The sequence below is a fragment of the Chaetodon trifascialis genome, chromosome 14 (assembly GCF_039877785.1).
Source record: "Chaetodon trifascialis isolate fChaTrf1 chromosome 14, fChaTrf1.hap1, whole genome shotgun sequence".
Lineage (NCBI taxonomy): Eukaryota > Metazoa > Chordata > Actinopteri > Chaetodontiformes > Chaetodontidae > Chaetodon > Chaetodon trifascialis.
In genome coordinates, this window is record NC_092069.1 from 22,895,590 (window position 1) to 23,153,491 (window position 257,902).

General features: G+C 43.9%; 19 protein-coding genes across 27 annotated transcripts in view; 14 read left to right on the top strand and 5 right to left on the bottom strand.

Annotated features, from left to right (window-relative positions):
• LOC139342304 (neutral cholesterol ester hydrolase 1-like) overlaps positions 1 to 3,228 on the top strand; it is a 4,155-nt gene extending 927 nt beyond the window's left edge. The window contains exons 2-5 of the mRNA XM_070979335.1: positions 870 to 1,119; positions 1,694 to 1,763; positions 2,024 to 2,195; positions 2,288 to 3,228. Of these exons, the coding sequence (XP_070835436.1) occupies positions 870 to 1,119; positions 1,694 to 1,763; positions 2,024 to 2,195; positions 2,288 to 2,908 (1,113 nt within the window). The 3' untranslated portion in view covers positions 2,909 to 3,228. The remainder of the gene's footprint in view (positions 1 to 869; positions 1,120 to 1,693; positions 1,764 to 2,023; positions 2,196 to 2,287) is intronic.
• Positions 3,229 to 5,955: 2,727 nt separating this feature from the next.
• Positions 5,956 to 9,938, top strand: LOC139341883 (neutral cholesterol ester hydrolase 1-like). The gene is made up of 5 exons (XM_070978592.1): positions 5,956 to 6,087; positions 7,862 to 8,111; positions 8,775 to 8,844; positions 9,105 to 9,276; positions 9,369 to 9,938. The coding sequence occupies exons 1-5, from the start codon at positions 5,956 to 5,958 to the stop codon at positions 9,936 to 9,938; spliced, it is 1,194 nt and encodes a 397-aa protein (XP_070834693.1).
• Positions 9,939 to 16,380: 6,442 nt separating this feature from the next.
• On the top strand, positions 16,381 to 22,571 carry LOC139342443 (tumor necrosis factor ligand superfamily member 10-like). The gene is made up of 6 exons (XM_070979534.1): positions 16,381 to 16,555; positions 17,878 to 18,018; positions 18,481 to 18,526; positions 18,621 to 18,737; positions 20,749 to 20,975; positions 21,789 to 22,571. Exons 1-6 carry the CDS (start codon positions 16,442 to 16,444, stop codon positions 21,996 to 21,998), a joined length of 855 nt encoding a protein of 284 aa, XP_070835635.1. The 5' UTR covers positions 16,381 to 16,441; the 3' UTR covers positions 21,999 to 22,571.
• Positions 22,572 to 23,386: 815 nt separating this feature from the next.
• LOC139342508 (E3 ubiquitin-protein ligase MSL2-like) lies at positions 23,387 to 29,220 on the bottom strand. Its single transcript, XM_070979642.1, has 3 exons — positions 28,187 to 29,220; positions 25,718 to 27,129; positions 23,387 to 25,361 (listed from the first exon to the last, which is right to left on the bottom strand). Exons 1-3 carry the CDS (start codon positions 28,326 to 28,328, stop codon positions 25,059 to 25,061), a joined length of 1,857 nt encoding a protein of 618 aa, XP_070835743.1. The 5' UTR covers positions 28,329 to 29,220; the 3' UTR covers positions 23,387 to 25,058.
• A 684-nt stretch (positions 29,221 to 29,904) lies between these two features.
• trip11 (thyroid hormone receptor interactor 11) lies at positions 29,905 to 48,937 on the top strand. Of its 2 annotated transcripts, XM_070979072.1 has the most exons (21): positions 29,905 to 30,511; positions 33,755 to 33,831; positions 34,741 to 34,851; positions 35,108 to 35,410; positions 36,111 to 36,179; positions 36,264 to 36,429; positions 36,532 to 36,858; positions 36,979 to 37,019; positions 37,115 to 37,213; positions 37,432 to 37,635; positions 38,089 to 41,118; positions 41,292 to 41,432; positions 41,747 to 41,940; positions 42,461 to 42,624; positions 42,759 to 42,862; positions 42,973 to 43,072; positions 44,454 to 44,535; positions 45,129 to 45,243; positions 46,651 to 46,773; positions 47,127 to 47,277; positions 47,426 to 48,937. In XM_070979072.1, the coding sequence occupies exons 1-21, from the start codon at positions 30,373 to 30,375 to the stop codon at positions 47,638 to 47,640; spliced, it is 5,955 nt and encodes a 1,984-aa protein (XP_070835173.1). In that variant the 5' UTR covers positions 29,905 to 30,372; the 3' UTR covers positions 47,641 to 48,937. The 2 variants fall into 2 exon arrangements, with proteins under 2 accessions (XP_070835173.1, XP_070835172.1); XM_070979071.1 differs by having other exon boundaries at positions 47,127 to 47,655.
• A 209-nt stretch (positions 48,938 to 49,146) lies between these two features.
• fbln5 (fibulin 5) lies at positions 49,147 to 60,708 on the top strand. The gene is made up of 11 exons (XM_070979200.1): positions 49,147 to 49,586; positions 49,790 to 49,844; positions 50,068 to 50,116; positions 50,264 to 50,548; positions 55,534 to 55,656; positions 56,535 to 56,651; positions 56,876 to 56,992; positions 57,513 to 57,635; positions 58,203 to 58,329; positions 58,476 to 58,671; positions 60,001 to 60,708. The coding sequence occupies exons 1-11, from the start codon at positions 49,543 to 49,545 to the stop codon at positions 60,160 to 60,162; spliced, it is 1,398 nt and encodes a 465-aa protein (XP_070835301.1). The 5' UTR covers positions 49,147 to 49,542; the 3' UTR covers positions 60,163 to 60,708.
• A 1,233-nt stretch (positions 60,709 to 61,941) lies between these two features.
• Positions 61,942 to 72,457, top strand: LOC139342532 (tandem C2 domains nuclear protein). The gene is made up of 12 exons (XM_070979673.1): positions 61,942 to 62,013; positions 63,178 to 63,252; positions 63,334 to 63,531; positions 64,194 to 64,364; positions 64,567 to 64,646; positions 66,857 to 66,926; positions 67,567 to 67,667; positions 68,328 to 68,444; positions 68,624 to 68,815; positions 70,754 to 70,868; positions 70,939 to 71,138; positions 71,896 to 72,457. Exons 1-12 carry the CDS (start codon positions 62,010 to 62,012, stop codon positions 72,004 to 72,006), a joined length of 1,434 nt encoding a protein of 477 aa, XP_070835774.1. The 5' UTR covers positions 61,942 to 62,009; the 3' UTR covers positions 72,007 to 72,457.
• A 3,242-nt stretch (positions 72,458 to 75,699) lies between these two features.
• Positions 75,700 to 79,150, top strand: plek2 (pleckstrin 2). The gene is made up of 9 exons (XM_070979780.1): positions 75,700 to 75,753; positions 76,038 to 76,202; positions 76,728 to 76,912; positions 77,007 to 77,098; positions 77,482 to 77,669; positions 77,777 to 77,878; positions 78,185 to 78,268; positions 78,411 to 78,489; positions 78,880 to 79,150. Exons 1-9 carry the CDS (start codon positions 75,700 to 75,702, stop codon positions 79,005 to 79,007), a joined length of 1,077 nt encoding a protein of 358 aa, XP_070835881.1. The 3' UTR covers positions 79,008 to 79,150.
• Positions 79,151 to 80,740: 1,590 nt separating this feature from the next.
• Positions 80,741 to 85,564, bottom strand: LOC139342345 (galectin-related protein B). The gene is made up of 4 exons (XM_070979410.1): positions 85,211 to 85,564; positions 84,802 to 84,887; positions 82,730 to 82,910; positions 80,741 to 81,589 (listed from the first exon to the last, which is right to left on the bottom strand). The coding sequence occupies exons 1-4, from the start codon at positions 85,235 to 85,237 to the stop codon at positions 81,446 to 81,448; spliced, it is 438 nt and encodes a 145-aa protein (XP_070835511.1). The 5' UTR covers positions 85,238 to 85,564; the 3' UTR covers positions 80,741 to 81,445.
• Positions 85,565 to 86,181: 617 nt separating this feature from the next.
• On the top strand, positions 86,182 to 107,486 carry zfyve26 (zinc finger, FYVE domain containing 26). Of its 2 annotated transcripts, none has more exons than XM_070978494.1 (43): positions 86,182 to 86,243; positions 86,818 to 87,103; positions 87,191 to 87,266; positions 87,540 to 87,626; positions 87,823 to 87,972; positions 88,316 to 88,655; positions 89,280 to 89,404; positions 89,541 to 89,705; positions 89,816 to 89,904; positions 89,998 to 90,149; positions 90,259 to 90,483; positions 90,732 to 91,334; positions 91,475 to 91,639; positions 91,891 to 92,042; positions 92,235 to 92,478; positions 92,619 to 92,882; positions 92,975 to 93,094; positions 93,245 to 93,415; positions 93,614 to 93,847; positions 94,151 to 94,256; positions 94,447 to 95,294; positions 95,413 to 95,612; positions 95,719 to 95,823; positions 95,964 to 96,086; positions 96,211 to 96,387; positions 96,982 to 97,231; positions 97,673 to 97,771; positions 97,915 to 98,102; positions 98,288 to 98,424; positions 98,758 to 98,786; positions 98,923 to 99,062; positions 99,149 to 99,369; positions 100,285 to 100,432; positions 100,829 to 101,038; positions 101,935 to 102,150; positions 102,608 to 102,805; positions 103,285 to 103,365; positions 103,451 to 103,578; positions 103,721 to 103,895; positions 104,470 to 104,529; positions 105,143 to 105,325; positions 105,441 to 105,491; positions 105,774 to 107,486. In XM_070978494.1, the coding sequence occupies exons 2-43, from the start codon at positions 86,913 to 86,915 to the stop codon at positions 105,984 to 105,986; spliced, it is 7,839 nt and encodes a 2,612-aa protein (XP_070834595.1). In that variant the 5' UTR covers positions 86,182 to 86,243; positions 86,818 to 86,912; the 3' UTR covers positions 105,987 to 107,486. The 2 variants fall into 2 exon arrangements, with proteins under 2 accessions (XP_070834595.1, XP_070834596.1); XM_070978495.1 differs by having other exon boundaries at positions 98,926 to 99,062.
• A 319-nt stretch (positions 107,487 to 107,805) lies between these two features.
• Positions 107,806 to 113,240, bottom strand: rdh12 (retinol dehydrogenase 12). Its single transcript, XM_070978496.1, has 7 exons — positions 113,084 to 113,240; positions 112,395 to 112,513; positions 111,567 to 111,722; positions 111,371 to 111,475; positions 111,068 to 111,277; positions 110,730 to 110,919; positions 107,806 to 108,805 (listed from the first exon to the last, which is right to left on the bottom strand). The coding sequence occupies exons 1-7, from the start codon at positions 113,158 to 113,160 to the stop codon at positions 108,703 to 108,705; spliced, it is 960 nt and encodes a 319-aa protein (XP_070834597.1). The 5' UTR covers positions 113,161 to 113,240; the 3' UTR covers positions 107,806 to 108,702.
• Positions 113,241 to 114,009: 769 nt separating this feature from the next.
• On the top strand, positions 114,010 to 117,443 carry vti1b (vesicle transport through interaction with t-SNAREs 1B). Its single transcript, XM_070978497.1, has 6 exons — positions 114,010 to 114,273; positions 114,394 to 114,452; positions 114,767 to 114,964; positions 115,376 to 115,549; positions 115,864 to 115,925; positions 116,519 to 117,443. The coding sequence occupies exons 1-6, from the start codon at positions 114,177 to 114,179 to the stop codon at positions 116,607 to 116,609; spliced, it is 681 nt and encodes a 226-aa protein (XP_070834598.1). The 5' UTR covers positions 114,010 to 114,176; the 3' UTR covers positions 116,610 to 117,443.
• Positions 117,444 to 119,149: 1,706 nt separating this feature from the next.
• arg2 (arginase 2) lies at positions 119,150 to 125,665 on the bottom strand. Its single transcript, XM_070979447.1, has 8 exons — positions 125,187 to 125,665; positions 124,995 to 125,067; positions 121,771 to 121,945; positions 121,406 to 121,565; positions 120,577 to 120,671; positions 120,390 to 120,494; positions 120,142 to 120,278; positions 119,150 to 120,037 (listed from the first exon to the last, which is right to left on the bottom strand). Exons 1-8 carry the CDS (start codon positions 125,298 to 125,300, stop codon positions 119,847 to 119,849), a joined length of 1,050 nt encoding a protein of 349 aa, XP_070835548.1. The 5' UTR covers positions 125,301 to 125,665; the 3' UTR covers positions 119,150 to 119,846.
• Positions 125,666 to 127,915: 2,250 nt separating this feature from the next.
• rbm25a (RNA binding motif protein 25a) lies at positions 127,916 to 139,958 on the top strand. 2 transcript variants are annotated; one of them, XM_070978882.1, is made up of 18 exons: positions 127,916 to 128,090; positions 128,385 to 128,508; positions 129,048 to 129,097; positions 129,288 to 129,458; positions 129,759 to 129,816; positions 130,098 to 130,258; positions 130,371 to 130,565; positions 130,667 to 130,747; positions 134,346 to 134,608; positions 135,888 to 135,999; positions 136,100 to 136,189; positions 136,300 to 136,373; positions 136,450 to 136,600; positions 137,240 to 137,648; positions 137,739 to 138,043; positions 138,144 to 138,242; positions 138,428 to 138,475; positions 139,197 to 139,958. In XM_070978882.1, the coding sequence occupies exons 2-18, from the start codon at positions 128,403 to 128,405 to the stop codon at positions 139,287 to 139,289; spliced, it is 2,466 nt and encodes an 821-aa protein (XP_070834983.1). In that variant the 5' UTR covers positions 127,916 to 128,090; positions 128,385 to 128,402; the 3' UTR covers positions 139,290 to 139,958. The 2 variants fall into 2 exon arrangements, with proteins under 2 accessions (XP_070834983.1, XP_070834982.1); XM_070978881.1 differs by having other exon boundaries at positions 130,664 to 130,747; positions 139,197 to 139,653.
• A 382-nt stretch (positions 139,959 to 140,340) lies between these two features.
• slc39a9 (solute carrier family 39 member 9) lies at positions 140,341 to 147,490 on the top strand. The gene is made up of 7 exons (XM_070979995.1): positions 140,341 to 140,911; positions 141,138 to 141,246; positions 142,611 to 142,814; positions 143,096 to 143,164; positions 143,466 to 143,551; positions 143,809 to 143,943; positions 144,037 to 147,490. The coding sequence occupies exons 1-7, from the start codon at positions 140,816 to 140,818 to the stop codon at positions 144,268 to 144,270; spliced, it is 933 nt and encodes a 310-aa protein (XP_070836096.1). The 5' UTR covers positions 140,341 to 140,815; the 3' UTR covers positions 144,271 to 147,490.
• A 420-nt stretch (positions 147,491 to 147,910) lies between these two features.
• On the top strand, positions 147,911 to 157,772 carry plekhd1 (pleckstrin homology domain containing, family D (with coiled-coil domains) member 1). Its single transcript, XM_070978478.1, has 13 exons — positions 147,911 to 148,504; positions 149,562 to 149,655; positions 149,812 to 149,901; positions 150,305 to 150,381; positions 151,084 to 151,175; positions 151,267 to 151,319; positions 151,637 to 151,731; positions 151,829 to 151,922; positions 153,006 to 153,205; positions 154,188 to 154,320; positions 155,152 to 155,296; positions 156,160 to 156,303; positions 157,019 to 157,772. Exons 1-13 carry the CDS (start codon positions 148,350 to 148,352, stop codon positions 157,174 to 157,176), a joined length of 1,530 nt encoding a protein of 509 aa, XP_070834579.1. The 5' UTR covers positions 147,911 to 148,349; the 3' UTR covers positions 157,177 to 157,772.
• A 738-nt stretch (positions 157,773 to 158,510) lies between these two features.
• Positions 158,511 to 165,602, bottom strand: ccdc177 (coiled-coil domain containing 177). The gene is made up of 3 exons (XM_070979474.1): positions 165,199 to 165,602; positions 161,081 to 164,464; positions 158,511 to 159,063 (listed from the first exon to the last, which is right to left on the bottom strand). The coding sequence occupies exon 2, from the start codon at positions 164,450 to 164,452 to the stop codon at positions 161,888 to 161,890; it is 2,565 nt and encodes an 854-aa protein (XP_070835575.1). The 5' UTR covers positions 164,453 to 164,464; positions 165,199 to 165,602; the 3' UTR covers positions 158,511 to 159,063; positions 161,081 to 161,887.
• A 9,263-nt stretch (positions 165,603 to 174,865) lies between these two features.
• On the top strand, positions 174,866 to 224,146 carry smoc1 (SPARC related modular calcium binding 1). 6 transcript variants are annotated; one of them, XM_070978914.1, is made up of 14 exons: positions 174,866 to 175,296; positions 191,600 to 191,765; positions 192,142 to 192,225; positions 194,352 to 194,464; positions 195,281 to 195,380; positions 198,050 to 198,097; positions 201,121 to 201,210; positions 201,676 to 201,756; positions 207,160 to 207,352; positions 209,259 to 209,341; positions 212,325 to 212,430; positions 212,935 to 213,179; positions 214,059 to 214,092; positions 219,920 to 224,146. In XM_070978914.1, exons 1-14 carry the CDS (start codon positions 175,195 to 175,197, stop codon positions 219,957 to 219,959), a joined length of 1,485 nt encoding a protein of 494 aa, XP_070835015.1. In that variant the 5' UTR covers positions 174,866 to 175,194; the 3' UTR covers positions 219,960 to 224,146. The 6 variants fall into 6 exon arrangements, with proteins under 6 accessions (XP_070835015.1, XP_070835016.1, XP_070835019.1 ...); XM_070978915.1 differs by having other exon boundaries at positions 174,868 to 175,296; positions 214,059 to 214,112; XM_070978918.1 differs by having other exon boundaries at positions 174,868 to 175,296; positions 201,154 to 201,210; positions 214,059 to 214,112.
• A 4,750-nt stretch (positions 224,147 to 228,896) lies between these two features.
• On the top strand, positions 228,897 to 233,214 carry LOC139342434 (solute carrier family 2, facilitated glucose transporter member 1). Its single transcript, XM_070979526.1, has 10 exons — positions 228,897 to 228,911; positions 229,221 to 229,319; positions 229,997 to 230,157; positions 230,254 to 230,494; positions 230,707 to 230,869; positions 231,235 to 231,419; positions 231,666 to 231,767; positions 232,097 to 232,198; positions 232,306 to 232,509; positions 233,035 to 233,214. Exons 1-10 carry the CDS (start codon positions 228,897 to 228,899, stop codon positions 233,212 to 233,214), a joined length of 1,452 nt encoding a protein of 483 aa, XP_070835627.1.
• The last annotated feature ends 24,688 nt before the right edge of the window (positions 233,215 to 257,902 follow it).

Consider the following 257,902-nt stretch of genomic DNA (forward strand, 5'->3'; position numbering starts at 1 on the left):
TGTTTGCATATTTTATTGTGTTGACATCACTTGCAATTGATCAGACTTGGCACAGCTCCCTCTGCAGCCACTAAAGGCTTCATACTTCTTTGTTTTTGCACATACACAGTAGTGCTCCCCAACATCTGTCACCAGACTTTGATGTGCAAAACTGATCAGGTATCAGTTTGAATGTGATTCACATTAAATACAGTTTGTCAATATTATGCAATATTGCACTGCTTATGCTAACATGAGCATAACATCTTGTGCAAAATACTTTTGGTCTTTCTACGCGTCTCTTTTCATACTCTGCTGCAACAATTTAATTTCCCCGAGGTGGGATTAGTAAAGTTTTATCTTATCTTACTTTATTATAAAACTGTTGCCTTTATCAGATGCATTGGTTTGGTCAAAGCAGGCTGCTAACTCAGCTTTTCAGAAATCCTCGCCTGCCATAAAAAGCCATTTTAATGATTAACTAACAGTGAGGTTTACAGATTAATAGTGAGATTAGGACTCGGTATCAGCGGTTGAGGCCAGAACTACATTGGTCAAATTTTCAGCGAATGACAATGAGAAAAGTGAAGTTATTACGAAAAGGCCATCCCGTCTCAGTGTAGCTGGCTGGCTCTGAGCCTCCTCTGTCCTAAGCAGCTGTCTGCTGGCCTTGACTCAACCTGATTATTGAGACAGTCTGAGATGTTTATGGGCAGGAGGACAGACAGACACATCAGTGAGATGCAGTGCAGGAGGACAAAGGTGACTGGGTGAGATAAATGTGTCCTCCAGTTGTTTCCCTTTCGCATGTCTTTAATCTTCCCTGTGTGGTGAGGAACTACGCTCAGGTGCAGTTTCATGTCCTCATCCTGTCCCCTCTCTGTCCTCAGTCCTCTTTGAAGACTTGGCTGGGCTATGGCAGTCACATGGAGTACGTCAAGTACTTCATGGAGGCCTCCAATGACTTGCTGATAAGGCTGTTCGGTTCTGAGTCCAGCCAATGGCCCGGAGTGAAAGTCAGCGACATCATTTTCGCCGGAGTCCCGGTCCGTGTTTACGAGCCCCCGGCTGGAGGGGAGGGTCATCTGAGGAGGGGGATTATGTTTATCCATGGAGGAGGCTGGACCATCGGTAGTACCAGTGAGTATGGGCACTCCTGGAAAATGGCTAGTATTGCAAGGTTTCTTCTGGATTTTAAATTGGTTATGAATTTAACTACAAACACAACTTTAACGTCTTAAATTTGCCCTGATGTAACCTTCAAGGGGAAAAACTTTGTCCAGATGTTTGTGAAGTGTATGCACATACACACCACTGACTAGCTTCTTATTAGCATGCACATTAGCAGCATACTGGCTCTTTATTGCTCATTATAAAGCCCTTATTAATGCCTTAGGTTATTAAAAACACTGACTATACTTTTGACTATCAATAAGCAGAAATAAGGAGGGAAAACTCTTATACAATGGCCTAGTAGTTGTAGAATATGGTCATGCAGAATAAGGCATTAATAAGAGCTTTATAATGACCAATAAACAGCCAACATGCCACAAATACATGTTAACAAGCAGCTAGTCACTGGTCAATATGTGCACCTTAATGCAGTGTTACCTGTAGTTTCTGTGTGCACGTCTCCCACTAAGATCTGAAATAAATAACAGGAAGCTCCTTTTTGGTACTTAACTTTTCTTCCATCTCCCTTTGGCATCCTCAGAGACGGCGGTATATGACATGTTCTGCCGGATGATGTCGGACGAGCTCAACGCCGTCGTGGTCTCGGTTGAGTAAGTGCTTCTCCTCCTGCAACACTAATGTACCGTTTGGACGTTTTTCTGCTCGTAGTGACAGAAACGACTGCTGATGCGGATCTGCGCTTTGATATAAAAACATATTTGGACGCTTTCACAAGTTGAGTAGTCCTCCTTGAGATAAGTCAGTTGACCTCCATGTGTCGTTGGGGGAGTGACCCTTTACAGGAAGAGTGCTTAATCACATGTGCTCCAATGTTTCAATCAATTTATCTAGTCGTTCTGCTGATGTGTAGGTATCGTATGTATCCAGAGGTGCACTTCCCAGTGCCGTATCTCGACTGCCTTACTGCTGCCAAGCACTTTTTGTCCCGAGAGGTTCTGACCAGGTACGCCATTGACCCTGAACGCATAGCTGTGTCAGGTGACAGTGCTGGAGGAAACCTGGCTGCCGCGATCGCTCAGGAGGTACAGACAGAGGCCATCTACTGTAGGAAAGTATGCACTGCAGACAGAAATCAAGAGATTAAAGCCTCATGTGTTGTTTTATATTTTCCCAGATTTCAGTAGATGACACTATGAGTGTGAAATTCAGCGTCCAGACATTGATCTACCCCGCTCTCCAGGCTCTGGACTTCAAAACGCCCTCCTACATGCAAAACGAATTTGTACCCCCCCTCTACCTGTCCTACTTGGTCCAATTCTGGCTGCAGTACCTCGCCGGTGACATCTCCCTGCTTTCCCAGTGCCTGGCGAACAACCACAGCTCCCTACAGCACTCAAAAATCACCCCAGAGCTGAGGGCACGGTTAGACTGGACCGTCCTCCTGCCACCGAAATACAAGAAGAACTACAAGCGTGTGATTGTAGAGAAAGTTTCACAGGGGGCAGTGAAGGAGGTGCCGGGGCTGCTGGACGTGAGGGCATCACCACTGCTAGCAGGACCAGAGGTTTTGGCTAAATGCCCCCGAGCGTACATTGTAACATGTGAGCATGACGTGTTGAGGGATGACGGGTTGATGTACACGCGGCGCTTACAGGACGCAGGCGTCAAAGTGACCAGCATCCACTATGAGGACGGCTTCCACGGATTCTTCAGCCTCATATCCTGGCCATTAGAATTCGATGTAAGCAAGAGGGCAGTCAGAGCTTACCTCGACTGGCTCAAGAACAACTTGTAAGGGTGTTTGTGTGTGTGCGACTGAGTGAAAGTGTCTTTATGGGAGGACGCATGTGTGTCCCTGATACAAATGCACTGAATCACAAACTTGCTAAGAGTGTGTACATCTGCTAACTGTAAGAACATAATATTAAACCTCAGGGACCTCATGTGCCTGCAGACACACACACACACACACACACACACACGCACACGCGCACACACACACACACACACACACACACACACACACAAAACCTCAGTGCATATGAAGTTTACAAGATATTTTTAAGATTCTTAAAGGGGTGCAGTGAGAAGGGCTGATAAGGGCTTACCAGCAAACAACGATTCTTAGTAGATGCAGAGGAATATATGTATATGTATATGTATATGTATATGTATATGTATATGTCCATATATATATGTATAAGTATATGACCTTTCCATGAAGGGATGAGTTCATCAGCTGCTTCCACAATATTTCACAAGGTTGTAAAAGTATGATAGTCAGAAGTTAGAAACCCCCGATCAAAAGTTCACCTTAGCAGTGACAATGTTCTTGTTTTTGGTGATTGTGGGACCCGTTTTGTCACAACACCTCATAAATCCATTGCTAAAAGAATAGACAAACAGGGTTTGATGCAATCCAGGCCGTTTCAACACTGTTCGCTGAGCAGATGGTGATGTCAGTCTGTGTGTCGGTCCATCACTGTAACTATAAACTGATTGCTTTGAACTTTTGCCCAGAGGATAAATCCTAATGACATTAGTTAACCCCTGATTCTCCCTCTGGCGCCACCTCAAGGTTGACATTTGTGGTTTTAAGTGAAATATCTCAGCAACAATCAGAGGGCTTGTTGTGAAATCTGGCACGAACACATTCATGCCACCCTCAGAGTTGCTTGTAATAACTCTGTTCATCCCTTAACCTTTCCTCCAGTGACAAGATCACATCAAAAACATTGATTCATTTCACATGACAGCCTCAGCTGGTGTTGAGTGCTAATTAGCCAACGCTAGCACGCTAACATGCTAAACTAAGATGGTATTGCCATTGTGACATAAAATGGGACAGATCACATTTCTAAAGGATATTCTATGTTTCAGATTCTCTTCACAACAAAGAAATCAAGCCATGCAGCTTTCTTCAGGTCTTTTTTTACTGTTCTTGTGGACTTTTTGTGTGTTTGACAGCTCAGCCAGCTGTAGGAAACACGCATCTTCAGCTCCCTGCTCCTCAACAAGGCAACGTCTTCCCTGACAGACGATGCTGGCGCTTGACAATCACTGACAAAATGCACTATTTCCTTGATTTTCATTGCATTTATCATTCATATTGTGTTCTATAACTGTAGGCCTACTTCGGCTGAGTCTGAGCTTTTTCCAACAACTTCAACCTCTAATTCATTCCAGTAAGGCTTTGCTCCAGTATTGATCAACATCCCATGAGAAAAACACTTCTGGCTTCATGTAGAGAGCCATGAGGAATCCACAGATTATTCCTTTCATTGTTTAAAGCAATAAAAGAAGTCACAACTAATACTGTTTAACCCAGAGCTTTGTTCTGCATCACTGTTGTAACTGACTTAAACAGCATTAAAAGGAATTATAAGTAGGGCTGTCAGTTTAACGCGTTAATTAGATTAATTAATTACGCTGCAAATTAACGCGCTATAAAAATTAACGCAATTAATCATGAGTGGCAAGTCAATGCGCAAGCATTTTAAATTTGGCCCTTTGAGTAACCTGTAGGCTGCAGTGGCAGGTCGCATATTACCTGCGCCACTAGTCAAAAGCAGGGTGACAACAGACATGGATGCGACACCGGAGAGCGAGGCAAGCCTACTTGGACCTTTGAACGGCAAGTTTATTTATAAAAAAGAACAAAGACGGGACTATTAACAAGAACGCAGTGATTTGTACCTTGTGTAAAAAAGAATTTTCCTATCACCGTAGCAGCTCCAGCCTGAATTATCATTTAAACGCTAAACATGTAGTTGCTGCTAGTGCCGCTAGTGCTACCGTGAGCTCACTCCGCCAACCCACACTTGCTGAGTTAGGAAAACGAATGAGCAGAGTCACGACAGAAAAACTGACAAACTCAATCGCAAAGTGGGTTGCTGCTGACTGCAGGCCGATTTCAATCGTGGAAGACGAGGGCCTAAAAGAGGCGTTTCAGATAGCGTCATCTGACTCTAATTTCCAGCTACCGTCGAGAACTACAGTGATGAAAAGAATTCACTAGCTGTAATGTGAATGTCAGTGAATTGTAATGTCCTAGAATTCAAATTCTTTATTTGGGGACCTTTAGCAGATATGAGATTAAAATGCGATTAATTCGATTAATTAATTACAAATCCTGTAATTAATTAGATTAATTTTTTTAATCGCCTGACAGCACTAATTATAAGCAATATTTTCAAAAGTTAATCCACATATATTTTAGTTTATTTTGTACCCTGAGTTTCCTGCAATATCAGATCTGCTCTGTATGTCCTGTAGCTCAAGAAATTATACATTCAGAGAAAGCATGTCTTTGCTGCACTTTGAATATGTGCCTCCACATGTTTCACTGTTTTCTCCAAAAAATAAAAATTGAAATAGTCAAAGATACTGAAATTATTTAAGTTGTTCTCCGAGCCAACTTTCCTATTTTAAGTGGTTTAATTTTCACTTTCTGACACATTATGGATTCAACCAGATTTAATGATTAGCGGAGCCCTGGCTGCAGCTCTATGGCGCCCCTCCGTGGTCATATTTATGTAATACAACTTTGTGCTCACAGCTGTCCCAAAACGAACTCATTTCTCAGATGTCCATACGCTGTTATCGCACAGCCTTCAAAATAAAAACCTGCGCTATGTGAATGAATGTTTTATTTTGAAGATTCTTAACAGAAGTGTTCGTCTCTGCTGTGCATATCGGTCCCACAAAGTAAGTTCTAGTCCAAGCTGTGGAGCCTGGCTTGCTCCTCCCAGTCTCTCCAGTGACTGACCAGAGTGTGTGCAGACCTGAGCAGACCGGCAGAGTCTGTCACGCGCTGAAGATGCTGAAGCTGTCAGACTGAAGATGAAGCTGCTCCCGGTGGTCCTGGTCGCGGTGGCCATCGCTTATTATGTGTACATTCCGCTACCTGACAACATCGAGCAGCCGTGGAAGGTGATGCTGCTGGATACTGGATTTCGGACGGGGATGCACCTGGTGAGAGGAGATGTTTTCATTCAGGGGTAAATCCTGGTGCATGTGCCGTGGGTGCAGTTAGTGGACTGCATCTGATGCAGCAGGTGTGCAAATTCAGCTTCACCTTTCTCTGTGCACTTGTTTAGCAAAGTAAAATAAAATAAAAAGTTTCATTGGTAAGTGTCATTGATAGCAGCTGTTTTGTGAAACGTTAAGTTGCATGTGCTGCATGTTTGAGAAACTTTGAGTTGCCATAATGATGGGATTGATAAAAGACTCATCCGTTAACCAACAGCTCAGTAGAGCCTGTGCAGATACAGACTTTGACCTCACCTTCTGAAGCCAAGTGTTGAATGAAATTAACACTGAAGCACACACGTGTATTTAAATTGGTGTATTTTCTGAGCAGATGTTATGGCATATGGCAGATGGCATATGGCAGATGGTGTGCAGAGCCATAACACCAAAAGTCTGCGGCACAGCATGAACTGTTCTGGTTAAGTTCTTCTCATGTTTGTAGCAGCATGAAATGTGCAAACTTTGTGAAAGAGCTTGATTTTGACAGTCATGCTCCCATCAGGGAGTTCATGTCAGGCTGACTGATGACAATCAACTCTTCACCCTCACCTTTGTTCTGCATATTGAAACGGGCACTATAGGTGAAAAGCACTGACATCAGCTATTGCCCCACTGCCTGGGGCAGATTGCACATTAATGTTCCTCTGCTCTCATTTAATCTAAGCAGATAGTACTGTTTGCATATTTTATTGTGTTGACATCACTTGCATTTGATCAGACTTGGCACAGCTCCCTCTGCAGCCACTAAAGGCTTCATACTTCTTTGTTTTTGCACATACACAGTAGTGCTCCCCAACATCTGTCACCAGACTTTGATGTGCAAAACTGATCAGGTATCAGTTTGAATGTGATTCACATTAAATACAGTTTGTCAATATTAGGCAATATTGCACTGCTTATGCTAACATGAGCGTAACATCTTGTGCAAAATACCGCAGTTTTTACAGTGTTGTATATTTTTTTTCACTGTGCAGAAGGACAAACACTTTATTTATTATCTGTATTTGACTCAATATGTCAGTTTTTTTTTCATGGCAGCAGTATTCTTATAATATTGTACATATAGATAGTTTATTTTTATTTTTCATTCTGTCTTTTTTATTGTCCTTTGGGTCTTTCTACGCGTCTCTTTTCATACTTTGCTGCAACAATTTAATTTCCCCGAGGTGGGATTAGTAAAGTTTTATCTTATCTTACTTTATTATAAAACTGTTGCCTTTATCAGATGCATTGGTTTGGTCAAAGCAGGCCGCTAACTCAGCTTTTCAGAAATCCTCGCCTGCCATAAAAAGCCATTTTAATGATTAACTAACAGTGAGGTTTACAGATTAATAGTGAGATTAGGACTCGGTATCAGCGGTTGAGGCCAGAACTACATTGGTCAAATTTTCAGCGAATGACAATGAGAAAAGTGAAGTTATTACGAAAAGGCCATCCCGTCTCAGTGTAGCTGGCTGGCTCTGAGCCTCCTCTGTCCTAAGCAGCTGTCTGCTGGCCTTGACTCAACCTGATTATTGAGACAGTCTGAGATGTTTATGGGCAGGAGGACAGACAGACACATCAGTGAGATGCAGTGCAGGAGGACAAAGGTGACTGGGTGAGATAAATGTGTCCTCCAGTTGTTTCCCTTTCGCATGTCTTTAATCTTCCCTGTGTGGTGAGGAACTACGCTCAGGTGCAGTTTCATGTCCTCATCCTGTCCCCTCTCTGTCCTCAGTCCTCTTTGAAGACTTGGCTGGGCTATGGCAGTAACATGGAGTACGTCAAGTACTTCATGGAGTCCTCCGATGACTTGCTGATAAGGCTGTTCGGTTCTGAGTCCAGCCAATGGCCCGGAGTGAAAGTCAGCGACATTATTTTCACCGGAGTCCCGGTCCGTGTTTACGAGCCCCCGGCTGGAGGGGAGGGTCATCTGAGGAGGGGGATTATGTTTATCCATGGAGGAGGCTGGACCATCGGCAGTACCAGTGAGTATGGGCTCTCCTGCTGTCCTCAAGTAGAATTACAAAAAGTCAGTAAATGATGAAAAATTGAGACCATAGATGTTTTCCTGAACCATATAATCACAAATGTTGTTGCTCTGAAGGTGCTAATGGTCCCTCCAGCGTTAGCAGCAAAGTGTTTATTTCTCTCTGTCGTTCTTGCTCTTAACTTTAACGTCTTAAATTTGCCCTGATGTAACCTTCAAGGGGAAAAACTTTGTCCAGATGTTTGTGAAGTGTATGCACATACCCAGCACTAACTAGCTTCTTATTAGCATGCACATTAGCAGCACACTGGCTCTTTATTGCTCATTATAAAGCCCTTATTATTATTAAAAACACTGACTATACTTTTGACTATCAATAAGCAGAAATAAGGAGGGAAAACTCTTATACAATGGCCTAGTAGTTGTAGAATATGGTCATGCAGAATAAGGCATTAATAAGAGCTTTATAATGACCAATAAACAGCCAACATGCCACAAATACATGTTAACAAGCAGCTAGTCACTGGTCAATATGTGCACCTTAATGCAGAGTGTTACCTGTAGTTTCTGTGTGCACGTCTCCCACTAAAATTTGAAATAAATAACAGGAAGCTCCTTTTTGGTACTTAACTTTTCTTCCATCTCCCTCTGGCATCCTCAGAGACGGCGGTATATGACATGTTCTGCCGGATGATGTCCGACGAGCTCAACGCCGTCGTGGTCTCGGTTGAGTAAGTGCTTCTTCTCCTGCAACACTAATGTACCGTTTGGACGTTTTTCTGCTCGTAGTGACAGAAACGACTGCTGATGCGGATCTGCGCTTTGATATAAAAACATATTTGGATGCTTTCACGATTTGAGTAGTCCTCCTTGAGATAAGTCAGCTGACCTCCATGTGTCGTTGGGGGAGTGACCCTTTACAGGAAGAGTGCTTAATCACATGTGCTCCAATGTTTCAATCAATTTATCTAGTCGTTCTGCTGATGTGTAGGTATCGTATGTATCCAGAGGTGCACTTCCCAGTGCCGTATCTAGACTGCCTTACTGCTGCCAAGCACTTTTTGTCCCGAGAGGTTCTGACCAGGTACGCCATCGACCCTGAACGCATAGCTGTGTCAGGTGACAGTGCTGGAGGAAACCTGGCTGCCGCGATCGCTCAGGAGGTACAGACAGAGGCCATCTACTGTAGGAAAGTATGCACTGCAGACAGAAATCAAGAGATTAAAGCCTCATGTGTTGTTTTATATTTTCCCAGATTTCAGTAGATGACACTATGAGTGTGAAATTCAGCGTCCAGACATTGATCTACCCCGCTCTCCAGGCTCTGGACTTCAAAACGCCCTCCTACATGCAAAACGAATTTGTACCCCCCCTCTACCTGTCCTACTTGGTCCAATTCTGGCTGCAGTACCTCGCCGGTGACATCTCCCTGCTTTCTCAGTGCCTGGCGAACAACCACAGCTCCCTACAGCACTCAAAAATCACCCCAGAGCTGAGGGCGCGGCTAGACTGGACCGTCCTCCTGCCACCGAAATACAAGAAGAACTACAAGCGTGTGATTGTAGAGAAAGTTTCACAGGGGGCAGTGAAGGAGGTGCCGGGGCTGCTGGACGTGAGGGCATCACCACTGCTAGCAGGACCAGAGGTTTTGGCTAAATGCCCCCGGGCGTACATTGTAACATGTGAGCATGACGTGTTGAGGGATGACGGGTTGATGTACACGCGGCGCTTACAGGACGCAGGCGTCAAAGTGACCAGCATCCACTATGAGAACGGCTTCCACGGATTCTTCAGCCTCATATTCTGGCCGTATGTGTGTCCCTGATACAAATGCACTGAATCACAAACTTGCTAAGAGTGTGTACATCTGCTAACTGTAAGAACATAATATTAAACCTCAGGGCCCTCATGTGCCTGCAGACACACACACACACACACACACACACACACACACACACACACACACACACACACACACACACACACACATACACACACACAAAACCTCAGTGCATATGAAGTTTACAAGATATTTTTAAGATTCTTAAAGGGGTGCAGTGAGAAGGGCTGATAAGGGCTTACCAGCAAACAACGATTCTTAGTAGATGCAGAGGAATATATGTATATGTATTTGTATATGTCCATATATATATGTATAAGTATATGACCTTTCCATGAAGGGATGAGTTCATCAGCTGCTTCCACAATATTTCACAAGGTTGTAAAAGTATGATAGTTAGAAGTTAGAAACCCCCGATCAAAAGTTCGACCCCCGATCAAAAGACGATGTTCTTGTTTTTGGTGATTGTGGGACCCGTTTTGTCACAACACCTCATAAATCCATTGCTAAAAGAATAGACAAACAGGGTTTGATGCAATCCAGGCCGTTTCAACACTGTTCGCTGAGCAGATGGTGATGTCAGTCTGTGTGTCGGTCCATCACTGTAACTATAAACTGATTGCTTTGAACTTTTGCCCAGAGGATAAATCCTAATGACATTAGTTAACCCCTGATTCTCCCTCTGGCGCCACCTCAAGGTTGACATTTGTGGTTTTAAGTGAAATATCTCAGCAACAATAAACTAAGATGGTATTGCCATTGTGACATAAAATGGGACAGATCACATTTCTAAAGGATATTCTATGTTTCAGATTCTTTTCACAACAAAGAAATCAAGCCATGCAGCCTTCTTCAGGTCTTTTTTTACTGTTCTTGTGGACTTTTTGTGTGTTTGACAGCTCAGCCAGCTGTAGGAAACACGCATCTTTAGCTCCCTGCTCCTCAACAAGGCAACGTCTTCCCTGACAGACGATGCTGGTGTTATGATTGTTATGATTTGTTGCATTTGTTTAGTGTATCCTGGATGCTGTGTGTCATCCTGGGCACAAGAGGGTGTGTGTGTGTGTGTGTGTGTGTGTGTGTGTGTGTGTGTGTGTGTGTGTGTGCTCTGCTCTCTCTGCCCTTATTACAGGTGGGGAGGCGTGATTGGCCGGTGCTGCTACTTAAGGGGGAGGTCGGTGGACCGTCTCCCTCTCCTGCTTCTCCTTCCGCTTCCAAGAGAGGGCTGTGTCAGATGGTGTTGCTGCCGCTGTGGCCGGTGGCTGAGTTTGTGTTTGTTCGTTACCTGTTATTGTGATTATTGTAAATACTATTAATATAATATTAACCTTATCCTAACGAGGTGAGTAGCTGTAGGGGAGGGAAGCTGTTTAAGTTTACTTGATTTTTCTCCTGTTTTGGTTAGGGAGGATTAGAGTTTTGTCATTTATTTTATTTTACTTTGGACAGGTAAGATTCAACAAAATGGAAGTCTTTTGTTTGTTATTTTGGCCATGCCCTCCCCGCCGCCATTGTTACTTGATTAAATAAATAAAAACCTTATTAGACTGCAGAAAGTTGTGACCGGCCTTTCTTGGGAGCTGGGAGGAAGAGGGAAGCCCTTTTGTGTTGTGTCCTGGTTCCCCTAGTCTGGGGCATAACACTGGCACTTGACAATCACTGACAAAATGCACTATTTCATTGATTTTCCTTGCATTTATCATTCATATTGTGTTCTATAATGGTAGGTCTACTTAAGCAACTGTACAGGAAATTCTGTGTCTCCTGTGAGTTTAATGTTTTCTTGAATGAATCACTGAAGTTACATTCACTTGTCAGTAGCGGCCCCAAAATGAGCAGTATGAGCAGTCCTCAGTATCCGCTCTGTGGGATTAGCACTGGCTATAGAGATGTCCGACATTTCTGTCAGATTTCATCCATGCAACACTTCTAAGATGTCTGTATTTATTCGAGAGGCTGCAAGAGCTTCCAATAATGTCATTTTACTTCTAAATCTGTTTCCGTCTCTGAAGCATTTCTTGTGGGACGCAGATTTCCTCTGTGTCCCTGCTCTGCCGCTGTCATGATTTATGAAGGAACCAATGAAGAGTGTCAATAAAAAACAAGCACAAATTCCTGTTTATTTGCACCTTAAAAACCCCAAATCCACTTCCAGATGATGTTATGCACGATCAAATGTGATGTTGTAACGGTGTGTTTTTTGTGTGTGTGTGTGTGTGTGTGTTTTACATTTAAGTGAATCTGGTCAAATATGGCAACATGGGCCTTATGAAAGTCAAAAAATATGTCAGTAACATCCAAGCTGCAGCGAGTCAACAGGAGATAATGCTCTTCGTGCATAAAAAGCAAGCTTGAATTGATGCTTTGGACGTGTATGTTGTTTTTTAACTCAATCTGCAGCTGCTCTCTGATAAACATTTAGCACAACAGGTACATTTTAGATAAAAAGTGCAAAAAAGTAAAATTTGAACAGCTAAGAAAGAGTGAAATAAAAGACGAAATACCAGACATCGTACTTAAACACATCACTTTTTACCACTGACTTTAAGAGTCTCCATGCATTCATTAATTTCCAGCTACTGAAAAATAAATAATGTAAGTTATTTTTCCTCCTCCGCTAATCACAGATATCTTAATCAATAAGAAGCCAAGTTCCCCTCAAGTTAGACACACCCGCTCATATAACAGATATTTTTATATACCACAAAATAACTATTTGTGTGCCCAGTGTGGTTGTCATGACATAGCTGCTGAAAGGATAATTCATGTTGCATGTGTACTCTACATTGCTATTGCCAGAGAATGCAAAGACCCCCCCAAGGCTCTCGTGTCTGCACCAACTTTCAATCATTTTCATGATCAGACATGATTTTATTCTGGGCCACAAATTCCAGCAGCACCAATAGTCAATGCAACAGCCCCCTCTAGTGGACTGACAGCAACATGAACCTTCTGTGGTTTGAATTGTTCCATTTTAAGCGACTTAATACTTCCAGAGGCAAATGTACTTTTTAGGATTGGCTGACAAAACATGAAGCATTGTTAAACCGCACAACAGTGCATTAAGTAGAAATTAGTTGCTTCTCAACCAGCTGAAACAATGAAATGCAACAAGAATGCACTGGTGATAATGATCCAATAATAAAACATATCATCGTGAACCCATTTGTTTGCATGTCAAATACTTGTACTTTTGACACTTTAAGTACATTTGGCTGATAATAAGTATCATTTTGAACCCACAACTTTTCCTTACAATAAGTATTTTTACATTGCTGTACTTGAGTGAAGGATCTGGCCAGCACCGCCGTGTGATATTGTATTTGGAGGGACTTGAACACATCCTTTCTTAACCTTCATACCTACATTTAACTTTAACAACATGAAATGCTGATTCTGGTGGTTCTTATGAGCAAATTAGATGGTTAAACAGCATTAAAATGTTAGCTGATGGAAATGAAGGATATTAAATATTAGCCTGTGTGTTCTGGCTCTGTTTCTACGCTCCCATGTTCACATACAGTAGTTTCCTATCAGGGAAACACCCTTCCACTGTCTAACTAGGCCATTGGCAGCTGTCTGCGTGCATTGTGCTGCTGTAGCATTTTTCAGCACCAGCCCTTGTTGTACAAATGAGACAATGAGCAGCTGTAGTGCTCAGACGGGAATTTAGGGAGATTCCATGACTTTAGCGGGACAAACGCTGGGAGGAGAAGCCTCAGGGGAGGGGAGAGGGGAGTGGAGGGCAGAGGGCGGTGGATGGAGCGTGATCTGTCCTTTAAATCCGTTATATGTCCTCATGTTTTATTCCAGCTCTTGGCTTCACGGAGAAACTGCTTTCATTTCCAGAGATGCAGCGGCTGTCCTCATGCTTTCCTGTTTTCAATTGTTTTTATAACTGATTTCAGATTTCGGGTTTGGAAAGCAGTTTGCACTGAGTCATAGGGTGTAACAATTTCGCCACACCGTGTTCCTCCCAGCAAGACAGACGTTTTCAATGATGTTGGTGTTAACTGAAATGATGCCCCTGTGCCGGGGTTGTAAGGTCGTGAAATGAAACCTGTTTTTGATCCTTTTTGTGGTCAACATTTTTTTGCAGCAGTAGCTATTCAACGTATTTACGTTTTGTGATTTCCTTCCTGTATATCCCTTTTCATGGTTAGTGGCAGATAAATCTCACGTAGGAAGAATTCACAGGAAACCGTGATCATATGTAATTTAGTGCTACTGTTTGTAATTTTATCTCATTAATATAGAATACGATAACGTCACAGAAATAGTTTTTCACACAATCCCCATAAAACCAGGACCTGACGTTTTTACAGTTTGGTGTTTCAAAGGATCAGACAAATGAGATATAACATGATAATTAGTGAGCTTTAGAGGTGCTGGTACGCAGATTTTATTGCCTTCTCTGACAGTGCAGTGACAGATTAGCTGTTTCCCACTGTTTCCAGTCTTTATGCTAAGCTAAGCCAACTGGCTGCTGGCTCCAGCTTCTTATAAAAGACATGACAGCACCATCAATCGTCTCATTTAACTCACTTTCTCAAAATGTCAGACTATGCCTCTTGGTTTCAAAACAGCAGCATGATTAAAGCCAGTCAGGGCCTGCTGCATGTGGACATGCCTGACAGAGGTCAAAGGTCACCGGTTCATTGGACCTGGAGGAAGAAATAGCAGAAATAGGTGGAAAGGTTTAGACCATAGTTTTGAATAATTGTAATTTCTGCAATAACTCCATCCACACACCGTCTCTCTTGTCAGTTTGCCATGGGACTGCAGACAGGCATGTCTCTCAGGGTGTCGTCTTTCCTGCCCGAGGCCACGCAGTCTTCAGATATTACTCACCTTCTCCTCGACTTCTCTCTGACAAGCCTGGGAATAGACTAATTTATGGGAACACGGGCACCTCTTCTCTTTCTCTTCCGCATTTTGACATGTAATCAGTAAAGGAAGCAAGCTAAATACTTATTTTGTTCTGCTGTCCTCGCTCACCCTCCCAGCGTTGACAGTTTAATCTGGGATGGCACCGCCGACCTGTGCGAACACTACGGGAGCGTTTGTGCCCGTGCGAATACTGTATGTATCACATGGGAGGGTCACGCACAATCCAATTCACTTCCTTACACTGACAATGGGGCATGGGTTAGAGGTGAAGAAATGAAAGTCGAGGAACCAGCGGGAATCACTCAAGGTTAAGTTCTGCAGATTGAATGACTCCCTTGTGACGAACACGACTTGGGGCGAAGCTGAAGCACTAACAATGGCGGGTCATTTGGCACTAATCGGCCAGCATTCTCTCAGATCACTTCACAATGGCAGGAAAGGGAAGAAAAAGGGCCTGTTTTCATCTCACTTTCAGATGCTGATTATCTGCTACCTGCAACCCTCTTGCAGTGATGCTGCCTTCAGGTGCTCCAGTCGAGCTTTGACTCCTGATCCATACATGCAACTCATCGCACATTCAAATGCTTTTGGTCACACAACGTAAAATACAGTATTTAATTTATATTAATTTGCTTTAGCTGCAGCTGTTAGACACCAACAGAACATATCTAAATTCAGAAAATGTCAAATATCTTCATGAAACACATCACTTCTTACCACTGATTGTTTCCAGGGCCTTCAGCAGCCCCAAGTTTGGAGGTTGGCAGTCATAAAAACAACTTGTAAGGCACTAACGTTCCTCTGGCAGGAAGTAATAAGTACATGACCCCAGTTACAAATTGTCCCTAATGTAGGCATCAGTGGAACAAAGCTACTTTGGACCACAGAGACAAATAAACAATGTCAAATACCAAAAGACAGCTGCCTTCTATTCGCATCTGCTTCACATAACTACAGGATTTACAATTTCAAATGTTAACAGGGAAAAATTAAAGTTCAGCCTATCTGCCCATGAAGTCAATGTCATATGACTAAAAGCTCCAGAGCAGCTAAGCTACTAAATGAACCCTGAAGCACACTTGTAAACAATCTGCTGGAGCCGTGATGAAACCCCGCGCTGTCTTGCTGATGGCTTGCGGACCAAAAGACTGAGGAAAATATTAAAAGCATTCAGGGAATCATTAAAAAGCCTCCATCTGACTTTTAAGTGTCACACTCAGGCAGCTCATGTGGTGTTTATTAGCATTAGCCTCTTGTTTGGGTTGCAATACATGTGGTCTCAGCTCAGAGTTTGCACATTTCCGACAGCTCTTGAAGACGTCATGACATGCATTAGCAGCATCGGACTCTCTCCCTTCCTATCCACGAACAGTGACAGACCGAGGCCGCTCCAACCCTCCATACCTCCTCTCCCCATTCTCTCTCTCTCTCTCTCTCTCTCTGCTCCACCTACAAGCTGTTGCTCTGTTTTCCTCCCCCCTCCCTCCCCCTCTCTCTCCCTCCTGAGCAGCAGAAATGCAGCGGAGCCTGATCTGACTTGTCCTCCCTGCTGGAAGAGTTCGCCTGCTCCTCGGAACTTCTCCTTATCACGCTGTGATATGGCCGTTTCGGTTTCTCTGCAGTGTTTGGGGCTCGTCACACTCGCGGCGATCCTCCTCCAGACCATCGCGGTTGCCGTCAGTTTTGTGTACTTCAACAAAGTCCTGAGCACGGTAAGATACGCGTTTGTCTTCCCCTTCATCCAGCACGCAATGATGGCATCCAACTGACTGCCCGATACCTGGATTTTTTTAGGTCTCACACATGTTTTAATGATAAGAAATGAACTTTGTTTGCAGCACAGAGCTTCACAGTGATCTCTGCGGGGATACCAGACCAGTGACACAATTTTAAGAGTCTGCAGGGTAATCAGGTGGAGGCTGTTGTGTCTATGGCTATAAAACATCAAATGAAGTCTTCTTTGTCACCACAGACATTAATGTTTAACTATTACAGCAGCCATGATCAACTTGAACAGGCCTGAGACACACTTCCTGCTCCCTCAGGGCTTGAATGTTGCAGGATCGATCAGGTTTATTTGGTGAAATGAGGTAAAAGTCCCAGTTATGCAACATTTTCTGCCACTCTAACGCCAGACAATGAGAGAGGAGAAAGTTGGCAGAGCAGCACACAATGGCAGGAAGTGAGACTTGTTAGGAGTGAGGCAGCTGTGACACCCTAAAGCAACATGTTTCAGGCTTTGGGCAGAAGTTATGACAAGCAGAGGAAGCTGCTGCGCTCTGATTGGCTGAGTGGCAGTAAAACGCCCACCTCACCTGTGCCCCTCACAGTTAATTGCACATTAAAGGCCTAACTGGCATCCACCTGTGTTGGTACTGTACTCAGCCAGCTGTGGAGAAAATGTCCTGAGCCCAGCACTGAATTAACCTGCTAGTTTGATTCAAGTCCATGTTTCGGCCATTTTCCAAACAAAAAATGCCAAATATTTGCTGTTTTGTTCAACAGTTATGTGTTCAAAGTCAGGGCTAGGCTTCCATTTGAATGCCTTGAAAAAATGTTAGATTTTCAACATAATCTGGTGTTTCATCGACACAAAAATATTCTGATATTTGATCCCATCGTCGTGTTTGTCTGCTGGGATTGATCAGGGAGCGTTGAATAATCAGGGTGAAAACATACAAAGTTAATATGAACAGTTAGATAAAGAAACAACATGCAGGTGCATTGATTTCTGAGGATATAAAGGAATTTTTTAAAACTTTATTTTTCACAATTACATGTACTGTAGCCTAGCATATTTAGACGTGATGATAAAGGCTTTGAGAGTCTGAAAGTGCTTGAATTTTACTTTGAAAAAGCTCTGTGAACCCTGTTTGTCAGATCCGGCTGCAGTAAATGAATATGTTTGGATTTTGGACAGATGGTTTGACCAAACGAGACATTTGCCTTTGTGTTCTGAGACGACATTTTACAGAAGAAACTATTAATCGATCAATCCAGAAAATGCTTGATTTGACTTCTTTTCTGTCCGCAGATGCAGGAGAGTTTCTCCCGGAGCAGCGTTTCCTGTCTCATTAACACAAATCTGCACTCGCACTTCGAAGATTCGGCGGAGGACAAGAAGAGCGACCCCTGCTGGCAAGTCACACAACAGCTCCACTACCACATAGAAAAGGTTTTTGATTCATTTTTCTTCTCTTTGTGTTCCCTAGAACTTTATTTTTGGGGCGTTCGTTTGGTCCTATTTAAGACACCAGTGGCCACTTCTTACAGGACTGTCCACAAAGTAGATGTTCTGTCCTCAGTGTTGCAGCGTTTTCAGACATGAAACTTCTAATTTAGGTGCAGCTGCTCAGGCGCCGCTGATTGGCGGGGGGAGAATGATGGTCCTCCACTGGACTTCTAAATAACACTGACTCACCCAGAGGGGAATACTGCTATTACAGGTCAACAGAGGATGTAAGAGTTGACCGGCCCAGAGGGAGGACTGAATGGTTCATGGGGGTCCCTGGTGACTGTATTTTTAGATTTAATAATCTAAAGATACCACGAAGGCATGATAATAACCGAAGAGGACATGTTGCTTTAACTCGCCGCTGTTTCACTCTCTTTTTCTCTCTGGGTGTTTGTCTTTCAGACGATGGCTGACAGATTCCAGAAGGAGATAACCACTGCTATGAGGGGTGAGAACAATGCCGCCCTTGACTATCAGTTACTGCTAATAGGAGTAAGTGTGTCTTTTTCCACTGAAAATGTCCTCTGTGTGTGTTTTCACAGATAAGCTGACGGGAGTGTTGCCTGACCTGAGGCCCGGGGTCCGTGGGGACCCTCTCCCTAAAGTCGCTGCACATGTGACCGGCGTCGCTTCGTCCACAGAGCCTCCAACCGCAGACGGTGAGGATCCAGATAAAATATCCAGTATGTGGAGTCAGTTACGTCTGGAAGGTGACATTTTGAACACAGGGCGTGTGATTTTCGTGACATATAATCACAACGTTCACACGCCTGCGACTGCTACCGTGCTGCCTCACTCATACCTTTCCGGGGCCAGAGGTGAGGAATGTGCTTCAAGGCTTCCTGGGCTGCAGATGTGCAGCTGCTTTATTCTTGTCAAGTGTCCTCCAGTTGTCTTTTTGACATGTCTCAATTAGGCTTCACCTTTTCTGACTACGCAGATGTGCATTTTATCCCCAAATGCAGGCAAACACACGTCTATAACAAGGAGGAAAAACATCCCTCCCCACGCGGTTAACTCAAGTTGCTTTAATTGCCACAAAATTAGAAGCTTGTTCAACCATCATAATTAGATTTTGTACGATGCAAGTACTCTGCAGCCGAGTTTAACTTCCCTTCTCTTTAGTTGAGACGGTTGCAGATGCGTCTGGTTTCGCTCCATCCTGTGCCTGCACATTTCTCAATTTGTTTTTTCTTTTTTAAATTGTATCTTTATTTGGAATGGACAGGAAAATACATCTGCATAACAGCATTAGTGAAAGTAAAAACAAATGTCCTTCCAGTTTTGTTTGTTTTGAGTCCAGAAAAAGCACATAAATTTCGCAGCGATCAGTAGAGACACATCATCCTCTTAAGGACAGTACTGACAAATTGCCTGGGATAAGCAGAGCCAGATGAGGCTCACATGCTCACTCAGAGAGGACTCTGATACAACTTAATTATAGGTGGAACAGTTTACATGGTGGTTTGTGCTGCTGTCACAGAAATAATCATCAATAACCAGTCAGAACTTAAATAAGTAACTCAAAACAAGGTTACCAGTGAGATCAAATAAAGTCTGCTCTCATGGGGGCTATGAATAAAATCCAGTTGCTTTTGGAGTCTTACTTGACAGGTCCATTTTTCCATCCTAAATATCTCTAGAGTTATTCCAAGCAGCTTTATCTCGCTCCTATGTTCCAAAAGAGAGACAAGACTCAGGCACAGAACATCAAAACTCAGAGGTATTCTTCTTCTTCTTCTTCTTTTTCTTCAAAGGTTTTTGTTTGCAAATATTAAAATCTGCATTGAAATTGATGTTGATGGCATAATGAGAGCAGTTAGTGTTGCCCTCAGACCTTTCATCTCAGTGTCCTCTGGGAGGTCTGCGGGGAGGAGGCATGCATGCCTTACCCGCTGCCACCACATCTTTTTTCATACAACCACTGGAGGGCGCCAAAGTCAAGGGCTTTTGAATTCTTCACTGTTGGTTTCAACATAAAAGTGTGGTGATGTTCTGTTTTTCTTATTCTAAAAAAAAATCACGACATGACCAAAAGCAGTAATGAACTAATCTAATCAGTGAGACACTGCACGATCTTCCAACACCATGCAGAAATAAACCTCAACACTCTAGTTTTGAGTCTGGAGCACGAAATGTGTGTTAATCCGCTGCAGAAAATAGTCCCCAATAAATTGACTGTTTACTCCTGTTTGAGCAAAGGTTGTTAAACACTACAGTGCCCAGATGTTTTAGGAATAACTTTTTTAAAAGGTAAATTTAAATGAGAGTATGTATTGAAATGAATGAGAGATGGGCTGACATTGCTGCGTTTGGTATCTTCATGGAAATTGCTGGCAGGTTTTCATTCGCTCATGAGGAATACATTTCTGAATTCCACAAAACTGAGAAGTTGGACAATCACACACATACAAAGCTCAGCAATGATGGATGTAGTCTGTTCCCTCTGGTGATTTTTAATGTGAGACTCAGTGAACTCAAAAGAAGCCGCCGCTCCGCGAGCCCATCTGTGAGCCTTATTTTCAGACCGACAGTTTCCTTGACATTTGTTTCTGGTTTGAATCGCAGTGGCTGATTATGCTCAGCCAACGCTCCCACCCTTACAATGAGCGAATGGCCTTAATTGTCATATTTATTTGTGTGTTCCTGCTTGTTTGTGTGCTGTGGCAGGCTCGCGGAGCAGCAGGGGATATCTGGGGGAGCGAATCAGAGCGTGGGAGGGCCAGAGAGGTCTGTCGTTCCTGCAGAACATGGAGCTGAGGGGGGGGGAGCTGCTGGTGCCCCGAGCAGGCCTGTACTACGTCTACGCCCAGACCTACTTCAGACTGCCCTCCACGGAGGAGACAGAGGAAACACGGGAGGAAGGAGCACAGCTTGTCCAGTATATCTACAAGAAGGTCTGTGCACCCTATCAGAGGATACCTGGAACATGAATACGCTTGAGACAGATGATCCATCACAGGAACATCTTAAATCTTCAGAGTGTTCAAGGACACTTCAGCCTCTAGCGCTGAGAGTTGCTGCCAAAAGGCAACCTTTTCGATCCAAGAAACAATCAAAGCCATATAGACCACAGTGTCCACAGCTGCGTCTCTGTTCCACAGTGTACAATGTGCACGATATACTAAATTTAATAGTATATTGTAGCAACAGCAGACAAGGATTTAATTTCATTTTGCAAACTGCTCTTTGAAGGCTATTTCCAGCATTTGGAGAAACAGTCAACCAATCTGAGCTCCGTTTTGCAGGAATAGGAATCAGGACATAATCTTTCTGCATGGCGAGCTATCTGCTTCTTTACATCATGGATGTATTATAGGAGTTGGATAACAGATTCAAAGATGGCGCCCGCTCGCTTGTATGAAAACCGCTTGCCAAAAAAGTTCTCTAGTTTCCAGGCTTGCTTGCTTACATGTGGAAATGTTTGACAAATATAAAACGTCCATGGATTAAAAATCCATTACACAGAGAGTAATGGCCGACTTTTGTTTACGGCTCGACGTGTCTGGTCAACAGAACACAAGCAGGCTGGACAAAGTCACATCTGTTTGCTGAGCATAATGAGATTTTTCTTTGCATGTCCTTGAATGCACCAAAAGCAAGAGATCTCAGACTGTATCAGAAAAGTGCTTCTGCTGTAAATCAGTGCTGTATGCTGATAACACATAGTGCAGTGCTTTGTTTCTGAGGCTTTCGTTCTTGGTCCACAGATGAGTTCCTACACGGTGCCCATCCTGCTGATGAAATCGTCCCGCAGTGCCTGCTGGCCTCGGGGTCAGGAGCCCGGTCTCTTCTCCCTGCATCAGGCCGGCACTGCCTTTCTGCAGCCTGCCGATCGCCTCTTCATCACCGTGAGCAATGCCAGCTCCATGGAGATGGACGGGAGGGCTAGCTACTTCGGGGCCTTCCTTGTTGGCTAAAGAGAGGGAACCGCAGATAGAAGTGTCCAAGACTGGGATGAGATGAGCTCATGTGAACAGAAGTTAACCCAAGTGTCAGGGGTTTGCTTGGCAATATGAGCGGCTGTCTGAGGGTACAGGACTGGAGAGGAAGAACGGACTGCGAGGAGTGCAAAGGACTTCTTCGGGACCACGGAGCTGCAGGGATCTGATCAAACTGAGCTGCAGCGGTGGACTCTCAGTGGGCCATCGCGGCGTGAAAGAAGAGCCATTTGCTGTGCATTTAGAGCATTCACAGGGGTTCTTAAGTCTGTTTTAAAGGCTGGTGAACAGAACGTACTGTGTGACAGCCAAACGTGGATTACACGGTGCGTTCAGAGCACAGGACATTTGGAACTGTACGACAGATGCAGATTAAACGATGCGCCCTTGTGTGTGAATGCCTTCTATTGAGAACGGCGAAGAGTCGAGTTGTCATCTGCAGGAAATGACAGCGCTCTTGGACACTTAACTGGTCTTTTATTAAAAACAAGCACATGCCACAAGATTTTAGATGTTCGATAATATAAATGAAGCTTATTTTTTGTTTACAGCACTTTTCCCTGAATTTCCTCTTTGTGCAGTGTTTTGAATGAGCGTGTGGCGTGACACCGATCACGATGTCCCGCGGCCTTGGGCAGAAGTTCTGGTCTGGCATGAATGGCCCGAGTATGAAAAGAGACCGAAGCTAAAAATCCGTATGTTTTCTAGGTCTTGGTAATAACAAGCACAAACCACATATTCCATCACATATTAGCCACGCTAGCCAGCTCCAGGACAGGCAATGCTCAGCAGCTGTTGGATGAATTGCCATGAAAATCTGTACAGACATTAATGGAGGAATCCCAGTGACACTTTTCCTCTGGCACCATCATGAGATGGACATTTGTCACTTAGTTTAGCACCAGTAGCTGCAAAACTAAATGACATTCCCATCAGTGCTCATTTGCAAGTGTTAGCATGCTAACACAATAAGAGGGGAGGGGACACATGGTAAGTATTAGACTTTCCAAACAAGTATAACCTTTGTCGTTGTGTTTATGTTAGCATTTAGCTCAAAGTACCACTGTCCTACGTACAGCCCGCTAACTAGCATAATTGTAGGCTCTCAAAGTTCCTGTACAGATTTAATTTTAGGTTATCCTCAGTCTTCCTCTTCATTGAATGGGGAATTAGAGTGGATTTACAATAATTCTCCATTTTATTGACATACGCTGTTTCCCTGATTCCTCCTAGCTTGTGCAAGAAGGGAAAAAAATCTGTTAGCCTGAGGTGCAGATCTCCATCCACAGCCGTGTTCAGTGATGGTTCACGTGTTGAGCCACCCACCTGCGATCAAATATCCCCCCTACACAAAAAGACACAAAACTGAAAAAGTAAAAAACTATCATTTAATTCATGTTGTATTACATGTTTCCATATTATGGCAGTGAATGTTTCAGCAATAATAAGAGTCACTCCTCAAACAAGAGTCTTTACATAAAAAAAACAATACCAAAAACTAATCAGGGTTCAAGTAATGCCCAACAGAAATACATTTTGAAACAGACACACGCAGGAAGATAGATCATATCTGCTGATCATACTGTAATCCACCTGCTGCTTCCTGGTCTATGAGTGGAGAACCAAGGTGTTTGATTGGTCTGCCTGAGTCCTCTCCTTCAGTCTCTTTTTGGTCACCATGACTGGACTGACAAACATGTTGTAGTTACAGCTGAGACAGTAAACACAAACACAGACAATACACAGCCTCTTGAGTTATAGGAGGGCTTCAAGGTGCTTTAACCAAAACACACACGCACACACACACAAAAAGACAGTGGTACCAAATCTCAAACACTTGGTATCAAAAATAGCCTCTGAGTTGGTCTCTAAGCAGTCAAGACACTACACCGGGGGAAGAAATGCACACGCAGAGGATATTTCGTCTGTTAATGTCAACCTATGGCTTCAGTTTGTCTAAACACACACACACACACACACAGTCATGGACAATCCCACAGTCAAAACATAACGGTGAAATATTTTAGAAGACAGTCAGTTATAGTCTATATAAATGGCAATACTGTAAACAGCTGCGTGTGTGCACGAGAGCTGGGAGGCTCCTTCTCTGTGCTCCTATTGCTATGATAACCAGGATTGGTTTTACTTGTAGTTTGGCCAATCAATCAGTCTAAGTGCTTACAACCCACCATCTGCCTCCCCGCTGACATTACAGTAAATCTCAGCAGGCGCACACACTCTCACACACACATACAGAAACCGTGGAGCCAGCCAAGTGCTTAGACATTATCTTGCTGCCTGTACAATGCCTGCATCAGTCAAGTTCATTAAGACAAATTCATTATCGGTCGACAGTACTTGGATTGAGCGAGTTAACGAGATAGAAAAGGCATACAGTCTGGTGTGAGACAGAACTTCTCAGAACGTGGATTAGTCATTAAGATTCATTCACGATTAAGGTGTGAACATATACAGGGTTAAGATTAGTAAGGGCCGTCCTAATACCAACTATGCATTTCTTAAACATACATGGAGTTATACGCAAACGGGGAAAACGCTGCGACGGGCGACGGAGACACAATGATACGGGTTTTGTTATCATTATGCACCAAAAATCACACATGCGCACACACTCAGCTCTATAATCGTGCGCACACATTGACAAACACAAAACCTGGTATGGGTTCCTATTGCCTCTTACAGTATGTCTGTGGTCTATGAACAAAAAGCACCTCTGAAGTACAGAACAGCCTTGGAACCGAGTATAAGTGTTTAACTACAGGCAGGCAACAATACAAACCGGCGCACAGGCACAATACAGGAGGCTTTGGCACACCCATGCTAGTCTTACTACTCAGCATTTTCCAACACAGAAGAAGAAGAGCAGGTTACAGGACAGGACAGACCCATAGCTGCCTTAGGTTGCCTCCCCTCTGGGGGGGGAGGTACAGGTTGTCTGACAGACACAATGATCAACCATCACATTCAATCAGCACCAAGCTGTCTGTTTTGTTTTTTTTCTTTTGGAGTCCCAGCCTCTCATCCAATCAGCAGCTCCAGGCTGTCCTCGTAGTTGGGCTCTTGTGGGGGGCTGGGGGACAGGAAGGCCGTGGTCACGGGGGTCCCCGTTGCTGTCGCGACATTGAGGAGGGTGTTCGCACGGATGCTGGTGGTCGCCGGGTTGCGGAGTGCCGCGGCCGCCGTGATGCTGGTGAGGTTGATGCCAAGCGTGAGCCGCGTCTGCTCCAAGGCTTTCTCTGGCACGGCGAAGGCCTCTAGCTTCTTCTCACCATTGGCCATGTAGGAGTTCTGGCAACCTCGACAGATACAATCCAAGCACGCCTGAGAGAGATGACAAAAAACAGAGGAGGAACATGAGTCGATCTGCCTCACGCCAACGTCACATGAAAGCTGCAGAATGACTTCTGCTCAGAGGAATAAAGAAGCGTGTGGTAGTGCATTGATTCAATGAAAAGAGGCAATTTAGGCTATGTTCTTGTCTTCAAAAAGAAGTTTTCAGATCACGTCACAGGTGGCAGTTTTTGTAATGTTACACACAAAAAAGAAAAGGCTATAACAATAATAATGTCAGTATGCACCCGAAGTGCCAATCTAATAGAAAAAGTTAGCTGGGTATCAGTAAAACCAGTGAAAAGGTGACCCAAAAAGTCCCATAAATACAATGGCGATAGTCTCACCTTGCGGTTTGAGTAGCAGGGACAGCGTTGCCCCCTGCAGGTCAGCACAGATGGATTCTGAGTGGCCCTGCCACACTTGCAGCCCTTCTTTTCCACTGGCTTCTTGTACGGAGGCCTGACAGGCGCTGGGGGCACGAGGCAGCCTGACATCAACCGCTGGTCTTTGCTTCCCTCCTTGGTCTTGGAGCCTGCACCGCTGCGGGCCTTCGCATGAGGCTTCTTAGGGCCCGGGTCGACATGCTTTCTGGCACCCTTACTGTGGTTCTGCACGGGGCGACTGGGCTTGGGAGGCGCCCCGTTAGGAACAGACGAGTATGTGTGTGCTGGTACAGTTAAGGAGGGCGTGGGTGGTTGTGTGTGCAGCGTCTGAGCAGGGTTTGGAGTGTTTAAGTGTGAGGAGGAGCCCTGCAGGATGGAGGCGATAGGGAGGGGCTTCACCTTTTCCCTGTCGCTCTCTGAACGAGATCGCTTACGTTTAAGGCGGACTGGCGGGGGCTTGGAGGTTGGAGGGGGATCGAAGGAGGATGTGTGTATGTGAGGACCATGGCTTGCCACTGTGTTACTCCTGTCTGTTCGAATCTGTGTGTAGTTGTGAGCTGTATCCAGCTGAATGTACATTTGAGCGTGTGCTCTGTCCGTGGTTATGTGTGTGCGAGTGTGCGTTCTTTCTGGCTGTACATGAGAAGAATCTCGACCGGGCTGAAGGGGATCCAAAGTCTGTAACACCTCCTCCACACTGAGAAGCAACACCTCCCCCTCCTCCAGCTCCCTGCTGCTAGATTCCCCATCCCTGAGTGAGCACACAGTGCCTGGAGTTGGGGCTAAAGGTCCAGTGGTCGGACTCAGCTCAAGACCACCACAACCAGTACTGGACACAGACAGACCTGCCTGTTGCTGCTCCTCTACCAACTCACATACTTCCAGCTCGGGAGATGAGGGATCTAAGTCCTCCAGCACTTCTCCATTGCATTCCTGCGGTCCATTGGAACACAGAGGGTCAGAGGAGGAGCTCTGGGGTACAGCTGAGAGCTCTGCAGGAGCAGGTGGTGCCTCTGTAGGAGTAAGGGACTGAGAGGCAGAGGGATTTGCATCTTCTTGTGCAAGGCTTGGGTCCTCTGTCTCAATCTCCTCTTCGTGTGACATGAGCACCTCTTCAAGCAAGGCCATAACCTCCGGAGACCCTCCTACATGGCTGCTGATCAACTGCAGCAAAGGTGAATGAGTTACATAGAGGCAGAGCTTCCTGTAGCATTGTACCAGCAGAGAGAGCTGTTTGTTCTCCTGGAAGCAGGAATAGTCCTTACAGCGGCTGCACGACGGCCTGATCTGCATCTTCTGGCCTTTGCAGCCCAGGCAGACATAATGCTGACACTCTGGATGTGTTGGGGAAATGGGATCCTGGAGCAGTTTACCTGAGACACACAAAGGAAAGAGCAAGCTGTTAAAGCAAATGTTTATCCACTGTACAGCAACAATGGCACAAACAAATAACGACCACAGAAGTCATTTCCATTCACCATCAAGCCTCTATTACAGATGTAATTACCGTTAGCAATTACTTTACAAGAGTACAAAAGACATTCCATTTAAGATCATATGAAACAGAGTTAATGAGCAAATCCCCACATTGAGAAGCCGGGACCAGAGAATGGTTGGAGTTTTTGCTTGAAAAATTACTTTATCGATTTTCAAGGTATATCCTGAATAATATTGTCGAATAAATAATCAATTTATCAACCAACTGTTTCAGTACCAACACTTTGCATTTCAAGCATAGTCGGGAAACGAATACCAATATTATGATCTGTGGCTCATCTGGGATTTTTTTCTATACCTTAAATGTTGGTGCTTCTTTTTTCTTTTTTCTTATGTCCCAGATTATGGAAATAAAACAAAGACTCATATTACTGATCACATAACTGATTTTACTGTTTACATACTGCTTACATATTGCATTAACACAAATAATCACGCTGAAAAGCACCATCACATAATCTGCACGGGTCTGATCTATTGCTATATCATTCTGTCAGTATTGCACATCTCTCAAGCAAGCTGTGCCAGAGATGATATTCCACTAGCTGAGTGGAGTTAGTAAATAAAGCATGAAGAGAAAACGCATGGCTCTGCAACAAGACACAACAGCAGAGGAGTCATCTGTCTTGACAAGAGGACAGAGGAGTCATCTGTCTTGACAAGAGGACAGATGACTGGGGCTCAGCCTCGGTTGCTAAGGAGACCACGGTGGTGAGCACGACAAACCGTGTCAACAGCTTCGAGCACGCGCACGCCCACGAACACTTTAGTCAATATGTATAGTAAGGTTATGAAACACTCATTGGTTTTAGTGAAGTGAAACTGATCTGCGGTACGAACACGGATGATGATCTTTCAATGTGGGGACACAGAACAACACTAGAGCGAGTCACATGTATTGCCATAATAGTGTAATATTTTCAGGATGCTTACCACACACAAGGCATGCGAGGGACTGTCGGAAGAAGGGCAGTAACGTGTACATATCTGCGAAGGTGTTCGGCTGCCTCGGGTCACACTGCAGCACGGCCCGGCTGGCGGACACGTACAGGGCGGTTGCATTAACGGGGTTCATAGCGGGTACTCCGCAGCCTCAGGGAAAACACGGCCCAGGAAAAAAGCCAGCCACTAGCTGCGACGGAGCTAAAGATAGCCAAGTCTCAGGGTGGATGGAGGAAAAATGAACTGGCCTCGCGGAGCAACAATCAGCCACTCCAGTGTGTCAATGCAGACATATGAATTAATAACAGACACGAAAATAGACAACGAACATGCTAAAACATGCTTATTACTAAACGCGCACAACGTTAGCTCAGCGGGTGGCTAGCTACAGTTAGCATCACCGGTTCGTAGCGGTCTCTATTCACCAACGAAATCTTTCAGATCACAAGTTTCTGTGTACTTCTACCAATAAGACCCTAGGTAATAATTACTCGCATTATCCCTACTACTACATAACAGGCAACAGTGACTCAAATGATCAAACGATCCATGATCAAAAGGTTAGCATTGTGTAGCTAGTGTTAGCTTACGACATCAGCCAAACGTTTTACACGAGAGATAGTGCAAGTTGGCCATAGAGCCCATTTACTATCCAACACTGTGTCCTCGTCGATGCCTGACTGAACGAAGAGCTACTCCTCGGATCACACATTCGTCTGGTTAGCAATGAGCTACCAGATCCCAGGCGCGCACTTGATGTAAACAAAGCTAACCAGCTAGCGTTAGCATGGCTAGCAAAATTAGCTAACGAATATCCAACCGTATCACTAACCCCCCTAGGGCCACCTTATACCTCACGCAAAGGAGGGAAATGCAAGCTGTAAATTGAAATCCTACGATTTTGATACGTTTTACTATAATACTCGGCGAATAGCGATCGGAACATAGCTAACTATCCGTTTTACAAATGCATCAATCATTCGATTTTCCACTTTTCCTCGCATCAACCCCTCTCGACAGGCAATGATCATAACGCGAGACTTCCCATAGTTACCCTGGTTACCGTAGTGTACGCAGAGATCACATTTTGCTCCGAGCACACCACAGCGCCTTCCTTCTGCTGTCATTAACTGTCTTCATTTATACTGTTACAAACGGCGTAATGGTCTGTTAAAGAAAAGTAGAAATTAATTGTTTATTTCATGAGGATAGCGAGAATAGAGTCTGGTTTGATTAAAAGGATAAAGATAGAATAACTGAGGCATTTCATCAGCTTTTGTTCCCGTTCACATCGGCAGTGAATAATTAGCTACATTTCAGAAGACTGTAGGTGAGGGCTGAAAATTTAAAGGACGTTGAATATTAACTTGCAAATGTCTCAGGCATGGGCTTCTTTAGTGGAACCTTAGCATGACACCGGAAGTGTCCCTGCTAGCTGCCACTGCCACTATTTCAGCTACATACCATCATCATTTCTTGAAAAAGAAACAATAAAAGACGGTATTTTGTCCAAAATCAATCCAAAAGAACTATCGTATTACACGAAAACAAGATATGTCGATGTTATGTCTTCCTAACAAGGAATATATACTGTTCCTATTCAGATACACTGACAGCACATGACTCTCCGTTGTAGTTCTCTTGGTTCTTGAACGCACCTTGAATTTGTTGGTCCTCCAGTATCCCACCATGCACCGCTTCCGTTCCCTGTGTCCACGTCAAACCTGACAGCCATCGCCGCAGCCGAGCTGATAATGGCTGCAGTTGAGGTGGCACTTTCTGGGTGTTGTGTTGTTTAGAGCCGCTAAAAACTGCTGAAAATACTTCTCCCGCGTACCGCGGTTGACACAGACGTCAAGGCCGTAATCTAAGGTTTGAGCTGAAAAGCTACGATATAGCGTCGCTTAGCTAGCTTGTCTTGAAAAATTCCTTCAGGCAAAAGGGTCAGCTGTTACGAGCCGGGGTCTCTGCTAAATGAGCGTCTGTCAGCCTGGAAAGCGACTTTGTTTCCGAAGATTAAAGTGGATTTGGAAGTTAACGACGTCTGTGTGCTATACAGTTCACACTTTAGCTTGATGACCAAGTTGACTACAACACCTCTGCAGTCAAAGCTAGGCTAGCCTCCTAGCCGTGTCCGGCCCTGCTTTGTTTTTGTTTGGTTTGTAGCCCTCCTGAGGATGTCATCGTGGCTGGGTGGACTCGGCTCCGGCCTCGGTCAGTCTCTGGGCCAGGTCGGTGGGAGCCTGTCCTCTTTCACCGGACAGATATCAAACTTTACCAAAGACATGTTGCTGGAAGGTGTGGAAGAAGTAGGAGGTAAGTTTGCCTTCCTGTTTTTATCTCTTTGTCAGCCACATCACCACACTCAGTGCCTTCTTGTTCTGCTGTTGCAGGTCGTAAAATAAAAAAAGATGTTGGTCTTTAGGAAGATTGTAAAAATATTTTAGCTGTCTTTTCAGGCAGATCTCACCTTATAACAGAGGAAAAATGACCAAAAAGGCTTTGCTGACTGACAGCAAGGGATGTGGAAAACAGGTGGACGGTGCTGAAAAAGCCATAAGACTTCCTTACGGCATATGTATTGGCTGATATGCTATTTCTTTGTACCTGCCAGTTAGAAGGCCCTGAAATATAAGGATCTGGTATGTAGGAACATTATAAGATCTTCAGAGGTCTTAATTGGAAGCTAATGTGACTCACAGCAGAGCAAAAACAAGTCTGTTATTGTGACCAGGGAAAGACAGTTTGATTGGATGACCCTAAAAATATTTGGCTGTCTTACAACATGTGGATCAGTGTTAGACTGATGGAGGTTTTTCAATGGCAAAAACCGATATGATGATACCATATTGTTGCTTTATTGCACCTGATGAAATACAATAATTCATTGATAATAATAACAATAATAATAAGAGGCAATAAAAACAACAACTTATGAATGACAAATGAAGTTTTACTACACTTAACAGCATTTATCAGCATAGTGTACATGTACACAAATAAATATGAAATAAACTGTTTTTTGACTCAGTTAACTTTTATTTAACACAAATGGATTATTGACTCCAGCACAGAAAAATATTTGAAAATAAAAAATGTGCGTTGTCTCCAAGTGTCTGCAGACAATTTTTGTTTTATCAGCTTCCTGATAAAACTGGTCAATCCGTCTGTCACTTATCTGGATGATGTTGTATGTGGACGGTACAGGAAACAAACCACAGACAGACGCTCAGTCACAAACTAACAGTCTATAAGTCCATAAGTGTAAAGACACCAGTGTAACTGCCCTGAAGTAGATTCAGCTGTCACGTACGATGTCCATCCTCCAAAATGACAGAGAAGTTCACTCAACACCTCGCAAAGACAGTTTCTACAAAAAAATGAACATTTTTTAGCAACTGACTGGTTATACAGTTTCACGTTTCATGCTGCGGGTGCCTGATTACAGTTGTCAGTGTGCATTTTTAATGAGGTCTAGGTCATTTATAGTGAAATACGTTCCAAACAGTTCTCAGTTATAGTGGTTACAGCGATGTTGTTCTTGCATTGCTAAAACATGTGACATGCTAAGACGTATCACTGGCAGTGCACATGTCCCAGTATAAGAAAAATGTGACCGTAGTAAACAACTGGCTCAATTAAAGCCAAGAACAAACTCAATGTAACCACCGAGTGATGCACTGAGTTGATTAATGTACCCTGCTGCTTTGTTTCTCTGCTGCTTTAGAGATATTCTTGTTCTCAGGTGGATTAGCGGATTTATGTAAACATTACAACACTGAGACCTCCCTTTTCTGTTGTTGCTCTGTGGACACTGAATGAGAGTCTGACTTCCTGCATGGGAGGAAAGTCTGACTTTTGTTCTCAAACTTTGTCATTGCAACTGCAAAATCCGCCTCTTTAAATGTGAATCACCTCAGTATTTTCTAATTGTGCCCACAGATGTGAGCGTCAGCATCTCTCTGAGTGACCCTTTTTTTCTTTAGTTTCTAGCTGTGGAAGTCTTGAGACGGCCAGAGTTACTCACAGTGTACACTTTCATTTACAGTTTGTGGCGCCTTTAAATAATCTGCTTTTTCCATGCCATCACTGCATTTCAGCATCAGTCAGCCCAGTTATTTGTAGCCTCTTCTGTGCTTTAAGCTAGCTGACTTATATGTAATTTTTTGTTAAACACAGAGGAGAGAAAGTCTAAATCCTACACTTCAGTCTTCCAAGTCTGTCACACCACACAGCCGTTTACATTTTTCCTGCCGGGGTCACTTCACAGCACCAGAGAATGAACTTGGAAAACAGATTTCGGAGCTCTTACTTGAGTCATTTTGTTAAGGTGCTTTTAAAGGATGCTGCTTAAATTTGAAGTCATACTATTGTTCTTGCTCCCTGTTTGTGTCAGACTCTGTTTCCTGTTATCCTAACACAAGTGCAGCTGCCTGTCTGTGTAACCCACCTGCTGTGGTTGAGCTTCATATGTCAAAAATCGTTATGCCCGTCAGAAGTCTTTGTTTTGATTGGCTGGTGGAGGGTTAGGGTCAAGTCAAGCGTTTTCATCTGTCACGGCATTCCCCTTTGAAGTTGAAATTCAAAATAAGAGTTATTGGGCTGGAAAATCTCAAGCAAACATTCTCAGTCGATGCAGTCACTCCCTCATTCATTGTCAGTGGAGTTGGTAACAGCCTGGTGGTGATACAGATTGCAGGCTTCATTGGTTTGTTTCTTTTCTGCTCATGATCACATCGAAAAAGGGGGAAAAAGTAACGTGAAACTCTCTTTGAAATGCCTGATTCTGAATTCAGCAGTGCGGGAAGTCACTGTGTAGCCTGGATTGATGTTACCATGAGGACTGTGTGTCAGTCTAGTATTCTCTGAAGCCAAAATGTAATAATTCTGGCGCTTGTGTCAACATGCTCCATCATAATTGGCCGATTAAACCCGAAAATGCCGTCAGTCTAAAGCAAACAGAGAGTGAGAGATAAAGCTGTGACGTAAAGAGAACTTTGGCCACAGATCTCCAACTCACAGCTCTTGTCAAAAATCAAAAGTATGAATTCTTATCGCTGGCTCCGGAGCGCCGGGCTGCTGTGAAGCGTTCTGCATGCCAGCCCTGAAATCCGTCTTTTTAGCAGTTTTATATAAAGAGAGGATAGTAACTATGAATGCATTTGCCTGCAGGCTTCAGTTTAATTTCATGTGTTTTCGCTGAGCTTCGCCAAGCTGTTAAGATCACATCGCAAGATCTCCAGAAATGTTGGCGTGCTCAGCCATGCATGTTTGTTCGTCATGTGAGCCGGGTTAAGCAGGTCTGGTGCGAGTGTGTGACTAAGATAGAGAGGGGGAATAAGAGTCACCGGGCGGTATCTCTTGAATGTGCTCCTGGCATGGCAGATAAACATGGAGACTGCTTCTCATTTAGAAATAAACATTCCCAGAATGCTTAATAAAGATAAGCCTTTATGTTTCTCTTGCTTGTAATTTAGCTACCTCTTCCTATGAAGAATTGGGACTTGTGCATATCTTGTTTTGTTAATGTGATTTTTGTATTTTTCCACGTCACTGCAGATGCTGCCACAGAGCTGCAGGTGTCCAATTCCAGGCTGGCTGAAGTCGAGGCTGCATTCGGCACTCAGAAATCTGAGGTGAGATTCTTTGTTTGCTTCAGTCAAGAGGTGAAGCGAAACAGTAGCCGTCCTCACCGTAGACCTTTGGCTTGTCATAGCAGGAAAAGCACAGGTGTGACCACTGACATAAGGAATGCATTTGTGTTGTTGAGGTGTCCCAGTGAGCCACCTCGCACTGCAGCGGATGGAATGCAGCCTCAGTGTTTTCATCTCATCTCCCGTCATCATCAGTGTTATCACCTACACCAGGGGTGGGCAACCTGTTCCACAAAGGGCCGCTGTGGCTGCAGGTCTTCTTTCCAACCAAGCAAGAGCTCACAGTTTGACCAATCAGCTGTCTGAAGAGTGAGATCAGTTGATTGAATGAGTCAAGTCTGGTGTGCTGCTGCTTGGTTGGAAAGAAGACCTGCAGCCACAGCGGCCCTTTGTGGAACAGGTTGCCCACCTCTGACCTACACGTTTACAAACTGGGGCCTGTCTGGTCTTCAGTTGTTCTTCTGTCTCAGTGGTGCAGCCAGTGCCAGTGTTGGAAAGTGTAATCTGTGCATGAAATACATGTTGAAAGCCCAAAACCAAGAATGAATTCAACCTATCAACAAATATTATCTGTGCATCTTGTTTCTCTGCTCCACAGAGCTCCATTGTTGCCATTTAATTCTGACACGTTGCTGGTTTTGATCTTTTCATGTGATTTGTTGATAATAGGAACAATGTGTTATACACCAGCCTTTTTCTTCAGGATGGGTGTGCATCACTGTGTTAATAAGCATCCATCCAGCTGAAGTGCCCTATAGCATCTCTCTAAGCTCCAGGGTGCTGGTCTGTACTACGACCTCTGACCCCCCTCCAGTACTCAGAAGAAGACAAAATGTTAATCTCCTGCATTTCCGTGTTATTGACGTCCTCCCTTCTCTCTCTTTGTTGCAGTATGACAGATTAAGAAAGCTCCACGCGGAGCTCGAGGAGAAGCTGGAGGCATCGGAGATCCAGATTAAAAGACAGTCTGCAGAGTACCGAGCCCTCCTGCAACAGAAAGACGTTCGTACTTTTGTGTTTACGATAAAGCAGTCAGGTGACACTTGTCTTGTTAAAATATGTCCTCCGAGAGCAAAAAGGTAAAAACTCTTGTGACTTAGAAATCATGTCCCTGTAACCTACAGCTGGATATCTAAATCTCATCTGTAATGAACACATCTCTGCAAACTGTGTGCAGTTATTAAGGTTAGAAGGAAATGGATGTGCGTTAATGTCTCTGCTTGCCATTCAGCATCCTGATGTTTGTGTGTCTTCTCAGGTGGAAATCAGTCACCTGAAAGCTCGGCAGAGTGGACTCCAGGAAGAAGTCCAGAACCTGCAGCATTCGGCTCAGTCCGCCTCCGTCGGTCCGGCGATGCTGCCCATCACCACCTCTTCCTCAACCACCACCTCCTCTTCTGTTTCCTCTTTCCTGTCGCGGCCCGGGGGCTCCCACCAGGGTTTCCACAGCGACGAAATGGACCTCAGCGACGTCATCTGGTCACAGCAGGAGATCAACCGGCTGTCGACGGAAGTCATGCGCCTGGAGGCAGAGGTGGCTCACTGGAGGCGAATGTCTCAGGTAATGATGATGAGAATGTGCTGCAGATGGTACAGAGAGGTGAATCTGGGTCATCCAGGTAAAAGAACTGATCCTTACAGGTGTTTAGCTTAGCTTAGCACAAAGACAGGGAAACGTAATCTGTGTTCGTCCAAAGGTCACAAAATCCGCCTACTGTCACCCGTACAGCTCACTAATGAACACAATATTGCTGTATGTTTGTGGTTTTATAGGGAGCTATTTGTGGGATTGTTTATTGACAGTAACAAAATAATCCATGGCAGTAAAATAAGCCCCTGAAAAATCACAACTTTTTACACTTGAACTGGTTTTTGTATTGATTTGGACAGATTAAACAAACAAGATATAACATTTAGTCTTAAATAATGAGTAAGATCTGGAGCCAGGCTAGCTCTTTCCCCCTGTTTCCAGTCTTTATGCTAAGCTAAGCTAACTGTCTCCTGTTTGTAGCTTCATATTTACCACACAGATTTTAGAGTAGCATCACTCTTCTCGCTTAAGTCTGGGCCAGAGATCAACATTTTTCCCCAAATGTTGAACTATTCATGAGCTAAATAATTATCTCTGTAATAATTTGGTCACTTTTATGCCCCGAGACTTTCAAATAAGTGCTTCGGGTTTATTTGCACGAGTGCTGCTACAAAGAACAATGTGCCAAATACGAAAAGGTTTGTTTTAATCTTAACTGTTTTAATTTCAGACATCAACAGGGGCAGCAGCAGGTAACGGCGACCAGGGTGAGATTCTCAAACTTCAAAGAACTATTAAGGTGAGTTTTCATTGTTGTGAGACTGAATTTATTACATTCTTACACTGAGACTCTAACCATGACATTATTTCCCCTTTGGAACAGGATCTGCGAGAGGAGATGAGTCGTGAGGTGGATGAACACCAGCACGAACTGGCTGCTGTGCAGGACGCCCAGCGGCAGAAGATGGCGGACATCACACGGCGACATAGAGACGAGTTAGCGGAGTACGAGGAGAGGATAGAGGAGCTGGAGGAGCAGATTCAGAGCGGTTAGTCCACCTTTGGTATTTGTTATTGGACATGTGGGAATCGAAACTCATGGCAGGGATAGGAATTCACAAAATGAACCCCCTCCTCTGTCTCCTCTCCAGGTGGCGGTCAGGCCACATCCCCATCAGACGCCTCCAAGCTGCCTGAACTCCAGAAAACCATAAGCTCCCTGCAGGAGGCGGCAGATCAGCGGGAGAAGCAGCTGGCCGAGTTGTCTGCCAGGCTGGAGGAGGCACAGAGCAAACAGGCCTCGCTGCAGCTGGAGAGGGATGACGCCCAGGAAGAAAACGCGGGGCTCCTGCAGAACTACACCCGGCTGCAGGCCTCTGTCACTGAGCTTCAGGCGCGAGTGCAAGAGCAGGAGGGGAAGGCTCTGCAGAAAGCTCAGCTGGACCACGAGATCCAAGCGTTGAGAAAAAACCTTGCAGGTACACTTCCGCCATTCGATTTCATGGTGAACCCTGTTTTATATCACCTACTTAATTAATGTACAGACACAGAATATTGTCATAAAATCTACTCTAACGCTAAATCTTTTACTTTTCCAGCCTCAGAAAAAGAAATCGAGAGACTAAAAACCCTGGTTGAGGTAAGTGTGAATATGAATCATGAGCCATTCATCATGTTAAATGTATTGGTTGGATTTAGGTTTGCTTTATGGCATATCTAACTTTTGATAATTAGGCAGGACCAAAGGAAGAAGTTGAGCATGCAGACATCTTAGAACTGAACACCATTATTGGGACGTTGAGACAAGAAAAGGAAGTCCTAGAACAAGAAAAGGTTTGTCTATACTGTACGTTTGTTACTGGTAAGACAGAAAAGTCAGAACTCAGATGGAGAAAATGGCAAATTTTGAGTTCATTTACACTTTCTGGTTCATGATGTAATGTCAATAATGGGATATATAGAAATATACCGTCTAGATAACTGAGGTCTGTTGGGTTCTATATAAAAGTCCTGAAGTGTAATTCTTGATTTCTGTGGTTTTCTTTTCACAGCTTAATCTGCAGGAAAGGCTTGAGATGGCCGAGGAGCAAATATCTAGCAATAATGAGGCTGAGTCTGGTGAATCAGAGTCACTGGAGGATCTGAAGACAGAGCTGGAGAGGAGAGAAAAGACCCTAAAAAACATGGAGGAGGAGCGGGACACCCTGATGTCAGAGCTGGAGGAACTAGACCGGCAAAACCAGGAAGCGACACAGGTCCGACTGACCATGGTGGCTTTGTTATTATTACTATTATTTAATGAAGTTTATTTATATTGCGCTTACAAAAATCAGCAAAGTGCTTTACAAAGAGCCAGCTTAAAATACTTCAAGTGAAAACAGTGAAAGATTCAGATCAAGTAGTAACAAAAGACAAAATAATAGAGATATCAAAAACACACACACACATATATGTATAAGTACACGCACACTCCCACATGTTTAAACATATGCAGTACATACTGTGTATGTGTACACGCACAGAGAGCTACACACACTCGTACATGCATTATGTTGTTGGTATAATGTCTAATATAGTCTTTAGTTCTCCAGGAGCTTTTATTTAACTTGCATGTGTAGATATGTAGAAACCCTTCACAATAAAACACAACAGGGAAACATTTCATTGACTTTTAATTGTGGGTTTTGTTTCTGGTTTTCTCTCTTTAGCACATGATCTCAGTGAAGGATCAGCTCTCTGGACAGCTGAAGGAGGCAGAGGCTAAACTGACAGGCCTGACTGCAGAGCTGAACACAACCAAAGACAAGAATGAGGCACTGAAGCAAGAGCTGGAGACCCAAAAAGAGAAAATGAGCCAGAGTGCTTTCACCCTGAACGACCTGCATATGGGCAAGCAGCAGCTGGAAGGGTCGGTGAAGGAGCTGAAGGACAAACTTGGAAATGCCCAGGAGCAGAACAAGGAGGCACGTCAAGAAATCGCAGAGCTGAAGAAGACTTTGCAGGAGAGAGAGAAACAGCTGTCTGTTGCCAAAGCAGAGCTGGACCAGGCAGGGGATAGAGGAGCTGTGGCGCAGGGAGCTGAGGAGAAGCTAGCAGGGAAGGACAGGGAGTTGTCAGACCTCAGGAGAGAGTTGGATGAGATGAGGAGCTCCCAGGAGAAGGTGATGTCTGAGGACTATGAGCTGAAGATGGAGAACAGAAGGTTGAAGGTAGAGAGTGAGCAAGCTCAGGGTAAAGGCGAAGAACTAACCAAGCAGATGAAGGAAAGCCAGGCGACTCACAACAGGACGATACGGGAGAAGGACACTCGTATCGAAGCGCTGAAGCTGGAGAAAAGTCAGCTAGAGGGTGAACTGAGGCAGGCTGAGAGCACACTGACAGAGCAGGCTAAACAGTACCAGCAGACCATCGAGGAGCTGACTCGAGCCCGCTCCATGGATGCCTCCGCTTTACAGATGGAGCATGAACGAGCCATCAAACTCAACCAGGAGAAAGACATGGAGATAGCTCAGCTGAAGAGAGACATGGAGCAGCTGGCGTCCGACCAAAGAGACACCAATGAGATGCTCTCCATCACCGTCGCAGGGCAGAAGCAGCTGACGGATTTACTGCAGGAGAAAGACACCTTCTTGGAGACTTTAAAACAGAACGCTTCTGACTTGCAGGCTGAGATGGAGAACAGCATTGCAGTCGCGACAAAGGAAGCGGAAGCTCTCAAACAGGCCCTGGATGAGAAGGATAAACAGCTGGGCGGCATGAAGGAGGAGAACAGTCATTTGAAAGAAGAGATTGATCGATTCAGGGATCAACAAAGCAGACCTCAGTCTCTGGCTGAGCCCAGGACCTTAGACATCATCACAGAGCTGGAGACTGAGATCACTCAGCTCAAGTCCTCCAGGAATGGTCTGGAAGAGGAGGTTCAGACTCTGAGGAGAACCATGGAGGAGCAGCAGGCGTCTCTCCTTCTGTCACAGCAGTCCCTCCAGGCTCAGCAGAGTGAGCTTGAGCAGGCTCACGCTCGCCATCAGCAGACCACACTTAACTACGACAGACTCATCCACGCCAGAGATGAAGAGATATCCCGCCTTCAACAGTCAGTAGATCAGCTCAGTGAGAGTCGAGGTCCTGCTGACTCTCCTGTGCAGGGGGAGGTCATCCTGCAGGAGGAGAAGACCCAGACTCTGAATCAGGAGAACGGCAACGAGAAACATGACCTGTCTAAGGTAGAAATAGAAAAGCTGGTGAAAGGCATCAAAGAGAAAGAGACTGAGATCAGCCAGCTGAACGAGAAGAACCTCTCGCTGACCAAACAGCTGGACCAGCTGGTGGTGTCCCGCGATGAAGTGGGCAAACTGTCCCAGATGATCCTGCAGAAGGACCTGGAGATCCAAGCACTTCATGCCCGAGTGTCCATGGGTGTTGGTGGAGGACACAGCCAGGATGTCATGTTCCTACAGCAGCAGCTGCAGGCCTACGCTGTGGAGAGAGAGCAAGTGCTGGCCGTGCTTAACGAGAAGACCAGAGAGAACAGCCAGCTTCGCTCCGACTATCACCGGCTCATGGATATCATGGCAGGGAAGGAGGCGGCCCTGGTGAAGCTTCAGCAGGAGAACCAACGCCTCCAAAACATGAGTGATCCCTCAGGAAGCCAAGAGATGTTCAAGGAGACCATCCAGAACCTGTCCCGCATCATCCGGGAGAAGGACATAGAGATTGATGCGTTGACCCAGAAGTGCCAAACCCTGGTGACCGTCCTGCAGACCTCCGGAGGAGAGTCCGGTGCCAGCTCCGGAGGCGTCAGCAGCAACCAGTTTGAGGAGCTGCTGCAGGAGAGGGACACGCTGAAACAACAGGTGAAGAAGATGGAGGAGTGGAAGCAGCAGGTGATCACCACCGTCAAGAACATGCAGCACGAGTCGGCTCAGCTGCAGGAGGAGCTGATCAAACTGCAGGGTCAGGTCTCCGCTGACAGCGACTGCAGCTCCAAGCTGACGGTGGACTACACTCGACTGATCCAGAGCTACGAGCAGAAGGAAAGGAGGCTGGGAAGTCTGAGTCAAGAACTGGCTCAGGTGCAGCAGACCATCACCCAGCTCAGCACCACCAAGGAGGTCCTGCTGGGTAAACTGGACTGCGTGGCTCAGACTCCTGAAGTCGTAGCCGCTCAGTCCAGTGGACCTTCCCTCACAGCTGATCAGACGTCTCCACCATCAAACAGCAACAAACTGCAGGAGGAACTTGTGCGATTACGAGCTCAGTTGGCCGAGAAGGAAAACCTGATCAGGACCATTCAGGAGAACAACCACCGGCTCTCCAACTCAGCGTCTGCCTCAGAGAGCGAGCAGAGAAGTCAAGCCGAGGAGGTTCGGCAGCTCAGGGAGAGGCTTGAGGCCCTGAAGAGGTCTGTGAGGGAGAAAGACCTGCTCATCAAAACCAAAGGCGACCAGCTCAGTCACGTCAGCGAGGCACTGCGTAACCGTGAGAATGACAACGAGGTGCTGAAGCAGGCCGTGACCAACCTGAAAGAGCGCGCTCTTATTCTGGAAATGGACGGGAAGAAGCTGAAGGAGGAGAACGAGCAGGTGGCCGCACGCTCTCGAGAGAAGGAGTCGGAGTTCAGAGCGCTGCAGGAAACCAACATGCAGGTTTCTCTCCTGCTGAGAGAGAAGGAGTTTGAACTGAGTGCAGTGAGCGAGAAGGCTGCAACTGTGGAGAAGATGCTCAAGGACAAAGATCAGGTCAGTTGGACATTAGGACTTGAGGAAAAGATAAGCCACTTCATGTATAACTTTATGCAAGATTGCAAGAACATTTCAGCTATCCATCTAAGCAATTTAAAAAGCAAAACAATGAGTTTTCTCTGTCTCAAATCGCTGCATTCATGACCTCCTCTGGCAATGCTGCGGTGCAGGGTAAGTCTGGTGAGCTGAATCAACTCCTGACTGAAATGAAGTCCATGCAGCAGAAAGCTGTGGCGTTCCAGCAGGAGAGGGATCAGGTGATGATGGCGCTGAAGCAGAAGCAAATGGAGACCACTGCGGTACAAAGTGAGGTAGGATGATAGATGATATTTGCGGACTACCCTTTGATTTTAACTGCGAAGGTATTGCGTCTGTGTTTCTCTCTGCTGGGTTTTAAGACAAATTCAACACAGGCTTTCTGTTAAAAACAGCCAGTTCGGTGTGTATTTCCATTACCAGTTTCTGCATAAATCCAGGAAAAAATGTCTGATTGGGTCGATGTAATAGATGTTTTATGCTGTAAATGCACTGTTAGTTGTTGCTCGGTCAAATCGAAACAGTTAAAGTGAGGTTAACGTGCTGCTGCCGATCTACAGGCGTTAGGATGTTTGTGTTTCCTTCGCAGCTGCAGCATATGAGGGATAAAGAACAGCGCCTCACCTTGGAGCTGGAAAGGTTGCGTAATCACCTCCTGGAGATCGAGGACTCGTACACGAGAGAAGCCCTCGCTGCGGAGGACAGGGAGACCGACCTACGCAGGAAGGTGGCGCTGCTGGACGACAAACTGGCCACGTCCTCGAGTGCTGTGGAGAATGCCAGGTTAGTTACTGGGGATGAACGTGGGTTAGACTTTGCACAGGATGCATGCAAGAAAAAAGAAGCGCAACTGCAAAATGCATGTGTGTAAAGTACATTTGTCACCTTAAACGACCACACTGAGTTTCTAACAGTCCTGAGACGTGGTAGGATCATAAATTCTTATGTGAAGACTGTTAGAGACAGATAGAGTCGTATCTTTTTCTCTCCCTCACAACAATCTTTGGTCCCCTGTTATTTCATTTACTTTTACTTTTTTAACTTTTTACTGCACCTTGTTTTGCTTTCATATATTGGAAGTCAAGCAGCACTCACCACCACCTTCATTTGGAGCCACTTGTGCAGAGTTAGCATTAAATACATGTTGTCTCTTTTTTTGTCATCTTACATTTATTAGTTCTGCTGCACTCAGGTCTCTCTTGCAAGAGACATCTTGATCTCCGTGAGATTAGCTGATTAAATAAAGGTCACACAGTGAGTTAAAGTTATTCCTCTTACTTTTCCTGGTTTCCTCTGCCTCCAGCCAGCAGGCCAGCATGCAGGTGGAGTCTCTGCAGGAGCAGCTGAGCGGAGTGGTGAAGCAGAGGGACGACGCACTCACCCACCTCAGGACGTCTCAGGAGCAGGTCAACCAGTACGCAGTGTCACTCTCCAACCTGCAGATGGTGCTAGAGCAGTTTCAACAAGGCAAGTCTGCTGCTTCAACTTCATCACTCTTCACTGTACACATGAAGTGCAGCAGTATGGAGTATTTTGGCCAACATCTCTCCTAAAATCAGAGAACCTGAATAAAAACTTTTCCTTTTCTTTTCCTCTTTCAGAGGAGAAAGCCATGTACTCAGCAGAGCTTGAGCGGCACAAGAAGGAGAAGGAGGAGTGGAGGAGGAAAGCTGAGAGGCTGGAGGACCAAGCCTCTGCCCTACAGGTAAACCAGCGACCAATAGCTGCTCAGAGGATCTGTTCGCTCTCATCATGTCTGACACGTGCCGTCAGCACAGGCCACTCAGTGAGCACATGTCACATATTCTGATTCAGATTAACCTCGACGAAGCCAACGCTGCTCTGGATTCGGCGTCCCGTCTCACCGATCAGCTCGATCTGAAGGAGGAGCAGATTGAGGAGCTGAAAAAACAAGGTGAGCTGCAGCCGAGTGTTTTTCCACCCGCCGCCGTCAGCTGCTTCTTCACGGGTCCTCTGAGGGGTCTCACAGTGAAAGCTGTGCAGGGATTGATCAGAGGGTCAGATAAAACACTCATAATCTCATGTTTTCCATTTTTACTGCAGAATTTGCCATCCATGGGGGGCTTTTTCTGGCCCAGGCAGCCTTTAAACATGGACTTTTTTTTTCTTCTTCTCTTCTCATGCTTTTATTTTAGCGTGCACATGCCCATATCATAGTCTGAGTAACGGAGCCAAAACAAATGAAGAGAAACTCTGATCCCCCGGTTTATTTTTTATGTCTTTCTCAGCAGATTTCACTCTTATCGCTCTCAGATACAGTTTGACTGTTACATCACAGCAAATTCTCAGACTGTTTTTCTTTTTTCCAGCCTCTCTGGCTGCTCGGGCGTTGTGTTTGCTCAGACCTGATATGAGCCTATACATTACTTTATGAATCAGTCGACTGTGGAAAATTTACATTGGGTCTATTAATAGTCGGTTAACTGTGAGAAAGTTCTGATCCACAGTCTCACCAATGAGAGGATAACATTGGTATGTCTGTGCGAGAGCCTCAGTTTGGTCCACTTATTTAAATTCAAATTTGATAGCTCTTTAAAGATTAATCTGGATGACAAAATATTCCATTTGCTGCAAGATATAAAACACATTTCTCGTGCAGCGAGTTGGAAATGACACACACCCTGCTCTTTTTGAAACACACAAGCAAAATATTAACATGCTGGTAAATTTCTTATATGAAATATGGGGAAGTAACATCAAAACTCTGGATGAAATGCTCTTATTTCTGTTCCATAATTTAAAAAAAAGGCGATTTTTAACCCATTTCTCACATTGTGCCTCTTTTTCCGCAGCCGGGTTTGAGGAATGCTCTGTCTTAATTTGTACAAACTGAACCTAAATAAAAAATCTATCAGTTATATTGTTATGTTTGCATGCAAAATGAAGTACTTGCATTTTATAAAAAGAGCGCAGGGACATTTCTGATTATGAGGCCAGTAGATATCATCGAAACTTGAACTGGTTCAGAAATCCTCTTCATTGTGCAGTCAGTCTTTGAGGATTTAAAATATCTTTGAAACAGAGCTAAGTGAGGCTTAACCACCTTTTGGGTCACTCAAAGATCGTTGGGTGTGTATTTTTTCTGCCTGGCGCTGTGATTGAATGTTGTGTCAATACATAAAAGGTACAAACAGGGACATGAACTTTATTTCAGAAGATTAAAAAGCATCTCTTCACTCTGTCTGTCTGTCTGTCTGTCTGTCTGTCTGTCCGTCTGACCGTCTGTCCGTCTGTCCGTCCGTCCGTCCGTCTGTCCGTCCGTCCGTGTGTCGCAGTGGATGTGAGACAGGAGATGCTGGAGGAGGTGCAGAGGAAACTGATGAACCTCCTGAACAGCACAGAGGGGAAGATAGACAAGTGAGTTCAGTCCTATCTGGGTTGAGTCTTACATTCCTTCATTCGTCTAAATGAGATTATGATTAAGAACCCATATGGTTTTCATTGGACTGTCAGAAATTATTCAGCTTACTCCCCCACAGTTTCAAAGGACTGTAGAAAGTCACTCTGCAGTATGAAATCTCAAAGTGTCCTATCTTTTAAAGCGTTAGGGCACTGAGAGGATCGCGCCTGTGACTGCAGTTTGTCGCTAAAATTAAAAAATTAATGATAATGAAGTGTTTGTTTATGGGTTCAGAAAATATCCCTGCAGCTTTAGCTACAGAGGGCATTTAAAAGGCAGTGGATTGCCCTGAAAACACGTCATCCTGGAGCTGAAAATAAGGCGGTTTTAGCTCACAGGACAGCAGCAATTGCTTAAAAAGTTCTGTTTTCCTAACGTGCTTGAATTGCTCTAAATAAAGCTCGTGCGCCTCTGTTTCCCAGGAGAAACACATGCAAATAGATTCTCAGACTGATAGATTCGGGGTTTATTTAGAATTCATGCGGCTGTATAAAAATATGATCGAGGTCTTGAATTACATCATCCCTTATTCATATTGTTCTCCTTCCAGAGTCTTGATGCGGAACCTGTTCTTGGGATACTTCCACACACCTAAAACCAAGCGTGCCGATGTGCTGAGGCTCATGGGAAGTGTTCTGGGACTGAGCCGAGAAGACATCGATAAAGTGAGACATTCCTTGACTCATATTCAAAGTATTCACTTGAGCAAACACACAGTCACATGATCATTTTTAGGCAGCAGTGGGTCGGTATTGATCTTAATTATACAGAGTTTGGTTGCAGTGCGATCCATCAACAGTCAGTGAGCAATGTTTTCGGCATTGTGCCATTTAATTCTATACATTTTTCTGTATTTACAGAATTCATGCATGCGCAGAGATTTATTTTAGTGTCTTTGGTTGGACACTTCACCCTGTGCAGGTACAGGTGGGGAGCATGAACGTGTGCACCAGATTTTATTTAATGCTTCCAATAGTTGATGCAACAATTCACAAAAATACCCAGAAATGTCAACCTGCTGGTGGCGCTAGAGGGAATGTGAGTGGCTTATGGAAGTCAGTAGGATTCATCTTGTGGGCGCCGTGAATGTATGTAGAGGTTTTAATGGCGATTCATCCAGCGGTTGTTCAGATACTTCGCTTTCTTCACTTTTCGCAGAACGCTTTGAAACGCTTGATTAGTTAAAGACGTCCCCGAGAGACAAACAGTCGACCCTGAAACTCAGCGTTTAGTGGCGACTTTTAACTCCAGCAGCGCCTGAAAATCCTCTCAGAGCTCGGCCCTGAAAAACAAAGCATTTCCTTACCCAGATCTTCTGGCAGGAGCCCTGCGGGACTCCGTCCAGCGATTCCAAAGTGTATTACCCAACACTCTTAAAGGAAAACAGATACAGGATGAGGGGCAAATGCGATTACAACTCTTCAGCAGACCAATTTTTATTGTGTTGGAGGTTGTTCCACTTTTTCTTTTTTTCATCTCTCCCTCATCTCCTGTTAGTGCCATTTAAATTTTCCACTCAACTCGTGTTTATGGCAGCCAAGTGTCCCACAAAGCCAGCCGACTTCTCAGAGTCGGCCTCAGTGGAGCAGCTAGTATTTTAGCCCAAAGCTGCGATCCACACGCTCCGTATATCTGAATCCCGCCAGGCAAATGGCGCTGATGATTAGTGCGTGAGGATGACCGTGAATGAAAAAGCTGCGTGTTTCTTGGAGGAGTGTGGGCTGTCGGCAAAGAGCGCCTGTATATAAGCTCAACTCGTGAGTGGGTCCGCAAAATAGTTTTCCAGAAAGTGTTGGCAAGCAGACAGGAAACTAAGGGCAATTAAAACTGAAATAATCCAACCACTTCTTTGAAAACAGAAGAAAATGGACTCTTCAAAAACAGCCTGAATGAGCAGAAGAAGCCTGGAAGCTTTACTCTACCTGCACTCTTCATCCCTTCGCTTGGTTACAAAAGGGTTAACGACTTCTTTTGTGTGCTTTGCAGTAAATCATGTGTGTGTGATGATTTGGAGACTTTATACCGTCTAAGAATTCAATAGTATCTGTCTATCTGTTGCCTCCCATCTGCAGATGTTGGAGGAGGACGGACGGCACGGTGTTACTGGATGGGTGTCAAGCTTGCTGGGAGGCCGCGGAGCTCAAAGTGTCCCAAACACTCCTCAGAGGCCCACCAGCGGCCAAGGGCTAAACACTGTAAGAGACACCACATTTAGTTCTTTCAACACAGTTTGTGTTTGTCATTCTCATTCAATCCGTAAAGAAACAAACAGCAACAACTGCGATCGGGAAACAAAGCATTCATACAGGCCGTCTGTGCCTGTGAACCACCGTGAACGGAGTCACACACTGCTCCATGCCGGCCGACGTGGCCTCAACAGATCACTTCAGCGCCGCAAGTTAGACGACATCCCAGCCACGCGCAGACCCGCACTGACTTCTCTTTCACACTTCCTTACCGGGATGCTCGTCCAAAGCGAACACTCCTTCTTCAGGGTGTAAAGCAGCATTTCCTCGCTAAAAATCTCATGTGATATGTGTTGTTGCAGTCCTTCTCAGGGATGTTTGTGAAGTTCCTGGAGATGGAGTCGACCCCGGCGCTGCCTGCACCGAAGCTCTCGGTCCTTGACATCAAGCCTCTGAGCGCCCCGCCTGCAAGAAGAACCAGCAGTGCTGCTTCCGGCGCCGGTGCCGCCGCAGGTAAACGACCCCTCTGGGAGAAGCCGCGGCCAGCGTGTTTCTGTCTCTCGTGCGCTCAATCAGTCATGTCACACAGAAGGTGCTGCTCTTTCTCTCACACCCCCAAACACATCAGGCCTCATTTCAATTCAAGCCTCTCTCCTCACAGGAGCCGCATCTGCCGGAAAGCGAGCCGGCGAGGCCAATCCTTTCCTGGCCCCTCGCTCCGCGGCGGTGCCCCTGCTGGCCGGTTCCAGCTCCGGCGGCTCGGGAGGTCACCTGCTGATGAAGCCCATCTCTGACGCCCTGCCCACCTTCACGCCTGTGCCGGTCTCAGCCGAGGCCAGCGCTGGAGCTGTGCTCAAAGACCTGCTGAAGCAGTGATCGGTCCCACGAGTGCCAGATTAATTAAGAGGAGCTGTACACTACACAGACTGAGATATTTGAGCAGCTCTGCTACTTACTGCTGCTCTTTTTTATTTCCTGCAAAAATAGATGATCAGAGAATTCATGAAAGCTAAATATTCCCTTTTTCTGGGAGGGGATTGAAACTGACTTTTGTCCTTTAGACTCAGTTTTACTTGCAATCACTGTTCTATGCAGCAGAGTCTCCCTTTACACACCAATAAACGTGTTTGCCGCTCAACGCTATTGTTCAGTGTGAACCCACAACTTGAAAATGATCAATGAAGTGACTCCGCAGGCGAAAAGGATGCAGGATGAGAACATTTTCAAGCTGTGGGTCAGAGTGAGAGCAGCACAGTAGGTTTCTGTAGAAACTGTCCTTTTGAGTTCCATCTCACATTTTGATTTTATTCATCGCATCAGTGCTGAACACAAAGTGACTTTGTAAACTCACTGTGTGCAGTTTGAGAACGGTTTGCGGGTTAGCATCACCTCCGTTTGCAGGAGGAAACCCGGCTTTCAGCTCTCACCCTTCGACTTTCATTGAACAACTTTTCTCGTCTTTTTATTCTTTTCAACAATGCAGTGAATTGTCTCTGATCCAGGCCTTGCCTAGAGACTCTCTGGCCGCAGTAGCCTGCGTAGAGATTTATGTGGTTCAGTCCATCTGTTAAAACCATAAAGACATTTTTGCGAGATCTTGTCTTTTCCAGACGGCCAGACTGTGATATGCAACAAGCGTAATTATGGCTGTAACTGCGGACTGCGGTCGATCAGAGACTCGACACTGCTCTTATGTTAAAGTACAGTGCTATTATATAGTTATATATATGTAAATGGGTGGCGTTTTTCCTATTTATGGGCACTGAGGAAGTTTTGGAAGTTAAGTGCCTGCATTTTTGCTAATTAGATAGTTGTATAATCCGGATTGTAAATGGTTAATATAAATATATATATTTACAAAATGTAAAAACTGCACATTGAAAAGGTTTTACCTGACCAGAGCTGGCCAGCGTGTAACTGAGCTGCTCCACATTTTTGTATAGACATCAATCAGCCGCTGCAGAAGGAATGTTACAGGGTTTGTCCAGGTGTATTGATGAGATGTATAAACTGTAAATCCTCGCTGTAAAAGAATTTTTGTAAATGTAAAATCTGAAACTCGGAGGTGTCAAAAAGGAGTGGGATTGCCTTGAACTTGGATGATCCTTAGCCAAGCTTAGTACTTGTGATTTAATTGGGATTTCAAATCAAATAAAGATAGTGCTGACCCTTTACTGTCGTGCATTTTGTCTTTTTTTTTTTCTTTCTCTAACGCACATTCATGCAAACCAGATGTGTCTACTACAGCGTGGATCGCTTGCGTTGGCTGCGCCAGATGTGCAGCGTCGTTCAGCTGCACGAGAAAGAGGTGGGGGCTGTTTATATCTTTGGAAAACAGACACTCACTGTTATGTTTTATGCCTTTTCGCCCCCCAACAGCACAGGAGTAGCAGCCTGTCGGAGGGAGTGCGCAGCTGTGGTGCCGCTGACTCTGTGCGCTGTGACTGGAGGGGGCTGGCTCTCCCTGATTGAATCCAGCTGTTGTGAAAGTGCTCGGAGGGGGCCCGTCAATTTGCATTGCTAAATAATCTTTAGAGCCGACAGAGCGGGGCAGCAGCAGCAGCAGAACAGTCCATTTTGAAAAGGCATTCCTGCAACACTTGGTCAATGTGCCGGAGCTTCAGCTCGACCAGACAGCGGTTAATGAAAACCTGGTGTCGGCTTTCGCGTAAATGCGCATAGTTGGGGGGTGGTGAGAGCCCTGCTGGGTAGCGGAGAGGGGATTTGTGGAGTATTTACGGGTCGGCTAAATCTTTGCTTTGAGAGGAACCATAAACCATGCTTTTTGAAATACGTGGCTTCAGGTTTTGCTCTTGTGCAAGGTCAGTAATCTTCATTTTGTCTGAATCTGGCGTTACCTTTGCGTAACGGACCAGGCTGAGTTGTTTTTGCTGTAGTTACGTGTTTGAATGGATTTGTAACGGGATGCTTGCGCTAGTTCCTGTTTCTTTTCTTTTTTTTCTTTTCTTTTTTTTTCTTTTTCCAACGACGCTGTCTCTGAAAACTTGAAATCCCCTCTTTGCAGGATGCTGGCAGCTCTGGTATTTATTCTGCTTCGTATCCAGCCTGGACACGGACAGGTAACACCTTTCATTGAAGTCATGTTTTCAGGGATTTCATTCATTCAAGGTCATGATCAGTGTCTGCAAATGTTTCAAAGTCAACACGTAAAGATGGAAAAGCTGATTGTTAATAACTTGTTCGAACCGTTTTGCGTGAATAGTTTAGCACCAGTTTGCCAAAAATGTCCACAACTGTAGAAAACATGAGTTCTGCTCAAACAGCCTCCTCATCTCTCCTCAGACCTGCACAGAAGGCTTCGCATATGACCGCAGGGCAAGACAGTGTATAGGTAAGTGACAGGACCCCTACTCTCCTGCTGTGAAAGGTTACATTTTCACAAAGTTCCCAAATTTACCACGAGAGTTGAACGCATCACGAGCCCACAGATGTTGTGGATGCAGGAATGGCCTTATCAATGCACAGCTCTGCCTTCCAGATGTGGATGAGTGTCGTACCCTGCCAGATGCTTGCCGGGGAGACATGCACTGCGTGAACCAGAACGGAGGCTACCTGTGCATCCCGAGGAGCTTATACAACCAGCCGTACAGACCGGACCCCCCGGCCCTGCCCGAGCCGGTGTACCCGGACTCCTCGGCTGGATTCTCAGAAACCTTCCTCCCAGCTCCTGGTCCCAGGTCTGTGGAGCCCAGCTACCCCAGAGTGAGGACCACTGCGCAGTGCATCCTGGGATATACCCCTGCGGAGGACGGTACCTGTAATGGTGAGTCAGTGTCTGCGGACGTGCCCTCTGATTGCAGTTGTTCTACAGAAGAATGGCACCTGTGACTCTTCTAATACCATAAATGTCATTATTGAGTTGTTAGTTGAGTCTGTTGGTTTTATGTATCAGGAGTCTTCGGCTTTTCCAAAAGCGCTGCTCATTGTGTTCGGTTGTTTGTTTATAGTGGCCACCCAAAACCTCGCTTAGTTATTCACAGTGGGTCGGCATGTACTCCCATTCCTCACAGACAGCGAATGCAGCCAACGGGACTGAAGCCAGCTTGTTGTTTCTACAACCATGGTGGTTACAGGGTGGGATTGTGCCCCTTTAAAATGAAGCCGGCGTACAACCCCCTTTGTCACTGTTTTATTTGACTTTTCATGGGCCTGAAGATGCAAAATCATCCAAGAAAACTTACAAAGATTGGAGGAAAAAGCTACGTTTGTGCATCAACAGTGGAATTTTTTTGCTTCCCTATGATGTTTATCCTCTTGTAACCCTTAAGGCTTATAAAGCGACCCTTTGGCAGGACGCCTGACCCCTTTGATTGGGAACCACGTTTAGATAACGGTCAAATTTTACTGTCCTGGAATCACTTTTCCAACATTGTTTTACAAAATCATCCTCAGTTTTAGTGGTTCTCTTAAAAGGTGGCGTTCAGTGAGGGTTCATGGCAACTCTTAAAATTATTACTGCATGATTACCTGCAAGGCTGCGTCCTCTGCTGCAGCTGTTTGCCGTTTCTGGCCTCTTTGCTGCTCTCTCTGCTTGTGAATGTTTTGAGAAAGATGGCCCTCACATCTGCTATCTGCCGCTGTTTATCAGATGTTAGAGTGAAACTAGATGGACGAGGTGACACGTGGGAAAGGAGAGAGACGCCAGAGATTCAGTGTAAGTCATTAAAGCTTGTGATTGAACTCCAGGGGAATGTATGAATCCATCAGATCGCAGGGACAGATGTTTGATGCTCGGTGCAGCGGCACGTCTGCCGTCGCCCAGCCGGAGCGGAGGGGCCTTCAGCTCCTCTCAGAGAGCATATTTCTGCCTTCTGATTGATTCCGTTGGATTTCACAACCACAAGAGATCCCAGCTGTCAGATAAACACAAAATATCTGATGTTCCCCTACAGCTGTCCTAAACACATCGCAACATAATTACCCCAGTGTGTCCAGCTGGGACAAGCTGTTGAAAATGGCCTTCAGAAAGTCCATCTGGGGCGCTCTTCTGTCATTTGGGATAAATCAGCCGTGACCCTGTAATTAGTGGAAAATGTACACATATAGTGCAGTTTTCTCCCTCTAAAGAGAGCTTTGGAGTTTAGCTCATGCACAAATACAGACTGTTTCCCTTTGCAGGGGAGAGGGTCTGTCAGGGAATCGACTCACAACCTTGTTTGGGTAAACTACACCATCAGAGTGCCAAAGATGAGGTCATTTGTTACCAAATCTGTGCCCGAGCTGAGCCTGGAGAACAGGCATTCCTCTGTGGAGGCCGATTGTAATGAGTCCTCTCGCCCCTAAAGGCTGTGTGTGTGTGTGTGTGTGTGTGTGTGTGTGTGTGTGTGTGTGTGTGTGTGTGTGTGTGTGTGTGTGTGTGTGTGTGTGTGTGTGTGTGTGTGTGTGTGTGTGTGTTGGGGGGGTGATGTAATGGGCTGTTGATTGATGCTGCTATGGGGCAGAAATTGCACAGACTGTGACTTCCTGTCTGAACCTGCAACAAACATGGCTTTGTCTTTAGGTTAATGTCACCAATGGCACCAGTCTGGGAGAACAATAGCACAAATTAGGTCTCTGGTTTGCGTTTCTGCATGTGTGGGTCTGTTTTTCCAGGGTCAGATTGTGCTGCAAAGGCATTTTACCAACAGCATTATGGCGTGCTGGAGTATTATCCCTCTCTCAGCTTTCCAAAACCCATCCTTGTAGCAGCTTATTATTGACCCACCCCTGGACGTATCTAGCCATGCAGATACACTTTCCAAAACCATGTGCATTAATCAAAATGCCTCCAGTCGTCTGGGAAGAAACCTCGCAGCCTGACTGCAGGGACTGCTCCCATTCAGTCACAAGAGGCTGGCCACTGATGCCGGGTGATAAGGCCTGGCTTGCAGTTGGCGTTCCTCCCAGAGGTGTTGGATGGGGTTGGGGGTCATGGCTCTGTGCTGACCACTCAAGAACTTCCGCACCAATTATTTCTCTGTGGACCTGGCTTTGTGCTCGGTGGCACTGCCATGTTGAAACAGGAAAGGACCTTCTGCAAACTGCTGACTCACAGTAGGAAACAGAATTATAGTCCAGTCACTGTATGCTGTAGATTTTTCCTTGAAGGAACGGTTTGACATTTTGAGAAACATGCTCATTTGCTTTCTTGCCGAGCATCAGATGAGAAGATTGATACAGCTATTGTGTCTGTGCAGTAGGCATTAGCTTAGCTTAAAGACTGGAAACAGCTACCCTGGCTCTGTCCAAAGGCAAAACATCTGCATACCAGCACCTCTAAAGCTCAATAATTAACACACTGCATCTCATTAGTTTCATCCCAAGCAAAAATTGTAGAGTAAATGGCCAAGAAATAGTCTGGTACAACTTGCAACCACAACATGTTTTTTAGATTTTGGTTTTTGTGTAGATTAAACAAGATGAAGAGGTGCTGGTAGGTGGATGTTGTTACCTTTAGACAGAATCAGGCTAACTGTGCACCCTCTGCTTTCAGTCTTTATGCTAAGCTAAGCTAACTGTCTCCTGGCTGCAGCTTCACACTGAACAAACAGATGCAAGATCAATCTTCACATCAAACTCTGGGCGAGAAAGCAAACAAACGCGGCTCAGAAAAAGAAAAGAATAAAAGTACACAAGAGTCTGTGGACAGGGGTGTCCAGCACGTCTTTCTACAAACAATGAAGATCATCCACAGACTTCAGTGTGTTCACGTCCACAGCTGCATTCTCCAGATAAAGACTGTTTACAGCGAGGTCTCTAGAGAATCCAGATATGATCTTTCAAAGCTCTGTGGAAGTTTTATTCACCTTCATCCTTGAATTGATTGCAGAAACTTTGGCGGCAGATGTCTAAAACGTCTGCAGATGAAAGCAAAACTACCTGCGTGAGCAGACACGAACAGCGGGAGGTGAGGGAGTATGCTCGCAATTTGGGTGAACTGGCCCTTTAAACAGGAGATATTTGCTCAAGTACTTTTACACACCAAGTCCAGTGATGCCTGCAGAGTTCAGCTCTGGTGTTTTAAATCCCACATGGGACTGTGCTGTTCATTTCCTCTCATGACTCCAGTTTTGGGGGATTTTCATGTTATTTGCTTGAGTTGAAGGTTTTCATGCTCCTGCATGGTTTGACAAACGTTTCCAGCCTTCTGGGCTTTTGAAACCAACAGATAAACTCAAAGTGCATGACAGCTGATCTGAAAACAAGACAGTTTGAGACATTTTTCTAATCACTCAGTTCTAAATCGCTTCTGATCCCATTCGTTGTATTTGTTTTGAGAGCTGATTGTGATGAACACAGCTGATATTTGGATCTTTGCAGCCAAGAGGACCTGGCATTGGGATTATCCGGAATCACTTTGTGTAAATCAACATTTTCTCAGTTTTCCTCCATGTCAGCGACATTCTGACGTTTCAGCCCAATCCCGTCTGTCATGTCTTCCCTGAGGCTGATCCGGATTGTCAGCAGCAGCTCGTGAAACAGTCTATATAAGGAGCTGAAGTTGAAGCGCTCCTGCAGCCTGTGTGTGTACAGGCTGGAGACCTGCAGTGAGGCTTACACATGGTGTGCAGATGAAGACCCTTCAGAGAGGTTTTGACTGGTAACTGCAAGCAGGTGCCGGGGCCGTGTAGCTGTTGGCGGGCGGCCGAGCGCTCCGGGCCCCCTCCGCCCCCGTGAAGGGCCGCTGCTCCAAGTTGGCACAAAGGGCAACAGTCTCACCGACAGACATTATCGCTTATCAAAGCTGCCTGTCCAAACAGAAAGCCGGGCTCCCACCCATTTCCCCCGCTGGTTTTCTAGAGATTGGTGACTTCATGGTCTGAGAACCATAAACAGAGGTTGGAATTTTTGATTTGTCATATCCTCATAAGGAAATGTGGCTATTATGATGTAGAGCGTGAGCTGCTCCAGGGGCGTCAAAGGAATTCAGATTGTAATCTGAGAGATCTTTAATCTTGTGCAAAAACAGTTGGAAGTTGACACTGTACTGAAATGCTAACTGTTGTTTTAAGAGTTTTTTAAGCACAGGGTGGTGAAAACCTGAGGGGTGCAGAAACAGACTTTTGACCAGAAGACTGCTGCTGTGATGTCAGAGCCAGCAGGGAAAGCTGGAGACCAGTTGGCATGTTTGGAGCAATGCATGCAGACCTGAATCATTCCCACCCCAGTCAGGCAGAGAGACAGGAGGGCTTGATTAGAAATACAACAAAATATAGATAAAAACAGATAACACAGTCCAGAGAGAGAGTATAAAAGCATCACTCCTCCATGGAAATCAACATCATCGCTGTCAATCAATCATAGAAATTTACTCTCTCGAGGAAGCATTGTTCTGTTTTGTTATGACCTTTTATTAACTAGCTGCTTATTAGCATGCACTTTAGCAGCATATTGGCTCTTTAATGTCTTAATCTGTTTGACCACATTCTATTAACTAAGAGTTTTCCCTTGATAAGCTCCTGATTACTGCTTTTTTAAGTAAGAAAGGAAGTTGTTGTGCATGAATTACAATCTTATTTCTTGTCCACCTCTTTGTCCATAAGTTGTTTTGTGATTCTTTTATGTGATTTGGCTGCTGAAACAGTGCAGCTTCCCTTTAGGATGAGCGAAGTACTCCATCCGTCCATCCATCCATCCGTCCATCCATCCATCCATCCATCCATCCATCCATCCATCCATCCATCCATCCATCCATCCATCCATCATCAAGTTAAAAAAATGGAGAAAAACTAAAGACCTCTCTCTGCTTTGCTCCTTCTCTTCTTCCAGATATCGATGAATGTGACACGAACTCTCATCACTGTAACCCCACCCAGGTCTGCATCAACACAGCAGGTGGCTACACCTGCTCCTGCACTGAAGGATACTGGCTCATTGGTGGACAGTGCCAGGGTGAGTGAGCTGTACCGTTTTCAAACATCAGCGTGCTTTTTTCAGAGCGCTGAAGATTTAAATCTTTCAAATCATCCATCAGATCATTCAGTTTACTGGAAGCTTGTGAAAATTCATCTTGCAGAGATTTAAAAGTTGCTTGAGAAAGTGAATCTGTCATAGTCAACACCGCAGTTACTAACAGGAAGTGTTCCGAACCCCTCAGACCGTGGTGCGTTTAGGGAAGCTCTGACATTTGGCCACCCAACTAGTTTGTTTGGAAGAAACATCTGGAAGTGGTCAAACACTGTGGACAGGATAATGTGAATTTGATGATTCAAGTTAAAAAGTGTTGATGTCCAGCAGCTGAGTCTCAGCTCTGTGATGTTTTTACTTGATATCACCAACGAGGAGTCATTACCAAAGAATTACATGGAGTAACTACTGATCGAGATGCTTTATCGCTGCCAGGCAGGTTTCTAGCTCCTCAAATTGACTTTTCAACACTCTAATATATTTAATAGCAGCCTTGAAGTTGGAAATTGGTCTTCCAGTAAAGTAGGATGCACTTGATTTGCAGTTAATGGCCTAAACCACCAAAGTGGTCCATTACAGTTTGGTGTAAGCGCTGTAAGCAAATGAGACCGAGCAGCGACATCAGTGCAACCATTCCCTAAAATTAGGACCATGTTACTTTAAAAGACAATGCTGCTTTCTGTCTCAGTTTACGCAACACCATCATGACCTCTCCTCTAGCAGAACAGCGCCCCCATCAGGTTACGTGCACTAAAGCAGCTCAGCAAAGTTTTCTGGGTTTTTATTTCTATCCCATTGAACAGACCTACAGTATGTATAGACGTTGTGGTCCGTAACCAGTTTGTCTCTTTCTTTTTGACCAGATATTGATGAATGTCGCTATGGTTACTGCCAACAGCTGTGTGCCAACGTCCCTGGCTCTTATTCCTGCTCCTGCAACCCCGGCTTCATCCTCAACCCGGACAGCAGGACCTGTCAAGGTACACACACACACACACACACACACACACACACACACACACACACACACACACACACACACAGATAAACACTGGTGAATACATCAGTTCACAGTCATAAATGCAGACAATCCCACTGTTTCCTGTCTTTACACAATAAACACACACACACACACATACACACACACCTCCATGCTGTGTCACCAGCGTTGTATTAAAAGCCCTGCTCGCCGTTGCTCCTGCAGATGTGGACGAGTGTGAAGACGAGCCGTGCAGTCACGGCTGCTTCAACACCTACGGCTCCTTTATGTGCAACTGTGACGAAGGCTTCGAGCTGGCAGCCGACGGCACCACATGCATTGGTGAGACGAGCTGCTTGTGGTATTTGTACCTTGACGGTGTCTAATCAGAATTTAATTTAGTATTTACGGAGGAGAGCATATTCTATATGTCGAGCACAAACATTTGACTGATATTAGACTGATATATTCAGATTAAATCCACATTTTCCACACAAATATAACATTAAACTTAAACACCTGTCAACATATAACATCCATCTAAAGAAGTAAAACATGCATTTCATACCTAGATACATACATTTTAGCATTAACACTGTCTATCCATTCATCTATTTGAAGCATATGTCCTGTGCAGCATCACACCTGCAGGGGTCTCTCTCAGCTCAGGCAGGTTACCCTCAGGAGAGACCACCAGTGTATCACAGGCCGACAAACACATTGACAGCTAAAGGCCTCTTTAAACCTGCATGTCTGTGGACTGGGGGAGGACCTGGAGCACCCAGAGGAAACCCGCACAGACCCCTGAGCCCTCGAGGTCTTTTTCTGATGAGTGTTAACGCTGCTTTCTGATTCCCTGCAGACTTGGATGAGTGCAGCTTCTCTGAGTTTCTGTGTCAGCACAGATGTGTGAACACCCCCGGCTCCTTCTCCTGCATCTGTCCGCCTGGATATTATGTATACGAGGACGGCAGGAGCTGTGAAGGTAAAGTCCAGGACAGAAGTTGGTGACACGGTCACTACGGTCACAGTGACTGAACTGAGCAAAAAGGTCGTTTTAAACGTCACTGCAGTGTCACAGAGTGTAAATATTTAGGCAGCAATGGATGAAAAGTGACTTTGCTGTGAGTTGCCTTGTTATGCATAATAATTCTGTTTTTTCAGCAAAGTTTTCAATATAATTTAATCCTGTGATCCGTTTTGCATGCAACTTTTTGGATCTGTCTCATAAAAAGTGTCCTATTTGAGGTTTTTATGTGGTTAAAATGGCACATCTGTAATTGTAATACTTCACTGAAGATATTCAGGGAAATGAAGCCAGCATTTAGACTGATGAATATGAATTATATGTTCACTGATCAGCACCTTCATTTATCATTATTATGTGCTCTCTACAGTCATATCGTGTTGTTGATGCTTTCTAAATGTTTTCTCTGATGATGATGATGATGATGATGATGATGATGATGATGATGATGATGATGATGATGTGGTGATGATGATGATGATGATGCTCTAACTGACTTTGATTGTTGTGTGTTTGATTTTGAAGATATCAATGAATGTGACACTGGTAACAACACCTGTACAACAGCACAAGTATGTTTCAATTTCCAGGGAGGCTATACATGCCTGGATCCTTTACAGTGTCCCTCTCCTTACATCGATGTTACTGACAAGTGAGTGTTTCTCCTCCTTTTTCCCAGCCGTGTTCCATCCTTTGAATGCATCTTCATGTATGTTCCATGACGTTTATGTCCATCACCACACAGCCATGCCTTTGCTTCCTTATCACATGTACTTATCTGCATCTCCTGCTCTGCAGTCAGTGTATGTGCTCGGCTGAGAACCCTGCCTGCAGGGACAAACCCTTCACTATTCTGTACCGACACATGGACTTGTCGTCGGGGCGCACTGTGCCTGCAGACATCTTCCAGATGCAGGCCACCACGCGCTACCCCGGCGCCTTCTACATCTTCCAGATAAAGTCGGGCAATGAAGGGCGAGAGTTTTACATGAGGGTGAGTACCTCAGGCCTGGATATCTAACCTGTAGATATGAAGGTGAAGGAAGTTGATGCAGTGGTAACAGCAAAGCATGAGACGAGGAAACGGCGCCACCTGCAGAAAGTCAAACTATGCAGAACTGAGCAGAAACCAGCAGCACTGTAGAAGTCTCATGTGATCATGGTGCTTAAAAATGATTGACAGTCAGCGAGTTGTATCAGAATCGCCTCAGAAATGTCCTCAGTCTGCATCTGCATTATAAATCTGTGCATCCTTTCAGAGAATATACACAATCTGTCACCAAGAAAGAAAACTTATCTAACCTCCTGTGGTTAGCATTTTAAAGACACAGTTCCTGCTATTATTACAGTGTCCCTGCTGATGACAATAACATTTTGTGGACAAATTCGGGATTTAAAACAAACAAGCAACATATTTAGGTTTATACCGAACTTTTGGATGCACTATAACAAATTCAGGACTGCAATGATGACCATGATTTTGGGCTTTTATGCCAAATTTCGTTAATTTATTGTGAGCACAAACTCAGCTTCAAACCCTGTGAAGATTGGTTTTACATGAAAATGGTGCAGTGCCTGATTTGAGGATTGAGCCTTGCTGCTAAACGTTTTGTCCTGATCAGTCAGCAAAGAACAATAATCCCACAAACAATTTACAGCCTCAGGTTAAGGTCATGTGTTCAATCCCACTCCCACTTTGTTTGAAATAAAATGTAGCTTTGTATAAAAAATTAGACATAAGACAGCAATTATATGATCCTGTGGCAAGTAAAACACTTTGATACAGATGTGACTGTAACTTCAGCTCTAGTATCATTTGTTTGAGTACCAACAGGCCTTTCTTATAAAAGATATTTTGGCACGTCACAGGAGGAAAAGCGCAGGTGTGAATGATAAAACGGATGATGGCATTTGCACTGAACAGAGTCATTGCTGAAGTTATTAGTAACACTTGTGCTTCGGGCACGATGCCAGAAAAGGAGGAGGAGGATGTAAAACATGGAGCGTCTGACCCTTCAGTGCGGCGTGCAGCCAGTAGATGGTGCAACAAGTGTGTGTAATGTGTCAGGAGGGTGATTTTTGAGTCCCAGTGTTAATTCAGACTTTTCAGGAGGATTTCAAGCTGTAAATCTTCTCTGTGGGGTGATTAAACGAGCGTTTTAGACCCGCTGCCACAGCGACTTCCACCCCTGTTGTCCTTGTCTGAGCAGGCCCTGCTGTGACCTCACGCACCGCAGAAAACACATTAACTTTCCGTGACTTTGTGCTTGTGTTTGGATGTCAGACTTCCTCACATCCCCCCCCCCCCCTTTCTCTGTCACAGCAAACCAGCAACGTGAGCGCCACCCTCGTCTTGTCACGGCCCATCAAGGGACCCAGGGAGGTGGTGCTGGACCTGGAGATGGTCACGGTCAACAACGTCATCAACTTCAGAGGCAGCTCCATCATACGGCTGACGATATTTGTGTCGGAGCACCCGTTCTGAGGGTCCCAGAGGCACCTCACAGCCCCCCCGCAAAGGAGCGAGACAGCTCACCTTTGTCTGGGTTTTTATTGTGAAATCATAATGTCATCCTCAATAAAGACACGTCCGATAAAGACTCAGCTGATGGGAAAGCATCCCTGTGCTCCAACCCCCCCACCCCACCCTGCTTTAATGGACACTGAGCTTTTATGGCTGCGATATGGACGTTTGACACACGGATGTTTATGGTGTACAATTTCTGACATCCTCTATTTAGAAAATGACCTGAAAGTATGGAAAGTACCCTGACTGAGTACCAGTGTATACACAGCAGAGCCCCCCCCCCCCCCCCCCCCCCCAGTTGTCTGTGAATTTTCATCCCTTCAGATAAGCTGTGAAAGTGACTTTTCTATGCCTGAATTCAAGAGCTGTCATCACCACCCTGAGTGGCATCAGATCGCTGAAGTGTACTTGTGCATTTGCAGTGTTTGAAACGATGTAAAAACCAGTCATTAACTGAATTATTGATCACAGTTTCTTTTAGACCAATAAATGTCTTCACCACACAACTGTCGCTGGCATGAGCAGGCTCCTCCACTCCTGAAACGCTTGGGATCATAAAGCACTGCCATATGGAATTCCAAATCAGGGGGTTTTGGGATAAATAGAACGAAATCTGGGATTATATCAGAACATTTTAGAACCATACTAATTTACTGCAGTTGGGTTTGTCAAAAAGCACATTTTGGGGGCAACTATACAGAATTTGTGGGCTTTGGGTGCTAAATAAAACCAATAAATGTCTTCATTACACAACGTGAGCAGCTCCTGAGCCCCTGAAACTACAGCAATTGTTTTAAATCAACTGTCATAAAATTTGGGATTATATCAATGAACAAACTTTGGGGATTTGAGCCCATGAAAAGATTGTGGGAGCAGAACAATTAACAAACACTGGGGCCTTATAAACTACAGTTCTGGGGGATTTGGGTGAACAATAGATGGATTTTTATTGAACATTGTTGGGGAATATAACAAATAGCAGGATTGTATCTAATAGCAATCACAAACTGGGGAAACTATAACACATTTGGATGATCTGGAGGCACTGTGACACATTTAGGGATTAAATCAGCACATAACTGCAGCAGTGTACTTGTATTTTGGCGATGGGGGGAGCACTACAACAAAACTTTGGTTATAGTAGTTATTTAAATTATTTTGGGACCGCAACAAATGACAATTCTCGGGGCGATGCATCAAATTTGGGGGATTTTTGTGCTTAATAACAACTTTAAGGATGATAATAATATTATATTTTTTAGCAGTACATTTGAGTCATTTGGGGACAGTTTAATTTTGGGGATTAAATGGGGAAGCACTACAACGAAATCTGGGACTGTATCAATGAACTCTCTTTTCGGTGGGGTAGAGGAGGGTGTAAAACAAATGTCTTCACCACACAACTGTAAAGCTGTTGAAAGTGTGCGTGAGTGCGATCAGCAGCTGAAGATGATTGACCTGCACTGTGGTTGAGCTCCTTCTGCCTGGATGATGTACACAGTGCTGAGAGGAGGAAATAAAATGACAGTGAGCACACAGTGAGGATGAAGTGGAGAAACCAAAGAATCAAAACAGAAAGTAGTGCTCTCATGGATGTTCGGGGAAGGAAGCACAAACACACAGTGTCAGTCCGGGAAGCAGAGAGTCAGGGAGGGAGGGGGGAGGAGGGGAGGGAGGGAGAGAGAGACCTGGAACTGAAGTGCACCATAAACCTGAGCTCGCTGGCATTTCTCTCCAGTCGGCCTGTGAGAGCGAGCTGCACCACTGGATGCACAAAGTTTGTCCTCCGTCAGTGAACACATCACATGGGTAAGTTTACATTTCTCTGCTTTCTCATTTGAAGTGATATAAAAAGCTTTTCATGCACCAGAGCAGGAAGGTAACACACATTCCTTCATACGCCTGCAGCACAAAGCAGTGTTTGTTGACTCTGGCTTCATGAAATTCAACTCTTTCCGCTTCGTGTTGCAGCTGAGTATTCATCAGCCTCTCAAGTCGTCCTCAGACACACTAAAACTTTGCTCTTTTTGGGGGTTTTTTTGTTTGTTTTTGTCATAAAACATAATGTTTGTTGGGCTCTCAAACCTCAGAATATCCTCCCAGCCATGACAGAGAGATTAGGGATCAGACTGTTAAAGCTAATAAGATAACAACTGCAACAAATTTTGGAGTCATTACATCAAATTTGGACAATTTGGGGTTTATGGGAACAATAATGAATTTTAAGGTTGTGACGTGTGTATAATCTGTGCAAATTCCGGAGGATTCCGGGGGGAAATAAAGCAATTCAGGGGACTAGTTAATTAGATTTTAAATAACAAAGTTTTAGGCTGCTCTCCCACATTTTGAGGTTTGGGATAAGTGGAACAAATTTTGGGATTATGTCCTCATATTTTTGGAGCGTTACCAAATTGTGGTATTACATAAACAAATTTGGAGGATTTCCATCAACTCTCAGTGATCAGTGAAGACTCTGGGACCGTTACAATAAATACTCTTGGGGAGCACCGTATCATATTTAAGGGCACTGTGACAAATTTTGTGATTGTATCAGATGTAAAACTGGAGCTGAGCACCAAATTTGGGGTATTTGGGCACACAACAACAACTTCTAGGATGATAACAATAAATTATTGGAGCACTACGCCAGATTTAGGAGATGTTGTTGAAACTTTGGAACTGGATTATAGAACAACACCCTTTTTGGGCCACTGTGCCAAAGTTTGACAGTAAGGCTGCGCTATAACAAAAGCTGGAATTACATCAAATTGCAAATTTTTTAGGGGAGCAATGCCAAACTCCAGTAACTCGGTGGCACTATAACAAAAGCTGGGATTCTAACAAATTTGGGTATTTGGCGTGTTATCAGCTCCTGATTAGATCCTGAGAAAGGCTTGTTCCAACTCCAGTGGTATCTGTTCGCTGTGCAAACTCTAATTTCCACTGACTCTTTCAACACTGAAATATTTCCAGTTGCAGCCATGGAGTGCCTCAAAGACTGCTGCAGGATCTTGATGAAGAAGAAGGGGAAGGAGCAGGAGACGCAAGGTAAACTGACGTCTTGCACGGCTGCACGTCAGACAGCTCTGACAGAGTGGTTTGTTTCAGATGATTTCCTCTGCTTTCAAGTGATCACACTGAAGATGCCTCCAAACAAGGCGGCAGGACGGGAGCTCAATGAAGAGAGGAGGGGGGTCACAGAGGATTACCTCCTGTCCAAGCTGCCCCCGGACGGCAGAGAGGTGCCGTTTGTCCTGCCGACCTTCAAGGCCTCTTACATCCAGCCCAAAGGCTCCCGCTACCCGAGTTTACAGTCTGGACTGCAGAGTACGTACCCACTGACTGGCTGCTTGTGTGCCTTAAAAGATGCTCTGTCTCTTTAAGATCTTGACAAATTAAACTAATTTACACAATCTCATTATCATATCCAAATGTACTGCAACACCATAGAAACCTGTCTTGGATATTAGTGTTGACTTAAAGGCTGGGCTGGTAAACAGTCCCAGCATCATATTGTCTCTAACCACACTGAATACACAACATGAAATAATTAAATTAAAATGCGAATGATATTTCTTCACTCCTTCATGCTGCACATTATGGCTGCTAGAACTGAATGGACTTTGAAGATGTGGTTTTGGGACACGCAGTCCAATGCAATCTAAAAATTTGGTCTCTTGAGATCTTGTAATCATGCTCTAGCCTGGAGCAAAGTAGTGTGGGATCATGTATGAAACCTTGCCTCAGCACAGGGCTGACATGATCTCCACCAAAACAACTTCACCTCCATTGTGCCTCATGCATCTAAGTTTCATTAAAATCAGCTCAGAGGTTGCTGAGGTATGACCTAACATTTAATTACATAACAGACAAGCACCAGGATATCCTGTTTCTGATTGAATAGGCACGTTCTTTTAGTTTACTGACTGAAAAGAGCACTTTGGCCAAATGGAGGCTCGCTGACCTCCAGCCCCGCTTTCCGTCTGCAGGTTCAGCCCGCAGCACGTATGCAGAGAGGAAGGCAGAGCTGCTGGGCACCAGTCACCTCCCCTACAGCCTCGAGTCCGGCTTCCGTCAGGGTCAGATGGCCGAGTTCATCTCCCCCGGCTCGACCCGCCGCAACACGCTGAAGAGCATAAACTCCAGTCCCCAAAGTCCAGGTAGCAAACAGAGCACTAAACTACATTTACTTTAAAGTATTTCTTTCACAGTGTTGATACGATTTTTGTGCAGTCTTGGAAAGAAAAGTGTTGCAAATTCTGATATCAGAAATCACATGTAGCTCTGAATTAATAGCAGGAACACGCAGACTGACACGTGAAGATTAAACCACCTTCATGTGGGCTGACTCTTTGCTTCCAGGTTGGACTCTGAAGCCGGGCGGCGAGCAGCGACTGAGCAGCTCCATGTTTGATCTGTCCAGCTCTCAGAGTCACATGCAGGTGAGACTGTTCTCTATCTAATCTGTATTCACACAGCCTTTCTCACCCTGTGTCAACCAAGACTAAATATAGTTTTATAGTTTCCACTGTCCTCAGCAGCGTAGTAGAACATTACAAACGAGCCTCGCAGGCTGGTGTTTCATTTAAGGGGCAAAGCGAGGGGGTCTGTCCATCCGGAGGAGCTTATTAAGAAGCAGGTGTGGGCAGGTGGAGCTAATCTTCCTGAGCTTAACTGTATTAGGAGCCACTCAGATATCATCTTTACTGATAACAAAAACATTTCAGCAATGGTGCCACTGATAAAATAGCATATTATAAATGTATGGAGGCCCAAATGTGACATAAACCTGTGATAGTTTATGTTACATGTGAATAAAAGGGAATATATACACGATTAAACATAGTAAGTCCAAACTTTCTTACCAAAGGTTTGTATGGTATATGTGAAGGTATATAGCTAGCAGCTAGTTATCTTATCTTAGCACAAAGACTGGAAACAAGGGGAAACTTCTAGCCTGGCTCTGTCCAAAGGTAACATAATCTGGATTACTGTATTTCTGAAGCTCACATATCTCATTTGTTATGTCAAAAAAAAGTGTTACAAGGACTTGTTGTGTCAGGGGATTATGAGTCAGACTATTTCTTATCTACACATAATCTTGTAGGGATTAAACAAATAACATGTGGCGTGTTAATTAGTGAGCCTTTGAGGTGTTGGTACGTGGATTTCTTACCTCTGGACAGAGCCATGCTAGCTGTTTCCCCCTGTTTCCAGTCTTTATGCTAATCTGAGATAACCAACTGCCGGCTGGCGTCCAGTACTGAACATACAGATAAGACAGTGGTATCGATCTTCTCATCTAACTCTTGGCAAGAAAGCAATTAAAAATGTCCTTTAAAGATAACTAGATAAGTTAATAAATCAATTAACCTTAGAAACACACTTAGAAAAACAATCTGAGCATGCAGAAGCAACAACAAGCACTTTCATTGGACGTACTTTGACGAGCACCTCTGCCTCCAAGGGTTACGTTGCAGGGTATTTCGCGGCTCCCAGGTGAGGTGATTTACCAGACCAATCCAAAATGTTTTGGATCTATTTGTCATTCAGACCCCAAAACATGCAGAAATAGGACCCAGGTTACAAAATACCAGAAATAGCTTTTTGTGAGTGCTCTTAATATGAGTCACCGGAGATTAACTTCAGCCTGAGCACTCACTCCTGCAGTTTCCCTGAATGTATTTGCATTTGCTGCATATGATTCAGCTATTGATTGTCTGGAACGAAGTGGTATTTAATCAGCATTACAAAAAAAAAAAACAATGAGTAAGTTGGGGCGTATTTCTTTGTTCTGTAAAGGATGTGGTGTAGCCTGTCAGCAGCTTTGTATTACCTCACATTAATTGTTGTGGCAGCGTTACGAACTGTCAATCTACACCCAAAACCTCGATAAACATTACAATCTCTCATTCACACTGTGATAAACGTCAGAGCAACGTTAATGCAACACACTCAGTGTTTTGCATGGTGTGAACCAACATGGATCCATTTCTACCCACCTTTCACTTGTGTTAATGTCCTTGTTATCCAGAGCAACAGGCAGTGGGTGTAACATTACCGTTCAATTAGTCCAAATGTTTAGCTGGGCAGCATTATGAGCAAACAGTAGCAGGCAATTAAAATCATAAAAGGTACAGCACCTTGGCAAGAAATCTGTCTGTAAACTAATACACCCCGGTCTCCACAATGAAGGTGTGAAATGAAAACCACACGCAAAGAAATAAGCACCAGCAACAGAGTGATTTTCATTAGCCATGCTAGCCATCCATCTTTTCCTCTAGCGCCACCATGAGGTTTATGGTTTTGAGCGAAACGTCTCGGCAGCTATTGGACGGATTGGCGTGAAATCTGATTCAGGCATTGATGGTCCCTATTGGATGGATTTTAATAACTTTGATCCCCTGACTTCTTATCAGTGTCACCATCATCCTGCAGCCTGCACTTTGTGTTTAGCCCAAATTAGCAATATTAGCAAAAGTGTAAAACATGTCACCTGCCAAACATCATGGGGACATTCAATGCTGTATGTGCAGCCTCCCAAAGCTGCTAGCATGGCTGTAGACTTTTGGTCTTGTTGTACATAAAGTTTTGAGTTTCAGTAGAAAAAATGCTGTCCTGACGATCTGTGTGTGTCTGTTTTCACCTGCAGCGCTTTGACTCCGTCTCCAGCGTCCTCAGCAGCACGTCCTCCATGATAGGCTCCATTGAAAGCAGTCTGGGTAACTTAAAAACAGATTTGTCTCCTTTCCCTTTCAAACTTTCTGTTTCGTTGCAAAAAAAAAAAAAAAAAAGAGCCAAGGAGTCATGACTTAGGTGTGATTATGATTACCCTGCGTTGTGTAATCATGAAAGGTCTGCCACAGTAATCACGTCCAAATGTTTTCACTGCAGTCGGCCATTGAGCTTCAGAGATAAGCCTCCTTACATAAAGAGTGCATTATTCCAGGAGGAGAAGCAGCTTTGTTGTAATGAGAGATAAATGATTTGTTTGAAGATAAACCTGTTTTTCCTTTCAGTCATTGTTTTTTTTTTTTCTTTCAAATGCAACCGATGACACAAAACTCCTGCACTGCCACAGCGAATTACCACCTCTGTTACTTCCACATTGGTTTCATTTGTTGTCCTTTATACTATGCAAAACTAATGTATTACCCAAAATAAGCAGTGCACATCACTGAGAAGAATCCAGAAAGCTGAAATCATAGATGATACATTTTCATATATACAGTATTAGCTTTTAACACTCATCAACAACTTCTTATGGCCACACTATAGATGCATATTCTAACATTACATCCAATATCATCCAGTAATTTGTTCCTGTTGTGCTGCTGCCGCCTGATTTCCCAACTGTCACAGACTCCGTCACCCTGTCCGGGGATGAGCGCGAGCTGGGGAAGGTGAACGTCCGAGTGAGCTACCAGGAGGCTCTGGAGCAGGTGTGGATCACTGTGGTCCAGGTAAGGTTACATGCCATGAGGAGAGGGGAGCGTGAGGACACAGAAAGCTCCATTGTGCTGTCCTGCAGCATTTCTCAATGGACCCTCTGTGCGTCCAGAACACAGGTCTCTGTTCGCTCCTCTCAGTGCTCCATTAGCTTTGGCTCGGACACGTCCGAGGAAAAGGTTGTTTTTTAAGATACATATCACCGTGTTTCCAGTGATCCGTGTAGCTGACACCTACAGTGTGTCTGTCCTGTTCATACAATCTTTGTTTTTAAGACTATAATGCAGAGACCTGCACCAATTCTTCAAAGAACGAGGGCAACCTTTTCCACCCAACATTAGGATTGTGGTTTGAGGGTTAATTTTGTCCCAAAGACACATCAATGCAGCACTTGAATTATCTAATGGGACATCTGGGTAAACATGTGGGACACTGAGGTTTCACAAATGCCCTTGTTGTGTGGCATTATGTCAAAAATTGGTTTATAAAAGGACAGAGAACTTTACACCTTAAACCAAAGAAATATATGCTGCATGCACATATGACTGATACATTCATGTCCTTTTTGCTAAGTAAGCAGTTTGCTCTAAACCCGTTTGCTTAAAAGCGCGTTAGCCCATGAATGCATTTGACCTTCCTCGACTAAAATGTTCTTTTCCCTTTCTGATTATCAGTGCTCAGACCTCAATCTTCCCTCTGATGGAGTGGAACAACAAAAGATTGGATTCAAAGGCATCATCACCATCCCCAAACCGATACAGTTCAAGAGCTCAGTCAAGGATTACAGTCAGGTAACGCCGAGGAGCTCTTTCTAAAGCCTGATGAAAGCGAGTTATCTTGAGGTTAAGATTTCGTGTTTATGGTTGCATCGCTCAGGTTTAAGCTGCTATGTTTTAGGCTTCTTATTCTGGCTGTTGTGGGGTTGTGGAGGAACCACCTGATTTTGTCCTGACCTGTCTCCGTTCCATAGGACGTGTCCTTCATGGAGACCTTTGTGTTTGCGCTGCATCTCCAGCAGTTGCGCGGCAGTGCGTTGGTGTTGCGGCTGCAAACGCACAGCCCCAAGAAACGCACGGTGGCCGAGTGCGTCCTCTCCCTCCGACAGCTCGGCTCTCAGGAGACGGAGCACTGGCTGGACCTCAACCCTCCGTCCAAATCCTCCGTGAGTGTTCACATATCAGACCAGTCGTACCAAGAGTCTGGTGTCCACCATATTTCAAATAGTAACACTTTGAGAGAATGGATTAACAGGAATTAAAATCTCAAACTCAAGTTTATTTGACCTCAATTTAAAGTGCTGCTCCTATTTTTTTTAAATATTTTTGTCCAGATCCTGATTATTGAAGCTGACTTTGGCTCCACAATGCAAAGAGTAAAATGAAAATTTGCATAAATTGTGGCAACATGGTCACTAAAACTAAGAGAATAAACACAGAGGAACAAATGATGACGGATGTTTGCTGCCTCACACCGTCTGAATTAACCAGAGGAAATAGTCAGTGCTCTGTTTGGTGTCATGGCAGCTTAAAAATATTATGGGTTGGAGCAATTAGCTGATATTGTCTTACCTGCTGTCCAGCTGTTGTGGCTAACAGGAAAAACCTTCAGTGTGGGAATATCCCAGACTTTTACTACTTATTCTCCACCGTTGGCTGCTGTCTTTTATCACCCTTGTATGTGCACAGTAAATAAGAACAAAACGCTGTGGGCCTCATAAAACTGTCCCCATGATGCATTGTGGCCACAGGCATGTACCGTACTCCTGGCCCTGACAGGGTAATATTGACGTCGAGTCAGACTTTATGCTGTTGCATAATCACAGGAAAAAGAGAGAGGAGATTCATTATCGAGGGGAATTGGGAGACAGGCTTTTATTGGAAAGAACAAACCAGAGTGCGGATTCTGGAAATGTAAGACATGGAAAGTAGGTCAAACCTCCAACCATTTCAGCAGCAGAGAGTGGCTTTGTTGATAAATGGATGCTCGTCTGGCCAGTGGAAGTAGAATGTGAACTGTTTTTGCACTTAGCGGATCAGACAATGAATCATCATTAGGCTCTCAGAGGGACAATTTGATAGTCAGTGAATTTACCCATCTGGTGGACACAAAAGGGACAAATTGTCCAAATCCACTGTCACTCAGGCTCTTAAGTGTACAGACAGCCGAACTCTTGAGTCTCGAGCAAAAAATATCTGCAGCATTTTGAAAAGAAGGAGGGCAGTCTGAGATGAATCATGACTAACAGCGTACAGCCACGCAAGTGCTATGCGTCATTATGCTAACATGTTAACAATGACAATGCTAACATGCTGATTAGCATTCAGCAAATATAATGTTTATCATGTTCAACATTGGATTTAGAGCTTGCTAACATTTGGTATTTAGCGCCAAAAGTATTGTACTGCTGAGGCTGACAGGAATATTGTTAGGTTGACGCATATTTCGTCATGAACCAATAACCAATCAGCTGATAAACTAATTAAAATTTAGTTTTTATGAACGGAACAATTACTATTGTAGGAAATTACGGGAATGAATTTATCCCCCTTTTAAAGTCAAATGTAATATCTCAAACATCACAACACCAAATTGAAGAAAAATGACAAATACACGTCTGGCCTGTTGAAGCGCAGTGTTTAAAGGTCAAAATATTAAGCACCTAAAACTGCTGGTTTGATGTCAGAACCTGAATGGTTGAAGCACTTTGTATGTTCTTCTGGCCTTTTTTTTTTTTTTTTTTTTTTAACTTTACGGCTATTAATTAAAGGTCAAACTGTTGTAAAATTAGATGTGCGGACAGTTTACACTGATTTTCTGAGAGAGCTGCCATAAAAGGTCAAAATATCAAACTCTGAAAGCCCGTAGCTGCTAGTGTTGGTCCAGTTTTGATGAAACTTGAAGATGGCTGATGCCTCTTGGAGGACATGTTTTTTTGAAGTCCTGAAAAATGAAAATACCAGTGACACACATGCACATGCACATGCTCATGCCTCGTCTCACAGTTCCGCTGTACTGCAAAAAGAAAGAATATTTGTTTCTAATCCAAAATACACAACTACATTAATAAATTGTTAAGACATAATTGAATGTCCTCTTTCAGGTGTGCCACTCTGAGCTGCATCTCACCACCTGCTTTCAGCCTGTCAATGGACGCATCCAGCTGCAGGTCCTCGCCGCCCAAAACCTCCCAGCATCCTCCTCACCCCTCACGCAAGGTAGGTGTCACTGGTAGTGGTCCAGTCCTGTGCAATTCGTCTGAATCACTCCACTGTTTCCACTCTGAAGGGTTTTTTGTCAAAGTGGAGATGCACCAGTTGGGGCGGGTGGTGATGAAGAAGAAGACTCGCGTGCTGAAAGCCTCAGGCAGGCAGTGTCAGTGGAAGGAGACTTTTCACTTCCTCCTGGCAGCGTTGGACGAGGCCTGCTCGCTGTCAGTCAAGCTCTACAGCCGGAGCTCGGTCAGGAGGAAGCAGTCTCTCGGACAGGTGAGCTGATCAGACACCAGATTTTCAGGAGTAGCTAATTGCTAATACACGCAAAAAGATCTTATTATCTCAAGCTGTTTCAGAGGCTTTTCTTCTGACACAACTTAACAAACTTCTTAGCATTTAAACTAAAGGATGTTAAGATTTCCAATAACTGCACAAAGTATCAGCAGCATCATTAAGATCTATACATAAAAACAGGCAAAACTATCAGCCTTAAAGCCTTAACTACTGCTGAACAGCGGCCACTGTGGTCACAAGTGGTAATTACAGCACAGTTTTTCCCTTTTGCTATAAGATTTTTCTTATTATTTTATTTTGTTACAGACAGCAAGAATAAAAAGGAGACATAGACAAAGAAGACATAGGTAATAAAAAGGATACAAAAGGGGTATAAAAATAATATTTCCTTGAGAAGAATGGCTCAGTTTCGCAACGGAAGATTTTACAGATTTAACCATTTAAAGATTTATCTGTGACATGCTAACATCAGCTCACATTAGCCAAGAAGCTACTGGCCAGACCAGACAAAGGCTATAGAAAAACACCAGTGTGTATTGACGAGGATGAGGGTGTGATTTATTGCTTCTAAGAGGAAGATTCTCATATATCTTCCTTCAAAAGTGAGTCTCCTTTTCAAAGCACCCTCCAGGCCTCATGTCCACACACAGACATGTTCTGAGGAAAAGATTTGAAGATAACCGGAGATTAAATGCAACAAGCTGAGGAATTATTGCCTCCCCGCTGTCTCCGGCAGGTCCAGCTGGGATTCGACAGCCCTGTTGCAGAAGCGGTGGAGCAGTGGAAGGACACGATGGCTCACCCGGAGAAGGTGGTGTCTGCGTGGCACAGGCTGGGCGCCACCTAAACTCCTCCGCCTCACTTCCTCTGTGCGCACTACAGATGTGATGCTGCTGTGCTGCAGGTCCAGCTGTGCCCGTTTGCTTTTCCAGCCCACCGGCCACAGTCCTGTTCGCTAGCTAACTGTGATGGACAGGACTGTAAACTACTGAACGTGGTCTGAATGCCCTTGGAGACCAGATTTCCACAGAGAACTGTCGGTGCTCGGTTGTAAATAGGGGTTTCGAACAAAGTGTAGATGCTGGAAAAGCTTTTTTGGTGGTTTTTGTGTAGAAAAAAGTAAGTTTTTCTTTAAAAAACATAGCATTGACTAGAATTCAGCTGCATAGCATTTAGATGTATTTAATGCTGTATTTTATAAGTCACTTGCTTTTTAGTGAAAACCTTGTCACTCTGTTTCAGTTGGATAGAAAGTTTACAAACAGAGAAAACGACCTTTAAGTCAATCTGGCTGTATTAAACACATGCTTTCAGTCTGTAGTTCAGGTCCATCTCAATAGATAAGGCCAGCTTTTTTGACAATGAGAAAAATATAGATCTCGACTTATCCTCTAATTCCCTAAAAGGTGAGCTCGAAGGTTTTCCCTGAACCTAATTTAACTATAGGATATCATGTTACTGTACAATACAGCAGTATCAAACCTTAGCTGTACACTTCTGACAGTAAAGCACTTTATTTTTTATGTATTAATGTTTTAATGTTTCCAATTGAGCGATTAAAAATAGGAGTTGTTCGGAAATGTCATGTTTGTGTGTGTGTTTTTTAAAGAAACAGGTGAAGAGAGGATTATTGCAGGATTTGAGTGATTTTTTTTTTATGTCTGGTTTGTGCCTCAAGAAGGAAAAGGGGGCAAGGTCTTCAGCGAGTACATTACATACAATGTGCAGCCGTCGTAAAACAGGTCAACATCCATAAACCGCTGTGTCACCATGTCACTCTTTATTGAAGAGGCCCCTGATTGAGAAATCTCAAGGTACACAGCAGGTAATCTGCCACAGTCTTTCTCCTCCTGACGCTGGAACATCCTGTTTTTCATTTCACCCTGTATTATAAAAGGCAATTTAGCTACTGTGCTACTGTTACGTCTACGGGCAATTTCTCATCCTCAACATTTGAGGAGTGACTGTAGAAAAGAGCGTTTGTGGAAGAATCAAAACAATTTCCTTTCACTTGCAGCACATTTTTTGTTTTGAAAGATTGCAATGCCTTCACTTAAAATACTATTTCCTGCAAAAAAACAAAATCTCCCACTAATGAATACTGGAAATGTGTTAGTTTGAGGGTTTGTGAGCATCTTTAGTGTAACATTGGCACATTTGGGAATAAAACCCTCAGGTTTATCATTTCAGTGGGAATCCTGCCTCCCTTTCAGTCTCATAAAGCATGAGATTGACCAGCGACGTGCTCTGTGTAACCAGCTGTGGATGTGGACACGCAAACACACACCCAGTGAACAATAAGCCTGCGGACCAGGAAAACAGAGTCCGGCGAGTGTTTGCGCTTTGACTGTGTGACCAGGACAACCGGCCACTCCACGTGAGCCAGCCTGCGTCAGAAGCCTTCGTATCCTGACGTGCCTAAACACCACCATCATTTTTATGTAATTAATGTTTGATTTATGGTTAATGTTACACAGAGGGCATTCCAGACACACCTTAACCTGTGACTCGACTGAACGCCCAGCTCAGAGGAGCATGTTTGACTCTCACTCAAGAAACCTGCTCGAGTCTCAGAAGCAGGATTTTTTGGGTTATTGTTCCGCTATGCGTTTAGCAGATTCCTCTCTTGACAGTCTTTTGGCCGGTTGCCACGCTGAGTCTGCTGCACATTCCAGTTGTCTCGTAACTGCATGCTTGCATGTGCAGCTTCCTTCACCTGTGAGACAGAATGTGTTTACAGGAGTCCTGCAGCAGAGAGGAGAGCTGAAAGACACATGCCTCAACATACGAAGCCCTTCATCTGGCCTCCATCCAAAATAAAGTGGTATATGACAACATGACATACAGCCCCCTAAGCTTATTAAAACTCGCTGACAACCTGTTGGAAAAAACTCAGAAGTCCTTGAGGGAAGATAAAAACAAGACATATTTTCTGAAATCCTGCTGTGACATCTAATTCCTTCAGGAAAGTAATCCTGCCGGATTTTCTGTGAGGATTTTCCAGCTGGATTTTTAAGGAATCGTAAAGATTTCCATCAGAATTCGCTGTTTGCAGCTGAAGTGGATGGCAGTATGTACACAAACTGTAAAAGGGATTATAGTGAGCCAAATCTGTAGACAATATTAATGGTAATGGTTGCTGTAAATGTCACAAAAAGTCCTGAATAAAGAAACTAAAATTCAAATTGTCCTCAAGAAACTCTTGCAGGAGGATGCAGATGGTGATTTTCTATATATTACTGTCAAAAATGTCATGAGAAGAACCAGACCAAAGCTGTATAATACTGTCAGCCTCATCCTTTAAAGGTGCAACATGTAATATTTATTTATTTAGTTTAGTTTAAAAAATGTAAAAAAAAAAAATAATTAGAATTATGAACAGAATGTGAAGAAATAACAGCTCTGATGTAATGTCTTGGACGCCTATGTTGCAGATATCTACTGAAGTTAGCATGCTAACCAGCTAGCATCAGAAAAGCTCCTAAACCCCCTGTCCTCTACCCGCCCTGCACTTAACCATGGACGGACACAGTAGCAGCTAGCTGGTGGACACAGCAGAGCATCAAGCAGCTAAACAGCTGGTGGAGACCAAAACAGAGCTAAAAGAGAGTGAATACTGGGCAGCCATGATGATTTCAAATGAATGATGATGTATCTGCTGGATGTGTTAATAAACAGCTGCGGTTTTTTGTTCACAGCGGGTTTCTGCTGCCCCCCAGTGGTCATAACATCAGGTAGTTTTTTTTAACGATTATCAGTCCAAAGATTTAGAGGAAGTTGCAGTCATTTTGCTGTTAGCCTCTTTCTTTTGTGACTGACAGGAAACCAGGAAATAGAGCCCACATGGTCACAGTCTCACTAACTATACTGCTTCAGGCTCACCAACCACACTATCCCCATTAACCAGGTATATGTGCACTCTGTCCTCCTGTTGGGTACAGCTGTGGTCGACCACCAGCTGCTGGTTTTTCATCAAAATGGGATTAATAAAAACCAAAACCATCTTATCCGTATGAAGGATGTTCCCTACAGCTTCATCTCCTGCATCTGAATTCTTCACATACTCAAACTGATGGAGCGAAAATTCATTTTGAGCATTTGGCTCACAGAGATTTTCCCTCTCCTGTCTGATTTTCTCTGCCTAACACACACACAGACGCAAGCGCACACACACACACACACACACACACACACACACACACACAGTGCAGTGTAAATTGAAATGACGTTCAGGTAAAAGCAACGCATCTTTGAACAGAACATTCGTCACCTCAGAAATTTACCATGCCAGCATTCAGGAGTCTTCATCAAACAATCACCCTCCATGCCGAGCCTCTGAAGGAGCCGCTGCGCCCTCAAGTGATCACTGGCAGACATTGCAGGATTGGCTTGGCATGAAAGTATTGAGCAAGGTGTGAATGTGGGTGTATGTGTGTGCGTGTGTGAACAGAGTGACTCACTTACTGAGGAAAAAGCTTCCCTCTACGTTCAAAAAGCTGAGCAGGCAGGAACAGGCACAGCTCAGATCACACTGAACAGTATGGAGACAGACAAGAAGAAGGGCGCTCTCAGAGAGGGATTCCTGGTGAAAAGGGTGAGACTTTTTTTAATTAGATAAACATGAAAACAAATGCTGTAAAATATAAATTTACCCTGATTGCTGTTTTAAACTAGTTGCTGATTTCTGGCATGTTTACAGGTGTGTTTATTACCATGCACTGTCCCTGAGAAATAAACTGACACTGAGTTGAGTCAGTGGCACATGTAGTGAGGAATGTAGCAGATGGTAAACAGAGTTTTGCCTGTTTCCTCCACTGATGTTCTCTAAATTTGTACTAATTCAACTGTTTTTCATCATTTTTAATAATCTGACCACAGGGTCATCTTGTCCACAACTGGAAGGCGCGCTGGTTTGTGTTGATGTCAGACAAGCTGCTGTATTACAAGTACGAAGGAGGCAAACGCGACTCGTGTCAGCGAGGGAAAGTCCTGCTGAAGGACTGTGAGATAACTTGTCCCTTTCTGGAGTACGAAAATCGACCGGTGAGTTAATCCAGTGTGTTCTTTTATAGGTAAATAAAAGGATTCAAAAGGTTTCAGAAGTAGAAGATTACAATGGAAAGTCACTTCATTTAGACCTCAGGGAACAGCTAAACAGCAGTTAAACCCAAAGAAGGTGAAATGATATATGAATCTTTATGTGAAACACTTTAAAATGAGAAAATGATTTAAAAATTAGAACTTCATGTGCCTTCCTGATTTGGTTTGAATCTGCCATAAAAATGAGCAGAAATACGACTCAGATCAGAGTTTACATTTCTCATGTCTGAACATGGAAGCGCCACATTTTCTCTTCTTCTTTGTTTATGTTTTTATTGGTAGAAACCTCATCGTAGGTGTGGTTTTACCTGCCGAGCCTCTCTCTGATCGTCTCAAACCTCATCTGATGATGAGAAAATGTCTCGCCTCAGGTCACTGCGTTGTCAGAACCTGATCTCCATCGTCTACCAGCTCATCATCTGGCAATAACAAAACTGAACATCAATCTCCTTTTTATGTGTTTCCTAGTTGGTGTTCAAGCTCCACACAAAGAATGGAGTGGATCACTTCCTGGAGGCTTGCTCCCGGGAGGAGAGAGATGATTGGGCGTCTGACATCACCGCGGTGGTCGACAAGCTGCGAGAGGCCGAAGGCGGGAAGGTGCCAGACCAGGAAGACCCAGCGGGATCCCAGCTGCACAACATCAACCTGAGGTGAGCTTCACAGACGCTGCAGGATCATCAGCAGGCTTATGGCATTCTCACTGTCGCTTTTTAACTTCCTCAAGCGTCTTTGTCTCTTTTGCAGCAAAGTGTTGGACTCCATGTATGACGTCCACAGCGGCATCAACATGAGCACCCACGTGGAGCAGGGCAGCACTTACAGCAACTGTTTCTCAGGTGAGCCTCTACAACATCTCCATTCTTCTCCATCATATCAGGTGGTGTTTGCCTGGAAACATTTCAAATGCATCTGCCTTTAGACTCTTTCAAGACTGTCTGCCTGTCTGTGTGGTTATAATCTCTGCTCCTCTGACACTCATGAAGCCAATGAGGACGACATGACAGTAAAAAGGGCTACAGAATGACAATATACAGCAAAAACTACTGACATTATTGCCATTAGTTGTCTTCTTTTGCATCTTTTATTCTCTCTATGCAGATGTATTTAAGTCTATATAGCAATGCACGAGTCCACCTATCTGCTGTATCTGCATGTATATATTTGCTGTTTGTGTGTTTTTGCAAAGTAAAGTTTAGACATCTGTGTGATGTCCCTGCAGGTTCAGCGGTGGTGGACTGGCTGGTGTTCATGCAGCTGGCCCTGACCCGTGTGGAGGCCCTGACGCTGGCCTCTGCCCTGCTGGAGGAGGGTTTCCTGCGGACCGTCGGCCTGAAGAGTGTGGAGGCTCTGCGCACGGCCGCCCTCAGCGAGCAGTTCATGGACGACTCCACTGCGCTGTACAGCTTTGTGAGTACTAAGAAGTCCTGGTGCACTGACCTCCTGCATTTATTGAGATGGCAGCGAGAAGGTTGGAGGAGTAATTTGAGTCACAGCGTGTTTGTGTTCAATCGCAGTCTGACAGTTTGAAGAAGAGAGGCAGTGTGAAGGCAGAGACATCGCTGTCTGCAGTGGAGCTGAGTGGAAAAGTGATAAAGAGAGGATATCTACTTAAACAGGTAAACATGCTGAATCAGCTCCGTGTCAACATGCTGAAAATGACTAAATAATTACATAATTTAGTAACAGTTGTAAAAGGGTTCAAAAGTTATACCTAATGGATTTCTACAGCATTTATAAAATTATTGTTACTGATTAAAAAGCTGCAGCCAAGGGGGTTTTTCACAACCTGGCAACCCAATATTCGCTGTTTAACTTTTAATAAACGCAGTCTTAATTAGACATCGCTTCCTTCATGTCTTATAATCATGATGCGACCAAACGGAGGCACCTCAAACTAAGACGTGCACCCGCTTTAAACACAGGGACACAGGAGGAAGAACTGGAAGGTGCGGCTGTTCGTGCTGCGTTCAGAACCTGCTTTCCTTCACTATTTTGATCCCACCAAGGTGAGTGTGCAGCTGTGGACTTCCAATAATAAATCAATGTCTGTTTATGTGAGTAAATCATGATGCAGAACAGAGTGTCATGATTTGTAGTAACTCACATCCACAAATCTGAGTCCACTTCCTGTCTTACGTCACCTGTCAGGATGACATCACCCCCGCTGGCGGCTTCTCTCTGCGCAGCTGTCTGGTGTCTTCTCTGGACGACAACGGGGTTCCCTCAGGTGAGTCACCGTCTCCGCCCCCAGTGACCTCAGGCACGTGTTCATTTCTGAACAAGCCAGTCAGAATATTGATCCCTGAGGGGAAACTGGCTCAGCTGCAGTTGCTTCCATTGTAGAACAAGTACATAAAATTAAAAATAGGAAATTAGAAATATCTAAGAGAATATATAAGAATGTGTAAAAATATGTATGCTGTATTACAATATGAATAAACATTATAAACAACTGTGAAATATAGAAAACTGTGTGGAGATCACAGAAGCAGAAAAGCTGCTGTCATTTCAAGTTTTCTGATGACTTTCACAGTGAAAATGTGTCATTTTGCTTTTCATAACTGCACTGTTTAAGCTCACTTTTAGTTAATGAAGCCTAATTTCTCCTCCCGCTCAGGCGTGAAAGGCAACATTCAAGGCAACCTGTTTAAAATCATCACTCAGTCAGACACACATTACTTCATCCAGGCTCCGACGCACCAGGAGAAGATGGACTGGATCGATGCGATCAGAGAGCAGACATAGAGCGGCGGATTAAACCCTGAACCAGCGATGAAGACGACTGAATGTACACATTCCATGAATGTAAACAGTAGCAACAAACTGGGAACATGCAATCAGATGAAAGTGTTCGTGGTTACACAACATTTCTGCTTATTTATCCCTAAGATGCCTCTAATCCTCTCTAAGGATTTAAAGGCTTTTAAAAGCAGTTGTATGTAATCTACGTAATTTCATCATTTTCTAAACCTCCCTTCCTTTATGTATTTGTTTTTTTCTATCTTTCTACTGACTAAAACTCAGTGGCTGAGTGTCCCTCCATCACAGCTGCCATCTGTAAACCTATTTCTGTTGAACATCTTCGTCTAAGTTCCTGTATATAATTTGCATACTTGTTCAAAAGCCAATAAAAATATATACAAATACTACACTTTAGTACAGTTGGAAGGTACTTTTTTCTGCAGCTTTATACTTTATACTCACCACATGTCAGAGATGAACATACATTCACTGCTCTTATAAGATGGCTAGTTACTAACATTCAGATGAACATGGAATAAACCTGTAAAACACATTAATGAACTGTTGCTCTTAACTTTTTTGGCCGTGACCTTTTAGAAAAACCGGTGCGTATTTAGGGTCTTAGGTCATCCTCCACACATCTATGAGAAGCATTTACCTCTTAATGCTAAAATATCAAAAACTGTCTGAAGCCTGGAGGGGTAAAATTAATATTCAATATATTTAAATATTTAAGAAGTAATAGCAAGCATTTGTTTTTCTTCCTCCCTCTCGTATTAATCATCTCACAACCCCCCAGTTTATTTTGGGATAATACCTCATAAATCAAGTCATTAAATCTAAATCCACCACAGGCAGCTTCATTTCCATCAGTATGAACACAATAGTAATGTCACATATTATAATAAATGAGTACACTTTAAGTACATTATGCTGATATCAGCCATGCACTTTTACGGCTAAGCAGGGTTTTGAAAGCAGGATTGTGACTTGTAGTGAGCTGGGTCTCTGCAGGTCTTAAAAAGTCAGAAAAAACAGTGGATCCAGCTTCCTAAAAAAAGGCCTTAGAGGGTATTAAGAAGTCTTAAACTGAATTTACAGAAGCCTTTGCATGCCCATTAGTTTTTGTTATGAAATGTGTTTTGACTGTTGCGATGGTGATTCTACAGTCATGAAAAGCTGAATTAACTTTAAATGAATTCATCCTTTTTAGCTTGTTCATCCATTCATCACTTCCTCCACATATCCAGGCCCCAGAATCAAATCATTAGAAATCAGAAAATTTGTCCCTCCTGGTTTTCCATCAGTTTCATACCAATATGACCTGATACAGGTACGAAATTATATTCTATGCACTAATAAGATACAAACAGTCTTAAATTTAAGTCGGTGGACCCTGCAGGAGTCCTGAGGGCAGCAGTTTTAGGAGGTATTTTTCGCCTAAGTAAAGGATCTGACTCCATGAGGAAGCTCAAGTAGAGACAAGAACAGCCTCAGGAGGTATTTATCACAATCTCAGAGTTTGAGTTCAGGCCGGCTGCTCCCAGCAGTCGCAGACAGGCACTCCCACTCAGCGGGCCGAGTCCAGCCTTTATCTGGATGACTCAAGCTGAGCTGGTGTTGGTTTACAGCCTCGTTCCTGTGAAATCACAAGTGACACAATGCAGCGCAGGATAACGCAGAGCGGGTTTCCAGGTAGCCGTGACTCAACCACAAAACGGAAAACAACACAGGAGTAACAACAAACGTGATTTATTGCAGTGAAGTAAAGTCAATATGAAACATTCACATCAAAAGTGCTAGTGGTAAAAGAAAAGTACACAAACCAGCGGGCATGAGGAGCTTTTTAGAGCTAGAACAGAAAGTGTGACACAGCCTGATCCTTCCAGCTTCACGCTCAGAGGGACATACTGTGTGTTTTACTGGCATGCACTAATGTAGGCTACTGAAACGCTTTTACATCATTCCACCTGTTACAGCACTTACTCGGGCACAGAAAGACAATCGATTGACTTCAGAGACATTCATCTTCATGCAGGCGCTCGTAAACACAAGTGCTTTCAAAGGTTAACTCCAGAGAAATCAAAGACAAGCGTCTGAGATCTGAATGCACAAACTGACGCGTTGCAGCTTAGACCACGTTTGCTCCGAACTTAGTTGGCTTCAGTTCAAATCACATTCTTCAGTTTATTTAAGACAACGACGATGGCTGCGTTCAGTCATTATCTTCAAGTCCCCAAACAGATAATCTAGTGAAGGCACTTTGTCTCAACACGATTACGAGGCAGGCGGATCTTTATTTGGAACCGGAGACGCCGAACATCCCCACCATGGGTTAACTCATTCACTCAAAATCTAGCTCTATTCTAATCGTATGTACTGAATACTGTCCCAAAACATCCTTATGTATGGTTTTTTGTTTTGTTTTTTTAATGCTGGTGTTAGGCCACCTTGGTGAGCTGTAGATCTCCAAAGACTCGTAAGGCAGTGAGGGAGGCGAGCCGGGAGAGCCGGTGGGTGAATCCACACAGAGGCTGTCCGTCCACCAAGATACGAAACTGCTGGTGCTCGCAAACTATCTCCATCTGAGAGTCAGGGGGAGGAAGAGGAGACGGTTAGGGGCTTTTTTTAGACTTAAAGCTGCAAAAACACACATATTGTAAATCATAAACAGAGGAGATAAGAAGTCACAGATGATCCTGAAGGTTGATCTTACAATGAGCAACATGGCCCAACATGAACGCATCATTTTTTGCCAGAGTTAGAACAGTTTTTATTTATTTTAATCTGAACTTCACTTAGTTGCTTATTCGTGAATATTTGATGTTACAGGGCAAGTTGAACGGCCATAAGGGTTGATTTTGCCTGCCAGGTGTTTCGAACCATCCATCCATCCATCCATTGTCTTCCGCTTATCCGGGGCCGGGTTGCGGGGGGAGCAGTCTGAGCAGGGACGCCCAGACTTCCCTCTCCCCGGACACTTCCTCCAGCTCTTCCGGGGGGATCCCGAGGCGTTCCCAGGCCAACCGAGTGACATAGTCACACCAGCGTGTCCTGGGTCTTCCCCGGGGCCTCCTTCCGGTGGGACATGCCTGGAACACCTCCCTAGGGAGGCGTCCAGGGGGCATCCGATAGAGATGCCCAAGCCACCTCAGCTGACTCCTCTCGATGCGGAGGAGCAGCGACTCTACTCTGAGCTCCTCCCGGGTGTCAGAGCTCCTCACCCTATCTCTAAGGGAGCGCCCCGCCATCCTGCGGAGGAAACTCATTTCAGCCGCTTGTATCCGGGACCTCGTTCTTTCGGTCATGACCCAAAGTTCATGACCATAGGTGAGGGTAGGAACGTAGATTGACCGGTAAATCATCATCCGGTGATGAATGAATCGACCTCCAAGTCCCCAGTTTCGAACCATGTGAGGTAAAAAAGATCTTTAAATAAAATCAGATTATTTTTCATAATCTGAGCACTGAGTGACACTTTGCATTTTGTTAATCACTTAAGGGAATTTGGGATCCTGGCTCAATTTTGCATCTTAAATACAACACAGCAGGTGTTTGCTTTGGCCCCTGGTCCACCATAAGGTTCAGTTTGAGCCTCTGATGGAGAAATAATTTAGATTTGAAACCACATTTTTCGGGGCTTTAGGGACAAAACCTACTATCCAGAAGCATCTTGTGCAGCATAGTGATATAATGCTGCGTTCAGGGTGAGAAGATGAACCTACCTTGAAGGATTCTCCAGCTGCAAAGGGAAAGAAGGAGAGGGTATTTTCAGCTGGACCCCACTTCCCAGCCAGGCGGGCGTTGCGTTGGACGGCCTTATCCGGGAAGTTGACCTTTAACTGAAGGCCCACGTCGCCCTCCGTGTCCTCCTCCTGAGGCTGACTGGACAGAGTCACCTCAATGCTGCTCAGACGCACAGGAAGAGATCAGGAGCAGACGACAGAGCTGCACAACACAACGCTGAGGACTTTTACTCAGGCGCTGCACTTAAGTACAAATTTGAGGTACTTGTTGAAGGAGAGTTCAGCAAGTACCTCAAATGTCAGTTTATGCTTCAACTTCACTACAATTCAGATGGTAAATCATAATAATCTGATGATATGCAATATATAATATTCCAACATTTTTCTGCATTGAGTACTTTTACTTTTAATAATTTAAGAACATTTTCTGCATATACTCACATACTTTTACTCAGGTAACATTTTCAGGATTTTTACTTGTGATGGAGTATTTTTCCAGTGTACTTTTACTTCTGTAAAGGATGTGAATACTTCCTCTACCCCGCTGACATGCAGCTTCACCACCTCCCTGTCTTTCAGTCTCTTCTTCTGATGGATCAGCTGAGTTATAAACCTTCAGAGAACAGTGACATCTTCTGGTCTTCATAGTTATGAGTGATGAAGAACACTGAATAAAGATCTTGAGGAGCAGCAGTGAGTTTAAGTGCATGCCTGAGTTTAAAAAGTGTGGAGGCCACGCTGGCTTATTCCTGCAGGACAATTTACACTCCTTTTTTCAGTGGTGGAAAATAACAAAGTACATTTACTCAAATACTGTACTTAAATCAATTTACTTGAGTATTTCTATTTTACATTACTTTGTACATCTATTCCACTACATTTTTTGTATTGTCACTACATTTCTCTCACAGCTAGTCAAAACATATGATCACTTTCTAGAATATGATGCACTGCTTCACATTAAACTATTCAAAATAAAGTAGCCTAGAAAACCCGACCAGTTACTACATTAAAGTACTGCTGACATGTTAATGCATCAGGAATAATAACCCAAAGGCCATTCTGCATAATAAAAGGTTTCTTTTACTTTTAATTCTATAAGCACATTATGTTGCTGTTACTTCTGGTACTTAAATAACATTTTGAGTGCAATTTTACTTCTAACAGAGTATATTTATACAATGTGGTATTACTACTTTAATTTGAGTAAATGATTTGAATATTTCTGCTTGTGATCATGCATACGCTTTATATTTGGACCTGGTGGCATGCAAAGCTCAGACATTATAAACAACAAACTTCTGTGCAAATCTGTCATTTTGGCATTACAGTTTACAGTTTTTGGTCATTTACATTTTACTTGAACCCGATCGGAGTACCGCGATGACAAAGAACCAATCAGCTGGCAAGACTAAGTTTCACTTAGCATTTAACCTGGCTCTTACTATCACAGCACAATCATTAATAAGATCCATGTTAATCACAACAAAGACATCAAACGAAAAGCTGGAAAATAACCCGCCATGCTCAGGGTCCTTTGAGAGGATTTGTCCTTAAAACCTTCCTGATGTTTCTGCAGCTAAAAATAAGTTTCTTGACATAAAAAAAGTTCTACATCATAGTTTATTTTTGCACATCAGGTTTTTTTTTGGGGGGGTTTTTTTTTGGCCTGATTGTCATCTTTAGCTGGACGTAATAGACGACTGTAGGAATAAAAAGCCAGCTGATGTTATCATCCAAAGAAATGCCAGTGTGACTCCTCGGATTTCATGGGATTTGCAACTCTCCCACGCACACTCGCGGACTAACCTATAATTAGGAAAGGCACTGGCATCACAAAGATATTTTCCCCAAACAGGGACGAGCTGGGTGGTTGGCATCTGCACCCAGACACAGGCAACAGCTGCCTATCTGCTTTAACATCCTCTTTTATGGCAGGCCAGGACATTTTAACAACGACTCTAACTGGCTGCGCATCATATGTGCAGCAGAATACCAATAATGTCTAATTATCTTTTTATGACAAGACGAAAACAGGTGTGTGCACTAACCTCTTGGGTTTTTTGTTAATAATTCCCATAACAACCAGTTTCATTGAAGGCCGCATCCCACCCTTTATCTCTCCGATATACTCCCCCTGTGAAACAATAGAGATGTTTATAGGCACAGATGAGGATGAGGCCTAAACAACACAGCGCTCTTAGTTTATGTGGATGAAGTCCTTCATCATGCAGCCTGCTGGGGTCTTAGTCTGCGGCGAGCTGCCACCTATGGCACCGATGGGAACAATAGCTTTATTGATCCGCATTTTAAACAATCAGTGACTCAGCCGGGCAAACTATGCTGCTGCTGCTTCTTCTTCAGCGAGCCTTACCCAAGTCAAATATTTTAAAATGCATTGGTAGTTTTGCAGAAATCTTGCATCGCATGCCGTAAATCCAACAAAACGCAGCTACTTACATGTTCTTTCTTGTCCTTTTCTTCCATTCCACTCAGGGCGTGATGCGGTGTGGAGGTTTCGGGCGGTGATGCCAACTGAGGACTGATCGACTCTGCCTCCAGCTGGCAAACCCCGCCTGTACCACGTTGTCATAGAGACAGGCTCCCGGTTTGGCTGCGATGATGGTGGGAGACAGACAGAGAGGGAGAGACGGGGGATATATTAAAAGATAAAGAGACAGCTCAGTGCTGATCAGTGGGACAGACTGTGAACCTGGCCTCCCTGGAGCATTTTCTCAGATAAAAGTCCATCACCCATCTTTGTGCGGCGAGTCCTCTCCAACATTAACCACAGTCGGCGCCTCGGACGAGAGTACTTCAGGAACTCTTGCTCAAAGTAAAAATACACACTACACAAAACGCACATTTCTGCACTCTATCTCCTAACCAAAAATTACAAGAAAATGCTCTTTTTCTAGATATTTGTCAGCTGCATCACATGATCCACATCAGCAGATTGGGTTTGCGAAGTCCTACAGCCCAACGGCCAATGAGCAAGCCCAGTCTGCTGGCGAGGAGCATGGAATGCGGTTGAAAGCTCCGGAGCAAGTAGGCTGGAAATGTTTTGATAACTATCGTTTCCAAGTTCGCAAAAGAAATTGTCAACTTCCACAACTGGTTTATTTCTTTTTACTCCTCTCTACAGATATAAAGCGCGCCACTTGGTCCCAAAACAAGCTCTAAATTAAATAACACTCAGATGTTTCACAGTAGTTGAACCGAATTGTTCATTTATGCATCCTCCCTTTTGAATTCCTATATTTCCGACAGCACCTGAAGGTACCAGTAAAAAAAAAAAAGAGCTCGGCTCGCCGTTCTGGAACGCCCCCCTCGTGCCAAGCCTTGACCAACCAGCGTTGGAGGATCAGCTGATTAAGTCACATGACCTTCGTTAACATGCATCTAGCCTGCTAGCATAACAGGTCAAGAGAAAGCAGTAGCAAAGAGTGAATATAAACCTCAGTTTTGGGGGGAAAACAGCGGAAAGAAATGAGTAAGTAGCTTAAGTGAATACTCGCTAACTTCTAACCGCTTTGTACTACTCGTCTGCTAGCTGTTACGGAAGTTAGCTAACTTAATGTTTCTGCTACAGCCAGTCAGCAACATTTTTTTAGCTAATGCTAACGCTAACAGTGACATAAGGGGACGCTAGCTGTCACATCCGAGAGGAGACAAACGGTGAAGATGGAAACAAGAATTCCTAAAAGCGTATTTTAAGGCGCCTTTAGTGTCACAGACTGAACGCAGCAGCAACCGATCCATGTTTGTTTCTCAGCTTGCCTGGTTTGTTTGCACAGGCAATTAAAGGTACAGATGATTGACTTAACTTGTGCATAACATTTCTGATCTTATGAGATAAATTAAAGCCTCTAAAACTCAAAGACTTTATAGACTTTAAAGACAAACTAGAACCTTCCACCTGAGAGTATTTAAAATCCATTTAAACTCGTTAGAGATCAATGTCTCTCTGCTAAAGGTGTGAATTTAAGCAAGAAGTGAGGAACTGGAAATGTCTGGTTCACTTTAAGCTTATATGTCGAAACTCAGCCGGCTCCTTTCTGTTTCAGGTGACAAACGCTCAAGCATCCTTGGCTGCTGGAAGTAAAGATGCCGCTCTGCAGGCGTGACCGCTGAGCAGAGGAGCGTCACGGTGAAAGTGGCCATGCATCCCTTCGGCCGTGAGTCTGAGACCTCCCTCCAGGACCTGTTCGGGTACTTCAAGAGGTGCCTGCAGCATGGAGAGTGGGAGCTGGCCAGTGCTTGTGTGCCACAGCTGGTCAACTCAACGGGAGGACTTTCAGAAAACCTACGACACATAATCAAAGCTATTGTCTGCCGTCCTTACAAGTTGAAGTGAGTCACGCAGCTGCATGTTCACAAGATGTTAAGTTTTTCCTTGTGTGAAGTCTAACTTAAATCTATTGTGTGATTACTTTGTAGATGGGAGTCTTTGGGCAGTCCACACAAACTTGCTTGGTTTTGGCTTCAGGTTTTGGAGAAGTGGACGGAAGAGCAGGTAATATTTACTCTATTGTCTTTATTTGACATACTCCCAAACTGCATGTCTAGTCTTGTCAACCTCATGCAGTATCCTGACATTTGAGACAATCTTTGTTTGTGTTCATTTCCAAAAGACAGATCTTTGTTGGAAGTAGAAAGATCATCTCAAAAGCTGCACTGTGCCCTTTCAAAAAGCAGACATTGTGTTGTGAAATGGGGTGAAAAGGCAGCTGAAACACCACCAACAGTGTGACTCGTTAACTCTGCTCTTGTTTGCTCTCCTCTTCAGGTTCCTCCCCACATCAGGAGAGAGCTGGAGTTCCTGCTGCTCCTGGAGGAACTGGGGTCAGAGGGCATACCCGAGACGGCTCTCAAGGTTATTATTATTTTGGCTTTTGTCTGTAAGCTAACATACAGTTAATAATGAAGTAGCATAAACAAGATAATGTTTGCACAGTGTTATCTTCACACAGGCCACGTGTGCTCAAATTAACTTGATTTGTTCTTCTTTTACCATTTGACATGATTCTAGACAGAGTTTAGGATGATTTAGATAAATTATCTCCCAGCAGGATCTGCACCAGGCCTTCATGGACACGCAGTCTGAGCAGAAGGCTGCAGACGCTTCAAGGACAACAGACGCTGCTGTTGAGACTTGCCTGCGAACCTTGCTGGAGAAAAAGAAGCCCAGACTCGCCCAGTCTTTAGCACACTTCTTACAGGTAGAGTCAAACATATTATCACAATAAAGCAGCACAAAGTGATGAGAAAATATATAAAGTACTATACAAAAATTTGATCCACCTGTATGTGTGAACATCAGTATAAAACTAATGGCTATGGCATCTGAAATCGTCTGAATATATATTATTTTCTGCCATGTTTGAATATAAAAAAGATAATGTATAAAATAGTATGTCATATGATATCTGCAATTCTCAGAGGTCCATGCTTAAAAATGCTCCTAAGGTTCATATTTTTTATAATTGTGCAATAAGAAACAAACATTTACTCATTTTAAAACAACAGCGTGCTCCATTTTCTTTATTTCCCCACCTTCGGCAGCACCAGCCGTGCAAGGAGGACCACACTCTGCAGCACACATTCATCCAGCACCTGATGAAGAGGCTGGGGAGACCGGAGAGGAGGCAGGAGAAGGTGGAGGAGTGGGTGGAGGAGGTATACGCGGTGCTGTCTGTGATGCCGTGGAGCTCTGGCAGAAGCAGCGGGCAGCTGGAGGCGCTGTGTGAGGCCCTGTGGGCAGCCAGAGACGGGCCCCTGAGAGAGGAGAGGATCCTGAGCTCGCTGCTTCGCCCGCGGTGCCACGCGCTCGTCTCTGTTTACTGCTCCACCGCTTTGAGGCTGCAGAGGGATCATCTGCTGAGGAGCGCGCCCGACACACGAGGTAGACTGAGCGTGTTCAGCTCTGATCACATCTGATCATCTCAGTCAGTTCCTCCTCTGAGCTGTTTAAGTGCCAGTTTGAGATTTGGTCGTCTTTGCTTTTAAAGAGCAAACGTCACAACTCCTTTTCCTCATTTAATCACACTTCTGCTTCTGTGGCTTCACATGTGACAGGCAGCTGCTCTCGTGTTAACGTCTGCAGAGATTTTCTGTTTCTTACATTTTTATTTCATTCTAAAAGTTAACTTGCACTTACGGTTTAAATTAGCTGATAATGTTGTATTACAGTGGTGATTAATGGGTGGTTGATAGCACTTATTCCTTATTCCAGCCCAGTGTATTTTACTAATGACACAGACCAAACCTATATCAATGGCAAATGCAAAAGACACAGTAATACAATGTTTGAGTCTCTAAGAGGCAACAATGGGAGCGTTTTGTGCTGAAATACCTTTCCTTGCATTGCCTTGCATTCCTTTGCAATACTGCATGAATTCACTCACATAGCTTTCTGTATGACATCTACCTGACTTTCAACACCTTTTGTGCTCCAGTGCAGCACAAACTAAAAGCATGGCCTGTTGTGGATGTCAGACTCATTGCCTTGTTTTCACTGTTTTCTCAGCGGACCTTCCCGAAGCAGAGAAGCTGGCCCTCAGTTTATGTTGCCACAAGGATCGTCCATCCATTTGGAAGACCATTTATTTTGAGTGCCTTAGTAGTGGAAAGCACTTCCTCGAGCAGGTCTTGGTAAGAGAAGCAGGGCCATTGGAACTGTAGGAGTAATGTGTGTGGACAGTCTGTCTCAGCAGCGTTGTGCCACATCCTGATGGTCACCACATGGTCAATAATTCAATAATGTAATAAGATTGATTCCTTCCTGTAGGTTACTGCACTCGATCTGATTAAACACGAGGAGTTTTCTCAGCTGAGAGACTTACTGAAGTTGGAGTTCCAGCCCTTGTCCCGCCTGCTGCTGCTGCTGGGGTGGACTCAGTGTCGCGGCCTGAGCTCGGCTCAAACGCTGCTCAGCGTCCTTCACCGAGAGCAGGTCAGAACTGAGGTCGTGCAGCTGTCCAGACGTCCGCATGCGCCTCCTGTTCCGCAGCTGTTTAAGTGTTAGCGTTTGGTTTGCTGATGTAGCCTTTACCCTCTTTTCAGGCACCAGCCAATGACTCTGTTCTGCAGGAGTTCGCCAGTCTTTTATCCTCTCAGCTTGGAATACTTGAATGGTGTAAAAACAACAACCCGTAAGCGTTTGTTTTTTCTTTCTGACTTGCATTTAACTCCGTCTTTCTCATTATTTATTTCTGATTTGAACTTCTCTTGTTCTGGTTCTTCAGAGGGATTTCCATGGAGGCATTGCTGGCACAGCTTCACTCTCTGGACAACCACTCTGCTCTCTACATTCTGCACTCCCTGACGCCTTTGGCTCAGTTTGAAGAGCGCAAGATCCTGGATCTGCTGCAGCAACTGCCAAATTCACCTGGAACAGGTCGGCACCTTCATCATCCCCTCTCTCATTGTTTGCCTGTTAGAGTCTGAAATGAACTTTGAGGTTAATTACCAAAAGAATAATGTGCTTTTTTTGTTCTTCCCCGCAGGAGACACTGAGGCCATCAGTGCTCTCAGTCCTGGTGTGCAGAGGAACATAGTTCTGTTTCAGGGGTTCTGTGCCATGAAGTATGCCATCTATGCTCTCTGTGTCAATGCACATAAGTACTCAGATTGCACTGAGTGTGAGTCCATGCAGCAGCAGCAGCAACAACATCAGCAGCAGCCCAGTGAAGAGGAAATGGACCAAAACCAGACCTCAGCTTCCTCAGAAGGTACGAAGGCTGATGTTCTCTGCAATGAAGCTTTAGATTGATGACAGATGATAGAAACGTTTCCTGTCTGCTAATTTTAGCTGATTAGAATCTCAAATGACCCATTTTGACATTTGGGTAGCATTAAAAACACCCTAAATGTCATTCCTTTAGTCTGACATGGTAACATAGTCAGATTATATGTGATCACATGGTGCTGAATCGTACTCTGACCCTGTTCTTCTCTGCTTGTTTGGTGTGTTTTCCAGGTCTCCATTTCCTGTTCCAGAGCTACCTGTCGGAGTGCCAGCTGTACCTGGAGGCCGTGCCCGCCATGTTCCGCCTGGAGCTCCTGGAGAACATCTTCTCCCTCCTCTTCCTGTCCACCGCTGACTTTGCCCCGCAGATCCAAAAAGACACCCCGACGACAAGCAGTGCCACTCAGGCAGAGTGTTTATCAGGCATAAGAAGTACAAAGGTGGAATTGGAAGCAAAAGCGCAGACGGATGAGATCGAGTTTAGCAGGAAAGAGAACCAGAAGCGGCATTCAAGTTCCTCCACGGCAGCCCACCGCAGCCACCTGGACCTGGGACACTTCATCCAGGGCTGCAGGGGGTTTCTGGTCGATGTTACGGCCATGAGGGGTTTTCTGAAGCTGCTGAAAGAAGGGTTGGAGGGCATCTGTGTGGTGGGCCAGCAGGAGGGACAGGAGGCGGGCAGAGCGTTGCTTCAAGAGGCCGAGGCGGCGCAGAGCCTCGGCTGCTCGGTGACGGCGGAGACGTTCGGGGCTCGGCTGCAGAGGCTGTCCAAACGCACTGCAGAGGCTCAGTGGAGGCTGCAGATCATCACCAGCAATCAGGGCAGTGGAAGCGGTGAGAGGGACGAGCTTAGAATAATTCTTTAGCTTTTACTTTTATTTCCTACTTTTGCTTTCTGGTTTACCTTTTCTGCAAAGGAAAATCAAGCACAACTAAAAATCTCTTCTTCATATCGGCCCCAAATTCATTCGCAGGTTCAGAAAGTCCTCTCCAGATGTCGGCCGTCAGCTGTCCCATCACTTCTGTGCCACGCAGCAAGAGCTCGAGCCTGAGGAGAAGGAAGAGACCAGGGAGACATCCTCCAGAGAGACAGACCTCCGTGGAGAAACACAATGGAGAAGTTAGCACGAGCGCATCAGGTAAGACATAAACAGCCCGTCCTTTGACGCAGACGATGCTTTCATTTGGTCTGAGTTAAATCTGCCTTTTTGTTTTCCACCAGCTAATATTTGTCTTGGATAATACAAAAATACAGTGTGAGGAGTGTGTTTCTGTATGTGTGCTTTCATCTTCCCAAAGAAAAGTTTAGCACCGCGGGATTCGTGTTTTTAGGGGCAGTGAACTGAAGACAAAGTGTTTTTGTGGATGTGATTTATTTGCTCTTCGTCAGACGGTGGAGGAGGGCCAGCGGCAGCATGTGTGGAACTGGAAGTGTGTCCATGCGGAGGTCCTCATAGCTGGCTGGTCCCTGCGATGTTGTCCCCTCCTGAGTCTCTGCTCATGTCCTGCATCCGCCGAGGGAACTTCATGGAGGCACATCAGGTCTGGACCCAAAAACCTGCTCATGTCTTTGCAAAAACTCATCTTTAGCACCTTAAAAGTTAGTGTCGTAGTTCAGCTACTACTGTTACCTCAAGTGATTTGATATCACTACCACTAATAACACATTAATTGCAATGCCTACAACCAATAACATTACTGCTGCTTCTAATTCTGGTTTCTTGGCCTCTGCAGGTCTCTCTGGTGTTCGATCTGGAGGCGTCCACCTGTTGTGGTGAGCTGGTGTTCATGGAGCGCTACAAAGAAGTCCTGGTGGAGTTGGGACGGGTGGAACAGAAGATGGAGAGCCAGTCTATGTCTTCATCCTCCTCCTCCTCAGAGGGTTTGGGTACAGCGGCCGTGGTGGGCGCGGGGCGGAGTCGGCTGGGCAGCAGCGGGCGATCAACCCTGCAGGCCATCGGCAGTGCTGCTGCTGCAGGTTCGCCATCTTTTCTTCCATTAAAGCACCTGTTTAAGCCCTGTTCAAAGCCCTGTTTCAGTGCACTTTAAACCCAGTTGTAGCTGCATATAACCTCATGTATAACTCAGGCTCTGACTTGTGTGTCTGTGTCCCTTCAGGCGTGGCTTTCTACTCCATCTCAGACATCGCAGACCGCCTCCTCAGCACCCCCGCTCACCCGATGCCCTCCCTGGAGGAAGGCTACTGGCTGAGCTGCTGCACCTCCGACCCCTCTGGCGTCGTCTACTCGCTCGTGGAGGAGCTCAGCCCAGCTGCCATGGCCGCCTTCGACCTGGCCTGCTGCCACTGTCAGCTCTGGAAGACGTCCCGACAGCTGCTGGACACAGCAGAGCGCCGTCTCCACAGCAGCATGGAGGCTCGAGGTCTAGAGCCTGAATTTAATTCTGTGTTTCTTTGCAGCTCTGCAAAGATTCTAATTTTGATTTTCATCTTCACTCCCTGTGTGCCTCCTCAGGAGTCAGAGTTGACCCTAAGGTTCCCCACTCTGAGGGGATCTGTGGATTTCCTATGGTATTACAACAGATCAGCAAGATCCTGAATCATTCTGCCACTAACAAGGGCTCTGTCAAAACAGGTGAATAAAAACACCAGTGGGTCCTTTCATGCTTCACAATGTTTACATGACCTGCAGATGCAAAATAACTTTTCTGACAGAGATTTAATATGAAAAATGATCCAAATGTACTGAAAAGTTTCTTTGTGTATGATTCCCTCTTATTTGCAGAAGCTGTCGGGGACGACCAGGTGTTTGCCAGCCCGTTTGGTTGCTGCATCCAGGAAGTGCTCCTGTGTTGCCACCCAAGACTGAGCGAAGAGTGCGTCTCTGCTCGGCTCAGTCTGGCTCAGCGTTTGGAGACCACCCTGCACGTCTTGACTGCTGCTACAGACGGCTCAGGTCAGCACAGTAACCGCAGCTGTTCGGGTATAATAGAGTTTACACTGACTTTGTTTTGGAAGTCAAATTTCCTACATGTTGAAACTATGCTAGGGAGCTACATGTTGTGGAGCTCTGTCGCTTGTTTCCCAGGAACCTGCAGTGTTTTTAGCTTTCTATGAGAAAGTCTGCATGTTGGATGATCGCTTTCGTTTGCAGAGGGCAGTGTGGGCAGCGCTCTTCTGGCGCTCTTGGTCGAACAGGCCAGCCTGAAGCAGTCGGAGCTGGACGCTCACCCTGTGCGCTCCAGCATGAAGCAGCTGCTTCGTTCCCTGGACCAGCTTTGCCCCTTCGAGCCAGACGGAGATCTCGCCAGACCGGATTATGTTCGCAGTTTCCTCGACTACGTCAACACACTCGCGTCCGTGTTAGTGCGCAGCCTTGGTTCAGAAGGTAAAAGCATTAGTTGTTGAGGAGAGATGATGGGAAAGAGTTGCTGATCTAGATTCTTCTGCCTGATTCATTTGACAGACATCTTCTTGCTACCTTTAAACCTCACTGTCTCCCTCATAGCGTCTTGCTCTCACTTCCCTCACCTACATTATCCCAGCTGGTTTTTGAATCAGATCAGCAGGCTCTTCATAAGCTCACTTTACTGCAACCATTCTGCCCAGATAATGACCATCCCAGGGGCCATCAGTGACTCTTCTTCTTCCTGTTTTTGTCCTGTTTTGTCTCTCTTCCTGTTTCTCTCAGACCAGGGCAGTGATGTGAAGCTTGGGAATCCACTGCTGGTGTTGCTACAAGCCCCTTTTCAGCTTCTGTCTCACCTGCTGTTTGACAGACAGGTGTCTCCTGACAGGTACACACAGTGGTTAAACATAAGTCTGTAGTTTACACGTTATGTTATTTCTCACAAGGTTACCTGAGCTGCAGCTCTGAGCCTCACAGCCGGTGTACTGTAGAGACGGTCTTACACAGCGCAGTAATAACTTACCAAGTTTCAAAAACGTGGTGGATCGAACCCTCTGAGTGTCCTGTTTCATCTCCAGGGTGCTGTCCTTGCTGCAGCAGGAGGGTCTCCACCTGAGCGTCCCGCAGGTCATTGTCCAGCGATGCTGTGAGTCTCTGCCTGTGTGGACCTCCTGTCCAGGTGACGGAGGAGACTCCAGTCAGGCCAGGAAAGACGACGGCGTGTTCGGAGTCGCCAGCCTGTCTGCCCTGCTCCAACAGCACGCTCAGGAGCACATGCCAGCTCTGGGAATCACAGAACCTCAGTCTGATGCGAGCTCTGACTCCGAGGCCTCGGTGGAGGACCACTCTGCCACACCCACCAACCTCTCCACCTCTCCCACCTCATCTCCACCTCATTCATCCTCCTCCTCCTCCTCAAACTCTTTTCTCCTCACACCGTCGGCCCTGTCTTTCCTAAAGTCTCGCTCCCCTTTGCTGGCCACGCTGGCATGTCTGAGCGCCAGCAAAGGAGAAACCGCCCGGACGCAGTCCTCCGGATGGTCTGGCTATTTCCGTAGCGGCCGTAAAGAGGTCGTCCTCGATGGAGAGCAGATTTCTCGGGAAGCAGATAACCTCCTGAAGGAGTTTCCTATTCTCCGGGCTTACCTGCACACCATGGCTGAACCGGTTCTGGGCGCCCTGCTGAGCGAGGGAGAGGAAGGCTCTGCTGGACTCGGGGCGGTCGTTTGCGGGAAACCCCTCGTCAGTCTGCTGCTGTCTGGGCCTCAAGAAAGAGTCGCCCAGGCTGTGGCTGCTGAGGCCTTCCAGAAGGCTCTGTCCTCCAGAGACCTGGGCCAGGCCCTCCGTCTGCTGGAGCTGTACGGGCGAGGCTGCAGCCAGGAGGGGGCGCTAAGAGACCGTTTGCTAGCCTGCGCCGCTTTAGAGGGTAAATATATTTTAACTGCAGTGGAGGCTCATTCCTCAACAGAACATATGTTGAATGTAGCACTGACTTCACAGCTGTTTTATTTGTGTTTGCTGTTCGTCTGGTTTTCTGCCTTCAGGTGGAGCTGAAGGTATAGGTCAGCTGTTCCGCGTTCAGGACGCTAACCTGCGAGCCCGTGTTGCCCTCCAGGCTCTGGAGCGCTGGCCTCTGTCAGCCTCTCTGGAGCTGCTCGAGTTCTGCCTCAATGACCCGAGCACAGAGACCTCGCTGAGAGGAAACTTAGAGCTCAAGAAGAAGGAGCTGGACATATATCACTGGGTAACTCTCAGAGCTGAAGTGTGCATACTCCAGCAAAGCGGCCGTGCAAGCCTTCAAATGTTGTACATGAACGTACTCAGGAAATATGTTTCTTCTCTTCTCACAGATGTTGAGTTTGCATCCCCCGTTGCCCTGGGCTACCTGGCAGGAGCTGAGGACCGAGTCTCAGACAAACTCTGAGTCCATGTTATCTATGATGCTGGAGGCAAAAGTAGGTACCTCACACCTGCAGCAGGTGACAGTCTCTCATTGTAAAAAGGACGGCAAATGAACAGCAAATATTGCCCCAGTTTGGCAAACACCTTAATCTCCAAAATACCCAATTATTTGTAAGATTCTTCTTTTTTGCAGGAGTTCGCTCTCTGTGCACAGTGGATCGAGCTCTATCCTGTGTCTGACCAGCTGAGACTGCAGCTAACCACCGAGCATTTGCTTCATCTGCTGGAGAAGGGACAGACAGATGAGGCTTTCCAGGTCAGGACCACTCAGCTTCTGGTTAACTTTAGACTGAAATTAAGCTTCTTCAGAAGTGATTTTCTCAATCATTGCTACGACTACTGAGGAGTTTTTTTTCTCTCTCTCTAATCTTTTTGTTTAGTTACTTGAAGGCCTCACAGATTTTGTGGTCGGCCTCAACGTTTGTGAGCGCGCTCTGGACCGACGCCCCGGATTGGCTGCCTGTCACTTCCTGGCCGATTACCTCACTCTGCATTTCCAGAGGCAGGTGTCTCCGGCACGCCGACGACACATCCACGCCCTCCATCTGGGCTCTAAGGTTTGTGAATGTAAAGAAGTGCTCTGATGCACTTTTCAGTAGTATTCAGAGAAACAGTTAGTACTCCATTTGAACCTGTCTGATTCAGTTTCTTGAAAATTCTGTGGGAAATTTTGTTCCTCTTTAGTCTTTACATCGTGTTTTACTAAAGTTCACCCAGAGTTCACTGATACTGGTCACCCTCTTCGAGGAACTGTAATTTCTCAACACTGGCTGTTTTTATCTTCAGGACTCGCTTACATTCTTTTGTTGCAGCTTAGTCACACACCTAATCTTGCATGTTTCTGGGAGCACCGGCTTGTGAAAGATAGCTTTGCAACTTCTCAGTTGTCTGAAGTTTCATTCAGGTCATGGTTATCAAAGGAGGGTTGAATCCAGGGCAGCTGGACCTGAAACCTGGATCAACAGCCAAGTCCAGTTGCCCTAGATTTAGCCCTCTCTGGGTAACTTCTCATTTCTCACAGTTTTCAGTGAATAGCCGGATCAGACTGCCTTTTTCAATAGTGATGTAGGATTCAAATTATTGTTAGCCATGAATGGATCTGGTTAAACATGATGGTTTTATTATATCATGGCGTTTGCTTTGCCCCCCAGGTGTTGCTGACTCTGCCCCCAGCTGCCAGGCAGGACTATTTCCCCCTGCTGTCGGAGCCCCTGCTGATGCTCGAGCAGCTGTTGATGAACCTGAAGGTGGACTGGGCGGACGTGGCGGTGCGAACCCTGCGGAGCCTCCTGGTTGGCCAGGAGGCCGGCTTCGGTGCCGAGGACATCGATAAGCTTCTGGCAGACTATGCCTGCAAGGCCCTCGACTTCTCCTGTGCCCCCAGAGAGAGGTCTCGATCTGGTGAGCGCTCAGTGCACGCTGTATGGTGACAATCACCGACACAAACGGTGTGTAGGGCCGGGAGAAACACGTGTGCAGCACAGATTATGAAAGCTGGCATTGAGCGCTTGATCAGATTCCTTGTTTTGTTTTCTTATTGTTTGATGAGATACCAGTCCCAGTATTTGAGAAGTCATATTAACTCATATTAACATTCCTTTTCCGTTTTGGTGTGAGCGTATTGAAGTTTTTGAAATGGTAGCCCTAAAGCTGGAACATGTACAGCACTGACACATAACAGAGACTAAATCACACACACTGGCACACACTGAAAGGACTTTGTTGCCCTCAGGCAGGCGGAGCGATTGTTTGAAGATTTGTGTTTGATTTACAGTCAAATAAAATCCTGTCTAAACAACACACCATAAAGAGGAACTTGTGCATGAACTGCTGATTTTTCAGACTCTGTGATCAGCCTCCAGGATGCTCTGATGCAATGTCCTGCTCAGGACACCTCCTCCCTGTCGTCCAGTCGAATGGAATCTCCGTCAGCCTCTACAGGTGAGCACGTCTCAGGAATCGTGTGACACACACATTGATCCTCCAATGGGAATTTAGTGTTAAGTGTACGGCTAGTGATTGAAATTCTTGGTTGGACATTTATTCTTTCTGTTTCTGATCATTTCCTCTTTGTTTGATGACAGGCAGCACTCCCACACACACCCCCTCCTCCAACAGCACGGACAGGGAGAGGGATCGAAGCTCAGCGGGGAGGAAGCGCCGCTCACCCGCCAAGTTCCAGCCTCCAGACCAACCCCCAGCCCGCAAAGACTGGGTCCCTGACACCCAGCAGCACGTGTGCATGGTCTGCCGGCGTGAGAGGTTCACAATGGTGAGTTTTACCTTAAAATAGCAGTCTTGTTCCTGTATGTACTACATACCAAAGAAACACAGACTTGCAAAAGGAAAGTATTATGAGAGTAACATGACAAAGAAACTGGTTGTCAGAAAATGAATATTTGTGTTTTCTCAGTCAATGACAGTTATTTGTCCTTTGCTGTTTTTCTCTGCTTGTAGTTCAACAGACGGCATCATTGCCGGAGATGCGGCCGCCTGGTTTGTCACGCGTGTTCAGAGCATAAGATGCCTGTGGAGGGCTGCCCAGGAGAAGAAGTCAGAGTCTGTGACCAGTGTTACGCCTACTTTCACCCAGAGTAAGACCCTGTAGATTCAAGCACAGCAAGCCTCATTCGTCATTAAAATAAAGCAACACAGGTGATGTGCTCAGGTGTGATACTCTGGACAGACCAAGGTTTCCTGTAGTCATGCAAAGTGTTGAATATCGTAGCATTCAGAGTCACATAATCTAGAAAAGACACAAAAATCCAGCATGATTTCTAATGAAGCATTCAGAGCATGTGAGAGGCAGTTATCAGTTACTGTATATGAGCACCTACCAGGAATAAAAGCATGTGGATAGATGGCAAATCAGATACGCTACTGTGTTTTGAAATGTATTTGTGTTGTTTTCTTTTTCCTGTGTGCAGTTCTGATGATGAGCTGGAACCAGCTGAAGGTAAATTAAATACCATTATATGTTATTGTCATATTTATCCCTAAAAGCAGGATTTAGGATCCTGATGCATGCATTCTGAAAAAGCTGTCTTAAATCAGTAACAAGGCTATAATGAAGAGCTTTCACTTTCCTTGAGCAGTGGCCGGGAGCCCCGTGGTCACAGAAGAAGCTTTCGATGGGATGCTGCACCTGCCTGAAGTGGTCCAACGACAGATCCAGCTCAGCACAAACCCTGCAGAGAACCAGCTGCTGAGGAGCGAGTTCTACTACGAGCAGGTCTGGATTTGAGCTTCTGTCCTAACACAGGCGACCGCCCGATCAATCCCGTAAGACTAATCGTGGTCTTTTGCTCACACCTCCAGGCCCCCAGTGCGTACCTCTGCGTGGCGGTCTTGTCTCTGCACAGTGACCAGACAGCCTGCGGTCATCAGCTCATCAGCCACTGCCGCTCTCTGTCCCGTAAGCTGACCAACCCCGAGGTGGACGCCTGCCTCCTCACTGACATCATGCGGCAGCTGCTGTTCAGCGCTAAGCTGATGTTCGTTAAGGTTGGCCGCAGCCAGGATCTCGCCTTATGTGACAGGTACGATGTGACCTGACAGGTGAACGTGATGGAAGCAGTTTGTAACATTTGTTCGTGTTTTTAAGGACGTTAAATTAGATGTGTCAGTAATCCAGAGGCCATTTTGATGTGTGTCAGTAGGAAAAGCAGAAGAATTCCACATACGTGTCTTTAGTTGCTCCTGTCCCAACTTGTTTGAAATGTGCTGCTGCATCAGATTCAGATAAGCAGGTATTTACAAAAATCAATGAAGCTGATGAGCTCAAACATTTAATATATCGTCTTCATGCTGTTTTCAATTGAGTGTATGTCAAAAATGATCAGCAAGTTATCACATTCTGTTTTATTTATGGTTTACGCAGCGTCACTACTTGTTGGAGCTCACTGGATCACTTGAATAGAACATGTGTTATTAATAACACATGTGCTTTTTGTACGATCACATGTCAAATGTCTGCTGTGCAATGGGCCTATTATTAGCCACGAGTGGGCAGAAACACTCCCGAGACAAGATGACAGGCACACATCACTCACACTTTATCGCCTTACAGAGCAGTATATTAGGAAACAGCCGTGTTCTTATACATCCAGTAGATACAGAGCAGCATTATCATCACATAGGCGTTTTGGGCGAAATGACCATTATTCACTGGCCTTTGAGCTTTGATTTGGTCTCCACCAGCTCAGAAAAACATGCAGCTCTTTTGGCTGCTAAACTCACCAGATGAGTCGAATTCACCAAACTGGAAAAGCTGAGGTCGCATCAGATGAGCTGTCAACCACAGGAAGTCTGCTGAAGTGGCTTCCAGCAGATCTAAACCTTCTGATAGTCGTTACATGCTCCTGTGTGTCACTACTTACACACACTGTTGCAGGAAGTCTCTTCATCCGACTCACAGTTGTGCTCCCTCTTTTATTTATTCTCTGTTTCCACAGTTATATCAGCAAAGTGGACGTGCTTAAAATTCTAGTGACGGCCAATTACAAATATGTTCCCTCTCTGGACGACATTCTGGAGACTTCTGCTGTCACACGCCTCCGTAACCAGCTGCTGGAAGCCGAGCACTACCAGCTGGCAGTTGAGGTGAGGCAGTTGATGGTTTATTAGTTTGCATTCTGGGCAGGTGAACACTTGCATCATAAGCAATCAAGCAATAATAAGTGACAAGTACTGTGGTCACACACCCAATGTTATGTGACGCCTTTACAATCAGGCCTCTGTTTCATAAGTAATGCTACTTGCACCTCTGATGTGCAGTGGATACAAATCTGTTGTATAGTAGCTGCCAAGAATTGTAAAAGCTTGGTTCTGACATGTCACATCTCACATGTCATAAGCCAAACCTTTGTTATTAACATCACATTTTGATATGCCAGGCATAATTTATTAGCAGGTAGATGACTCTACTCTGGGCTATTAAAGGGAAATATTTGAAATCTAATCCAATTGTTGCTGGTTGTTTGGCGGCTATTTCTATAGGTGTCTACCAAGAGTGGCCTGGACCCTGGCGGCGTGTGGCAGGCGTGGGGGATGGCATCTCTCAAGGCAGGGAAGCTTACAGGGGCGAGGGAGAAGTTCGCCCGCTGCCTGAAGGCTCCAGTGGACCGTAACCAGCTCAACCTGGGTCCCTTACTGCTGCAGGATGTTGTCCAGCACCTGGAGACCAACGTGCAGCCCACTCTTAACACGGTAAGAGGACACATCACAGTGCAAGTTTTATTCTTAACTTAAAGCAACCAGCGCCACTGCTGCAGTGGTGAGTGTGTTACACTGAGTACGACACTGTGAACAAGTTAGACATATCCGAAATCTAACCAACATCAGCCACATCATCGTTCCCAAACGCTGATATAAAACCAAATTAGCATTTTAACACATGCTTATTGTCTTTTTGTGCAGCTATCAACCAAAACTGTTATGACTAGACTGGAATTTCCTCAAAATTATGTGCTGTACCCTGTTAGTGGTGCAAGACAGGTGTAGTACAGTAGGTGCAGATGTCACATTGAAAGACACACACGCACAACAACTGCAACCTACACATGTTTCATGTTTCATTTCTAACGCAGTGAACTACTTTTCCACCTGGGAGGGCAGAAGAAAGTCCACATCCTTCTTAAAAAATTGCTATAAAATACTTATTTTATTGTCCGTTTATGAATCTACTTTCTGCTGTACATGTTGTAACGGCACAGTAGAGGTCAGGTCTGAGTCACACTGTACAGAATGTGCAAAACCCCCCCCCCCACCCCCGCTCTGGTACATGACACCTCTGGAATCTCTCGCATATTGTTTGATGTCAGGAGTTCGTGGCTGCGTCTTGAGGCATGTGAGCACTCGCACCAGCGTGCGTGGTTTCTATTGGACAGGATAATGTGGGAGTTTCCAGTCTGTGAAGTGTGTGTGGTTCTGTACTCTTCAGGAACTGGTGCTAGTGGTGCAGTGGCAGTCAAACCTCCCCATCATGTGCTTAGGCTAAAAGGCACCCCTGCAGTAACATTTATGTTATATAACGTACAGAATGAATGGCATGACGTGCACATATCATCCCTGACCTTCCCTGCTGTCCTGCGTGTCTGTTTCAGTCTTATGGGGAGGACATCTTGGCGTCTCTGCGGGAGCTGGAGGACGCCTTGTCCGAGGCCGCTCCTGTGGATCGTCCGGAGGGTCAGACACCGAGCAGCAACCTCCACCAGGAGTGTCTCTACTACCTGAACACATACGGCACTCACCTGGCTCTGATCAGCTTCCACATGCGTCATGACTGCATGACGGAGGCCCTCACGTACCTCCTCAACAAGGTTTCGAATCAGTTTGAGCATGTTTTTTCATCATTTAATTTAACTGGACAAGTCAGAACCTTAAATGGCAGCAGGTGTGTTACTAAAAATAGAAATCTCAGTCCTCTTTTGTGGTGTCGTTTGTCTGGAGTCAGATATGATTTGACACCCCTCTGCTGCCAAGATATCAAATGCGGCAGCATGTCAGGTTATCCAAACTCTGTCCAGTAACAAGGTCAGGGTTCATTTGGAATTGGACAAAGTGCCAACAATGTGCACTTCAGGACCAGTTTGCCACACAGACACACGCTGCAGGTTTATCAAACCCTTAAAAGAGCTGTGCAAGTCGCATTGTATTGAGTCTGTCACTCATGACAAACAGGATAAAGTTCTTCTTAGACAAACATTTAAGTGTGATCTCATTTCTCTGCATCACCTCTGAGTTTGTCGTGTGTTTTTCTGCTTGATGGTGGCTCAGGAGTGCCCAGATGAGGTGTTTCTAGAGGGCGTGCTGCAGCCCAGCCTGGAGCGCGGGCGTCTGGGCACACTGCAGGGGATACTGGAAAAGCTTGACCCCGGCCTGGAATCATGCAGCCGCTACCTCATCGCCTCCTGCCAGTTCCTGCAGCGGCGGGGATACTTCAACACTCTCTACCAGCTGCAGCAGTTCATGATGGTCAGAGTCTTTCATCTGTTTCCTATTATAAGATTTATTCTAAGCATTTTAGTTTTTGATTATCATTTGAAAGCAGAAAGAAAGAGTTTCATGGCTTCATTAAAATACCACAAATCAAAGGTACAAACTGACCATTAGCACACAAATTAGCATCTTTTTCCATTAAGATGTAGATGTGCCAAAAGGGGGGTCCTCATGGCCCAGTGGTTAATGTGTGTACAATTACAGATTAAAGATGAAACACATTTTTTTCCTATGAATCCTTAATCTGAAAAATATCTTAGGCCTAAAGAGGTAAAACTATTCAATATTTTGCAGGAGAAAAGCAAAGATGTGAGAAAAATGAGCCATTTGGTTGAGCAAAGTTTTGTTTTTTCTTTTTTTCCCTACCATCACAACCCATTAGATTCATGTTATTTTTACATATTATCAAATAATAAGTTTTTCGTAACATGCAGTAATGCTCTTTACCTGTACAGGATCATGTGCGTGCAGCGATGACCTGCATCCGGTTCTTCACACATGGAGCCAGTTCGTACCTTCAGCTGGGGGAACAGCAGGTATGTCTCAAAGCTTTCGAATAAATTTCCCTGCTCAGATGTGAAAGTTGACCCTGCCCTTGACCTTAAACTTGACCTCGCACAGCGCTGGCTGGTCAGAGCCAAAGAGCACCTGAGGACTTACCTGCAGGAGCAGCAAGGCCGGGGTGCTGGGAGGAGAAAGTCTCAGGTCAACTCATTCAGGAAGATGATGTCGTCCAGTGACGTGTCCAGGTTATTTAACATTTCCTCATTTCAATGAACGGGATAGAAATAAACATCCACATTTGCGTTCCATCTTCTGGCTTCATGTTTACATGTTTGCTACCTGTCAGATAGACTGAAGTGTGGACCCCTCCCGTCTTATTTCCACCAGGCACATGAACACGATCGAGCTCCAGCTGGAGGTGACCCGTTTCCTCCACCGCTGCGAGACTGCAGCCTCCTCCAAGGCTCCACAGAGCAGCACACCTTCCTCCAAGTCCCCTGCCTCCAGCTCGCCACCCACACTGTTTGGAGGAAGCCCCATGAAAGTTGAGGTTGCCTGCAAGGTGAGGTTCTGGTTGTGATTATCCAAGTACTTAACGCCCGGTGCTTAGAGATGTATAATCCGCTTAAGATGGATTGAGTTTGGTAAAATGGGCCGCCGCCTCACTGCTGACTGGATTCATGTGTTAAAACCCGGCTTTAGAGATGTGCCTCCTGTATGTCAAAGGTTTAAAAAACATCTTTTGCACTTGTACTCTAGCACTGAACATGCTTTTAGGTGTTTGTTGAATAAGGATACACTCCCAAAATTCTTACTCTACTTTGTATGAATGCACTTATTTTAAGTCGCTTTGGGAAAAAGCATCTGCCAAGTGAAGAATGAAATGCAGTTTCATAGTTTTGAGGCCTTAGAGTCAGATTTTTTTACCAGTTATGCAACTGAAGGAGTTAAAAAATGGTCCATAAAAATCCTAATAACATTGCTGAATATGCTCAAGAGGAACTCATTAAGATATATGTGTAATTGTGACATATGTGTAATTAATGTAAAATATGAAAAACCTAATGATGGAAGTGAGAACATTCTGTAACATGAGATTAGTAAAATTATGTCTTTAAATTTGCTAATTTTTGCAGGTGATGCTCGGAGGGAAAAACATAGAGGAGGGTTTTGGCATTGCATATAGAGTCATACAGGTATGTTGATCCTCTGCAAACATTATATTATTCACCATATTTCCTTTACACGCACAAAGTTTATCAGTTCTTCCTTCCTCGTGACAAATTCCCTCACCTCATTTATACCTCCTGTTAAAATTTAATCTGTGTCCGGATACTTTATCTGCGTAGTAAATGATCCGATCTAACCTTTGCATGCACACCTGGTATTTGTGATGCACTCTCATTGTCCCCATTGATATCAGATCTGATGTCCTAGAAGATCACCTCTAAGTTCTGAACACTGTGAGATAGACTACCTGCAGATTTACACCTGCAGTAACGGCTTTCAGATACTGATTCCACCTTAACTCCAGGTGGAAATGAGATCTGACACAAAAAGAGCACAAACTTATCCTCCTGTCCGGATCTAATGTGCAGTCAGTGATTCCATTTTATAATCTTGATTTAGACTAAAAACAGGAAGATTAAGCCTACATTAACTGATTAACCCACGGTACAAAAATACAGCACAGCAATAACAAGAATCAGACACACTGAGGACACACAGTCAAGCAAAGTCAAGTGAGTTTTATTTGCACTGCCCAGAATCGCAGATGAGTTTCTCATTCTCCCCGTCCTCCTGCCTCAGGACTTCCAGCTGGAGGCCCAGGCGGTGTACGTGCGGGCCGGCCAAAGGCTCGTCCGGCAGAGGCAGTATGGAGCCGTGCGGCAGCTGCTCAAATGCGTGGGTGAATCGGGCACTGCCACCAAAAACGACTGCGACGCCCTCATCCTCAGCTGCGTCTCCGTCGCAGATAAGTGCCCAGCCGACGTGAGTGGCACAAAACGTTTGAAGATAGACGAGAATGAGACATTTAGTGGAATGTTATCACAAGTCATGACTTGGCTCCGTGTTGTCTGTCCCTGTTGTCCTTGATCTGACTTAGGCCAAGGAGCTGGAGGGTCTGATTCTGGAGACCAAGAGCACAGAAAGCAAGGTAAAACTGGCCTCAATGGGCCTTTTTATTCTGCTCTGCCTTCTCTGTCATTGCTTTGCTTTGCCTGGGGCTGTTTTTCTAAATACAGAAATCAGTTACTCTGTCCTCAGCCGGCTATTTCCTCTTATTTTCCCGCTTACTCATGACATCACTGTGTTTTCATGTGACGCCTGTTCTTCTCACGTGGCCGTGGTTTGACCTTCATCTCTGACATCAACGTTTGTAGACCCTCAGAAAGAAAAGCTCATTGATAGTCCCATCACATCACCCTTCTGTCCGCAGATCAAAGCCTACCTGCTGTGCAGTAAACTGCGACCGGCGTACCTGCAGGCGGTGAAGCTGGAGCCGAGCCGGGCCGGCCCGTTGGTGCAGGACGTCCTTCAGGCCGCCGAGGGAGCGCAGGATTCAGTGATGCAGAACATCTGCCGCCAGTGGCTGTCCGAGCATCACGGCAAGACACCCCAGCAGCGCCAGGGCCGACCCAACGCCAGGTAAAGGTGTGGCCGGCGTAACGAAGGATTACACTTAAAGAGTTGAGCCGCAAATAGGAGGATTCAGGGTTTCTGATGTAACACAGGTCTAGAGAGATGAAGGAGCGGTAAGCTTCCAGAGGAGGAGCAGCTGTTGCACACATTACATTTTGTGCTGCAGCTGCAGATTATTTAAAGATAAATTATATGAATTTCTATTTCAGAGAAAACTAGAAACCCTGACGATCACTTTTTCTGTTCGTGCGGCCTGTGAACTCACTAATCACCACCGTGCTTTATTTCCACTCCCGAAATAATTAGCTGAGAGGGAAAAATGTCGCCGGACAACTATGACATAACAAGATTTCCAAACAGATTCTACATCCTATCAGCATATCTTTAACTGAGTGTTTGACTGAGATTAATCTCCTACCTCAACCAAAAGGGAAAATATCTTAAACTGACTGGAAGGCTTCTGACAACGTGTTGCTTTTTTCATTTCTGTGTCCGTGGGTGAAAACGATTTTTACTCAGACGTAAATGTATCGAGGCGTCCTCCGATGTTCAATCCTTGAATCCAAGAATCTTGTTCTTGTTGTTCTGCCGCAGCTGTTTACCTGTTTTACCTGATATTGTATAGCACATTTCATGGCCAGCTTTCAGGGTATATTCCCTTTTGGTCAGGGAAATTAATATGGAGCAGAATCTAAAGTATTTAAGGGCATTAAAGGTGTTGAGAAATTTACAGGAAACATGAAGGTTTTGGGTTGGATGCAGAAAGGGACCCACTTCAAGTTAAATGAATTATCCAGAAAATCACCTCTCCAGTCGTTGGCTTTGTCTCTAGTTCTCGTGTCTCGTCTTGTGTCTCCTGTTTTGTTGAAGTGTCACTAACTTTAAATCACTTTGCTCTCACGGGAGACTTGACCAACGTCTGTCTGAACTGTGTAAATCCGCAAAGATTAACTCACGCAGATAATCAGTCAAATAATGTGTAAAAAGGGACTTTTGCCATAGTTTTCTTTTGATATGTGATTTTGCCTATTTTGTTGCACAAGCTTAAACGCTGGCCAAAACCAGATGACAGTACAATGATGTTGTTACCATAAAACACATTTTAGGTCACTTACATGACAATCACTTGTGTTGCTGAAGCTGCCTTTTCAAGGATACTAGAATACTGTGCTGTCCCTTTGTCTCTGCTGCACTCGTCTGAAGACAGACTCACAGGTCTTCCTGTGACAGTGAGCGCTGATGGGCAGGAGACGGAAAGACGACATTTGACACGCACGCGTACGACATTCTTGCACTCTAATCCTCCTTAACTTGGACTGTTGTCTCATCACTGCCGCACTTTATACTTAGTGAGTTTAAAACAATAAACTTCTTTTGGTAAAAATTGTAAAATATGTAATACAGTAACTGCTTCGATGAGGCAGGGACTGACGACTTGTAATGACTTGAAATGTAATTGATTTCTCATCCCCTGTACAATAAAAAGAAACCGAAATTAAAAAAACAAAACAAAAACAAAAATATGGACTGTTGAGCTTCATGCAAATTGATACCACTTGTATGTCTGCACGTTATATGAAGCTATTGTACCCGCAGGCTAACCTAGCTTAGCATAAGGACTGGAAACGGGGCCACAGTTAGCCTGGCTAACTTCAGATTTTGTTACCTTTGGACAGAGCCGGTCTTAGCAGTCTTTATGCTAAGCTAACTGGCTGCTAGCCTTAGCTTCATACTGTATTTGAACATGGCATCAATATTCTAACTAAACCAACATTTCTTTGCTGATGATACCCCACTTCTCTGTAGAATATCAAAGGATACAAGCAACCTTATAGTAATATTTTCATTTATTTACATCAATTGTAAACATTCAACTCTTAACATGAATGTAAGTATAGTAAAAGGCATGTTTCACTGGTATAAAACACAGAATGTAAACTCTTGGCAACCTTTGCATGTGAATGCTGAGAGGGAGACATGAGCAGGGAAGATCCTTAGAAATGTAAAAGTGTAGCTCCTCCAGGAAGGTGCAGGTTTTGGCAATGCAGATGAAAAAACTCCTTGCAAGTACTGCAATGACGTGATTCTAAATCTGATTTAGTTTAAATAGAAAAGCCTCCTTATAATCTACGTTGACTGCATTATCACAAAATACATCAATGCAATTGAAGCAGTAATCATGGCTCAGACTGATGCTGATCTTCGATAGTTTACTAATTTTTTGCATCAACCTGGAAGCACTACAAGAACCCCTGCAACTGTTTAGAAACGCTGGCAGAAAAGTCAAGAATTTAGCTGCAAATTTGGAGAGATTTAAAAAAAACAAAACATAGACTATCTGATAAAGATGCTGGTCATTTACCCTGACTTGACCCTTCAAAGTTTCCTACAGCATTAAAATACATCTAGTTGCTTTTTTGCGTACACTGTATTCACATTGTGTCACAAAAAAATAGAGTCCAAAAGTTATCTGTGGTTACAGGATAATACAGTCGAGTGGTTTTGGTTTGAAGAGGCACCAAAATACTCGAGTTATTATAATGTAATGGCTGCATTATTACAAAAAAAGCAACTTCACATTACAGTACCTCTTACAGTATTACCTGACCGCTTATTAGGCAAGAAACGTTCAAAGTACAGAACATCAAAACCATAATGAAATGAATGATAACAGAAGGAATAAGGACTCCTTTGAGAGCTGAGATAAATGGCGGTTAAAAGTCGAATCAGTCCCACTCGATGCCGAGAAGCTCACAGCTGACGTCCCACAGTCTCCTCGCCGTGTCCTCGCTTCTTCCCTGTGGGGCGACGAAGGCAGGGGCGCAGTCGCTGAAATGAGAGGAGGGGGCGGTTATTACAGAGGGGCTGATGATGGGGGGTCATCCTGACTCTGTGTGCTGTGATAATGTAATGAAGACCAGAAAGGAGGAGCTGCTTGTACACGTTTGAACACGTGTCACTTCATGTATACTGAAATGTACTCCTTGAGTACCACTTGAGTAATATTTGAGTGTACTTGAAGTGTAAATAGTGTCTAAATTGGCACAAATTTCTACAAACTTTAAGTGTACTGAAGTACACCAGTCAAAATCAGTATTCATGTACATTCAAAACACACAGTACAATTGTATTATATCACCAATGTGTTGGAAATATACTTAAATATACATAAAATGAAGAGAACTTAAAGTACACTTTAATTAAGCACGCTAACGATGTATTACAAAGGACTTGAAAATAAGTACACCTTTCATAAGTGCACTTAATTACTATTAAGAGTATTTGTAATTTAGCATACCCTTTAAAAGTACACTGAAGTACATTTTATAATGCAATTACAATAAAGGACACTTTTTAAAAGTACTTTGAAATACCATGCAGTATTGCAGAATTGGTATATTCAATTTTAACACATTGAAGTAGAACTTAATGGGATCTATTTAATGTACACTTTTTAAAAGTATCTGTCAAACACAATTTAAATAAAGCACAAAGTGAGTTTACTTTAATGATATTTAATACATTATATAATACAATGAGGATTACTGCTTAATCACCTGGAAAGTCTTGAAGATGCATGTTTGATTTTATAAAATGAGTACATTCAAATGAGGAAAGTGAGGAGATAGATGTGCTTGTAAGACAGCAGAATCGAGGGAAACTGACAATTATCTGTCTTTTTTTGCCCTAAAGTGCGTTTAAATTTCCTGTGAATGAAATGTGCTGAATCATCATGATACTGAGCTTCTAGACAGACAAAAATCAGTTATTTATTATCAGTTATTAGCTGATTTGTTCCCATGAGCCTCAGCTGTACTGTGCATTCAGTGCTAGTTAGCGAATATTAGCATGCTAACATGCTAAACTAAGATGGTAAACAGTACACCTGCTAAAAATTAGCATGTTCCAAAGTTAGCGTTAGCGTTTAGCTAGCTTGGCTGTAGACTTTGCCTCATTCGCCTCATATTTTCGCTCATAGTTTGTAGCTGTCACTCTTACAATGACTCTTAATCTTCATGATAGAAAACAACACATAAAAACAATAATTAGGAGTGCAGAGAGGGGAAGTAAATCGACCGTGATGAGAGGTAAACAATTCAATTCAATTCAATTCAATTCAATTCAATTCAATTCAATTCAATTCAATTCAATTCAATTCAATTCAATTCAATTTTATTTGTATAGCGCCAAATCACAACAGAAGTTGTCTCAGGACACTTTCCATATAGAGCTGGTACAGACCAAGCTCTTTTATCTACAAAGAAACCAACAATTCCCCCATGAGCAAGCACTTGGCGACAAGTAGAGAGGAAGGTGATTCACCCTCCTTTTCATTTATATAAACCAGGAATAACTGTTCACGTGACAGGGAATGTAAAGGGGGATAAAACACATCCTTAGCTTTTCTCCAGACCTCTGAACAGTCTGACAATCCTTTCCCATCCCCTCAAGAGTTGTTATAAAATAAAAAAAATACAAACTGTAATGGAACAACCATGTCAGAGTCACTGATGTGGATTAAAGGTGGCAGCTGTCCCGTGGAAACACTGAAGCTTGTGGGTTGTGTAGTTTTTCACAACTGGGCAATGAAACATAATTAATAAATGAGTTGATATCAGGTTGCCAAACAGGCAAACGTTTGTCGCTCTGCGCTTTTCCCTCAACTGTTAACGTGTCAATAATTCAGTGCAATACAGAGAAGAACAAATGCAGCATCTGCCTCCAGAAGCAGCTCCAGCCCGCTGTCACCCACCTGAAGTGTTTCCCAGAGATGGAGTGCAGCTCCTCGGCCACGGCACAGTAGATGCTGGTCTGCGCTCCTTCTCGAGGGGTTTTGAGGAACGTGGAGAGGACGGTGAACAGTATCGTCATGAGGGTCGAGTGTCTGGTCAGGTCAGAGTTCACCGTCCCCGGGTGGACGGAGTTCACCGTCACATTGGTGCCTGCGAGGAGAATGGACATTTTTTCCACTTGGTCTTCAAACACCGACATTATTAAAACTAAAAGTCTGGCTGCTGTTTGTCTACCTTTACACAAAGCACCACTAATCCTCTGTGTGTTGCCACTCAGAGCGGCGGCGTTTTTCTCTACCTTTGAGCCGGCGTGCCAGCTCTCTGGCGAAGAGCACGTTTGCCAGTTTGCTCTGGCAGTAAGCTAATCCGCTGTTGTAGCTTCCCTGGCTGTGAAGGTCGTGGAAGCGGATCCAGCCGAAGTTGTGCGCCAGGGACGAGACCACCACGATCCGGGCCGGCGCGCTGCGCTTCAGCTGCCCGATCAGGAGCGACGTCAACAGGAAGTGCCCTGTCAGAGGTAAGAGGCGCATGCAGTCAGCGCCGAACACACAGTGAAAGAACAAGACTTATAATAATGATATGATAATTAGCATTTTCTTACCCAAGTGATTGACTCCGATGTGCATCTCAAAGCCGTCGACTGTCTTTGTGTAGGGGCACATCATCACCCCGGCGTTATTGATGAGGATATGAAGCTGGTTGACCTCTGAGGAGGAGCGCATCACAGAAGGAGAAACAAACCCGTTAAATGAGACCGGAGCGGTGCTGCGAGTGTCAAACCGCTGCTCTGTGCTCACCTCTCAGGAATTTCTGTGCGAAGGCTCGTATGGAGCAGGTGTCCGCCAGGTCCAGCTCTCGCACCTCCACTTGTGCTTCAGGGTTTGCGGCTCGTATACTGGCCGCAGCCTCCTCTCCTTTGTCCACGTCTCGGCACGCCATGATCACCCGAGCCCCTGCCACGTGAAAAATAAGCAGCAGCTAAACTATGAACAAAACACAAACTACATGAATTCACAGAAGAGGATAGAGTAGAGGCTGCTTCTGCAGGACACAAGTAAAAGTCCTGCGTTGAGAATATCACTTAGGTAAAAGTATGCAAAAAGCATTAAAAGCAAAAGAAGTCAATGCAGAATAATGTCCCCTGTGACTGTTATATATTATATTATTATGACTCATGCATGAATGTAAAAGCATGTTGTCATTGGTTGACGTGGAGCTCATTATGAACTATTTCATACAGGAAATTAATGATGAACGATTGATTTTAACGACTTTTGGAAGAATCGTTTTATAAAAATGTGATTACATCATGACAGCCTTTTATAAAATCTGTTAAATTTACGAGTTTTTTCTGATGTCAAGCATTAAGACTGAAACAAAGTTTATCGCACAGAATATTATTCTGATTATTTTGCATTTTCCTTATCATTATATAAATATATAGTATATTGTTAGTATACTGCACATCAGTGTATTATTATCCCATATTACGATACACATTATTATATTCTGATAAATATATTGATATATGGTTAGATACTCCAGTTTCCTCTGGCTGTCAGAGGTGGATTGAGGTCATTATGAGGTGTTGAGCTTCGTGTTTGAACGTGAAACCATGAAGTCACCTCTCTTCGTGAGGTCCAGGGCTGTCTCCTTCCCAATCCCTGTGTTGGCCCCAGTGATGAGGACTGTCTTCCCATGCAGCTCGGCTGTGGACTGACACACTCCTCCTGCTGCATATTTCCTGTGAACACACGACAACCACTGACTGACACCGGCGCTGGACCGCCGCAGACGGCTCCATGTCAATGACATGTCAGCACAAGTTATGTCCTCATTAGGGTTGGATTCATGGACCGCCTGGCTTAATAATTCACACAGAAACTTGGATAATGAACAGCGCTGAGTCGTACGACCCACGCCACTCAGCACGGCCGCCACACAGCCAATCATCGCGCTGGAGTAATGCGTACATAAATAACTCCTCCCACGCGCAGCCTCCTGATAGGCCCGAGCTTCTCTGCTGGAAGTCTCCCGGTGCATCTCGGTGCAGAAACTCCCCCAGCTCCATCATTGTGTTTCATTGATTTTCTGCTCAGAAAATCTCTCAGCGTCGTGTGAAACGGTGAAAGGTTGAAATAAAACCTTTAAAAAGACGCTCGAGAGCGCGAGACAGTGTTTCTTACAATGTAAATGAGCCTGATCGTGATAGATGCATCAGTGCAATGTAATGCCCCGTCAACCAAGCAGCAACCAATCCGCGATGTGTTAAGCATCTGTATGAGAATGACCGAGTGTGATCATTGTTTCTTACCGTATGTGCGGCGCAAATAAAAGCACCAGTAACGTCACGACTCCGACGCCCGCGACGATTAATAAAAGCCACATCATAGCACGGATCTTCTCTTTTCTACGTCTCCCTGCAGGATGCTGCTGCTCTGGAGGCAGAACAGCTGATGTCAAAGCTTAAGCGGGTGCAGAGCGGAGAGGGGGGTGAAAGCTACACCGCGAACGGAATCATGGGATTGTAGTTTTTATAGCCTGACCGGAGACGAACTACTCAATATTATTTTAAAATTAAGAATATATTTTAGTATAGCATGGCAAATTATATTTTCCCCGGTTAATCAGGGCATACATCATTTGAATAACGAATTAATTCAAAATATTCCAAATTAATTCCGATGACTTTGTTGGGCTGATTAACACAAGTCGATTTCATGCTTCAAATAACTTATTGTTTTCTTTATTTTACCTTAAAAGACAAATGCTTTCAAGAACAACACAAACCTGAGAGAACCCCCCCCCCCCCCCCCCCCCATGAAATCAACAGCTATGAGCAAAACAAATAATTGATAATAAGTCTAAAAATGTTGAATAAAATCAAACAAATAGGATTTACATTAAAAAAACAGGTGCTCATTATTATTACTTTTTTAAGTTGCTGGGTTTTGTTGTTGTTGTTGTTGTTGTTGTTGTTGTTGTAACACTAAACCAGTAAACAGTTATAGTAGCGTTTAGAACTTCGATTCCCATAAGGTGCTGTGAAAGCTGTCAACGTGGTGCCTGATTAAAATTGCTATCCGGGTGCTTTTAAAGTTGTTTTCACCAGGATCTGGCATTATTTTCGTTATAAATATGCCTTAATGGGATGTAACATTTATTCTGGTTTATTGTTTAGTAAAAATAAATATAAAAATACCGAAACATGGTAGTGTTTGGTTTTTGGTCTGGAGTTTCAGACAGTCGATCACGAGGACCATCATGCGGAAAAGTCCCGGGGATCTGATCATCGTCAAAGCAAAACTATTACATTAACTTACAGTTCTAACTTTAGTGTTCAGTTTTACAGCAGAAGACAGAGTCGTTTGTCAAGAAAAGGCATCTGAGCTACTCTAAATGCAAAAATGTCGTCGGAGGAATTCGAGAAGCTGCACGAAATCTACAGATCACTGTACGATGAGCTCAGGCTAATGCCAGAGAGAGCCCTGAGATCCCACGGAGGTAAACACTTCATGTTGTCAGCTCACCAGCTAATGTTAACGTTAGCTAACTGTGTCCCTAAAGTCATAAACACTTGAGGAGATGTTTTCTGTGCTGATAAAACTCTTGCTGTATTCGCAGAGGAGAGGAAGAGGTTGGTGAGGACCTTCGATGAGAGGCAGGGGGAGGCTGAGGAAGTGGTGAGCTGCTCTCCAGTTTGTTTCTTAAATGACATCTGCTAGCTACTAGCTAACTTTAATAAATGCCATATGTAGGATTTCCCATTATTGATGTAAACAGTTGTTTTTAACAGTAGAGAAAGTAGCAATAGCTTTATACTTAATTAACCTTTACGCCAGTTTTACATACAAAGTAAAGGGTATCACTCTAACGTTAGCTGCTCCGGTTTGTGCTCTTCACGGTCACGTCACCATTAATGTGTTCACAAGCTCTTTACAGAAGAAGCTCTTTCCTCTCTCTGGAATTACATGTCATAATGTTCTTATGTGTCCAGTTACAAGGTATGGAAGAAGAGCTGCGTACCGCCCCCTCCTCGCACCGAAATGCTATGATTACAAAGCTGCGCCTGTACCGCCGGGATCTGGGCAAGCTGCAGAGGGACATGAAGAACTCAGCTCCTGGCTTTGGTTCATCTAACCAGCCACTGGGAGGAAGTCATCACAGCATCTACTCATCACAAAACCATCAAAGCGTGAGTGTGGACTGTGGGCTTTGATATGTCCTAAATGCTGTTTGAGCGTGGTGTCTTCTCATTGTGAGAGTTCTAAACAGAACCACGACCACGTATAGGTCTGTATGGTTGCTTGCAGTATTGATATACCTTCATTATGTCAAAATGTAGCTATGGAGAAGTCATCAATGTGACAGCATGCAGAGACATTTCCAGTGCTCTTATAAGGAAATTAACAAAGCAGGAAGTGTCTCAGCTTTTTGTGTGTTGCCTCACTAAGAAGGAAATTTTACTGCGAAATGACCCCTGAGCCATATTCAGCAGAACTAATTCTTATCAAAGGAAGTATCTGACTATATACCTATTTTTAGAAATGTTTTTTCTTCCTTCTCTGTCATTTACCGTGTTTGGCTCTGTCATCCCCCCCTGCAGACACACCAGCAATCCCAGAGAGCCTTGCTGCTCCAGGGCACAGAGTCCCTGAATAACGCCAGCCAAAGCATTGAACGAAGCCAGCGCATCGCCGTTGAAACGGAGCAGATCGGCACAGATATCATCGAGGAGCTGGGAGAGCAGAGGGAACAGCTGGACCGCACCAGAGACAGAGTGAGCTCTCAGTTAATACAGTATGTTACTGCACAGGACAGCACGAAGTTTAATGTGTTCAGGGTAGAGACTGTACATTAGATGCTTTAGTCACTAATGGAATTTCTGAAAGCAGACCAGCAGGTGTACTTAGTTTAAGGGCAAAACAGGGTCCAGCTCAGTTTTGGGTCAATGTTCTTGATAGTAGTTGGATTTTATTTTATTTTATTTTATTTCATTTTTCTTTGTTCAAAATTTGTAGAAGTAAAAACACTGTTTGTTGTCTTCAGACTGATTTTTTTTTTTAAATCTGTTCTGTCTGGTTTATTTTGCAGCTGGTGAATACTGGAGAAAACCTTGGTCGAAGTAGAAAAATCCTTCGTGCCATGGCGCGGCGGTAAGTGGCCCCTCTGAAGAGCTTTTACTTTCATCTCTCTTGTTCTTTTTCATTGATGCACTGAATGATTGAATGTTTCTTTGGTTTGCCTTTAACTGCATGTGAGGTCCTGTTGTCTCTGTACATTACATAAAGTATATTGTATAGTACTGTTATCGTGTACATGAACAAGACAAAATGCTGCACACTGACTACACTACAACATGTATTTGATGCATGATTAACTCTTAATGCATTTCTGCATTACATACTGGTGATTAGGGCTGCAGCTAACCATTATCTTTATTCCTGACTGCTCCGACAATCATTTTCTTAATTAACCTAGTAATTGTTTAATCTGTTCAAGAGAATAAGGACCGAACCAATCTAGTATCATATCAGGTGCCAATACTCATTTATTGGATATGAATCTGAAATCACGGATCCACAGATTCCAGAGTCCAGCTTCACTCTGAATGTTAAAATTGTGTTCTACTTAAATGTGCTCACTTCAAGTCAAAATTTCACAAATGTGAAATGTAAATATGTATAAATACAACAAGAAAGAGCAGAGCCTCTTCTTATCGTGGACTTTCCTCTTTTGTGTCTTGCAGGGTGGTGACCAACAAGCTGCTTTTAGGCATCATCATCATAATGGAGCTGGCCATTCTGGGCGCTGTGATTTATCTGAAGTTCTTTCGATGATCAGACTGGACCCTCTGAGATCAGCCTGCGCTCTGGATCCGGGGCAAACCCCGACTCTCAACATCTGTCTCCACTGACCATCTAGTAGCAATAATGTTCTTCTGCTGTCTTCAGCCAGCCTGTAAGTGCGATGAGGTGGCTCAGTCTTAAAGCGAACCTTTCCTGAGAGGAGATTCTGTCCGTGGCCAGGTGGAGTTCATTTGACGAGAATTCTGAACTCAGTGGATAAACTGTGACATTTGCACTTTTTTTAATCAGACTGTTATTGCCCAGGATGCCCTGCAGGACGATCCTCTGGCTGCTCCGGATGATTCTGCTGTATGCAAGGATTTATTCAACATGAGTGTGATCTACTTCCTGTATATCCTCCGGTAACAGAAACGTTACTGGTGCTCATTGACGCAGCAGTTCTGAGAGGTTTCTGAAACCTCAGATTGGATTTCTTTGCCATTAGTTCTCAGAGCAGTTGTACTGATTGGCGTCATAGTACTTAACAACAGTATGTGATGAAATGGCTCCAGTTTTTGTTGTGTCATCGTGCTTAGCATCCAAATTGCTGTGTTGAGCTAATTTTTCCAATTCTGAGCACTGAAACCTGAGGCCAAATTCATCAGTCAGAGGTGTGAATGTGAGAAATGAGTAGAAACTCTTAACACGTGCAGCGTTCTTAACAGTTAATGTCGTCTAATCACTGAATGATATAAAATCACTGTTACATATAGGCTTCAGTATTCCTTATTTGACAGTCTACAAACCATTAAAGTTTATCTTTAACCTCAATCTGGATTGTATCTGATTCTTCAATGGGCAGCACCCAAACGAGCCAGAGTTTGAAACAAAGAACATCCTCTGTTGAGGTGACTTTGCCAGAATTTGGTTGAAGCTGAAGGCTTTTCCCGGCCGGGCAGGCGCTGTGTAAACACCATCTGCTACTGTGAAATTAATTCTCAAATAATAGCTGATAAGGTTGTTTTTAGTGCTCTGTTTTTGAAGTTCCACATCTGCCACAATGTTTTCCTTCCACATAGGTATCATGCCTTCCTGGTGTGATGGCAGGTACGAAAACATGTTTGGCTTCCTGCTTCAGCAGATCAGGTAGATGGGTGGGCAGAGGAAAATATGTGGTGAAACATTACCGGTGTGACCACATGGTAAATTATATAACAGTTAAAATTATGTAATCCTCAACGTAACTATAACGTTGATTCCAAGAAAACATAACAGAATGTGTTCATTTGTTAATCCTTTTTGACATATTCGCAGCTGAAAACAGCACAAAGTCAATATATTTAATGTTTGAGCTCGTCAGCTTCATTGATTTTTTGTAAATATCTACTTATTCTTTTGGAATAATTTTGAATTTTGAAATTCTTTTGGAAGTCTTTTGGAATTTCCCCTTACGGGACTAATAAAGATATTTTGAATTGAATTCTGAATCTGATGCAGCAACACGTTTCAAACAAGTTGGAAAAGGAGCAACCAAAGACTGGTCCCCCGTTTACACGTACACGGTTATTTTGAGACGTTTCCCTTCGTTTGTGCCCTTCGTTTACACGCAAACGGAGAATTCACCTCTGAAAACGATGCATTTTAAAAACTCTGGCCAGAGTAGAAAAATTCGGTTTGCATGTAAAACAGAGAACCAACGTCAGATTATGCGCCAGAACTTGCACCTGCGCCAAGTGCAAACCCTTTTTGTATGTTTATATTTGCAGTTACAGCTGCTCTATGATATATCGAGGAGCAGAGACGAATGAGTGCTTGGAGGTGCAACAACTTCTCCCCCCTCCAACACGAAGAGCCAGTCCGCATCACCGCCAGCGTCGACGGCATACACACACGGGTTAGTGTAAACAAAAAGTGTTCTGAAAACAGACACGTGTGCACAATGTTATTTTTGAAAACGGAGAGAGTGAAATGATCTGTTTATGAAAATAGCCGGCCATGTTTAGACGTGGCCTGGGAAAGATGTGGAACGCTCCAATAACACCTGTTTGGATCATTCCACAGGTAAACAGGTTGATTGGTAACAGGTGATAGTATCATGAATGGGAATGAAAGGGGCATCCTGGGAAGGCTCAGTCGTTCACCAAGAGGATGGAGCACGTTTCACCGCTTTGTGAACACATGATTGGATGAAGGACAGTACCAACTGTTTTGAAATCGGGGTTGTATGACGTCGGATAATAATTTCTATAAAAGTGCAGACAGCTGGCGTGATATTTGATACTCATGTCCCCTCAGGGTGAATTGTTATTGCTTTGGTGGCTTTTCGATTAGGTCAAAGGTTAATTTGTCCAGCTCTTGGGTTTATGACCACACACTTGCAGAAGTGTTGACAATCCCCTCAGACTCGGTTTACTTTGTGTTTAGTGCTAGTAAGCAAATGTTAGCACGCTAGCACACTAAGCTAACTTGGCAAACAGCACAGGTTGTTTACAGTGTAAACAGGACAGGCGTAAATAGTGGATTTCTGATGTAAAAATGGAGGAGTTGAGTCACATACCTTTAGGATAACATGAAATAAAGACACATGAACAAAAAATGTAATCACATTTATGGAAGACCAAAATATAATAAATTCTTTGTTACAAGGACAATAGTCTCTCAGCGGCCGCATCATGTCAAACATGGACCAAGAATCAGATCAGTTCAAACTAAAAAACTAACATCCAGCATTTCAAGCGTTAGTAAATATCCTCACACTCAGCAATTCTAGTACAGATACTGGTATGTTCATTCTGGAAATACAAAAGTAAACTCTAAATAAGATACAGTAACCACAGCTAGTTCAAAAGTGCAAACACATCTTTAGCAACCAGCACAGCCACAAAACAGTGTGAGTCCACGTTAGACTGTGGACTTCAAACTTAGTCAAACTTGGTTTATCTCACCTCTGAGGCAGGTTCATTCTCTTTTAAACCAAACTCACAATAAATATGTGGCAGCTGCGTCTTCTAACACTTAACTTATTAAATACAGTTTTCCCATCGGTATGTGTAGTGGTTTCTAAACGATGTCAAAGGCTTTCATCTCAGCGTTAGTCTTGTGGATTATTATTAATGTCCTTCAAATCCATTTTATGAATCCAGACATGAAGTTGTTTTCACCAACATAATGAACAGCAAAGAGACAGGAAGCAAGATTTCCGAACTTCAAAACTCGCGATTCGGTTCAGTTTGTCTGTGGAATGCTCGGGGGTGATGTGGTTAAAGTCCATGACGTCGCTTCACGCTCTCAGAGGCGGAGCTGCTCTGTGTCCTCCTTCACAGCCGGAATCTCATCGATGGACGAGTGAGCGCCCTCTCTCGTCTGTCCCAGAGACGACGCGATGACGTCAACTGCTAAAGCGGCGGTGGCCTCCATGGCTTCACGGTTGGCCCCCAGGAAGGGGTTGACTTCGACCAGGTCCATGGCGGACAGCAGACCTGCACAGCAACACGTCCACGTGTCAGACAAAGTAATCTACCTGTGAAAGCAGCACGGGGCTGTCTGTATACTGCGTTGCAGCCTTATTTGTAGTCCTGTGTACCTGTGTTATGGATTTCCTCTGTGATGTAGATTCCCTCCCTGTAGGTCAGACCTCCGTTCACTGGCGTTCCGGTGGCTGGAGCCAGAGACGGGTCGAATGCATCGATGTCAAAGCTCAAGTGGATCGGTCGCTGTTTTCTGCTCCAGAAGGTGGGAAAGATGGGAATTTAATGCTCACTTAGATTGTTTGGTTCAATAAACAGAACGAGTGTTTAACAGTCAGTGAACGTCATGAGCCGTGAGAGATACCTTGCCAGAAGATGGTCGAAAGTGACTTCCATGACCCGTTGGATGCCCAGTCTGTCGATATCCCTCATGGTGAAGTATTGGATGCCCAGGTTCTTCAGGATGTTGCTGAAATAAACAAAAACACGTGTTAGAATTAAATCATCAGCCACATATGGTGAAAGCTTTATAAGCCATAGTGTGTACTTACTACTCTCCGGGGTCAACATCCCGCAGCCCGATGTACACCAGGTCCCTCGAGGAGAGGAACGGCTTCATCCAGGAGAACCCTGGGATGTCCGGTACCTGGGGTGGACGGACGGAGACAATGTAACATGGGACGCGTAAGCATACAGGGACATAAAAAAACATCCACCACTGTATGATATCTGGTAATTTACACTGTTAGTATGTAAAAAACACATTAAAAAAGAAACAAAAAAACAGATCTGCACAAAATCTGGAAAAGCTAATTGTTGATCAATACTGTTGCTGGGTTTTCATATTATTATTATTATTATCATGTTACAATGACTTTTGAAGGAGATTTTTGGTTGAACTTGAACATGACACTTGATATAAACTTGAAATATTTTTAATAACACTAATAAGGTAGAATTTGATACTATATAAAAGCAGATGCACATGTGGACCATAAAACCGGTACTGCAACCTAAATAGTTCTTAAAAAAAAAAAAGTCTAAAAGAAAGGTGTGTTTCTAGCCTGGTATGACTGGTTGTGCCAGCATCTGTCAGTGGATGAACTCTTGAATATAGAGCGGGAACTGAGCAGCTAAACAGGTGACTGGAAACATTCAGCTTTAGAAAGTCACAGATTTTGAGTATCGTATGAGGAAGTGTTACAAGTCGATGGGAGTTCCTACATTACTGCATGCAGCTTTTTGCAAAGTGTAGTTCCTGAAGCAATCAAATGAGACTCTAGATACTTAATACTAGTTTTAACGTTAAATGTTATTTCCTCCGTTTCACTAGTCTTCTCACACCGGCATTTAGCTGACTGACTGAGTGTTTCTCCTCACCTTGTCTTGCAGCTCTTTGAGCATGAATGCCACAGGCTGGCCGTGGAGGTTTCCTGTTGGAGAAGTCATGGGCGTGTTTATATCTGCGTGAGCATCCACCCAGATGAGACACAGGTCGGGACACTGCTGGGCATGGCCTCCCACTGATCCAATAGCGAGGCTGTGAAAGGAGGACAGCTTCATAAATATCTGATATTCACAGGGGTCAAGTTCAAAGGCTGCGCTTGTCCCCATACAGAGTCGCAGCATTAACATGTTGTAAAATTATGTGCATTTGTGCACTGAAATACTGTTCTGGCTGTACTGCATGACTTCAGGGAATGTGTTTTTTGCAACCAGTATAATCTGCATTCCTCGAAAAGTACCTGTGATCGCCTCCCAGCATGACGAGGGTGTGCCCAGCTGCAACAGCTCTGCTCACCGCACCAGAAAGCATCTTATTAGCTGCACCCACATTGCGAGGGAACTTCACATCCATGTAGGGCTCGTCTTTCTCGAGCTGGTGGAAGCTGAGGTCGCCAAAGTCGTGGATGGAGTAGTCTGAGGAAGAGCAACAAGAAGCTGCCATTAATTCAAGTGCTTAATGCTTTTAAGTCAGTCTTTTAGGTGAGGTTCCCAGTGACTCAGTGAGGAGAGGTTTGCCGTTTTGGCTTGCATTTGTCTACCTTGCAGTCTGAGGAGGCTGAGTCATTCAATGCCAGTGGAACATTAGTGACGGAGCACTTTCCACTGGTCCTGTCTCCCATGTCAGCTCAAATTTCAGCCGGTTCGCCCTAAGTTAGAGGGCCGGAGGGGTAAAGACCGAAAGATTTCCACTTAGTTTAGGACGCGCACTGCGAAGTAAACAGGTGATGTGATCCACCATACTGGGGGTTCATCTGGCAGCGTGAGCCGCGATGGCGGTGTAGTCTTACTCTGCTGATCTAAGGGGAACCAATGCGGTTCATTACCATTCGTAGACAGGACAGGAATAGCCCTTGTCTTCGTGCAATCTATTGCAGGACAATTCACAAAATGAGTTATGAGCATGCAAAGGCTGCGAGTTCTGCTTCTGCTTCCCGTGACGCACAAGACTAGGTATGCTTTGTTCTGTACTTAAATCCCAAAGATACCAGCCTTGATCAGACATATAATTACAGTACAAACTGACGCCAGCCCCCACAGTGAAAACATTTCAAGATGATGTGCAGTTTAGTTGAGTTAGGGTGTGGTTCCATGTCCCCAGCTCAGTTAGTGACATGACAGCTGGTGTTGTCTCTGCTGCCAAACTGAATCAGGTCACCAGGAAAAGGAACAGATCAAAGAAAGAAGCAAAAGCAGTGCATGTTTTCTCATCGCTGATTATGACACAGTGGATTTTCTTCTATATGGAACATAACTGTAAATACATTTGAGCAGCTCTACGGAAAATATCTGACTGACACTGCAGTGAAATAAACGTATGCATTCTCAATAACTGCATGCATTAATAACCTCTGTCGGAGGAGTGACAGCATATCAGCTGCAGAGGATATATATCCTTTATTTAACCAGGTAAAAGCCTCATTGAGATTAAAATCTCTTTTCCAAGAGCGACCAGGCCAAGAAGGCAGCCCAACAACATTATCACAAAAAAAAAACAAAACAAAGACAATAATATGAACAGACATAAAACAACTGTTAAACACAAGGGTACAGGTCAAAAATGATAATCAAATAATAATAATAATAACAGAATGATGTCCCAGCTCGAGAAATACTGCTGTTATTGTTGTTGTGACTGTTAAACAGAGGAGTGGAGAAACCAGCACATATTCAGATTCAAGAGGCTGGAAAAAGAGATTTTTGTACTTTTTTTTTTTAATTAGTCAAACTAATGAATCAATTGTTAAAATAACTGGCGATTAATTTAATAGTTGACAACTCGATTAATCGTTGCAGCCGTAGTCTGACACCATTTTATTTTACTCTTTTCATTTTGCTCTCTTCTTGTGTGTCACTGATCCACATAATAGCGAAGTGCATAGCTCATCTGTGTGAGGATGAGGATAGCCGCACCTGTCGTATGCCGAGATGATCTGGAACATACCATAACTCTCAAAAGTTACAAAACAGGAAAAGGTGTCAACTACCTGTCACACACCTGGTATATCTTGGAGACCTTCAGTGTGTAATGTACACCTTGTGACAACCTGCACAAAGCTGCCTTTTATTCCTACAAGCACCGACCGTCTGTAGAACTCAGCAGTGAGTTTTTAGTGACCTTAGATTGCTGTCAGCGCTGGTGTAATGATAGATATATACTCAGGCTGTGGCATAGACTATATATAGCAGCCTTATCACACATATGGTAGCCAAGTTTTAGTCTTCAGGGGAGTCAATAAGCACCGCTGACTCAAGACTCATGCTGAGCCATCCAGTCTGCAGCGACCTTCTCACGGTTTATGGGACTTTACCTTTTCTTACTGTATAATGTTTGTAAGATGATCCTGTCTGCACACTGCTGGGTCTATTATGATAAAGTTTTTTATTGTTTTGACATCACTTTGGGCTAATCGCAAAGGGAATTTGTCTTCTCTTTCTCAATTTTTAAACAGATTCATACTAACAATCACTATGCATCGTAGCTTTTATCACTTCCTTGTACCAAACGGTGTTCTGTATCTGCTGTGGCACCATGTTATTCTTCAGTGTGTCCTTGGTAGTTACATAAGTCTGGACCACAGACGGAAGTAGCCTTCACAGAGATATTTTAAAACCTGCTCTAGCACGCCATCTTCACATTTTTCCTGCCCTGACCGCTGCTGTAGGTCTTCATGTGCGCTGATTCATCGCTGGTAAATCGTGTCATACATGTGAGGATGCGGCCTCATTGACCTGAGCGCTAAAATAAAGCCGGATTCTTTCCGCCTGAGGTGCCCCTTTTCAGCTTCAAAGCAGCGCTCCCTTCCCTGCCGTCTCCGGGAGCCTTTTCCATTGATGACGCATAAAAAAAGCGGAGTTTATACTGTAGGGTGAGGCTGTGACGACAGTGGAAATACATGAGCCGTCCGTTTCCTGCGCCCTGACCGAGCATGTGCCGCGCATAAGAATGACTAAACCAGACATGTGGCTACCCCGAAAGAGAGAAAGGAAACCACCTCGCACCTCTCACGCGTCCACGTTGTTCCGCGTGGTGACCCTGCGCGGCTTTATTCTTGCCCTTGTATGGCATCGCTTGGCGCTCCACCAGGAGTTTATAGTCGCCATTGTTCGTCATGCACTAAGAATTTATAGCATCATAAATTCCAGAGAGGCTATCCGTGTTTGTGTCTGATTTGATTTTATTCAGCTATGCGCAAAAACATTAAAAAAAAGAGGCTGTGGTGTGCTTGCTGTGGTATCACTGTAACACGGCAGAGATCACTTCGTTCTCTAACGCATGTGTGCTGGACTAACCGCTCCAAGGCTACATGGCGGATGTTTATATTTACTGTCTCCCGGTGATGTAACAGGCTGGCTGAAGGCCGGAGGTAAAAGTTAAATCTGTCCATCACGGTCCATCACGGCCACAGTTACATAACGCGGCGTCACCGGCTGCTCCGTGCGCTCGCCCTTCCTCCCCGCTTACCCAAAGCGGAGAGCCTGTCGAGGAGCCCCGCATCTCTGATGACTTTAGGTCCGTGCTCCACGCCTCTTCTTTTCTGTCAAATACACAGAGAGGAGTTAAATCACAGATGGATAAGTGGGGATTTTTTTATTTTTATTTTTTCTAAATTAAGATAACCCCCAGCCATGTTCATACACAAAAAGCCTTCCTTACCTGTCCTCTTGAAAACGGGGCGCCCAGCACCGCCACGGACTGAGCTCTGCTTTGTTGGCAAGTGTGGCCGAGATGAGTTCTGACGAGACGCAGCAGAGGTCCCCTCAAAGCCATTTTCTCTGTTCAGAAGGTCGGAATCGAGCCAGTCAAGATGAGCCCGTCACCACCGGCCGAGCGGAAAGTCTTATGAAATGTCTGTGAGATGTTGCGCTGGTGGATGCTGACTGCGGCCGCGTTGGTGCAGGGGGCGGTCTTAAGACTCCGACAGCTGCTTAATATTCATGAGCTGCCAAAAAGGACCAAGTTCAATGGCGGGAATCATCACGCCCTAATTTATTCAAAGACACACACCGTTAGACATGAGCCGTGGTGTCAGGTGTTTTATTCGGGTTATAAACTTTTTCTGGGCGCTGTACAGCTCTGGCGTCCGACGTCATGCTGAATGACACACCTTCGGCTCGGCCAATAGGAAGTGGGGAAATGAGTGGGTTCGCTCTGTGGGCGTGGCCCGCGGGGTGATGTAGGCCAGCAGCCCCTCTCAAATGTTTGTTGTGAAGCCAGACGCTGCGACCTCGTCAAGGTGGAAATTTCCAGAGACTCAGCCAAGCGGGACTGATGGACTTGTTTACATTAGCTGGACTATAGTTTGATCTGGATGTTCGGCCACACGTGACCCACAGGTCCGGCCAAAACAGATTGGATTTCAAGGTCAACATGAAAACACATATGTCTTATCTGGGGTGCTCTAACAGGTGTCTGTTCTAGGGTCCCGCTGTTAGCGCTGAATAGGTTATTTATATAGGTTATAGGTTAGTTATTATTCTTATGATTATATTATATTATATTATATTACAAGTAAAGTTAAACCACACAGATACAGGCTACTCGATTACAAGTACAAGTTTTACATTCAAAATCTTCTTTGAAAGTTTTCAAAAGCAAATGTACTTCAAGAAAGAAAGTAAAAAGGAGGTCAAGGCCAATTTGAATCACCTAGAAGCAACAATTAATCGATTATTTGTCAAGTGTTAAATTCTTTTGATGAGCGATTAATCAGTTTTAGTGACTCTAAGAAGAAAGAGTCCACATTCCCTCCTTGCAGCCTCTTAAATGTGAATATTTTCTCCTTCTTCACTCCTCTCCTCCTCAGTAAACGGAATATTTTTGGGTTGTGGACAAACAAGACATTTGAGGAAGTCATCTCTGGCCCTGGGGAACACTGATGGCTTTTTTCCACTATTTTCTGACATTTTATAGGGCAACCAATCGATTAATCGACAATGAAAACTCATTAGTTGCAGCTCTACTTGTAAACTGTCTGGTATTTCATAACAGTGCAATGTATTTTATGAGCTCATATGTTCTGTATGTCATCATCATGTGCAAAGTGACTTCTCACGCTAGCTGTCAGATAGACAGAAACAGTCAGCTGAGATACAAATACCTCAACTGACACATGTATGCGCAGTACTTGCATAAATGTACTTTATGGCATTTCATCACTGCCGACTTCAGTGTCTGTTGTTGTCGGGGAAGGCTATGATGAAAACCCTGTTAATCCTGTTTTTGGTCATAATAACCTACACTGGTTTTCTTCCTATTCATTTGATCTTATTCTTTGTATTGTCTTTACTTCCTCTGTACTTAAGTCCTCAAGAAAAGTGCTATAAATAAAGTTTATTATTATATTATTGTCATTTGTGTTGCGTTCTTGAAAACATTCATTGTTCATGTATATTCAAAGACTGAACTCGCAGAAAATAAGAGATTTTCATCACACTGAATAGATCCATCGCCTGCTGTTTCTCCGTAATGGAGCTCCAGAGCCTGATCTGAGGACGCTGGTTGCTGAGCGACACAAGTGTTTTTCTTCTTACATAATCAGCCTGTGCTGAGCTGTGAAGCGTGACCCGGCCAGAGGCTTCAAATCTCAGGTCCGAACACATCGCGGAAGTAAAGCTGCGGTCCCTCCTGGCAAAATAAAGAACAGCATTTGGCGCCTCCAAGCGTTTGAAAACGGAGAATACAGAGAATTTAATATTGTGAAAAGAGTCTCCTTACCTGATTACAGCCTGACAGGAAAAACCTGTCCCTTAGATGCGTCAAATCCCGCCCTCCTACGGATTTAGTCCTACTAAAGTCCTACACAATACTATTTGATGTATGATGGGATGATGGGATCTGCAGTCTGGGAAGATAAAATAAAAATAATGATAATTAGAAGTATATGAAATAAAAATTAGAAAAGAAATAAAAATAGAAAGCACACAAGAGCAATCAAAGCAGCACAGTACTCAAAGCCAGTGCTGTCAGTGCAAGTGCAAGGGTTGGTCCACCTGTGAATTATATGTTATCATCTCTTACTTTATTGTTGCCTGGAAGTGCATGTGGTGACTGTTTTGAAGTCTGTGCTGCTGTACAAAAATAAAGTAACTTAAGCAAAATAAAGGCAGACATCGTAGTTCATGGGGTTGTAGTGAACTACAACCCCATGAACTACGCCCGTGTTTATCCCTCTTGACCACATGCATGCAGGTCACATGTGAAACATGTATGCGGAGGGACAGAAACTATACAATATGTTGGTCTGAATAAAAGCTTCTGCCAAATTTGTTTTCTAAAGTAAATTTGTGCTTTTTTGACAAGTCATGTGATTATAATCAGGCGCCGTCCTGAGAGCCTAAATTTAGGGCATAATGCCGGTGAGTGCAGTGCTATCCCATGATTCATTGCGAAAAGAATAGGACCCAGTTATTTGTATCTAAAGGGGTTCGTGTAGCTCACCGGTGACAGTTTTAACGCTAATCTTTGGCGTTCCGTTTTTCCGTTTCTCGATATCAATGGGCTTTTATTTGGATAACCCATACTATTATTAAACACTGGTTTTTATTTTACACCTGACTGGTGAGTAAATTAGTTATGCTGCATGACCGCTGCAGCTAGCGGGAACTAGCAAGGCCACAGATTGTGTGTTAGCTAGCTTGAGCTACTTTAGCTAGTTAACGTTAAACGGGGAGGATAGCCACTTTTGTGTGAAGCAGATGTCGCAACTGTTTAGCTTTGAAAGTTAGCAGTCAGTCGTGGTATCCACGTTAAATCAATAATGCTGGGGCGAACATTGACACGACCCTGCGTAACCCCGAAAAATGTTAACGGCGTTGCTCTGGTCCTTACTTTAATATCCTCTTTCCTCTGTAGGTTCCCTTGTATTTAAGGATGTCTTACCCTCCTCCGATCAACCGCCAGCAGATTGGCATCCCGCAGTTACCTCCCAGGATTCCACCTCCTCAGTACGGGGGATTTGCCTCCACTGTCCCGCCAGGTAGCCTTACTGAACACCTGCGTGGTCACGTCAGTAGTAACGGCTATGTGATTGTGAATCAAGCTCTGGGTCCATTGTGTGAATGTTAGTGGAAACGGTGCATACTGAGGATCTCAGAGTCTCAGTTTGATCTCTTGTATGTCAACAACTCAGACAAGGTGACACTGTAAAACATCCGTAGCTGCTGTCTCACAGTTTGATTTGATATCATCCATGAACAAAAGACTTATTTTGACAATGATCCAACTCTGAGTGACTGTTGTCCAAACAAAAAGAGCCAATGAAAGCATTAAAGGTTTGTGTTTTGGACTTGGAAATGGTCATGGAACATTTTAGACTGTGAATAATAGCAAACACTAAGTCCTCGTCCCACATTCTACCTCTTACATAAACAAATCGCAGGACAGTTGCCAGTATTTGTTTGGTAAACCTTGTGGATTATTATCTTAGGTAATTGCATACATAATAGTATCATATCATTCTCTGTGGTTGTGTGTTGCATGCATCAATACATGGTTTGTATTTTGTGTCTATTTTAGGTACTCCCATGATCCCGGTTCACATGGGCGTAGTAACCCCCACACCCACAGTGAGTTACAAACAGGAGTTTCTATTGAAGCATCATCTCTTCTGCATGATCTGCTTATTCGACATAACCTTTACACATAAAGTTTTTATCTCAGGTCTTCAGCAAGTCTGCTGCTCAGTGGAGGCAGCTTCACTGACCCTTATGTTTATTGTAAAAATCTTGTAATATTAAACATAATTTGGTGTTGCAGGTCCTTGTCCCAACCACAATTGCTGTAGCACAGAAGCCGATGGCACCAAAGAAGGAGCCTGGCACCATCAGAGCCAAGGACTCAGAGGACAGCAGCGGCCCCACCACCACCGTATTTGTAGGGAACATCTCTGAAAAGGCATCTGACATGCTGGTTAGGCAGCTTCTAGCGGTGAGTTGACTAAGTGAAATTCAAGGTATAAATACTGCAAGAGCAGAACGGTGAAATAATAGGCATCAGCAGTAACCTTCTTAGGTTAAGAGTTGCAGGTTGTACAAACTCAAACCTCCAACAGCTCATCAAGGTAAGCAGCACATTGTATCACAGGTACAAATCCCTGGAAACTTAAATACACAAATACTTTGTCACCAACGTTCTTCTCAGTCATTAATTTAACTGATCATTAATTGAACACCAGCATGTGTGATGTGACCGCTAATGATTCCTTTTCTCTCTTTTCTTTCCATGTAGAAATGTGGTATTGTTCTAAGCTGGAAAAGGGTCCAAGGTGCCTCTGGTAAACTTCAAGGTAAAAACATAAAGGGCACAACCATTTTTTATGTTACTGCATGTGTCAGTCCAGAGAGTATAGATGCTACCAGAGAGTTACTGTAATCCTCTTGAAATGTATTCACCCTGCTGTACTCTTTTTGAATCACATTGGATATAATTAGGCTTTTTGGCACTAGTTTACAGAAAAAGACAACCAAATTCCACATTTTTCACTGCAAATATTTCAAGTTGTGAGGTACTTTGTTATTGTATAATATCTGTGGAGCTAACTAACTCTGTGCTCTCAAATCCTGGAAGCTTTTGGGTTCTGTGAGTATAAAGAGCCTGAATCCACTCTGCGAGCCCTCAGACTTCTGCACGAGTTGCTCTTAGGGGATAAGAAGCTGTTGGTCAAGGTAGATGCCAAGACCAAAGCCCAGCTAGATGAGTGGAAGGCCAAGAGGAGGAGTGCCAACGGGGTATGCTGTCCACCTGCTGTGTATAAGATAAAGTGAATATTTCTGTTATGTGCATCATTTGTGAAATTGTGTTTAAGTTTGCTTCTCCCACTTTTCTGGCTTTATCTCACAGGGAGCTGCAGGCGGGTCAAAGACCGGGGACGAAGATGAGGAGGAAGTTCTCGATGAGGAGACCCTGCGTCGGGACCAGGTCGTGAAGGGGGCCATAGATGTCCTGATCCGAGAGTATGCAAATGAGCTCAATGCTCCCTCGCAGGACCCTGACAGTCAGCCCCGCAACAAGAAGCGGAAAGAGAAGAAAGAGGAGGTACAGACTGATAATGCAGATGTTCTGTGAGTTTCTTATCTTTGGTCCTGCTGAGCGCTTAGTGTGTTTTCTTCCTGTCTCTCTCTCCTTTGTGTAAGGAGGATATCAATGCCATGGAGATGGAGGATGACAAGAGAGACTTGATTTCCAGAGAGATCAGTAAATTTCGCGACACACACAAGGTAATGTATCAAACTGCTGTTGTTACTCAGTAATTTAGGTTTTGGAGAAGAAATCCTCCACATTTGTAATTAGAAAATTCCTCAACAGCAAATGGAGCTGCAGTTTAATTCCTCCATGATTCTGTTCTGTTACTGTCAAATATAGTATGGAGGTCGTCTGTTAGTATATACATGAGTTAGCCAAATTCATACATAAAAGGAATGGAAAGTAGTAGATGTTGATTCAGAGATTGTATAGTATCTATTAAAGGCTTAATGTATTCAAATACTACATCAGCCACTCATAGATGGCTTTACAGTACATGTCAGTATTTCCAAATTGTGCAAGAGTTATTATTACTCGTAATACTGATTTGACACGAACGGTTTTAGCTCTGCACAAGCTAAAGTCAACACACAGAGTGCATGGACACAATGTTAAATTCCATTTAAAGCTAATCTATTGATTAAACCCCACCAATGTGGTAGAGTTCATTTGGTGACTAGAGCAAGATGAATCTCAGAATCTCAGCTTTGGAAAAAGTTGCGAGGATAGGATGTAAGTATGATCTTTCATTTCTTCTTTACTCATGTTGGGCGCTCCCTTCTGGAGGCTTTGCAGAGGGGCAGCTGGCTCTCACTTCACTCACATTACTTTTACTTAGATGTGGGCTCATGGAGGCGAAGTACCGCTGGTACTGCTGCTGGAAGTGGGATGTACGTTTTACTAGCGATGTCTAAAATGTAGCTTGTTATAGTTGCACTCAGTCAGATTTTTCAAGGCCGGGCAGCTCAGTGAACCTCTGCAGGTCCTCAGATAATAAATGTGTTTGAAGAACACACAGACTGAATGAGCCTAACCACTGCAGTAGTTTAAACTGCAGCATGTAGTTTTACTAAAGCAGGGAGCGCCCCTCCACAGCACTCTGTGGTCTGAAGACAAACAAGGTAAGTCTGTTTGTTATTATTATTTTTTTTATTTCTTTTTTTAATCCAACTTTTATTTTTCTCTCTTCTTTTCTGTGTCTCAATGACTTTCAGTCCCACCCAGTTAGTTAACATGACAGAACATGAAACTAAATTAACTATATGAGTGTATTTTTAAATCACATTGACGTTATTTGTGTTTGAGTGAGGAGGAACAAGCTGCAGGGACAAAATAATGTAAACACCTCACGGAACTGGACGTGACCCTGAAGTCTTAACTTATGCTGCATTCAGGTGCTCCTCGGGTTGTTCCATTTCCTGAGACAGGAAGTCGATCGCCTGACTTCGATGCGTTCATGAGCCCTTAAGTCGTAATGTGGAAACAACGTGGAACTAATAGTCAAAACCTATACAATATAATGCAGTACAATATTAAAATAACAAACAGAACCAGCGGAGAGGAACTGAAAGGTCGACAGCTTCTGTTGGCGTGCATGCAGCTTACAGCCCACCTCTGTCACAGCGTTGGAAACAGTGATTTCAAGCAGCTTGTTCAAACAAAGACAAAATCAGCGTTTTAGAACATGAGGTAAGTTCGAGGATGGGAGGATGTTAGAAAACAGGGTTAACTGACGAGCTGTAAGGTGCCCTGAAGTGCCCTGATGTTTGGGTTTCCTCCCTCCAGATTGGACAAAAAAATTGGTTTTCAAACCTGAATCAGCAGCTTGTGTAGGACAGGTAGTTCAGACCTCCTCCACCCCCTCCTCTTTATGTTTGTTTATCACTTCCCAGCTGTCAGACCCACATATCTAATGGGATTTTTGACAATTCAGACCAGTGAAGATGAACAGCACTTAACACCGACAGCTGTCACACATTGTTAAAACCAGTTAGGAGACTGTTTGGTCTGTGGGTCTGAACTGGTTGAGGTTTTTTAAACCAGTTACTGGGTTGGAGAGGCCAGAGAGACTCCAGAAGACGACCAGCCGGTAAGACTGCTTCACTAATTTCCTTGTGGTAAAATGGAATACAGTATCTGACCTGCTTCAGACATGAATTCAAAACCTTGTATTTGATGTTCTTTGTGTGGATGAACTGTGATTAGATAAACTGCTTCACAGGCATCGCTTGGACATTTTTCCTGATTATTTTGACTTTACACTTGACCTGCTTTTCCTCCTACGCGTAGCCTGTAGGATGTGTAGGGGCAGAGAAGCGCTGAAACCGTAGTTCATCACCTGTAAGTTGCACACCAATAGCTCCGAAACGGTCTGTAGAACATGCCATGATGTGTCTGTCAACTATTTATCAAGCGGACAAATGGTCAACATTTAGTGTTTGTTTCGGCATTTAGAGCACATTCCAGATAAGATGGGACATTTAAACATGATGTCAGTATCGTTAGTAGGATCATTCCTCCCTTTCTTCAACTTTCATGTATTTTGTTCTGTAAAAAAATGTTAAAATCTGTGTCCACTTGTATTTCAGTTATATACTATTTACCACAGAAGATTACGATATAATCTTCCCGGGTCTGTCCCTCTGAGCTCCTCACTGCTGCACTTGCAGCCTGGCGCTGTTCCCCTGCATCTCAGATGACCATGTGGAAAACACATGGGAGCTGATTATGTAATTCACTTAGTTGGGCCATTTGCCATGTTAATCCTGGGCTTGTTTTAATCCACTTGGCACCCATAGGTAAGACCAAAGCAGAGCATTATATAGCGCTGATCTTAAGTGTATAGTTAGAACTTAGCGAACTTGTTGACCTAATGCTTCAAAGCTGATTTGGGACTTGGTGAATACTTTTAAGTGCTTTATGGCATGAGTAACCCCATTTCCCAATGAAACCCTCAACCCAAAGAGTCATGTCACGTTAAGGCAGTCAGTACCACTTAGACCATGCGCACATGGTGTAGCTAAACTCCGTCACGCTAAGCGTGATGCTTTTTAACCAACAGTATCTCTCATATCAGGTCAAGTCTGTTACGTTTCGTCAGTCGCCTGAGTGCACATTGATTCGAATAGTGGGTGGATATGGGTTTGACCAATTCGTAATTGCCTACAGCTGAGTTTTTATTGGAATGGCCTCTTCTTACATCAGAGCATAATCTCAGATCATCATGCAGCACATAGTAACTGCAGAGGACGAGTTGACCTGTTACATATGTGAGAAAAATCATTCAGCAGTATGTGCTAAGAGGAGGGCTGAATACCAGAGCCAGGACAGGAAGTGATGTAACAAAATACAATAATTTAAATGTTCAGAGTGAAAAAGTGCTGATAAAAGACCAGAAAAGTTTTCCCAGTCGTTTGTTTCGCCTCCCGCTCCTGCTGTTACTCCTCCCTTAACACAGATTACCTTAAATTTTGAGGTGTGTTTCAAGGTTGACCTGCAGTTCATGGTTTTAAGTAAGCATGTCCTGAATTGAGCAGTATCTGCATTAAACCTGCTCAAGCAGCCGACCACTCTTCCAGGAGGAAGCATCAGGGATAAGAGGACTTCCTCACTTGCAGCAGCCAGCCTCTCCAAGGCAATGAGTCATGGCAGTATGTGAGCATGCCTGACCCAGGAAGTCAAATCATTTTCACTGCTGATAACCTGTGTATCTCTGGATTTTAGTTTGATCTCTTCGGTACTGACAATCTAGTAACACCTTTCTCCCCTTTTCTTCCTGTTGGGCTCCTGCAGAAACTGGAGGAGGAAAAAGGAAAGAAGGAAAAGGAGCGACTGGAGATCGAGAGGGAAAGGAGAGAGAGGGACAAAGAGAGGGAGCGCGAGAGGGAGCGCCGCGACCGCGAGAAAGAGAAGGAAAGGGAGAGAGAGAGGGACAAGGAGCGGGAAAGAGACAGGGATCGCGACCGCGAACGGGAGAGAGATCGTGAACGGGAGAGGACGAAGGAGCGCGAGAGGGAGAGGAGTCGAGACGTCAGCGAAGGTCGCAGCAGATCGAGGTCAGTGGGAGGACGGTGACGTCACACCCGATGCTCAGACTCCCTTTTAATGCGCAACATTTAGTTTAACTCTATGCTCTTGTATATGGTAAAGTAGTATAATTATAGTACAATTTTGATAAAATAAAAGTATGATGTGTGTGTACGTGGTGGCTCGGGGGTGGGCCGTAAGCCTGTTAGCTATTTTATCACTAATTTGTGTTTGCATATATTTGAGTCATTGATAGATCTGGAACAGTGCCGTTGGCAGTTTATTAGGTGCGTGCAGGTATATCCTCCACAGCAGCCCTGCATGTGATTCCTGCCTTTATGAGCAACCCAACTGCCTTACATGGAGGGACGCAAAACACCTTTTAATACAATCACGATTCCAGAAAGGTTGGACGTTGTGTAAAACATAGATAAAACAGAGTGTGACAACTTGGTAATCCTTCAACATATATCAGCTGGAAACAGTCCAAAGACAATATGTTAAATGTTCAGCTTCAGTGATTTTCGTAACTATCTGCTTATTCTGAATTTAATGCAACAACACATTTCAAACACGTTGGGACAGGAGCACCTAAAGACTGGGAAAGATGTGGAACGCTCCAAAAACACCTGTTTGGAACATTCCACAGGTAAACAGGTTGATTGGTAACAGGTGAGAGTATCATGATTGGGTATAAAAGGGGCATCCTGGGAAGGCTCAGTCGCTCAGGAGTGAGGGTGGAGCGAGGTTCACCACTTTGTGAACACATGATTGGATGAAGGAGATTACTACATGGGCTCAGGAACACTTTGTAGAACACTTTGCATTCTGTTTTTATTTATTTATGACACCGTGTCCCAACTTTTTTGAGAAAAGGCGCCGTATAATGTAACACAATTCATTGGAACCACACATTCTCGAAAGTAACAGCACAGTTCAATGGAGCTGACGCTATCCCAACAAAACGCACTGATGATAAAGTTCATAAAGATAGTTAGCAGCCGCTCTAAAGAGCTTGTTGATGTGTGTGAAAGCTCCAGAACAGCTACGAAATATGCGCTAGGTGCAGCACATACCTGTAGTTCAGTGCAGGCAGGTGTGCCGGCTTGTGTAAACATGATGTAATGAACCCGCTCTGGTGAACTGCAGCTCTGCTTGAGGCAGTTGGCGCAGACTCGGCCCAAATCAACAAGACTACACGTGAAATAAGTGCCTGTCTTTTTTTTGTTCCATTCTTTATATTTTCCTCTCATTTCAACTTTAAGATAATGAAACAAGCTAAGACCAGTCACCCCTTGTGTTCTGCAGAGAGAGGACTAGAGAAGACAAAAAACGTGACCGTGAAGAAGATGAGGAGGACGTGTACGAACGGAGAAGGCTTGAGAGGAGGCTTAGGGACAAGGAGGCGGCTTACCAAGAGGTACGTACAGCGCTGTCTCTCCTCTCATTCTGATGTATTAAACTTCAGTTTGAATAATTGTGCACAATTGTTTGCCATTTGCTCTTTTTCCTTCCTATAGCGGCTGAAAAACTGGGAGATCCGAGAGCGGAAGAAAGCTCGTGACTACAGCAAAGACACAGAGAGGGAGGACGAGAGGCGTCGTGAGATGGTACACGTGAAACCAGATCAGTGTCCTCAAATAGTCATTGAGACAATGTGTTATGGCAGATATGTTGACTTGCTGGATTTATGTATTCATGTTACTGGGTTCAATTTCAGATGAAGGAAGCCAAAAGACTGAAAGAATTCCTTGAAGATTACGACGACGACAGAGACGACCCCAAATACTACAGGTTATTATCTTCAGAGTGAGGTACAGACGTTTGCTCGTGCTTTGCATTCCTCATCACTTCTCGCCGTCATCCTCAGGGGCAGCGCGTTGCAGAAGCGACTTCGTGACCGTGAAAAGGAGACAGAATTGGACGAGCGAGACAGGAAGCGGGAGAAGGAGGAGCTGGAGGAGATCAGACAGAGGCTTCTGGCTGAAGGTCACCCTGACCCTGACGCCGAGCTGCAGAGGGTGAGTCGGACGTCGCAGTCACGTGCACTTTAGTTACCCGGTTACGCTCGTCTTTCTCCAGTGAGCTGTAGTTTCTGTAATCAGGATTAATGAAAATCAAGAGAAACCTGCTTTCAGGAGAAACCTGGTTTTTCTCCCAGATGGATTTCTCCAGAAGAGCAGTGACACCACAGATACGAATGTCAGGGTTTCTAATCGTCATGGCTCTAAAATAAGGTCAGAGGTGAGGTGTGTGTGTTTACATTAACCAGGTTACTACAGTTCATGTCTGATTACCTGCCTGACGTGGAGGCCACATGACCAGCAGTCATGTCACAAGTCATTCAAAGTTTCCCAGTTATGCTGAGTCACAGAATTTAATGGTTTTTCACAGGATCTGGTTTGTGTGAACATTTATTTGTGGCTAAATGTTAAATGAGACATGTAGATTAAAGTGGTTTTGATGGAATATAGAAGCATTTGTAGCACATGATTCTTCAAGGACTGTCGTCTTTCAACAGTCTTTCAACACCGCCAGCCTCTGGAGGGTTCTGGGGGTCAAAATACCCCCAGTCACCAAACATTGAGTCCTGACATTTCTAAATGAAAATGTCACCAGAATGTGAGGTCATTTTTCATGCGTCACGTCTATTTGTGTAGATGGAGGAGGAGGCGGAGCGCAGACGACAGCCTCCTCTGAAACTTGAACCCGAGGAGGAGGTGAACCAGGAGAAGTCCCACAAGGACCGGGATCGGGAGAAGAGGGGGTCAGGGAGGCCCTCAGAGCCGATGCCTCGAGCCCCGCCGCAGCATTCGGACGAGGATGACGTCGAAGCGGAGGAGGATGACTACCCTGATGGCGAGGACTCACAAGAGGCCAAGCCGCAGCTCAAACCCATCATGCGACCAATCACTACTGCTCCCTCAGTGTCCTCCGCCAGTGGGAACGCGACTCCAAACACACCCGGCAACGACTCTCCCTGCGGCATCATCATTCCCGGCGAGAACACTCCCGAGGTCCAGCCTCCAGAGGAACATCGGCCCAAGATTGGCCTCAGCCTCAAACTGGGTGAGTAGAGCAGCGAACTTCACACGCAGACGGATCGATTCCTTTAGCCGCTTCGCGCCTGAAAAATAAGGTGTTTCCTCTCCTCTCCAGGTGCCACCAACAGTCCCAGCCAGCTCAACGCTGGGAAGCGGAAGAAGCTGGCGACCGTGGAGAGCGTTTTCAACAAGTTTGATGATGAAGAGGCTGACGAGCAGCCGCGCAAAAGGAAGCTGGTTCCACTGGACTACGGTGACGATGACAAGAGTCTGGGGCTGGATGGGGCGGAAATTTCAGGGGCCAAAGGCAGCATCAACACGGAGGAGAAACGCAAGCACATAAAGAGCCTTATCGAGAAGATCCCCACAGCCAGGCCTGAGCTCTTCTCCTACCCTCTGGACTGGGCCATGGTCGACTCGGTAAAGAGCCTCCGGCCACTTTATGAGCAACAGCTTTCAGCGTTTTGAAGGTCAGAATGTTCAGATCCTGAGTTTGCATTTTCTGGTAATCTCTCTGCAGACTCTGATGGATCGCCGCATTAGACCTTGGATCAATAAGAAGATCATTGAATACATCGGCGAGGAGGAACCCACGCTGGTTGATTTTGTCTGTTCGAAGGTTTGTGATCGGCTCCGTTTTTTTCCAGTTTGATGCTGTAATTTAAGCTGCTGGTTCCCATGGAAAATATGAAAGCTTCTGAATGTAATCATTAGAAATAGTTATTGATTTTGATTTATTTTGTGTGTGTGTTGAAATCTTTTGTGCTGCTCCTGTTAACTGAGTGCTTCTTCGTCTCTCCCCAGGTGATGGCACACAGCACCCCTCAGGGTATTCTTGATGATGTTGCTATGGTAAGTTGAATTGGGTGCTGGATCACAAAGGGGTTACGGGTTATTTGAATCTACAGTGATCATTTGCTGACCTTAATTTCAATTCATACTTCTTCTTATTTTGAATATTTTGATGTATACTAAAAACACTGGCAGAATAATAATGTATTTAGAATAAATATGTTATTTTACCTTTTGACTTCGGGTAGCATAAAGACTCAAGCAATGGCAGTGTTGTTCCGTTCGTCTGGTAGTCTGTCCACCACTTTGGTCCACGCGAAATGTCTCCGCTATTAGATGGTCTGTCAGGAACTTTTGTCATTAGTCATGACACTCATGATCCCCAGAGGAAGAACCATAAAGACTCTGGTGACCCCCCTGACTTTTCATCTGGCACTACTGTCAACTTCACATTTGTGTTTCTGAGTGAAATCAAATCAGCTCTCAAATGGATTACATTGTACAATCCTTCAGCTTATGACCAGATAACTGCAAAACTGAAGACATTTTCACCAAACTCAGCTGTACTTGGTGTTTAGTGCTATTTTAGCAAATGTTATCATGCTAAAATGCTAAAATAAGACCATAAGCACGGTTATTATACCCACTTAGCATGCAGATGTTATCTTTAGCTCTAAGTACTGCTGTCCATAAGTGCAATCTTACAGTTGCTAACATTGATTGCATAGATGTATTAATCTGCTTGTTTGAAGGTTTGTCTAACCAACCCGTTTGTGTTCAGGTTCTCGATGAAGAAGCAGAAGTCTTCATAGTAAAAATGTGGAGGCTGTTGATATATGAAACAGAGGCAAAGAAGATCGGGCTGGTGAAATAAAGACCACGTCTCTCTGTCTGACTTCCTTTGCTCACAGTTCTGCCGCCTACAGTCCTCTGGTCCGGCAGACTGTAATCATATGTCTGTACACCCTCCATTCCATCAGCAAGGAGCTGCTGCCTTGTATGTGTTTGTGTTTGGAAGGGAGAGTCTGAGCAGTGAACAGGAAGGGTCTGCACAAACACACTGCATGATAAAACTTTGGTTGTATTTTTTTTCCTTTGTTGATGCTGTGGAGGCGAAAGACAGCTGCATTTCACCCATCTGTCCTCCGGTATGTTGGACACATTCTGCTTTGATTTACTGTTGTCATGGTAAGGCACTGCTCCATTGTGTGAACTAATAAATATGCTTTTTTTTTTTTAAGAAAATGGTGGTTTTTTTCTTGATTTCTTTCATGTGTTGTCTTCATTTGGCTGGTTTAAATGGAATTATGCCAGGGAGAAAATAATGAACAGATTAACTAACAGTGAAATAACTGTTAGTTGCAGCTTTATAAAGTTGTATTTTATTAGTCATTTCTTAACTTTGATGACCCTTACCCTTATCCTCCTAACTCAAAATTTCTCCAGAGCTGTGTTTTTTTTTTTATTATTTTAATTTTGTTCATGCCAGATATCACATTCGTAAGCGTTATTTTGTTTAAAATAATAAAGTAATTGTTCACTGTATTTAAAAATGAGTTGATTCACTACAGATTATAGGCATTAGCTATAATTTAAACAGCTTTAAACAACAGTGTTCACGGCATGAAAAATTAAAAATCACAAATGAATAAAAGCAACAGATGCCACCAGGATCTATTCCTCAGGAAGTAGAAAAAACTTTAAAAAATATATATAAACTACTTGAATTAATTAACCACTGAGAATTTCTAATTAACAGAAATAATCTAGAATTATCTAAGGTTGAAGAAGCAGGCACAAGTCAGTATTTATCTCTGTTTACACCTTTTATGCCAAAAAAAAAAAAAAAAGTCACTTCACTTCCTGTCTTTCCTGCGTCCGACGCGTCTCGCGGAGACGTGGCAGGTTCGACAGGTTGAGACGACGAACTGTGACCCGGAAGTACTTTTCATCAGCACCAAACAAGAAGATGTCCAGTTAGCCAGTTTGTTAGCGGCTAACCAAGTCGGGAAGTTGCAATATTACTGTTGACAGCTGACTCTGGAAGAAAAGATGCGGGGTATCGGATGTTTGCAGGCGAACGTTACCGTGTCAGGTTTCCTCTTTTGTGAATTTTGAGGGCCGGTAATCACCGATGCTAGTTAGCTTAGCCTTGCTAACGCTATCGAGGCCAGCGGTTGTAACGTCTGCGTTTAGTTAACGTGGATGTTTGGCAGCGAGCTGAGCTGGTACCAGAAGAGAGACGTGACATTTAGTGAATGAACAGTCATCGCTAACAATCAGCTGCAGTTCGGGGCATGTAATTAAACTTGACGAGCACGAATAAAGTGTTAAAGTATAGGTGCAGTTTGGCTTTGATGGTTTAGCTTAGCAATAGATTAGCCGAAGAAAAGTGCAGTCATGGACGATTTCAGCTCCATCAGCCTGCTGTCTCTGGCGATGTTGGTGGGATGTTATGTGGCCGGAACAATACCTTTAGCAGTGAACTTTTCAGAGGTGAGTCATGAAAAGCTTTAAAAAGCGCTTCCTGTTAGCTCGCATAGTTTGGCTTAACTTTGGCACTGACCACATTTCCAAATTTACAGACAGGTAAAAGTTAATCTCTCTCGGTGCCTTTAAATCCGAAGCACTGATTGAATCGTCAGTGTTATCAGATAATCACCTCGATATCTAAACAATGAGACAGGCTTGTGCTGAAGATTTGTCTGGTTTGTTTGCCCAGGAAAGGCTGAAGCTGATCACTGTGCTGGGAGCAGGGCTGCTGTGCGGGACTGCACTGGCTGTTATCATTCCTGAGGGGGTCCACGCACTTTATGAAGAAATCCTCGAAGGTAGATTTCATCAAATCAGTGTTTCCCGAGTGCATTTCCTCAAGGACTGCAAAAATTGTGTCTGCAACTGCCGTGGATGAAGGCAAAGTTTCATTTAAAATTTAAACGGGTAGAGAAAAGCAGTGTTAGTGTTGATAAAGCAGCACATAATAAGACAACTTTCATTAAAGGTAAATGTTTTGATTTTGTTTTTCAATCTATAAAATGTCTGAAAATAGTGAATAGTGCCTGCCACAAGCCCAAAGGAAAATCTTCAAATCACTTGTTTTCTCCAACCAATGGTGTAAAATTGAAAGGTATGATGTAGACAAAGCATAAGCGTTGGGGGTCACGTGTGAACGGGAGGTCCAACTCAGAGGTTTATGGTAATGTCCGCCACGAAGACACTTGGTATCACTGAGTTTCCAGATCAGGTTTTCCTTCATCTCTATGAATTATTCCAGACAAACTGACTCTTTGTGCCAGTTTTACTTTATCTGGTGCTAGCAGCTCCACAAGCCCACTCCTTTCCTACTCAAACAGGAAACACAGAATTTGGGAAAAAAATAAATGGAATCTGGAAAAAATTAAAACGAGTTTTACAAATTTTCTCGCTTCCATATTTTTCTGTCCAAGCCCCTCCGCTCCTGTACAAACACTGTAAAAGCTGCAGCTCTTCGCCGCCTGCAGCACCTCAGTCTCACACACCTGTCCTCAAATTTGTCTGTACTTCTGTCCAGTTCAGCATCAAACTCTCTTTTAATGTTCCTGTTTATGTATCGAGTGCATGTTTCTGATTTAAGTCGATCATGGATGTGTTCCTGAATGTAGCTGCTTTCCAGGTAGTTCTGGTTCATACGGTATATTAAAAACAAACAATGAGACAGTGTGAATGCTTAAATGGTCTGCACTGTCTAGACTTCAGTTTGAAATCCTGTAGAATAATAAGAACCTTGTCCAACTGGTTCCAGATCGTGTGACAATAATAGTTTAATGGTTTCAGCACCAGTCGGCCATGTTTACTCTGTAGAGCTCGGTGCTTAAAATGATTTGCCTCAGGATTACAGACACTGACCTTGTAATAGACATTTCCTGTCACTTTGTGCACATTCGTGTCACAGGTGTGGACTGGAGCATACAGATATGTGATAAATGTATTCACAGTGTACTGGACTGTAACGTTTGAATCCTTTTCAAACAGAACAAAGTTCAGCACATGGTAAAGTGCAACCAGCTGACGTCTGTTTCTCTTGTGTAACAAACTTTGTCAAACAGAGATGTTTGTTTTGTGTGCGTCTCATAAGAAGGCCACACGGCTTGGCAGTGGTGCCGGATCAGTCATCAGATGTAATTTTTCTGCTCCGTCCCGACCTGTGTCTCTGCAGGTGGACACCACACCCACGGCCAGGTGGGAGTCGTGGAAGCGTCTGAGGGGAAGGGGGAAGTCGAATCGGCCCTGAGTGCCAGCGGGAAACATGAGCACAGTCACGAGCAGCTCCACGCCTGCATCGGCGTGTCTCTGGTGCTGGGCTTCGTCTTCATGCTGCTGGTGGACCAGATAGGCAGCTCTCATGTGCACAGCACTGAAGGTCAGCGAACGCAGAGATTAAAGCATCCAAAGTGTTTTCTTCTTAGAAATCAGCAGTACGCAGGTCCAGAATGTCTGTGTGGAGGCTTAGATTGTGAAAGTTCTGTCCTCCCAGATGCCCCCACGGCCAACACCGAACACTTTCTATTTGAGCAGCTAATGCTCTGCAAACTGTTTGCCAACAGCCACACAGTTCGTTCTCAGTGTCATCATCATTCAGTTCTGCTGATGATCACTGCGAATGAATCGTTGTTTCTGATTGGTTGTTTTTGTCTGGTTTAGATCCAGAGTCAGCAAGGGTCACCTCCTCGAAGATCACCACCACCCTGGGTCTCGTGGTCCACGCTGCAGGTAAATAAGACTTTTATGGCAAAATCATTATCAGTCTAAATCACAGGATGTTGCTGGTGTTTGATGCTATGTAAACATTTACTGCCATTTTCTGTTGCTTTCACTATTAAAAGTACTACTGCTCGCTTTACTTGTTGATCGATAAGTGAATCCTGCTTCAACCTGAGCTTGAGCGTTGGAACATAAAGTTGATTATTCAGAGTGATGGAGCAGTTTCTCTCAACGACAGAACTTCATCAGTGTCGTCGTGCTAAAGACCAAACACTAAAGGTGTGTCAGTAACTCTGTCTGTCGTCTGCAGCTGATGGGGTGGCGCTCGGAGCTGCAGCCTCGACGTCTCAGACCAGCGTTCAGCTCATTGTCTTTGTAGCAATCATGCTGCACAAGGTAATGGTGGTTCATAGATACATGTGTATTTGGCTGTGACTCCAGAGTTCGTATGCTAATTTATTTTATTTATTTATTTTTTTTTACAAAATTTTACAAATGTTGAAGTGACTCTGATCTTGGCGTCCACCTTGAAGCCGTGCTGATTGTTTAGATCCTGCTGTCGGGTTGAACATGTAGCTTCTTTGCTACAACATCAGTATTTGAAGCAGTTCAAATATGAGCTCGTGTGAACTCTGCTGCTCCGTCGTCTGCAGGCTCCAGCGGCGTTCGGCCTGGTGTCGTTCCTGATGCATGCTGGTCTTGAGAGGAACCGCATTCGCAAGCATCTCCTGGTCTTCGCCCTGGCGGCGCCCGTCCTCGCCATGCTCACCTTTGTAGGCCTCAGTCAGGTAAGCGTTAACAAGCCATCAGAAAGGAGAAGCTTTGGGGGGGGGGGACGCATTTTTTTGTCCTCACGGTGTTTTTGTCTGTTCCCCTCTCAGAGCAGCAAGGAGGCCCTGTCAGACATCAACGCCACCGGCGTCGCCATGCTCTTCTCTGCCGGCACCTTCCTCTACGTGGCCACCGTCCATGTCCTCCCAGAGGTGGGCGGCGGTGGCCACAGCCATGCCGCGGCCGGAGGGAATGGGGGCAAAGGACTGAGCAAGGTGGAGGTGGTAGCTCTGGTGCTGGGCTGCCTCATTCCTCTGGTGCTGTCCGTTGGTCACCACCATTAGACCCCGAGCTCAGGACGGACTTCAGGCGGGTGTACAGAGGAAACACTTTGAACGTCGTGGGATCTAATTGTCTTATTGCTTGTCGTCCGCTGATGGACCTCGTGGACCAGAGCGGTGCTCGTTGCGGGGCCGTCACATGACTCGAAACTGGCCTCGAAACATTTGAACGATGTTCAAGCCAATCAACCAAGACACGCTGACGAGGAAACATCTCACAGCTACTGTACGTGTCCATTTGTTCCACCGGAGGCCGTCTTCAGAGGTGGACCCTTCAGCTCTGTTTGTTTACGTCCCCGCTGAGTTTTCAGTGTTGCATTGTCGTGTCCAAAGTCGAAGAACCAGCCCTGATTCCATCACAGTGATGTTTTACTAGATGGCAGTTGCACAGGTGTAGATGGTCTTGTTGTATCAAGAAAACAACCTTTTTTTTAAATAATGTACAGAATGTAAATCTCAGCAACAGTCCAGATCGATTTGAATCCATTTCCAAGTGCCATATTAGCAAATTGAACCTGAAGAGACGAGAAAGACATTAGAATTAGTGGAAAACTTTCCCGACTCATTTTCTCACCGAGAGCCCCAGAAACCAGGCCGATTCCACCGTTCACGCCTCAGCTCGTGGAGGTTCGTCCCGTTAGAACGATCAGCCGCCGTGCTGTCGTGGCGAGCAGTTTCTCAGCCTGATGGGAAGCTCGTGTGCGATGAATGCTGATGGTGAACGGTTCATGGACCTGAGACAAACCCACCTTGATGAATCACTTTTATCTGTTACTTCACTGGATGTGTTGATTTCTGTTTTACTTGGAGAGTAATTGTAAACAGGCGTTGGAGGAAAAGTCGTATAGAATCGTCTTAAGTGATCGTATCGAGTATTAATCAGCGTCTTTAGAGGTGGAGGGTCATTTCAGCCGCTCTGTGAACGAGTGATTTGCGTCACAGAGGGCTTTAACTGTAAATCGTTTCGGGACCACCGGCTCAGGAGACATGTCTCAGATCCTGTGAGCAAAGCTTTTTTTTCACTGGTTTATTCTTCATTGATTAATCTTACCTGAGCAATAATTCTACACATGAAATCGAGGCAAAATCCCTTCTTTCCCAGCCTGAGGTGGTGACAGAGGGTTCACCGTTCCCCTCAGAGCTTCTGTAGAAGATCAGTGAACGCAGCCCTGCCCTGAGCACCCCCCCCCCCCCCCCCCCCCGGCCTCAGGACCATTAAAACAGCGACAGGTGGATGCGTCATGATGTAATTGGGCTCTTCCGTCAGGAGACGTGGGTATTGTGGGTGTTTATCACTGTGCCTGCTCACAGCAGAGCTCATGTATATGTATGTAAGTATGTGTGTGCGCTGTACAGAGTAACTCCTTCCTCTTCATCATCTTCATGGTCTCTCGTGTGAGACAGAACTGCTTACTCACGAATGCGTTTTTCTTTTGTTTTTTAAATTCTTGGACCCGATTCTTTGCAGTACAGACACAAGAGGCCACAGACTGTCCGGGGAGTCTCTGTGTTTTCTGTATAAATGTGACGGTTTTACACAGTAAATCCAGGTCATGTGAGGAGGAGAAACCCACCGTGAGGGCTTCAGGCTCTGTGGGTGTCGCACGCAGACCAGCAGCTGCACGGCCGTTTTGTTTTCCACTGGACGCTGTGTGTGTGTACAAAAGGGAAGAGAAGCCCCACTGTGCCGGTTTACACCTGGATATTATGGACGACAGCCCCGTTATGTGCCGTCTCATCTCTCTGAACCACGCCGCATCGAGTCCCTGCTGAGACGTGTCTCTTACGTGTTTCTCACTGGTGTGTTCAGGGCTGCAGCAGACATCACTTTCTCAGTCGTTTACTCTTAAAAGAAAAAAGCCCGTTGCTAAATCCCAGATTCCAGGATGACATCTTCGGATGTTTTGTCATAAACTTTTCATCCATCGTCCAAATGGTTGCAGAATTATTTTATTTTGATCGATTAATCAACCAATTGTTGCAGCTCTGTTTGTTCATTTACACAAAATATGTCTGCCTTGAAAACGGGGTTTGAAATCAGTATTTGCCAAAAGGTTTAACATTCATGAGAAAATGAGCAAAGTTAAAGTGAGGAAAAGCCTCTTTAGCTGTTATTTAACACTTAAAAACTCGGCTGATGTGCTTCATCGGGCCTGTGTGACAGTTCAACGACCTGCCAGCTGTCAGCTCAGTGCGATTCAAATGTGGTTCAGCTCTGATTGGTGGATGGTGCAAAAGTCTGTGATGTCATCAAATTGCTTGAAATCACCCAAACTGCTGTAACTTTGGCAGAAAGTGGTGAATTCATGTTGGACTCAGCGTTCAGACAGAAGCTGATGGCTCATGACATAATGAGGTCGCTGCCCAGTGAAAACCACGTATCTCCAGATTTGGTGAGTGTGAATTTTTCAGATGAAAGTGTTTTTTCATGGCTTGAGAGTGTAATCGATTTTTCTCTCCACGCTGACAGTGAACGCATCATTTCATAAAGTTACTCAGAAAACACAGTTTACAAATCTGAGAGCAGATTGACCCCAGTGGGCCTCTGTAGACTCCAACATCAGTGATGTGGGACAAAATCAGAGTCGTCTGTCTGTAAACGAATGTATTTAAAAGTTTAGACGAAGCTGCTGTGACGCAGTCTGAGTTAGACAAAAATAAAGTTTGTCTGTTTAGTCGATTATTCGTTTTGGAGATACGTGGTTTTCACAGGACTCTTCACTTTTTGGCGTTTGCCAAAGTTAAAGTTTATTGAATGAATGTGAAGCTGACGTCATGAGCAGACAAAATGCTGGACTCTGATTGGCTGACCGCCTGCTCTTCAAATTAAAAGGATGTAAGCCTGTTCGGTGGTTTTTGAACAATCCTAATCAAGTCCACAGTGTTGGTGTGATCATCTTAAAATGCAATAAGCTCCTTTTACTTTTTTGTGTGTTTGCACTCAACATTTCTGCATTTAAACTGAGAAAATTCACCAAAACAAACCCTTTAAACAGCCAGAAGCCTGCGGGCGGAGCGGAGATGGCGGCACGTATCGGGGCTGTTGGAGGTTCAGGATCAGCTTCATGGTTGTGATGGCTTCAGTGGGGGTCGGTGTGTCTTTTACAGTTTCATTTCCCGTCATTCCAGAATGAGTCTGCCTTATTTCCATACTTTTGATTGTGAAAATCAGTTGTAAAGCAATGTGTTTTATGACGACTAAATTAAAGTTTTTTAACTGGTGAAAACTTCTCGTGCAGTTTGCTGTAACTCGGTGCTAACTTTATTTACAGAAAGCAGCTGTTCCCTGCATGCACATGTCAAGGTGAGACTTTAACAAACTGATTTTTCTCTGTGTAAACGTCACAGCCAGGCTTTTCCGCGCGGACGGGATGTTTAACTCGTCCGCAGGCTCGCGCATCCCTCTGCTGAAGCTGAGCTGTCAGTATCTTTATAATCTGCTGTCCATCCACTCTGACACATGTTCTGTAAATTAATCTGATACTCACGACGCTGAGCTGCATGTTAACCGCTCTGACTCTCCATCCTCTTTACCGGCAGCCTCCGCCGCCACAGATGTTCTCCTAATACAGTATCGGATGGATGGATGGATGGATGGATGGATGGATGGATGGATGGATGGATGGATGGATGGATGGACCGACGAGTTCATACCTGCCAAGAGCTGGAGATTGCTGCTCGCGCAGTAATCTGAATAACAGCTTTTACTGGCTGCAACGTATCGACCGGCCTCAGATTTAGCAACTCATTCCTAAAGCTGCCCTCTTGTCTCCCTCCCCCATCGCCTCCCAGTATCCCTCCTCTTCCTCCCTCCTCCCTGCGTTCATCTCCTCTGCGCCGTACAGTCACTCTGCCTCCAGCTGATGAGCGTATTGGCGGCTGCATCATTCCACCCTGCTGAGTTATTGAGATCTGTTTGCTGCTTTTCCTGTTGTCCCTGCAGCTCCACGTGCTCCCCTCTCAGTGTGTGTGTGTGTGCGTGTGTGTTATTGGGGTAATTGTTATTGACTGACTTGATTTTTTTACTCTATTGACACTTTGTTTTTTGGCTCCACCTCTCGGGGCGTGGGAGGCCACAGAAGATGTTCTCCTCCTCGTCCAGAAGCTCCCTGTTCTCGCCCTGGTCGTCCATGGAGCAGTCGGACTCTGAAGCGCTGGACTTCAGCACCAAAGTGCAGCTGCACGGCGTGCTGTGGAAGAGGCCCTTCGGACGGCCGTCGGCCAAGTGGTCCCGCAGGTGAGGCCGAGGTGGGATTCACCTGCCTTTAGAGGGTTGAGCTCGCTGTCAGCAGGAGGAAAACTTTGTCAGAGTTTGCATTAACGAGGGGAAAGTTTCTCTGTTCTGGACAAAAAAAGCTGATTATTCTTAGAGAGTGGGCACATTTAGACACATCAGAAGATTTAGATTGACTGTTTCTGCGACACCACAGGGAGAAATCATATTATCTAAGTGCTTTGAGAGCAAAAACTCTTTAATTTGCTTTATATCTGTATTTGAACTCATCTGTAGTGACTTTACCTCACAGAAAAATATCACAAATTACAGAAAATTCTTCCAATATCTGATGCAATGATGAAAATTCAGGATTTTGTCAACCAAACTGTGGACATGTGGTCTATTTCTTTAAGACGATGTACTTGTCCACAGGCGTCTCCACATCCCAGTGTCACTGTCCCCTGATGCCAGTGTTTATTTGGATGTTAAAATGCCTGGATTGGTTCCTTATGTCACGATAATGCTCTTAGTTTACATAACAGTTAAAACGACAATACCCAGCAGATCCAGAGTCCATTTACAGACACTCTTTGCAACCTGTCCCATTTGTTTGAGTCATAAAGGTCAAAAAAACTGTTCAGGAAATGCTCATTTGGCTTCCTGTGCCAGACTCCAGACGGCTGAGCTCGGTGATTTCGTCGTATTTGTTGTTGTCACCAGCTTAAAAACAAAAAAAGGCAGTTTTTTGGAACAAATAATGTGACTTAAAATGAGTTCAGTGATGATGCGGAGGATAACAGCCTCCTGTGGGGCTCGAGAACAGGAGGAGAAAATAACCCCGATGGTGTCGAAAGTGAGGACATCTCGACCTCTGCTGCAGAGAATCTGACCTTTCTTTGCTAAATGTGACTCTGACAAGTCCTCCAGCTTTGGACGCAGTGTGAAACGTGAATGAGAACAGAATCGAAACGTCGGTGACATGTAATCAGGTCGTGTTGAGAACATCGGCAGACGTTGGTTCCTTTCAGCCCCACAGGATTGACTCACTGCTGCTTTCATTGTCTTCCTCTGTACAAAGATTCTTCATCATCAAAGACAGCTTCTTGCTCTACTATGCAGAGAGCGAGAAGAGAAACTTTGAGACCAACAGGTACTTCAACATCCACCCAAAGGTGAGCCGCTCCATCTTCTCTGAGCACCTGGTGAAGGTGGTGGTTTTTATTGGGTGACTGTGCACGTGAATATGTGTGTGTGTCTGTGTGTGGGGGGGGGGTTTAGATCAATAGCTAAATTGATCTAAATAACAGTGTGATGTGTTTCTGTCTCAGGGAGTCATTCCTCTGGGAGGATGTGTGGTCTCCGCCAATGAAAACGTGGGCATGCCCTTTGCCATCGTGGTCAACCTGGAAGATTTCACTGTAAGACCACGGCTGGGCCACATGCAGCCTTTCCTCCGTGACTCACTCACTTATCGGCCTGACAGAGGTTTAAAGTGTCATTTAAGACTGACAACATGCAACAGCAACTGAACGCAAACATGCATTCAGTGCAAAGTCAGAGCTGACAAATCAGCTTGCAGAGCCAAGCTCAAATGGCTCTTTCTAAATTGTACTTTTAGAAGTGCAATGACGTGAGCTGTCAGCCTAATCCTGCAACAAATGGGACTCATAATGGAGTGAATTTAACCGCACACTCAGACACAACTGTGTTACATCCATTTTTATTATCTCTGCAGCCCGAAGATGCAAATCCACTGTCTGTTTTACGGCCTAAGCTCATTATTAGCAGGCTGATGTGAAATATTGCATCTCTGTCCCGCAGGGCGCCATAGTGCTGGCTGCCGAGTCCGAGGAGGAGCAGGTCCAGTGGATAGAGATGCTCCAGGAGTCAGGAAAAGTGTGAGTGTTCAAAATGATCCCGCTAAATGCTGCCGTGACTCTTAAAGCCCCTTTATGTAGAACAACAGCATCTCAAGTACAACAGGATCAAATCTGTAACAACCAAAACAAGAATGCTCAGACTGTTTAAGAAACTATTTTCCCTTTGTCAGCAACAGATTTTAGCAAGATGAAGAGTCTACAGCCACACCAGCAGCTCTGTGAGGCTGTGCCAAAGCAGCTATGAGCTATATGCTAATACCAGCATGCTAACATGGTGACCTTTAGCAGATATATGTTTTGCATGTTCAGCGTTGCACGTTAGCATGTTAGCATGCTAACATTTTATTAGCAGAGAGCTCAAAGTACAGCTGAGGCTGATGGGAATGTCAGTAGTTTAGCAAATATTTGGTCATAAACCAAAAATATGTTGCTAGAAGAAGTCAGAGGATCAAAGTTATTATGTTTCATCTTCAGAGGACCATGAATATATTTACCGTAATTCAACTGGAATCCATCCAACAGTCAGATTAAAATGTGTCCTGTTGGGATTATGAATCTCATGACGACCATCCAAAAGTCAGGATATTTCCTTCTGAAGCACAAATATGAATCTCAGAGGAAAAGTCTGAGGATTCATCCTCTTGTGACCATGAACGCTTTTATAAAATTTCACATTTCATACATTCATTTACGCATCGCCTCTCGGTTTCCGTCCACCAGCACGTGGAAGAACGCCCAGCTGGGGGAGGCCATGATCGAGAGCCTGGAGGCTCAGGGGCTGCAGCTGGCCAAGGAGAAGCAGGAGTATCTGGGTAAACACGGCGCAAAGCCACCTGACGACACCTCCTGCTTAAAGCTTTGACAAGCAGACGCAGCTCATGTGAAATGGTTTTGTGTCTCCAGATAAACTGATGGAGGAGACGGAGGAGCTTAGTCACCAGAGAGCCCAGAGAGAGGTGAGACCTGCGTTTACTCCATCACATGACGGCGGCACAGGAGATATTTTAGAGCAGGGACTGAAAAGGTTATTTTCAGTATCAGAATCTTCACCATCAGTGAATTATAGTGTTTAAACTGACAGGAAGTAACATAAAAAGGCTGAAACCAGTCTGAGATACTCAGTTTCTAATGATGTTAAACATCGTCCTTCACGCTGCTCTTCACGATTATTTTTCCAGCCAGCTGATATTTTAGTGCATCATTAAACTCTGTTGGTTGATCCTTCGTTTTATGACTCAGTGAAATATTCTGACACAGCCGGGTTTGCCTGCAGGAGCTGGAGCGTCTGAACCAGGTCCTGGAGGAGGAGAAGATGAAGTTTGAGGAGGTGGTGCTGGAGCTGAAGGCGGAGCAGGAGCATATCAAACTGTAAACCCCCAGCTGTTTCCTGTGTGTGTTAAAGGATGCTGCTGACGATGCTGGTGGAGGTGTAACTCAGTGTGTTTGTGTCGTGTGTTGGCGGCAGAGACCTGGACGGCACAGCTCAGTCCCTCAGAGGAGTTGAGAGTGAAAAGGAGGAGCTGAGCAGTTTAACCATCATGCTGCAGAAATCCATCGAGGTACGAAAGCAAAGTGTGCGTTTGTCACTCGCTGGCGTAACAGCAGCGACTTTTTGACGAGTCGCTGCTCGATTCAGATGGCGTCATGTTACAGCCGCTGACGTGACCAGTTATGTAAGAAACCAGTCCGGTTCTGCTGCTACGTAATAAATTTGATACTGGATACTTTCTGGAACAGTCAGAGGAAGAAAAAACTGCAGATTATCACCAACAAAAAGTCAAGAATTAAAAGAATATTTTTGCATTTTGGAAAACATGTTTATTGATTTTAAAAGAGAAGATCAACAGCACTCTCACTCCTGTCAGCTAAATATAAAACTACAGCCACAGCTGCTCAGCTTAGCTTAGCTTAGCATAAAGACTGGAAACAGTGGGAAACAGCTGTTTTAGCTGTGGCTAAAAGTGACAAAATCCACCAGAGAAATAGTCTGGAATATAATCCTCCTAAAACTACAAATGCCTCTTTTAAACTTCAGTTTTTCCACAGATGAACTGAACAAGAAATCGCTTGTAAAACAGCCACTTATGCTATGCTATGCTAAGCTAAGCTAAGCTAAGCAGCTGCTGGCTGTAGATTTCTACATTTTCTCATTCAACTCTCGATGTTCAACTGTGTAATTATTACAAAAAAATGACTTTTTTCTCAGAAAATCCCAGTTAATCTGAAAAAACAGCATCGTCTGTCTGTAAAACCTTAACGTTTTCACAAATATAACGGCTGAACTCTGAATATGAGTGTGTCCACTGTGTGACTGTAATGTGTAGTTCAATGCTGAGATGACACTCGTTCACAAATTCAGATGTGAATGTTACAAAATTGAAACCTTCCTGTTAATGTGGCCAAAAAAAAAAAAAAAAATTTAACTCCAGGTCCACAGATTTTGAACCGTTTTCTCGAGCTTTCAGTCAGCAGTGAGTGAACCCTCTGTTACACCTTAAACTCCTTTTTCAAAATAAATTTCAAGAATCGACGTTCAGTCTGAACTTCCTGTTAATTTCATGAAACACCAGATGTGAGTTCCACTGTGTGAAGTGAAGCCAGATCAGATTCAGGCCGGTCTGAACGTGTTGTTTGGCCCTCAGGAGCTCTCTCAGGAGAAACAGCGAACCCTGGAGCTGCTGGGGGTGAAGGAGCAGCAGGAGGCGGCGGCAGAGGAGAGCTCAGCCCGCAGGAAGCCCGAGGACGGCGACGATCCCGGAGACGTGGACCTGCTGCAGGACCTGCGACACATCGAGGACCAGATGAAGGTCCTGCTGAAGGAGAAGGAGCAGGCTGACGAGAAGTGAGTGAGGGCCAGCGGCAGGCTGGGAGCACTGGTTTGATGCTGCAAAACCAGAACAAGACCAGCTACTGTCAATGTCACATTAAAAACACAGATTACGCAGCGCTCCAGGCTGCAGTTACATTTTGGCATCCAAAGGGTCAAACGCTGCGGCCTTTCCAGAGGAGCTCCATGCTAATGGCACAGAGGATGTAACTGCTGGTGGAAATGTGTATTGATCCCTAAACAACCAGCCCATTGATCAGCACCAGTAAGTGGATATTACAGGCAGCTGCTATCGACCGTGCAGCACTAATGTTCTATGAACGCTGAGGTCTAACTTTCCGTTTGCATGAGCTCTTTGCCTTCGCTCGTCCTCTGACTGTCTGATGGAGCCGCGTGGAAAAACACAAACACACAAAGATCATCACACAGTCACATTTATACGAGCTGCAGCATCAAAGGCGTAGTTTAATGTTGTTATAATAACTGACAGACAATCAGCTAAATAAAAAATATGGGATCAAATTAATCTGAATAAAACTCTTCAACATTTTGGGAAATACGTCTTACTCTTAAATATGAAGCTATAGCTGGTTAGCTTAGCATAAAGAGCTAGCCTGGCTCCGTCCAAAGGGAACAAAATCAGCCTGCAAGCGTCACCAAAGCTCATGAAGTAACTCTCAATATCCTGTTTGTTGAATCTGTCAGCCGCATCATCATGCATTATCAGCAGATAAGTGCATCTCCCAGGAGGTCCAACTGGCCTCTTTGAGAGAAAGTTCTGGAGTGTTTTAACCTTGAAACGGCCTTACAGGTGTGCACTCACCTGCAGAGCTCACTGAGCACAGCAGTGTCTGCAGACCTGACAGTGAAGGCAGCGTTCACAGAGGAGTCTGAAAGTCCACTTTTTTACAACAAAATCATGAAAACGGCCAAATCAGAGCTCATTTTCAGATGAGCCGTGATGTTTCTCTGTGCTCTGTGTGTTTCTGTCGCCCAGGCTCAAGGAGAACGAGCAGCGGGCTAAAGTCCTGCAGCAGGAGAGGGAGTACTACTCGACTCAGGCTCGGACGCTGCAGCAGTCGCTCTCTCAGCTCACCGCGGACAAGAAGCAGACGGAGACCGAGCTCAAGGTAACGCAGCGTGACTCAGCACGGCGACACAACAGACCCGAGGTCAGCCTGAAGGTCACGGCGTGAATCAGCTGCGGCTTCGGTTTCCAGAGATACGTTCAGGAGAGACGAGCTAAAACTTTAGCTCAAACTTTAAGTTGAATACCTCAAACCACATGCAGGGTTTTTGATTACATGCGCTGATAAACAGAGGAACAAAATGCTCGTCGACAGAAAGGTTATTATTATATTCTCTAAATTATGTTTTCCAACATGAACTTTGTCAGGACGCCTTGTTCGGATAATCCACTGTGTTTTTAAAGAGGTCATTTATCTTAAGAAGTAAGAGAATTTTCAAAAAGCACAAATGAACATTTAAACCGTCAGTTTATCTGAATAATTCAGTCAACAGTTTGAGTCTTTCAAATATCTGCCATGTGTACATTCTTACTTAAAACATGGTCGATGTTCACAGTATTTTTATAATGTGTACATAATGTGCATATACATAGTTGATTTTGAATTTTTCTATCCTTTTATTCTTCATCCTTTTATGCCATCCTGTAATACTTTGTAGGCTGTAAGAACCTAATTTGGGATCAATATAGATAATGATCTTACCTAAAAAGACAGTTTACAGTATTTATTCAGTGCGTTTGATGAGACTCTAATGACAGACATTAATCTCTTTTCGCTGCTCTGCCTCCTTCAAACCTCAGCCTCAACAGACGGTTTGAGTTTGAGCCAAAAGTCCAACATTTCCCTCAGATATCCACACACAGGTGCAGCACGTTGATTTCACCTTCTTCTTGGTCGGCTCAGCTGTGGGTAACGTCCCGTGTTCGCCCTCAGGCGGAGATCGAGTCTCGGATGGAGCTGGAGAAGAGACTGAAGCAGGCTGAAGAGGCTCTGCAGGACCTGGAGAAAGGCCTGGAGTCGCTGGACCGGACCAAGGAGAGAGACGAGAAGATGAGGGGGGACGTGACTCATCTGAGGAGTGAGTGCTGTCACTGTCACCTCCACGTCAGACGTGAAGCAGCGTCTCTGCTGCATTAAGCTCTCTGGACGGAGTTTGATTTACATGTTGATTTTCTTTAACACGGATCACATTCAGCAGATCTCAGGCTAGATTATCAAACCTGCTTTATGTTCCTGAGGGATCATCAGTTCCACACACCTTGGCTGTTATTATTAGAGCTCCACCTAGTGGTTATTTTCATTATTGATTAATTGTTCGGTCTATAAAATGTCACAAAATTTTGAAAATCTTGGCTTATGTATTTTATATATGATGTCATTAGATTATCATTACTGATGCATTCATGTTGAAACCTTTATTTTACTGTGGAGCTGATTTTTACTGACTGCAACTAGTTATTTTACTCATGATTGAACCTCCTGATTATTTTCTCCAGTTATTGTTTTCATTGATTTTACAGTTTGTAAAAATTCTGAAAACAGTGAAAAATGCTGTAAGAACAACCTGGACCTCAAAGCGACACCTGCACGATGCTTGTTTTGACCAACTAACAGTCCAAAATCAAAATTATTAAAATAAATAAATCAAAATGATTGAAATAAATAAATCAAAATTATTAAAATAATTTAAAGGAAAAGCAGCAAATACTCACATGTGAGAAGCTGGAACCATGAAATGACTTAAGTACAAAATGTACTACAACCACCTGTGAACACCTGACTGAGGTCACATGATGACACCTGAGGCCGCTCCCTGTGCTGAAGAAGGCTGTTGAATACAGGCCAAAGCTCTGTCGGTACCACGATAAGCACAATTAGTTTTGTCCATCTTTAAATGACACCTTAATGTGTGTACGTGTGTGTGTGCGTGCGTGTCGTCAGAGTTCTTTGAGGAGTGTATCTGTGCAGCGGAGATCGAGGCGAAGCTTCCAGCGATAATGAAGAACGCCGTGTATCTGCACAAAGCCGCCGCACGCAGAATCAAGAGCTGCCGAATCCAGAGGAGAGCCTCCAGACGCCACTGGTGTAAGAACACACACACGCGCACACACATACACACACACACAGATACACACAATGTACATATTTTATGAGCTCATCCACATTTTGAGGATATAATGCTTTGATATATATTTTTGAGTCGTTTGTGCTGTTTTTTAATGCACTGCAGGAAATAAAGTTTGGATAATTATCATTGGGTTCATGAGGTTGTAGTATTTGTACCAGTAAGCACACGTGGAAAAGTGTGTGTGTCAACCTTAATGATCCCATTTATTGTATTCACTATTGTTTTATTGTCTTTGCTATTAAGCACCTATTAAAAGAGAACAGATTCAAAGTTTATAGTTAGTAGTACAGGCAGTATTTGTACTGGCAGTGATGCACAGACGCTGTAGTTGCACTACTAGTGTTAGCACGATTAGCAGCAACATTAGCATTAGCAGCTGTAGGTGTGGGCATACTCACAGCTCTACTGTCAGGAGCAGGTGTAGTAGCAGTGGATGTGCTTCTCATAGTTCAGTCGCAATAGCAGTATTAGCACTAATGCTAGCTGTAGCTGCAGTGGTAGTATGTGGATGAGAAATATGCAGCGTATTGTAAATGTGTAGCCTGAAGAGTATGTTCATTATTTAATTTACAGCTATACAAAAACTACTAACATTGGTATTTGAGAGCCTGAATGAGGAGCCTGTCAGCGCACCTCACTGACTGACTGGCTCTTTTCTCTGCTCGCTCACAGTAAAACACTCCAAGTCTTTTGCTGTGACCAACGCCGACGACGGCGGCATGGAGGAGCTGCGGGAGGCGGCCCGACGCCTGACCTCGGACAGCAGCTTCAGACAGAGCGTGTACAAGATCATCACCCGCAAGGACGCCACAAACGCAAGCGAGGACTGAGAGAGGCCGAGGTACCTCAGCTTTACCTCACAGTGAGAGACGTAGAGATCCTGATCCCAGACCCACCATTCGAACACTGTAGATGACAATGAGATGGCGACCTTCAGAGCACATGAAATGAAGTTTACCAGTCGCTGATGAAACCCATTATGAACCTATTACATGTGACAGCAGTGGTTCTCAGCCCCTCACGGACTGACTGGTTTGTAGCTGTTACAGCAAACAGATCCAGGAACTGAACTCAACTGTCACACTTTCCATGTGTGACTCCAGTGTTCAAAGCAGACAATCCAAACGGTGTTTGGCTTCCTCAGCTGTAACCAAACGAGCAGCAAATCACATTTTAGATTTCTCGTTCGCTCGGTCGCCTCTTCATCTCACTCGGTTTTCCGCGGTGAAAAGAAAAGCACACCTCTTATGCTGATACTCGTGCTCGAATCAGGACTTCCTCATTTTGTGAATGAAGTCAGACGCTCTCATCCTGAGTCACGCTCCCTCCCAACAGTCAGTCCAGCACCCTTCAAACCAGACACCAACATCCCTCCATCTGTCTTTGTTTCCACCGCAGACAGGACTCTTAAATAAGGCTTCAGGGCTGACACTTTCCAGCGGTTTTGGAAAACAAAAGAAGATATTTGTCTGCAGTATGTATTGACTGAAGCATTGTAACTTCTGCTGTGCATTTACTGCCAGACAGACGACGTCCTGCCAACCTTTCGTCTCTCGCTCGCTCAACCACACATACATTAAGCACCGAACCGAGTCGGGAAATCCTCCCAGAGCTCAGACAGTAAGACGACTCTCTGCTCTGAGTGTCTCTGACCAATCAGCAGCTCCACCTTTAAGTACCAGAGGCTAGTTACCTCAACAGAGGAGTAAAGAAAAAGGGGATTGGCGCAGTTCTGTTGACACCATCCTCAACTTTTAACGATAGAAACGCAGAAATCATCATTCTAATGAGGAACCAATGAGCTGAACTGGACTGCTTGGTGGAAATGTGGCCTCTAAGAGTTCTTAAAAAACTTCCTGCCCTCTTAGATTCCTGAGTTTACTTCCTGGAACTGTTTGCCTGAAACAAATCTGAAGATTTCCTCTCGCATGTTTCTGCCAAAGAGTGATTATGATGATCGTTTCAGACTCCACCTGACGAGCCGCCGTAATGTTACTTGACATTAACACACACTCAGCATGTCATAGATCATAATGTTTTAACATCAGTCAGTCGGTCAGCGGTGTGTGACTGTAGCCTTGTACCTCTAGAGTTTTCTCTGAAAACACTCTGTAATAGATTTGCAGTGTACAGAAAAACGTAGCATATAGCACAGACGATGCAATCCGTCCTGTAAAATGTTTGTTTTTATTCTGGTTTGGATTGTACGCACAGATTGTGTCCTTTACTTTGACAGAGGTTTTATGAAAACAATGAACTCACAGACGCGTCTGATGGCGACCAATCAATTATTGCTACATCTGAAAATCTGTCCTCGACGAAGCAACTCAACGTAATTCACTCGCAAGCATTTTGTGATGTACAAATGAAAACTTAACACCAGAAATGATACAGACAAGAAGCCCACGTGTCAGGGAAAGGTCGGAGGCAACATACGATGGACTGAACAACATGCCTTGATGCTAATAAAGCTGTGTTTGAACCTCGCGCATGTCTTTCATTGAAGCAGGTAAAAGGCTGTCGGTTCATAGCTGGCTCAGCCGTCTCATCCTGCTCTCAGCAGCACAGTCGATGGCACGCACGAGTTGAAAACGAACACAAACTCTTGATATGGATGTTTCCGTTAGAGGAGAGACACTTTAAAGTTCAGTGTGGGAGGAAGAGTTCAGTCACGAGGATCGCGGGTTACGTTGCCAGCTCTCGTTCATCACCAGGACCTGCAGCAAACAAAGCAGAGTGAGATGAATGTGAGTGTAAACAGTTCAGCTGGAGTCTGTTTACTTCAATGAATCAGATTTATTAATGTGCAACACTTAATTCTAACCCCGGCTTGTTAATCTATAACTGCTCATTTGTTCCAGTAAGTTATTTTAGGATTACAGTTTTGTCATATATTGCTAAACATGATTCATGTGAGGAGTTAAAAGTCCTTTTATCTGCTTACAACTCGTTTATAGTGTGTCACAAACCATCTGTTCAGCGTTTAGAAACTGCTCAGCTAAGCAGGGGTTAAAGTGAAGTGTTACTGTGACATGAGATGAGTTAAAATAAGGATTAAAAGAGGATAAACGGTACAAAGAGCAAAAAATCAAGATGAAAGATGATGCATGTAGATTAAAGAAAAGAATGGTATCACGTGTATCACATCAATAGAGATCACTGAATTAAAACGATGACGTCAACTTTGCTGCTTTAACAGTCATTAATACCTTTTCCACGACTGGGTTTTAATCTAAAATTAGGTTTTTTTTAAGTCGGCTCCATCTGAACTCTTCCTCAGCATCTGTGTATTTAAAGACTCTCTCTCCCCAACAAAAGACAATACTGACTGCTCAGCACTGCGCTTTTTTTATTTCAAACACGTTATTGTGCAGAGCCTCCCCAAGATTAAAAGACGCTGACTCGTCTGCACACGATACGGATCTTAAATGATATGATCCAATAAGACTTTGGGGATCAAGATCAGACGATCATTGTCGTCCAAAGACAACATAAAAGCAACGAGCCGCTTGAGGATGACGTGGACAGAGAAGCCTTGTGTGGCTTACTGCGAAATCAATTTACTGAAAGCAAAATGTTAAATTAAACTACAGCACACATCAAGTGCAGCTCGATCCAGAGTCGTTTCAGACTGGCTGCAGGTAAGAATGTACAACAGGCTTTTCTTATGAGTACCCACACTCTGAACCCCAAAGCACAAATCTTATCTAAAGTTCTGCATCAGGTCCCTCAACCTGTCTGCAAGACACAAACAACAAATGTCATTCCTGCCTTTAGTGGCAGTTAAATCTACGCAACAGAAAAGGCTCGTAAATCAAAGTTCGCTGCTCCTCTTGCTCCTCTGATCCACTAATGTTTGACATCGAGTCAAAATGCTCCTGCAAATCTGAGGTTTAGTAGGAAGCATCCACTGCAGCTTTTATCATGTTACTGCATTTTAATGTGACCTTTTCTAGATTTCATCTTTTCGGTCTCTGTCATAAGCACCTACAAATCTGCCGTCTCATCCCTGTAACCTTACATCACCCCCTGTGATTATCTGCTGGGTACAGCCTGGTTCAGTCAGCGCCATAAGCCTGTCAGTCCTCTGCTGGTCTGATGCTGCTTTCCAAATTCAATCTGGCTTTTATCTCGGTCGTTAGTGACATTAGCAGGTATCAGCCTGTCTGAAATGCTCGGTCCAGTCTGCTTCCTGGCTGCAGGTGTGCTGCAGGGACAGGTGAAGCTTTTGAAAGGATTTCTCCCTGCATGCATGAACACTGCAGTCTTTTCCTGCCTCACACCGAGGTGAGTGTAACAAAAGTGATGGCGTGTTTTTCCAATAACGCCCCACAAAGAAGCAACTAGAACGAGTTGTCAGAGAGCCGGCTCCCCACAGACAGCCCCCTCACATTCCCACGCACTCTCTCTGCGCTCCCCTGCTCCATCCCGATTTCTATTGCTATGGCAACGGCTACATCTGAGGGCAAAATCCCATGTGCATCTCCCTTTTCCTTGTTTTTTAATCTGAGAGATTGTAGGATTAGCACAGCCAGAGGCCTTTAAAGCCTGTTGTTGGCTCGCATGTCGGCTCATGAGTAAATGCATACTGTTTTCTCTTTGCGCTGTCAGGTGGGGGTCAGTGTGATCAAGGGTTGTTGTGTGTTCTTTAATTGCGAGTGCTGAGAGGCAACAGCGTGCAATAAAACTAAGTGAAGGCGTTACATAACCTGGAAAAGCAGTAAAAAGTCGTACCTTTCGACCTTGACTCGGCCACCAGGCGGCTGCACTGGGGGCAGATTGACCGCAGGGGAGTCGAAAGGTGGCTTCGCTGTTTACTGTGATCTGACATGAAGGGGGGAGACAGAGGGAGTCCTTGAAGGGAATAAGAGGGCGGGAGAACAGCCCCCGCTGCAGGAATCAGCGTCCTCTCATGCTTCATCAGCACAGAGCTCGCTGTGCTGCATTGTCAGCGTTTAGCGTCCGGCCCTTCGATGCTATATCCAGCTGTATCACAGTGCATGTATCAAAGGATCCCTCGTTTGCTTTGGGGGCCTACAACAGTTTGTGTGTCATTTTCCCTCGCAGGAGTGCTCCCTTAAAAGCCTCTGCAGTTGTCATGGAGTTGTGCTTCCCAGTAAACAAAGACTCTTTTCATTCCCGCACAGCTTTCAGTCCAGTCGCAGAGTTAGACTGAGCAGAGGGCAAAGGGGGGGGGGGGGGGGGGGGTCGCTGCACAAGGCGGCTCTCTCTTCACTCTCAACTAATATGAAGTCTACTGTCTACAGGCTTAACTGTTCATTCAGAACAGCTGATATAGATTGAAGTCTCATTACATCCATGATATAAAATGATTTGGTTTGATTTGACAGGATCAATAAGAAAAAGTGATGGTCAAAAATGTAATCAAACCAGCTGATGGGTTCAGATTTCTAAGGAACAAAAATAACACTGTGAGTCTTTATGGGAAAAAGGGTAAAGCTGCTGAGTGATGAGGGCCACAATGGAGGCAAGAGCCAAGCACATGACCAGAAGTAAGGAGTCCACGACAAAGCTATGGGTCTATTTCTCATCCAGGCTGGCTTTGAGTTGAGCCTCCAGGGCCATTTTATCAAAAGTACGCATGTTGGTCTCCTCCCGCACTTTGTCCCGCACGTGGAAAGAGGCTCGGGCCACAGAGCGAGCGCTCTCCAGCACCGCCCTCTTCTCCTTGAAGATCTGCTCGCTCTTCTCCAGCTTCCTCTCGATGGACTGCAGCAGCTCCAGGCGCCTCTGCTTCTCCTCCTCTTCCACTCGCTGCCTGTTGAGCCTCTGGAGTCGCTCCTTCTCCTGCCGGCTCTGGACGGCCCGCTGAGCCTTCTCCTTGGCCTTCTCCTCGGCCACTAAAGCTGCCTGCTGGGCTCGTTTTTCCGCCTCCTTGACTCGAGCTTCCAGGAGCTGCTGCTGTTGCCTCTCGCGCTTCTCCGCCGCCTTGCGTGCTTTCTGGATCTGCTTCTCCTCACGCTTGGCCTTTTCTTTCAGCTCCTGCCCTCGACGCTCAACTATCTGTTCGTAGTTCTCCAGGGAGCGGCTGAGCTTCTCCTCTGCCGCTCTCCTGGCCTCCTCCCTCTCCTCCTGCTCTCTACGGGCGATCTCCTGTATGAGGGCGGCGTGACGTCTCTTCTCTGCTTTGTTCAGACCTCGTCTGTCCTCCTGGGACTGGTGCTCCTTCTCTTGCCTCTTCAGCTCGGCCATGGTGAGCTTCTCTTTCAGCAGCAGCCTCTCCTGCTCCAGCATAGCCGCCCTCTCCTCCTCCAGGGCCTTCAGGTTCTGTTCCTGAAGAGCTTTCTTATGCTTCTCCTCTCGTGCCGCCTGCTGCAACCTCAGCAGGCGGCTACGCTCCTGCTGCTCTGCAAGCTCCCTCCATCGCTCCTCGTTCTCCTCAGCCTGGCGCATCTTGGCAGCTGCCGACTGACGCTCCTGCTGGCTGAGCCTTCGCTGACGTATCGACACCTGGGTCTGCCACACCCGCTGGCACTCGAGCACGGCGCGCTGCTTCTCTCGGTCCTCCTGCTCCCGCCGTAGCTCCTCCATTCTGCGTTCGCTATCCCACTGAAGGTGAGCCACGTAGCGGGTCTGACTCATGATGTCTTCCTCCTGGTATCTGGCAAGCATCAGAGCTGCAATCTTGCGGTCGCGCTCGGACACTGCCTTCAGGCCTCGACGCTTCACCTCCTTCACTATGCGCTCCACCTTCTGTGTGGTCTGAGGGGAGTGGCTCAGGTCGCCAAGGCTGAGGCTGCGGCCCATCAGGGAGTTGAAAGTGGCCATAGTGCGAGCTCGAGGACTGGAAACTTTCGCCCAGTGATCTCGGGCACCATCCCAACTGTAAGAAGAGGAAGCACCCGACTCTGATGAGGTGCATGTGGTCGTAGTCGTGGTGGTGGAGGTGGAAGAGCAGACGGGCTCCATCCTCCGCTGTAAAGACTCCAGCGAATGGCTTTTTCCTCGCACCTTGGAATGAAATCCAAGATGTCCGTTGTGCTGCGAGAACAGTCCTCCTGTTACGCCGTTCAGAGGGGTCCCAGAGGTCGGTCCTGCTGGCTTTGACACCGATGATGTTAATGTAGAGTTGGCTCTGGGGAAGGAAGGAGGCTTTGGTGTTGATCTGGGGAAAGTGTTTGAAGATTTACCGCCTGAGGACTTCCTGACAACCGGTGGGGGGCCACACGAGAGTGGACGTGTGGTTTTCACTTGTTCAGATGAGCCTGACAAAGGATGTTTGGTAGCCCCTTGGAAGCCACCCTTGGGGGATGGTGCAGAAGGTGTGGAACCAGTTTTTGAGGACTGAGCAGATCCTGCATGGATGGATTTTTGCGATGGACTGAGACTGGTGGTGGGGGCTTTAGATAAAACAGCTGTACCTGTTTTAGAGGTTGAACCAGATGGTGTGACTCTAGAGGATGCTGCACAATCAGCGGTTGAGCTAGAGGTCACCGGCCCAGATTTCGGTGGCTGAGTGGAGGCAGAGGAGACTTTGTGCTGCTGCTCCACAGAGGACGATGACGCACTGCTGCTGCTGTTGACTGCTGCCTGCAGAATCCTTCTTTTCTCCTCTCTAACAATCCGCTCCCTCTCCTCCCTGCACTGCCTCAGCTTGCCGTGTCTTTCCCTCTCGTAGACTTCAAAGAGCCCCGTCGCGACACGCATGGACCGCCCGGGAGCCTCCCGGGCGAAGTCAGCCAGCGGGCGGGGCAGGAGCTCCACAGGTTTGACCCCACATCGAGCACACGCCTCCAGAGAGTGGGGGCTTGTTAACACGTAGCGGCTGCCCTCTGCGGCGGGTGAGTCAAAGTTGTACAGGTCCAGGTGCAGTTTGGGTGACGTATCTCTGCCAGTCTGAGTCTGTGGTTGCTGAGGTGGGGTCCCCTGAGAGGCAGTGTCAGCCCCCTCGTGGGATGCAGAGTGGCAGGGGCTCGGCTCAGAGCTGCCGGTGGGCGGCGTCTCAAAACCGGCATCCCCATCCTCCTCTGTTGTCGCGCCGTCGGCCTGTTCTGGCAGTCGAGGGTCTTCAGCGGCCACAGCTGGTGTGTCGAGCTGTGGGCCTTTACACTTATTCTGCTCCTCAGCCTCCGAGGGGTCAACCATAGTTGGCTAATACTGCAGGTGGAGAAGAGGGAGGTGGGCGGGGATCGATGGAGGGAGGGGGGTTGTATGATACATGAGGGGAAGTGAATAAAAATAGTAAGAAGAGGTTTCAATTAGAGGATTACAGCATTCAGTTCAGAGCTTAAGAGAGATGCAGTCTGTGGGGGAGGGTCATAACGCCGGATCAGAGACACATGCATGCATGCATGCATGAACACATATTCATGCACAGACTTTTACTCCAGATGAGACATTTCCCCTTCAGGGAAGTGACATAACATTCAAAAAACACCACAGTCCTTTAATAGAGGGTCTATTTTTGGCCGAGTTACTAGGCTGAGAGAATTTGATTACTCATAGCCACATTTTTCACTCCACATCACACAATCAACCTACAAATACCTCTGATACCAGGTCCTACGACGTATGCGCTGATAGTAAAAGCTTCATCTAAAGCACCTGAATGAGATTCTATGCAGTCAACAAGCATGAAGCAGCCTGCTCACCATCACACCTTACAAACTGTGAACAGTGAAGGCCTCACTTCTCTGTATCAGCAGGACACAGGCGGAAAACATCTGCACTTCACATTAAAAACGACACATTTCAAAGGCAGATTTCATTAGAGACGTGGCTGCAGCTCGCTGCTGTGTTTCAAAGACAGTATTTACTCATGTTTACTGCTGTTTCATCCTGTGGATTGGATGGATTTCATGCGGTGGCGCACCACACAAACATCCACTGACCTGCCAGTTTGCAAAACGTTTTCTAAACCGGTGCTTTGTTCCCCTTGAATCCGTCCAGCGCCCCTTGTTCCCTGCATAATATCAGGTTTCAGGGAAAAGGCTGCGGCCGTCGATCCAGCGATGGAGCATCACATCGTCGCAACCTCCAGCGAAACGACAGACACAGACGGAGCCTTTCACAGCCTGTCGGTCGGCCGAGCAGCAGAGCTCCAATCTGGACTCTCCGCGATTAAAAATTAATACAAAAACGTCCCCAGAGTCGGATTTGCTTTTCGAGACCAAATAAAAAAATCTCCTATGCAGCTTCCTCTGATGCTCCCGCGGCAAAGTGCATCCCGTAAACATCCACCTGCTCTCTATTCAGCAGCATCCCTCCACCTCAGCCTCCTTAGCTCCGCCCGCTTGTGGCAAATATGCTAAAAATACCGTCTGCACGCTGCAATGAACCAAGCGCCCCTGCGCTGCTCTGACACGCCTGGAACATGCAACAAAAGGCTGATCCACTGTGTCGGTCTGCAGCAAAGTTCTCCTGCAGGATCTTCAAGCACAGACGTGTAAATGACTGCAGAAGTGTCTTCACTACGATGTTATTCAGGTTCCTCAATTATTTACCGCTGTGTAACTTGTTTTGTGCTGTTGGGCAACACAAAAATCTGCAAAAGCATTTTATATGCGAGTCGAATTTGTGTGAAACTAGATGTCTGCACAATCTTTGCAGACTGCTGCACATCAAGTCTCATCACATGTAACAGCTGCCATCTGCCATCCTGGATATGTGTCAATTAAAACAGACTGTGTTTGCGCGACACGGCCACCAGAGGGCACTGTGATCTCAGATTTATGCTTCAGGGATCTCAGAGGTGTTGAACTAAAACAGGTTTTAGAATTAAATGCGAGATATTGAACCAACATCACGTCTACCCTGATCACTAGTTACTTTATTTTTGACTAAAACATGCATCTCAAAAACAAACGCAATGCGCGTCTGCACAACAAAATGTTTTAAGAAACATTTTAAATGTAGTAATTTTGATTCTCTAGCTTTTTTTACTTTGTTTTTCTTGTTTTAGAGCTACGGCTTTAACAGTTAACTCTCTGAACTGATGTGTGGAGGCATTGGTTTATGGTCATTTTCACAAAAAACCATCACAGTTGTGACGCCTACAAAGTACTACATATATACTTAAAAGTAATGATGGTTGTATTCCATTCAGCTGTGTTACATCTTTTATTTCACACACACTATAGTGTACTTGTAAGCAGGTAAAAGTGTTTATTAATGTATAGTATTGGTCAGCAGTTAACTTTAAATTTGCTTTCAACTACATCATAATGTGCCATAAACCATTTAGTAAATGTTTACATACTGCTCATAAATGCTATATAAGGGGATTTAAAGTGTTGCGGATTTCCTTCAATTTAAACAGTTTTGTAAATTTGTAAATGATTGTTATTGAATGACTCTAAAACCTCCATGTTTCTTAAAGAATATACAAGCTGTCAGAGTTAGGGAGCCTCCACAGGTCTGATGCTGCCTCGGTGCCCCACTGAGTGTGAAGAGGAATAAAGTGGAGATATTTAATGAAAATGAACAGCGGGACATGTGCTGTGTTACCTAACCGATCCTGTGCAGGAGATTTTGTTTGAGGTGAAAGGTCACGGTCACAGACAGGACGACGACAACAGAGCTGAGAATGATTGAAGAGCAGCCTCGTGAGTAGAGACCATACCTCTGAGATGTACATATATATATATTTATTATTTAAGGTTTATTTAACCAGGTGGTTTTGTTGAGATTGATCTCTTTTAAGGTGAGACCCCAGAAAAACCAGACACATTACTGTTATTACTACCACTACAGGTACTGCTACTTCTGCTACAGGTGCTACTGCAAGTATTTCTACTGCTCCCACAAATACTGATGCTGTAACATCAACAACAACAACTACTACAAACAACTACTACTACAGTGCTGCTATTTGTACAACAGCTACTACTGCTACTGCTACAACCGATTCCAAAAAAGTTGTGACGCTGTGTAAAACCAATAAAAACAGAAATCAATCGAACAAACTGTGTTTAGAGACAACAGTTTTCTGAAGTGTTTCTGAGTCCTTGTGGTAACTTCCTTCATCCAATCACGTGTTCACAAAGTGGTGAACCTCGCTCCATCCTCGCTTGTGAGCAACTGAGCCTTTCCAGGATGCCTCTTTCATACCCAATCATGATCCTCTCACCTGTTACCAATCAACCTGTTTACCTGTGGAACGTTCCAAACAGGTTTTTTTGGAGCGTTCCACATCTTTCTCAGTCTTTAGTCGCTCCTGTCCCAACTTGTTTGAAACATGTTCAAATTCAGAATAAGCAGATATTTACAAAAATCAATAAGGCTGATGAAGGACATTAAACATTAAATATATTGACTTTGTGCTGTTTTCAGTTTACTTAGTGTCCAAACTTTGCTGGAATCAGGGTACAACTGTCGCAGCTGTTATTAGTAGCAGCAGCAATAATGGAACCATAGTTCTAGCAGGTCTTCTACAAGTGGTATGAGGTAGAAAACGGTGGTAGTTGGGTGTTTCTATGAATGAATATGGTGCATTCATTAAGACAGACTGGCCTGGTTCGGTTCAGTCGGAGCGGCTGAATCAGGATTAGATAACTCGGGGTGAAGATCAGAGTGATGATGACCCACTAAACTCCTGACCCGGTGTGAGGAACAGTGCGAGTTTAATTGGCCCCGCCCGTGAGCCGTATCAGGAGGACAGCGGGAAACAAGTGACAACAGGGAACGTGCTGGCTGGCTTGTTAACCGGGGGCAAGGGGTCTGGGAGGGGGGCCAGAGGGGAGCGGGGCATGGCGTGGTTGCTGCACAGTTCACTGGTGCAGGGGTATGCTCCACAGAATTTTTGTGTTTTTGTTTTTGGTACTGTAGGTCATGCTCCCCACCACCAAAGCTGGACTGGGGGTTCATCGAGAGGTGAGCTGCTCTGTGCAGTCATGGAGACCACTGCAATGCCCGGCCGGTGGCGAGGGCCTGGAGCCTTCCCTTATCTGCTGGTTTTGTGGTGGGAACCAGTCTAGAGGTGCCAAAACCCTGATTCAGATTACGAGGGAATAAAATCTGATTCGTTTTAAAGTACAGGGATTTGTTCAGTGGCACTGAGGGCAAAATATTTATCCTTCAATATTTTACACATTAAGCACAACCTGGAGGCACACTGACACCCTGAAATGTATTTAAAGTTAAAGCTTTGACGTAGCCTGAACCCCACTCACCCTGTTCTCCACCCTGATGGTGCAACATATTACAGGAAATTCAGTTATTGAATTATCAGTTTAACAGTTTACTCTCACAAACAGGACTGAGTGCAAAGATTTTCTCTGAAACATAAACCCGAGATCTGTTACTCTGCTACTCTACTGCTATTTTGGGTTTGTTGATTATTATTGTTAAGTGTCTTTGGAAAAGCCGGCAACTAAATCAATTAATTCATCATAGAAATTGATTTTGCAGGACAGGATGAAGTGAGTTCATGACCAGAAACAGTGAACTGGACAAAGTGGAATAAAGTCCAGAGCTTGAATAAATAAGTCTGCTAATGCAGGAGGACCAAGAACAAACTGCTTCTATATCAGTTCTGCTGTGTGGAAAGTCTGCTGGAGCATAGAGATCTCTCACAGAATGATTGATTAAGACATCCTAAGTTAGAATAACAAAGCGAAGGTGGTATCAGTGCAGTTAAGAGGATCTATGTGCCTATTTTTACACAGAGGCAACAAATGAATCCAGCCAAGAGATTACAGGCGGGGAGAGAGTCGGGGAACTCAGACAATAACCACTTTTGGCTGCGTGACTCAGCAGCCTCAGCTGAGATGAATTCACCCATTTCATTTCCCTTCAAGAGGCAGATCTGATTTTCAGCTCGACGTGTGTGCCGAGCTTTGACAAGTACGGATCAAGACATGGCAAACTCTTTTACAGACCTGGAAATAAAGAGGACGCAGTCGGTCTCAGTGCGTTTCCACCTCTCCAGAGGGCTACTGATTTTCCACATTATTATATTTTACTACTATTGTAGTGGATGGAGCCAAGAGGACACTGTAGGGGTGTTCGCTCAGAGCGGAACATTTTCAGAGAGTGCATAATGTTATTCAGACAAGCTCAGTGAACCCAACGCGATGATGTACCCTGAAAGACTTCTATGATGTTATTCATGTCGCTTTTTACAAAACCAAACAGTTTCTGCCATGCAAAGACTGAAAGATGTGAAGAAATGACAAATTATGGGCTTCCATGGCTGATATTTGTCTTTAAGATCATTCACGTCTAATATGTGAGTTGGTTTCTGCTAAAGAACAGCAGCAATAACAAATATTCTTCATTCGTTTGTTCAATTAGGTTTTGCTTGTGAATTAATTCATTTCATGACTTTCTGCAACCTCAGATTTCCTCCACCTGCCAAGAACATAATTCTTTCAATCATATTAGTCACATTATGACTGTTTTATGGCTTTGTAATGTCTAAAATATCCTAGGAAATATGCAATTGTGGCCATTAACTATAAACAGCAAACGGATTTTTAATGAGACCCCTTTAAACCAGAGCAAATATTACTGGAAACTATCATATACGTTGGAGTGTACGTCTGCATATTGGCTAATATTACACATTTGCATGTCCAGCTGGTCCACTGAGCTTTGAAGAAAACAGTCTAGATTCTGCAAGCAATTCACTGATATTAATTAACGGGAAGTGCACCGACTGAACTCTCTACTGTCTGTAGAACCACGACTGAATTACAGAACTGCTTGTATGAAACGTCCCAGGAAGAAGCTGTAAAATAAGATGCTCCTGCATCATCCTTTAAAATCACACACCCAACCTTAATTAACCGATACAAAACGACAGAAAGACTGACAGGTTGTAAGAAAGTCAGAAGAAGCCCTCAGATGTGAGCGAACAGGACGGCAGCACCGTCTCCTGATGCTGTGCTCTCAGCAATCCTGTCTTTTCACTCGCCCCGTCCTGCAGGAACTCACTGGTCCTGTGAAGACTGAGACCTTTAGTTGCCCCCAGTTCACATTTCCAGCCTGGGTCTGCCAACAGAAAGGGACACGTTTTCTGGACAGTTTCAACAACTCCCCCTTCTGACCCTTTGCTTTCTCCAGCCACCAACCCCCCCCCCCCGCTCTGTCTTCTGTGGGACGGTACAGGGGTCCCATGCGGGTGTGGAATAGTCCCCCTCCTCAGTGGAAGGGGAAAAGGTCCCAGAGACAGAGCTGTTAATTCAATCAGGAGAGCGGTATGCTCAATTAGGCATCCATAAGGGCCCTGGATGGGTCCAGGGGCCCTGGAGAGGGCAGGCAGCCCAGTCCCCATGAGGTATTAATTGTGGATGACAGTGTGTAAACAGTGGGGTGAATAGACAGCGCAGGTGCGGGACACCCCAGTCCAGACTCAATAGCCCTTTTCACACCCTCGGCTCTGTATTGCCACTTTCTCTTTCATTCTCTCACTATGTAAAAATCCCTCACATCTCTGATTAATGTCACGGATAATTCGGCTTTGTGGGCTTATTTATTTGTTGCTGTGCGTTTCCGTCACTGGGCATGCTCCTCCGTCAGCCTCTGTGTGTGTGTGTGTGTTTGTGTGTGTGTGTGTTTATGTGCGAGTGTGTGTTTGAAGAGGGTAATAAGAGGCCAGGTTGCTGCTGTCCAGAAACGCCGGCCAGCCAGGGGCTATACGCGGCTCCTCGTTTTCAGGAGCTAGTGAAAATTGCGGCCAGTACATGTAAAATATGTGGAATTTATGAAATGAAATCCAGATGACACTTTAAAAGGAGTGGGCTTTCTATCTGACCTCCGATTTTTCCGTTCAGCACACCACCCGGCCCCCACCCCCCGTCTGTCTTTGATTCAGTGCTGTAATTGTGTTTGGTCGTGTTTGACAGTACTAACTTTTCAAGAGTTATCGTATACACATACTTTTAATAAAGAACTGCAGTTTAAGTATTCAGATCTTCAGTAACAATACCACGGTGTAAAAATACTCCATTACAAGTACAGTTTTGACTCAGGTAAAAGTACAGAAGTATCATGAGCAGAATGCAGCATCAGAAAGATCAAAATGAAAAGTACTTGCATGCACAGAGGCCTCTTTTAAAGTGTTAGTATTCATATTATATTACTGATAATGATGCATTAACATGTAAGCAGTATTTAAATGTTGAAGCTGGTTACAGTGGAGATATACTTGTGTGGTAGTATTCATCATGACTGTTTTAAATTATTGATGTATTAACTTGTAAGGTGTATTTTAATGCAGTAGCTGCTCTGCGCCAGTGATACAATAAATTATTGTATCAATACGACTATATCTACTTTTACAGATTTACTTTTTTATCAGTGGTGGAAGAAGAACTTTCTCACTTAAGTACAGGTGAAAATACTACTGTGTAAAAGTAAACCTCCTGCTTTGCAGTATCATTAAGTAAAAAGTATTTCGCAAAGTGGAGCTGATTCCACCAAGTTTCTATACTGTAAGGTTGTATATTATTTAACAATTCATCATGTTTTCTAAGATAACCATTGGCTTTGAATATACAATAATAATTATTGATTAATTAATCTGAAACATAAATGACTACAGCTGTCAAAGGTAAGTACAGTAGAATATTTCTCTCTGAGTGGGTAGAAGTATAAAGTAACACAAGTGATCAATAACTGTACTTTAGCACTCTTCTTCATTAAATGTACTTAGTTATCACAGTTTAATGTGAAGCATTGTATCAAATTATTTCAGTTCATTATAATGTATGTTAGTTATGTCAAAGACAGTGAGAGAAGCAACTACAGATCAAATAAATGTAGTCAAGTGGCTCTAAAGTGGCTCAAGGAAAATTGCACCAAATGGAAAAACTCACCTGAAGTACAAATTTGAAGTATAGTACTTCTACCTCTGCACTTTTACAAAGAACAGTGGATATTACATGAAAATAATGGCACAACCAAGTAATTTGCTCCTCCATTGGAACTTCTTTTTACCCACAACACGCAGCATACCACATGTGAACTCTGTGTGTGTGTCTAAATTGTACTTTTCGTACATGTGACATCATGGCTGAACATCTGTGCTAAATCCGTCTCCCCCCTCCCGACCGTCAGATCTCTGGGTGGCCTCTGTCCTGCTCCGTCTGTTTCTGTGTCCACAGACACCTGCTAATTTTCGGCCGTATGGAGCTGGTGTAAGCCGGCGGGGGGACGACGGCTGGGGCGTCTTTGGAAGGGCCGCCGCAGTAATTGGGAAATACATTTCCTTTCAGCAGGCCCATTCATTCCTTTTTTGTTTTTGTTGTCAGAGGTTTTCTTTCATGCTCGGCCAAACGACAACAGAATTAAAGTGTCGAGCCATGCTTTCCCTACAACAGCTTTACACCCCAGAAAACTTGGTCTTCTTTGTTAGGGGTGGAGGGTTGAAGCCGGAGGGAAGAGCAGATATAAACTGATCTCGTTAACATTCCAAGAGACGCTCCTGTTCCCCCTCTCTGCTCCTCATCCTCGCCTCCCACGAGCCTTGCTCCACTCACACCGGGACATGAGTGGACCGGCTGGCACAGGGCGGAGAGGAGGGGTGAGGATGAAGCGAGGAGCATCCCACCTCTCGCAGCTCTGATCATGATACAGCACGGAGTCTCTGCGGTGAGAATCCAGAACATTCACAGCCTCCAGTTCGTTCAGGGCTCAGTTTTCCTCCCTCCGTGTCCACCTGCACCTTCCTTTCATAAGGCTTGACCTTCTTCACGAATTCTCTCCATCCTCCCTCAGAAAACGGCCCTTTTACTGAAGCCGCCCGGTGCACACAGAAATCATTAATGCTGACCCTAATTGTGCCAATTCCAGCAGCTCAATAGCTCTAATTACAAAGCTCTTCACTGAGGCTCTCAAAAAGCCGCTCAACTGTCATAGCCAACAATTAAAAAATATCTATAGGGACAAAGACTGAGAGAAGGGGACTGGGAGGGGGCTACCCATTCCAGCAAAGGGTGACCGGATGGCCCTTTTCAGCTCTTAAAAGCCCGCTCTCTGTGGATTGAGGGGTTGCTGAACTGAAGCTGGACACCTGCACTCAACACTCGGCCTCCCTCGCTCGCCCTCTTTGGTCTCTCCACCTTCTTTTTTAACTGGCTCTCAATGGGCCACACAATTCATGTGAAAGGGAAAAGGTGGAGAAAGAGGGAGCACGGGGAGAAAGAGGACGTGGGAGCCAGAAGTTGAGAGTTCGTACGACGACTGTAGTGTGGGACCAGTTTTATGATCCCATGTGCTGCTTTTCTGTCGGGCTGGGGAACAATATAATATGATCAGTGGTGAAGTATTCAGATCCTTTACTTATGAGACAGTAGCAGGACTGCAACAGAAAAATACTCCACTGCAAGTACAAGTCTGACACTGAAAATGTCACTTAAGTAAAAGCATGAAGTAAGTAAGTGTTACAGACTTCTACTGGATTATTATTACGGATGCATTCATGTTTTATTAGCAGTTTTTTTTATTTACTGTAGCTTAGTTTAATCTATAAAAGTGCATCATATTTTTTACGATCGTCACGTGTTTAATCTGAAATCTAACTGGTTATTAAAACAAGAAAAAAGTACATTTCTCCCTGAAATGTAGTATAAAGTGACATGAAATCAGAATATTTAAGTACTTCAGTAAACATACTTACATTCCACCACTGATTCTGATCATGAACTGACTTTAGGTGGATTTTATTGAGACAATATGATCATATATTGTGACTGTTTGTTTTACCAAAGTGAAGAGTTTTATCTGATATTATGGATAAAAGCTTGTTGATTCCATTGTGCATTTTACTATCTTATATGTAAGTTTTACAGTATGTTTTGTGATAGATATCGATATTAGTAAAAAGAAATCTTATTCATAACCAAATATATATTTCAAAATTGTAAATAGCATGTATTATCTTAGCATTAATGAATTATTCTTATTATTATTTATTACTGATGAGCTTTTCAAATTAGTGATTTGAAGGACATGTGATCTGTTCTGAAAGAGGAAATCTCATCGCTGCCTTCTTTATGGTGAAAATAAGGTTTACTCTTAGAAATAAGTTAAATAATGAGCAATAATTAAGGATTAAGTGGCACGCACGCGCACGCACGCGCGCGCGCACACACACACACACACACACACACACACACACACACACACACACACACACACACACACACACACACACACGCTGACCCCCTGCCGTGCTTGTGACAGCTATTGACTTTACTCAATAGATGTTTTCCATTGTCGTCCAAGTACACAGGCTAAATGTCATGGCAGCAGGATCCTCGGCTATTCTGGAGCTTTATGAGACTCTGAAAGGGGATGAGAACCTAAAATTTGACTTCACAATTGCTCGGCCATTGTCCCTGCTCTCAAAGACTGATGATAACACACCGGGCGTCCGTGCAGCTGCTGAGTCTGACCACAGCAGCCTTTTCTCCTCGCCGCACAGCTCGTCTTGGACCGGCTCGCGGTGGGCGTGGCTTCTGGCGCCAGCCCTCGCTGCTCATTGGACGCAGGGCGCGTCAGTCAGCGGCGCTGCTCCCTCCGTCGCTTTTAAATGAAGTTGCAATGGACTCAGGCGCGACTCAACCTGTGGCGGCCGCGATGAACAGCTGATCCTCCCGCAGTGGATAAACGCAGTCGCCATGGTCACCGCCGCCTCGTGAGCTCTCATCCCGCGCGTGGCACTATGTGAATAGCTATCAGAGGAGCAGACAGAGGAAGAGAACTGAAGAGGAAAAGTGGTTTTGGAGCGGGTTGTTGTTTTTTTTTTCACCACCGTTTGGAACCTGTCGATCATCAGTGTGACACCCGGACACACACACACACCCACGCACACACTCACACTCACACTGAAACACACACAGTCTACCTGCCGCTCCCAGCTCTGCGCGCACCGACCATCAATTATGTTATTGTCAAGTCTTCTTCTTTTCACCTTTGCTCACCTGCTGGCGCCTCTGTTTCTCTGGTACCTGCCTCAAGTCTCCGCACAGAAGCCTGGTTCGCGGGTGAGTGTCTACCTGTGCGCCTGCTGGCTCACACGCCTCTTTTAGGATAATTTAAAAACACTGTGCTAAATTATATTCTACCAATATTGTACTTCCTTACTGGGAGAGAAACTTAGAGCAGTATAGAACACGTGGATCTAAACATGACTGGAAATAAAATTCATCACCGCCTCTCTGTCCAGACCAGGTGTCAAAAGACTAAATCTACTTTAATCTGTGATTTTGGGTCCTATAAAGCAACCGGTGATGCCAACAATTCAAAACTCAAAAGTCTCAAAAAGAGCATTTTTTGGTGGGTGAAATCTAAATAAATTCAGTCTATATGCAAATTAAACACCTGATTTATTACTGATTGTCTTGTCAAGTAAATAAATCCTGCTGCTGCTGTGGTGAAAGATGATCAATATTGTTAATTTTGAAGTACTTTGAGGTACTTTGTTTTTCTTGAACCCCCAAACTGTAACCAGCTAACTTTTAAGGACTTTTTAAGGCCTCTGTTGTATTTATTTTATTAAAAAATGTCCCTGCTCGTAAGGACTGTTCATAACCAGCTGCCGCACTTTTCCAGAAAAAAATGGCTTTAATTTTAAGACTTGTTTGTCAAATTTTCAGCTGAGTCATTGGAGACAGGTGTGTCAGCGATGCTTCAAATACAATTTGTGTCCTCTTTGTCTGAACTTACGATGCTGTAATCAGAGTATAAGACACGATAACAGGCCGCTTTCAGGGACACGGGATGTAAGTGAAGGTTATTCTGTTCGCTGCGATCGCTGAGCAGAGCTTAACCTGAACATGTGCCCACAGCATCCCTGCTCTGTTCGTCCTCCACTTCTCTGGGACAGATCTTTGTCACGGTCATGTCTCCATCTCTTCTTCCCCTCCCTCACCCTCATTTGTTCACCCTCTTGCCGAGGCTGTCTCACAAGTAGCGGTAGCACTATCCAGGCGGAGAGGGGAGGAAGTGATGGGGAGCAGCATTGTTCCACAGATGCAGTGTAATATTTGTGGTCAGGGGGTGGGTGGGGGGGTGAGGGGGGTGAATGTGTAAGACTCTCATATTGGAACTATTTCACAACATCTTCGAATCCTTCCTCCTCCCTCCCTACACCAGACGCTGTGGTCAAGATGGCTCTATGGAAAGAGTCACAGTGATTTTATACTTTGCGTAATCGCTTCATAATTGTTTTCCTACGGGCCGAATAATGGTACAGTCCGAGTGGAGCGTGTGGTTTTACTGTCATGTGAAGTGAGTTGGGTGCTTGTTGTGGCAGATCTGTGGTTAACCGTGCAGGATAATGCAACAAGTGCGAGGGAGTTTAGGAAATCAGAACAAAGGTGGTTTTATTGGACTTTTCTGGGCCTGATGACCTGAGCTGCCGTGCTGCTGTGAACTTTTCCGCCTCGTCCAGTTCGAGCTTTAGTTGAGGGATTTCATGCTCCTCTGCAGGCTGAGAAACTCTATCACCCTCTGCCTTAGGAAACCCTTTCAAAACCACACTGGATAAACTCCAAAATACAGGGTGATGTCAATTTGAAAACAAGGCTGCCTCTTAGTCCTCGAAAAGTTGACACTTTGGAGACAAAAGCTTTTCAGCAGCGGAGAGGGAATGAAACGCTGAAAACTTTTCCAAGGTTTGGTGAACAATCGTAGGATCTCTATCAAGTTAATCCATGAAATCAAACACTCTCCGCATCCACTTCATCCTCCTCCTGGCCTGGATCGGGCACCGAGGAGGAACGGTCGCGCTCGGCCTTCTGCACACCCCCGCTCACATCACAGTAGATACTTTTAACATTGCTCACAGCTGCCGTAATACCAGAATTCACACCCCCACTTTCCACCTTCGTATCATGGGTGAGAGCCTGAGCTAACTTCCCTGCATAGCACTGCTCCTCTCTCATCTGCCTGCAGGCTCTATGATGCAATAAGTGCACGAGTCCAACATTTCTCACAACTGGGGAATACGAGTAATTGGGACACTAGCAGAGCTTTAGACTCGCTGCCTTGTGATCGTTGCAGTTTTGTGCCGTTCAGATAAGTCTGTCTTGCCCGCCCCCTCCTCAGTCTCCAGTGTGACTCCGACGTCTCCTTCATTGTTAAGCATTTGTTCATCAACCAGAGGGAGCTTAGACGATAAGGATGTGTGATAATGGCTAAGGATGTTGCAGCACAGTCTCTGTAAATATCTGAATAACTTAGTTTAATTCAAAGACAATAACGGTGGAGGGAGGGAACGATTAAATGTAAAAGCCACCTTTATGATCTCACTGAAAAACCTTTTAATGCATCTTTATGTGAACTTATGCTTTTTTTTTTTTTTTTACAGTCTAAGACGATTAAAGTTCACATCTAATTGCAGGTCGTAATGACTGCCATAAGATATTTTGCAGGTTTTCTGGTCCTTAGCACCAGGAATGATCACTCTAACGAGGCAGGTGGTGGCCAGGCACTAAGAAACTAAATCTGTTTCCTGGGGGGACGTATTCAGAAATTAGGGCCAACAAATGAGGATGCCCTCCACGCGTACCCATCTAGCCTTAATCCCCTTCATCAAATTGACCTGTTAGTGCCAGGGATGGGATGCACTGAGCAGTCGACCCGCATACTTTGGTGACAGCATCAGGGAAGGCTCATAAACTCATTGAAAAACAAATATAAACAGGCCTTGCACGAGCGGCGAAGCAGCCAAGACTGCACAGCTTGCAGCTTGGGAAAGTAGAAGTTCAGTTCAAAAGCCGGAAAGCCTTTTTATTGGTGTGTGAGGTAGATCACAGCTAAAGCGCAGGTGTGAGTGGTCTGCAGGTGCCTGTGTGTGACCGGCGCATGGTCAGCTAATGGCTCTTTATTGTGCTTACAAAGGAATGGAGATCAGGCACAGGACTTTTTTAAGTGATGGAGAAAATGAATATGAAAACCGCAGTTTGATCGTGATTCTTTATAGACTTTTCACTTTCACTGATTGCATGGAGCATTTCAGAAGAAGTGGAGATGCCATTATCTCAACTGTGGCTACTGGACACTGGATATAAGACTTATATCATTGATTTATAGTTGATCATTTTAATCAGTGGTGCCTTATGAGCCCATCGACTCAGCAGTGTTGTCATGATGAAGAAATGCAACAAGTGGACTGGAATCCTAACCATTCCTGCAGTGTGCTTGGACTGTGTTTGCCAGGCCTTTGGACAGCTGCTCAAATGAAAGCTCTCCAGGACAAGTTAGATATCTTCAGGGCAAAAAGTGAGCAAAATCAATCACTGTATAAGGGAAAAGATGTTCAGACTTAAAAAAGGGATGTTCTTCTGAGTTTATCATAACAGCATGCTGCCTTCTCCATAATCAATGCTTTGCTCAAAATCTATTTACTGTGAGCGAAAGCAGAATTACTGATTTCGTCTGCATGCACACATAATTATATGTACATTAGAGTGTACATCACATCCTCAATTAAAGCTCAGTTGAATTTCTGAAAAGTAACTACTAAATGGCTTTGATGGAAATGATGGATTGAAGACATAGATGAAAAAAACATATATAATGTTGAGAGTGAGCATGTGTGTGCAGTTCAGTGAAAGGATATGTACGTATTTTAAAGCATTTTGTAGACAGGAAACGCAGAGATAGAGATCTGCAGTAGTAGCACAGAGTGAGAAGTTTGTCCGTCAACCATCCAACCGCTGAGATGCATCGAAGAGGAGCTGTTGACCATAATCACACAGATGTGCAGTGCACATTTCTCCATTTAGTCTTTATAGGGAAAAACATTCTTGGCAAAGGGATAAGGTCATAGTTTGGCATCACCGTCTTCTGCGAAGAGTCATGAAATACAAACCTTTCAGATTAACTTTGTCCTGACTTTTTTTGTTCAGCAGCAGTTTCTGATTAGGCACTTAAAGGAAAATCCCTAAAACAGTTATTGGTGACGAAGCTTGTGGTTTTGCGTTCTTTTGTTGTACGCTGGTGTGAGTTTGAATACTGTTACAACAGCATACATATGCATGATTTTGCTGTTCTTAGAGCCTTGAATAGATGATGGAAACAGCAAACTCAAAACGACCCTTCCTCTGGGGATTATGGATGTGCTCCACCATGTATGGCATTATATAATATTGTATATGCATGTGGAAATTATGGTGCAATGGCAGAGCTGGATAAAAGGCCGTAGTAATCCCAAACTCAAACTTTGTATCCTGTGACGATACTGAGACCAAATTTCTTGGCAATCAACTTGTAACATTTTGATGTTTCTTATGTGTAAAGTTGGCATAAACCCTTAAAGCAATTTTGGTAGAATTTTCTGACAATCTGTGTGTTTGGTTTCTCATTTCTTGTACGGAAGCTGAAATTGTGGTCAGTACTGCAAGAAAGGTCAGATGCTAAAGAAGCAATCTCAAAATGGTTTATCCTCTGGGTATCAGTACTGCGCTACAGTAAATATCAGTGGGTTCATTAGATACTAATGTTTCATGAGTAAAAGTGAAAATTTAGGCCCATGGAGGATGCTGGAGGAAAGGTTTGGGGTTCATCAAAGCATCAGGCTTTGTCCTCTGGGGACGGCGAATATTCACCATCAGAGGACAGATCAGCATTGCCATCATGTGGTTCCATCATTACCTGAGAAACATTTGTTGGTCATCATACAGTATGCTCTATTTAGCAGCTCAGGGATGGCGGCTATTGGATGGATTGGCATGAAATTTCGTACAGGCATTCATGGTTCCTTGAGGATGAAACCTACTGACTTTAGTATGCCCTGACTTTTCATCTAGCGCCATCAGCAGGTCAAATTCATCACATCTACGACATGGATTGGCTCAGATTTCAGTACAAGCATGAATGGCTCCTGGTGATGACTCTGGTGATCCCCTAACTCTTCCTCTAGTGCCACCATAAGGCTGACAGTAAAATATCTCAACTGTTGGATGGTGAAAATGAGCATTACAGTCGCACGTTTCGCCTCAGGGTAACATGGTCATAGAAATGAATCATATGGAAGAAAAAAACCTACTCTGTTGGAGCTGGTAGGAGGCATTCTGGAAAATCGAAGTGAATTAGAATAAATGAGACAAGTTGAGTGAAATCAGGCACGCTACTGAAAAATACCTAATGATTCCATTAAATGTCAACAAATTGCTTTTCTTTAATTGAAAACTTCAGTAAAACTTCGGTTCGCAGGCCGAGGCCTGACACGACGAGACTAGACACCTAGACTCCACTTATATTCCACAGGACACTGACAGATGGCTTTAAGGGCGACTCCACCAGCAGACCAATCAAATTGCTTACATATGTGGATTCCCTCAGATAGCTGCGTAATCAGCAAACGCATTTCATGCTCAATTTCGGGGCTTTCTAATCAGTGTAATGAAATGCAGTCAGAGTCCAGCTCTGTGATTTCAGGCCAGTGAGCTCCAAACACGGATCATCGCTGCTTCACTCAGCCTCTTCCTCTCTGCAGATCCTCCTGATTGTTGTGGTTTCTGGGGTGCGTTTGCATTTAGTTATTTGTCTGGTCCACTATGGGAACTTGCTCTATGTATGTGTTAGTGACATGCACTGGCTCTTGTTCGAGAGGAATACTGCTTGTTGAAAGAGTTATGGTTCTCTGTAATCCTTCAGATTATCAGGATGGCAGAAACACTTCCTCTTCCATATCAAACTAGCTCAGCAGATTAGCCTCTGTTCTGCCACATATTTAATCGTTTCCTTTGATATGAGCGAGTGTGTGGTCTCAGCTCAAGCATGCAATGGTGGTGTGGAATCTATTGTAATGTGTAATGGTCATACACACGTACATGCACACACACACTCTCTCACACACACTTCCTGGGAACAGCAGAGACAGCTGACTGTTCTGTAGCCAGGATGTAGCATTAGCGACAAACAAGGAATGTTGTTAATCAGATTTAGAGCCGTTTCCGAAAAGGAAGAACACCTCCCTCTCCCCCTTACTCACACTTTCATTTTGATTCCTTCACACCACTTCAAAAGAAACATAAGGAAGTCATCCTTTCTATTAATCTCGTATTTAATCTCCTGACCTTCGTGTAAAGAGGAAATCTGATTTAATCATTGTGTGAAACTGTTTTTCAAAAACTCCGTCAGATGTATCAAATCTAACAGAGTTTATAACTATAACAATAGATTAAAGCTGTTAAAATCACCATATTTATATTAGCAATGAATCAAATGTGTAATGGAGGAGTGATAAAGCCACTGAGAATTATTATCCAACTCTGCATTCCCCCTCAGATTCACACGGTGTTTTACTGTCCTTCGACTTGTTTTTTGTTTTTTCAGACGCAAACTTCACCGTTTTGGTTCAGTCTCACGGCTCTCATCAGCATTGTTTGCACATACAGTGGGCAAACGCTACCCGCCCTGCAGACAGAGTTAGCAACTAGCCGTGAACACAGTGGAGCATTTAGCAACTAAAGCACTAGGTGGTAGAGACCAAAAAAAGAGCTAAAAGAGAGTAAATACTGGACTTGCGTTCGCTGTGGGTAGAAACATGAATGAGCAATTGTCTGTCTAACTTGTTTATGCTGCCCCCAAGTGGCCAAAACTGTGTTTAAATTGGGTTTAAAAAATGCAAATGAAGCATAGTTGACAAAAAGCATTTGGTTTAATGATTTCATTGCATGAATTATAAACTCCCAAATACTACTATAATACTGCCTTTAAATGTGTGAATAATGTTAGAGCTTCTGTTTTAGAGGGCAGATTAAACAACAGATTTTTTGATACTTGCGTTGCAGACAAATAGAAACCTTATTCTTTTAAAGCTCACTTCTTTGCATTTCTTTGTAGAGTCAGAGATGAAAGAAAACCAAAGGTTACTACTTTGAATGTTTCAGTCCTTTTTCACTTAATTGCTCCGCACTTTCTCCACAAGTCAACTTTAAAAACTACTTTACCTACCGAAACATGACAGTAATTACGTAAAGAGGTCAAATAAAAATAAATGGTGGAGTAGGGGACTACACTTTAATGTTTTAAGCCCGATCCCCGGCCTCCCGCTGCGAGTGGCACACACACTTTGCACCTCCTGTGTGAAAGTTGTCCAGCTCCTTCAGCGCTCGCCAGTTCACAACATATTAGAACTGTGTTTTAAGGGTTTTAAAGGGTTACTTTGAGGATGTCAAATTACAGGTTTCTTTTTCAAGACAAAACCCAATTAGAAATTTAAAAGGAATAAGGGGGAGGAGAAGAAGGGTGCAGCTTTTCTTACATTCCTTTTTATTTTCTCCACTTTTTTATACCACAGTTAAGTAAAGTGTGTTAATTGAAGCAGCATGAGGGATGGCATTCGCTTTATAGATTTCCTGAAAACTAAATGCTAATTATCGGACAAAAGTGATTACATCGGCCTGTTAAAAGCACACAACAGTACACAATTAGCCCTGACTTTGGTGAACGATTTTCATTGGCTTGTTACCTCTGTGGTTGGCTCACTTTTATTCTCTTTTTCCTCTATTTGACTAATCCACTTGTTGGCTAGTGAGGGAATGCCAAAAACACCCGTTGATTAATGACACAGCGATGCATCAGACGGCCATATATGAATGTATTTATGTATGCGTTGGCGTTGTTGCATTGTTTGTTGTTGTTGTTCCCAAAGGGGATAATGAGCCCATCACACGTTAGCGTGGAGCTGGCACACAGAGCTCTCTCTCTCTCTCTCTCTCTCTCTCTCTCTCTCTCTCTCTCTCTCTCTCTCTCTCTCTCTCTCTCTCTCTCTCTCTCTCTCTCTCTCTCTCACATACACACACACACACACACACACACACACACACACACACACACACACACACACACACACACACACACACACACACACACACACATAGACAGCTTGTAATGAATCTCTGTCTGTGCATGCAAAAGCCTTTTCCTTAGAAGCAGTGATGTCATTCATGTCAGGGTGCATTTTCCTGTTGGTTAAATAGAACAGACATTTTTTTGTTCTACACAGGATCTGATTTAACCATCCCTTGTGATATCAAGTCAGGGAAAGAGCTGCAGTCGGCCCTCGTTAGAACAAAGTGGAGAGGGGCTGTCATTGAAGTGGGCTTCTCCAAATAAAGATTTTTGACTAAATGGAAGATCAATCATGAGAAAAACTGGCAAAATTTTTCTCTGTAATAACAAACATATTGCAGCCTGTATTTGTATTGTTCCGCCTCCAGTTTCACGTAGGCCACACTACAAAAACTACCCACATTATCTTTTCAGCACATGAATTTTAACAATTTGGAAGCACTTCTGAGTCTGCAAACATCAGAGTTAAGTGCTTAAGACAGTTTTAAAAGCCATAGAAAAGCCACATCACCTCTGTGATTGGACAGAAAACTCTCTGAAAAGAAATCCCTGAAAAATCATCTCTAATTAAAAAGGAAATTTTAGTGTGAAGCGCAGATTAAATCTGAAATGATGCTGACATTTCTGTAAAAATGAATGCACCACAAATTTCCTTCTGTTGTTAAGTAATTAAGATGTTTCTGTTACAGTTATTTGGAAATGAAACCTCAATGAGTTTTTAAAACTAACCAAGAGTATTAAGTAATTCTAATGGCTGCAGACTGTTATACTATAATTCCGAGTTTTAACAGCGACAGCAATACAGTCGGTAATTTCCAAACACAACATCAGCCTCAAGTACAACATTTAGCTTTCTGCAGGTCTGAAACCTCATCTCTCTTTGCAGCTCATAAACAGCATTGTACTAACAGTACAAAGACACAGCTGACATTTTATACAGCTTTGTACATAACAGAGGGAAACACACAAACACACCACAACTCATTGTTCGCTCATGACAAGTCACAACTGCTTATGATCATTGTTAACGCTTAAATCATCACGTTCACCATGTCCATTAATCAAATCAAAGGACTGAACCAAGTTTTACCTCCTTGACTACAAATCAAATAATCTTCACATGTTCGCTGAACATCTTCTGAAGCAGTGTTTTAGATTTCGGGGTGCATTTCTTTTAATAAACGTCGACTGAGTTGTGTAATGCGTCATAGTGAAAATGCAGACGATGCTGTTGTGTCATTTGCACAGTTGTGATTTGAAGTTGTTTGCTAAAACATGCATCATCACTGTTGCAAAGGTTGTATAAAGCCTTTTGTGGCTGCAAAGGGAAGTGCGTGATGTCTGAGAAATGACCTCAAGTGATGTCACGAGTCACTGCTGGTTGGGTCTGAAGTTTGAAAATGATGTACAGGGGTATTCTTTTAAAACGTGGCCTTTTCTACATGTTTTGGCCTTTAGTCCAGACACAAGCGAGACTTCTAGTTGCAGGTACCCTACCAGTAATAGCTTCTGATTGGCCACCATACTGTAGCTTTAGAGCTAGGGTTGTATTTCAATGTTAGCAAGATTTTTTTGTGCTTGTGTGGTCTGGATCTTTTTCAGAACGGAGGAGGAAAAGCCTATTTTCAAAAATATCTGTGTATGTGTGGACTAGGCATGAAACAAATCTGTGGTGTGGAGTTAGACAGAACTCAGCTTACCGGTTGCTTGAGGCTACATTAGCCACCGCTAGCATAAAACACCTAAATCTCTGACTGAACTGTCGCCAACTGAGTGGCATTATGGGTAGTGTGAGTGCTTGGTTTGAGAAGGAAGAAGAATGCGTGGAGTAAAGGTGACGATATCGCTGGATCTGCAGCATTGAATTTAGTCCTTTTTTAAAAAAACTGTCCGTTGTGGCTCCAACAGTGTTAAAAGGGGCGAAAATGGTGGAATACTCTTTTAAGACACATAGTGTTTAAGACACGATGGGTTCTGATCTGATCCAAGTGTTGTTTCACCCCCAGAAACAGGAATTTGTTTGGTCAGATTGGTGTTTGTGTATGTTCCTGACACCACAGCTCTGGTGTATGTGGGAAATAAATCGAACATAAGCCAGTTGGAAAGTTTAACGTAACTGCATTTACTGTAGGAGACGTAATCCACAGATTTGTTTATTTACCACCTTTGTTCCGTTTCATACAGCCTGCTTTTTCCCCTGTCAGACCTTTAAGCGAGCATATATAAAAATAATTATTTTCTAATCATATTCTTTCTTCTTGTTCCACTGCTGTGGCTCAGGCTGGAACAGATTCCCTGCCAGTGACGGTAAAAAAAGACCATTTTGCTAATGCTATAATGGTTGCACAATGGGGGTTGCATTTCACTTATTTTATGAGTGGTGGAGAGAGAGCTCAGGGCTCTGTGTGCTTCTGACTGAGTTGTGTGTGTGAGATTGTGTGTATTTGAGTGTGTTGGGGGAATTTGGCTTGTTAAATGTGAGATCTCATTGTTTCCAGGTCAAGATATCAGTACCAAACCATCGTGTAACTCCCCTGGTGTTTTACCTTCAGCTCATCTTTGACTTCATCTCTTTGGTGGGCCATCAGGCAGAGGAGGATCCCATGTCCTCACAGTGTATGGGGGTTTATATTCAAGCTTTCTTTCTGTCCATTGAAGATGTGAAAAATGTATATTTGTTCTTGTTCTCCCATTTGGAAATTAAAGAAAGGGCCTCTGTGCGGTTGTTAAAGTGAGATTATTCCCTCAGGGGTACATTTAATACTCCATTATGCTATTTGGCGCTTTGGCTTCTCTGTCGATCTTTCATGTGCTGCCTGTTGCACTGCGATGTAAAACTTTACATAATGATGTGCAGGATGGGAATATGAGCGAGTTTCTCACCACAGGTTTAGGTAATTAATGTTATTTTGAGCAGCGCGTGTTCCTCAGCAGAGCCAACAATAGCTCCTGTTACATGTTAGTCTGTTTAATTTGGATGTGTTTGTTTGGTTTTGATTATAGGACGTCGGGCGGGTCTCTACTCCAGCCACTATTGGCCTAACAGGAGGGGCTGTTTTCCCTCAGGAGATAATGCCAGGTCTCGTCATCCTGGCCAACACTGTAGCAGCTGATTGCTGTCAAACAGACCTGGGTCAGACATTGACTGAAAATAACTCTTAGCGTTTGTTTGAACCTCCTTAAGTCGCCAGATGGGTGGGGTTTACCACATCAGGATAATTCAGACAGTATTTGGTAAGCTGGAAACCACACAAAAGTGTAAGACTCTTGTCAAATGTTTTACTGATTGCCTGCAAACTACTTTGTCTGGTACTAAAAGACAAACCTCACTCATTTGCCTGTCCCTGCTAGTTAAGAGAGTCGTTTTTCAGATGCGATGTGATCCAGGCTCAGTGTCATTCGCTGCTGGTGTGAGTGAACTTTGTTTTGGCAGAAGTCAAATGTGAACCATGTGCACATTTATTGTATTGCAGACCTCATGTAGAGCTGTGGTCCTGTAGAAACAGTTGTGAGACTCGATCAGACCGGAGAGGTGGCTGGGATACAGTGCAGAGAGTCAGTGTCAGCAGATTAGATTAGATAGGGTTTAGCATAGCGTCTGCTATTCGATATTCTCTCCTGGAGGCTTGATTTTTCTTTCTGCATTCATTTAGATGTTGTTTTTTTCAGCTGTTTTAATCTGAAACAGTTCTTTGGTTATGCACGAGCAATTAAGGATTTTGAAAACTTTTTATATTGATTTATAATTACAAACAGTACAGTCCGCACAATTTCATCAGTAGCAGGCTATTTTCCGTTAGCAAGCAGCAGTTGGACATTTTGCCTTCTCGAGCTAGAGGAGAAGATCGATACCACTCTCATACCTGTCAGTTCAATATGAACATAGAGCCAGGAGCCTGTTAGCTTAGCGTAAAGACAGGAAACAGGGTGGACACTGCTAGCTAGGAACATGATATGCACAGTTAGTTTAATCTGTACAAAAAGTGTAAAAACAAGTTGTAGCCAACAAGTAATAGTCCAGCACATAACTTTTCCATCAAAACACAAGGTGATAATCACCTTTACAGGTGCAGGTAAGTGGATTTAGTGTGGCTTGGCTAGCTGTTTCATGTCGTTTCCAGATTCTATGCTAAGCTAAGCTAACCGGCTGCTGGAATCTTTTCGTATCATATAAATTCTCTTGTATGTGTGTGCATGTGAGCTCTTTGTGAAACTGTAATCAGTAAAGCAAAGTTACTTGCATTTCCTAAATTTACATGCATTTACATGTGAGGCTAAATGAGACCTGCTGAACACTCACCATCAACACCTTGGAGAAAAAAAAGTCAAATGTTCCCTCAAGAGTATTTTTAAATTTTTCAATCGTGAACTCAAGTGAAAGAACTCCCAACCATAAATTTAGAACGTTTTTCTGGTCTGCTGCAGTCTCTGGTTTCACCTTTACGGGAGACGAGTCTGTGTGTGGGACAGTATGACTAAGAAATGACTATGTGTGGGAGACTTGGTAGGAGTGTTTATTTCCACTTACTGGACAATGCCGTCTCAAAATCTCGGATTTAATGTTTTATTATGACAGTGGAGGTACAGAGGCTGCATCCATTAAGCTTGTGAGTCAGGGACGGGGAGGACGGGTCAGTCTGTGGGCAGAGGCCAGACTCTGTGGCTCTTAACCTGGAGGAGTGGCCGGTTAGACTTAAATCACTTTTTTAGAATAGCTGGCTTTGGATACTGATTTAAGGATTTAACAGTTCATCACATAGACAAACTGCTTTCTGACCACAGTACTTTGGCTCAGGCTGGTCCACTCTTTAACCACCTCTGCAGTGGAAGAAACATGTAACTGCTTTCTTCTTTTCCCCTACTTAAAGAGAAAGTTAAGGCTCTCCACACTACCTGTATTATAAGATAGATAAGAATAAAACCATATGCTTCTTTATTGTGGGGGATACGCTGCAGATACATGCATCTTTTTTCAAACTAGTGAATTACTCCTGTCCTTCACTGAAGTCAGGAGGAGGACACACAAGTTAAAAATGAAAAGATGTTTCCTCCCTGTCTGCACTTTCTCATAAAGAGTCACATCATGATTTAGTTTAACTCTGAGCTGTCTGACAAGAGACTTTCTACCATGCTTCAATGCCAAAGCTGAAATCACATTAAAGTGTCTGGCTTTCTCTGGACGTATTGTTACAGCGAGGCGAGCTGGATTTGTGTCCCACTGTATCCTCTGAAGTATTATTCCCCTTTTGTTTCAATTTCCTTTCACCTTGGTATATGAGGGGCTTTGGTATCAGTTGAAGGGAAGTATCAACATTTCAGCCGAGTTAAAGCAGCCAAAAGAGGCTCTCTGTGCTCACAACTTGGATATTTTAACAGCTACATTGTTTTATGTGCAGCTTTGACCCTCCAGTTTCAGGACACTTTCTTAAACTCTGGACCACCCTGCCACCCTCACCTCCTGATTTTATCTGGCAGATACTGAAACTCCGGTATCTTTGTCTATTTCAAGAAAAGTGTAATCTCCCTTTGTTCTTTGCAGATAACGGAGCATCTGCCTGTGCTGACAGCTGTGACAGTTACTGTGATAATTTCACCACTGCAGAAAAAAAACCCCAAACAGTCTATCTAGTGTTATATTTAGTTGTAAAAATAATATTTTTCAGGAACAGTTAAAATATCCTGCCTGTGCGGTGAAATAATTCCACATTTTTTCCAATGAGGCTTCATCTGTTTAAGTATTAACACAAGCCAGAAAAAGGCAGTTCTCTTCACTAATATGATGAAAATGATCCAAACAAAGTCTTGAATGTCAGTTAATTTGCATTGGACACGTGTGATATTAGCTCACCAGTTGGCAGACTTCTCACCTTTTGAATTTTGGACTGGGTTTTTGATGAAATTGCTAGAATTAGAAATTATTGTTCATGACTGTCATGACTGTCAGCTCTGGCAGATGCTCTCTAGTGTCAGAAAAGTAAAAAAACCCACAAACGTCTGTAAATAGATTACTTTCTGCCCTGCTTCTCATTTTCTTCACCACATCTTGGATTTGTAATTTGTGCTATAACAAGTTTCAACTCCTGTGTCGTTTCCAGGGAGCGAGTGAGATATCAGCCAAGATATGACAAAGATTATAAAATTCAAGTAATAAGAGTATGCTGCCACTGCGGCTGGGTGAGTCTTCATCATTCTTTAGCAGCGTGGCTCTCAGGATGCTCGGTCGCTCCAGCACTTTGGTCAGACTGAAATATCTCAGTGGATGAGATGGATTGGCATAAAATCCTCCTCAGAAATTCATGGTTCACAAAGCGTGAATTATAGTGACTTTGGTGACTGCCTGACGTTTCATCTAGCACCACCATGAGGGTGACATCAGTGGTGAAATATCTCAACAGTAATTGGATGGATTGCTATGAAATTTGGTGCAGATGGTCATGACCCCGTCTTGATAAATTGTAAAAACTTTGGTGATCCCTTCACGTTTCATCTAGCGCCACCAGCAGGTAAAACTCTGAAACTGTCCAGTACCAAATACCTGCATACCTTCTGTTTGCAATGCTAAAGGTAAAATGCAATGCTAATGCTAACATGCTAAATTAAGATGGTAAACATGGTGAAGATTATACCTGTTAAATATCAGCATGTTGGCATTGTTGTTGCGAGCATGTTAGCATGCTTACATAACACAGTTCAAGCACTACAGAGCTGCCTGCTAGCATGACAGTAGATTCATAATCCTATTTTGTGCCTTTTCTGTCAAATTAAAAATTAACCTGCCCTAAAAACAGTCATTTCCAAATGTAAAGTAGAAGGGTTTTCAGTTAGCGTTCACATTAAGCTGAACTCTTTCAGCAAAGAGCAGATTATAGGAGATTAGTTGAAGTGCCCACCGATCTATGAAAGTCAAATTGTCCGGGAAAATAGTGTCACTGGTGGATATTTAAAGTGTGGTTTTATTGGTTGTTATAAGGCAGAGTGGATGGAGAGGCAAAGACTTGTGATGGTTTCTGGAGCAGTCTGACATATAGATTTACTGTAATTAATACCAATGCAAAGCCACAGATGGACGTACAGTACTGCATTAACAGAGGAAAAAATGCAGTTAATCTTTTTAGAGCACATTAGATGAAAACTCCCGGTGATTCATTTGTATATGAGATCCAGTTGTACACCAGCTCTTTCATGACATCAGCCGTTTGGCTTTGTTACCATCTACACTTTGTTCAGGTCTGTCTTGATTGCTCTTTATACGTTCAGAAAAAATCTGTCTCCAAGCAACATTTTTCATGTTGTTCAAAATAACATTTTTTTCGTGCCGGGCATTTGGATGAGGAGGGAGAATGACAACGAAAGTGTGCTTGTGTACATGCGTGCTCCACACATGCATTTCTACAGTTGATCATTTTGAAAACTGCCTCAGACCATCTGATCGGATCTGGCGAGCGAAGGATGGAAACTGTGCCTTTTGTTTCTGGCCCGGTCTCATTTTCCACCACCTTCCTGCCTCTGTACCTGCCCTTAATGAGATCTCTTGTGTCAGATTCAGAGCTCCAACAAGCATTCTGGTAATTGCTTAAGAGGCCTTGGATGAAAAATGCATTTGAGAAAGTTTCCTACATGAGAGCAGCATGTTTTCCTTTTCTTTTTCGTGTCCTTTATGAAACAGGTGTTTGAGCAGCCACGACGTTTAATCATCATTTGCAAGATAAGACAAATGAAGAGCTCCTTAAATAGTTGAAACATTTTCAACAAGAGCTGGCTCGGATTCGCTGCGAGGCCACTTTTCACAGCTGAGGACTCTGGTGCTGCTCAATGCACACCTACTCTCTCCTCGCTAACCCACAACTCCATCTTTTTGGCAAACTCTGTGCTCCCCTGAAATCCTTTAGACCTTAAATATATTTGGGGCAGCTGCGAAGCCAAGAACCATTACTGCTGTCAGAGGGAAGGCCGTCTTCCAACAGTAGAGTAGAATCGACTCACTAATAGATCATGAGTAAAGATCTGGGGGGAAGGATTCCCATTGCTCTGAATGTGGTTTGGCCCCTTTGAAACTTAATCAAGGTTCAACCCGTCACCAGCCAAAGATCAATTAGATAAATTAGCCCTTGAGGTTGAGCTTCAATGCAGAGCTGCTCAAACCCTCGTTACAGTAGCCTAAACAAAGAAAGGCAGCGGCCGACAAGTGTTCAAAGAGCAAAAGAAATGTTTTGAGCGAAATGGGCAAGTGACCCATGAGTCCAATTTGTATGTTACTTTGGCATAATCTCAGATTCAGCTGAATGCAGCCTTTGTTCAACCGCAGTGAGACTAGAAAGAAAGAAAAGGAGCCTAAAGGAAAGGACAAACCAAATCTTCAAGGAATGAGGAAAAAAAAGCTATAAGTTGAGTAATAAGACGTATCTGTCATGTTATATGAGTTAAATTCCTCATGTGTTGTATCACTGTTTTGCCAACGTGCTGCTGTGTTTGTCACTGCAGTGGCTGATCGGAGACAGAGACAGTCACTGCGGGGTGATCTGCTCGCGGACGCAGGGGAAGCCGGTGTGCGGCTCGGACGGGCGGAGCTATGAGACCGGCTGTGAGCTGCAGAGGGCGCGCTGCAAAGATAAAACGCTGACACTGGCACACCGCGGCCGCTGTCGAGGTGAGAGCTGAACGCTGGTTACAGAATGTGTACGTAACGATGTGACGAGGTGAGAAAGTGATCTCTCAGGGCGCACTCAAGGAAAGTCAGATTTTAGAAACACTTCCTGTTTATTACATTTATTGGGACTCAGTAAGAAGTAAAAAGTGTTTTAGCTAATTCCTGAAAAACGTCTGCCCAAAAAGTCCATGCATGAATAAACAACTTCAAGCGAATTGTTGTCCTTTTTGACACTCACTACAACAAAAACATCAACAGCACTGTTGAGTATACAAACAACATGGATTTTACTGTCCTTAAGTATGCGTTTTTAGTATGTCTTATTCATGACATGACTCCACCTTTCAGACTACATAGAGGTTTGTGTGACTTTCAGGTAAAAACTGGGCGAAAAACGATCAGCAGCAGGTGGCTCCGGTGCCGACGTCCTCATCTGAGGGGAGGGACCTGGAGCTCAAAGGTAAGGACCAGGAAACCTGTGAACACCTCTGAATCTGATCCACAGTCCTACAAACAGGGAGTGACTGTGAGCAGATAAACTAAAATGGTACACTGTTCTGCGTTGCCAAGATTCACCTAAAATGCGTTTTGCCTAATTGTAACCTAATCTAATCTTCCCCTGGAGACTATATACTTTAACTTGAGAAAGCAAAAGCACGCAGTGATTTACTTGAGACTCAAAGAGCATGTTGCAGCTCGGACCCAAAGTGAACACCAGACAGTTTGAGAAAAGTGGAACTGAATGAGAAGATGTCTTTCATTTTCCGCCTCACTGTAGGCGTGTAAGTTTTTACAGACCAGGATCACACACTTCCTCAGTCTCTGGATGCCAGCCACTCAACAACAGCAGAGATTGATAGGTCTAGAGTCAAGGTTGGAACTTGGCACCACCCCCCCCCCTTTTTTTTTTTTTCAGCCCCACTGTCCATTAGGAAAACAACAGTCCCAACAAAACCCATTTTTGGAGTGAGATGTGTTCCCTCTGTATGGTAATACGTGGTTTTGTTTCATAATATCTGTGGTGTGCCAAGGAAAGGAAAGCCGGGCAAAGCTCACACAGTCTTTGCATATGCGGCCGGCCTGTTTGGTTGTAATGAAACTGCAGCTTTATTTAAGCAGGCAGTTCATGAACCAATCATTGTTTACAATGGCAAAGCCTGGCAAGGGCTTATTGAGGTGTGCGTGAGATTCAGATTAAACACAACAGATACAAGACATGTAAATTGCTAACAGGTACAACAAACAACCACAAACAACAACAAATGTATAATTATGGCTGTTAGGACAGGCAGATCTGTTTATTCATTATTCAGCTGTGAATAAATAACATGAGTGGAATCAACACATCATGAGCCAGCTCATTATTCAAAATCACTAAAATGACAATGATAAAATGATGTCTGTTTTCAATCAGGTTATGTCCTATATATTACTGCTGCCTCGTCACAGCTAACAGGCAAAGACAAGCAAAGGGGAAGTCAAAGAGACTGCTAACAGCCTCGGATCATTTCCAGAAATAAGACTTATTTAAATGAGTAGTTGGACTCTTTTTGCGTGTTCTCACTAAGAAGCGCTACAATATTTAACAAGCCTCGGTTCTACAGTAAGACTAAATATACTCAAAGTCCACATTTAGACATTAATGTGACCAAGTCTGTCCTTCTCGGTGACATCATCAGCCGGTTCTGGCTCGGTCAGGGTTTTACTCTGGAGGAGACAACCTGTCTGTCTCCTCTCAGGTCCAGAGACGACTTTTTTTAGACTTTTATTTATCCGGGGAGAATGTTTGCCCAAAGTGGCGGACTGCGGTCGCGCTGGTCAGCTCCCTGGTGTCGATGTGTGTACACGAACGGTCGAACGTGGAGCGAGTGCAATAAAAGCAGGAGCTCCTGATGGGATTTTGAACCAGTCACCATCTGGTGAGGAGCCCACTTCATTCTCTGACCTTTCAGCCACTTCCATCTCTGTCCCCTGAGAGCAGGTCTGGCTCATCACAGCTGCAGGAACACAGGCTCAGTTTCCACTGACATTTCAAAATATCAATGTAGGGTCCATGACGCACTCCTCAGCACTAACAATGTGCCGCTCATAGTCTGCCTCTGGCACCGGCGATGGTCAATGTGCAGGAATGTGTTGTTTTAGCGATTTTTGAATAGTGTAATAAACGGCTGTTGACTCGTCTGGGCGTCGTGCATCTGCAGTGCAAAAGTTTCAGGCTTTTTCAGAATGGAGAGCAACCATCACTGCAGCTTGTGCAGTGCTACAAACTCATTTCAGGCTGCTTGTCATCAGAAAGAAAAATATCCTTCAGGCTGGGGAAATGGCCCAAAACTCTGATTGGAAACAACAGTGCAGACAGGGAATAAATACTGCTTCTGTCTGTAAGTCTATCAAAAAGCAGCCCTTGAGCAAGGCACTTAAGTCAGACGGCACCCCGTGGCAAACAGTAGTAAACTGTGGTTGTACTGGTCAGCTGGCAGGTGTGAATGGGATGTTGTTGACAAAGAACACGAGTCTTCAGTAAATAAACAGCAAAAGGTTTGTATCCAGGGCATGAGAGCAGGCTGTGCTGTCAATCTCTTACAGATGCAGGTCAGTCCAAGTGTCGTGTTGAGAGGAACCAGGCTTTGGAACAAGCCAGAAGACCTCAGGAGTCCATGTTTATCCCTGAATGCAATGAGGATGGAACATTCGCCCAGGTCTGTCTGGCTACCTCCACAGATTTCTTTTCCTTCATGTTTTCAGCTCTTCATCTTTCTCTTAGTTTGAGCCATCGCCTGCACATCATCCAAGGGATCAGCTGCACTTCACTGACCGAAATCTTTGATTGTACTCTTCACCCTCTGCTGTATTGTATCTGCACCCAAATATACAAACCAGGTCATGCATATTACAGGGGCTGCCCCAGACCAAAGATTTTCCTCGTCGACTAGCAGTCTTTAGTTCAAGCTGTTAGTCAGGTAGTCCTGGCATGTTTATGATACTAATCATTTAAATATGTATTTCTCAGGGCACGCATGAAGCGAGCCACCCATTAATGACAATGCTAACAGCAAAAGCAGTAACATTATTAATTCTGAATGTCCAGAGCAGTCTTGTTTAGAACACAGGAATAAGTAACAAAAAAAAATACTCGCGGATGTATCAGCTCAATGTATGATATATTTTTCACGCTTCCCTTGTCCTCACCTGAGCCCGGTGTGCCTTCATCCTCCTCAGAGTCAGAGTCCTGGTCGGAGCTGCTGTAACGTTAAATCACCTCAGCACAGCATGTGTTTGGTTCTGGTCTCGCTGGGTTCATTGGAAGGCTGGTTCCAGTTCTGGTACTCATTCTGGTGCCGCCCCCTGCCTGCCTACCTAACTGAGCTAGCTAGTTAGCAGCTAGCACGGGACCCCAGGCTAACAATTTTCCCTTGGGGGGGGGGGCCCATCGGTTTAGTTGACTGTTAGGGGGCAGCTCCATATATAACAAAGCTATCATTTTTTGGTGTGATTTACCTTTTTTGCCTCTGCAGGTCCAGTGCCATACACTGACAGGCTACTGTTGGTGTGTCACCAGCGACGGCAAGCCAGTGAGTGGCTCCTCTGTGCACAACAGGACCCCGGTGTGTTCAGGTACTGGGGCCAAAACATCCTGGCAACCTGTGGATGAAACGTCCAGAGTTTCTCAAAAGAATCTTGTCCTGTAAAATTTTGCCGATGTGTAAGACTGCTGCCAGCGCAGCTTGCATCTGTTCTGCTTTAGTGCTGTGCACATTAGTGATTAGAGTCATTTGTGCAGGCAGAGCAGCTCCACTTCAGAGTAATGTTTAACAGGTTGTATGACTAAAACATCGTTCGAAGGGTAGGATGTTTCTGGACAGTTCTTTAATACTTTGGAGAAGCGGAATAGTCGTTACACTGCAGCCACCAGTGCAACACCGCTGCACAAAGCCGAGTCACTGAGGTTTGGGTCAATTAACTGATAATAAGTTGATAATTCAAGTTTATATTCATAGGCTTGAGCTCCTTATCAGAGAAAAGAGTGAGAACAGATGTGTTATAGTAATGTACATTTGAGGTAGAACTTAAATTGAGTAAACGATCAGTGAACTGACCCTACATCTGAAATGAATGATGAAGGATAAAGAGTGAACACAGCCTTTGGGTTACAGTTAAACAAGGTCTGTCTTGCCATACTTTGGGCACATGTGCATTACATGTCATGTGGCGTATAGCAGGTGCAAGGTCAACGAGAAGGCTAATGGCCATACATCCAGGGGCCTCCGGGGCCTCCCACTCTCCCCCTTTCCCCCTCGTCTAACTGCTCTCAGCAGGCAGGAGGAGCGAGAGGAGCCTCTGCGCACTCATCCTGGATGGGAACACTTTATGATAATCACCATCATTTTCCCTCAGAAGATAATACACAGAGGTCTTTGCCAGAACTGGATTGCACTGCCACTAGAGCATATGGTGCAAATTTTGTGTGGAGAGTGTGGTGAGAGTGGCCGCATGCACTTCTGAAGCTGCTCAACAGGCCGCCAGAGGCTTCCCGCTTTCTCTGTCTCTTCCTGTCTGTTTCTTTATCTCTCTGCCTCAGTCTTCTTGGCCTTTCTGTACTCTGTGTTTCCCTCTTGTGCCACTAATCACCTGTATGGTTTCCCCTGGCACCTGCTGTTTATCAGTCCTATGAATAGACTCAGTTAAGTTCAGAAATGGAGTTTGGCTACGTATCCATTCATGTTAGAAAACCACACGGCTTTGCCCATTTACAAACTCGTATTAATGCGTAGCAGAAGTTCAGAGTCAAGCTTAAGTTATTCTTTATTTCTGCACCAGATAAGGAAGCTTTCTCACAATCTTAAAGTGCTCTACTGGAAGCTTCGTGTCAGGGGAACTACTTGCTGTCTCTCTGGATGTGAATTCCGCTGTTAGCTCTATTATAGAGGTGTAACTATCAGTCAGTTAGTTGATTGAAAGAAAGTCTATTTTTATTATCTATTAATTGTTTCAATACGTTTTCATGCAAAAATGCCAAACAGTGGTTGGTTCAAGCTCCTCAGAGATTTGAAGCTCTTCTTTGTCATAGTTGATTGGAGTTTAAATCTCTTTGGGTTTGGACCATTGCTTGGGCAAATTAAGCAATCTGAAGACGTCATTTTGGGCTGTACGAAGCTGTGATGGCTGCTTTTCGCTACTTTTTGATATTTAACAGACTAAATGAATAATCAATTAATTGGGAAAATAATCAGCAGATGAATCGACTGCAGCCCTACTCCAAAAAAATCCATATCTCATGCAGAAATGAAGAATAACTCGTTGAAATCCATTGTGTTGTGAGACCTGCGTTGACCCTCTACCAGCGCTCAATGGAAGAAATCTGCTCACTCGTCAAGGTTAAAATAAACTCTGAAACGTAGTTTACGGCACAACACATTCTCTACCTGTCTCCTTTCTGTCCTGCATAAGATCCAATATCTTCATTGTTTCTTGCAAAGGTATGTATGACACTGGAACCACAATCTGGGCACCATAAACCTGATACTGTGTACAGCTGCTACAGTCGTACATTGCCCAACTCTCCTTCCCTTGGGTTCCCTTCCCTCTCAGCTGACAACAAATAACCTTAACTGACATGCTCAGACGCCCCTGTACACTATGACCCAAATCAATCATCTCACATACATTTGCAGGAAACTTCCGTGAATTTATGGGAACTCATGCTGGGACAAGTGGATTGTCAGGTAGTAAATTTCCTTCCAGTTGCCTTCACTCAAAATGTCTTCCCTTTGCCCTTTTGTTGTGATTGGTTGCACTTTCTAATTTAGCTCTTTTCCTCCGTGCATCCTTGCATGAAACAGACAACCTGCATGCACCAAATGAGAATGACATTTGAAAACCTTCTGACAATCATTTTCCACAGATGGCGCAGATCACCAGGTCTGCATCAGTCCGCCTTAAGATAAAGCAACAAGCCTAATGTTTCGATGTGTGCCTGCTATCAAGTACTAACAGAATGTACTCATCAAACTTTGACAAACCTCCGCGTCTAAAGACGTCAGTGCGTTGGGTAATCTGTGGGAGTGATGTTTTTCTGTTGGCCTGTGTTCTCTGTTGGAAGAATCAAATTTAACTCTGAATCTCTTGCAAAATCATTTATTTGCAGGAAGCGGTTAATTTTTGTTTCTAAGTTTTTGTTTCTAAAATGGATAAACAGCATTTTAGAACCACATTCTTCAAATGTTCCCGAGCAGTTGTTGCTGCGGTCTAGTCTGCTGTCCATGCTATGTTTTTTTTCTTTCCAGGGTCAGTAACCGATAAACCACCTGGGCCCCCGAACTCTGGTAGAAAAGGTGAGTTGAGATCTGCTCTAGGTTGTGTGTGCATGTGTGTGAGTGCTTCTATTTGTATGAAAGAGACCGAAAGAGAGCAAAATGTCTTTTGACCTGATTTTTTTTTCCATCAGATCTGTGCAAAGTCCATATTTGTGCAGAGCAGAAAGGTGCATGACTGATGTTTCACTTGTAGCTTTAAGAGAATATACATGAAAATGGACTTTAGAGATGAACAATACATCTTAAAACTAGCATTTTCTTTCTTTGGCATGTTTGCACAATGCAAATGTACATATTAGACCTCAGAGACAGACACGACAGAGGCAATAGCTTAGCTGAATGATGGACACTTCAAAACCCTGACAGGTTTTGCTGCAGTTACGTCCTTCTGCTCAAATCAAATATACAGTAGTTGTGAGGAATGACTGTACTGCAGTTCTACAGTTTCCCTCCAGTTTCCTCAAAGTAATTCAACCAATTCAAGGAAAAGTAAAGTAAAACTAATGCAGAGATTTCTCGCCTGTGTCTGCTTGCATTAACAGACAAATCTCATTGAAATTGTACAGCAGAAGGCTTTTTTAAAGCGAGAAGAGATGGGCAGCCTCTCAGGCTTTCTCTTTGTAAAGCACTATTTATTCAGTGCAGAGTTGTTGCAGAGGAACTGGGGGTGGGGGTGGGGGTAGGTGACAGCTAGGCAGACGTCAGGGTGTGCTTTCAATGCTTACATTAATTGTTTTTTCCCCCTCACAGTTTGTAGCTCACAGTCCAGACCTGGATCAAACAGTAATTGACAAATACTGTAAGTTACAGAATTTGTTTCAACAAGCGCAGCATGCATCATCAGTGTGTTTTACAGGGACATTTCAGAAAGTGTAAAAAAAAAAAAAAGTTACCCAAACAGAAATCTGTAGCATATGTGCAGAAGGTTGTGTGACCAGGTTTGCACTTGTCTGAGACCAACCAAGTAACTGTTGTATTTTATTTACAGTTTGGCAGGATCAGGTCAGTTTGACCTCAAGTGTTACGATTTGCTGACAAGCCGTCTGATTTAAGGACTTTAGTGTTTGTGGAATGATTCCAGTTCTCTGTGGTGTGCTTTTGATTGAATTATTTCCTAAGGAGTGTTCCAGATGCAACAAAACTGCACATGGGTGAGTATTGTAGGTAGCTGAATTCACAGCATTATCTCAGATCCATCACATCTTATCAGCTCCTTAAACTGGACACTGACTCTTTCAGCCTGTCAGAATATGTTCTTTAGCCTGTGCTGCAATGGGATGTCTGAGGTCAACTTTGATACTAAAAAAGAATTTTATTCATGTTTGTGTTTCTTACAATGGGAAAAATATAGTTATCGTCTCAAATCTAGCCAAGGAAATGTATCTGAATGCTGCTTTTATGCAGATTTTCTCTTTATCACACAGTATTATGGCTGTGGCAAGATGTCAGGATAGTGATCTTAAATACTAAATACTGTTGTTGTTTCAATCATAGCGTTTAAGAAAACTGAGGATGAAAGAAAGAGTCCGACAGTTAATTCAGCCAGCAGCTTGGGAGGCGGAAGTACAAACTCACAGGAGGAGTTTTTGCAAAGTTTACTTGGGATGAAAAGTCATAATATGGTGACAAAGTGATCTTTAATTATACTAATGTTTACACACAGTGCGGTTAGTATGTCATATGGCTCGCATGTGACCAAATCCAACCACAAAACACTGTATTATAAGGTACTGCTAAGCTTGTCAGAAGCCATTAGTCACGCAGTGCTGCATTTCCTGGAGTGATGCTACAGGACAGGTCATGGGATCATTTAATCCTCCAGTGTTTATCCACTGTTTTTCCAAAAATGTTGGGACTCTGTGTAAAACCTAAATAAAAACAGAATCCAATCATTTTCATAACAAATGTGCCAACCAACAGCAGTTCTATGAAGTGAAATCTTTATCCAGTCGTGTGTTCTTGTGATCAACTGAGCCCTTCCAGGATGCCCCTTTCATACCAATCATGATGCTATCACCTGTTACCAGTCAACCTGTTTACCTGTGGAATGTTCCAAACAGGTGTTTTTGGAGCGTTCCACAACTTTCCTAGTCTTTGAAACGTGTTGCTGCATCAAATTCAGAATAAGCAGATATTTACAAAAATCAATGAAGCTGATGAGCTCAAAGATTGAAGACTTTGTTTTTGTGCTGTTTCTAATTGAGGTTATGTCAGAAAGGATTAGCGAAGTATCACAATCTATTTCATTTATGTTTTACACAGTGTCCCAATTTCTTGGAATCAGGATTGTGTTTCTGATGTACAAATGGAGCAGTGAAGTACAGTGTAAATTTTGGTCTGATTGTGGCACAAGAGGAAAGGTCAGGGGGACAAACAAAAAGGTTGTAGTTCAGTTTCTGAATGTCACGAACATCCACGCGAAACCTTCATTCATTTCAAGAGTCAAGCTCAGTCTTTGATGTGACAGTGGAGCTGGAATAATGATCCGACTGCCACCAAACCACCACAATCACTGCCAGACTACATGTTGAGATCCTACACTGGACCAGCATTTTGGGCAACCGACCAGTTGAGCGACTGACTGAACCAACATCGGATCCGTAGCGGGAGGAATCGTTTTATTTTGAAAATCAAGAATGATGAAGTTCACACTCGTCATTTGCTCAGAGGTCCGCTCACCTCTGTGTTTGGATTAGTTGTGGGTGGGCCTTCCTGTGCCTATCAACAACATCCTACACCTGCACTGCACTCATGCGGGTCCTGATGGGTGGTGGTGTCCTCATGTGAGTGTATGCATGTGTATGTGTGTTTCTGAAAGTGCGATAGTGTGAGTGTGATAAATGTTGGTGTGAGAATGTCAGTGCGAGGAGTTGATTTATTGATGTGAGATGCTGAGCCACATGTGGGTGGTCGTCCTCTGATTTTCTGTTATTCAATCTGTCTCTCTGTCTGTTTTTCTGTCTGTCTTGGCCGGGCCATGTGCAAATCCCAACCATTCAACAGTTCTGGAGAGTAGATTGTATTAACCTCAATAATGGTAGTCTCTTTCCGTTTCTTTCTCACCCTCAACCCAGATGATGGCTCCAAGCCCACACCCACCATGGAGACTCATGTCCCCCCTGAGGGTGATGGTAAGTCTCCTCCAACTACTCCTCCACCTGTAACACTGTGGTAAGATGATCACTTAGCGCTGGTAGCTAAGGTGCATGTGTTCAGACCAACCTCACACAATTTCTCTTTTGAGCACATTCAAGCTCTTGATCCTCAGATTGTTCTGCAGCCGCAGCGTGTCAGACTTTTAATATTCAAACTGAAGATGTAATTTCTTAAGAATGAACCATTATAGCAAATGGAAAAGTCCAACTGTTAAAAAGACCAGATGACAAAATTTGATATTTTTGGAAATTCTGGGATCTTGGATGTAATTTTCACTTTGGTTTTGTGGGTAAAGCTTGGCTGCGCCAGTGTTTGTAACATGCAGCTTCTGGTGGATACGGCACGGCTGGTTAAATAAAGCTTGGCTGTGGTAAATTCTGTGGAGCTCATCGAAAAGCCTGAAAGTCATTGATCTGTACTCCGTCTTCCTGTCATTGTAGAGATAACCGCTCCAACGCTGTGGATAAAACAGCTTGTCTATAAGGAGAATAAGCAGAACAGCTCCAGCTCCAGGAAACAAGGTGAGACAAAGACACTCATTCTGAAAACTGCACACATATATTCATATAAACCAGGATTAGTATGACATAGCACACTATCAATGCAACACCCACAGATAGCTGATACAGAGCTGTACAAACACGCGCAGCTTAGTTTGTGGGAAGCCAGCGAGGGATCATGCCCTTAACCATATCACCACCTCTCCTCCCAGTGCAGCCACCTACTCAAATATCACCCATGCACTGTTTTCAGGATACAATTATTAGCCACATATTGATCTTAAGATGACTATGAAAACTACACCAGAGGAGTAAAAACAGAGCCAGCACTTTGAAAGTATCATCGTATCTCTGGTGTAACTGCTTTCAAAGCCACTCGTTTAAATGTAAAACATTTCCAGTTTGAAGACGGCCCCGCACTGCTGGGATTATATTTCTTGGTTTCTTTCCTTCGGTGTAATTTGTTTAGCTTTCTCTGTCTCCTTTTCAATTATGCCTTGACATGTTCGCTACCCTCTGGGCAGCTGGGCGGCTTTCACGCTTCTGCAGCGAGTCAGTGGATGTGGTGGGGGTTGAGTGTGCGGCAGAGTGTATATAGGTTAGCTGATATATGGAACTGGTGCTTGTCTTTTATTAAATAGTCCATTTAATAAAATACTTGGACATTTTTATTCATTCGTGCCATTGTTCAATAATGTTGAGTCGTGTCTCCAAGGGAGTTTTAATGTCCCACAGTTAAGGCTCATCAATTTTGAGATTTATCTTCAATAGTTTTTTGTTGTGATCAAATTCGTTCGAACTGACAAACAACTTTTTGTCCCCAGCTTTAAAAAGCTTAAATTAGATAAACTACTATGGATGATTAATTGTTGTATTATAATTCATTCATGAATCAGCCTTTAAAGACACATTGACTAAACTGTGTGCTTGTGTGCCTCTCCATCTGCATATGTAAATATTTTGAATGACTGTCCACCTTAAATGTGTGCGTGATGTATTAGGATGTGAAGCTAGCTCTCTCCCACACAACAGAGCACATAAACAGTTGAATGTAATATGGGGTTTCTTAGTCTTGTGAATGATGGCGCTGTGGCAGGGGAAACTGCGGTCAGGGCAGCATTGAGGATTGTATTTTAGATGAGAGATATTCACTGTGACAGCTCTTTGAAACTTCTGTGGAAACATCAGCTTCCTGTTTCCAATTAGCATCCGGTGTCCTCAAAGCGCAGGCGACAAGGCCGAGTGAGGGGGAGATGTCATCACGTTTGAGACATGAGCGATGTGTGTGTCTGCGGCTGCATCTGCATGTGATTGCATACAGTGTGTGTGTGTGTTTGTGAATATGCATGTGTACATGAAAATGTGTGCATGTGATTCAGAGTTGGCAAGTAAGAAAGTACATCTAGTATTGTACTAAAGTGCAGTTGTGATGCTCTTATACTTTCTTCACTGCATTTCAGAAATGTGTAAATACTGCAGTTTTTACCAGAGATGAGCATTTCAATTAAAAACACTTTTCGACATTCACTGGGAACTATTCGACCATTCCTCCCAAGTGTTCTTCACAGCCAGTCGTTCAGAAGCAATTAATCAATTAGTCGACTGACGGATTATTAACTGGCAACTACTGTGATCATGTTCGTTTGACATCTAGTGGTGCCTCACTCTACGTTAAGCATTACATTGAACCTACAGTGAAAGGCACAAGAAACACAGAAGGCGCTCTCTAGAGCCTGTGCTTGGTTTGTCCACTCTGGGCTACTGTAGAAACATGGCGGTGCAATATGGCGGACTCAGTGGAAGAGGACCTGCTCCTTCTGTAGATGTAAAGAGCTCATCCTAAGTTGACAAAAACACAACAATTCTTATTTTCAGGATTTTAAACTAACGAAAACAAAGCTATGAATATTATATTCCATTTCTCACTAAATCCTACAGATTGGATCTTTAAGTAAACAGTCACACGTAGGAATTTTGCTTTTAACACAGAATTCAAAGGCTCTGAAAACTTCTTCCATCGCTGCTGTGTTAGTGTTGCAGTTCACTTCATTCTCTTGATAGATGCCGGTGTTTTTGGCCCGAATCCAGAGACTAAGCAGACTGACAGATAGCCTGAGATCACTACAGAGCTTGTTTGCTTTCTTTCTGCCTACTTTCCAAAGTAGAGAAGATTTGGTGCGGCAAATCCTTAACAGAATCAGAAAGTTTCTCTCTTTCTCTGAGTTGTCTCTCGGCTGTCTGTCCCTTCGCATTGGAAAACCTGAGTGCTGAGGAAGCAGCACACACATGAGCTACGTTATTCATTTACTGGCTCTCTGGATACCCCATAATTATGATTTAGAGCGATGCAGAGATTGTGCTAGTGAAAAGTGTTTGCTTAGGCAAAGCAATGCAAAGTCCATTTTTCAAAAAAGATGCTTTGTTGCCAGACTCTGACATGCTGTTGTTGCAATGTTTTAAGGAGGGGGGAAGCGCTCTGTCATGCAGCTCATTTATAAAAGTGTGCGGAGAAGCAGAAAGCCACTAACCACTGCTCCTCCCTCGCGGCAAGGCAAACAAAGGAAAAATAAAATACTGAAGGGACATAATGTGATCATGTAATCCAAGAGCATGATTTTGTATAAAAATATGCAGTCTTAAAAGGGGATTCTGTTTCTTTTAATCCCATTTACAAGTCTGATTTTAGACAGCCTGCACTTGCTTTTTACTGTTTAGCACAACAGGTGACGAAAAGTAACGTAGAGTGGCGACCAAACGTGCTAACGAATGACGTGTTGAAACACAGTTGTGGAAGGCTACATATCCATTTTATGAGTGAACTCTCAATCATCTCTGGTTTTGCTGCACTCTAGGTCATAAACACACAGACATGCAGCTACATACCTACTCACAGAGTTCCCCTATTACCAACATTTCCGCTATTTTAACTGCAGAGAAGGCTTGCTAGAGACTATATTGCAGTGATTAGCCCACAGCTGAAAGCCATTGAAGTGAAGCGAAGAGGAGAGATCGCTGGGTGGGGTGGGGGCAGGTTCAGAGAGAAAGAAAAAGAAAGTGAAAGAATGAGACAAAGGCAGTAGAAAGGTGGGAGGAACGGTATTGAAAGAGTGATAAAACAAATGATAAAGGAAGATAAACTGGGAAATATGGGAAAAAGATGACTTTTCACTTTTCGCTTGGCTCGGAACGTGGAGGACGAGGGCCAAAGAAAAAGGCAGAAAATGGGGCAAGCCTGTTCTCAAAGACACCGCAGACGGTCGTTTTTTGTCCATTATCAGTTTGCCCTGAAGAAAAAATGACCACAACGCAAAGACCACAATGAGAAAATTGTTACAACAACTCCTGACATCCACTTGTGTGGGTTTCTGTTTTTCAGGACAATATTTGTTTTCTGAGGGTTCGTGTTTCTCATCATTCAGTTCCTGCCAGGAAGAGAAGTAAAATTGAAAAGGAAACAAAAATAAAAAATAAATAGAGCAGAAATGCAAGGCAGGCAAAGATTGAATTTCACCTCCACGCAAAACTGGAAGGATTACATTGCGAGCATCCAGCCTATTTCCACTTATATGTATATAAAAACAATTTTCTTTTGGGAATCCTTGCGTCTGGCGCCAGCATAACCTCTGTATAATAAACAGTGCTAAATAATTTGGATGTGAAGGAGCCTTGGCGAGGACCAGAGCCACGGCACAGCGCTAAGAACACTTGAGTGTGAGACTCTGCAGGAGAAAAAGTTCTTTGGTGTAGGGACACATTTAGCTCTCTGTTGGCAGCCATGCTCAGGAAACATGAACACCTCCTCGCACGCACGCACGCACGCACGCACGCACGCACACTCACACACACACACACCTCCCACTCTCCTTGGCTAGGCCTTAGGTCGACTGCTGAAGCTGCCACCACTGTCATCTCCAAACTGACTGACACAGTCACAGATACACTGCTGGTGGCCCAAAAAGATTTTTTTTTGCCTGAAAACTAAAAAAAAAAAAGATCAATGGGCAGCAATCAGGCCCGTTCCCATGATGCACGCTCCATTTTCCTGTACGAGCTCTGCTGAGGTGACACATAAAAGCCTGTCGGTGACAGTAACAAAAACTCAGTCACATCTATTTGGTGTGTTTGTATTTGTATAACAGAAAGTTGCTATATAAACTCTGTAATATCTCACTGATAACAAATCTAAAATGGCAATAAAAGGCTTCATTCTGCAGCATAAAAATCAACATTTTCAGAAAAATATTTTTGAGCCAGTTTAAGTAAAACACATGAATTCTGCAAAAGGGGAGAAGTCCCGCATTTAAATTCACATGCCGTTTCCTGATGTGGTCTTGAATCAGGCAGTGACTGCGCCATATTGTCTTAATAATGCAATGGTTACTGGAAGTGTGTGAGTTGAGACTACCGGCACTGCTGTGGGACTAATCAGCTCCACAATGTGAAAATACCACATCACCACCCTGAAGAAAGGGCTCCAAATGGTCGGCACGACCTCCTTATTGTAGCTTAATGCTTCATAGTGCACTTGAATGGAAAATGAAGGATGGATCAGGAGAGGTTAAAGCACACTTCATCGCCATGGTAACAACTCCAGCATGCAGCCCTGTTGCACTTTGCTTAAGAGTGAGCAATGGACTAAATGGATGTGAATGTAAATACAGTGTGGTGGAACAAGGTGTTGCAGGAGCATCTCTCAAGGGTCGAGCGGCTGTTGCTGAACATATGACAGATATGACAGATTGTGGTGGGTAAAGGCTTCCTAATCCAACCTGAAGAGGGACCAGTAACGGTTTTATGTCAGCAGAGCTTCACGTTGAAGTCCAACTGCTTGAAGTGGGACCATCAGGACACGTTGTGGGACACAGATGGGTTGAAAAAGCTCAGTGAGGTTTGTTTGTGTGCATCCCACACAAGTGGGATTGCAACATCTGTGACATACGGCAGCAATCTGAAGGAATTTTTCAAGCTTTAGTAAGTTTACCAGGGAAACAACCTCCACTCCGTTGCTTAATGATGCCCAACATCCAGTTGCATCACAGCCATATGCCCATGGCTCAAAGCAGCATTAAAGTTATCCTGAAGCCAAAGACAACACTGATACTCAAACTATAAAACCCCACAATCCTGTTGCCTGTGTCTACTCCAACAGCTCAATCCTCTGTAGGTCTAAATCTGTAGCCTTTCCAACCACATACACTGTTTTTCTGCCATATGATATTTCAGTAAGTGTAGAGTAACTCTTCAAACAGCAGCACAACAAAACAGACATGACATCTAAGTCAGCAACAAAAACAGAGAGCCCTAAGAGAGTCATCATTTTCCAAAGCTAACATCACCTGCTAATCTTGTGACAGATGGGTTTTTGTGTGTTTCTGTTGTCCTGATTTGGTGCGTCTGTATTGAGTGTGTTTCTCATGGTTTTAGAGAAAGTTCCCTCTTGTGACCAGGAGCGACAGAGCGCACTGGACGAGGCTCGGCAGAATCCTCGCGAGGCCATTTTCATCCCCGACTGTGGGCCCGGAGGCCTGTACAAACCAGTCCAGTGCCACCAGTCCACAGGCTACTGCTGGTGCGTTCTGGTGGACACGGGACGGCCCATTCCTGGAACCTCCACCAGGTAGTATCATTTATCAAAAAATGGACTGACCAAATGAGGCAAAATTTATTGATACCAGTGCTGGACAACACACTGTCCCAAATTTAATGGCAATCCATCCAGGATTTCACTCAAATCCCCAAATGTGAACCTCATGGTGGCACCAGAAGAAAGGTCAAAGGATCACCAAAGTCTTTAGAGTTCATCCTGTGGGAAACATGAATGCCTGGACAAAATCTGGCCCAGTCTACGAAGTACATTAGATGTCGAGATATATTAGAGGATAAGTGAACACTTTGACCCGCTGCTGGCGCTAGATGAAAAGTTGGGAATCACCAATGTTGTTGGGACATCGTCATCCTTCGAGCTAATGGCTAACAACTACTTTCACTGCTTACAACTTAGGGTTTTTTTTTTTTTTTTGAGGAGCTCTGGATTCAAGCCGATACTGTCGGCTCACTTGGCAAAGCAATTCTCTTCCAGCCCTGGTGGGAATATCATTTGGCTGGCCGTAAACACTCAATGTTTGGTATGACATTTGTTTTCAGTGCAGTCGCTGCTGTTTATACTTCTTTCAGGGAAATGGCCGCGGCACAATGGATTTTTGCAAGAGCTATAGGTCACAGAGATGGAGATGAGGCAACAGAAAATAATTCAATAAATGATGTCCATCGCTCATGTTTTTGTTGTTTAATAACCTTTCACGATTTGTATCTAGAACGTGAATATTACAACTTTAAACGCAGTGCTACGTAAAGAGAAACAGATTGGATGCTTGAAGAACTGTAAGCATGTACTGTTGAATAGATGAGCTGTTTTTGTTCCTGAAGGGGCGTCATCATTCTCTCTCCACGGGACAGTTTATGTTTTACAGGAGGAGGACTTTTTTCCAATCAGAAAAAGGTAGCTGGTGTTCGGCTACTATTCGAATACATGATAGCATAAGTTTAGCTTCAGTGGGGAGACACCAGTGTATTTAGAACTGACAGCCCCAAAAACCTAAAGGAAATCAAATGCATAGTAGCAAAACTTGCACAAACCAAACTCTCATCTGCATTTTGGGAGATATTGAATGACAATCTTGAGGCAATTATTTCTTCACGTAGGAATTTAACATATTTTGGAGTAAACCTCATGTCACTCATCCCATTTTCTTTCCTCTGGACAGCAACGTGCGGAGTCATGCATCAGACATCCCGTTTTGGATCAGTGGTCCTGCAGACTGTGAAAAAAGAAATGACAACTTGCTTTTACTTTGAATATAAAAAAAAAAAAAAAGGCAAATGAGACACACATGCTCAATTTTCCATCCTATTCAAGAACCCCAGATAGCCAGGAGAAAACGAGTCATGCCACGCATAATGACGAACAGTTTGTTATGGCTCTGAAACCGAGCTTTGTGCACATCAAATCAAATTTATTTATTATGAGTTTATAAAAAGAACGGTTAATCACTGTCATTAATTCTTTACAGATCACCGGTGAACGCACACATTAAAGCCAAGGAGCAGCAGGCTGCAGTTTAAAGAAGCCACGACAGAATAAATGTGTACGAATGCACACAGCAAAGAGATTAGGGAAGGGCGCATGTTTTCATAAGGAAAATAAATACAGATATTTGTCCTGCACCAATAACATCTTCTGGTTTTCAGCTCCACCTCAGACTGTTCTGAGGTCTGGAAGGAAAACAGGAAAATCTTTTGTGGTGTTTTTGTTTTGTCGAGTCTTCAGTTCCAGGCCAGGTTCGATTATTGTTTTATTTCCTACGGCTGATCGAGTTTGTCTTCACGGACTAGTTTCTCCTTTGACATCTCAGGTTTTTCGCACATTGCCGAGGCAGGTTTAGTCTTTGCTTCCTCAGCTTCTGCTGATGTTACTGTCTCATGCAGCTGTGCTCCTGCTGTCCTCTCCTCTCTGTGTATTACAGGTACCAGACGCCGGAGTGTGACGATGCTGCACGATCTCGCATCTCCGACACAGAAGACCCCTTCCAGGGCAGAGACCTGACAGGTTTTCTTTACTTTTCACCGCAGTGCACTCCCAACTGTTGCTATGCCTGTCAAGACTTCTGCTCTCACATGACACATGTGCAGTTTACGATAACATTGGCAGATTCCTCATTGAAATCTGCAGACTTCTCATTTGTAACCAGCGACTGTTGTGTTTTTTGCTGACACAGGCAGATTCAGCTGGTTAGCTAATTAAGCTAAAATTATTAGTGTGAGTTGGTTGAAAACACGAATGAGCTGATGGGATTTATTTCTTATTGTTCATATTTTCTAAGTGTATGCTTTGCCGTCACTGTTACAAAAGACTGTTAATATGCAGATGATCCTGTGTGTTTGGCAAACGTAACAATATCTTGAATAATGATCTGAAGAGCGGAACAAGAACCAGGTGAATGGTGAAGGCTTCTCCTCGTCCCTGAAAGTAATGCTAGGTCACCGCTGTGGGTAGTAAGCTAGTTAGCTCACTTTTGCAGCTTACGTTACGTTACGTGCTCTTTTAACTTTGGTTTTTTGAAAAGGCTAAAAGAAAAAAAGACACCACCTTCCAAACTGTATTCAGGGAGCTTCTGTTTTGTGCATCGCTTCAGAACGTGGAGAAACCCAAAGCCTGCCCAGCTTTGCTTAGATACCGCTGCTGATTGGACAATCGCTGTCAAAGTGAGGGGTTTAGAAAACAGTCAATTAATAGCACTGCAGCTCAGAGATGTGGAAAGTTCGCCTGTGTTCACTGCTTACAGGAAATACAGTTCTTCCCTCCTTCACGCTAACTGAGGGTTTTGATTAAGAATCGACCAAACCTCACTTTGCGGTGTTGGATTCCCCGGCAGCAAAGATCAGAGACTCTCGTCTAAACCAGAGGTCGTAACCTCGGCTCATACTCCTCTGCCCTTGTTACTGCTCACTTACTTTTGTTGCCCCTCTGTTTCCCCATCATTTAAGGTTGCATTGTAACTCTTATTTAATTCCCCATCTGGTGAGTTTACAGAGTCAAGCATGACTCCTGACTGTGCAGCAGATGTGTGGCATGTTTTATGAAGGTGTGAGTGTTGCGGGGTGCGGTGGTGAAGCTGTGGGGGGCTGCTGGGGGTGTTGGAGACCGCAGGGTGCTGAGTGGAGATATTTTTATGTACTGTAGAGGGATGTTCTGAACCGCCACAACAAAGCCCAATATTTCATGGTCATCACATCAAGGGAAGAGGAGGAAGGAATGCTTGAGAGGGCAGTCTATTAGCAGCATGGAGCTACAGGTTCAACCTCACTGTACACAAAGTGGCACAATACCGCCTCTGTCAGGGGGAGCAGATAAGAGCCCCTCCCCCGAGACCAAAGGCTGTTCACTTTCAGTTCAGTCAGTTCAGGAGCTGAATTTTTTATCTGAAGCTCAAAGCGAACGTCCGAGTGATGCAAATTTTGCCTGTTTGAGCACAGGTGTGACACAAACCCACATTTTCACACACCCAGTGTAGTATGAACAGAACTCTGTGTGTGTGTGTGTGTGTGTGTGTGTGTGTGTGTGTGTGTGTGTGTGTGTGTGTGTGTGTGTGTGTGTGTGTGTGTGTGTGTGTGTGTGTGTGTGTGTGTGTGTGTGTGTGTGTGTGTGTGTGTCTGCTGTCCAGCCTGCTCTCTGTGTCCACATCAGTTTTAGGGTGGATCAGGGATTAAATGTTGACTAAACCAGCTGTTCTGTGACAGTTTATACCAAAGAGAGAAAGGAAAAAATGCTTATCTGGACAGAGCTCTTACTCATGGCTTTCTGTAGGTGGAAAAGTCTCAACTCCCAACTTGACAAATGAAGGTGCTGTGAAGTGATTGATGACGTAGAATTGTGGTTAAAAAAAAAAGAAGCTTTTCTGCTGCACAAACATCCATTTATTACTTTTCTCCACATTTTTCTTGTGAAATGGATCGATGCAATTCCGTAGAGCGCTAAAGATGATTCAGGTGGAAAGAAGGGATCAACCTGTAACGAAGTGCCGCAGGTGAACATTGCTTTGTTTGAATGGTATAACAGCCAGAAAGAGGGTAGCCAGTGATATGAAAGTCTTTTTGTCGTTGCCTGATCTGACGTGTTTTAAAGTCTTAAGATTAACAAGATCGAACCAAGTGGCCCAGAGCCTGTTTGATGCCGCCAGAGGTCCTGCACCACACTGTGCCCTTGACACCTTGCCACATAGGTAGCGTACAGCATAACAGTTTGCACTTCATAACACCCCAATTTAACACTTGGATTAAGGCGCAGCAAGGCAGTGCTTCTCTGAGCTTGTCATGTCGAAGGAAATGCTAATTGGATTCACCTGGCGGGGCGGCGGACCACCTCCCACAGAACTGAGCCGGCACAAAGGGAATGAAAAGACAAGAGAACAAGGAGGCCACAAGCGCTCAGAGGAAGGGGAGGAGGGGATCGACTGAGAAAGCATGAGCGAAAGAGGGAGAGACCGAAAAAAAGAATGAGAAGATTAGTTTACTATGCAGCTGCGTTTGAAGTTTCCCTTTAAGAGACACAATTAGGAGGGAAAAATTTGCACTGCTTTAGCGTGCTATTAAAACCATACATCTGGGCAATTAAAGAGAGCTACCCAAGGTGTTCAGAATTGTGTCATAAAAGTTAACAGGTCTGCACTGCTCAACAAAACTCTCTCATCACCGCACACTTCTGTTCCACGTCTCGCCATGTGCCTCAGCTCTGCTTTCTGAGGTCTTACAAAACAACCGAACTACGTCTTTCACCTCCTTTAAAAATATATTCATAATGATTCACCAGTAATTGTGACATAAGCCAGTTAACAGATACACCTGGTTCATCTTCAAGCTGTGGGAAAGGTCTGCATGCTTTCTTTTACAGCCGTTTTCTGTTTGACATCTGTCATACTGGTTCACTGGTGTGGAGGCTTTAGAGGCACTTCACCTTCGCTGTACCGTAATGACTCAAATTAGTTGTGGAAGGTAATTTTGGTGTTTTTGGGTTTTTTTTGTCTTTGTGCCAGGCTGCCCAGAGGGGAAGAAAGTGGAATTCATTACAAGCTTGTTAGATGCTCTCACCACAGACATGGTGCAAGCCATAAACTCACCAGCCCCCTCTGGTGGTGGGAGGTAAGTAGTGCCATGTAGACAGCTGTACCTGAGCAGGATGCCTCATGGCTGATTCTTCATGGAAAACTTCCACCCACTCTGGTTTCACTCAAATCATCTTCCCCTCCAGTCTAATGAATCGAATGCTGATATTTCATCCCTGACAATGCACAGATCTTGGCACGGACACTGACAGTGTTTGGTGTTCACTTACCATCAATGCTACAGCACTGATGGGACTGAAAGATATTTGGATTAAACCTGGCCATGCTGTCCTGAAAAGATTAATGCATTCTTCAAAGCACAGCAGAACTTTGATTTTAATGAATTCACTGCAAGCTAAGCTGTAATAAAAAGTTTCAGTTTTCAGACATAAAACACGACTACCTGATGTATTCAGATCATTTTCTGCACAAGATGCCGTGACTTCATTTCATTAGAAATCAACAAACTGGACGATCAAGTCCAGTGGTAACATGTAACATCCATGTTTTAACGCCTACCTTCCCCTCTGACCCTAACCAGGTTTGTTGAGCCTGATCCCAGTCACACTTTAGAGGAGAGGGTGGTGCACTGGTACTTTGCCCAGCTGGACAACAACGGCAGCCAGGACATCAACAAGAAGGAACTCAAGCCTTTTAAGAGGTACCTGAAGAAGAAAGCCAAACCCAAGAAATGCGCCCGCAAGTTCACCGACTACTGTGACCTGAACAAGGACAGGGCCATTTCCCTGCAGGAGCTGAAAGGCTGCCTGGGCGTCAGCAAGGAAGGTAAGAGGAAGAGGAAAGGTGGGAAAAAACTGATGGTTGAGAGTGTTTGCAGGGTCACAGAGTCGGGTCATGACCCTGGTATGAACCTGAAGCCAGCTGGGAAAATCTGCATATAGAGCGGCCTCCTTCAACAACTAGTTAGAGACGCCTTAAGGCATGCAGACCTCATCTACGACAGCTTAACAGCTGCTTCAACAAAAATAAAACGACCGAATGAATGAATCTCTTATAGAGATTAGAGGACTTATGAGAATAAAAGAGGTACTTAGTTGTGCTAAATGATCATTTTCTAAGTAAAACACAGAACCATTTTCATTCATACCCACACTTAGTTTTTACTAATATGTTCATCATGTCATAGTTTTAAAAAGTGAAGTCAGTTGTTTAGAGGAAGGGATGTGGTGCACGTGACAAACAGATGTGTTGGCAGTCTAATAAGGTGCACAGCTCCACTTAGCACTCACTGATGAATATTTAGACAAGACTAATGTATTAGTCGATCCTCAACGCTGCCTGGGCCGGGAAACAAACTACTCATCATGAGCGTACAGACTGCTCATAATGGAGCTCATTAACAGCTGTCAGAGCAGCTTAGGGCAAGAGGCTGCTGCCAGCTACAATCCTAATGTCATACAGGCAAGAGAAGAAGAAGAAATGATTAAATTAAGTGTTAAGTAGAAGATTCCCAGTGGTTGTGACACATTTAACACATAAATGAGAAAGTAAACTTTTAATTCACAGAAGAAAAATGTTATTTTTTATTGCCGTACAGTAGCTGTACTGATGACAGTAAATACACATTCCGCTATATTGAAAGTGAACTATAATCGTTTTCTTCAATGACTATCGAGGTTAATCCTTGTTTTTCCTCTTTTGCAGGCAGCTCAACGACAAGCGGCAGCCAAGGGACAAGGCAAGGGACAAAATTGTTCAGTAAGGCAAACTAATACGCTTTGACTAACGCCGGCTGCCTCTGGCTTTGAGCGCTGTAGTTGGCTTAACGTGTAACCCATTAACATGCACACTGGTAAAACGCATCAGTTTGGAGTAGATACAGCTAGCTGACACAGCAGCGTTTGATTTACGCGAACTGGAACGAACACTGAAGTTTGAGGCGTGTTCTTGAGTATTGGTATGGATGTGCAGCTGTGTGTGTGTGTGTGTGTGTGTGTGTGTGTGTGTGTGTGTGTGTGTGTGTGTGTGTGTGTGTGTGTGTCCATGGCTAAGATGGAGTATTGTCATCTGTTGTGCTGGTACTTTAGAGAGTGGGTTTGTCTCCAGTGAGGGACATCTCATCTCATGTATTGGCCATAAAGATAAAAATTGTACTTGCGGTTTTATTCTGATCGACACGGCTGAAAAGAATTAATTACACAATTATTTACCTTGATTATTATTTTGTGATGAAAATGAAATGTAAGAAAATAGTGAAAAATGCTGCTTAAGACGTTCAGTTTGGTAACAACATTCCAGCCAAAGCAGTAATCGGAGATTGTTTGGCATTGTTGCTTGAAAAATTCCTGAAACATTTAATTTATTATTAAAATAGTAACAGATTAATTTTCAGCCAATCAGCTGATCAGGCCATCTCTTCACTTTTGTGACATCTTCCTCTTGTTCGCCTGACAAACTCTAAAATGAACAAAGTAATGATTTGCTGACTTTTTTGCTGACAGTCTGTCCTTTAGTCTCTCTTGTCAGTCTCTGTTGGGATCTGGAATCTGTTGGGATTCCCCCCATTGAGCGATTACTGGTCCCATTGGTGCTGCTGACTTTGGCCACCGGGACGCTTCAGCGCCACATAGCCCTGAAGTCATGTGTTTAACCTGGCGCTGGCCCAACACGCCAGGAGAACAGTGGCTCAGAGCGGGCATAACGTCAGGCCTCTCGGACCCTGGGCACCGCTGCCAGGATAAACAGGCCTGGTATTGGAAGAGCAGAGACGGAGGCTCGGTTGTTTTTCGCTGTGGTCACTGAATCTCTCACCTTCATGCTTAAGAGCTGGAGGTAAATGGCCTGACAGCTTTATACGGCTCCTTCTGCTGCCACTCAGACGCTCTGAGCTAGTGGTGATTGCGGAGAGAGTGAGGTATTTAAAAAGAGAGAGAGGCTGCATGAAGGAAGCAGGAGTCTGTGAGAACATATGGCAGCATTCTGCCTTGACTAAGATAGACGGCCATTGTGTTCAGGTATGCCTAAGCTGATCCTCGATGGCCTGGATCCCTTTAAGTCAAGCTGCCTTTGCCAGGCATTAAATCTTATCATGCTCTGTCGCAGCTTTGGATCGTCACTGGAGTGTTGTTGGAGATATTTACAGTTTACAGTACGTGCTCTTGGTGAAGGATTGCAAGCATGTGGGGCAGAGTGGAGCACATCTGTACAGTATGAGGCTGCTCGCTTTTTGACACGTTGGCAACAGCAAAGGAAAACATCTGAATACCTTGTGTGAGTTTTGAAGTGAAGAGAGAGGGTGGCATCCATCGCCTGAAGAGACTGGAATCCTCATTATAGATGAGATATGAAACAGAAGCCCGGGGCGGTGATTTTCTCTGTAAACCCCTCTCACATCAGGCCACTGATGAGCAGCAGGTCTGCAGCGTTATGTCCTGTTCACTGTAATGAGCAAAATGCAAAACTGTTGAGCTTGCTGCAATGCGCTTTGGCAGCAGGTTCATGATGTTCCTTTCAAAAGTCTTCATTCCATCGAAAGGTGTAAACACACGTTTGAATAGGTACAAACACATGCGGTGTGCATGTATGAATGCACCAAAATGCAGCAGACATGGGCATACAGTTAAATTAGAGGATGGATTGTGAGTGCTTATAGAGCTTTTTTGCAGGATGAGTAGTTGAATATTTTTCCTGCGCAATGCTTAATGTGTGCTTATGCACTGAAGTTGCCGGTTGCACAACTTAATTCATTGATAAAGCAAAGGACTTCTGACCTTTCCACTGGATCTGTTTGCTGGTGGATGATAGAGACGTATTCAGTTGGTCAATTTTTTTCAGTTTAACAGCAACTGGCAGATATTGGACCCTGATCACAACTATTAAAATACACTTAACTTAAAGCTGCATTGCAGTTACTTACAGCAGTGAAGCACATCGTACTGAAGACCAGTTTCCCCAGTTTAAAGTTGGTATGAGGAGCTTTTAAAGGCAACCTATCCTGTGATCTGGTTGTTCACTTTGAACTCAACTAAGGCTGTTAAGTATCACAGTAACTTAGATAACAAGGCTTTTTACATGAAACACAGGTATGCTCATGCCTTCTAGAGGTCAGTGGTGAACATCTAATCTTCTTAAATAGCTCACAGAGGTGAGTTGTCTTGAGTAATGAATCGACGGGCAACTGTGTTACATAGCGTCCAGTGGTTAAAGGGTAGCATACAGGATATAGTCATGATCCAGCAGAGATATTTCATGGATTTTAAAATGTTTTGTCCATAGAATTCATTCTGATATTTGTAGAGGAAGGAATAATGGAGGCAACCTTTGAAAAGAAAGCCTCCTAGTTTCCCTAAATAATATCAATCAGCACAGATCACAGAGGAATACAAGTATTACTGCCACCTCATTACTAAAGGTATTTAGGGCTGGTTTCATCTGTCAAAGACCATTTTAAACTTCCTGCAGATGAGGCTCGCATTGACAAAAACAGTCAGAAGTACACACATGCTTTTTGTGTCCTGCCTGCTGTTTTATGTCAAACTCCTCTCTTCCCTTCTCGTCTCCTTTCCTGCTCTCTCGTCTCTTCCTCCCCTGTTTGTCCTGGCTGTGTCCGTCATTAGGCAGGAATGAAAGGAGGGCATTATGAGGCAGGCCTGGCACCGAGGCCGCGGGACCATTAGAGAGCCCAGAGCCCTGTCCTCTCTGAGCCAACGGCAATTACTCCACACCACTTGTGTTTTAATTACTGTGACATCAGCTCCACACACTGTACTGCGTTAAGGTCGACAGAGAGGCCTGTGACAGTTAGATAAGCGTTACTTACTAGCATTAAGGTGATACTGCTACAAAACTGCTCATGTCATGGGCTGAATGTAAACTCAGGCCTGTGTATCCAAGTCCTTTTCCCCAGCTGCCACCATGTACAGGTATACCATGATTCCCAGCTCTTGAGCCAAGTGTCTTTATTGGCTGGTCCCAGGTGAGGCGAGGCGATTCACCGCTAGACAGGATCTGCTTTCAGCTCTTTATCACAAGTGGGGCCAAGGTGTCCAGGGAGAGGCCAGCGAGCTTTGTGTTGTTAATGGCACAGACAGTGTCCTCAGTGACTGGGAGGAGAGGAGGGAGAGGACCATTCGCTGCTCTGGAGCCGGGTAATTGCAAAGCCGATTCATCAGCACAACTGTAGCCCAGCTCCTTACAACAGAGACATTTATCTGAGCTAAAGAGACGACTTGACATGACTTCACCAGAAAGATATCGAGAAATGTTGTGGACCTGCATAGTTTAACAGTTAGAACATGCTGCTAATGCTGCCAAGGTAAAGAGTTTATGACACTGAAAGTACAAAATACTACAGTTCTGGTTGTTGAGTTGCACCATGTTGCTTGAGGGTTACTTAAGCAAGAACCAGAACACCAGAAAGGCCAAACTGCAGTCAAATGACAGCTGGTCTGAATCTTACAACTAAAACATGTTAACATTCAAATGTCTCTTCCTGATTTCTTTATATCCTGAATTTTGCTCAGCTGGTTGCCAGACCCAAGAATGCCAAAGTTGGCTGGTCAGTCCTCTGGTGATATGGTCCAAACCAAACAACCTACATGACAACTGTTATTGTGTTTCTTATCATCCCCAGATGGTGGATTGCTACGATGTTTATGTGCCTCTCATCAGGCCAAAATTTAGATTTGTACATAAGAAATGACAAAATCAGACATTACTGAGCTCATTCAAGCTCCTCAGAGGGTGAACCGTCTCCAGTGTGGACACTCCAAGTGCTTTCCTTCAGCGCTCTGCAGTTGAATTTCTTACACAAAATGTCAAAATGATACCAGCTTTCTTTATGACCTGTATGCCAAATTTGCTGTTGTGGAGGCTGGTCATAAAGGTTTCTGTTCTGTTCTTTTTGTGTTAAAAGTAGAGAAAGGAAAATGTTGTATGAACTGAGCACAGCTGATTCAGTGTTCTTGTAACAAAATCGACATGTTTTTACATAAAAATGTCACATCTTAAACTTTGAACAATAGTCACCTGGATCCAACTAGTCAGTGCAGAAACAGGTAGCTGTAATATTTTATTGTACACTCTTAAAGTATAGGAGAAAGTATCCACTGCAAGACTCTCTCATATGGAAGGTAACCTGTGATTTATGGAGAGCTGGAGGGATTGTGACGCTTTAAAGTTCGAACAGAAAACTCCACTGTGAAGCAAATGCATCGTCTGATTTCTGTGCTCAAATCAGCTGGACTTCTGTTTGATGGCGAGCATAACCAGCACTGACAGAGAGTGCACCTGTAGTCTCCACCCTCACACACAGCGTCGTGTAGGCTAGGAGTGAGTCCACACACACACACGCACACACACGCACACACACGCACACACACGCACACACACGCACACACACACACACACACACACACACACACACACACACACACACACACACACACACACACACACACACACACACACTGCATGTGCACACACAAAACACAAACTGATGGAAAGACCTAACGCACGCAGGCCCGTCTGAATGCCCAAACACCCAAACAGAAATGGGTGCGTACAAACACTGACACGCAGCCTGAGCTCACACAGGAGGAACTCTGCTCCCCTCTGACAGCCATCTGTAAGCAATCTAAGCTCTTTACCCATCTCCTTTCCTCCCAGGCCTCTCCTCCTTTCTGCCCCCCCCCCATCTGATTGATGAGCGAGCGGTCCATCCCTCGTGCAGCACACTGACTGTCCCACGCAGTTTCCACGCAAACGCAACACAACACGAGAGACCCACTGAGTTATAGCCCGGCTTTAACATAACATAGCACATGTGATGGCGCGTTTGGAAAGTTTGGGTGTAGGTGGGGTACAGCTGCTCAGCAGTCTTTAATCTTTAGTTAGTAACCACTGTCTTTATCCTAGCTTTAACGTACAAATGACATGTAACCTCAAGAAAAACTGAAGGAAAAAGTGGAAAACATCTCAGATGAGTTTTGTTGATTGAAAGAAAAACAAGGAATTTAAAAACACTTGATGTAAATTAAACTTATTTGCATGTTTTACAGTCAGAAATTTTGCTTCATTGCATTTTAAAGTGGGCCAAAGAAAGCAGAGGCCACATTACTGCGCGAAAGTTGCTTTTAACAAGGTTTACTTTTGTTACGCACTCAATTGCTTTTAATGTAATAACACAGTAACACAGAAAAACCGTGTGAGGTAAATAAAATCCAAAAGTACATTTATTTTTGGTTCTTAACAAAACTAAAAGTCAGAGTGTGTTTAATTTTGTTTAGTTTAACTGAGGAAAGGCGATTAGATAGACTGTTAGGTTTAGAGGAAGTTATCAGCTGCAGAGGATGAATATGTAGAAACACAACATGCTTTTTAAGTGTTTTATTCAGCTATATTATATATTATCTAACTTGTGTGTATGAGTGTGTCTGAGTGAGCTTCTGCCTGTGAAGCCATGCCATCGCCTTGTCACGCAGCTGCATGCTGGATACTGAAACAGACGAGTGAATGATTTTTTTCTGCTTCCTCCCTCCCCCTCCTGTCTGTCGTTCTGTTCCCAGTAGGTCGTCTGGTGTGAGAAGAGAAGGATCCAGAAGCTGAGACGAGAGCAGAGGGCACAGAGGGAAGCCATCTGTACGCTTGCTGACGGGAAAGAGAAAGATGGAGCAGAAAAATTACGAAGTTCCTGAGTTAAAAAAAAAAAAAATGAACAGAAAAACAAGAAAACGAAGCGGCGCCAAAATATTTGCACTTTCTCCTCCCTATGTTTGACATTTTATCTGTTTGTACGTGTTGTTTTTTTTTTCCTCTTGAAGTGACTGAAAAGATCTCGGTAAGAATGAGAATATATTTGTTAAAAGATGACTCACCACTGGAAGATGTGCATGTCACCACATTTCCCCTTGTGTTTCATGTCGTAATTTGTTCTGTTCTCAGATAACAGGAACAGGTACTAATGCGCATTTGGTGGCTATTAAATTCAACTTTTAATTCCCCTGTTACATATAGCAGCACACAGGCCAGTGGTCGCTCACTAAAGAGGAGTTCACAGTGAGTCACATTCAACCCAAACTCATAAGGCAGAGCGATGGCAATGCAGACCAGTTTAAACGAATGTGTGATGTTGTATGTGAACATGCAATATTAAGCGAACGGCATGTATTAGAATTAAACTGTGACCATGAAGTCTAATTTATCAGCACAGAATTAGCTGGATGAATCCCCTTGCACTGTACAGAACTTTCTAGATGCATTAACATTTTGGTTTGGCCATCAGATCAAACAAACGTCCAAGATGTGTTCAGTCTGGTTTTTGTTCAGTACATCACCAGCGTTTGAAAAAGCTAGCTGTAAGTAAGTCATGACTTACCACATAGTTACTTAAAGATGTACTTTATGTGCAACCCAAAACCAATGCAAGACCATTATGGTGTATGTAGTTTATAGTTTTTCAGTTATCAGCATATCAGTTTTCTGCACAAGATGCCTTGAGGTTTCCATTGTTTTTCTACTTTTTTATAACGTTTGTGCTACAAAAGATGAAACAATTATAGTTAAGAAAAACATGTCAAAAGGTAAACAGTAACAAATTGTGAGAGTTAAAAAAAAAAGTACAGCAGCTATCAGTAATAAAAAGGATAATATGAGTACTTTTACAGTCATGCACCCCCCAACACTGACACAGTACACAGACAGTCTGAGCAGTACGCTAACGCAGCTCAACGCTGTAGCATCCAGCAGGTAAAACCTTTGCACATGCATGTGGCAGTATGAACATATTAAAGCTGCATTCATTCATTTCTGACCACTAGAGGGCAGGGGCGTTCCAAAACTAAAGGCACACCCCTGAACTATTATCGGCTCATTAAGTTATGGTGAATGTGTTGACAAATGTAGCTAACATCATCATCCCAAGCCCAATAGCTGCGCTCTTGTTAGCTCTGTTTTGGTCTCCACCAACTCCTGAGGGAAATATGTGGTTTGTAAACTCCTACATGTTCTACTGTGTTTACAAGCCAGATGCTAACATTGTCTGCCTGGTGTTTGGTGCTGGGCAGGTGGCATATAGTTAAATGAGGGGATGATATATAAAAAATATTGATTAATGCAGCTTAAAGTTTGAACCACAATGAAGACCATTGGTTTACATACATGTTGTGTCATGCTGCTGTCAAGTTAGTGTTCACTTTCTACACAGTCAAACCCGAAAGACAGCTAAAGAATTTGGTATTTCCGCATGTTTTTGTTTTTTTTTTTTAATTTTTGGAAAGTGTTTGGTATTCATGGGTTCATCGGGCTCTGCTGGCAACAGTTACAAATTACAATGTCAACAAATCTCTGACAAAGACCCCCTGGTGGGGATTTTCATTTTCTAAAACAGACTACAGTCCGCAGAAAGCGTTTTAATAGTACCAGGAAAAAGAGGTGGCACAGATGACTAAACCCAACCAGTAAATGGAGTAAGATGTTTACATGGCTCAACATCCCGTTAACATCAGCTCATTTCAGCTGTCATATTCACGTTTATCCCAGTTATTGTAAACAACATGTGGCATTTACAAATGCCAGCTCCTAAAATAAATATTTGAGTCTCCCCAGTAATATCAGAGTACATTTTGTGTATGTAAACACATTCATTGTCTGACCTCCAACAGTTGATGTCAGTCCTGCTCTCTGAAACACTTAACCAGCACACATACTTGGAGCTTCTCCACCTTGTGTAAGACAATACAGTAAGTCTTTTAAAATAAGCCCCAGGGTGTCCAATTAATAGGAAAATGACTGAGCAGAGCGAAGAAAAGAAGTTTTGGAATGTAAAAAATAGAATTTCCTCATCACATTTGGGAACAATTGAGCTTCAAAAATGGAGAATCATGAGTTTGCTATTGTGGTCTGAATGCTTGTTTTTTTTTTTTTGTTTTTTTTAAAAGTTGTGTATTTCTTAGCATATACCCAAGAGTCACTGCAGTGGCTCATGAACATGAGACAAAAAAGGCTCCCATTGTAAATATGTACAATAACCTTTGTTTGTTTGTTTTACTAAATTTCTCTGTGGGGCGTATGGGTGTTCACGTACTTAACTGTCATTCTGGCTTATTGTAAAAAAGTATAAACATTCACTGTGTTTACATCATGTCAGATATTAGGCTATTACAGTAGCTAATTCACAACATTGAGATGCTTAGACCAGACTGGATGCTGTCAGCTCTGAGCATTGTTTATTTTATCCGTTGTGGGGTTATTTGACTATTTCAGCTTGTGTTTTATGATTCCTGCCATTGTCACTACACGCGGTCAAGAATGTATACAGTATCTGGTGCTTAATCCACGACGATCACAAGTCCACTCGGGTCTAATTGGAACTGGGCAGTTAGGCCAAGACTGAGAAGAGAAATTCGTCTTTCTTTGACAGCGTGCAGCCTCTCCTGAGTGCCTGCTTCAGTCCAGGCTTGAACACTGGGCTTGTGTGTCTGCTGAAGTGCTTCCAGACGCTGCAGAGCTGCCGATCACATGGGAGATCTAAAACAACCTAACGGGCTAGTAATCACTGCTAATCACGATGGGGGACGTGCAGTGAAGGGGGCTTACAGATGACTGTCAGTCTGACAGGGAGAAGCCCAGATTGTCAGCTCGCCGGCAACTTTTCCACTGCAAAGCCCCATCAGGCGCGTCAAGACCATCTCAAAATGTTTTGACAATATTTCTTATTCATAGCTGGAGAAATTAGATCTTTTGGAAAACAAAATACTGAGACGTGTTGTCTTTGGGTGAAATTGGTCAATGTAAATTATGTGGCTTGAGGTGCAGCTGTTTGGCTAAGCAATGAAAGCGAAAATGCTTCTCCACTTTAATATAGGCCTTATTTCCTGAGCTGTTTGGACCCGTGTAACAGTAGACACATGCAAGACTAAACAATAGAAAGGACCAAAAAGAAAAGGGCTGTTTTTAGAGGGGAACGACTGATAGAACGCTAGAGTTTATGAACCGCACCTTGGCACACACACACAGCAGTAGATTACACATGGGTTGTATCACTTTTCTGGGTAGTGTGTTTTTTCCCACCTGAACTGTGACATAAATTTAAAACGGTCGTAATGAGAAAAAGGTCTGTAGGTGCCCTACATTCAGAACTACTGAGAAACATACCAGTTACTTCTTAACACCTCACTGTTCTCATGCTGAGGTGCAACGCCCTAAAGAGCTGATTTCGGCTACCAGAGCACCAAAATCTCAGATAAAGCCGCCACTTATTTCTTGCAGATGCATGTGAGGAGAATGAAAGTGCACACAGTGCGGGGCTACCATGCACTTTTTGCAAGTATCTTATTATTTCGATTCAAGTTAGCCTAACCGCAAAAAGTGGAAGCACTTTAAAATGCTTCTTAATCATGAAATATGAAAAATGTTCCAGAACTACAATGTTTTTCTTCTCTTCCCACGTAGTTGCACTTGTACATGTGGTACAATCACACCAGCAAACAACAAAAAAACAACAACAACAACACCGAACTGACCCTGAGACTGTTTTGTACCACATCTATTCCAACTATGCTCAGCGTGGACTCACTCTTGTGCAATGGAAAAGCATTTAGGGCTGTAACAGACGACTCTAGAGGAGGGAGCAGGAGTTTCATACTGACCCCTATTGGTGAAGATGGTTCACTGCAGTCTGCAAGTTCACACACTGAACCCTGTTAGCCAGGCATGCACACGAGGTTTACACAATCGACACAGTATCAGCCACGCCAATTGAATTTCATGAACTGACAATAAATATTTTGAAAGACGGATTATCTCTTGCGAGTTTCTTAATTTCACTGTGGACGCATATGCCGCCACTCAAGTGTCATTTGTTTACAGTTTGCACGGCATGAAAACTGACAAGCTGTTGGCAAGTGCCATTATTTGAACATTACAATGACTAAAGATGGTTGCTGTGAATAATTAGTTAATTGTGTTTGAATGTAAAAACTTGACTACAAAGACGCACTCTTGTTTGGCCCGTTGATTTGTGTGTGGTGTGAGATACTCTGATTTAGTGATGAGACTTCAAAGGTGTGGATGTTGTCAGTGCATGATGGGAGGTGGGGGGCTTCAGGGGTGAGGTTGCTGGGGATGGGGGTGGTTTGGGAATGGGGGGGGGGGGGGGGGCGCTTGTATCACAGATGAAATTGGAGCCAAGAGGCAGCTGCAGTACATCTGTCTTATACTGACACATGTGGCATTTGACTTCCAGTGTGAAGTTCAAAAGGGTTTTATAATGACGCAGCTGCTTAGGGATGTATGTGCGTGTGTGTTTTACAAAGAGTGTGTGTTTTCTCCTTTGTTGAAGGAGGGGTGGAGGGTAGGCGGGTTGCCAAAGGGGTTTCATAGGTGACAAATGGAATTTGGGGTTTTGAAAGTGATGTGTGGGCAGTACAGGTGCTGCATGATGTTGTTTCAGGAAGTTTAGAACTTGTGTTTTCTGACATTTGGTGCTACTTGATGGTACTCACAGACTTTACTCCTAAAAATGGTTTACCACTTACAAAAAAATATTCTGGTTCAGCATGTTTAGCTATAGAAGAGCCAGTTTCTCATTCAATAAAAATCTTTAATTAACATCACAGTGAAATATGTGCGATCTGTGCATGCAGGAGACAGCCAACACAGCAACCTATTATTTTACCACATGTTCAGCTGATGAGTAATTTTGTGTAGTGTTTCTTCTCCTTTGTGTGCATTGAAACACTTAGAAACAGATCAAAAACACCATTACATGTAATTAGAGAAGCCATTAGCTTGTGCAATAGCCAAACATTAGTGGTGGGGGATGACGGTGTGCACTGCGTACCATTTGTGCCTGATGCCCTCTGCAGCAGCACCTGCCCAGCAGCCTGAGCGCAGGGTCAGGGGGTTGCCTTCCAGGAGGCCAGGGCTCAGGGGTCAGAGGTCATGTTCCAGACAGGCGTACCCACACGCTGATTGAGAACTCAGCTGCAGGAACAGAGCTTGCAGGTGAACGACGCATTTTACCCCCTAATGCTAACTGTTCATTCCCCTCTTTTGTTGTGTGCTCATACTTGCTGTTCTGTGCTCGGGGCACTACAGATTGGTGTTAAATATAGTCCTGTGACATCAGGGTGCTTTTGTGGGGAGATTTCCATCGTAAATACAGAATGAGTGTAAGCAAGGGGCAAGTACATTCAGCACTAAATCCCAGTTAGAGAATTCCACTTGTATAAAAAGAGTCTTTTTCTCATTTACTTTGGACCGCGGACAGACTGTATTTTCTTGAAGGTGATTTAAAAGCACAATATCTTGTGTTCTCAAAGGTCTGAAAATAAATCACGCAGAGTACAAAATATGAGATATCCAGTACATGAAAACGATCACATCGATCAACAGTTTGGAACGTAGCAATGCATAATTTATAAAATTAATAAGGAATAAAGAATTGAAACATGAAACTAGCAGAGTTTTTAAGAGTGCAGTTTTATGGGAGGTCTTTTGTTTTCTGTCTTCAACACAACTCAAGTGTTTCTCATACTATATGAGTCAGTGCAGCGCAGGTTTTTCTGCGAATTGGAATTATCTGCTTTTCATCACCTCCAGGCCTCAGGGGCCACTTCATATTTATTTGTACATATTTTATTTAAGTTTTATGATAAAAATTATTTTCATGCACAAATGATGTGGTTTGCGGCGAGGCAGGGGAATGTTTCCTCACCCGACATTATGATTAAGTTCCTCTTTCTTCTCCATACTTTTATTCATTTGGCTTGTGCAGCTCGGCAGTGAAAAACACTGACTGCCCATTTGGATTTGTTCAAGAGGCAGGTGTGTGTGTATGTGTGTGCCTAACATCATGATTTCATTTTGCATAATCACTTCTAACCTGTATTTACTGGTGGAAATGCCTCATATGCACACATACAGTATACATGTCTGCACATGCAAACATGCACGCGAACAAAAACACACACTTGTGTAACAGTCAATAAGACTGGATTAGATTAAAGTTCACTGATGTGAAGAAATGAGCAAAGGACGTGCCAATAAGGCATTCATCAGCTCTCAAACTAAAGCATGAAAACCACAAAACTGGAGAAATGAGACTTAAAATTTTAGATATTTCCCCTTCAGAGGTGGGAAAAATAGGAAAGCTTAAGTGCGCTTTATGGATACACTTGGAACAATCATCCATTAAAATATAGTGAACACACAAAGTCAAAACACCCACAGGCTCATACATAAATTTACACGCAAACACAAGCGAGTACAAACATAATCACAGATAATCACCGTTACTATAATGAACAGGAATGACCAGATTAAACAAACATAAAAACACAGCCCTCAGCCCTTAAAGCTCCATCGCTCCCCCTCATGTGATCTTTGCTCATTTTATCCCTTTGATCAGGATCAGTCTGGTTTTGGGATTACTCTAATATGTGCACGGTGCTTCTGTCAGAGCTCCAGGATGGACTGACAGATGTTGGAAACAGATACATCCAGAGTTTCCATGTATGCAGACAGATAGCTGGGAATATTTTAGGCCAGTATTAGGACTGTTTGAGGAGGAGGGTGCACGCACACACACGTATACTTCATCCTGGTACTGTCTGTTAAATCCTTGAGGCTCTAAATTGTCACAGCATTGTGTGATGGGTGTTGCCTTTAAAGACCATCCTTGAAAGCGCCACACAGTGTCTCTGCCTCAGTCAGCAAATCCTGACCCACAATGTGCAATTAAGTCTGCTGCATTTACATCCAGTTTATCTTTGTAGCTGCTATTTCATTTCTCTGAAGACTATATTCATTACATTATGCAGCAAGTGGGCTTTTCTAGCTGAGGAGGGAAACTGGATAAAGATTTATTTTCCTTCATTAGACACAACTATTTTTCTTTCATACTCCCACGCAGCTACAAGATGTGTTCAGCAGACTCCGACATAACAGCTTTTACCTCGCACAAGCATCTACCACAATTTACTCACATATGAGAGGATTCCTAGACAGAAAAAGCAGTCAGTGGTGTTTAATTATGCATCAGGCAGAGCAGAACTGCTCTTTAGGAAACACTATAGTGAGAGAAACCCAGACAATTACACTAATGTTGGTTATTTAACTGTTACTCGGTAACAAAGTGGCTTTTTTCATCTTTTAAAAAATGTGATTAGAAACTGCGGCATAAGGTTCAAACATGCAAAACTATTTTTCTTGGGTTAATAAAAATAAATAAAAACAAAAAAAGGAAATGCAATGTTCAATCTGAAAATGTTTTTTGGTTCCTGGAATGACATCCTGCTTTAATTTTCCATTCCAGCGATTATCATCAAAGGGCACAAAGTGTACACACACACACACACACACACACACACACACACACACACACACACACACACACACACACACACACACACACACACACACACACACACACACACACACACACACACACACACACACCTAAAGCATGTGGCTGTGTTGTTACTAAAAAGTCAACTCAGTGCTCGCCTTTCAGCCCTGACCTGGGACCAGTTGTGTTGTGTCCAGCACAGTTATTTTGAGGTTTGGGTGCAGCAGATAAACTGATCCTCAGTCAGATAAAGTTCAGGGGGTCGATCAGCTGGTCCATGAGAACCAGAGGAGGCCCACAGCTGCCATTCTGTCAGGACTGCCCCAAATTCACCAGCTGGGTGTGACTTCATCACCGGACTCAGTGGTCCACTGCGTGTGTGTGTGTGTGTGTGTGTGTGTGTGTGTGTGTGTGTGTGTGTGTGTGTGTGTGTGTGTGTGTGTGTGTGTGTGTGTGTGTGTGTGTACAGTTTCCAATAGTGGTGTGTTCACTCAGGAAAATTTACACATTCCTATCTGAAACTCAGGGATGAAGACGGGATCAACGCAGGACACTCAGGAACGGTTGTGAGAACATGAAGGAAAGTGTCTGTTGATACAGACGTTGACGTCGGTGTAGATTACGGATATGAAGTCTTTTCTGCACGCTGCATAGTCCGTAAACAGCCAGTAAAGGTGTCACTTCGTATTGTTACTTTGCTTTATTCTCCTCACTTTTTCGGTTTATACATCGCACAAGACGAGCCATCTGCTTTCCTGCACAGCACAGGTAAGTTAGCTGAAACTGAACTGAAAATAAACAAAAACGTTATGTTGCAAGTATATCATTTCATTGATTTATTGGATTCTGTACACGCCACATTTCTTGACTCTCTCTCTCCCCGGATTTAAGAAAATTCATGTGCAAGTCATGATTTAATGCTGCTGGGAGATCATAAAATTATACATTTTATAAAGTGAAAACAAACACCACAGGGGAAAAAAAGCATGTTTGTCTGTGTGGAAAAAATATTAATTTTATTATTTAATATAATGTCTCCCCTTGCTATATGTACAATGTCACATAAATTACAAAATGCTATGGTTCTGGTGAGTTGTAATTCAGGCATAATGTTGGGTTTCTACAGCAGAGGAAGTCAAGTCAAGAAGATAAATGCAACAACATCTTGGAGTGAGTCGTCGTCTCATCCAAAGAAAATGGCGACTCAGGAGGTTTGTTTGCTTTGGCTCTTTTTCTACAAACAAACACAGCCTGACAGAAGCAGCACTAACACTCACTTGTGGTAGTTCAAATCATAAATCTTGCCAACGTGTGAGAATACTGTGGTTTCTGTCATCCTTGACCGTTACAAATAGTCATAGTGTTGCTTATGTTTGGAAAACCTCGAGGGATGAGTGAGCTGACTCACCGAGCTCCTGAGTTACATTATGAAATATTTGTTGTGCTCATAAAAAGGAGCAAAAAGTGATCTATTATCTTATATAAGTGACAAGGTAAAGAAATAAACATCCCTGTTTCAGAGCCATCTGACTGCCACGCTCCTGACCTCCATCCTGGCAGCGGTGCTCGGCTCCCTGCAGATCGGCTACCACACTGGCAACGTCAACGCTCCAGCCAGGGTGAGCCGGCTCAGGTTGGCCGATACAGATACCAACAGCTTCACGGTTCCTGATCTTCACTGTCTTTAAATTCCACTATTTTCACTTTCTCAACAAACAAATCCCTTCATTTGAAATAATGTGTTGAAAAATGTGGATCTATTCTACAAGAACTTGCAGGAAGGCCACGAAGCGTCCTCGCAGAGAAACCGTCGTTCAAACAACACTGATACTCTGAATAAAGCCAATATCAACACAAAATATCATGCAGAGGGGGAGGCTGGAAAACTGTCTGACCATCAAACAAGTATCTCACAGCCTCAATAAAACACTGAATAAAGTTAACAATCCCCTGAAACCCTGCGGCTCGGCTCCAGGCCTGGCTCCGCTGGCTTGGCAGGGTTTCGCTTTTTCACAGCTAGACTGCGCTAAACGTTTGCAACTGAGGCAGCTCTTCAGATTTCACCTTTAAGGAATCCACACTGTTGTTTTCGACATTCCTCACAATACTTCACCCAGAAAAGACGACTGACGCTGGCAGTAAAAGTCGCCTAGATGGCGGAGTTAAATTTTGCGATCAATCTCGTTTGATTTCATCACCAACATCTGTTTCACAAGGACCGATTCAGGTTTTAATGAAGTCATTTGAAGCCATCCTTCCTGATGGTGCTCGTCTTTTTGCTTTTACATCTGTTTAGATCATCGAGGAGTTTTTCAACCACACCTGGAGAGCCAGGCACAACCAGTCGATGCCAGATCACAGCCTGACTCTCCTGTGGTCGCTCTCTGTCAGCATTAAGGACTTTGGAGCCTTGCTGGGCTCGCTGGGAGTCAAATACCTGGCAGATTCTTACGGAAGGTAAAAAAGGCAAAAAAAAAAAAAAAAAAAAAAAGTTAGTTCTAACATAAACTTCCATCATCATTGTTTTTTTCATTTCTCTCTTCTTCCCTTCAGACGCAACTCCATACTCATAGTGAACTGCCTCTCTGTGGTGGGAGCGTGTCTGATGTCCGCTTCCAAAGCAAGCAAGTCATTCGAGGTCCTCATCCTTGGTCGGCTGGTGTTCGGCCTTTTCTGCGGCCTGGTGATGAGTCTTAATCCGCTCTACATCCAGGAAGTGTCCCCCACAAACCTGAGAGGGGCCTTCGCAACCCTCAACCAGGTGTCCTTCGCCTCGGGCATCCTGGTGGGAATGGTGAGGGCTGTGCTGGAAATCCTCAGGGTTGGATAAAGAACAGTCGGTTCTTCTGTCCTCCATTATGCACTGAATTTCAATAACAGTACGATAGTATGACAGCATCAAGTCAGTTAGTGTCTCTCTTCTTTTTCTTTCTGCATGTATTTGATATAAGAATGACACATCACATTAGAAACAATCAAACAAGGCTCCTGTATTTGTCGCTGCAGGTGGCTGGTCTGGAGACAGTGCTGGGCACAGAGCATGACTGGGCCATGATGCTGTCCCTGTCTCTTATCCCGGCCGTCACGCAGTACCTAGTCCTGCCTTTCTGTCCTGAGAGCCCTCGCTACCTCCTCATCAACCAGGGAGAGGAGAGCAAGGCAGAGGCCGGTGGGTCGCACTGACTGCAGCTTTCACGTGACATTATTATCATTTTATCATTAAGCTGGAGACACATAAAAGATGTCCAACAGCGCTGCGCAGACAGATTCCGTCAGGTCAGTTTTATTTGTATAGCACAATATTGACAATCACAGTTAGCTTCAAGGGGCTTTACAATCTGTGGAGCATAAAACAGCATCTGTCCTGAGACCCTCGAGCCTGCTTGGATATTATTAGAGATGAGCGGAAGCTTTTAGATTCATGGCTGACTTCCAGGATTCAAAGAGTAGAAATGCTTTTAATGCACTGTTATCTCGGCTTTGTGGATATACCACACCGGCCCGTTAAAAGAAGATGTCGTTTTAACCCCGCAGCCCTGCTGAGGCTGAGAGCCAGCGCAGACAAGGTGCTCACTGAGCTGGAAGAGATGAAAGAAGAGGCCGCCCACACTCAGGCCGGAGTCACCATCCACGAGTTCTTCAAGAAGCGCCGCTACAAGCAGCCAATCATCATCGTCCTCATCATCAACCTGGGCAGCCAGCTGTCCGGATTCAATGCGGTCAGTCTTGTATCACTGCCTCTTCGGTGATAAAACAATGATTTTCTCAGAGTGTGGCTCCCTCAGAGCGTGATGAATATTTCACTTACAGCACTGCAATATTTGCTCAATAAATTATTCAGGCTCAGCTGGCTCCTGCTCAGATTCTGGGGCAGTGTGTCAAGACAATACCCCTGTTCCTAAAAACACAGAACGACGTCCCAGTAACCCACTAAGCTACAAGAAATCCCTGTTCTTTTCTTTCAGATCATCAATTATTCCACCCGAATGTTCCAGGCCAAGTTTGACCAGGCCAAATACCTGACTCTGGGCGTGGGCGCTGTCAATGTGACCTTCACTTTAGTGGCAGTGAGTACAAAGTCAAGTGATAACTTTTATATTTCAGCTCCTGAATTGCCTTAAATGTGGTTTTATTAATAATTAACAATAGTATTAATGCCGTTTTTATGTTGGCTACTCAATATACACTCAACAGTCTCATCAGTAAACATTAGATTGACTAAAAAAAATACAAGTTGCGTCATATTTCATAGACAAACTGGACCAAAATCAAAGATAAAGGAGTGGTCGCTATTTCCTCATGAATGATTCAACGACTTCAGCCACAAGATAATGTTACATTCTTCTTTCAAAAAAAGGTTAAAATGTGGCCAACGTGCTTGTTTTTTCCTTTCAAGTTCTTCCTGATGGAAAGGGCAGGAAGGAGGAGGCTGCTCCTGACTGGTTTCATCTCCATAGCAGTGTGCAACTTACTCATGACCATAGTCGATTCTGTCCTGGTAAGGTCAGGCGACATGAGATAATTAAAGAGAAAACAATGAGGGTTATGATAAAAGCCCCATTTTTCTGAATCCTAAAAAGACAAACTTGTCCATCCACTGTGCAGCACCTGGTCCCAGAGCTGCGGAGTCTACAGGTCCTGCTGGTTTTCTGCCTGATTTCGGCCTACGAGCTGGGCCCTGGCCCCATCTCCTGGTTCATCGCCGCCGAGCTGTTCGACCAGCCGAGCAGACCCATCGCCATGGCCTTCACCAGCATGCTGAACTGGGGAGGGAAGTTTGTTCTGGCACTCCTCTTTCCCCCGTTACTGGTGGGTTTATACTGCTGGCCTGCAGGCTGCATGAGTGAGTTAGACTTGAGGGGAAACTTTGGAGGTAGATTCCTTGTTTGCTTTTGCAAGTTTCCTTGCACCTTGGAGACACGGCTGTTAAATTCAGGCTATAAATCTGTTCAATCTGTTTTACACAAAAGTATACTGTAAAACAGACATCTTGGAGATGTTAAATATGTATAAACTATTGCTAAATCCTTTAAAATCAGGTTGAAATAATAGTAATTAAATTAACAGTTAGCCAGGGAAACGTTTGTTCGACATAGCGCTGCAGAGATGGCAGCTGACCATTTGTGTGTAAATGTGTTTGAAAGCCTTTCGTGTTTTCCTTCCTTACTATCCTGTGAATGTTACTCTTCTTTATGACAGTGTGTTGTTCACATGGTGTAATTATGTTGCCAGAACTTCTTCAAAAAGGTTTGATCTTAACAGACCATTTTGGGCTAAATAGATGGAGCACCCCAGTAAAACTAATACCCCTGCATGTCTCTCGGGCCCACACAGAAAGTCTGCGGTGCCTACGTCTACCTCCTCTTCATGGCTGTGGCTCTTTTCGCCTTTGTCTTCACCTGGATTCGCCTCCCGGAGACGAAGGGTCGTACATTCGATGACATCGCAGAGGAGTTCAGAGGGGCAGAGGGCATTCCTTTGCACAACAAGGCCCAATTCAACACTTTCACCTGACCGACCTTTCCACCCCGACTGAATCTGCTCACGCTGTTAAACGGGTCAGTTCACTCAATTTACATAGACCATTGCAGGCATGGGCAAAATGGCCAATATACTGTATGTAATTTTTCATAACCATACTTCATCACATTTGATGAACTTTTATTTGAACTACCATATAAACAAACTACAAACTGCCTCACATGAAACAACACTTCAGGATAAAACAAGAGTCAAAACAGTAAAACTAACTTTCTTTCAAAATGGGCGCTTTAAGGCAGCGATGCAACAGGTGCATTATCACCACTAACCGTCGCTGTCAGATCACGTCAGAACATGGTAAACAGCGCTGCTGCCCAAAACAGGTGACCTTATGAGACGGCTGGATATCACACCGCCCGTTCCGAACATATCGCAGAGACACTAAAGCCGTTTTCACACATTAACTCTGGACAGTGTCTGCAGAATCCAGTCCAGACATTGTCCAGAGTTGTCCTTTCACACATGTAGCACATTTGTCAGAAATGTTCTCACTGACTGGAAATACTCTAGTTTGGTTTAGGCGAGGGGTGGCGTCCGGTTAGAGCGTGCATAAGGAGGAAGAGGGCTCATCTGTAACGATGAAGGCTGCAATGTCAACGACAGAGTGGAAAGTAATACACAGATGAGCAGAAAAGAGTACCAAGCAGCTACACTCATAGCACAGTGAATACACACCATAAATGAAATTAGATCAGTAATTTGGGTGAACTGACCCTTTAAGCTCCCTGCTGTTCATGTCCAAACTGTTGTTTCAGCTGGAGGGCGGCAGAGAGTCAAAGCACAGACTGCGTGTGACTTGAAGAAGCTGGCGGGCTGTCAGTTCATTTGTTTTTCCACCAACATTGTTCTGATTATGGGAACTGAAAGTGTAAAGTGATTGATATTTGTACTGCATGTTTTGAGGCATTTTGTAACCATTGTGTTGTTATTTTGTAGAGATGGAGCCTTTTGGGGCAGAAAAGGAGACGTTCCCAAACAGTGAAACAGTGAAGAAAGTCTGGAACACTGCAGAGCTCTTCATTCTCTTCACTTAGGTTATGGTGGCACTAAAGATTGAATTTGTTTTCGAGGGTTAAGGTGACAGCTGAACTCTGATGCAGATCACAAAGTCACTGAAAACCTTTATGAAATTGTGACGAAGCTCATTCGTTCCATTGGGTTCAGCTACAGACAGGTTTTGGAGATGTTCCAGAAATGCTCCTTTGTGTCACCACCACTTGATGAGATTGTCATTTGTGTAAATAAACATACTGTTGAGTCATGCAGGTAAAGATCTTCAGTGACTTTTCATAAAACTGAATTCTCTTCGATGAAGGTTCAGTCAATTGCGATGATTATTAAAAACTTTTGTCATTGTTGTCATTTTGTGATCTATCAGATTTGATTGTATCTGAGCATTTCAATATATCTGTTGAAGAAAACAGCTGCTCCTGAGCCCCCCTCGGGCCGCTTCCACCAACCACCAATCTTTCCTTGAATTTGGGTTTCCTGCTGCACAGACGCAGCAGCCTTCCAGTTCATTACTGGTCTGGGAAATCTCACATATCTCTGAACTGTCTACACTTGTAGGATGTCTGTGAAAACCAACCACAGCTGTGTGAATAAATATTTCATCCAATATGGTCCACTGTGACTTGCAGGAACCACAGAAGGAGGACGAGCCAGGATATCAGAGGATGAGCTGGGTTTTAAAACACCAGGGGGCAGAATTAAATCTAAACGTAAACTTCTGCGCTGCTTCATTTAAATTCAGCTTCTAATAACTCCTGACACACAGTCTGAGTCCAAACCCGTCATATGAGCACTGACTGCCTGTTTTAGATTTGAACCTCATCTTCAACTGACAGTGAGGAAGAGATGAAACACATAACACAAATACACAAACTCTATGTCATGACATTCAGGATGACCATGTCGATTACTTCTTCTATAGGGAGGCAGTCATTCAATTAAAAAAAAAGAAAAATCTGTCAGAATTTCCAGGTCCAAAAGTATGAAGACACTGCCATCTACTGGACCACACTGAAGACTGAATGCTTTACAGCCAGGACATTTTTGGAGGGTATTCGTCAAATTGCTGATATTATTCAGGTTTTAGGAGAGTGCTTTGTCATGTCCACAGCGCGCTAAGGACGTGTCTCAGTTGGAGGTTGACACACGGCCTCCTGTCATATGGACTAAATTCATAGGACATACTGATCAAGACATGTTGTAACCATCTTTTTGCAAAATTTTGAACCTCAGTCCCAATAAACTCAGTGAAAAGACAACAAAGGAAACAAATACCCCCAAAATCCACCGTCTGTATAAAAGGTAAAGGTAAGACTGTGTGACTGAAACCATTTTCTGTCAAATCGGAAACAAATCTTTAAAATTTCTTCATTTATTTATTGGGTGTGGTTTCACAATAGTACTGCCAGTCCAGAGGTATCCCTCATCTTCTGCTCATCACAATGTATGTGACTGACTGGAATTTTAAAACATGCAGGTGAGAGGGACGGACTGTAGGGGGACCCCCAGTACCACTTTTACACCCGCTGAAAGCCTTGCACGCAGGAGCTGAAGGGATCACATCATACAGTGACACTCCCACCTGCAGCTCTTTATATCTGTCTGTCCTCATGAGACTGTGTGTCAGAACATGGATATGATCATCATTAAACAAAGCCTCCTCAGAGTATCAGTCTTTGTGCTGTGGACGACAGGTAATTTACTGTGCAGCTTGATTTATTAGTAAAAGTTGTAAATAAATGTATTTGGATAATGTAATTGACTTGCTGCAAATGTTTATTATTTTAAATGCAAATTGTGTGACACAGTGAGGAAAAATATCAAGACTGGTTGATTCTAAAGGTTTGTGCTCCTTTGTTACACACATCAGGCCTCATTGATGGGAGTGATGTCACTCAGACTGACAGAGTGTGGAAGGAAAAAGGTGACAGTGCCACAATGAACTGCAGCCACACAAAGAGTTTTGACTATTACCAGATGTACTGGTACAGACAGCGGCAAGGAGAAACAATGAGACTCATCGTGTTCACATCAACCACCAAAACAGAGCATGAGTTTGGAAATTTCAGCAAAGAGAAGTTCTCAGCCACCAAACCTGACGCTTTCCGTGGGACACTGGAAGTGAAGAATCTGGTGCCAGAAGATAAAGGCTTGTACTTCTGTGCTGTCAGTAAACACAGTGATACAGATTCATTCAACAGCTGAACAAAAACCTCAGTGCACTCTTAGCATAACTATTATCTCATGTACTGTAGGGGGACCTCAAGCACCACATAAGTTTACTCCCGGTCACACTTTGATTTAGCATGTGGGTTTGACACAGCAGCTAACAGGATCAGCAGAGCTCACAGAAGATACTGACACTCCCACCTGAAGCTCCTCCATCTCTGACGACACTCACAGCTGAGACTCCAACCCTCAGAACAGGCACATTATCAAACATGAGCTCCTCGTCTTTATTTCAGTTGAAAAATTCACCTTTTGATATATATTAAAGTGGTATAATGAATTTCTGGGTACCAACTATGTGGAAAAACCACTAAGACATACAGACATGCATGGACCCAACAAGAGCATGACAAAATCATGTGACATGTCTCCCACAAACTGCAGCACTGAACTGAAATAACTTCCAGCCATAGTTCTTTGGAAATATCTGTGACATGAAAACATGACTTTTAGCTCCACAACTCGCAGTATTTTTCACGTCAGCAGGGGGAAACAAACCACAACAAATGAATTCAACCTGCAACAACCTCCACAATCCCTCGCTGCTGATGGATTTAAAGATATGATGCACACCCCTCTCTGACACCTCCCCTGGTCATTCACAGTGATGCACAGGTGCTGAGCAGATAGTAGAGTCTCAAATCTAAACTTGATGAACATGATCTTCGTTGTGTTAATATTTTGTTTTCTTCATCTGCCAGGAAATATGGGTGAGAAACAAGAATATTACAAAAAGAGCAAGTCATCACACAGCTTATGATTTTCATATTAAACATCTTCTCTGCTTTTATCCACAGGTGAATCTAAAACCAACAGTGTCCTCCAAACACCTCCGTTCATCTTGATGAGAGCTGGTGAATCTGTTGTCAGTGGGATCAAGTGTTCACACACCATAACAAACTATAATCGTATCCTCTGGTACAAACAAGACAAACACAAATCTCTGAAGTTCCTGGGATATCTGAATTTGAACTTCCCTAACCCTGAGGATGACGTGAAAGGAAAGATCAGCTTTGATGGAGATGGCCAAAAACAGTCGAGCCTCAACATTTCTGATCTTACATTAAAAGACAGTGGTGTGTATTTCTGTGCTGCTAGTCGGCACAGTGCTGCAGATTACACACACGTCAATACAAAAACTCTCCTTTATGTCAGCTACACAGACAACATGTGGAGTCTCCTGAACACCTGCAGCCAGCCTCAGTCTAAACTAAGACTGTGAAGATTTTATCAACTGTGTTCACTCAGGTTTGACCTCATCTGAAGTCATGCTGTAACCACAGTTCTACAATATGTAATGTACATTTTGTTTGAAGGATTATCACAAAATACATCCCGTCATAAAATCTGTCTTCCTCAGTCTTGTCAGTGTGACTGATCTGAATTAAAGCTAACATTCATGACAGTGGTGAACTGTAGGGGGACCCACAGGACCACACATACTCAGGGACACTCCCACCTGCCACGCTTCATGTCTCTGTAGCTAAAGGAGACTCCGGCAGTATCTGTCAAACAGAACATGGACATTATTGGCAAACAAGACCTCCTCATACTGTCAGTCTTCTTGCTGTGGGTCACAGGTAATTTAGAATAAAATTCATGTTTACAATTACAAGTTTACAGTAAATTATTGTCTCGTGTTTTTCTTCTAATTATGCTTGTTATTTTGTTATATCTCAGCTAGAGTAAGACTTTATTTTTGGTACTTTTACTATCACACATACAGGTCTAACTGATGGGAGTGATGTCACTCAGACTGACAGAGTGTGGAAGGAAAAAGGTGACAGTGCCACAATGAACTGCAGCCACACAAAGAGTATTGACTATCGCCAGATGTACTGGTACAGACAGCGGCAAGGAGAGACAATGAAACTCATCGTGTTCACATCAACCATCAAAACAGAGCATGAGTTTGGAAATTTCAGCAAAGAGAAATTCTCAGCCACCAAACCTGACGCTTTCCATGGGACGTTGGAAGTGAAGAATCTGGTGCCAGAAGATAAAGGCTTGTACTTCTGTGCTGTCAGTAAACACAGTGATACAGATGCATTCAACAGCTGAACAAAAACCTCAGTGCACTGTTAGCATAACTATTATCTCATGTACTGTAGGGGGACCTCAAGCACCACATAAGTTTACTCCCGGTCACACTTTGATTCAGCATGTGGGTTTGATACAGCAGCTAACAGGATCAGCAGAGCTCACAGAAGATACTGACACTCCCACCTGAAGCTCCTCCATCTCTGACGACACTCACAGCTGAGACTCCAACCCTCAGAACAGGCACATTATCAAACATGAGCTCCTCGTCTTTATTTCATTTGAAAAATTCACCTTTTGATATATATTAAAGTGATATAATGACTTTCTGGGTACCAACTATGTGGAAAAACCACTAAGACATACAGACATGCATGGACCCGACAAGAGCATGACAAAATCATGTGACATGTCTCCCACAAACTGCAGCACTGAACTGAAATAACTTCCAGCCATAGTTCTTTGGAAATATCTGTGACATGAAAACATGACGTTCAGCTCTACAATTCGTAGTATTTTTCACGTCAGCAGGGGGAAACAAACCACAACAAATGAATTCAACCTGCAACAACCTCCACAATCCCTCGCTGCTGATGAAGTTAAAGATATGATGCACACCCCTCTCTGACACCTCCCCTGGTCATTAACAGTGATGCACAGGTGCTGAGCACATATAGAGTCTCAAATATAAACTTGATGAACATGATCTTCATTGTGTTAATATTTTGTTTTCTTCATCTGCCAGGAAATATGGGTGAGAAACAAGAGTATTACAAAAAGAGCAAGTCATCACACAGCTTATGATTTTCATATTAAACATCTTCTCTGCTTTTATCCACAGGTGAATCTAAAACCAACAGTGTCCTCCAAACACCTCCGTTCATCTTGATGAGAGCTGGTGAATCTGTTGTCAGTGGGATCAAGTGTTCACACACCGTAACAAACTATCAAGTCATTCTCTGGTACAAACAAGACAAACACAAATCTCTGAAGCTCCTGGGATATCTGAATGGGAACTTCCCTAACCCTGAGGATGACGTGAAAGGAAAGATCAGTTTTGATGGAGATGGCCAAAAACAGTCGAGCCTCAACATTTCTGATCTTACATTAAAAGACAGTGGTGTGTATTTCTGTGCTGCTAGTCGGCACAGTGCTGCAGATTACACACACGTCAATACAAAAACTCTCCTTTATGTCAGCTACACAGACAACATGTGGAGTCTCCTGAACACCTGCAGCCAGCCTCAGTCTAAACCAAGCTTTTCAAGATTTTATCAACTGTGTTCACTCAGTTTTGACCTCTTCTGACACCGCACTCACTACTTACTAAAAATTTTGTTGTTGAAATCTTAAGCATCATAGCAGGTTTCCAAATATACACAAGCCAAATTTCTAAAATTGAGCTCTTGTTCTCACTAAAATATGTGGAAGAAACCATACTTATTCAAGACAAAGAGGCATGTACAGTACATATGGATCTATGGAAATATGACACTGAAAAGACCTGCACAAATGGTTATTTTCATTATTATCACGTGATTATCTCCTTGATTAATTGATAACATCTTCAAATTACTTGCTTTGTCATTCCAACAGTCCAACAATGAATGATAGTCATGTGTAAAAAATATGGATATCCCAATCACGTTTTTTTGCCCCAGAGTCCGAGTCATTTGATTTTGAGTATCTGCCAATACCGAGTCCCGATCCGATACTTCTATAAGACATTATGAAACGAACTAAGAGCAAAGAATAAGATCCAGGATGTCCTTTAATTTTTTATTTTTATTTTTTTTTACCAATGGCTCTGATATTAACATGTAACACTTATGCACAATTGTGAATGCATGCAGTGCAATGTACAGTAAACCTCCATGAGGTAGCTTGAATTACAGTCTCAAGTCAGAACAGAACACAGAAATAAAATAAAATTTTCTTCACATGAGGAATAGTGCAACATTAAGTAAGGGATAACCCCGACGAGGTGTCCATTATCAGAAATGAATGGACTAAGCGGAGGCGTGAACCGTCGACGTGAAGTGTCCGATGCGAATGAATGGACTTCACTTTCATTTCTGATAATGGACACCTCGAAGGGCATTATCCCGCTTATACCATGGTCACTTACGAAAGAAATAAACATTAAATCAATTCTTAAGACGTTAATGTTGTTTTTTTTCTGTTAAAATCTTAAGTTTTTCACAAGAAGTGGCTGAGTGGACTATTTAATATCTCTCGTTGTGACACGTTGCCATGGTAACCGGCTCTGGCCACAGAACCTGCAGCTCGGTCGGCCACAGCTGTTATATTAGGCCTAATCAGTGGAGGGAAGCGAGATGATTGCTTAACGTTATGTTACGTGATACAAAGTATCATTTCAGAAGCCAAGTGCACCTCTTACCGATTGTGTGTGTCCTCTACTGTCTTGCCGTTGTGATAAATAAACTGTGAAACAACGTATGTTAACGTATGTTCTGAGTTTCTGTTGCCATGGTTACCAACTAACATTTGAGCCAGCGCAATTGTTCTCGTCGTTCACTTTGAAATATTTCCACACAGCAGACATAAACGTAGCAGCATATCACACACCTCAGCTTCCAAACAAACTGCTGCGAGCTGCCGTGTTCCGCGCATGCGCTGTTCAGTGGTGTCTGTCACAGACACAGACCCGGCCTGTAGACGTTGGTAGTTAATAAAGACTATTTTATTCTCATTTATTTTTAATCACAAGCCCAAATATTGTAAATGTGATTAAAAATAACAATAAATATACATATGTATATATATTATTTGTCCAAACCTGATCAGGACATAACGTCCGATCCGACCGAGTATGCAGTCACATGATCAGATCGGGACAAACCTATTAAAAAAGGGAACAACAGATACGTTTGCTATTTTTGCTTTAACAGCAACAAAGTACTCAGCTGCGATGAAAGATGACAACAGGGTGAATTGTAATGTGCAAAATGATATATGCTGGAAACACCAGTGACACCCTGAAACATCTCTCTATGCAATGTGGGGTGCAGGGTATATTTCACACCTGCAGGGGGAGACAAACCTCAGCAAATGAGACAAAGACTTCCACCACCTCAGACTGCAGAATAAACACAGTGCTACACACTGCTGGTAAAGTGAAAGCTGTGATGTAGATGACTTACTCCTCCCCTGGTTGTCATACTGTGATGGCGATGTCTTCTGCAGCTTAAATGACCTGAAAGGCAATCAAACAGCAGAGTCTCACATTTAAACCTCCTCACTATGATGTTTATGGTCTTTCTATTTTGTTGCCTTCATCTACCAGGGAATGAGGGTGAGTATTCCAAACAGAGACAGAAACGACGCAGCTAAAACTGTAATTATCTAAAAGAGAATATTTGTTTTCCACAGGTGCTTCGAAAACCAACAGTGTCCTCCAAACACCTCCGTTCATCTTGATGAGAGCTGGTGAATCTGTTGTCAGTGGGATCAAGTGTTCACACACCATAACAAACTATGATCGCATCCTCTGGTACAAACAAGACAAACACAAATCTCTGAAGTTCCTGGGATATCTGAATGTGAACTTCCCTTACCCTGAGGATGACGTGAAAGGAAAGATCAGCTTTGATGGAGATGGCCGCAAACAGTCGAGCCTCAACATTTCTGATCTCGTATTAAAAGACAGTGGTGTGTATTTCTGTGCTGCTAGTCGACACAGTGCTGCAGATTACACACACGTCAATACAAAAACTCTCCTTTATGTCAGCTGAACAGACAAGGCTTTCAGGGCCTTGAACACCTGCAGCCAGCCTCAGTCTAAACCAAGCATTTCAAGATTTTATCAACTGTGTTCACTCAGGTTTGACCTCATCTGAAGTCATGCTGTAACCACAGTTCTACAATATGTAATGTACATTTTGTTTGAAGGATTATCACAAAATACATCCCGTCATAAAATCTGTCTTCCTCAGTCTTGTCAGTGTGACTGATCTGAATTAAAGCTAACATTCATGACAGTGGTGAACTGTAGGGGGACCCACAGGACCACACATACTCAGGGACACTCCCACCTGCCACGCTTCATGTCTCTGTAGCTAAAGGAGACTCCGGCAGTATCTGTCAAACAGAACATGGACATTATTGGCAAACAAGACCTCCTCATACTGTCAGTCTTCTTGCTGTGGGTCACAGGTAATTTAGAATAAAATTCATGTTTACAATTACAAGTTTACAGTAAATTATTGTCTCGTGTTTTTCTTCTAATTATGCTTGTTATTTTGTTATATCTCAGCTAGAGTAAGACTTTATTTTTGGTACTTTTACTATCACACATACAGGTCTAACTGATGGGAGTGATGTCACTCAGAATGACATAGTGTGGAAGGAAAAAGGTGACAGTGCCACAATGAACTGCAGCCACACAAAGACTTTTGACTATTCCCAGATGTACTGGTACAGACAGCGGCAAGGAGAGACAATGAAACTCATCGTGTTCACATCAACCACCAAAACAGAGTTTGGAAATTTCAGCAAAGAGAAATTCTCAGCCACCAAACCTGATGCTCACAGCGGGACGTTGGAAGTGAAGAATCTGGTGCCAGAAGATAAAGGCTTGTACTTCTGTGCTGTCAGTAAACACAGTGATAGAGATTCATTCAACAGCTGAACAAAAACCTCAGTGCACTGTTAGCATAACTATTATCTCATGTACTGTAGGGGGACCTCAAGCACCACATAAGTTTACTCCCGGTTACACTTTGATTCAGCATGTGGGTTTGACACAGCAGCTAACAGGATCAGCGGAGCTCTCAGAAGATACTGACACTCCCACCTGAAGCTCCTCCATCTCTGACTTAGGGCTGGGCGATATGGCTGAAAACTCTATTGCGATATAAGTGTTTTATATTGGTCGATATCGATAATTATTGATATTTTTTATGACCTATTTAAAATAAGGACCGGGAGAAAAATACATTCAATTTAAACATTTTTATTTTAAATTCAACCTTCCTCTGATTATAATCCCCTCAGCTATCAAGGCAGAAAGGAAATGTCAACACAACCATGGAAAACACTCAAATAATAAATGTAAAAAAAAAAGTGTAAAAATGTAAACAGAAAGAAACCTGAGAACTTTTTTCTGCAGGTTTAGTGCAGGAAGTTCACAAGCTGATTAACCTTCTGCTGAATAAAATGTTTTCAGATATGTGCAGTGTTTTGGAAACATAGCAGAAACTGAGGTAGACTTGACTGAATTATAAAACCAGCCTAGACATATGAACAACTTTAGTCACTCTTCTTACTCTAAACATACATGAACTATTCAATTATATTTTTATTGCAAGTGTGTTTAAAAAAAAAAAAAAGCATGTGTAAGAGATGTTTATAACCTGGCTTCTCCTCAGTGCTCAGTGAAGCATGTCTTTAGCTATATGATAGGACGCTGCTTCCGTTACGTCTTCGTGCCTTTTAGATGATTTGTCATCAGGCACTGAAGCAGATACCTCTGCATGGTGGTCAGCTGCTTGTGCAGTGGTGCTGCGGTTGGCGGACGTTGGCGAATACGGCTGCGCTCCAAAGAGTGAGCGCGGCTTAGGTGATTAAATAAGTTTATGGTTTTACTGGTCTTGGTGGGGACGACAGTCTTGCATAAGTTACAGACCACATTGGTCTGACTACGGTCCGACTTATAAAATCCAAAAACCGGCCACACTGGCGAGCTGACTTTCGCTGTTTTATCCACAATTTCTTTGCTCGCTGCAGCGCTTTCTATTTCTCATCTCACTCCTCACGAAGCATCAAAAACGAGACAACGAGATGGTGCAACCGAACATGATACTGTTACATGATTGGTGTGTTAGCGTGTCTCTCTCACTGATTAGCGATTACTCCCTATGTTGCTCGGTTACCTGAGAGCGAGTGCCATTGTTCATGCAACCAACCTCACTTCGCAACTTCAGGTTTCTTCCGACGAAAAAAAAAAATTATCGAATGCTTTATTGAACGCATTTTTTATTGATATTGATGACGTGTCTATCGCGAGACATATCGCTGTCGTTTTTATCGTCCAGCCCTACTCTGACTACACTCACAGCTGAGACCTCCAACCCTCAGAACAGGCACATTATCAAACATGAGCTCCTCGTCTTTATTTCATTTGAAAAATTCACCTTTTGATGTATATTAAAGTGACATAATGATTTTCTGGGTACCAACTACAGTATGTGGAAAAACCATCGTGACATACAGGCATGCATGGACCCGACAAGAGCATGACAAAATCATGTGACATGTCTCCCACAAACTGCAGCACTGAACTGAAATAACTTCCAGCCATAGTTTTTTTGGAAATATCTGTGACATGAAAACATGACGTTCAGCTCTACAACTCGCAGTATTTGTCACGTCAGCAGGGGGAAACAAACCACAACAAATGAATTCAACCTGCAACAACCTCCACAATCCCTCGCTGCTGATGGAGTTAAAGATATGATGCACACCCCTCTCTGACACCTCCCCTGGTCATTCACAGTGATGCACAGGTGCTGAGCACATATAGAGTCTCAAATATAAACTCGGTGAACATGATCTTCATTGTGTTAATATTTTGTTTTCTTCATCTGCCAGGGAATATGGGTGAGAAACAAGAGTATTACAAAAAGAGCAAGTCATCACACAGCTTATGATTTTCATATTAAACATCTTCTCTGCTTTTATCCACAGGTGAATCTAAAACCAACAGTGTCCTCCAAACACCTCCGTTCATCTTGATGAGAGCTGGTGAATCTGTTGTCAGTGGGATCAAGTGTTCACACACCATAACAAACTATAATCGTATCCTCTGGTACAAACAAGACAAACACAAATCTCTGAAGTTCCTGGGATATCTGAATGTGAACTTCCCTAACCCTGAGGATGACGTGAAAGGAAAGATCAGCTTTGATGGAGATGGCCAAAAACAGTCGAGCCTCAACATTTCTGATCTTACATTAAAAGACAGTGGTGTGTATTTCTGTGCTGCTAGTTGGCACAGTGCTGCAGATTACACACACGTCAATACAAAAACTCTCCTTTATGTCAGCTACACAGACAAGACGTTCAGGGCCTTGAACACCTGCAGCCAGCCTCAGTCTAAACCAAGCTTTTCAAGATTTTATCAACTGTGTTCACTCAGTTTTGACCTCATCTGAAGTCATGCTGTAACCACAGTTCTACAATATGTAATGTACATTTTGTTTGAAGGAATATCACAAAAAACATCCCGTCATAAAATCTGTCTTCCTCAGTCTTGTCAGTGTGACTGATCTGAATTAAAGCTAACATTCATGACAGTGGTGAACTGTAGGGGGACCCACAGGACCACACATACTCAGGGACACTCCCACCTGCCACGTTTCATGTCTCTGTAGCTAAAGGAGACTCCGGCAGTATCTGTCAAACAGAACATGGACATTATCGGCAAACAAGACCTCCTCATACTGTCAGTCTTCTTGCTGTGGGTCACAGGTAATTTAGAATAAAATTCATGTTTACAATTACAAGTTTACAGTAAATTATTGTCTCGTGTTTTTCTTCTAATTATGCTTGTTATTTTGTTATATCTCAGCTGGAGTAAGACTTTATTTTGTTACTTACTATCACACATACAGGTCTAACTGATGGGAACGATGTCACCCAGACTGACAGAGTGTGGAAGGAAAAAGGTGACAGTGCCACAATGAACTGCAGCCACACAAAGGATGCTAACTATTTCCAGATGTACTGGTACAGACAGCAGCAAGGAGACACAATGAAACTCATCGTGTTCACATCAACCACCAAACCAGAGCATGAGTTTGGAAATTTCAGCAAAGAGAAATTCTCAGCCACCAAACCTGACGCTCACAGCGGGACGTTGGAAGTGAAGAATCTGGTGCCAGAAGATAAAGGCTTGTACTTCTGTGCTGTCAGTAAACACAGTGATACAGATGCATTCAACAGCTGAACAAAAACCTCAGTGCACTGTTAGCATAACTATTATCTCATGTACTGTAGGGGGACCTCAAGCACCACATAAGTTTACTCCCGGTCACACTTTGATTCAGCATGTGGGTTTGACACAGCAGCTAACAGGATCAGCAGAGCTCACAGAAGATACTGACACTCCCACCTGAAGCTCCTCCATCTCTGACGACACTCACAGCTGAGACTCCAACCCTCAGAACAGGCACATTATCAAACATGAGCTCCTCGTCTTTATTTCAGTTGAAAAATTCACCTTTTGATAAAGTGACTTTCTGGTACCAACTATGTGGAAAAACCATTGTGACATACAGGCATGCATGGACCCAACAAGAGCATGACAAAATCATGTGACATGTCTCCCACAAACTGCAGCACTGAACTGAAATAACTTCCAGCCATAGTTTTTTTGGAAATATCTGTGACATGAAAACATGACTTTTAGCTCCACAACTCGCAGTATTTTTCACGTCAGCAGGGGGAAACAAACCACAACAAATGAATTCAACCTGTAACAACCTCCACAATCCCTCGCTGCTGATGAAGTTAAAGATATGATGCACACCCCTCTCTGACACCTCCCCTGGTCATTCACAGTGATGCACAGGTGCTGAGCAGATAGTAGAGTCTCAAATCTAAACTTGATGAACATGATCTTCATTGTGTTAATATTTTGTTTTCTTCATCTGCCAGGGAATATGGGTGAGAAACAAGAATATTACAAAAAGAGCAAGTCATCACACAGCTTATGATTTTCATATTAAACATCTTCTCTGCTTTTATCCACAGGTGAATCTAAAACCAACAGTGTCCTCCAAACACCTCCATTCATCTTGATGAGAGCTGGTGAATCTGTTGTCAGTGGGATCAAGTGTTCGCACACCATAACAAACTATAATCGTATCCTCTGGTACAAACAAGACAAACACAAATCTCTGAAGTTCCTGGGATATCTGAATGTGAACTTCCCTAACCCTGAGGATGACGTGAAAGGAAAGATCAGCTTTGATGGAGATGGCCAAAAACAGTCGAGCCTCAACATTTCTGATCTTACATTAAAAGACAGTGGTGTGTATTTCTGTGCTGCTAGTTGGCACAGTGCTGCAGATTACACACACGTCAATACAAAAACTCTCCTTTATGTCAGCTACACAGACAAGACGTTCAGGGCCTTGAACACCTGCAGCCAGCCTCAGTCTAAACCAAGCTTTTCAAGATTTTATCAACTGTGTTCACTCAGTTTTGACCTCTTCTGACACCGCACTCACAACTTACTACAAATTAGTTGTTGAAATCTTAAGCATCATAGCAGGTTTCCAAATATACACAAGCCAAATTTCTAAAATTGAGCTCTTATTCGCACTAAATTATGTGGAAAAAAAAAACATACTTATTCATGACAAAGAGGCATGTACTTATGGATCTATGGAAATATGACACTGAAAAGGCCTGCAAAAATGGTTATTTTCATTATTATCACGTGATTATCTTCTTGATTAATCGATGACATCTTCAAATTACTTGCTTTGCTGTTCCAATAGTCCAACAATGAATGATAGTCATGTGTAAAAAACAGATACGTTTGGTATTTTTACTTTAACAGCAACAAAGTACTCAGCTGCGATGAAAGATGACAACAGGGTGAATTGTAATGTGCAAAATGATATTTTCAAGTAAGGCTGGAAACACCATCAACACCATGAAACATCTCTCTATGCAATGTGGGGTGCAGAGTATATTTCACACCTGCAGGGGGAGACAAACCTCAGCAAATGAAACAAAGACTTCCACCTCCTCAGACTGCAGAATAAACACAGTGCTACACACTGCTGGTAAAGTGAAAGCTGTGATGTAGATGACTTACTCCTCCGCTGGTTGTCATACTGTGATGGCGATGTCTTCTGCAGCTTAAATGACCTGAAAGGCAAACGAACAGCAGAGTCTCACATTTAAACCTCCTCACTATGATGTTTATGGTCTTTCTATTTTGTTGCCTTCATCTACCAGGGAATGAGGGTGAGTATTCCAAACAGAGTTAGACACGACGCAGCTAAAACTGTAATTATCTAAAAGAGAATATTTGTTTTCCACAGGTGCTTCGAAAACCAACAGTGTCCTCCAAACACCTCCGTTCATCTTGATGAGAGCTGGTGAATCTGTTGTCAGTGGGATCAAGTGTTCACACACCATAACAAACTATGATCGTATCCTCTGGTACAAACAAGACAAACACAAATCTCTGAAGCTCCTGGGATATCTGAATTTGAACTTCCCTAACCCTGAGGATGACGTGAAAGGAAAGATCAGTTTTGATGGAGATGGCCAAAAACAGTCGAGCCTCAACATTTCTGATCTTACATTAAAAGACAGTGGTGTGTATTTCTGTGCTGCTAGTTGACACAGTGCTGCAGATTACACACACGTCAATACAAAAACTCTCCTTTATGTCAGCTACACAGACAACATGTGGAGTCTCCTGAACACCTGCAGCCAGCCTCAGTCTAAACTAAGACTGTGAAGATTTTATCAACTGTGTTCACTCAGGTTTGACCTCATCTGAAGTCATGCTGTAACCACAATTCTACAAGATGTAATGTACATTTTGTTTGAAGGATTATCACAAAATACATCCCGTCATAAAATCTGTCTTCCTCTGTCTTGTCAGTGTGACTGATCTGAATTAAAGCTAACATTCATGACAGTGGTGAACTGTAGGGGGACCCACAGGACCACACATACTCAGGGACACTCCCACCTGCCACGCTTCATGTCTCTGTAGCTAAAGGAGACTCTGGCAGTATCTGTCAAACAGAACATGGACATTATCGGCAAACAAGACCTCCTCATACTGTCAGTCTTCTTGCTGTGGGTCACAGGTAATTTAGAATAAAATTCATGTTTACAATTACAAGTTTACAGTAAATTATTGTCTCGTGTTTTTCTTCTAATTATGCTTGTTATTTTGTTATATCTCAGCTGGAGTAAGACTTTATTTTTGGTACTTTTACTATCACACATACAGGTCTAACTGATGGGAGTGATGTCACTCAGACTGACAGAGTGTGGAAGGAAAAAGGTGACAGTGCCACAATGAACTGCAGCCACACAAAGGATGCTACCTATTCCCAGATGTACTGGTACAGACAGCGGCAAGGAGACACAATGAAACTCATCGTGTTCACATCAACCACCAAACCAGAGCATGAGTTTGGAAATTTCAGCAAAGAGAAATTCTCAGCCACCAAACCTGACGCTTTCCATGGGACACTGGAAGTGAAGAATCTGGTGCCAGAAGATAAAGGCTTGTACTTCTGTGCTGTCAGTAAACACAGTGATACAGATTCATTCAACAGCTGAACAAAAACCCCACTGCATTAGCATAACTATTATCTCATGTACTGTAGGGGGACCTCAAGCACCACATAAGTTTACTCCCGGTCACACTTTGATTTAGCATGTGGGTTTGACACAGCAGCTAACAGGATCAGCAGAGCTCACAGAAGATACTGACACTCCCACCTGAAGCTCCTCCATCTCTGACGACACTCACAGCTGAGACTCCAACCCTCAGAACAGGCACATTATCAAACATGAGCTCCTCGTCTTTATTTCATTTGAAAAATTCACCTTTTGATATATATTAAAGTGATATAATGACTTTCTGGGTACCAACTATGTGGAAAAACCACTAAGACATACAGACATGCATGGACCCGACAAGAGCATGACAAAATCATGTGACATGTCTCCCACAAACTGCAGCACTGAACTGAAATAACTTCCAGCCATAGTTCTTTGGAAATATCTGTGACATGAAAACATGACATTCAGCTCTACAACTCATAGTATTTTTCACGTCAGCAGGGGGAAACAAACCACAACAAATGAATTCAACCTGTAACAACCTCCACAATCCCTCGCTGCTGATGGAGTTAAAGATATGATGCACACCCCTCTCTGACACCTCCCCTGGTCATTCACAGTGATGCACAGGTGCTGAGCAGATAGTAGAGTCTCAAATCTAAACTTGATGAACATGATCTTCATTGTGTTAATATTTTGTTTTCTTCATCTGCCAGGAAATATGGGTGAGAAACAAGAATATTACAAAAAGAGCAAGTCATCACACAGCTTATGATTTTCATATTAAACATCTTCTCTGCTTTTATCCACAGGTGAATCTAAAACCAACAGTGTCCTCCAAACACCTCCGTTCATCTTGATGAGAGCTGGTGAATCTGTTGTCAGTGGGATCAAGTGTTCACACACCGTAACAAACTATCAAGTCATTCTCTGGTACAAACAAGACAAACACAAATCTCTGAAGCTCCTGGGATATCTGAATGTGAACTTCCCTAACCCTGAGGATGACGTGAAAGGAAAGATCAGCTTTGATGGAGATGGCCGTAAACAGTCAAGCCTCAACATTTCTGATCTTACATTAAAAGACAGTGGTGTGTATTTCTGTGCTGCTAGTCGACACAGTGCTGCAGATTACACACACGTCAATACAAAAACTCTCCTTTATGTCAGCTGAACAGACAAGGCGTTCAGGGCCTTGAACACCTGCAGCCAGCCTCCATCTGAACTAAGACTGTGAAGATTTTATCAACTGTGTTCACTCAGTTTTGACCTCATCTGAAGTCATGCTGTAACCACAGTTCTACAAGATGTAATGTACATTTTGTTTGAAGGATTATCACAAAATACATCCCGTCATAAAATCTGTCAGTCTCGTCAGTGTGACTGATCCGAATTAAAGCTAACATTCATGACAGTGGTGAACTGTAGGGGGACCCACAGGACCACACATACTCAGGGACACTCCCACCTGCCACGCTTCATGTCTCTGTAGCTAAAGGAGACTCCGGCAGTATCTGTCAAACAGAACATGGACATTATTGGCAAACAAGACCTCCTCAAACTGTCAGTCTTCTTGCTGTGGGTCACAGGTAATTTAGAATAAAATTCATGTTTACAATTACAAGTTTACAGTAAATTATTGTCTCGTGTTTTTCATCTAATTATGCTTGTTATTTTGTTATATCTCAGCTGGAGTAAGACTTTATTTTTTGGTACTTTTACTATCACACATACAGGTCTAACTGATGGGAGTGATGTCACCCAGACTGACAGAGTGTGGAAAGTTAACGGTGACAGTGCCACAATGAACTGCAGCCACACGAAGGGTGCTACCTATTTCCAGATGTACTGGTACAGACAGCGGCAAGGAGACACAATGAAACTCATCGTGTTCACATCAACCACCAAACCAGAGCATGAGTTTGGAAATTTCAGCAAAGAGAAATTCTCAGCCACCAAACCTGATGCTCACAGCGGGACGTTGGAAGTGAAGAATCTGGTGGCAGAAGATAAAGGCTTGTACTTCTGTGCTGTCAGTGAACACAGTGATACAGACTCATGTGAAAGCTGAACAAAAACCCCACTGCACTGTTACCAACTGTACTCATCTGCTCGACTGTAGGGGGACCTCAGACACTGTCACACAACATCACATCAATACAGCGACACTCCCACCTGCAACTCTACACATCTCTGTTGTAACGTCACGCCTCCATCACACACACAGACACTGACTCTGGTCTCTGCGGTCATTTGGCTCAGAACACAATGATGATCTCAGCTGGTCTGATCACAGTCTCTGCAGCTCTGCTCTGTGTTGTAGGTACTGTACATGATGAGTCTGACGAGTGAGAGGACACATTTTCACTTCTGTGTTGATTCTTCCAAATTCAATGAAATTAAAATATATTAATGATTTGATTTTGACTCTTCAGTTTGCATGATGAAGAGGAGTCACTGGTGGTTCTGTACCATGACGAGATCGTTTCTTACCCCCGCAGGTCTAATTGATGGGAGTGATGTCACCCAGATCCCTCTGCTGTGGATGGAGGAGGGTCAGTCTGCCACGATGAACTGCAGTCACAGTAAGGGCGGTAGCTATTACCAGATGTACTGGTACCGACAGCTGCCAGGGGAGAAAATGAAGCAAATAGTTTTCACGACTGCAACTCCCCCACATCAATATGAAAGTGGCTTCAGTGAGGACAAATTTCCAGCACAGAAGAACGATGCTCAGACTGGATCTCTGACAGTGAAGAAGCTGCTGCCTGAGGACAGCGGAGTGTATTTCTGTGCTGTTAGTGTCACAGTGATACAGGAGACTGAGACAGCTGTACAAATACCCATGTGAACAGACAAACAGTTGCTTTGATGGACTACAGGGGGAGCTCGAGACTAACACTGGTACTGATATCTATGATTACTTCCAGCTGCACATAACTACATCTTTCTTAACATTCGGTTTTATATGTGGTAATAGTGGCTGTGCAAAACTGTTTCAGCATATGGCTGAGGATGTTTTTTACAGGACTGATCAGGAGAGAATACGTTGGACAATGAATGCAACACCATATGTGCTCTGTACTTTAACTACCATAGGTTTACTATTTTATTTTGTTGTATTCACATTATTTTCCTGTTGGTCTCATATTAAGTTAATTCTATTCCTTCCAAAATTTAGGCAAGAAGAGTGCTAAAAACACTTAATGTCACTGACGCAAGAAAGTTAACTCTTGACAATGGAAACAAATAATTTCAACTTGAGGTGAACTTCATGAACCCACTTACAATCTCAAAACAGACTGTAATATTCAAATTCAAGCTCTTCATTGTCAATAAACAAATATATAGTCTGGTTTCAGGGTTACTTTCACGTCTTTCTTTCCTTTCATAAGATGATGGTACAGGATGTCTGTGGTGTGTGAAGGCGGTTCAGTGGACAATGCATGATGGCACCACCCAACCAAACAAATGTTTGTTTTCTTGATGGGAGGGTTTACCCAGTAATTAAGGTGTGAATAATCAGTAAACTGCACACAGAGATGAAAACACAGTACCAAGAAATATGTTCTTAAATTCAGTCATAAAACACAACAAGATGATCGTCTTCTGTATAGCCCTGATTGTCATGCAGGTTTCAGGTAAAGTAACAGACGTTTTCATAGATTAACATCTAAAACTCTTGTTGAGCGCTCGTTTACTTTGTGAGGACTTGCCCTCAAACCTCATGTGTTTTTTTGTCGAATTTTCAACAGGTTCCCCTCTCTCTGACAAAGTCCAGCAGACTCCACCTGACATGTACCGCAAACCAGGAGAAACAGCCAAAATCAAATGTTCACACAGTATTGATAGTTACAACCAAATCCTCTGGTACAAGCAAACAGACAGACAGCTACAGCTCCTGGGATTCATGAATTTTAACGATGGCAACACAGAGCCTGGAGTGAATGTGACGATGGATGGGAGCGCAAGCAAAGACCAAACCTGCATATTAACAACTGAAGCACTCAACAGGAACAGCAGTGCAGTGTACTTCTGTGCTGCTAGTCACACAGTGCTGCACATCAATGCTGCTCAGTTCAAAAACCTCCTCATTACATGTTTTCATGTCTGCACTACAGCTCACGGCCTCTTACACCTGCATTCTTTCCTCACAGTAACTGGCAGAATATATCTTTAATCAGACTTGATACCGAGCCTGTGGTGGATGCACCAATCAGCCACAACATTGAAACCACTGACAGATGATGTGGCAAACATTGATCTTGTTACAATGCAATGCTCTGCAGGGGAACAATGTCCTGGTATTCATGTCAATGTGACGTCGACATGTAACCTAAACATTGTCTCCAACCAAACAGACCTCCCCCAGGCCAACCACACTCCTCAATGGCAGCAGTCTCCCCGAGAATGACAACGCGCCCAACCACACTGAGCCTTGTTAGTGTGACTGATCCGAATTAAAGCTAACATTCATGACAGTGGTGAACTGTAGGGGGACCCACAGGACCACACATATTCAGGGACACTCCCACCTGCAACGCTTCATGTCTCTGTAGCTAAAGGAGACTCCGGCAGTATCTGTCAAACAGAACATGGACATTATTGGCAAACAAGACCTCCTCATACTGTCAGTCTTCTTGCTGTGGGTCACAGGTAATTTAGAATAAAATTCATGTTTACAATTACAAGTTTACAGTAAATTATTGTCCCGTGTTTTTCTTCTAATTATGCTTGTTATTTTGTTATATCTCAGCTGGAGTTAGACTTTATTTTTGGTACTTTTACTATCACACATACAGGTCTAACTGATGGGAGTGATGTCACCCAGACTGACATAGTGTGGAAAGTTAAGGGTGACAGTGCCACAATGAACTGCAGCCACACAAAGGGTTTTTCCTATCCCCAGATGTACTGGTACAGACAGCGGCAAGGAGACACAATGAAACTCATCGTGTTCACATCAACCACCAAACCAGAGCATGAGTTTGGAAATTTCAGCAAAGAGAAATTCTCAGCCACCAAACCTGACGCTCACAGCGGGACGTTGGAAGTGAAGAATCTGGTGGCAGAAGATAAAGGCTTGTACTTCTGTGCTGTCAGTGAACACAGTGATACAGACTCATGTGAAAGCTGAACAAAAACCCCACTGCACTGTTACCAACTGTACTCATCTGCCCGACTGTAGGGGGACCTCAGACACTGTCACACAACATCACATCAATACAGCGACACTCCCACCTGCAACTCTACACATCTCTGTTGTAACGTCACGCCTCCATCACACACACAGACACTGACTCTGGTCTCTGCGGTCATTTGGCTCAGAACACAATAATGATCTCAGCTGGTCTGATCACAGTCTCTGCAGCTCTGCTCTGTGTTGTAGGTACTGTACATTATGAGTCTGACGAGTGAGAGGACACATTTTCACTTCTGTGTTGATTCTTCCAAATTCAATGAAATTAAAATATATTAATGATTTGATTTTGACTCTTCAGTTTGCATGATGAAGAGGAGTCACTGGTGGTTTTGTACCATGACGAGATCGTTTCTTACCCCCACAGGTCTAATTGATGGGAGTGATGTCACCCAGACCCCTCTGCTGTGGATGGAAGAGGGTCAGTCTGCCACGATGAACTGCAGTCACAGTAAGGGTGCTGGTTATTTCCAGATGTACTGGTACCGACAGCTGCCAGGGAAGAAAATGAAGCAAATAGTTTTCACGACTGCAACTCCCCCACATCAATATGAAAGTGGCTTCAGTGAGGACAAATTTCCAGCACAGAAGAACGATGCTCTGACTGGATCTCTGACAGTGAAGGAGCTGCTGCCTGAGGACAGCGGAGTGTATTTCTGTGCTGTTAGTGTCACAGTGATACAGGAGACTGAGACAGCTGTACAAATACCCATGTGAACAGACAAACAGTTGCTTTGATGGACTACAGGGGGAGCTCTAGACTAACACTGGTACTGATATCTCTGATTACTTCCAGCTGCACATAACTACATTTTTGTTAACATTCAGTTTTATGTGATGGCTGTGCAAAACTGTTTCAGCATATGGCTGAGGATGTTTTTTACAAGACTGATCAGGGAAGAATACATTGGACAATGAATGCAACATCATATGTGCTCTGTACTTTAACTGACCATAGGTTTACTATTTTATTTTGTTTTCAAATGCACGATGAGTTCATATGGTCAGAAATGATTCGTACATAATGAACAACAGATTGTCATTCATATTAATGGTTAATGAATTAATTGTCAAATAATAAAGGTCACATCCTCACAAAAACAAACATGAGAAAGGAAAATGCACGGCTTCCTTCATTAAACCAGACTGTAATATTCAGATTCAAGCGCTTCATTCTCAATAAACAAATATATACTCTTAATTCAGGTCTTTCTTTCCTTTCATAAGATGATGGTACAGGATGTCTGTGGTGTGTGGAGGCGGTTCAGTGGACAATGCATGATGGCACCACCCAACCAAACAAATGTTTGTTTTCTTGATGGGAGGGTTTACCCAGTAATGAAGGTGTGAATAATCAGTAAACTGCACATAGAGATGAAAACACACTACCAAGAAAGATGTTCTTAAATTCAGTCATAAAACACAACAAGATGATCGTCTTCTGTATAGCCCTGATTGTCATGCAGGTTTCAGGTAAAGTAAAAGACGTTTTCACAGATTAACATCTAAAACTCTTGTTGAGTGCTCTTTTACTTTATAAGTACTTGCCCTCAAACCTCATGTGTGTTTGTTTTGTCAAATTTTCAGCAGGTTCCCCTCTCTCTGACAAAGTCCAGCAGACTCCACCTGACATGTACCGCAAACCAGGAGAAACAGCCAAAATCAAATGTTCACACAGTATTGATAGCTACAACCGAATCCTCTGGTACAAGCAAACAGACAGACAGCTACAGCTCCTGGGATTCATGAATTATAACGATGGCAACACAGAGCCTGGAGTGAATGTGACGATGGATGGGAGCGCAAGCAAAGACCAAACCTGCATATTAACAACTGAAGCACTCAACAGGAACAGCAGTGCAGTGTACTTCTGTGCTGCTAGTCACACAGTGCTGCACATCAATGCTGCTCAGTTCAAAAACCTTTTCATCACATGTTTTCATGTCTGCACTACAGCTCACAGCCTCTTACACCTGCATTCTTTCCTCACAGTAACTGGCAGAATATATCTTTTATCAGACTTGATACCGAGCCTGTGGTGGATGCACCAATCAGCCACAACATTGAAACCACTGACAGATGATGTGGCAAACATTGATCTTGTTACAATGCAATGCTCTGCAGGGGAACAATGTCCTGGTATTCATGTCAATGTGACGTCGACATGTAACCTAAATATTGTCCCTGACCAAACAGACCTCCCCCAGGCCAACCACACTCCTCAATCTTAGCAGCCTCCCCGAGAATGACAACGCACCCAACCACACTGAGCCTTGTTAGTGTGACTGATCTGAATTAAAGCTAACATTCATGACAGTGGTGAACTGTAGGGGGACCCACAGGACCACACATACTCAGGGACACTCCCACCTGCCACGCTTCATGTCTCTGTAGCTAAAGGAGACTCTGGCAGTATCTGTCAAACAGAACATGGAAATTATCGGCAAACAAGACCTCCTCATACTGTCAGTCTTCTTGCTGTGGGTCACAGGTAATTTGGAATAAAATTAATGTTTACAATTACAAGTTTACAGTAAATTATTGTCTCGTGTTTTTCTTCTAATTATGCTTGTTATTTTGTTATATCTCAGCTGGAGTAAGACTTTATTTTTGGTACTTTTACTATCACACATACAGGTCTAACTGATGGGAGTGATGTCACCCAGACTGACATAGTGTGGAAAGTTAAGGGTGACAGTGCCACAATGAACTGCAGCCACACAAAGGGTCTTTCCTATCCCCAGATGTACTGGTACAGACAGTGGCAAGGAGACACAATGAAACTCATCGTGTTCACATCAACCACCAAACCAGAGCATGAGTTTGGAAATT

Bases quoted from the DNA above. Each gene is read 5' to 3' on its own strand.
- plekhd1 (XM_070978478.1), top strand. From the start codon at position 148,350: ATGTTCTCCTCCTCGTCCAGAAGCTCCCTGTTCTCGCCCTGGTCGTCC. The intron at 153,206-154,187 runs GTGAGTGAGGGC...TCTGTCGCCCAG, and splicing joins AAGGAGCAGGCTGACGAGAA to GCTCAAGGAGAACGAGCAGC. The intron at 156,304-157,018 runs GTAAGAACACAC...GCTCGCTCACAG, and splicing joins AGCCTCCAGACGCCACTGGT to TAAAACACTCCAAGTCTTTT.
- LOC139342532 (XM_070979673.1), top strand. The intron at 63,253-63,333 runs GTAAACTGACGT...TCTGCTTTCAAG, and splicing joins GAAGGAGCAGGAGACGCAAG to TGATCACACTGAAGATGCCT. The intron at 70,869-70,938 runs GTAGGTGTCACT...TCCACTCTGAAG, and splicing joins CTCCTCACCCCTCACGCAAG to GGTTTTTTGTCAAAGTGGAG.
- zfyve26 (XM_070978494.1), top strand. From the start codon at position 86,913: ATGCATCCCTTCGGCCGTGAGTCTGAGACCTCCCTCCAGGACCTGTTC. The intron at 95,613-95,718 runs GTAACTCTCAGA...CTCTTCTCACAG, and splicing joins AGCTGGACATATATCACTGG to ATGTTGAGTTTGCATCCCCC. The intron at 103,579-103,720 runs GTTATTTAACAT...TATTTCCACCAG, and splicing joins TCGTCCAGTGACGTGTCCAG to GCACATGAACACGATCGAGC.
- vti1b (XM_070978497.1), top strand. From the start codon at position 114,177: ATGTCGTCGGAGGAATTCGAGAAGCTGCACGAAATCTACAGATCACTG. The intron at 114,453-114,766 runs GTGAGCTGCTCT...TTATGTGTCCAG, and splicing joins AGGGGGAGGCTGAGGAAGTG to TTACAAGGTATGGAAGAAGA. The intron at 115,926-116,518 runs GTAAGTGGCCCC...TGTGTCTTGCAG, and splicing joins CTTCGTGCCATGGCGCGGCG to GGTGGTGACCAACAAGCTGC.
- plek2 (XM_070979780.1), top strand. From the start codon at position 75,700: ATGGAGACAGACAAGAAGAAGGGCGCTCTCAGAGAGGGATTCCTGGTG. The intron at 76,203-76,727 runs GTGAGTTAATCC...TGTGTTTCCTAG, and splicing joins TGGAGTACGAAAATCGACCG to TTGGTGTTCAAGCTCCACAC. The intron at 77,879-78,184 runs GTAAACATGCTG...CTTTAAACACAG, and splicing joins GAGGATATCTACTTAAACAG to GGACACAGGAGGAAGAACTG.
- fbln5 (XM_070979200.1), top strand. From the start codon at position 49,543: ATGCTTTTTGAAATACGTGGCTTCAGGTTTTGCTCTTGTGCAAG. The intron at 55,657-56,534 runs GTGAGTGAGCTG...CTTTTTGACCAG, and splicing joins CATTGGTGGACAGTGCCAGG to ATATTGATGAATGTCGCTAT. The intron at 56,652-56,875 runs GTACACACACAC...TTGCTCCTGCAG, and splicing joins GGACAGCAGGACCTGTCAAG to ATGTGGACGAGTGTGAAGAC.
- smoc1 (XM_070978914.1), top strand. From the start codon at position 175,195: ATGTTATTGTCAAGTCTTCTTCTTTTCACCTTTGCTCACCTGCTGGCG. The intron at 175,297-191,599 runs GTGAGTGTCTAC...TTGTCACTGCAG, and splicing joins CACAGAAGCCTGGTTCGCGG to TGGCTGATCGGAGACAGAGA. The intron at 191,766-192,141 runs GTGAGAGCTGAA...TGTGACTTTCAG, and splicing joins ACACCGCGGCCGCTGTCGAG to GTAAAAACTGGGCGAAAAAC.
- LOC139342443 (XM_070979534.1), top strand. From the start codon at position 16,442: ATGGCCGTTTCGGTTTCTCTGCAGTGTTTGGGGCTCGTCACACTCGCG. The intron at 18,527-18,620 runs GTGAGAACAATG...GTGTTTTCACAG, and splicing joins GATAACCACTGCTATGAGGG to ATAAGCTGACGGGAGTGTTG. The intron at 18,738-20,748 runs GTGAGGATCCAG...GTGCTGTGGCAG, and splicing joins AGAGCCTCCAACCGCAGACG to GCTCGCGGAGCAGCAGGGGA.
- trip11 (XM_070979071.1), top strand. From the start codon at position 30,373: ATGTCATCGTGGCTGGGTGGACTCGGCTCCGGCCTCGGTCAGTCTCTG. The intron at 36,180-36,263 runs GTGAGTTTTCAT...CCTTTGGAACAG, and splicing joins AACTTCAAAGAACTATTAAG to GATCTGCGAGAGGAGATGAG. The intron at 37,020-37,114 runs GTAAGTGTGAAT...TTTGATAATTAG, and splicing joins GACTAAAAACCCTGGTTGAG to GCAGGACCAAAGGAAGAAGT.
- LOC139342345 (XM_070979410.1), bottom strand. From the start codon at position 85,237: ATGGAAGAAAAGGACAAGAAAGAACAT. The intron at 82,911-84,801 runs GTTAGTGCACAC...GCGTCTGAGCAG, and splicing joins ATTAACAAAAAACCCAAGAG to CATTGAGGTGACTCTGTCCA. The intron at 81,590-82,729 runs GTAGGTTCATCT...CCTGACTCTCAG, and splicing joins CAGCTGGAGAATCCTTCAAG to ATGGAGATAGTTTGCGAGCA.
- rdh12 (XM_070978496.1), bottom strand. From the start codon at position 113,160: ATGATGTGGCTTTTATTAATCGTCGCGGGCGTCGGAGTCGTGACGTTA. The intron at 111,723-112,394 runs GTGACTTCATGG...TTCACGTGGCAG, and splicing joins CCTGGACCTCACGAAGAGAG to GGGCTCGGGTGATCATGGCG. The intron at 108,806-110,729 runs GTGGGTGACAGC...CTCTCATTTCAG, and splicing joins ATCTCTGGGAAACACTTCAG to CGACTGCGCCCCTGCCTTCG.
- slc39a9 (XM_070979995.1), top strand. From the start codon at position 140,816: ATGGACGATTTCAGCTCCATCAGCCTGCTGTCTCTGGCGATGTTGGTG. The intron at 141,247-142,610 runs GTAGATTTCATC...GTGTCTCTGCAG, and splicing joins TTATGAAGAAATCCTCGAAG to GTGGACACCACACCCACGGC. The intron at 143,944-144,036 runs GTAAGCGTTAAC...TTCCCCTCTCAG, and splicing joins CCTTTGTAGGCCTCAGTCAG to AGCAGCAAGGAGGCCCTGTC.
- arg2 (XM_070979447.1), bottom strand. From the start codon at position 125,300: ATGGCTTTGAGGGGACCTCTGCTGCGTCTCGTCAGAACTCATCTCGGC. The intron at 121,566-121,770 runs GTACTTTTCGAG...CTCCTTTCACAG, and splicing joins ATGCTGGGAGGCGATCACAG to CCTCGCTATTGGATCAGTGG. The intron at 120,495-120,576 runs GTAAGTACACAC...TGTTTATTTCAG, and splicing joins GATGTTGACCCCGGAGAGTA to CAACATCCTGAAGAACCTGG.
- ccdc177 (XM_070979474.1), bottom strand. From the start codon at position 164,452: ATGGTTGACCCCTCGGAGGCTGAGGAGCAGAATAAGTGTAAAGGCCCA.
- rbm25a (XM_070978881.1), top strand. From the start codon at position 128,403: ATGTCTTACCCTCCTCCGATCAACCGCCAGCAGATTGGCATCCCGCAG. The intron at 136,374-136,449 runs GTTATTATCTTC...CGTCATCCTCAG, and splicing joins GACGACCCCAAATACTACAG to GGGCAGCGCGTTGCAGAAGC. The intron at 138,476-139,196 runs GTAAGTTGAATT...GTTTGTGTTCAG, and splicing joins TTCTTGATGATGTTGCTATG to GTTCTCGATGAAGAAGCAGA.
- LOC139342508 (XM_070979642.1), bottom strand. From the start codon at position 28,328: ATGAACCCCGTTAATGCAACCGCCCTGTACGTGTCCGCCAGCCGGGCC. The intron at 27,130-28,186 runs GTAAGCATCCTG...TGTGTGTCTCAG, and splicing joins CCTCGCATGCCTTGTGTGTG to GTAAACTGCTCCAGGATCCC. The intron at 25,362-25,717 runs GTGAGACTATCG...CATCTCTCTCAG, and splicing joins CCTGCTACTCAAACCGCAAG to GCGTGCTTGGATTGTATCTG.
- LOC139342434 (XM_070979526.1), top strand. The intron at 230,870-231,234 runs GTGGGTCGCACT...TTAACCCCGCAG, and splicing joins GGAGAGCAAGGCAGAGGCCG to CCCTGCTGAGGCTGAGAGCC. The intron at 232,199-232,305 runs GTAAGGTCAGGC...TCCACTGTGCAG, and splicing joins CCATAGTCGATTCTGTCCTG to CACCTGGTCCCAGAGCTGCG.
- LOC139341883 (XM_070978592.1), top strand. From the start codon at position 5,956: ATGAAGCTGCTCCCGGTGGTCCTGGTCGCGGTGGCCATCGCTTATTAT. The intron at 8,112-8,774 runs GTGAGTATGGGC...TGGCATCCTCAG, and splicing joins CTGGACCATCGGCAGTACCA to AGACGGCGGTATATGACATG. The intron at 8,845-9,104 runs GTAAGTGCTTCT...GCTGATGTGTAG, and splicing joins GCCGTCGTGGTCTCGGTTGA to GTATCGTATGTATCCAGAGG.